Source organism: Cervus elaphus, chromosome 11, assembly GCF_910594005.1.
Source record: "Cervus elaphus chromosome 11, mCerEla1.1, whole genome shotgun sequence".
Lineage (NCBI taxonomy): Eukaryota > Metazoa > Chordata > Mammalia > Artiodactyla > Cervidae > Cervus > Cervus elaphus.
In genome coordinates, this window is record NC_057825.1 from 93,082,895 (window position 1) to 93,371,252 (window position 288,358).

The window sequence follows — 288,358 nt, forward strand, 5'->3', positions numbered from 1 at the left end:
AACAGAATATAGAAAAGAGAATGAAAAGAAATGAAGACAGCCTGAGAGATTTCTGGGATAATATTAAACACATCAACATTCCCATTATAGGGGTCCCAGCAGGAGAAGAAAGAAAGGACCTAAGAAAATATATGAATAGATAATAGCTGAGAACTTCCCTAACATGGAAGTTAGGGAATCTTCCCTTGTGGCTCAGCTGGTAAAGAATATGCCTGCAATGTGAGAGACCTGGGTTTGATCCCTGGGTTGGGAAGATCCCCTGCAGAAGGGAATGGCTACCCACTCCAGTATTCTGGCCTGAAGAATTCCATGGACTGTATAGTCCATGGGGTCACAAACAGTCGGACATGGCTGAGCAACTTTCACTTTCACTTTACCTAGGAAAGGAAATAGTCAGCCAAGTCCAGGAGGCAAAGAGTCCCAGACAGAATAAACCCAAGGAGGAACTTGCTGAGACACATAGTAATCAAACTGACAAAAATTAAAGACAAAGATAAAATATTAAAAGCAACAAGGGAAAAATGACAAATAACATACAAGGGAACTCCAATCAGGCTATCAGCTGATTCCTCAACATAAACTCTACAATGCAGAAGGGAAAGGCATGATATCTTTAAAGTGATAAAAGGGAAGAACCTACAACTGAGAAATCTCTACCCAGCATGGCTCTCATTCAGATTTGATGAAGAAATCAAAAGCTTTTCAGACAAGCAAAAGTTAAGAGAATTCAGCACTACCAAACCAGCTTTACAATGAATCCTAGAGGAACTTCTGTAAGCAGGAAACACAAGAGAAGGAAAAGATCTACAAAAAATAAACCCAAAACAATGAACAAAATACTAATAGGATCCTACATATCAATAATTACCTTAAATGTAAATATATTAAAAGCACCAACCAAAAGACATAGACTGGCTGGGTGGATGAAAACCTGTGCATGTACATAATTCTATTTACCACATCACTCTGCTTGAGCCCTCAAAATTGTGTGCAATCATTTTATTTTTTTAAATCAATTTTTTTTAATTGGAGGATCATTACTTTACAGTATTGTGATGGTTTGGGACATACATCAATATGAATTGGCCATAGGTATACATGTATCCCTCCATCCTGAATCCCCCCAGCCACCTCCCTCCCCAGCCTATCTCTCTGGGTTGTCCAGAGCACCGGCATTGGGTGCCCTGCTTCATGTATCGAACTTGCACTGGTCATCTATTTTACATATGTTAATATATATGTTTCAATGTTATTTTCTCATTTCATCCCACCCTCATCTTCTCCCACTGAGTCCAAATGTCTGTTCTTTACATCTGCATCTCCTTTGCTACCCTACGTGTAGGATCTTTGTATATTTTGGAGACTAATTCTTTGTCAGTTGTTTCATTTGCTATTACTTTGTCCCATTCTGAGAGCTGTCTTTCACCTTGCTTATGGTTTCCTTCATTGTGCAAAAGTTTTTAGGTTTACTTAGGTCCCATTTGTTTATTTTTGTACTTAGGTCCCATTTATTTATTTTTGTCTTTATTTCCATTACTCTGGGAGGTGGGTCATGGAGGATCTTGCTGTGATTTATATTGGAAAGTATTCTTCCTATGTTTTCCTCTAAAAGTTTTATAGTTTCTGGTCTTATGTTTTGATCTTCAATCTACTTTGAGTTTATTTTTGTGTATGTATAAACTAGAAAGTGTTCTAGTTTCATTCATTTTACATGTAGTTGACCAGTTTTCCTAGCACCACTGGTTGAAGAGACTGTCTTTTCTCCATTGTGTATTTTTGCTTCCTTTGTCAAAGATAAGCTGTCCATAGGTGTGGGGATTTGTCTCTGGGCTTTCTATTTTGTTCCATTGACCTATATTTCTGTCTTTGTGCCTATACCATACTGTCTTGATGACTGTAGCTTTGTAGTAGAGTCTGAAGTCAGGAAAGCTGATTCCTCCAGTTCCATTCTTTCTCAAGATTGCTTTGGCTATTTGGGGTCTTTTGTGTTTCCATACAAATTGCTTAATTGTTTGTTCTAGTTCTATAAGAAATACCTTTGGTAGTTTCGTAGGGATTGCATTGACTATATAGACTGCTTTGGGTAGTATATGTATTTTTACTATATTGATTCTTCCAACCTGTGAAAATGGTATATTTCTCCATCTATTTGTGTCATTTTTTATTTCTTTCATCAGTGTTTTATAGTTTTCTGTATACAGGTCTTTTATTTTTTTAGGTAAATTTATTTCTAAGTATTTTATTCTTTTCATTGCAATGATGAATGGGATTTTTTTTTTTAAATTTCTCTTTCTGGTTTTAAATTGTTAGTGTATAGGAATGCAAGGGATTTCTGTGTATTAATTTTATATCCTGTGATTTTACTATCTTCATTGATTAGCTCTAGTAATTTTCTGGTGGCATCTTTAGGGTTTTCTATGCAGAGTATCTGTCATCTGTAAACAGTGGAGTTTTACTTCTTCTTTTCCAGTCTGGATTCCTTTTATTTCTTTTTCTTCTCTGATTGCCATGACTAGGACTTCTAAAACTATGTTGAATAATAGTGGTGAGAGTGGGCACCCTTGTCTTGTTCCTGATTTTAGAGGAAATGCTTTCAATTTTTTGCCATTGAGGAAATGAATGCTGTGGGTTTGTCATATATAGCTTTTATTATGTTGAGGTATGTTTCTTCTATGCCTGCTTTCTGGAGAGTTTTTATCATAAATGGGTGTTGAATTTTGTCAAAGGCTTTCTCTGCATCTATTGAAATAATCGTATGGTTTTTATCTTTTGATTTGTTAATATGGTGTATCAGATTGATTGATTTGTGAATACTGAAGAATCCTTGCATTCCTGGAATAAAGCCCACTTGATCATGATGTATGATCTATTAAATATGTTGTTGGATTCTGTTTGCTAGAATTTTGTTGAGGATTTTTGCATCTATGTTCATCAGTGATATTGGTCTGTAGTTTTCCCTTTTTGTGTCATCTTGGTTTTGGAATCAGGGTGATGGTGGCCTCATGGAATGAGTTTGGGAGTTTTCCTTCCACTGCAGTTTTCTGGAAGAGTTTGAGTAAGACAGGTGTTAGCTCTTCTCTAAATTTTTGGTAAAATTCACCTGTGAAGCTATGTGGTCCTGGGCTTTTGTTTGTTGGAGGATTTTTGATTACAGTTTTGATTTCCATGTTTGTGATTGGTCTGTTTTCTATTTTATTTTCAGTGCTCCCACTTCGTTTAGTTTATGTTTTCCAGTTTCTCCATCTCTTCTATTTGTGATGTTCTTTCTCAAATCTTTATCAAGTATAGTAGAAAAGCTTTTGTATACACATATATAAATAGTATGTATAATATACATATTTTAGAAAACATAAATTTTTGCCTAATTGCAAAATTTATGACATTTTGATTCCACTTGTTTATCTTAGTATGAATAGAAAACTAGATTTCTAATTAAAAATGTGCAATGAGCAACAAAGCCTTACTGTGTATCACAGTGATCTATAGTCAGTACCTTGTAATTACCTATAATGGAAAATAGTCTGAAAAATAATATATGTATATTTATATACCTGAATCACTTTTGCAATGCACCTGAAACATTGTAAGTCAACTCTAATTCAATAAAATAGACAAATTAAGAAAAAATTAAATGAGTAAATAGAGAAAAGAAATATTTAGAAAAGAAGTTATATGAGAAGGACTTATCTTACCAAATGTATATATATAATATATAAAAATACTATAAAGTGTTTACAATTTAATTTCATGGTACTGATTCAAAATATAGACATCCATATTCTAGAACACAAAATAACTTAAAATATAGTAAATGAAGCATCAAAAATCAATAAGAAAGAGATGAATTATTTAATAACTGATGTTTAGACATTGGTTATTTTCAAAAGTAATGATCTTAGAACCTCCTTTTACAAATAGATGAGGAAAGAAAAGGAGCAAAAGGCAAGGGAGAAAGGGAAAGATATATTCAACTGAATGCAAAGTTCCAGAGAATAGCGAGGAGAGATAAGAAGGCCTTCTTTAATAAATAAGTAAAGAAATAGAGGAAAACACTAGAATGGGAGAGATCTTTTCAAGAAAATTGGAGATATCAAGGGGACATTCTATGCAAGGATGGGCACAATAGTGGACAGAAATGGTAAGGACCTAAAAGAAGTAGAAGAGATAAAGAAGAGGTGACAAGAATAGAAGAACTATACAAAAAAAGTCTTAACGATCTGGATAACTATGGTGATATGGTCACTTACCTAGAGCCATACATCCTGGAGTGTGTATAGTCAGGTGGGCCTTAGGAAGCATTACTATGAACAAAGCTATGGAGGTGATGGAATTCCAGCTGAGCTATTTCAGATCCTAAAAGATGATTCTTTTAAGGTGCTGCAGTTAATATGTTAGCAAATTTGGAAAACTCAACAGTGGTTACAGGACTGAAAAAGTTACATTTTCATTCCAATCCCAAAGTAGGACAATACCAGAGAATGTTCTAACTACTGAACAACTGTGCTCTTTTTACATGCTAGCAAGATTATGCTCAAAATACTTCAAGCTAGGCTTCAACAGTACACGAATCTAGAACTTCCAGATGTACAAGCTGGGTTTCAAAGAGGCAGAGGAACCAGAGATCAAATTGCCAGCATCCATTGGATCATGGAGAAAGGAAGGGAGTTCCATAAAAACATCTACTTCTGCTTCATTGATTATACTAAAGCCTTTGCCAACAAAGATCTGTATAGTCAAAGCTATGGCTTTTCCAATAGTCATGTATAGATGTGTGAGTTGGACAATAAAGAAGGCTGAGTGCCGAGGAATTGATGCCTTCAAATAGTGTTGCTAGAGAAGACTCTTTTTAGTCCCTTAGACTGCAAGGAGATCAAACCAGTCAATCCTAAAGGAAATTAACCCTGAATATTCATTGGAAGGACTGATACTGAAGCTGAAGCTCCAATACTTTGGTCATCTGATGTGAAAAGTTCATTCATGGGAAATAACCCAGATGCTAGAAAACATTGAAGACAGAATGAGAAGGGGGTGGCAGAGGATTAGGTGATTAGACAGCATCACCGAATCAATGGACATGAGTTTGAGCAAACTCTGCAAGATAGTAGAGGACAGTGGAGCCTGACGTGCTGCAGTCCATGTGGTGGTAGAGAGTTGAATATGACTTAGTGACTGAACAATGACAAAAGTACTGAGAATGTCACTTAAAAGTGCATAGAAATCCTTTCATAAATTTGGTGAGAGCAAATGAATATGTATTTAATCCCTGAACAGGTAGGGGATTTCCATGTAGAAAACAATGGAAGGAATTACAAAGGAAGAAACACAGATTTGAACAGCAGCAAGAAGAACATTCCCGAATCCTGTGGAAAGGAAACCACACTCATAGAAAGTTAGACAAAGTGAAGCAGCAGAGTAATATATCCCAGATGAAGGATCAAGGTTGCACCCAAGAAGAACTACATGAAGTGATTTTAGGCAACTTATTGGAAAAAAGAATTTAGAATTATTACAGTGAAGGTGATCCAAGATCTTGGAAAAAATGGAGGTAAGATTGAGAAAATGCAAAAAATGCTTAACAAAGACTTAGGAGAAATAAGAATAAACAAATAGAGATGAACAATACGGTAAGTGAAATGAAAAATGCACTGGAAGGAATCACTAGCAGAATAACTGTCGGAGAAAAATGAATAAGTGGACTGGGAGACAGAACAGTAGAAATCACTGCCACAGAACAGAATAAGGAAAAGAGAAATAAGAAATGAAGAAACCTTTAGAGAACTTGTAGCTCAGTCGGTAAAGAATCTGCCTGCAGTGCAGGAGACCTGAGTTCAATCCCTGGGTTAGGAAGATCCCCTAGAGCAGGAAATGGCAACCCACTCTAGTATCCTTGCCTGGAAAGTCTCATGGACAGAGGAGCCTTGTGGGCTGCAGTCCATGGAGTTGCAGTCAGGCCTGACTGAGCAACTAACACTTACTTACTTAGAGAACTCTTAGACAACATTAAATGCACCAACATTCACAAAACAGGGTTCTCAGAAGGAGAAGAGAGCTAGGATCTGAGAAAATATTTGAAGAGATAATTGCTGACGACTTCCCTAATATTGGAAAAAAACATTCATCAAAGTCCAGGAAGCACAGGGAGTACCAGACAGGATAAACCCAAGAAGGAACATGCTGAGACAGATAGTAATCAAAGTGACAAAAAGTAAAGACCAAGACAAAATATTAAAAGTAACCAGGAGAAAGTGACAATATATAAGGGAGCTCCCATAAAGTTATCAACTGATTTCTCAGCTCAGACTCTGCAGGCCAGTTGGGAGTGGCATGATATATTCAAAGTGATCAAAGGCAAGAACCTACAACCAAGATTACTCTACCCACCAAAGCTCTTATTCAGATTTAACAGAGAAATCAAAAGGTTTACAGACACACAATAGCTAAGAGAAATCAGCACCAGTAGGCCACTTTGCAACAAATGCTAAGTGAACTTCTCTAGAGGGAAAAGAGACCAGCAACTTAAACATATAGACTGCTATAGCAAAACCTTATGAAATAGCAACTCCCCAAACTATAACACACACACACACACACACACACAAAAGCAGCCCAAACACAACACTAAAGATGGTCATCTCACTTCAAGTGGAGAGAACAAGAGAGGAAGGAGAGAAAAAAGACCTATGAAAACAAACCCAAAACAATTAAGAAAATGGCAATAAGAACATAATAGTTACCTTAAATGTATTAAGAAATGGATTAAATGCTCCAACCAAAAGACAAAGACTGGCTGACTGGATAGAAAACAAGTCCTGTATACATTGTGTCTACAAGAGACCCACTTCAGTCCTAGGGACACATACAAACTGAAAGTGAGGGGATGGAAAAAGGTACAGTAAGTCCCCCACATAAGAACCTTCAAGTTGCAAACTTTCAAAGATGTGAATACTTGCTTGTCCAATCATGTAAGTTAGTTAGCATGTCTGGTGTACATTGTCAGATGCATACACCCTCCACAAGTGTTTATGCTTCTGTGTACTACTGTACAGTACTGTGTAGAATACAGTATCTTTATTTCAGGCCCAGGATGTCCAAAAGCAAGTATAAAAAGGAAAGGTGATGTAGCTGGTACTGCTCAGAGATGCCAAGTACCAAGAAAGGATGAAGACAGAGAAAGAAATAAGTGAAGCACCACAGAGACTCATGATGCAGGAAATGGCAAGGAGATTTCTTTATCTGAGGAGGCGCTGTTAGCTTGTGAGGCACAGGATCCAGATGTAGAATGATACCTGAAAGTTGCAGCAGCTGCTCAGAATGTAACCCAGTGCTACTGTGTCATTTGTGATGAGGAAAAAGGACCTACTACCTAGACATCACGGGATCATTTTTTCAAGAGAATGGATAGAATGGACTCCAGCAAGCAACAGGAACCTGTGCCATCAAGGTCAGGTGTGAGTGAAATTGCAGCGTACTGTCCATGTCCCCCTCTGCTTATCCCTCGTGGTGGGCATCGCTCTCTACTCCCATTATGAGAACTCCTAGTGGGACGTTAGGATCAGTGCAGAGATATTCAGGAGTTGGCAGAATGCCTGCCGTGGTTAGTGATGTGGGATCTTCAAATCAGATAGGACAGAAGGATAATGATGTGAGGAGTCAATGGGGGAGCCTCATGATTACCTCTCGTAATCAGATCGGGAGTTCTCCTGGTGGGAACAGAAGAAGTGATTATATGTATGATGAGGACACTTGTATGAGAACTCCCCATTTCTGGACTGGCATCTTCTAATGTGTGTCTTTTTTCTTCAAATCTATAACCCAAGCAACACCTAGGCATAGGGAAGTTATGGTCTTGGCACTGGCTCCTGGGATACTTTAAAGTGACATCCCCACCCGCTGGCAGAGGGCATTTGGCTTTAGTGTTGGATACTTCTTTCACTTGAATCCACAACCTGTGTATTTTAATGGAGTCCTTCAGAGGGCACCCAAGACCAGCACTGTGGCCCAGAGGTGGAACCAGGAGAGAGGAGAGTGGAGGTAATGGTGGTCAGATTCTACTGGGACTGCTAAGGGACTGTCTTCTGATTTGGGAGGATTTAAAGTCAACAGTAAACCCAATTGAAAAATCAACCATTGAAAGAGGGTTAAAGCAAGTGTGTCCATCTGATATGAGAAAACTTAGAAGTTTGTGGAAATATATCGATGAGATGGGAAAACATTTCTGTGAGTGACTGTATGTGCATTGCCATTGAGGAAAACATTGGACTTAAGATTTTGTTATCTTTTTACAACATTTTGTGTGGTGAGACATCAAGAATTCTTTCTAGCATCTCTGTTTTTATACATTCCTCCCCCTGAACTATGATGAACATCTGTCTACCCCTCTCGACTGTGAATTTATTGAGGGCAGACACCATGTGCTATTGAAATTTACATTTACAACCCTCCCTTCCCCCACAGAGTGCCTGCTATATCATGACAAATCTCCAGTGAATGAAGTTGAATCATCAGCTATCAAATCCTTCTTTTAGAAACTTTTTATTTTGTATAGTGGTATAGTTGATTAGCAATGTTGTGATATACATGTATCCATTCTCCCCTAAATGCCTATCCCATCCAGGCTGCCTCATAACATTGAGCAAAATTCCATGTTCTAAACAATAGACCCTGTTGGCTCTTCATTTTAAATATAGTAGTATGTACATGTCCATCCCAAACTCCTGACTATTCCTTTCTCTCAATCTTCCCCCATCAGCTGTCAAATTCTTATAGGTATAAAATTAGCAGAAAAGTTCTGCTTCTCTTTTTGAAATAGTGTTTGGCTTGTCCCAAAATTCTTAAGGTCAACACAGAATCATGTTCATAATCATCCATAAAAGAATCTTTTTTTGACTGTTTGGATCAGCCCAGGTGGCTGCCATCTTTGAGGAATAGTTACTGTCCCACAGGACACTTATGCCAAAACAGGTACTTGTCCAGGTGGTAGATCAAGAGGGCAGTGGGCATGGGTCAATGCATCCCTTTTCAATGAGAACATAGGCAGAGGAGCACGACCAAATCCAGAAAGAGCTCTGTGAGCAGTGAGCATGCACTGCCTTACCTCACTTCCTCCACCCTGTCCCACGGCCTCTTCATGTGCTAACATTGTTTTTTAAGTTCATATATTGGCGTGGTTAGGAGATGACAGTGCTGGATCCTGGCATCCCTCTGGAGCCTGCTATTCTCTCAGCCCAATCTAGTGTCTGGATTTCTTGCTTCAGCTGTTTCTTTTGAGTTTTAGCACTAACTCAGGAGCCCTGCTCTGAAAGTCCTCTTAGTTTTGTAAAATGGGTGAGTGGGCAGTGAGGTTGGGAAGGGAATTAAAGAAAAGAGTGGGTGAGCAGATACATAAGGGAGCAAGAGGGAACTTGAGATGGGAAAGGAAATCTGTTAGGGATGGTGGGGTCTCACTATTATGCCTCACTCTCTTTATTAAAGTGTGTAATAAGAAGGCATCCAGAGTAGTGGGATTAAAACTTAGAGATTTCAGCAGGGTGTGCGTTAGGAGGAGAGAGTTTCTAGGGATAAAAATAATGCTGGAATAGAGAATGGGGAACAAAAGGAAATGACATAAAAAGAAGAGGAAAGAGACAAAGGACACATGCACAGAGTGCAGAGGACTTGGGTTAGAATCTGTGGGTGTGAAAATCTCTGAAACTAGTGGAATAGATGCTGGGAACATGCCGGCAGAGAATGGCAGGGTCCGGGCAGCGACCACAGTGGGGCTCATATCATTGCTATTGCTGATGCAGTTTGTCACATTTCTAATTAGCAGCCTTTTTTCCCTTAGTGCACTGCTTGAGAAAGAACCAAAGATCACAATCACTTTATGTTGAATCCCAGCTGGTGCTAGTGGTAAAGAATCCGTCTGCCAATGCAGGAGACATAAGAGACATGGGTTAGATCCCTGGGTTGGGAAGATCTCCTGGAGGAGGACATGGCAAACCCACTCCAGTATTCTTGCTTGGAGAATCCCATGAACAGAAGAGCCTGGTGGGCTACAGTCCATAGACTCTCAAAGGGTCGGACATGACTGAAGCAACTTAGCACGCACGTACATGGCCTGATTCCTCTTCTTCCCTGTTTTCCTAAGTAGATACAGATAAATGAGGGCGTTTCAGAGCATTTTGCCTATGGGATTCAGGAAAGCAGTTTCTGCAGTTCGATTCTCCCTTCGGTTTTTTATTTATTTTTGTCCATGCAGGGTCTTTGCTGCTTCCTGGGCTACTCTCTAGTTGAGGTGTGCAGGCTTCTCATTGCAGTGGCTTCTCTTGTTGCAGCATGTGGGATCTTCCCAGACTAGGGGTCAAACCTGTGTCTCTTGCATGGGCAGGTGGATTCTATTCTATGGAGCCACAGGGAAGCCCTTTCCCTTCAACTTTGAAGATGGAGAAGAACATTCTTGATGTGTCTCCACCTTGCCTGCCTTTGTTTGAGGACTTGACTGAAACCCGTTCTTGGGTTTCAGAGCTGGGTAGATCCATTTACTCATGAAAAGGATCTGTTGCAGCTATGCAGGGAGAATTAGCAAAGCCAGAATGACTCTTTTTTTTTTTTTTTTTTTAACACCAAGAAAACGTTTTAATTAAACTACAGAAACAATGGCTATAGTACAGAATATTCATGAGCAAAAAGATACACCATGTTATAAGTACTTACAAAATTACAAACCATTTGTTTGCTTCCTTAACATTTTCCATATTTTAAGTTCGTACATGAAGATGATCAGATTTACCATTTTGGGGGGGAAGAAGAAGAAGAAGAAAAAAAAAAAAAGGTGTATTTATCATCGCTAGATGTGCTCACTGTATGCTCCATTATTTATATGCAAGGCCCGGGTGACTGGAAGTGCAGTTGTCAGGCATTTTAATAAACTGGACAGCCATTTGTTTCTGCACGACAAGGCATCTTTACACAGGAGCAATCAGGAGAAAACAGGAAACAGCCAAGCACTCTGCACTGCAACACGCCACCTTAACAGCTAACCAGCATTACTCAACTGCTACACAACTGCGCCTTTTTCAATAGCCAGTTGCTTGTTCCAAGGACTCTTCTGATGGACTGAGTACTACCGAGTAAGTGGTCCTTTCCCCCAAGTCCTCCTTTATGTTGCTTGTCGACACATCATTTGCTTAAGAGGACAGAATGACTCTTAAGGCACCTTCATGGTGTATGAGGCCACGTGCCTGCACAGGACTAAATGAAAATGACTTTGAATTTCCTCAAGAGTGTCCATACTCCACAGCTGATATTATTTCTTGACCTATAACTAAGTTAGTATTTTCTTCAGCTAACAAATATCCGTCTCTCCAATGAAGAGTAAGCCCAGCCGTTAATTCTGAAATGGGTGCCTTTACTGTCACAAACATCTTTAAGGATGTTCTACAACTTTAACTCATCTGGGCGCCTGAAGTGAATTATGGTTTTGTTCCAAAGTTGTTTCAAGTTTCCTGGCAGCCATTCTGGTTCTCCCAGGGCTCACCTAACTCTCACTGTGCCTCGGGGCTCCTGTCCCTTCTCTTGTAAACGGTTTATTTTCTCTCTTTCTCTGGAGAGAAGAGGGAGAATGATTTCTTCTGAGATGATTCAGGTTTTGCACCCTTTATTGCACACACATATACAATGTTTTACATAAGATTTGTGGGGAACCTGAGGGGAATTTGTGGATTCCTTGAAGCTTATCCAGGCACCTCAATTTAAGTCATCTTGGTTTTAACATAAACATCCTTATTATTTATTTGTTTTTGATACTCACCATGTTGCATAGCTATCTAGATTCTCCTCGAAATTCACTCTCATAAAGCTTTACACTCTCTGTTATTGCAAGTCTTCCACCAGCTGCTCATCACTCTTTTGAGGGTGCATGCCTGAGGGATGAGGCAGTACAGGGTGGCCCCTACTTCCTGGGCTCTCTTCCAGGTTGCCAGGGCTCACAGAGATTAACCAGTGACGTTTCTAATGCTGCCAAGTGCTTCCTGACCTGTTTTTAAACACAGAGGGCTGGACCAAAGCTCTGGCGGTGACTGTAGAAGTGGTGGCACAGATCTCTCTTCAGGAGAGAGCTGGCCATGGGAGTGTAGTCAGCTGCCAGCCTCTCGCTACAGTACCTGCAGGACCCACCATGGTGGTCAAGCCCAGACTACTCTCTCCCCAGAGAGCTTCCAGTCAGTGACAGAGACTGTTGGGTATGAGGCTTGGCCATTTCTGCTAGTGTGCGGCACCCTTTGCATGCAAGCTGGTGGGCCAGCTGAGACTTTCCCAGGGCTGTACCTGATATGGAAGCTCCTCCTGCTCAATCTCCCCCCACCTTTTTCACAGGCATCAGATTTCCACAGAGTCTCAAGGCCTCCCCAACCTGCTTTCCTCACCCCTTATCTTTCCCAAGTGTTCCCTCTTGCTCTTCTAACTCTGTCCTGGTGTCTGCTTCTGGGAGGACCTGAACTGACACAGTTCTACTCATAGGAGACTCTGTTGGTCACTTCACACAATCCCATACCACCTTCCCAGATCCCCACCCAGAAATCGTTCTCACATCTTGCCAACCCATTTTGTCACAAAGGTAGGAGTTTGCTGGGTGTTGGGCTCCATTCTTTTGTCTATGCAATTTGTTAGGGTTCATAGTACCACCCCATTCAGTATTTTATAGGGTGCTTAGTTTTCCTAGAGATGAGACAGAGGCAAGAAGTAGTCAAAAACATACTTTATTTCTTTTTTTTTTTCAGTTAATTAATTAAATTTTTATTGAGGCACAATTGACATATAATATTACATCAAAAACATACTTTATTTCTGTATGGAGATTTTTCCAGGATTCCAGGTTGGAAAGTATAGAAACTTTAAGAACTCCCTGTCTTTGCTTACTTGATTCTTCCTGAAAGCCAGGTCAATAAGTTTAGCTCCCAAGTCCCCTTTTCCCAGGGTTGCACCTAGTCTTTCTGAGAAAAAGGAAAGTCCACTATGTCTTAGCACTTTAGTGGGAGGTGAGGAAGATAAGAACTCCTGTCCTTTAGTCCTTCCCATTTAGTCTTCCTCCCCATCCCTCAGTTGCTATGGCCCTACTGTGTGTCTATGGTATACATCAGTTTCTGTCTTTGAAAGAACAAGGAGGAATTGGCACAGTATAAATAGCTCACTGACAGCAACTGGATCCCACATTTTGGAAGTAACATAACAAAGATGGCCCAATGGTGCCTTCTGTTTTATCACTACTGAACAGAATATCAAGGAAAAATACTTAGGAGGTAAACACAGGGTGACACATTTCTATAAGAGTGAGACCCATGCACAGTACAAATCATGGTGTTTCTCACACATGGGAGAAGACAGCACTTTTATCAGTTAAATGGGTGTTGGAGGGTGGGTCAGTGGAAGGCTTGAAGGGCTCTCTGTCTCAGAGGAAATGTTCTGCCATATTTGACACTGCCCACTCCTACAATGTGCAGTGATGATGCTGTCCAACCACATCCCTTCAGTCCCCCTAGATTGGCTGGTGCTCTCTTTGGAATTATCTCAAAGAGCTTCCATTGCAAAAGGCTATCTTAAGGTCTTTGACTTTGACCCCATTACCTATGTTGAGTGTGGGTCTTTAGAATCCTGTAGAGAATCTGCTTCTCAACTGCCTCCATGCCTGCTGGGCAGCCTAGACCAATTAAGACTGGTGAGTTAGCAATGGCCTATATGATAGGCTTTCTCAAGAACAGAAGAAGCTGTGTGTTCCCAGCTCAGGGCCAAGTCCAGATCAAGTGTTCGGTAATCCTTGTTAAATTCAACTCTAAACTCTTCCATAGAGAGAATGTCCCCTACTCCTTAACATTTTCTTCTTAGGTACTTCTCATAATCATGCCAGTTCTTTAAATCCCTCTGAAGTGAATAATCCATACATGGCCTGATTGTCAGAGGTATGACTAAAATGTTTTGGGCACTGACTTTTGTTGCCCCTAAATTAAATATTCCATCCATATGTTTACACTGAACTGGTTTCCTTAGTTTAATCCTTCTCGTTCTGCTTTGGCAAATGTGGTTGTCAGGTCCCTCTGGCTTCTCCTATTGCTATGCAGCTTCTTCATGGCCTGCCAATGCCCTAGCAGGGTTAGGGCCAGCCCAGCTGGTAAAGGCTGTAAACCTGATGTGCACCACTGTTCTCCTTCAACACAATGGACGCAGGACTTGTGCATGCATTCTTCAGACCATGAGGAAGGCATTTATATAGTTACATGTTGTCTCTGCTTTCAGCCACATCTGGACAAAGCACAGATCTGGAGACAGAAAGAAATTGCATGCTCACCTGCTGTAACCCCAAAACTGTGTTAGGACATGAAGTGCTATGACTCTTTGTTGACCAACTCTTCTTCTTTAGGGTACATTGATCATTTTACCTCTTTTAGGCAGGAGGCCAGCAAAGCCAGTGGCAGGAAAGGGAGATTCAGAGTCTAAAGAGAAGATGTAAGGTGGCCTCTTCCCCCAAATGTGATTGCAGGGCACAGCCTCCTCAGTCATTGAGCATCTGAGTACATACCTAATGCTATTATAAAGAACAATCTGCATGAGTGCCCCTGCCCTAAGATAACCAAAAGGCCAGAGCAGGGAGCCCATGTGTTTGTCTTTCCCAGTGGCATTCTCTGGCTGTGAGACCTAGCCTGCTAAGGCCTGATAGAGAGATGCAAGTTTTGACACAAAGTCCTCTGCTCTGTCAAAGGCAAAAATCTTTCAGGAGAAGGAAAGTACTCATAGTTCTAGGACAAATCAGAGAATGTCATATATGGATATTGATACATGGTCTTAGCAGTTGCTACATCTCTAAGAGCTGGGCATTAAGTCACTAGACTTACTGCTGTTATTATTCAATTTTTGGTTACACAAACAAAAAACACATAAAATCATTGAACTGATGAATGTTAAAATTTGAAGGGACACCTAGATGATGTCATTCAGCCTCTTAGTTTTACAAATAAGGAAAGAGAGGATCAGATTAAGTGTTGCACAGTTCTGAGTCTTGGTTCATAACAGACATTAACTAGTATCAGTGGACATATTCTATTTGCATTGGTGGCTCAGGATAGTCAATGGGGACACAATACAGATGAATTTGAAACTCTCAATTCCATGATGCTTTGATTTATTGAGATGCCAAAAGGGGCAGAAGTACACCTTATTTTCATTGGTGCTTAGAAGAGAAGGTTAAATCTTTCATTCAGATTTTAGCTGGTTTCTCCTTTTGTTACCTTATCAAGCAGAGGCTGATGCAGTGTTAGCCACCAGCTAAAGGAAAATAATCTAAGCAAGACTGAGAACACCTTTATTGAAGTAAGACAGGATCTCTAGACAAACAGATTGGTTTGATCTGTTGCTGCACTGCAGGAATCACCCTGAAATGAGTACATGCAATTGAAATTAATTCTAGAATCTTGGAATGGATTGCAGAGAAAATCAAGTTTAACCTCATTGTACAGGCTCAGAGAAGTCGATGATTTTTCGGTCACACAGTGCGTGTGTGACAAAGATATAGAAGAATGTAGGTTTTTGACTTCAGAATGGAATGTTTTCCCCAATCTATTCTCAGCCTTTCACAAGTCCCAAGGGTGTTTCTTATGGATTTTATACTGAAGCTTTATCCATGCATGAAATGAAGCAAGACAAAGATAGAGGTGGCCGTGCCTGCTGAAAGCCCCGTGGTCTAGGAGAGCATGTTGGAGTAGAAGCTTAAGCTCTCCATTGTGGTCTTAGAGTCGCTGTGAGAGGGGTCATTGGAGATCTGGTCCAGGGATGCGGGCGTGGCCTTGGGCCCTTCCTCCAGGTCTTCCTCATGGGCCCCCACCACTGTGGAGACAGTGGTCTCCAGGCGGCTGACTTTATAGATGCTGCCTTGGGTCTGGAGGTACCTGGTGGATTTCATTTCGAACCCTTCATGGTCGCCAGTACTGATGAAAGGGCAGCACCGAAAGGCATGCTTGAAGCCCAGACGGAACCTGGAAAGAGAGTGGATGGACAAGTAACGCTTGAGTATGGCCTGCTATCAGGGGTGTTCCCACCATTGCAGAAGCTGTTTAATATGAGGATATACCCAAATGAGACTCTGTCTTCTTCTTTTTTTAAATTAATTGATAACTGGAGATGCTAAGGGCAAAAGATTCAAAGGTCAGTTGTCAAGGTCAACTCCAGGATTAGAACCCAAGTTCATGTGAAATTCAAGTCTGTACTGAGGGTGGTAGTTGAAATGGTCTGCCTCTACCTGCTCTGGGTCAGTTCAGCATCAGTAAAAACATTCACCAAGTGTTCATTATATGTACAATACAGCGTCAAGACTCAGTCCTTTCCTTCAAGTAGCTCACTGACTTTCTACCAATTGTGTCCCTTCAGTGTGCCTCAGTTTCCCTGTGTTTTAAGCATGGAGAATCAGCTTTTACTTAAAAGATGTGCTGAGAGATTTAACCTAGAAATATTTAGGCAGATTGTGAGGCTCTTAGAAGAAAGATACATCTGTGAGTTAGACAAAGACCATCTGGACAAGTCCCAGGGAATATCTGTCTTCAAAGTCATAGTCCCTGAGTGTCTCACTCATAGAAGGCTCCTTATAGGCTGATAACTGTTGGCCATAAATGTGACAAGTCTTTTATCCCTCCCCTCCTTCTCCTGTCTCCCTTTTTCACACAGAGGCTGAGGTGGTGCTCCAGATGACTGAACTGCCACCACAGCTTCCCAGCTCCCTTTTGGAGACTCTGCACACTGGGGTGGATTCCTTGTTGCTGATCACCATTTCTGATGGTTCTTTCTTTTCTTACTTGTCTGAAGTTGGCTTCCACTCCAGGAAAGGCTCTCCTGGCCCCTGTGGCCAAACAAAGGCAGAATCAGACCTTTGAGGCTCTGACTTCTTTTTGCTTACCCTGTCCTGCTGGAAGTACTGGAAGAAACTGGACAAAGCTACCTAAAAAAATTTTTTTAAGACTTTTTTGATGTGGACAATTTTTAAAGTCTATTGAATTTGTTACAATATTGATTCTGTTTTGTGTTTTGGTTTTCCGACTGCAAGGCATGTAGGATCGTAGCTCCCCAACCTGGAACTGAACCCGCCCTACCCCTGCTGCATTGGAAAGTGAAATCTTAACCACTGGACTGCCAGGGAAGTCCCTGCCCAGATGAGATGGGAAGAGGAAAATGAGAGATCAGAGAAGGGAAAAAAATGCCACGTGGTGGTTAACATTCGTGGCATCGATCTCTCTCTCTCGTTCTCTCTCACTCTCTGACTCATTCATTTTCTGACTCTTTCTCTCTCTGATTCTCTGTCTCTTTCTGCACGCACTACTCTCTGTACATGGGATCCTTAGAGTAGATTGAACAAATTCATGAACTTGATCCAGCTGGCAACCTGATTTATGTGTATTAATCACAGAGAGTTTTTATCTGCCCTGCACCCGACCCTCCAACACTGACTTAGTAACCGGTGGTATGTGTTTCTGGCTCCTCTTGCAAAGGAACAAAGGTCTTCTCACGGCTCCTATTCCTGCATGGTGACAAGACCGTTTGTCTTTGTAGTCCCCAAGAAGCTAACCTAATTGAGCAGAGCCGGCTGTGAGAGAGGAGTGAGTGGTACAGACTATAGAAAACTAATCATCGCTTGGTTCAGTCAGCAGGGATTCAACAGAAGGATTATTAGTTTCTTGTCCTGGAGAGAGTATGGGGGATGAGGGTCTTACCTGTCATTGAGACAGCAGTAGATGATGGGGTTGTACATGGTAGAGCTCATGGCCAGCCACATAATGGCCAGGTAAACCTGCTGAATAAACTTCTCCAGGTAGAGATCAGGGTTGATGTAAGGCAGGAGGAAGAAGATGTGGAAGGGCAACCAGCAAATAGCAAAGGTGCATACAACAACGATCATCATCTTAACCACCTGGCAAGAGAGTGAGACAGGTAAGACTAGCAGCCCATCTTCCCTTTATAATGGTTCTTTTCTCTCTTACCCTGCCCACTTACTATGCACAGTGTGATATGCAATATAAAGTAACTATCAATATAATAACAACTTTCAAGGTGGAGGAAGGACCGCCTTGTGGTACCAAAGGACTTTGGTTATATCAGTGATTCCCAGAGAGTGGCCCCAGGACCAGGAACATAAATATTACTTGAGAAGTTGTCAGGAATGCAAATTCTTAGACCCCATTCCAATCTAACTGAATCAGAAACTTTGAATGTGGGACTCAGAATTCAGTGTTTGAGAAGCCCTTCAGATTATTCTCATGTGCATTCATGTTTGAGAATATCATATCATACTTCTGGGCAATGGCTGGAGAAGCCAAGGGAGACCAGATTAATGAGCAAAGGGTGTTCAGGAAGAAAAGATCCAGGAATGGGGAGAAAGCAGCAGAAGGAAAAGGGCCATGAGTCAGAGTAGGCTTCTAGACTTGAAGACTCTGGGGGAGGGAAAGAGAATGGGTAGGATTTGGATAGCTGCAGCAAGGGATTGTCAGATGTTTAAAGGGAATATTCATAAAATGGCTTTATGAATATAGGGTGATATAACCCATCCCTTTTTATTCCCAAGAAATCTTAAGAGAAAGAATGACCTAGAAGATGTGTGGCCAATATAGTAGAATAAGAAGGTAGTGAGTTCATCTCCTCGCATGGGCACACCAGAATTACAACTAGTTACAAAGTGTCTATATATGGGAAAAGCTGAAGACTAGCAGAAAAGATTTTCTACAACTAAAGATATAAAGAAGGAATCACAGTGAGATGGGTAGGAGAAATAGAGATGCAATGTAGTGAAGATTCATACCCTTGGGAAGGTAAACCACAAATGGAAGGATAATCACAATTGCATAGTTCCTCCCCCAGGAACAAGAGGTCTGAGCCCCACGCTGGGTTCCTAGTGGGTCCTGACCTGGGAAGACAACACCCAAGACTCTCTGACTTTGAAAGCCACCAGGGCTTATACACAGGAGTGCGAGAAGATTGTAGGAAACAGAAATTCTGTTCCTAAGAGAGCCCACGTCAGACCTACCTGCTGACCTTGAAATCTCCTGGAGAGGCAGGAGGCAATTGGGACCACCTCCAAGGACGAAAATACTGGTGGCAGCCATTTTAGGGAGTTCATTCTACCTTGAGGACATTGATTTTGGCAAATCTCATTTTGGAGTTATCCTTTTAGCCTGTTAGATCTAGGAGCTTACCCACACACCAGTGGGCTGATATCAGCCTCAGAGCCCTCATTGACCCATAGTCTTGGAGAAGACTCTTGAGAGTCCCTTGGACTGCAAGGAAATCCAACCAGTCCATCCTAAAGGAGATCAGTCCTGGGTGTTCATGGGAAGGACTGATGCTGAAGCTCCAATACTTCAGCCACCTGATGTGAAGAGCTGGCTCTTTTGAAAAGACCCTGATGCTGGGAAAGATTGAGGGCAGGAGGAGAAGGGGACGACAGAGGATGAGATGGTTGGATGGCATCACCGACTCAATGGACATGAATTTGGGTAAATTCCGGGAGTTGGTGATGGACAGGGAGGCCTGGCGTGCTGTAGTCCATGGGGTCCCAAAGTTGCACATGACTGAGCTACTGAACTGAACTGAAGGAATTCCATACTACTCTCCATAGTGGCTGTACCAATGTACATTAGAAACAACAGTGTAGGAGGGTTCCTTTCTCTCCACACTCTCTCCAGCTTTTATTGTTTGTGGATTTTTTTGATGGTAGCCATTCTAGCAGGTGAGAAGTGATACCTCATTGTAGTTTTGATTTACATTTCTCTAATAATTAGCAATGTTGAACATCTTTTCATATGTCTCTTGGCCCACTATATGTCTTGTTTGGAGAAATGTCTATTCAGGTCCTCTGCCCATTTTTTGATTGGGTTGCTTGTTTTGATGCTATTAAGCATTATGAGTTATTTGTAAATTTTGGAGACTAATCCCTTGTTGGTCACATCACTGGCAAATATTTCTTCCAATCTGTGGTTTGTCTTTTTGTTTTGTTTGTCATTTCCTTTGCTGTGCAAAAGCTTTTGAGTTTAAGTTGGTCCTATTTGTTTATTTTTGTTCTTATTTCCCTTATTTTGGGAGATCAATTGAAAAAGATATTGCTATTATTGATATCAGAGAGTGTTCTGCCTATGTTTTCCTCTAGGAGTTTTATAGTGCCCAGTCTAACATTTAGGTCTTTTGTGTGTGTGTGTGTTGTTTTTTAAATTTATTTTTTAATTGAAGGATAATTGCTTTACAGAATTTTGTTGCTTTCTACCAAATATCAACATGAATCAGCCATAGGTCCCCTCTCTCTGCCTGCCATCTCTCTCCCCATTCCGCCCCTCTAGGTTGTTACAGAGCCCCTGTTTGAGTTCCCTGAGTCACTCAGCAAATTCCCATTGGCTATCTATTTTGCATATGTTAGCATATGTATTTCCATGCTACTCTCTCCAGGCATCTCACTCTCTCCTTCCACGCTCCCCCGACACTATGTCCGTAAGTCTGTTCTCTATGTCTGTCTCTCCACTGCTGCCCTGCATATAAATTCGTCAATACCATCTTTCTAGATTCCATATATATGTGTTAGTGTACAATAGTTATCTTTCTTTCTGACTTACTTCCCTGTGTATATTATAGGATCTAGTTTCATCCACCTATTAGAACTGACTTAAATGTGTTCCTTTTTATGGCTGAGTAATATTCCTCTGTGTGTGTGTGTGTATACTTCTTTATCCATTCATCTGTTGATGGACATCTAGGTTGCTTCCATGTTCTAGCTATTGTAAATAGTGCTGCAATGAACATTGGGGTTCATGTATCTTTTTTGGTTTTGGTTTTCTCAGGGTATATGCCTAGGAGTGGGATTGCTGAGTCATAGGTTTTATTTCTAGTTTTTTAAAGGAATCTCCATACTCTTTTCCATAGTGGCTGTATCAGTTTATATTCCCATCAACAGTGCAAGAGAGTTCCCTTTTCTCCACACCCTCTCCAGCAGTTATTGTTTGTAGACTTCTTGATGATGGCCATTCTGACTGGAGTGAGGTGATATCTCATTGTAGTTTTGATATGCAGTTCTCTAATAATGTGTGATGTTGAGCATCTTTTCATGTGTATGTTAGCCATTTGTATGTCTTCTTTGGAGAAATTTCTGTTTAGGTCTTTCCCCCTTGTTTTGATTGGGTTGTTTGTTTTTCTGGTATTGACTTGTATGAGCTGCTTGTATATTTTGGAGAATAATCCATTGTCAGTTGTTTCATTTGCTATTATTTTCTCCCATTCTGAACGCTGCCTTTTCACCTTGTTTATAGTTTCCTTTGTTGAGCAAAAGCTTTTAAGCCTAATTAGGTTCCACTTGTTTATTTTTGCTTTTATTTCCGTTACCCTAGGAGATGGTTCATAAGGGATCTTGCTTTGATTTATGTCATTGAGTGTTCTGCTATGGTTTGCCTATGAGTGTTCTGCCTATGTTTTCCTCTAAGAGTTTTATAGTTTCTGGTCTTACATTTATATCTTTAATCCATTTTGAGTTTATCTTTGTGTATGGTGTTAGGAAGTGTTCTAATTTCATTCTTTTACATGTAGCTATCCAGTTTAAACAGCACCACTCATTGAAGAGGTTATCTTTGCCCTATTGTATATCTTTCCTCCTTTGTCAAAAATAAGGTACCCATAGGTGCATGGATTTATCTCGGGGCTCTCTATCTTGTTCCTTTGGTCTATATTTCTGTTTTTGTGCCAGTACCATAGTGTCTTGATGACTATGGCTTTGTAGTATAATCTGAAGTCAGGAAAGTTGATTCTTCCAGCTCCATTCTTCTTTCTCAAGACTGCTTTGGCTATTTGGGCTCTTTTGTGTTTCCATACAGATTGCTTAATTATTTGTTCTAGCTCTGTGAAAAATACCCTTGGTAGTTTCATAGGGAGTGCATTGAATATATTCGGATCTTTGGTGGTGTCCCTTCTTATCTCTTGTAATGTTCTTTATTTTAATGTCTATTTTGTCTTATATAATGGTTGCTACTCCAGCTTTCTTTTGATTTCCATTTGCATGGAATATATTTTTCCATTCTCTCACTTTCAGGCTATATGTATCTTTAGGTCTGAAGTGGGTTGCTTGTAGACAGCATATATATGGGTCTGGTTTTTATATCCATTCATCCAGTCTGTGTCTTTTGGCTGGAACATTTAATTGATTTACATTTAAAGTAATTATTGATATATATGTTCTTAGTGCCATTTTCTTAATTGTTTGGAGTTTGTTTTTGTCACTGCTGATGGTGAGTGCAACCATGAAATTGAAAGACACTTGATCTTTGGAAGAAAGGCTATGACAAACCTAAACAGCATATTAAAAAGCAGAGACGTTACTTTGCCAACAAAGGTCCATAAAGTCAAAGCTATGACTTTTTCAGTAGTCATGTATGGATGTGAGAGTTGGACCATAAAAGAAGGTTGAGTGCTGAAGAATGGATGCTTTTAACTGTGGTGTTGGAGAAGACTCTTGAGAGTCCCTTGTACTGCAAGGAGATCAAACCAGTCCATCCTAAAGGAGATCAATCTTGAATACTCATGCTAAAGCTGAAACTGCAATAGTTTGGCCACCTGATGTGAAGAGCCAACTTTTTGGAAAAGACCCTGATGCTGGGAAGAATTGGAGGCAGGAGGAGAAGGGGATGACAGAGAGTGAGATGGTTGGATGGCATCACTGACTCAATGGACACAACTTTCAGCAAGCTCTGGGAGATGGTAAAGGGCAGGGAAGCCTGGAGTGCTGCAGTCCATGGGATTGCAGGGTTGGACATGGCTGAGTGACTGAACAACAAATTGCCATTTTCTTAATTGCTTGGGGTTTGTTTTTGTAGATCTTTTTCTTCTCTTGTATTTCCTGACTATATAAGTCCCTTTAACATTTGTTGTAAAGCTGATTTGGTGGTAGTAAATTCTCTTAACTTTTGCTTGTCTGTAAAGCTTTTGATTTCTCCATCAGTTTTGAATGAGATCCTTGCTTAGAGTAATTTTGGTTGTAGATTTTTTCACTTTCAGTATTTTAAATATATCTTGTCATTCCCTTCTGGCCTGCAGAGTTTCTACTGAAAGATTAACTGTTAATGTATGGAGTTTCCTTTGTATTTTACTTGTTGCTTTTCCCTTGCTGCTTTTAATATTCTTTGTCTTCAATCTTTGTTAGATTGACTAGTATATGTCTTGGCATGTTTCTCTTTGGGTTTATCCTGTATGGGACTCTGTGCTTCTTGGACTTGATTGACTATTTCCTTTCCCATGCTGGGGAAATTATCAACTCTAATCTCTTGAAAAATTTTCTCATACTCTTTCTTTTCTCTTCTTTTTTTTGAATGTTGGTGCATTTAATATTGTCCCAGAGGTCTCTGAGACTATCCTTAGTGTTTTTAATTTTTTTTCTGTTATTCTGCTCTTCAGCAGTTATTTCCACCATTCTATCTTCCAGCTCACTTATCCGATCTTCTGCCTCAGATATTCTGCTATTGATTCCTTCCAGAGTATTTTTAATTCCAGTAATTGTGTTGTTTGTCTCCATATGTTTATTCTTTATTTCTTATATATCTTTGTTAATTGATTCTTGCATCTTCTACGTTCTATTTTTGAGGTTTTGAATCATCTTTTCTATCATTATTCTGAATTCTTTTCTGGTAGTTTGCCTATTTCCTCTTCATTTATTTGGACTTGTGTCTTTCTAGGTTGTTCCTTCATTTGTACAGTATTTCTCTGCCTTTCTTTTCTTTTTTTTTTAAATTTTTTGTATTTGAGGTCTCTTTTTCCCAGACTTTGAGGTTGAATTCTTTCTTCCTTTGGTTTCTGCCCTTGTAAAGTTGGTCCAGGGATTTGTGTAAGCTTCATGTAAGGTGTGACTTGTGCTTGCATCCTTTTGGAAGGGGGTGAATTTTTTACCCTTCTGATGGGCAGGCTGAGTGAGGTGGTAATTCTGTCTGCTGATGATTGGGTTTATGTTTTTGCTTTGTTTGCTGTTTGGATGAGGCATCTTGTGCAGGGAGCTACTGGCAGTTGGGCGATGCTTGGTCTTGTGTACAAGTGGTTGCTTTTGTGGGAGTTCTCACTATTTGATACTCCAGGGCATCTGGTCCCATCACCTCATGGGAAATAGATGGGGAGACAGTGGAAACAGTGTCAGACTTTATTTTTTTGGGCTCCAAAATCACTACAGATGGTGACTATAGCCATTAAATTAAAAGACGCTTGCTCCTTGGAAGGAAAGGTATGACCAACCTAGACAGCAGATTAAAAAGCAGAGGCATTACTTTGCCAGCAAAGGTCCGTCTGGTCAAGGCTATGGTTTTTCCAGTGGTCATGTATGGATGTGAGAGTTGGACTGTGAAGAAAGCTGAGCACCAAAAAATTGATGCTTTTGAACTGTGGTGTTGGAGAAGACTCTTGGAGTCCCTTGGACTGCAAGGAGATCGAACCAGTCCATCCTAAAGGAGATCAGTCCTGGGTGTTCATTGGAAGGACTGATGCTGAAGCTGAAACTCCTGTACTTTGGCCACCTCATGCGAAGAGTTGACTCATTGGAAAAGACCCTGATGCTGGGAGGGATTGGGGGCAGGAGGAGAAGGGGACAACAGAGGATGAGATGGCTGGATGGCCTCACCGACTCGATGGGCATGAATTTGAGTAAACTCCGGGAGTTGGTGATGGACAGGGAGGCCTGGCATGCTGCGATTCATGGGGTCACAAAGAGTCGGACATGACTGAGCGACTGAACTGAACTGAGGCTTAGGAGTTCTCTGGTAGTCTAGTGTCTTGGAGTCAGTGCTCCCACTCCAAAGGCTCTGGGTTTGGAGACTCTCCAGGGAACAGAGATTCCAGAGGTGGTTTGGTATGGCAGTAAATGGGATTAAAATGAATATACAAAAATGAGAAACAAAAGACGCACCCCAGACTAATAGCAATTACAAAATCAGGCAAATAATAACTAAAATAATAGAATATACACACATACATATACACCCATAAACAAATCCAAAATAGCAAAAAAAAAAAAGTACAATAGATAGACCCGCTGAACAAAGGAAACAAAAAATGGTATCCACCGGTTAAGAACAAAGCTAACTAAAGCACAAACTGGAAAACAAAACTGAAACAAGGTGCCAACTGGGGAATAAAACAATGAAAACAGAAGAAACTAACCATATGGTGAGAAAAAGAAATAAAAGAGCAAAAGAATAGAAGTGTAAAGTTAAATAGAAGTAGATAAGGAATACACACAGATTTGTTGCATTTCTATATACTACTAATGAACTATCAGAGGAGAAATTAAGAAAAGAATCCCATTTACAATTACATCAAAAAGACTTAAGGATAAACTGAACCAAGGATCTAGAAGAATTGTACATGGAAAACTATAAAACATTGATAGAATAAATTGAAGAAGACACAAACAAAAATCAATATAGACCAATATATAGCATGCTTACAGATTGGAAGAATTAATATTGTTAAAATGACCATACTACTGAAGGCAACATACAGACTCAATGTAATTTATCAAAATATCAAAAACAATCTCACAGAACTAGAGCTAAGAATTCTAAAATTTATATGGCCACACAAAAGACTCCAAATAGACCTAAAAAGCTTGAGAAATAAGAACAAAGCTAAGGGTATAATGCTCCTAATTTCAAAAAACTATGCTAAAATCTATAGTAATAAAAACAGTATGGTACTGGCACAGAGCAGACACAGAACTCAATAGAATAGAATAGAGATCCCAGAAAAAAACCCACACTCATACAGTCAATTAATCTGTGACAACAGAGGCAAGGATCTACAAGGGGAAAAGAAAGCCTCTTCAACAAGGTATGCTGGGAAAGTTGACCGCTGCATACAAAATAATCAAACTGGATCACACTGTCACATAATGATTGGACATAAAATCAAAGTGCATGGAATTAATAAATTCAAAGTGGATGAAAAACTTAAAGACCCAAAACCATAAAACTTCTAGGAGAAAACATAAGCACCACCCTTTTTGACACTGGTCTTAGCTGGTTTTTTATTTGTCTCCTCAGGCAAGGGAAACAAAAGCAAAAATAAGCAAGTGGGACTACATCAAAGTAAAAAGCTTTTGCACAGTGAGGGAAACCACAAACAAAGCAAAGAGGCAGCCTACTGAATTGAAGAAGATATTTGCAAACAATATATCTGTTAGGAGATTAATGTCCAAAATATACAAAGAACTCATATAACTCAACATCAAGAAAACCATACAACTGCATTAAAAAATAAGCAGGGACTTGTATAGGTGTTTTTTTTTTTCTTCCAAGAAGGTATACAGGTGGCCAAATGGCACATGTAAAGATTCCCAACATCACTAATCAATAGGGAACTGCAAACCAAACCACAATGAGATATTACTCACATGTATTGTAAGGCTGTATTACAAAGACAACAACTAAGGGCTGGCGAGGAGAAACTGTTAGTGGAAACAGAAGCTGGTGCAGCCATGCTGGAAAACAGTATGAAGATTCCTTAACAAACTGAAAATAGAACACCATATGATCCAGCATGTCCACTCGTGGATATTTATCCAAAGGAAACAAAGACACTTTGAAAACATACATGTACCCTGATGTTTATAGCAACATTACAATAGCGAAGATATGAAAGCAACCTAAGTGTCCCCTGATAGAGGAATGGGTATAAAAATGCATATACATACAATAGAATATTACTCAATCATTAAAAATAAAAACTTGTCATTTGGGACAACATGGATATATCCAGAGGGTATTATTCCAAGAGTAAGTCAAATACCACATGACTTCACTTATATATGTGGACTCTAAAAGCAAAACAAAGAAACAAACACAATGAAAGCAGATTCACAGATGTAGCAAATAAAAGAGTGGTTGCCAGAAAGAAGGGGGATGGGCAGGTGGATGAAATGGGTGAAGGGGAGTAAGGGGTGCAGACCTCAAGTAAGTCATGGGGATATAATAAGCCACATAAGGAATATAGTCCATAATATTTTAATAGCTTTGTGTAGGGAGAGATGGTTACTAGAATTATTGTGGTGATAATGGATGTAAATGGCCAATCATTATGCTATACACCTGAAACTAAATACTATTTTAAGTCGACTATATTTCAATAAAAAAGAAAAGCTATCTAGCATCTGCACAATGAAATACTATGCAAAGAGGTACTAAAAGAGGGGAAAAAAGAATGAGAAAGCTGTTTCTATATTGAGTTTTGAAGATTTTGTGGATACTATTAAATTAAAGAATGAGGGGAAGAAAAGTGCATATTTACTATTTATGCAAAAAAGAAAAGAATATATGTTTATTTGGCTTATAAATGCATTACAATATCTGAAAAGATTAATAACAAATAACAGTGGTTACCATGATGTGTGTGCATGTGTGTGTGTGTGTGTGTGTGTGCGTACGTGCATAAACATTTGGGAACTCGGTAGACAGAGGACCTAGAAAGGAGTGAGCATTTTCATGGTAAGACTCAATATATTTTTTCACTTTTAATTTTCAAACAATTTAAGACTCCCAAGAAGTTGCAAAAATAGGACAGAATTCTCAGGCACCCGTCACAAAGCTTCTCCCAGTGATACCATCTTACCTAGCTAGGCCACACAATCAAAATCAAGAAACCGATGATAGTACAGTACTATTAACTAAACTACAGGCTGTATTTGGAATTTGCCAGCTTTTACATGCACTTTTTTGGTGTGTAGTTCTATGAAATTTTATCATATGCAGAGATAAGTAAAAAATCCACAGTAATCAGGATACAGAACTGCTCCATTATCGCAAGGAAATTCACTCATGCAATCCCTTTGTAGGCAGATTCTTCCCCCAGTACTAATCCTGGCAATTCCCAGTTTGTTCTCCATCACCCTAGTTTTGTTTCTTTTAGTACTTTTTGATGTTTGAACGAAATGAACGTATTATTTTGTCAAATGGTAGTAACTAAAAAGAACTGAATAGCTCTTCATGCTTCTGTAGTTAAATCTGTGTGCTTGTGTTTTAATGAGTTGACAGTTTTCTGTTAGTTTTAAGGTGAGAATGAGGGGGCTTATGCCTGTACAGTCAGGTCTAGGTTACAAGCACATTGAAGGACGATTTCTTCCTCCCCTCCCTTTTCCTCCCCTCCTTTCTACAGTTCTTGGGGCCCAGGGACTGCCTCCGGGACTCCTGAGGCTCGGGCTCACATGCTTACCAGTCTGCCACCTGTGCCAGGGTGGGTTAAGTGCTGCTAGCCCTTTGCTCACCTTGCGCTTGGCAGAGACTTGCTCGTGGTAGCGGTCAGAGGAGTCCCCAGGTATCTCACTGGCCCACAGTGTGATGCCCACTACAGTGTAAGCATAACCTATCACCAGCAGGGGGAGGAAGTAGATCAGCACAGTCACGCAGATGTGGTACCTGCAACGAGGTGAACGGGAGCAGTCAGTTCAAGAAGTAACAGGGCTGGTCAAGCCTTGACAGTTACCTGTCTCAGACTAGCTACTAGCATAAATAAGTACGTGATCTATTAGTAGATAAAGTAGAGAAAGCAAATCTTTTGGACGTGTTTTTCTTGTGGACTTTTCCATAATGGAGATTCCTGTTCAGAATGAAAAGAATAAACATTAATGAAAGGGAACTGAATTTGTTGAACATTTACAGCAATTTTAGTTGATGTTAAGTTCAGTATTGCTTACTGCTCCCTCCAAAGAAAAATGCAAACTTAGGCTGAATTAATAGGAGGATATTTTCTAGAATAAAGAAGGTGATTGTACCACTCAATTGTACTTGTCAGATTTAAACTTAGGCTTAGTTTTGATGCAGGGACACGGATCAATAGACCAGCTAGTACATTCAGATGAGAGCAATTGTGATGGTTAATAAGACTTGTTTAGTTGCTAACTTGTGTCTTAATCTTTTGCAACTCCATGGACTCTAGCCAGCCAGGCTCCTCTGTCCATGGGATTTCCCAGGCAAGAATACTGGAGTAGGTTGCTATTACCTTCTCCAACTGGATCTTCCTGACCCAAAGATCAAACTCGTGTGTCCTGCATTGGCAAGTGAATTCTTTACCACTGAGCCAAACTATTCTAAATGACAAATGGATTCATGGATATAAGTATAATTATCTTGGAGAGAAACAAAACTTATCCCAGAATTAGGATCAGTAGGAGAGAGCTACAAAGTTTAAGCTACTTATAAGCATAGTTCTTAAATATATATCTCTCGATGGAAGCTGTCTGGGTCTCTGAGTTACTGCTTGAAAGACAGTTACCAAAGGATTTGAGTCTGACTGGAACATGAACAAGAAACAAACCTTTGCAGTGTTAGCCCACAGATTCTGAGGTTTCCTACAATGGCACAACTTGTTCTATTCTGTTTAAGGTGAGGGTCATTGTAAGTTGGACATTTAAGTAAGTTATTTGAGTTTTGAGAAAGAATATTTTTTCTCAGAGGGCCCTTGGAAGGTGTGGCTAGTTATAGGGCTTTCCCTCTGATGTGAGTGTAATGCAAAAGCTCAGATTTTCTAATAGTAATAACATGAGAACAGCTAATATTTGGGGAGGTTTACTCTAGGTCACTCTGTTAATATTACATTAATGATAGTGTTAATAGCAGAACTGGAAGTTAGATTTTATTTAGTGAAGAACACAATGCCAAGGACTTTACTGGCAATATTTTCTTTAACCCTCAAAATAAGGGTAGTGAGAAATGGAATATTTCCTGCCATATCAACAAACAAGTATGTCGCAGTCATCAGCAATTCCATCCCTCCAACTGTGAATTTCTGAGCCTGGAGGGCACCCAGAAAGAACAATACCTACTATCCAGCAGCCTCAGCCACTCCCCATGGTGAGCACTGAGAACTGGGGGGTGTGTGTGTGAAAAGCCTTAGAAACTGGCCCCAGATAGCTGAGATACATGTGAAAGAAATGATTTCAGTGAGCCCAGGCTCTTGTATCTGCTCACATATAAAAAAGCACTAAATTACTTGAGATATCTGGTTTTCTTTAATTAACAATAATCTTTTGCTGTTCGGACTACTTGCCCCTTGTTGCAAACTTCTATATAACTTGACTCCTCCTCCTGCCTCCTGAGAGCCGTTCTCTCAGGGTTACTTGAGATGCTGTCTCCTCGACTTGAAGTCCTAAAAATTCCCATAAAATAAAACATAACTCACAACTTCCAGGTTGTGATTATTTTTTAAATGGACAGTTTTGGCAACCAACAAAGGGATCCAGAATGGATTCCTATCCTTGACCTGAGCTCTACGAGGATCTGGAGCCTTGGTACCAGCAGAGGCCTCCTGTGCCCATCTGCCTCCTTGAAATCCAGACAGATCTGAGTGAATCTTCCTGGATCTCAGATCTCCTATATTGGTTGATGACCTTGAGTTTTATTTGGGGGAAAATGTTATCCTTGAAACTTGTTTTCACGAAGAGGTACCTGGATCTCTCAGCTTAGACACTGGGTAGGACATCCTCAAAGTAGTGGGAAGATTTTTCTCAATTTAGGTGCTAAGTAGGATATCCTCGGTGTTCAGACACTGGGAAAATTTTGCTCAAGCAGGGGATCCTCAGTGTTAAGGCCCTGGGAAGACTCTTTGTATACTGAGTGGTCAGCCTCAGTCTAGCAACTGGGAAGACTGCTCAAACACTGCGTAAGGTAGGACTGAGTTATTAGGGGGGAAGACTGGCATGTTGTTTTTCCTTGACTTGGCTACCTTAATAGAGTTTGTCAAAATAAAACTGAAATCTTCCTAGAGCTTCTGACCTCCAAAAAGGACTCTCTCTTCCTGGCTGGCAACAGCTTTCTCAGATGACTGAGAAATTTGCAGGAGTGGTGGAAGCAAGACCTCATGCATACCATGCAGCTTGTTCCTACAGGAAAACCCACTCATGTAATTAACAAATTGCTCAACAGGGGACACACATAAGAATTGGCTATTCCACAATCTGAGCACCCATGGAAGTCTTATATTCCACTGGGAAACCCGAGACACGTAAGATGGGGCTTAAACAACTCTGGGGCAAAACCAGAGAACTTAAGCTCCCAAAAAGCACACACTGGTCCATCACATGCAATTTTATCTTAAAAAACTGACTTCAAAATGGAAAATAAAAGTCTCAAAATAAAAAGGAATGAGAAATCGCCAATACCCATGCAAAACCTGCAGGTACTTACTTGATTGGAAATTGGAGGAAATCTCACCATGGAAATTGAGGGGGCTCTTTCATTGCCCATGCAATTAAGTTTCATTATTGTGAAAAGCTGGCTTAGTAAAAATATATTTTCAGACTTAAACAGAGACTTTCTAGAGGGAAGCTTGCATTTCTCTTTGTCTCTGAGATGTAAATGTTCTACTTGATCTTCCCAGGTCCTTCTGTGCTTTTTTGTTTTGTTTGTTTGTGTTTTTGAAAACTTGGTCTTGAGAGTAAAACTCTCTGGGTTTAGGTTACATCCTCTCCCATTCTCTTATGGGGAGGTCTTTTGCATCTTAATGGTTTGAATTTCTATTGAGATATATTTTATTGGTGGCCAAGTGATGGATCATTTAAAATTGGGAAAACTAACTGGTAAATCTAAAGTATGCTCATCATAGCCAGTGGTACCTATAAACAAAAATCAAACTAAAGGTGAAATTATGTATTTAATAATTAAACTAAGGACTTCCATAGTTTATTTAAAGCAAGTTTAAAAAACTGGCTTGAGAAGCTTCATTTGTGGTCTGTGCTTCTTCTCAATGGGTTTTACAATGTCTAAAAAGAGTATTAAAATAATTATAATATAAGCATGAAAAACCTGTAAGGAAAGTCTGACTATAATTCCCAAGAAGTTAGAATTTCTTTAAGGTGTTATCTCAAATGAATAAAGAAATATTTGGATGATTAGTTAAAATGGGACCAATAAAATGGACATTTATGTGATTAAAACAAGATTTGATATTACTACACTACCTAAAGCTAAATGGGCCCAAAGGGACACCTATTGGTCCCCAACAAAGCCAAAGGAGTCTATCCTACTTACCTCAGGTTTTACAATACATATTAAAAAGGCTGAATGAATCACAAGGTGGAATAAAGATTGCTGGGAGAAATATCAACAAGCTCAGATATGCAGATGACACCACCCTAATGGCAGAAAGTAAAAGAGGAACTAAAGAGACTCTTGATGAAGGTGAAAGAGGAGAGTGAAAAAGCTGGCTTAAAACTCAACTTTCAAAAAATGAAGATCATGGCATCTGGTCCCATCACTTCATGGCAAATTGAAGGGGAAACAAGACAAAAGAAATTAAAACAAAAACAAACAAATGGGAAAAAAAGAAGAAAAACAAACAAATAAATAAACAGGATCTAATTAAACTTAAAAGTTTTTGTTTTGCAAAGGGAACTGTTAAGTAGTTAGAATAGGCAAAAGGAATCCGGAATGGCAGTGGCTAAAAGACAAGGAAGGGAAAAGCCCACGAAAATAGAACAAAGGAAGGTCCGAGGACCCGAGTGAGGACCTCAGGTAGAACAAATAGCACTCCAGCTAGCCCAGTTTACACAGGGCAGGACTAGGGGAAGGAAAAAACATATAAAAAGAGGAGCCAAAAGGCTGAGGGTCTCTCGTGCGCTCTCTGTCTTCTCTTTGCATCTTTTGGGTTGGCATGCCCTCATGCCTCAAGGATGTATTTTCCTTTATTTTCTAAATAAAACTGAGCTGTAACACAGAGCTGTAACACTCTGTACAGATCTGTCTGAGAGCTGTAACACTGATCTATCTGTCCAAGAGCTATGACACGCTGAGGGCTTTAATGTCCGTTGCTTCAAATTTTTGTTGTGACGGGACAGAACCGAGGAAATGACACACTCCCCTAACAGAACCATGGACAAAATGAGAATACAAACTACTGAATGGGGGAAAATATTTATAAATGATATAACTGATAATGGTTCAATATTCAAAATATATAAACAGTTCATACAACTAAATATCAAAAAATAACCCAATTAAAAAATAGGCAGAAGAAGACCTGAACAGACATATTTCAAGGAAGACATAGATAGCTAACAGGCACATGAAAACATGCTTAACATCACTAATCATCGGAAAAATGCGTCAAAACCATAGTGAGATATCACCTCACCACTATCAGAATGGCTATCATCAAAAAGGAACTAAAGAGCATTTTGATAAAGGTGAAAGAGGAGAGTGAAAATGATGGCTTAAAACTCAACATTTAAGAAACTAAGATCATGGCATCCAGTCTCATCACTTCACAGCAAATAGGTGGGGAAACAATGGAAACAGTGACAGAATTTATCTTCTTGGGTTCCAAAATCACTGCAGATGGTGACTGCAGCCATGAAATTAAAAGACACTTTCTCCTTAGAAGAAAAGCTATGACAAACCTATACAGTATATTAAAAAGCAGAGACATTACTTGGCCAACAAAGGTCCATCTTGTCAAAGCTATGGTTTTTCTAGTAGTCATGTATGGATGTGAGAGTTGGACCATAAAGATGGCTGAGCACCAAATAATTGATACTTTTGAACTGTGGTGTTGGAGAAGACTCTTGAGAGTCCCTTGGACTTCTAGGAGGTAAAACCAGTGCATCCTAAAGGAAATCAGTCCTGAATATTCAATGGAGGGACTGTTGCTGAAGCTCCAATACTTTGGCCACCTAATGTGAAGAGTTGACTCATTGGAAAAGACCCTGATTCTGGGAAAGATTGAAGGCAGGAGGAGAAGGGGATGACAGAGGATAAGATGGTTGGATGGTATCACTGACTCAATGGACATGAGTTTGAGCAAATTCCAGGAAATAGTGAAGGACAGGGAAGCCTGGAGTGCTGCAGTCCATGAGGTCGCAAAGAGTCAGACACGACTGAGTGACTAAACAAAATCATCAAAAAATCTACAGATAACAAATGTTGGTGAGGATGTGGAGAAAAGGGAATGCTCCTACACTGTTGGTAGGAATGTAAATCAGTGAGACCACTATGGAAAACAGAAAGGAGGTTCCTCAAAAAACTAAAAGTAACACTAATATATGACCTAGAAATTTTACTCCTGAATGTATGTCAAAAAAAAAAAAAAAATTCAAAAGAATACATACATCCCAGTGTTCATGGCAGCATTATTGACCATAGCCAAACTATGGAAACAACCTAAGTATTCACTGACAGATGAATGAATAAGGAAGATGTGGTATATAAATATGAAATACTACTCAGCCATAAAAATAATTAAATTTCGCCACTTGCAACAACACGGATAGACTTGGAGGGTACTTAGTGAAATAAGTCAGACAGAAAGAAAAATGCTGTATGTTATCCGTTATATGTGGAATCTAAAAAATAAAACAAATTAATGAATGTAACAACAAAGAAAACACTCATAGGTATAGCAACAACCTAGTGCTTACCAGTGGTGAGAGGCAAGGGTGGAGGGGCAAGATAGAAGTATAGGATTAAGAGGCACAAATTACTACATATAAAATAAATAAGCTACAAGGATATATTGCAAAGTATAGGGGATATAGCCAATATTATATAATAACTATAAATGGAGTATGGGCTTCCCTGGTGGCTCAGATGGTAAAGCGTCTGCCTGCAACGTGGGAGACCCGGGTTTGATCTGTGGGTTGGAAAGATCCCCTGGAGAAGGAAATGGCAACCCACTCCAGTATTCTTGCCTGGAAAATTCCATGGACGGAGGAGCCTGGTGGGCTATAGTCCATGGGGTCGCAAAGAGTTGGACACGACTGAGTGACTTCACTTCACTTTAATAAATGGAGTATAACTTCTAGAATTGTGAACCACTATGCTGCACTAAAGTATATAATATTATTAATCAACTGTGCTACAGTCTTTTAAAAAGACCAAATAAAAAACACAAAAATTCAATGCATAAATCTCATCTCTCTCATCATGTGGGAACCAAGCAGTCCCTTCTGTCACAGACTATTGTAGTCACTCTCGATTTTTTCTCTGGCTCACTTTGGCACATCCCTGATCCCTGATCTCTGAGCTCTTCTTCCAAGGCTGATATTAATTCTGAGAGCTGACTATCAGATTTGAGAGCCAAAAAATCCCCCATGAAGCTATACAAAAATAAGATTATACTAGGTTCTATGCATCAATTCTCTAAAATAGTGATTTTGGCAAAATATTAAAATGTAAGTTTATCTCCAATGAACTGCAAGAATATGGTAAAACTTCTCCAAGAAGATGTCAAGATGGAAGAAATGTTGTTTTTATATTTTCTAATGATTAAATATTGATCATTTGACCTACATTCATTTAATCTTGGATATTGAATTGAGCATTTGCAGTTTCTATGTGAAAGGGGTTTGTCTGAGCTAGATTTTCTGTCTCTTTGAATTTGTCTATTCTAAGTATTTTAGATAAGTGGAATCATACAGTATTTGTCCTTTTCTGTCTGGCTTATTCACTTAGCATTATGTTTGCAAGGTTCATCCATGTTATAGCATGTATCAGAACTTCATTCTTTTTTAAGCTAAATAATATTCCATATATATATTTATAACATTTTGAATATCCATTCACCTAATGAGGGACATCTGAGTTGTTTCCACTTTTTGGCTATTGTGAATAATGCTGCTATGAACTTTGTACTCTTTGGTGTACAAGTATTTGTTTGAGGCCCTGCATTCAATTCTGAGTATATATCTAGGAGTGAAATTGCTGGGTCTTATTAAGAATAACTTAACAATAATTAACTTATTAATTATCCATGTTAGAGAATGAACCTGTCTATAATTCTTTTTAGTCGAAATTAAATCTATACTTTTTATTGCTCACAAATGAAAAACAAAATAGCTTTCCCTTCTTAAAAAAGAGACTGATAAATTATGTTGACTGATTCAGCTTAGCATTTTCCTAATGGTCTGATCTGTGATTTTCTAAAGAGCACGTTGTTTTAAAATATAGATTTTACTTTTTTAAATTCATGTATAGTGAGGCCTATGTTCTATGATGTTTGTTGTCAGTTATGAGTTCATGGTCTTCAAAGGAAAGAATTCACTCCAGGACCAAAGGAACACAGTAGCTCATGTCTTTGCAGCAGTGTAACAACTTCATTAAAAGTCAGGAAGTAATAGGGACAGCTTCTGGCACAGACACCAAAAGGGTTAGGAAGAGATCCACATACAGCTTTTAAGATATCTCATTATATATACCTTTTGACCTGTTACTAAAAATAGTTTTGGCACAGGATTAGGTCAGTTTGTTTCCCTTAGATCTTGTAACAAAGGTCGGTCTCCTGACGACACCAAGGAACCTGTTCCTATGCCTCTGATGTTATCAATTAACCAGCTACCTAGCTCCCATTTCTGATGTGGGTGAATGGCCATAAATTCCAAATGGCCATAAGTTCCAGGACATGGATGATTACATGACTGGGTCCATGGACTCCTTATCCACCTGCCCAAGAAATGCTGTCATTAAACAGATCACGAGAAGTTTTCCATTGAAAAGATAGTTTATTACTCATACTTCCCAAGAGAAAGGGGCATACCATCTCACAGATGGTCATAGGCAGAGAGCATGGAGAAAATGTAGGAAAGTCTTCTACTATGTTTTTTGAGGGGAAGAATCAGTGAGTCAAGATAAACAGGGCTAGGATGGTCTCGTTTGAATCGTTTCAGTGGGCCCCAGTGTAGGGCCTGCCCATAGATGTCAGACGTGGCCCTGGGGTGATTAGGGCAGAGGATAGTGTCTTGCAGTATAAGAGCCCTGAAAAAGCAGATAGATGATGGGTAGGGGCTTTGGGTTGTTTAGTTTGCATATGAAGGCACACTAGCAGGAGTTATCCCTAGGAGTTATCTAGCCCCGGATAGGCAGTCCCTCTTAGATCATCAACAAGACCCAAGATATCAAAGCACCAGATACAGAAACTAGAAAATATGGTTAACACACACTTTAGTGATGTCATTAAATCTGAAACAACAATGTAGTTCCAGGGACTGCCCTGGGGGCTCAGTGGCGAAGAATCTGCCTGCCAATGCAGGAGACATGGGTTTGATCACCGATCGAGAAAGATCCCACATGCTGCAGAACAACTAAGCATGTATGCCACAACTATTGAGCCTGTGCTCTAGAGCCCAGGAGCCACAACTACTAAGCTCATGTGCCGCAACTATTAAAGCCTGCGTGCCCTAGAGTCTGTGATTCCCAACGAGAGAAGCCACCATACGAGAAGCCTGAGCACTGCCACTAGAGAGGAGTCCCCACTCACCACAAGTAGAGAAAAGCCTGCTGTGCAACAGTGAAGACCCAGTACATCCAAAAATAAATAAATGAAACTATTACAAACAGTAATGTAGTTCCAACAGGCTTGTAGGCGTTGGATCTGAAAAGGTAGTGCTCAATGCTAGCCATATTCCAGAATAGCTTGAAGAATTTTCTAAACCGTGGTTTTGTACTTCCATACTCACAACCAATTACATGAATACCTCTGGACACTGATTATTTTAAAATCTCCCCCAATTATTCTCATGTGATTCTCAGCTTGAGAAAGACTTATCTAAGTGTTTTTCAAAGTCTGAAACAGAACCAATAGCAGTTATCACCTGGGAACTTATTATAAAGGCAGATTCTCAGTCTCACTAAATTGGAAACTGGGTGGGGCCCAGCCCTCCATATTTGCATAAGCCCTTTATGGGATTCTGAGGCTGGTTTAAGTTTAAGAACCACTGGTGCAAGGTAAGGAGCATCTGTGGCTTTGGTCAGAGAGCTGATTTTGATGTGAATGCAAGTCACATCTTCCTCAGGGTGTGCAGGCAACTATCACCTTAAAAGGAAGTGGAGCTGGAGCTGGGGAGACTAGGGCCAGAGGCAAGTGTGAGGCAGGGCTTCCCCTATGCTTAATGGATGCGGATGCCCCTTGGTGCTGGGCCAGACCTCATCACTGGAGCAGAAGTCCTGAACTTTGGGTCTGAGCTGGCTGTTTCCTTTAAGTCTGTGCTCTTCTCCTTCCCAGCTCCTTCACAGCTCCAGCTGTGCTGGAGCAAGAAGGGCTGTTGTGGGTAGTTAGCAAGGTTTGGCGCTGGGTTGTGGCCATCTGGATACTGTCAGAGATCCAGACTGCCTCTGGTGTGTCGCCTGGACAATTGCAAATAATGGCTGCCCTTTGGCTGCTCAGACACCACCTGGGGTTTGAGCTGCTTCAGATCTCACAGTCCAGCTTTTTGGCTGGTTGTACCAGTCCTTGCTCCAGTGTGGAGCTGTGATGCCAGGCAAGTGGTGTTGGAACGTTCACTCCATGCAGGCTGGGTGGCAAGCCAGGGAGGGTGCAGGAAACCAGTCAGTCATGGGTGCAGTTTCCATTTGTCCCCTCTGCCCTACTTCAGTTCAGTTCAGTCACTCAGTCGTGTCTGACTCTTTGCGACCCCATGAACCGCAGCACACCAGGCCTCCCTGTCCATCAGCAACTCCCGGAGTCTACCCAAACCCATGTCCATTGAGTCAGTGATGCCATCCAACCATCTCATCCTCTGTCATCCCCTGCTTCTCCTGCCCTCAATCTTTCCCAGCATCAGTGCCTTTTCAAATGAGTCAGTTCTTTGCATCAGGTGGCCAAAGTATTGGAGTTTCAGCTTCAGCATCAGTCCTTCCAGTGAACACCCAGGACTGAATTCCGTTAGGATGGACTGGTTGGATCTCCTTGCAGTCCAAGGGACTCTCAAGAGTCTTTTCCAACACCACAGTTCAAAACCATCAATTCTTCGGTGCTCAGCTTTCTTGATAGTCCAACTCTCACATCCATCCATGACCATTGGAAAAACCATAGCCTTGACCAGATGGACCTTTGTTGACAAAGTAATGTCTCTGCTTTTCAATATGCTGTCTAGGTTGGTCATAACTTTCCTTCCAAGGAGTAAGCGTCTTTTAATTTCATGGCTGCAATTGCCATCTGCAATGATTTTGGAGCCCAGAAAAATAAAGTCAGCCATTCTTTCCACTGTTTCCCCATCTATTTGCCATGAAGTGATGGGACCAGATGCCATGATCTTGGATTTCTGAATGTGGAGCTTTAAGCCAACTTTTTCACTCTCCTCTTTCACTTTCATCAAGAGGCTCTTTAGTTCTTCTTCACTTTCTGCCATAAGGGTGGTGTCATCTGCATATCTCAGGTTATTGATATTTCTCCCAGCAATATTGATTCCAGCTTGTGTTTCCTCCAGCCAGCATTTCTCATGATGTACTCTGCATATAAGTTAAATAAGCAGGGTGACAATATACAGCCTTGACATACTCCTTTTCCTATTTGGAACCAGTCTGTTGTTCCATGTCCAGTTCTAACTGTTGCTTCCTGACCTGCATATAGGTTTCTCAAGAGGCAGGTCAGGTGGTCTGGTATTCCTGCCTCTTTCAGAATTTTCCACAGTTTATTGTGATCCACACAAAGGCTTTGGCATAGTCAATAAAGCAGAATAGACATTTTTCTGGATCGCTCTTGCTTTTTCAATGATCCAGAGAATGGTGGCAATTTGATCTCTGATTCCTCTGCCTTTTCTAAATCCAGCTTGAACATCTGGAAGTTCACAGTTCATGTATTGTTGAAGTCTGGGTTGGAGAATTTTGAGCATTACTTTACTAGCGTGTTAGATGAGTGCAATTGTGTGGTAGTTTGAGCATTCTTTGGCATTGCCTTTCTTAGGGACTGGAATGAAAACTGACCTTTTCCAGTCCTGTGGCCACTGCTGAGTTTTCTAAATCTGCTGGCATATTGAGTGCAGCACCTTCACAGCATCATCTTTCAGGATTTGAAATAGCTCAACTGGAATTCCATCACCTCCACTAGCTTTGTTCACAGTGATGCTTCCTAAGGCCCATTTGACTTCACATTCCAGGATGTCTGGTTCTAGGTGAGTGATCACACCATCGTGATTATCTGGGTCATGAAGATCTTTTTTGTACAGTTCTTTGTGTATTCTTGCCAGCTCTTCTTAATATCTTCTGCTTCTGTTAGGTCCCTACCATTTCTGTCCTTTATTGAGCCCATCTTTGCATAAAATGTTCCCTTGGTATCTCTAATTTTCTTGAAGAGATCTCTAGTCTTTCTCATTCTATTGTTTTCCTCTATTTCTTTGCACTGATCGCTGAGGAAGGCTTTCTTATCTCTCCTGGCTATTCTTTGGAACTCTGCATTCCAGTGGGTATATCTTTCCTTTTCTCCTTTGCTTTTCACTTCTCTTCTTTTCACAGCTATTTGTAAGGCCTCCTCAGGGGGCAAGCAAACCATTATACATGCCTCATGAGCAGAGTCCTGGCTTTCCTCTGCCCTTCTGGGGCTGCCCACCAGCCCTCCAACCAGCCAAGGGGGCTCGTCTTCCTGGCATTGGAACCCCGGGTTGGGGTGGCTAATACGTGATTCAAACTGCTCACTTCCCAGGAGGGATCTCTGTGTAATTGCTCTTTTCTTCTGATTCTCCTCCCAGGAGGGGCTGACCTGGTTGATTTTCTTCCCTTCCTACTCAATTCTTTGTCGATCTTCCTTATAGCTTTGGTTACACATGACTTTTTCTGCCACTTTCCAGTTAGTTTTAAGTGAGGAATTCTCCAAATGAAGATGTTATTTTTGATCTGTTTGTGGGGGGAAGTAAGCTGTGTGTCTCCCTGCTATGCAATCTTTATCTCCCTCCCCTACCTCCTTGATTACATAACATGGTCCTTAGAGGCAGAGCAGAGTTGTTGTTCAGTTACTAAGTCATGTCTGACTCTTTGTGACTCCATTGATTGCAGCCAGATAGGTTCCCTTGTCTTTCACTATCTCTCAGAGATTTTTCAAACTCATGTCCATTGAGTCAGTGATGCCATCTAACCATCTTATCTTCTGTCTCCCCCTTCTACTCCTGCCCTCAATCTTTCCCAGCATCAAGGTCTTTTCCAATGAGTCAACTCTTCCTATGGATGGCCAAAAGTATTGGAGCTTCAGCTTCAGCATCAGTCCTTCCAAGGAATATTCAGGGTTGATTTTCCTTAGAATTGACTTGATCTCCTCGAGTCCAAGGAACTCTCAAGAGTCTTCTCCAGCATCACAATTCAAAGCAGCAACTCATTAGGCTCAGCCTTCTTTATTGCCCAAGTCTCATATCCATACATGACTACTGGAAAAACCATAGCTTTGACTAGACAGACTTTTGTCAGCAAAGTGTTATCTCTACTTTTTAATACACTGTCTTTGTTGGTCATAGTTTTCCTTTCAAAGAGCAAGCGTCTTTTAATTTCATGGCTGCAGTCATCATCTGCAATGATTTTGGGGCCCAAGAAAATAAAGTCTGTCACTGTTTCCATTGCTTCCCCCTCTATTTGCCATAATGTGATGGGACTGGATGCCATGATCTTAGTTTTTTGAATGTTGAGTTTGTTTTGGTCCACAGAGTCAAAATCTTTAGCACAGTCAATGAAGCAGAAATAGATGTTTTCCTGGTATTCCCTTGCTTTGTTTATGATCTAACAGATGTTGGCAATTTGATCTCTGGTTCCTCTGCCTTTTCTAAACCCAGCTTATACATCTGAAAGTTCTAGATTCATGTACAACTGAAACCTAGTTTGAAGGATTTTGAACATAACTTTACAAACATGTGAAATGAGCAAAAGTGTACAGTAGTTTGAGCATTCTTTGGCATTGCCTTTCTTTGGGACTGGAATGAAAACTGACTTTTTCCAGTCCCGTGGCCACTGATGAGTTTTCCAAATTTGCTGACATATTTAGTGCAGCACTTTAACAGCATCATCTTTTATGATTTGAAATAGCTCAGTTGGAACTCCATTACCTCCACTAGTTTTGTTTGTAGTAATGCTTCCTAAGGCCCACTTGACTTTACACTTCAGGATGTCTGGCTCTAGGTGAGTGACTATGGCATCTTGGTTTTCTGGGTCATTAAGACTTTTTTTTTGGTATATTTTGTATATATTTTGTGTATTTTATGTATTCTTGCCACCTATTCTCAATCTCTTCTGCTTCTATTAGGCCCCTACCATTTCTGTCCCTTAGTGTGCCCATCCTAGCATGAAATGTTCTCTTCATTCCTCCAATTTGAAGAGATCTTTAGTCTTTTCCATTCTATTGTTTTCCTCCACTTCTTTGCATTGTTCACTTAAGAAGGGTCTCTATCTCTTCTTGCTACTCTTTGGAACTCTGCGTTCAGTTGGGTGTATCTTTCCCTTTCTCCCTTGCCTTTTGCTTCTCTTCCTTTCTTAGCTATTTGTAAATTCTCCTCAGAGGACCACTTTGCCTTCTGTTGTTCCTTTTTCTTTGGGTTGGTTTTGGTCACTGCCTCCTGCACAATGTTACAAACTTGTGTCCATAGTTTTTCAGGCACTCTATCTCTCAGATCTAATCCCTTGAATCTATTCATCAGTTCTACTGTATAATCATAAAGGATTTGATTTAGGTTATACCTGAATGGCCTAGTGGTTTTCCTGACTTTCTTCAATTTAAGCCTGAATTTTGTAATAAGGAGCTCATGGTCTGAGCCACAGTCTGCTCCAGGTCTTATTTTTGTTGACTGTATAGAGCTTTTCCATATGCAGCTGTAAAGAGTGTAATTAATCTGATTTCAGTACTGACCATCTGGTGATGTCCATGTGCAGTAAAGTCATCCCTTGTATTGTTCGTAGAGGGTGTTTGCTATGACCAATGCGTTCTCTTGGCAAAACTCTGTTAGCCTTTGCCCTGCTTCATTTTGTACTCCAAGGCCAAACTTGCTTGTTATTCCATGTGTCTCTTGATCTCTTGCCTTCCTATGTTTGCATTCCAATCCCCTATGATGAAAAGGACTTTTTTTTTTTGGCTTTAGTTCTGAAAGGTCTCATTGGTTTTCATGGGACTAGTCAACTTCAGCTTCTTCAGCATTAGTGCCTGGGGCATAGGCTTGGATTAGTATGATATTGAATGGTTTGCCTTGGAAATGAACTAAGATCATTCTGTTGTTTTTGTGATTGCACCCAAGTACTGCATTTTGGACTCTTTTGTTGACTATGAAGGCCACCCCATTTCTTCTAAGGGATTCTTGCCCTCAGTAGTAGATACACCCATTCCTATCCATTTTAGTTCACTGATTTCAAATTGTTGGTGTCTTCTCTTTCCATCTCCTGCTTGACCACATCCAATTTACCTTGATGCATGGACCCAATATTCGAATTCCAATATTGTTCTTTACAGCATTGAACTTTACTTTCACCACCAGACAAGTCAGCAACTGTGCATCGTTTCTGCTTTGGCCCAGCCAAAGCTATTTCTCCACTCTTTCCTACTAGCATATTGGACAACTTCTGACCCAGGGGGCTTAACTTCTGGTGTCATATCTTCTTTTCATACTGTTCATGAGGTTCTCAATTTCTTTCCTCTAGTAGACCACATTTTGTCAGATCTCTCCACTATAACCTGTCCATCTCGGGTTGCCCTGCACGCCATGGCTCATAGCTTCATTGAGTTAAACAAGCCCCTTTGCCATGACAAAGCTATGATTCATGAAGTGATTTTCATGAAGGTACATGGTCGTTTAACCAGTATTCTAATTTGAACATTTGAGTCATTTATAATATCTTGATATATACCCGATACTATAATTAACACCTTCAGAAATGTCTTTGCTCTATTTCTTATTTCCTAAGAATTAGTCAGGATTAAGTTACTGTGTTTTTAAGGATTTGGTGTCCTCTTCAGAAAATATATGCCAATTTATACAACCAGCAATAATTTATAAGATTTATTTTTCCTCCTCATGCCTGTACTGGGTATTAGTAAGTCTTTTTGTCTTTGACAACATAATAGTTTATACGTGATTCCTTACTTTACATTTAGTATTCTTAATTCATAGTAAATTGAAATATTATAACTTTCCTATTTAATCATTGTCATTTCTCTTGTGAATTGACCACCTGCTTAATTTACTCAATTTTACATTGAGGTGTTCATATTATCTTTACTATTTTCTAAGAATTCTCTATGGCTTCTATCATATAATGCTCAAAATGTCTCTTCCATATAAAAATCATGAAAATACTCACTTATGCTTTCTCCTGGTTTATTTATTTATTTGTTTTTAACTGATCAGGCTATCAGGGATATACTTTGATATTATGAGAAAAGGCTCCAAATTTCTTTCCCCAACAATTGTTTATAGTTTCCCAAGTACCACTATTGGATATTCCATCCTTTCCCTGATGCTTTAAAATTGCACAGATGTCTTATATACTCATATAGCTCTATTTCTGGGCTTTTGCTCTGTTTCCTGGGCCTATCCCTCCTTTATGGTATCAGCTCCACACAATCTCAATTTTTGTGGCTTTGTAGTATGTATTATTTTTTTAATGTCATGGCAGTGCAAATCTCTTATTATTTTACTTAGTTCTGAAAAACAAAGGATGTCTATTACAATACACATTTCTTAAAAGAGCATCAGGGGATGGTTTCAGTTATTTGTAGCCAGGCCTGCAGCTTCCCAGAAGATATCAGATGGTTGAGTTCCTTGGCCCATCCCAACATTGATTCTCATGATAAAGTTTAGCAGATGCTATTGATCTGCTCAGTGCCTATGTCCTTATTTCAGATTCTTTTTTGGTCAGCTCTTTCAGGCAAAGAGAAAAGATGTGCTGCCAGGAATGTCTTCAGAGTTTGGAAATGCTCTAATAAGAAATACTTAAGCACTAGATTCCAGCAGAAAGAAACTCACGTACTCCACCCCTCCTCTTTCCAGTCTTCTTAGGGTCAAGGCAGGGATTTGGGTGGAGGCAGGTGGCTAATAATCCCACCTGAAAATTTTATTTTGTGTGTGTGTGTTAGTCACTCAGCTGTGTCTGACTGTGTGCAATTCCATGGACTGAAGCCTGCAAGGCTTCTCTGTCCTTGAAATTCTCCAGGCAAGAATACTGGGGTGGGGTGCCATCCACTTCTCCAGGGGATCTTCCTGACCCAGGGATCATACCCAGGCCTCCTGCATGGCAGGCAGATTCTTGTCTATGTGAGACATCAAAGAAGCCCTTTATTTAGTGGATATGTTAAATAAAAGCAAACCATAAGTTACAAGTCTTCTATATGCTTCATATATCTGAGAGAGGAGAACAAATTAGATGGTGGTTGGTTTGGCTGGGGATCTCAACATGTTTTGTGATAAGAAAAGATAGGCCAAGTTGAGATGGGATGAAAAATGCAAAACTGGTGTCTGTGTGGTAGAAGAATGTCAAGAATACAGGTAACAAGGAGAGGAAAAATGAGAGAGAGAGAGAGAGAGAGAGAGATTGCGATCCCTTGGTTGGCAGCAGGGACTTGCAAAAGGATACAGCTAGCAAGAAATTTCCTGTGCAAGGATTGCTCAATATATTGTAGGAACACTGGTATCTGGGAGTAAATTCAAGAAAGTACAACCCTGTCCTATGCTATAAATCTCTGATTTCTCCAACAACTCACAAAGTCTTCAGTAAAATATGCCTCACCCAACAACTCCATGTCAGTGGGACTTTGAGGAAACAAATAAAGTGAATTGGTTTCCAGAATGAAGCCAAGAGGGCTGGCCAGAGATGGTGTTGGCCACAAAGTTCCCACTGCCTTGTTTGGGGTAGAAGATGTGATGGAGATGAAGTCTCTGTCTCAGGAAGCAGGGAGACAGAGACAGATTTCCTGAATCTGTACTATGTTCCCTGGTCAAACTTCCCAGTCTGGCAGATGACATTGTTACAGAGAAGAGTTAATTTTGACTCCATATTGGACGCATTTCATTGAGTGTAACCTTTGTTTTTCATTGCTTTTGTTATTATAATCATACATAATGGCCTGTCTCTGGGAACCCTGCCCCTCTACCTGAATGTTACCCTGAAGTTCAGGACCCTGTCCACCCGTGAATGGCTGTAGGAAAGAAGAATCCCTGAGGCTGGACATTCCAGGAGATATTTGCAAGACTTCTTTCCTCACCTCCTTTCCCTCTCTGTTCTATAAAAGAACCTGGCATTCAGACCCCAATGAGACGGTTATTTTGAGATATTAGTCTGCCATCTTCTCAATCTGCTGAGTTTCCAAATAAATTCATATTCCTTGCCTCAACCCCTCATCTCTCAGATTACTGACCTATCATGTGGTGAGTAAAGTGAACTCTAACTCAGTAACATTAGATCACATAAATAGATAGTCCTTGAATTTCTATGGTAGTTCTGGAAACCCCATTTAGTCACAGTTCAGTTCATTTCAATTCAGTTGCTCAGTTGTGTCCAACTATTTGTCACCCCATGGACTGCAGCACACCAGGCTTCCCTGTCTATCACCAACTCCTGGAGCTTATTCAAACTCATGTCCACCAAGTCAGTGATGCCATCCAACCTCCTCATCCTCTGTCATCCCCTTTTTCTCCCGCCTTCAATATTTCCCAGCACCAGGGTCTTTTCCAATGAGTCAGGTCTTCACATCAGGTGGCCAAAGTATTGGAGTTTCGGCTTCAGCATCAGTCCTTCCAATGAATATTCAGGACTGATTTTCTTTAGGATTGACTGGTTGGATCTTCTTGCAGTTCAAGGGACTCTCAAAAGTCCTCTCCAACAACACAGTTCAAAAGCAATTCTTTGCCATTCAGCTTTCTTTATAGTCCAACTCTCACATCCGTACATGACTACTGGAAAAACCGTAGCTTTGACTAGATGGAACTTTGTTGGCAAAGTAATGTCTCTGCTTTTTAATATGCTTTCTAGGTTGGTCATAACTTTTCTTCCAAGGAACAAGCGTCTTTTAATTTCATGGCTGCAGTCACCATCTGCAGTGACTTTGGAGCCCCCCAAAATAAAGTCAGCCACTGTTTCCATTGTTTCCCCAACTATTTGCCATGAAGTGATGGGACCAGATGCCATGATCTTAGTTTTCTGAATGTTAAGCTTTAAGCCAACTTTTTCACTCTCCTCTTTCACTTTCATCAAGAGGCTCTTTAGTTCTTCTTTGCTTCCTGCCATAAGGGTGGTGTCATCTGCATATCTCAGGTTATTGATATTTCTCCCAGCAATCTTAATTCCAGCTTGTGCTTCATCCAGCCCGGCATTTTGCATGATGTACTCTGCATATAGGTTAAATAAGCAGGATGACAATATACAGCCTTGATGTACTCCTTTCCCAATTTGGAACCAGTCTGTTGTTCCATGTGCAGTTCTAACTGTTGCTTCTTGACCTCCATACAGATTTCTCAGGAGTCAGGTCAGGTGGTCTGGTATTCCCATCTCTTGAAGAATTTTTCAATTTGTTGTGATCCACACAGTCAAAGGCTTTGGCATAGTCAATAAAACAGAAATAGATGTTTTTCTGGAACTCTTTTGCTTTTTTGATGATCCAACAGATGCTGGCAATTTGATCTCTGGTTCCTCTGCCTCTTCTAAACCTAACTTGAACATCAGGAAGTTCACGGTTCACGTACTATTGAAGTCTGGCTTGGAGAATTTTGAACATTACTTTGCTAGTGTGTGAGATGAGTGCAGTTGTGTGGTAGTCTGAGCATTCTTTGGCATTGCCTTTCTTTGGGATTGGAATGAAAACTGATGTTTTCCAGTCCTGTGGCCACTGCTGAGTTTTCCAAATTTGTTGGCATATTGAGTGCAGCACTTTCGCAGCATCATCTGTGAGGATTTGAAATAGCTCAACTGGAATTCCATCATCTCCACTAGCTTTGTTCCTAGTGATGCTTCCCAAGGCCCACTTGACTTTGCATTCCAGGATGTCTGGCTCTAGGTGAGTGATCATGCCACCATGTTTATCTGGGTCATGAAGTTCTTTTTTGTACAGTTCTTCTGTGTATTCTTGCCACCTCTTCTTAATATCTTCTGCTTCTGTTAGATCTATACCATTTCTGTCCTTTATTGTGCCCATCTTTGCATGAAATATTCCCTTGGTATCTCTAATTTTCTTGAAGAGACCTCTAGTCTTTCCCATTCTATTGTTTTCTTCTATTTTTTTGCATTGGTCACTGAGGAAGGCTTTCTTATCTCTCCTTGCTATTCTTTAGAACTCTGCATTCCAATGGGTATATCTTTCTTTTTCTCCTTTGCCTTTGGCTTCTCTTCTTTTCTCAGCTATTTTTAAGCCCTCAGCCATAGGGCACAGATAATTGACGTCTGAATAGATATTGCCACCAGGTGGCCCCAAACCGTAGCTGGGATGTGGAGCATTCAGTATTTCATTTAGGCAACTGATATTTCAATTACTCATTAATAAAACAACATGCATTTTTATGTGTTTGAATTAATTGTACACTGCACACCCCACCTCCCAGTTCCCTACCACATCATGAAGGCATTTTCTGGTGTTTACCTTGGTCCAGTCTTTACCACCATGGCCTGGGCTTTGCAAACTTCCTCGGATAATTATAATCCCATCAAGAACAAGATTGCATTTTATCTATGATTTGCTTTTTCTGAGTATCAGTGGACATTGATAAATGTTTTGTTTATGTAACTTACCCACCTCCAACCTCTCTAAATAGTACTTAATTCTACATGTCTTGCTCACCTTGAGGTTAGCTTCACTGACATCACTGCAAGGAATATTCCTTGCTGTATTAACTATCAGGGACAGATCTGGGATGAGCTTTTGCCGTGGCTGCTGGAGCTTGTGATGAACACTGAGTCAAGGAGGACTATATACATGCAGCAGAAATGAAGCTTGGACTTCACCATTCTGTTGAGCATTTAAAATACTGTTATTTTTGGTGGGGCACTGTTTAAAATTACTTTGATTAATGCTTACTGGTATTAGTAAACATTTCTTTATAAAGTAAGTTGCTTATAAATGTGGGTGTTTTTGTACTCTCGTCTCTGGCATCTGGAAAGCATTTAAAATAACCAAAATAATCCTAGTCACAATATTCTGTGACTAATAACCATTCATGTCCTCGAGTTTGGATGTAGTGCCCAGACTCATGGCCCTCATGCTGAGTGCCCACTTTCCTTGCTATGCCTGATAGCATCTTCTCTCTACAAAGAAAATCTTGGCACAGTAGCCACTAACAAATGGCCAGGTAGTGGCCATTTTCTTTTCTTGTGATAAAGTCTAATGAAATTTAGTTTATCAAGTGTGGAACAACATAAACAGCCGTTGGCTTGCAGAAGGTGTAGAAACTTCACATTTTCTATGTGCAGTAGATTCATTGTAAAGGCGTTTCTGAAAAGTGGATCTAACTTCTAGGGGACTTGAAGTAAGGGACAGATATTGCTAACCCTATTTTAAATTGAAAAATTAAAGTACAGGGAAGGTAATTGCTTTGTTCAAGTCACTCAGGGTTGAAATGGGAATAGAAAACAGACCTGTTCTTATTTCAGCCCTTTACATTTCTATTATTTCTGTTTAGATGAGCTCTGAAGAAAATGGATATTTTTCTCTTACAGCAGGGAAAACACGCTTTTCAAGAGTAAGCTCATATGTTAAGCACAAAAATTTTCACAGCATTTAATAAAGCAGATAATTCACTGAAAAGTAGCTTGAAACATCAGACACAGAATTTAATTTAATTTATTTAATTGTGTCTCCATCAGTGACTTGCAATGTGGTCAAACCTTGTTTTCCAGTTTACATCTAGATTCAGTTTTGTATTTCCACAGCTTTTTCCTATCTTGAACCCTGAACCCAAAGACTCTCAGTTGGCTGAGATATATGGGAAAGACAAATACTTTACTTTTTGTACCTCAACCAAAATTTCTCAGCATAGAGAATAGAACATTATGACATGACTCACACAGGCTGCTAGTCTATAGTTTTCATGAACAAATTGAGGAAGGCAATTTGTGTGTTTCACAAGAAATTATCAAGGAGACTACATTAATCAGTTTAAAGCCTCTTGTGAGTCATATGTGAGAGGACAGACATTTTTTAATGAGGGAGTGTTGCAGATTATGTTGGCCAAAGAGAATCTAGTTGGTAGCTGTGTCCCCCTTTTGCTGAGGGGAATAGTTGTGACAGAGGCCTTAGGGACTACAAAGCCTAAAATAGTTATTACCTGGCCTCTTAAACTTTGCCTGCTCTTCTTCACTGAACTGCATAGAGAAGAGGCTGAGCTACGATTACAGAAGTAAGCCTAATACTGCGCCTTCACTTGTATTATCCATGCTATTGTGATTCTCTCCCTTCTTCTGGCACCAATCCAATACCTACCCTTCTTCAGGGTCCATCTTCTGATACTGGGAGCTTCTCTGGACCAGTCTAGCCCTCATAATCCCTCCTGTTCCTTTAATCTCCTGTACCACTTCAGATCTACTTAGTTTAGTTCAGTCATTCAGTCATGCCCAACTCTTTGCCACCCCATGGGCTTCAGCACCCCATGCTTCCCTGTCCATCACCATCTCTCCAAGCTTGCTCAAACTAATGTGCATCCAGTCGATGATGCCATCCAACCATCTCATCCTCTGTCATCCCCTTTTCCTCCTGCCTTCAATCTTTCCCAGCATCAGGGTCTTTTCAAATGAGTTAGTTCTTCGTATCAGGTGGCCGAAGTATTGGAGTTTTAGGTTCACCTTCAGCATCAGTCCTTTCAATGAATGTTGAAGACTGATTTCCTTTATGATTGACTGGTTTGAACATCTTCTTAGTTTCTGATTACTTGATGCCTCATACAGTTCTTCATTTCAGGCACCTTAGCTTTGTCTTCCATGTTATCTATAAGCTCCATGAAAGCAGGGACCGTGGATATCTTTCTTCTCCCTATATTATCAACCATGGATTAAGTTTTCTGCTACTTAGCTGTGATCTCTGATACAAATGACCTCCCTGTTTAGGCTTCCAATTGCCTACCAGATTAAGCATGGACTTCTTACCACAACATTTAAAACTTTAAACCCTGAATCTTGCCAACGAACTAGTCCCCACATTACTGCTTAGAACATAGTGGCTGCTCAGGAAATGATATTTCCTGTCTTCCTTTACTTTACTTTCTCTTATGCTCTTGCAACATTGGAAGAGTTCTGGATTTGACGATGATGAGGTCAGTAACGAGCAATTTCAGTATCATGTTGGGGACAAAACCAGAAAGCAAGAACAAAGACACATGTCAATTAAAAAAAATAACTGCACAAGCATAGTATAGATGCTTGTGATGAGAAGGAGAAGGCGGGGAGGCAGCCAGAAGGCCAATTTTTAGTTTGGGGTGAGCACTGCATGGATCTGCGGGTGAATGACTGGAGTCAGTGGCGATATGACGGGGAGGTTAGCTAGGAAAAGTTCAGAAGGAGCAGAAGCAGCGCTCAACTGCAGAGGGGGAGAGAGAGAAGGAAGGCTCAGTTTCTCTTTTCTCAGTGTGGGTGACATGAGCCGTCTACTGAGTCAAGGATGGAGGTGGGGCAGAATTAGAGATCTGAGAAGACTGGCCACAGGAAAGCAGTTGATGATGTCAGTAAGAGAAGTGCTAAAACAAGCAGCATAAATTAATATGACCACAATTAGCCTGGTTTCCTAGAATTCCTTGAAGAGCTGGACTTGAGAGGGGAGAAAATATCAGGAGAAAATATGAGGTGGGAGAGTTGAGGTTGGGGATGGCCATGGAACCACAGGAAACCTTGGGAACAAGGAAGGCCTGGGTGAATACATTGGGTTGAGCTACCTTGATTTAGCACCAACTGCAGTCCAAGAAATTACCATGTGTTACTTTGTTTAAACAATTCTGTTAAGATTGGGTTTTATCACCCCAATTTTGCAATTTAATTTGAGGTTCAAATATGTTCCTTGACTAATGTGGTATGAGCTAGGGTTTTAACCCAGATGTTTGTTTATTTTTCCACTCTATCATCGTACTTTCATACTATAGCAATAGTGTGCCAAGAAGCCCCAGGGTACCACAGATTGGAGGGATAAGTGAAGCATTGAAAGGTTAAGATTCTTTAGCATCCTCATTTTTATCAAATCACATATCCTTCCTCATTGTGACACTATTTATCTACCCGCTCCTGGTCCACCCAGTCACATGAGTTGTGCTTGTTTGGTGCTGAATTTGTCTGAAAAGTGGAGCCCTGAGGGTACCAGTGTCCACCCGAGGAATCCACGGGTAGTGCAGGTCACTCTTTGCTTTCCCCTCTCCCTAGGACAAGAAAATCAGGAGTGGGAAGGGGATGAGCAAGGGTTCAAGCTCGAGACCCCTTTGCTCTTCGCTATGACTCCCAAGAAAGACCTCTGTTATGAACTGAATGTTTCTGTTCCCCAAAAGGGCTGTCGAAACTCTAACCCTCAGTGGGCTGGTATTAGAAGACAGGAGTCTTTGGGAGGTAACTGGGTCATGAGGGTGGAGCCCTCATGATGAGAGTAGCGCTCTTAAAACAAGAGAGAAACGATATCTCTCTGCCGTGAAGGATACAGCAAGAAGGTGTCCCACCGCAAACCAGGACAAAAGTTCTCACAGGAACAGAATGGGCTAGCACCTTGATCTTGGACTTAACCAGCCTTCAAAACGGTGACAAAGAAATATTTGTTTTTTTTATGCCACCCAGCCTATGGTAATCTGTTACAGCAGCCCAAATTAAGGTAACCCCAGTTTATTTCAAGCTCTCTCTGAGTACAATTCTCTGGTGAAAACCTGTTTCGGTTGCTGAAAAATTGTTTTGGTGCCACCCTGACAATAGCAACAAAAATGTTTCTAAAGATAAGGAGGCGATTTCCTGGGTTAGAAGCAGAAAGACAAGAGATATTCCATCATATTTAACCTGTTTCTTCCATCTTCATGGCAGATAGTCTCAGAATGTGTAAAAAAAAAAAAGTCACTGTGAGTCAGCTTTAAAAATGCTGATTTCTGTGCCCTACCCTAGAAATTCTGAAGGAAAGCCTGGGAACATGAATTTTAGTAAGTCCCTCAGTGATTCTGAGGCAGGTGACTCCTACATGGGAAAAGACAGTACTCTGAGAGGGAACCCAAGTTCACCAGTTTAAAACAGTTTAAGTCCTTGATGGCATCTGGTTTAGGGCAGTTACCCAAATTCCTCCTTTCAGACAGACTCGCTAGTGCACTTTGCTGCATTTTAGAAGAAAGTGTGTGTCTGTGGTACACAAATGTGTCTCAGGGAAAGGCTGACTGGCCAGGCACCAAGAGACTCCCAAGGGCATTTTCCTTAATAAGTTTGGAAAAGGCCAGTGTAGGGGCTGGCCTCAGTCTCTGAGCCCCAGAACCCTCCTTTTGTCAGCACACATAACTTCACAGGTATGCACATACTAACCACCCTCTCAGGAATCTGATTCATAAACCATTTTTGGGGGAAATATGACCACTAAATAAACTGGGTATTGGGGCTGGTCTAATAAAAAGGCTGATGCTACTGCTGCTAAGTCGCTTCAGTCATGTCCGACTCTGTGCGACCCCATAGACGGCAGCCCACCAGGCTCCCCTGTCCCTGGGATTCTCCAGGCAAGAACACTGGAGTGGGTTGCCATTTCCTTCTCCAGTGCATCAAAGTGAAAAGTGAAAGTGAAGTCTCTCAGTCGTGTCTGACTCTTATTGAGCCCATGGACCACAGCCTACCAGGCTTCTCCATCCATGGGATTTTCCAGGCAAGAGTACTGGAGTGGGGTGCTATTGCCTTCTCCAAATCAAAAGGCTGTAGATCATTAAACAGATTCAGCACCAGGAGGATTGGCTGGCTCAATCCAGGGCCTCCCTGACATCAGACTTTTAGAGCTTAAAATGAAGGTGCACCCCCTTCCACAGTAGGATCTATTTGTCAGCGGGATGGACACACCTGTTCCTGAGGGGAAACCTGCCCTTGACTAGTGCTTAGCACACAATTAGTGTCCTAAAGGTAGCTTAGTAGTGTGCGGCCAACTTTAGGACTCTTTTACCTAAAATCTCAAGATCTATAAGACTTCCATATTTCATGGAAAATTTTTAAATAAAAATTGAGAACTGATATAGGTTTTTTTTTTCAGTGTCTTACTGTGTCAAGTAAGGATGTTAAAAATTAACCTAAGCTAAACTAAACTAAACTAAGCTACTGCTGATTATCATTGTCACTACATTTGGCAAAGTATATGTGTATATATATTTTTAAATTATTTATTTTTTATTGAAGGATAATTGCTTTACAGAATTTTGTTGTTTTCTATAAAACCTCAACATGAATCAGCCATAGGTATACATATATCCCCTCCTTTTTGAACCTCCCTCCCATCTCCCTCCCCATCCCACCCCTCTGGTTTGATACAGAGTCCCTATTTGAGTTTCCTGAGCCATACAGCAAATTCCTGTTTGCTATCTATTTTACATATGGTAATGTAAGTTTCCATGTTACTCTTTCCATATATCTCACCCTCTCCTCCCATTTCCCCATGTCGACAATTCTGTTCTCTATGTCTGTTTCTCCACTACTGCCCTGTAGGTAAATTCTTCAGTACCATTTTTCTAGATTCCATATATCTTTCCTTTCTGACTTACTTCACTCTGTATGATAGGTTCTAGGTTCATCCACCTCGTTAGAACTGACTCAATGCATTCCTTTTTATGGTTGAGTAATACTCCATTGTGTATATGTACCACAACTTCTTTATCCATTCATCTGTTGATGGACATCTAGGTTGCTTCCATGTTCTAGCTATTGTAAATAGTGCTGCAATGAACAATGTAATACATGTGTCTTTTTCAGTTTGGTTTCCTCAGGATATATGCCTAGGAGTGGGATTACTGGGTCATACAGTGGCTTTATTCCTAGTTTTTTAAGGAATCTCCATATCGTCTTCCATAGTGGCTGTATCAATTTACATTCCCACCAACAGTGCAGAGCATTCCCTTTTCTCCACACTCTCCCCAGCATTTATTGTTTGTAGACTTTTTGATGATGGCCATTTTGACTGGTGTGAGGTGATATCTCATTGTGGTTTTGATTTGCATTTCTCTAATAATAAGCAATGCTGAGCATTTTTTCATGTATTTGTTAGCTATCTGTATGTCTTCTTTGGAGAAATGTCTGTTCAGGTCTTTTTCCCACTTTTTGATTGGGTTGTTTGTTTTTCTGGTATTGACCTGATGTGAAGAGCTGACTCATTTGAAAAGACTCTGATGTTGGGAAAGATTGAAGGCAGGAAGAGAAAGGGACAACAGAGGATGAGATGGTTAGATGGCATCACCGACTCAATGGACATGGGTTTGGGTAGACTCTGGGAGTTGGTGATGGACAGGGAGGCCTGGCATGCTGCGGTTCATGGAGTCGCAGAGTCGGACATGACTGAGCGACTGAACTGAACTGAACTGACTTGTATGCTGCTGCTGCTGCTAAGTTGCTTCAGTCATGTCCGACTTTGTGCATCCCCACAGACGGCAGCCCACCAGGCTCCCCTGTCCCTGGGATTCTCCAGGCAAGAACACTGGAGTGGGTTGCCATTTCCTTCTCCAATGCATGAAAGTGAAAAGTGAAAGTGAAGTCGCTCAGTCGTGTCTGACTCTTAGCGACCCCATGGACTGCAGCCCACCAGGCTCCTCTGTCTGTGGGATTTTCCAGGCAAGAGTACTGGAGTGGGGTGCCATTGCCTTCTCCTGACTTGTATGAGCTGCTTGTATATTTTGGAAATTAATCCTTTGTCAGTTGTTTCATTTCTTATTATTTTCTCCCATTCTTAGGGTTGTCTTTTCACCTTGCTTATAGTTTCCTTTGCTGTGCAAAAGCTTTTAAGTTTAATCAGGTCCCACTTGTTTACTTTTGCTTTTATTTTCATTACTCTAGGAGGTGAATCATAGAGGATCTTGCTTTGATTTATGTCATCGAGTGTTCTGCCTATGTTTTCCTCTAAGAATTTTTTATAGTTTCTGGTCTTATATTTAGGTCTTTAATCCGTTTTGAGTTTGTGTATGGTGTTAGGAAGTGTTCTAATTTAATTCTTTTACATGTAACTGTCCAGTTTTCCCAGCACCATTTATTGAAGAGGCTGTCTCTGCCCCATTGTATATTCTTGCCTCCTTTGTCAAAAATAAGGTACCCACAGGTGCATGGGTTTATTTCTGGGCTTTCTATCTTGTTCCATTTGTCTATATTTCCATTTTTGTGGCAGTACCATACTGTCTTGATGACTGTAGCTTTCTAGTATAATCTGAAGTCAGGAAGATTGATTCCTCCAGCTCCATTCTTCTTTCTCAAGACTGCTTTGGCTATTTTGGGTCTATTGTGTTTCCATATGAATTGTGAATTTTTTTGTTATAGTTCTGTGAAAAATGTCATTGGTAATTTGATAGGGATAGCATTGAATCTGTAGATTGCATTTGGTATTATAGTCATTTTCACAGTATTGATTCTTCCTACCCAGGAACATGGAATATCTACCCATCTGTTTATGTCATCTTTGATTTCTTTCATTAGTGTCTTATAATTTTCTGTGTACAGTTCTTTTGTCTCCTTAGGTAAGTTTATTCCTAGATATTTAATTCTTTTTGTTGCAATGGCAAATGGGATTGATTCCTTAATTTCTCTCTCTGATTTTCATTGTTAGTATATAGAAATGCAAGTGATTTCTGTGTATTGATTTTGTATCCTGCAACTTTGCTAAATTCACTGATTAGCTATAGTAATTTTGTGACACTATCTTTAGGGTTCTCTATGTACTATTTCTATGACACTATTTTTAGGGTATTATGTCATCTGCAAACAGTGAGAGCTTTACTTCTTTTCTGATCTGGATTATTTTTATTTCTTTTTTTTCTCTGATAGCTGTAGCTAGGACTTCCAGAACTATGTTGAATAACAGTGGGGAAAGTGGACACCCTTGTCTTGTTCCTGATCTTAGGGGGAATGCTTTCAGTGTTTCACCATTGAGAATAATGTTTGCTGTAGGCTTATCATATATGGTACATTTGGCAAAGAATACTAACAGGAAAGAAGAGTGGGCATAATTTAAGCATAAAAAGCAGACCTTTAAATGAAGAGTTCCAGAGAATAGCAAAGAGAGATAAGAAGGCCTTAAATGAACAATGAAAAGAAGTAGAGGCAGACAATAGAATGGGAAAGACTAAAGATGACTTCAAGAAAACTGGAGATATCAAGGGAACATTTCACACAAAGGCAGGCATGATAAAGGACAGAACAATAAGGACCTAAACAGAAGCAGAAGAGATTAAGAAGGGGTGGCAAGAATATACAGATAAACTATACAAAAAGAGTCTTAATGACCCAGATAACCACAATGGTTTGGTCACTCACCTAGAGCTGGACATCCTGGAATGTGAAGTCTAGTGGGCCTTAGGAAGCATTACTACTAGCAAAACTCGTGGAGGTGATGAAATTTTTCTGAGCTATTTTAAGTTCTGAAAGATAATGCTGTTAAAGTGCTGCACTCAATAATATGTCAGCAAATTTGGAAAACTCAGCAATGGCCACAAGACTGGAAATGGTCAGTTTTCATTCTAATTCCAAAGAAGGGTAATGCCAAAGAATGTTGAAACTGCCATACAATTGTGCTCATTTCACATGCTATTAAAGTGAAAGTGAAAGTGAAGTCACTCAGTCGTGTCTGACTCTTTGTGACCCCCTGGGCTGTAGCCTACCAGGATCTTGCATCCATGGGATTTTCTAGGCAAGAGTACTGGAGTAGGTTGCCATTTCCTTCTCCAGGGAATCTTCTCGACCCAGGGATCAAACCTGGGTCTCCTGCATTGTAGGCAGACACTTTACCATTTGAGCCACCAGGGAAGTCCCATATGCTATTAAGGTTATGCTCAAAATCTTTCAAGCTAAGCTTCAGCACTACATGAATTGAGAACTTCCAGATGTACAAGCTGGGTTTCAAAGAGGCAGAGGAACCAGAAATCAAACTGTCAATGTCTGTAGGATCATAGAAAAAAACAGAGAATTCCAGAGAAACATCTACTTCTACTTCATTGACTATGCCAAAGCCTTTGTGTGGATCACAACAAACTGTGGAAAATTCTTAAAGAGATGGGAACACCAGACCATCTTACCTGCCTCCTGAGGAACCAGTATGTGGGTCTAGAAGCACCAGTTAGAACCATACATGGAACAATTGACTGGTTCCAAATTGGGAAAGGAGTATAATAAGGCTGTAAATTGTCACCCTTATTTAACTTATATACAGAGTGTGTGTCTGTGTACTCAGTCATGTCCCACTCTTTGTGACCCCATGGACTGAAGCCTGCCAGGATCCTCTGTCAATGGAATTTTACTGGTTAGAATACTTTAGAATACTGGAGTGGGTTGCCATTTCCTACTCTAGGGGATCTTCCTGACCCAGGGATCAAACCTACATCTCCTGCATTGGCAGGGGGATTCTTTAACACTGAGCCACCAGGGAAGCCCTTTACACTGATTACATCATGGGAAATGCCAGGATGGATGAATCACAAGCTGGAATCAAGATTGCCAGGAGAAATATCAACAACCTCAATCTTCATGAAGAAGGCTGATGGCCAAAGAATTGATTCCACCCGGGTTTGGAATCTGCATGTGAAGGTCCTCTTCACATTCTAAGGGCAGAATGTGAAGAGGAACTAAAGAGACTCTGGATGAAGATGCAAGAGGAGAGTGAAAAGTTTGCTTGAAGCTCAATATTAAAACAATTAAGATCGTGGCATCTGTTCCCATCACTTCATGGCAAATAGAAGGTGAAAAGGTGGAAGCAATGGCAGATTTTATTCTCTTGAGCTGCAAAATCACTATGAACTGTGACTGCAGCCATGAAATTAAAAGACCCTTGCTGCTTGGAATGAACACTATGACAAACCTCAGTAGAGTATTAAAAAGCAGAGACATGGCTGATTCATGTTGATATACGGCAAAAACCATCACAATGTTGTAAAGTAATTATCCTCCAATTAAAATAAATAAATTTTAAGTAAAGCAGAGACATCATTTTGCTGACAAAGCTCCATATAGTCAAAGCTATGGTTTTTCCAGTAGTCATGTATGGATGTGAGAGTTGGACCATAAAGAAGGTTGAGCACCAAAGAATTAATGCTTTCAAACTGTGGTGCTGGAGAAGACCCTTGAGAGTCCCTTGGATTGCAAAGAGTTCAATCTAGTCAATCCTAAAGGAAATCAGTCCTGAATATTCATTGGAAGGACTGATGCTGAAGCTGAAACTCCAATACCTTGGCCACCTGATGGAATGAGCTGACTCATTGGAAAAGACCCAGATCCTGGGAGAGATTCAAGGCACAAGAAGGGGGTGGCAGAGGATGAGATAATTAGATAGCATCACTGACCTCAATGGACATGAATTTGAGCAAACTGGGAGATAGTGGAGGACAGAGAGCCTGGCGTGGTACAGTCCGTACGGTCCCAAAGAGTCAGACGTGACTTAGCGACTGAATGACAACAAATGAAAGTTGTACCTCGCTACCCACAGGTACACAGACCTGGTTTTCTGAAACACCTGGGAATCTGGGCAATCATTCTCTTTCTTTGCCTGCAGTCACACTCCAGACAAGCTACAATCAGAGTGATTTCATTTCCATCTACTCACAATCACAGTCCAGTCCCACCTTTGTGATCACCCTGATTAAGGTTTTGTGTGTGTTCTCATTTGCTCAGTTGTGTCTGACTCTTTGGACTGCATGGACTATGTAGCCTGCCAGGCTCCTTTGTCTATGGAATTTTCCAGGCAAGAATACTGAAGTGAGTTACCATTTCCTACTCCAGGGGAACTTCACAACCTAGGGATCAAACAGGCGTCTCTTGTGTCTCCTGCATTGGCAGGCAGATTCTTTACCACTAGAACACTTGGGAAGCCCTATGGTGTTCTCAAACTGGCTAGGGTCACTTTTACAGACAAGCTCCTGATGTAAGGACAGCTTCAGCATCCTCTGTGTGTGGAAGCTCCCAGTGGAAGTCCCAGAGGGTAACTTTATTTCCAAGAGGAAGAAAGGTAAATTGAGGAGAAGGGTGATGACTGGCTGGTACTGATCACCAGGACTTGGAATCTGCATCTTTACTTTGTGGACGGGTGTGTGACCAGGGGGCCACACATGGTGTTGGTGTTGGCTGGTAAGGCAGTAACTGGTTTGAGTCCAGTTACTAAGTGTGACTAAGGCAGAAGACATAAAGAAACTAGAGGACATAAAGGATAAGGGCATGGTGTTTGCTCACAGGTGAGAGTTCGCTATGGGCTTTTCCCTGCCTGGAGTTAGGTGAGCACCCACTGAGGCTGGTCTGGGAGGAGGGATCAATCTGTGAGTAGAGCAGGGTGACACAAAGCTCCTCTATCTGGAGACCAGTCAACGGAGGAAATGGGACAGAGAAAGAAATCCTCTGACATTTTTCTTTAACAGAATTTTTTCACAGCCTTACATGTGAATGGCTGTCTCGTCCCAAAAGGTCTATTTCCAAATAAAGCAAGAGTCCCCAAACCCACCTAGAGGACAATTTCTGCTGGGCAGGGTGAGGCATTTACAGAATAGGCTCTTCTCAGCTCAGCTTTGAGACCCTTTCCTACTCAAGGGCTTTGAACCTGAAGGCATTTTCACTCACCCTGAAATAAAGGACAACTTCACCTCTTTTTGTGTTCTGTCCAAACCCAAAACAGTTCTTGGAATTACATGGCATGTATAGTGTCTGAGATAAACCACACATTTTAGAGCTTATATTATTAAGTAGCTTTAAAAAAAAAAAAAAAGAAAAGAAAAAACACCTACTGTGTTATGCATGCATGCATGTTAAGTCTCTTCAGTAATGTCCAACTATTTGCAATCCTATGGACTGTAGCCCACCAGGCTTCTCTGTCTGTGGGATTCTCCAGGCAAGAAATGGAGTGGGTTTCCATTTCCTCCTCCAGGGAATCTTTCCAACCCAAGGATCAAACCTGCATCTCCTGAGTCTCCTGCATCAGCACGCAGATTCTTAACCACTAGGGCCACCTGGGAAGCCCAGGTGTTATACGATTTTCTAAATGAAAGAAAGTGTCAGAATATTTTAACAATCCATTCCGCTGTTGCCTGTGTGCTTCTGCTGAATGCCAGTCCAGCTCAGGAGGAGCACACAGCTTATTTGCAAGATAAGAAACTACCAACACAAATGTTGCCAGGTGCTGTCATAAAGTGTTGTTGCTAAGGAGGAAAACTGACAATGGGTTTTTTTTTGTCATTTTTGTTCCCTGAAACTCCAGCCTCTAGCAAGAACCCTGTTTCGTCTAACTCTTCTCTGCTTTTTAATAAGCTGTCTAGGTTGGTCATAACTTTTCTTCTAAAGAGCAAGTGTGTTTTAATTTCGTGGCTGCAGTCACCATCTGCGGTGATTTTAGAGCCCAAAAAATAAAGTCTGTCTCTATTTCCACTATTTCCCCATCTACTTGCCATGAAGTGATGGGACCAGATGCCATGGTCTTAGTTTTCTGAATGTTAAGTTTTAAGCCAACTTTTTCACTTTCACTTTCACCAAGAAGCTCTTCAGTTCTTCTTTGCTTTCTGCCATAAGGGTGGTGTCATCTGCATATCTGAGGTTATTGATATTCCTCCCAGCAATCTTGATTCCAGCTTGTGCTTTATCCAGTCCAGCATTTCTTATGATGTACTCTGCATGTAAGTTAAATAAACAGGGTGACAATATATAGCCTTGATGTACTCCTTTCCCGATTTGGAACTAGTCTGTTGTTCCATGTGCAGTTCTAACTGTTGCTTCTTGACCCAAATAGAGGTTTCTCGGGAGGTGGGTAAGGTGGTCTGGTATTCCCATCTCTTGAAGAATTTTTCACAGTTTGTTGTGATCCACACAGTCAAAGGCTTTGGCATAGTCAATAAAGCAGAAACAGTGCTTTTCTGGAACTCTCTTGCTCTTTTGATGATCCAGCAGATGTTGGCAATTTGATCTCTGGTTCCTCTGCCTTTTCTAAATCCAGCTTAAACATCTGGAAGTTCACGGTTCATGTACTGTTGAAGTCTGGCTTGGAGAATTTTGAACATTACTTTGCTAGTGCGTGAGATGAGTGCAGTTGTGTGGTAGTCTGAGCATTCTTTGGCATTGTCTTTCTTTGGGATTGGAATGAAAACTGACATTTTCCAGTCCTGTGGCCACTGCTGAGTTTTCTAAATTTGCTGGCATATTGAATGCAGCACCTTCACAGCATCATCTCTTAGGATTTGAAATAGCTCAACTGGAATTCCATCACCTCCACTAGCTTTGTTCCTAGTGATGCATCCTAAGACCCACTTGACTTCACATTCCAAGATGTCTGGCTCTAGGTGACTGATCACACCATCGTGATTATCTGCATTGAGAAGATCTTTTCTGTATAGTTCTTCTGTGTATTCTTGCCACTGTTTCTTAATATCTTCTGCTTCTGTTAGGTCCATACCATTTCTGTCCTTTATTGTGCCCATCTTTGCATGAAATATTCCCTTGGTATCTCTAATTTCTTGAAGAGACCTCTAGTCTTTCCCATTCTGTTGTTTTCCTCTATTTCTTTGCATTGATTGCTGAGGAAGGCTTTCTTATCTCTCCTTGCTATTCTTTGGAACTATGCATTCAAATGGGAATATCTTTCCTTTTCTCCTTTGCCTTTCACTTCTCTTCTTTTCATAGCTGTTTGTAAGTCCTCCTCAGACAACCATTTTGCCTTTTTGGATTTCTTTTTCTTGGGGATGATCTTGATTCCTGCCTCCTGTATAATGTCACGAACCTCTGTCCATCATTCTTCAGGCACTCTGCCTATCAGATCTAATCCCTTGAATCTGTTTGTCACTTCCACTGTAAGGGACTTGATTTAGGTCATACCTGAATGGTCTAGTGGTTTTCCCTACTTTCTTTAATATAAGTCTGAATTTGGCAATAAGGAGTTCATGAGCTGAGCCACAGTCAGCTCCTGGTCTTGTTTTTGCTGATTGCATAGAGCTTCTCCATCTTTGGCTGCAAAGAATATAATCAATCTGATTTTGGTATTGACCATCTGGTGATATCCATGTGTAGAGTCTCCTCTTGTGTTGTTGGAAGAGGGTGTTTTCTATGACCAGTGCATTCTCTTGGCAAAACTCTGTTAGCCTTTGCGCTGCTTCATTCTGTACCCCAAGGCAAATTTGCCCATTACTCCAGGTATTTCTGACTCCCTGCTTTTGCATTCTAGTCCCCTATGATGAAAAGCACATCTGTTTTGGGTGTTAACTCTAGAAAGTCTTGTAGGTCTTCACAGAGCCATTCAACTTCAGCTTCTTCAGCATTATTGGTTAGGGCATGGACTTGGATTACCGTGATATTGAATGGTTTGCCTTGGAAATGAACAGAGATCATTCTGTTGTTTTTGAGATTGCATCCAAGTACTGCATTTTGGACTCTTTTGCTGACTATGATGGCTACTCCATTTCTTCTAAGGGATTCTTGCTCACAGTAGTAGATATAATGGTCATCTGAGTTAAATTCACCCATTCCAGTCCATCTTAGTTCACTGGTTCCTCAAATGTCAATGATCACTCTTGCCATCTCCTGTTTGACCACTTCCAATTTGCCTTGATTCATGGACCTAACATTCCAGGTTCCTATGCAATGTTGCTGACTTTACTTCCATCACCAGTCACATCCACAACTGGGTGCTGTTTTTCTTTGGCTCCATCTCTTCATTCTTTCTGGAGTTATTTCTCCATGGATCTCCAGTAGCATATTGGGCACCTAACGACCTGGGGAGTTCATCTTTCAGTGTCCTATCTTTTTCCCTTTTCATACTGTCCATGGGATTCTCAAGGCAAGAATACTGAAGTGGTTTGCCATTCCCTTCTCCAGTGGACCATGTTTTGTCAGAAATCTCCACCAGGACCTGTCTGTCTTGGGTGGCCCTACATGGCATAGCTCATCGTTTCATTGAGTTAGACAAGGCTGTGGTCCATGTGATCAGATTAGTTAATTTTCTGTGACTGTGGTTTTCAATCTGTCTGCCCTCTGATGGGGAAGGATAAGAGGCTTATGGAAGCTTCCTGATGGGAGAGACAGGCTGAGGGAGAAACTGGGTCTTGTTCTCATGGGCGGGGCCATGCTCGGTAAACGTTTAATCCAATTTTCTGTTGAAGGGCGGGGCGTGTTCCCTCCCTGTTATTTGACCTGAGGCCAAACTATGATGGAGGTAATGAAGGTAATGGCGCCCTCCTTCAGAAGGTCCCTTGGACGCACTGCTGCACTCAGAGCCCCCCACCCTGCAGCAGGCCACTGCTGACCCGCGCCCCCACCAGAGACTCCTGGACACTCCCGTCAAGTCTGGGTCAGTCTCTTGTGTGGTCACTGCTCCTTTCTCCTGGGTTCTGGTGTGCACAATGTTCTGTTTGTGCCCTCCCAGAGTCTGTTTCCCCAGTCCTGTGTAAAACTGAAGTAGCTCAGACATGTCCGACTTTTTGAGACCCCATAGACTGTAACCTACCAGGCTCCTCTGTCTATGGGATTTTCCAGGCAAGAGTACTGGAGTGGGTTGCCATTTCCTTCTCCAGGGGATCTTCCTGACCCAAGGATCGAGCCTGGGTCTCCCGCATTGCAGGCAGACACTTTACCATCTGAGCCACCCTTCCATGCTTCTTAACTCTTAAGTCCTGTTAACAGTCCATCCAGAGCTCTTAGGAATACTCTGCCTTGTAGGGGAAACTGAACTCAAACTTCATGATCCTATAGAGTGTAACATAACTCTACAGAATGTAACTTTATAGAAAGTAACATGACTTTGTAGAACATAGCTGATTTTCCCAGGTAGACTGGCCTGGAACCTGTATCATTTTGCAATGTTTTTCCCCAGTATGGGGAAATAGGAATTTATGCAAAAATAGCTATTGAGGAATGCACTGATATAAATGCAATACGATCCAGATTTCTGTTTTCCATCCCCCCCCAGATTTCTCTTTTAAAATGAGAAATAACATTATTTCACTTGCCTTATTCATTAATAAAAAACAATATTTTCAGGCATGACGGTAGCTTCAAATTGTAGTCTCTATGCTGCTGTCTGCCATACAGAGGCCAGGCTGATTTGGAGTGTGTGTGTAGGATTAGTCTTTCTGCATGCAATAAAATGTTTTAGTACTAATAAGTCTGGAGAGCATCTATATGTGTACTGTAAGTAGATGACCAACTTGGCTTGGCTTGCCTGGAATTTTCCTGATTTTAAAATGAAAAGTCCTACATTCAGGGAAACCCTTCAGTTTTAGACAAATGAGTATGGTTGTTCATCCTAGACTTAGGGTTGCTGTGAACCTGCTCCTCTTCCCAGCTGTCCCCTCTTTCACAGGCTATAATAGGGCTGATTGTACACGATTTCAAATCCATTCCTTTGAGTCAAAACATTGTCCCATATTAAAATGTAAGCATCTTTGAGAGAGGTGACCCATTAAAGTACTAAAGCTGGAAGCAGCATTCTACACAGCTAATCACTTCCTCCTCGAAGCAATTGTCTTCTTCCTCATGGAAATGCAAATTAAGATCACAACAAGATAGCATTTTATGTTTACTAAATGTAAAAAATAGAGAAGGCAAAAAATAAAGAAGTCTGACAATACCAAGTGTTGACAAGGACATGGAACACTAGGAATTTTATTTACTGCTGGTGGGTACATAGGAGCCCACCAATAATTGAAAAATAGTTATCATATAAACATTCTCTTATAAAGTTGAACATGTGCAAACTGAAGTTAGTTTCACTTTAAGATGCCCTAGAGAAACTCTTATACTTGGGCCTTAGGAATCATTCACAAGAATTTCACAGTAAAAAAGATATTGGATACCACCTAAGTGATAACAATTAGGAGAATGAATAAATGAATTACGGAGTACTTATATAGGAGACAGGGCTTTCCGGGTAGCTCAGCTGGTAAAGAATCCACCTGCAATGCAGGAGACCTGGGTTCCATTGCTGGGTTGGGAAGAGCCCCTGGAGGAGGGCATGGCAACCCACTCCAGTATTCTTGCCTGGAGAATCCCCATGGACAGAGGAGCCTGGTGGGCTACATGTGGTGGCAAAGAGTCAGACATAGCTGAAACCACTGAGCACACACACAGGAGACAATATGGAGAGTTCAGGAAAAGCTCCCAGGAACATAATCCATTAACAGTCCATCCTCTTTCCTTTCTCATTATTATGTCCAACTTTTTGGCCTCAGCTCTATGTTCATCTCTCTTTCCTCCAAAAATCAAACTCACATCAACCAACTCAGATTGGAAAGCTCATCCACATCTACTGCATTGCCCCTTCTGGAAAGTCTGAATTTTAACCTGGGCCTCCTGATAGCAAGTGAACCACTGCTCTACTGGTGTGGCTACCATTATTAGAGCAGGGAAATGTTCCCAACTGGGAGTGAGAAGGGCTCCCCTAGATCCCCCAAGGAAGGCCTCTGACCACCACTGCGGAGGAAAGAACAGAGATTATTCACTTAAAGTGCTTAGCACAGTACCTGGCTCATATAAGAACTTGACAAAAACTTAACGTCATTCAAACTAATAAGATGTCCATTTCTCTTAGTTTCCCTTTACCTCCACTTTATTATTTTCCTTTCTATGAAGACTCTTTTCCTAGGCAAAATGTCCAAAGACATCTTGGTTTGCTTTTCCACGTTCTGCTCCAATATGTTCCAATTACACCATCTATGTATGCCACTTTCCAAATCATGGAGGTAGCACAGAGATGCAGCCAGGGCCCTAGTCGGGATGTATTCAGGGGAACTGAGGGTCCTCTTTGAGCATCAAAAAAGCAAATAGTAACTCTATATGCTTTTCAAACCATAAATATTCTTTGGCTTCATTTGTTCCTTTTCTGATACCCATACTGTGTGCAAAACGTTTAGCACCGTGATGTGTCTCCTGTAGCTTCTTAGTGAGAGTTCTTTTTTCTTTTTTTGTAGTTCTTCCACTACCTACCATATTTTTAATCTATTTAATAACAAGTCTTGCAGATTCTCAGGATTATTATGGGGAAAATAAGGCAAAATAATTCTAATCTTCATGTAAAGTGAACATAAACATTGAATCATATGCCCACAAACTCTCTGACAAATGTATTAAAGCATCAAAATCCTGTCTTTGCTTGAGGCCTTACCAAACAAGGTAGAATATTTGCAAATCATATACCCCTCAAGGGGTTAATATCCAAAATATATAAGGAGCACATACAACTCAATGTAAAAAATGTGATTAAAAAGTGGTCAGAGGACCTAAATAGACATTTTTTTCCAAGAAGACACACAGCTGGCCATCAGGCATATGAAAAGATGCTCAACATCAATAATCATCAGGGAAATGCAAATCAAAACCACAATGAGATAACACCTAATGCCCATTAGAATAACTGGTATCAAAAAGGCAAGAAACAGCAAGTGTTGGAGAGGATGTGGAGAAAAACTCTTGTGCACTGTTGGTGGGAATGTATATTGGTGCAGGCACTATGGAAAACAGTATGGAGCTTCCTCAAATGAAATAGAAGTAGCAATCCACTTCTGGGTATATATCCGAAGAATATGAAAATTTTTACATTTCTTAAGCAGCTGTGTCACCTCAGGCAGGTTATTGCAACACAAAGTGCAGTGCAGGTTGCTAGAAGTTGGTGTCCTTATCTATTTATCAATCTACTTATTAAAGTATAGTTGATTTGTGATATTATATTAGTTTAATATATGCTCTTCAGGGGTAGAGCATAATGATTCAGTAGCTTTAGAATATTTTATACTCTGTTATAAATTATTACAAGGTAATGGCCATAGTCCCTGCACTATACAATGGATCCTTGTTGCTTATCTATTATATATATATATATATATCTATTATATATATATATAGTAATTCGTATCTGTTAACCCCATACTTCTAATTTATCCTTCCCCGCTTCCCTATCCCCTTTGGTAACCATTAATTTGTTTTCTATGTTTGTGACAAAAGTTGGTTTTGAAGTAGTTAAGCTGATCTGTCCACAGAGATCAGCATTAGAGAAAGTAGTCACTCTCCAACCTATTACTCATGTTTCAGGATTGAGACAAAGATAATCCTTACTGAATTTAGAAATCAAAATGTGATTATAGCTTTCTAATAGTATAAATATTTATAGGAGTATAACGCATATTTCAAATGGCTAAAACACTGAATGTCTTTTTTTGTTAGATGAGGAAGAAAAATGCAGGGCTCAGTAACTCTATCTTGAGAAAACAGCTAAATTCCCCAAGGGCATGCAGAGCACATGTATAAAAACACACTCATACACACATACACCATCATCTTTTTCTTTGAACACTCATAACTGATATACTCAGAAATAGCTATTCACTTGGACTTTCAATCCATTTTGAGTTTATTTTTGTGTATGGTGTTAGAAAGTGTTCTAGTTTCATTCTTTTACAAGTGGTTGACCAGTTTTCCCAGCACCACTTGTTAAAGAGGTTGTCTTTTTTCCATTGTATATCCTTGCCTCCTTTGGCGAAGATAAGGTGTCCATAGGTTCGTGGATTTATCTCTGGGCTTTCTATTCTGTTCCATTGATCTATATTTCTGTCTTTGTGCCAGTACCATACTGTCTTGATGACTGTGGCTTTGTAGTAGATCACTTGGACTTTCAGCATGTGCAAAATTACTCATCCATTGGGCCAGTTACAACTACACTTTATAATATTTCTAACTCAGAACTTTAGAAATTATTGAATTACCCACCATACAATAGCATTATTAGCTGGCTCAGGAAGATGATGAGCTGTCTAGAGTTATCTCTTGGTTTACTGAGGAAAACACTTAAATCTAGAGGACAGAAGACCAGACCTTCAATTTTGGCTCTTCTATTCACTAATCCTGTGAACTTGAATAAGTGTTTCATTGTTTCATACTTCTAGACAGAAATAATAGGAGTATTCTTTACCTCTTAGAATTGCTTTAAGGATATATGGAAATAACCAATGTCACCAACCAGACCACCTTACTTGCCTCCTGTGAAACCTGTATGCAGGTCAAGAGACAACAGTTAGAACCAGACATGGAACAAGGGACTGGTACCAAATCAGGAAAGGAGTACATCAAGGCTGTATATTGTCACCCTGCTTATTTAACTTATATGCAGAGTACATAATTCGAAATGCCAGGCTAGATGAAGCACAATGTGGAATTAAGGTTGCTGGGAGACATATCAATAACCTTAGATATGCAGATGACACCACCTTAATAGCAGAAAGCAAAGAGGAACTAAAGAACCTCTTGAGGAAGGTGAAAGAGAGTGAAAAAGCTGGCTTAAAATTCAACATTCAAAAAATGAAGGCATCCGGTCCCATCACGTCATGGCAGATAGATGGGGAAACAATGGAAACAGTGAGAGATTTTATTTTGGGGCGGCTCCAAAATCACCACAGATGGTGACTGCAGCCATGAAATTAAAAGATGTTTGCTCCTTAGAAAAAAAGCTATGTCAAACTTAGACAGAATATTAAAAAGCAGAGACATTATTTTGCTGATGAAGATCCATGTAGTCAAAGCTATGTTTTTTCCAGTAGTCATGTATGGATGTGAGAGTTGGACCATAAAGAAGGTTGAGCACTGAAGAATTGATGCTTTTGAACTGTGGTGTTGGAGAAGACTCTTGAGAGTCCCTTGGACTGCAAGGAGATCCAACCTGTCAATCCTAAAGGAAATCAGTCCTGAATATTCATTGGAAGGACTGATGCTGAAGCTGAAGCTCCAATACTTTGGCCACCTGATGCGAAGAACTGACTCATTTGAAAAGACCCTGATGCTGTGAAAGACTGAGGGCAGGAGAAGAAGGGGATGACAGAGGATGAGATGGTTGGATGGCATCATTGACTCAATCAACATGAGTTTGAGCAAACTCCAGCAGACAGTGAAGGACAGGGAGGCCTAGTGTGCTGCTGTCTAAGGGGTTGCAAAGAGTTGGACATGACTGAGGGACTGAACAACAAAAGTCTAAAATCAGATGATTTAAAAATTTTCTTCATAGAATACCTATTTCTTAATTTTCTGAGTTTTGTTTTTGTTGTAAAGGAGATGTGTTATTCACTTTAATTTTCTCAAAGATTATTGCTGAGATAGCTATTTTTCTTTAATAAATATTACATTTTAACAAATTTATTTTGTCATTTATTAAGGCAAATATATAATACTTCCCTTTGACCAATTAATTTGATAAAATAAAATAACAATTTCCTGATAACTTACTAACCTTATTTGCTGGAAAAGTCATGCTCAAAAAATAAAACATTGCTATTTTAACATAATTTTGAATTTTTGGTGTGAATCTTGTATCTATAGTTTGTAATGGAATTAAGCTGAATGTTTATTTTTGTATCTTACATTTACATTTAGATCATAGAAATTAGCAAGTTGTCCATATGGTTCTGAGCTCATTAAAAGCTTATGAAGTATTTAAAAGAAACTGCACAGATTTTGATTACATTGCCTTTTATAAATGTAACTTTTTAGCAGTATTTTCTTTCCTCTCCTCTCAAGCTTCATCAGTGTGATTTATTTACAGGTTTGCAGAAAATAGTGCATTTTATCTTACACTCAAATATGTGTTTAGGCCTGGTTTTGCTTTCTCTTTCCCAGTAAGTTCAGCTACCTCTGGAAACTTATCATGACGGCACAGAAGACTCCCACGTTTGGTAGTCCTATCTTTTTCAGGTATACTTTCGCCTCCTAATTAGGGATTGCCATATGTATTGCCCCTGACTGTCCATGGTGGCTGCTGCCTCCCATTTGTCTCTATCTGTGCAACATCTACCAGTAGTGAAATTTGTGGCAGTCTTATGACAACCTTTCTAGTTTCTACATCAATGTAGGCTTTTTTTCCTCCTTCTTCTGTAGCTTTTTTTCTGAGAGTCAGAGTTAAAGTCTTGTTTTCATGCAACCGTTTCCCCCTAAAACGTCAATGCACTTTTCATTATTGAATTAACTGCTTTCCATCAACATTGGTGACAACACCAGGAATGCTGAGCTGTATAAATGTAATGGGTGTCAGGGAGGAGATTAATCATAGCAGCTAGCATAAACAATCCTGGAACCACAAATATGCTGACACCCTTTTGGCCGAGGACTTGAGCAGCTTGGCAAAGAAGCTACCTTTTTTTTCCACACTATTTCACATTTGTGAAATAATGAAGAATGTGGAAAATCAGGGAGTAACACCACAGGTACTTTTTCTAGTATTCTTTCTTTCCTTTTTGTTCTCTATCAATTAGTTGATTCTTAATTTTCAATATTGGTAATGAAAGTAAAAAAATGTATAAAAATAAAAATTTCAAGTAAGATGATGAGTCATGACATACAAAAGACCAAATACTATAAATAAAGACAGTCTTCTGTTATCATTGGTTTTAATGAGAATTATATTAGAGTTAATATATCCACATTCATATACATTTCCACAAAATCTTCAGGCAATTAGAGTCATTGAGTGATGCTCTTTTCTGACATAGCTTCCCTTTCCAGAACTACTGATGATATTTGGAATCCAGAATAGCCACATCTTACTTCATGCTAAAGCTTTACCACAAAGTTATGTGTAAAAACATTTAATTAACAGAAAATGATATATAACCAATATTATAAATGATTCAAGGAAGCCAAAATTCCCCAGGCTATCTAAATCTCATTCTTTGGGGGTATAGTTCTCATTTTTCATCCTTATTTCTTGGCCATGTTGGTGACTCTCTGATGAAGAGTCCTCATTCATCTTCCTAGTCCTGGGGGATATTGCCTATAGCCCTACAGGACCACGGCAACTTCACAGCCCGTATAGCATCCTCAAGAGTGCACTTGGGTCCAAATAACTTTGAAAATTACTGAATTTGCATTTTGCAAAGCCAAACATTCCATATTTATACTTTCTTTTCTTTTTACTGTGCTTTTTTTCTCCACCAAGAAGAATCACTTTTGGTTACCCATGAAATTTTTTTTTCCCTCACTCCATCATTATATAAGTTCCTATGTAGTATCATAGTTTCACTAGAGGAGCCACAGCTACTAACTTGCTAAAATTATGGCAGGAATCAATTGTAAATTATGACAATATTGCATTAATAATAGCCCAAGTCTTCACTTTCATGAATGCTAGAACGTTAGAATAACATTCTGTAGTTGCAGACTGTAGACATAAACAGTGATGGCTGAGGACATTAAACCTGTCCCTGCAGGGGTCTAAGGATATAGCTAGAAGTGGCTTACTTATGAAGTTTACTATTTTATCTTACTAGTCAGCTATGAGAAGCCACTGGAGTAATCAATTTTCATAGCAGTTTAGCTAACAACACTATTATTTACATATGCACACACACATATATTCACATCACATTGTAGAAACATGTTTAATGACACATGAAAATAATAGAAAATTTTTTATGATATGGTAAATGAATTACAAGATACATATACTAATTTACAGATTACAAGATAAATATACTAATGACTCAAATTATGAAAATTCAACCCCACTCCCAATAAGAGACTTGCATTTTTAATTTTCAGTTCAGTTCAGTTCAGTCACTCAGTCGTGTCCGACTCTTTGCGACCCCATGGACTTCAGCACATCAAGCCTCCCTGTCCTTCACCATCTCCTGGAGCTTGCTCAAACTCATGTCCATCAAGTCAGAGATTCCATCCAAACATCTCATCCTCTGTCGTCCTCTTCTCCTCCTGCCTACAAACTTTCCCAGCATCAGGGTCTTTTCAAATGAGTCAGTTCTTTGCATCAGGTGGACAAAATATTGGATCTTCAGCTTCAGCATCAGTCCTTCCAATGAATATTCAGGACTGATTTCCTTTAGGATGGACTGGTTGGATCTCCTTGCAGTTCAAGGGACTCTCAAGAGTCTTCTCCAACACCACAGTTCAAAAGCATCAATTCTTTGGTGCTCAGCTTTCTTTATAGTCAACTCTCACATCCATACATGACTACTGGAAAAACCATAGCTTTGACTAGATGGAACTTTGTTGGCAAAGTAATGTCTCTGCTTTTTAATATGCTATCTAGGTTGGTCATAACTTTTCTTCCAAGGAGCAAGTGTCTTTTAATTTCATGGCTGCAGTCACCATCTGTGGTGATTTTGGAGGCCCCCAAAATAAAGTCTGTCACTGTTTCCACTGTTTCCCCATTTATTTGCCATGAAGTGATGGGACCAGATGCCATGATCTTAGTTTTCTAAATGTTGAGTTTTAAGCTGGCTTTTTCACTCTCCTCTTTCACTTTCACCAAGAAGCTCTTCAGTTTTTCTTTGCTTTCTGCCATAAGGGTGGTGTCATCTGCATATCTGAGGTTATTGATATTCCTCCCAGCAATCTTGATTCCAGCTTGTGCTTCCTCCAGCCCAGCATTTCTCATGATGTACTCTGCATGTAAGTTAAATAAGCAGAGGGACAATATATAGACTTGATGTACTCCTTTCCCGATTTGGAACCAGTCTGTTGTTTCATGTTCAGTTCTAACTGTTGCTTCTTGACCTGCATATAGATTTCTCAGGAGGCAGGTCAGGTGGTCTGGTATTCCCATCTCTTGAAGAATTTTCCACAGTTTATTGTGGTCCACACAGTCAAAGGCTTTGGAATAGTCAATAAAGTAGAAGTAGATGTTTTTCTGGAACTCTCTTGCTTTTTTGATGATCCAGCAGATGTTGGCAATTTGATCTCTGGTTCTTCTGTCTTTTCTAAACTGGAAAAGTTTTCATTCCAATCTCAAAGAAAGGCAATACCAAAGAATGCTCAAACTACCGTGCAATTGTACTTGTCTCACACGCTAGCTAGGTAAAATTTTAACTTTAGTGGGCAAAAATCTAAAATCTTGATAATATAGTCTGTTGAGGCTGTGGACTTTCACACATTTCTGGTTGGAGTGTAAATTAGTATGGGGGACAACTATATACATTTGACTTAACAATTTCATTTTGGGGGTTTTTATGATCCACATAGCCTTACGTGATTATTCATGGCAGCACTTCAACAGCAAAAGGCTGGAGGCAATCCTAAGTCCACCAAAAGTTATTGGTTACATAATATTGTACACTTATAACATGGAATACTGTATAGCTGAAAAGAGAATTTGTTGTCGTTGTTCAGTTGCTCGGTCGTGTCCGACTCTTTGTGACCCGGTGGACTGCAGCACACCAGGCTTCCTTGTCCTTCACCATCTCCTGGAGCTTGCTCAAACTCATGTCCATTAAATCACTGATGCCATCCAACCATCTCATCCTTTGTCATCCTCTTCTCCTCCTGCCTTCTATCTTTCCCTGTATTACAGTCTTTTCCAGTGAATTGGCTCTTCACATCCAGTAGCCAAAGTATTGGAGCTTCAGCTTCAGTATCAGTCCTTCCAATGATCATTCAGGATTGATTTCCTTTAGGATTGACTCTTTTGGTCTCCCTGCTGTCCAAGGGCTCTCAAGAGTCTTCTCCGACACCACAGTTCAAAAGCATCATGTCTATGTATGGCAAAAACCACTACAATATTGTAAAGTAATTAGCCTCGAACTAATGAAAATAAATGGAAAAAAAAATTATGCCATAAGCCACATCAGTGATATAGAAAATTTACTTCTGGATAGAAATTTTTATTAAAAATTAATATGAGGATGAATCAGAATATTGCATAAATTACATTTTACACAAATATAATTTTGTCTGCAATAAAAATTAATATTTCAGAGACCAAAAAAAAAAAAAAAACAAAAGCATCAATTCTTTGGTGCTCAGCCATCTTTATGGTCCAACTCTCACACTGACACATGACTACTGGAAAAACCATAGCTTTGACAATATGGACCTTTGTCGGCAAAAAAATGTTTCTGGTTTTTAAAACACTGTCTAGGTTTGCCATAGCTTTTATTCCAAGCAAGCATCTTTTAATTTCATGGCTGTATGCACTGCCTGCAGTGATTTTGGAGCTCAAGAAAACAAAGTGTATCACTGTTTCCATTGTTTCCTCATCTATTTGCCAGGAAGTGATGGGACCAGATGCCATAATCTTCGTTTTGTGAAGGTTGAGTTTTAAGGCAGCTTTTTCACTTTCCTCTTTTACCTTCATAAAGAGGATTTTTAGTTCCTTTTCTCTTTCTGCCATTAAAGAGGTGTCATCTGAATGTCTGAGGTTATTCATATTTTTCCCGGCAATCTTGATTCCAGCTTGTGCTCCATCCAGCCCAGTATTTCACATGATGTATTTTGTATATAAGGTAAATAAGCAGGCTGACAATATACAGCCTTGACATACCCCTTTCCCAATTTGGAACCAGTTCCTGTCTTGTTTTAACTATTGCTTCTTGACCTGCATACAGGTTTCTCAGGAGGCAGGTAAGGTGGTCTGGTATTCCCATCTCTTGAAGAATTTTCCACAGTTTGTTGTGATCGACACAGTCAAAGGCTTTAATAGTCAATGAAGCAGAAGTAGATGCTTTTTTGGAACTCTTTTGCTTTTCCTATGATCCAATGGATATTGGCAATTTAGAAGCTCTTTATGAACTCTTATGGAAAGATCTCTAAGATGTATTAAGTTAAATAAAAAGTAGGGTACAGAACAATATAAATAATAAGCTTGATTTGTGTTACAAAAATGGCAACAATCTATATTTGTGTTGACCTGTATGTACACAAGACACTTCAAAAGAAACTAAGAACAATAATTCCCTGGATGGAAATTCATCAAAATGTCTGAGCCTTTATGAATGATGGGAATATGGGTAATTAAAGAAATTGTTAGAGTTTTCAGCATACTCTGTAGTTTACTTGTAAAGTTTTAAATGATTTCCAAAGAAGATTAACCAAGTTTATGTGTAACATTTTGTAATCCAGATGTATGTGCTTATGAATAACAGCAGCAGGGGATGAGTACTATGGAGAGCCTATGGGCTTGTTCTCTTATTAACATTGTCACATCCCTCCAGGCTCAATAATTTGTTTTAAAACCCTTAGACCAGTTGGAAAAATTCCAAATCACTGCAACACAGGAGTCAGCAAGGCAAAAGGCAAGTACACACAAGAGTGCGTGGGCCCACAGGCCCCTCGGCTCATCCAGAGATGAGCACCTATGATTGTCACTCCCGGGCAAAGCCCACACCTTAGAAGAAGTTTCTTATGGAGGGAATTTTGGGGTTATCCCCAAGGAAGCAGTTTCTTGAGAGTTTGTAAAAGCAACAGCCTTTAAATAGCATTCAATTTTAAGTTAAATAAAAATGAAACATACATTCCATAGGACTTCCTTTGTGTTCCAGTGGCTAAGACTGCTATGATCCCAACGCAGGGGGCCCAGGTTCAATCCCTGGTCAGGGAACTAGATCCCACATGCTGCAACTAAGAGTTTGCCTGCTGCAACTAAAGATCTCGCATACTGCAACTAAAGATTTATGCTGCCAAATAAATAAATATTTAAAAAAATGAAACATACATTCCAGAAAAAGTGCATAAACCAAACTTCCTGGTATTATGAGTAATTTTAAAGCAAACGCTCATGCTACTACCTGTCGCTGAACTGAAGAAATATGCCATTTCCCCAGAAGCACTTCTATGTGTCTCTTCTTGATCATATTCCTTTCCTTCCCTTGAGAGATAATCATAGTCTTCACTTTCATGGTGACTACTTCTTTGCTTGAAGTTGTAGTATTACTACCTATTTATGGAATTAATAGTTTCTTCTTTTCTAAATACCACAAAATGTTTTCCAATGTGGCTTTATGCTTCTAGCAGTCTACAATAGGTTCTTCACCAAAAGTTCTAAACGCTTAGCTTAGTCAGACTTCTGAACATTTGTGTCTAATGAGTAGGCAGGAAGGTTTCATTATGGTTTTAACTTGCATTTCATTGGTGACAATTGAAGTTTTGTGCCTCCTTATAAATTAGTTGGTCATTTAGATATCTCTTTTTGTGAGGCACATGTTCAACACTTTTGCCCATTCTTTTATAGGGTTATCTTTCTTTAAAAGTGCCTAATTTAATCCATGTATTAATAAGAGCCTAAATGATAAATGATCAGGGTTAGCGGTTAACCATGCAGCCAGAAGGCAAATGTAGCAAACCAAGATTTTCACAAAATCTTTTAGTATAATTATCTGACAGAAGTTATTCATCAGACAAGATGGGCCTAAATATTTGCCCACCACACCGTCTGCTGCCTGTCTGCCACCATCTGCCAATGACATGTACTCAGATCAGTGAGTGATGCTAACTGCAGTAGATAACATTCACTAGATTCTTTGCAACGTGCGAGGCACTAGCTAAGCACGTATCTTAATTACTTCTCTTAACACCTTTATATGGACTATACTATTAGTCTTAGAAGCTTGAATAACTTGACCATTATAACCCAATTTGAGAGTGATGTAGCTGGGAGTTGATCCCTCATTTAACTGGAGCCTATCCTCTTACCCTAATTATTACTTTGTCTCAGAGCAAAGTTTCCTTCAGGTTTCAAGTTTGGAATTATCATGTATTGTGGAAATTGCAATCATTAGTTTTAATAGAAGTGTAAAGAATATAACTATGTGCTTAGTTTAGAACCGGTAAAATTTAAGTTGCCTAAAAATATATCGTAATGCATTATGGCAGATACTGACAAAAACAAAATAGGTTGGCATAAAGCTTACACTTATGTTTGTAAGACAATATGTGCATGGCAAATATGGACTCTTTCAACTTGTTACTGCATCTGTAAACATTTTATACATCTTGAATAGATAAAATCAGATTCTCTTAATCTAGGCTCATATTTTAGTTTAAAATTATCAAATAACCAATAGCAGCAAACCTAACCATGAGTCCAATAGCAGTTACCCTAAATTCTTAAAAGGTCACTTGAAAGGGTGGTCTAAAACGTTGAGTCTCAGAGGGACTTTCTATTCATGAGTAAGCATAAAACAGCAAAGTGTTTAAAGGCAAAACACTAAACACTACTGTTTCTTGGATGAGATCATAGACATCTATGAGAAAAGAAACCTTTATTTCCAAGTTAAAATTTGAGTTTGTTAGAAGACAGAAGAACTGTGCTTATTTGAAACAAAAGTTGCAGGAAGGTGATCAGACTTTGAGAAGATCACAAGAGCTAAGAACTGAGGTCCAGTTCATGACGTTGATGGCAATTTCTGACGCAGTTTGTATAAAGAGCTTTGTTTCAGAGGGCCACCCCACCTTGGAGGGAACCGTCTGGCGTGAACATGTTCATGGGTCCCGAACAGCTTGTAAAGCTGTGTTCTTTCTCCTGCTGGGACTCTGCTCAGGCTGGTAGTTTCATTTGAAAGAAAAATGTTCACTGTCTCCTAGGCTGAGAGTTAATCCTCCCACTGCTTGATCAATTAAATCCCACTGCCTGTGTCTGGAAGGCAACGTCTGAGCTTTATATATTGCTTTCTGGTAAGCCACGTTTCAGTGTCCCATGGAACAGGAACAGTGTTCCATGGAACAGCAGTATACCTCTGTGTGCAACAGGCTTTTGGACCCTCAATATAGGAGGCCAACAGGAGCAGTGTTTCATTTTACCATTCAAGAAGTTCAAAGGTCTATAATGATTATACTACCTAATGAATTTGTTTCAATAAAAATATCTTGCATATGGCACTGAATAGCTTACAAAGTGAGAATATATTATCTTGTTTGCTGTTCAAAATGATTGTTTACTGGAAGTAGCACTTTATTATGTTCCATTTAACAACCAGGGGAGACTGTGATCTTGCCCAGGGTCACATAGCTAGTAACTGGCAATCTTGTAATTAAACCCAGATCTTCTGGATCCTAACCAGTGGTCTCTTACAATTCCCTTAATAAACCCAAGATTGGAAAATTATAGAGGTCTTTCAATAGAAATCACATTATCAATGTGCTTTGAGTCTAGAAAACTGGTGTAATATAAATGTCATATTGCTGCTCACTTGGAACAAAACAAAGAAAAGGCCATTTTAATGTTGCCTCTAAGACAAGAACTCTTGGAAAAATATGCCAGAATAGCTTCAAAAAACCCTAAATGTGACCAGTCAAGTCCCTGGGAGAGAAGTAGGTCTGCCTGTTTGGGACCTGTAACTCATATGGTCTCAATGTGCTAGCCTTGCCTTCCATGCATTTCACTTGCATAGGTATTTTTCCAGCTGAAAAATCCTGAAAGGTAGGTGTTTTGGTTTAGTTTTCCCCAGAGACAGATCTTGAGACAAATATTCAAGTGCAAATGACTTATGTGGAAGGAGAAACAAAAGTAGGGAGTGGATATCAAAGGCTGTGTCACTGAGCCAGCTATCACCAGGGTGACTGGAGCTTAATTGTAAGAGGAAACCCTGAACACAGTAAACACACACCCCACAGAGGCATCCCACCTGAAGGGTGAGGGAGCTGGCGTGTTCATATGCCAACTCCCATCAGTCATGTTTTGAGAAGTGCTGGGAGTAAGGGTTGGTGGTAATTCCCTCACTCTCTGGCATGCTGTGCAAGAGGGCAAAGTGGCGTTCCATAGGCGAAGAAGAGATTTCAAGGCAAACAAATGCAGACATTGGCTGGGCAAAGTAATTGGTTTTTTAGCATTCATTTGGTTCATTGGCAGGAGGAAAATGGAAGTGCACCCCAATGACCCAGGTCTTATATTTTAAAACTTTTCATTCAAAGTCCAGAGCAGTATTTGAGACATAATTGTTCCCTCATAACTATGGACATACCATCCTGAAATCAGAGTGGTTGTGAGCAATACTTACAGATACAAATTAAATCCTAATCAACAAAAGACCATGGAAAGAAAGAAGGGAACAAGAGAGGGCAAAGAAGGCACTGGGAGTCATCTCTACTCACACTTTCTCATAAATCTTGTTGGGATGCTCTGGCCATTCGATCATGCACACCACTCTGTTGGGCATGGTCTCCGTGGTTGAATAGTAGCCCTGGGGGAAGGCCAGGAGGAGAGCCAGGATCCAGATGACACAGATGACCACCTTGGTGGCTGTGGCTGACAATCTGGGCTGGAGGGGGTGGATGATGGCCATGTACCTGGAATGGAGAAGAAAGGGCAAAATTCCAATTTGGTCACCAAGATCTGCATTAGTGATTATGCATTGTTCCTGCCCAGTGAAAAATTCCTTAGAAACCCTTTGAGTCCTGGTGATTTTTACGACTATTCTAACCTTAAGCTTTGTGATTTTTATGACATGGGTGCAAAAACCTGTAAGAAAAATCAGCCAGATATTTTAACATTTTAGAACTCATCTGGCAATATCCAAGGAGAGAAATTTTCATCCTTGTAACTCTAATGCTAGGCACATGATGCCCCAGTATAGGTTGGTGGTTTACAATAAAATCAGAAAAATAAGAACAATTTGTGAATTTATTCAACATAAAGTCTATCTTTATCTTTTTTAGATTAAGGAATAATTATGATAGAAATAGTAGTTTTTAAAGTCCTGGTATAACAATTTAAAAGGCTAGCAATCCTGTACAGGTCCATACAATTTGAAGGCAAGTGAATGTGTATGAATGAGAAAGCAGTGTCCTAAAGCTAACAAAAAGCAATAGTTCCTGGAGAAAACTTCACCAATTCAGTGTGTGGTTAAAAAAACGTATGCTTCATGAAAAGAAAGAGACTCTCTACCTTCTGAGACAGACACACTTTAGCATATTAAAGGCTAGGGTGGATGAAACCTGTTGCAGGAAGAGTGAAGGAAAATGAAGGATGACTTCAGGCCTGGAGACATTTCTCCATCTCTTGCTTGGGATTGAGCGTTGAATGGTGTCATCTGAAAGAGTGCCCAGGTCCAGATTTGTGTGTTGCTTTTCAAATTCAGCAGAGATTTTAGAAATAACAAATATTCCAATCAGCATTTCATATCAGTTATAATCATATCAGTTCTGCCTACTGCATTCAGAAAGTCAAATACCTTTTAAAAGAATAGGTTTAGCCCAGTCCCCTAACACTACTACCCTGAGCTATTGAGGTGTAGGGTAGGCAGGGACCAAGCAGCTTGGGGTGGAACATAGCCCATGTCCCTTTTGGGGTGTTGCTCCCTTCCTGGAAGTCAGGAAGCTTGTTCTTGAGGGGGTGCTGGACTCAAAGTGGCCACTGTCGAGTACTCCTACCTCACTGGCCTAGATACAGAGTCCTCACAGGGGGAAGAGGAGGCATGCCTCACGTCCTTTCCCATCCCTTTGTTACTATTTTATACTCTTAATACCCTCCAATAACTACTGTCTACATTGAAAAACAACTTCCTTTCTTGCAAATTTCATGGATCCATCCCTTTGAATTATGTCTTATACTGCTTTTGGGATTTAAGTATCCAAGAAAACCTCAGAATCATGCATTTAATTCTCTGACATGCAGGTGTTTCTGACTTCCATGGGACTGAAAAGTCAATGGAGACAGAAATGAGCAGACAAATAGAATAGCTGCCAGCTGGCTCCCTGTAATTCTCTTTTACAGTGTTTGGAATCTAGAATCTCTAGGCTGATCCAATTCCTTCTTTCCCCAAATCCCCACCTCTGATAACCACAAATCTTATCATTTTTTTCTCTGAGTTTGCTTTTGTTTGTTTTGAAGTATAATTGACCTACAACACTATGTTCATTCTTGGTATACAATGCTGTGATTGGATATTTCTGTGCACTTTAAAATGATAACCTTAAGAAATCTGGTTACAATGCGTCACATACAAATATATTGCATAATTATTGACTCCCCATGTCTCTACTCTTGTTTAAATATCACAGTCATTGTGCTCCTGCTTTGCCAAACACAAAGTGTCAGCATGACCCTGAAAACTTTATCACCTATTTGGGAAATAAAACTATGCCTTAACAAAAAGACAGGAAGGGGAGGTAGTCTTGAAGTCAGGAGAGGGTTGAATCAGAAAGAGACTTGCAAAAGATACTGTGGTGGAGGTGAGTAATAATCTATAAATCTCTGGGGATGTTTCCTTGGGTGAGTTGGTGGCTATAAAATCTGTCACTCAGCTGCCAACTACAGAGCATCAAAAGGGCAAAAACAACTCTCAACATGCAGTGAATCAAACATTGTCTGGCTGCTTCCAAGGGAGGTTCAGTGTACTGCAGAACTGATAACCTTCCATACTTGCGGTGGTATTCTAAAAAGAATCTCGGGAAGTCTTGAATTCTCTCTTGGTTCTGCCTCTTTTTTGCTGCTTGACAGCTTGGTTTCCTCTTAGGTCATGGAATGGTTGTGGCAACCCTGGAATCAGAGCCAACAGAGGTGGATTTGTGCAATTACTGTTGTCTCCTTTCGAATTTGGCCAATGGCTGAACCTGCATGGTCATGGCTAGTGTCTTTTTGAGTGTTTGCATTATTGTTGTAGAATTGTTTACTGAAGCATTTCCCAGAGGAAAGATCTTTCCTCTCTGAAGCTGGACCTGCAGCCATGAAGATGCCTGTCTCAGCTTCAGCATCTCCCAGGCTCCTGCTTTCACTGTGGCTGTGCATTCTCAGACTTCACAGGAGCTTAGGGAGAATGCATAAGGGAGAACGTAGTAATTACACTGTCCCTTTCGGATGTTATCTCAAATACAAAGTTTTAATTTACTTTTAACTCAGAACAAATGTTAAAACATAAGTGAATGTAATCTAATACTCATTCTCATGCCCAAACTGGTGATATACCACTCAGAATGTAATGTGACTGGGGCTTAGCGGGGATTGCATCAGTATATTGGTGCTGTAGCTCCAAAATAGGTGGCAGAAAGCCATATTTTATTTTTATTGCAAAAACTGCAATTTGGAAGCCCATTTCGGTTAACTCTGCCATTTCTTGAGTGTAGGAGATATTTCAGTGACAGATGAAAGTATTGTACATAGAAAGCCAGAGGAAAAAAAGATTAACTTTTAAAGTCAAACACATATATTTTCATTTGTATGAAATAGAGCTATTTATAAATCTCTCTCCTCTCCTTTCTTTTTTCCTTTATTCTTTCTCTTTCAATTCTCACTTCTGGGGCTTATGTGACAAACACACTTCTTTCTTAATTATCTCAAGTCTAGTACCACTTGGATGACTTGTCTGCAGATGGTTGCACATTTTCTTTCTAGCAGTCCATTTGTAGTTGGATTCTATTAACATATACTTATATATTTATTTGTAACCACCCTGAATAATTCTTGCTTATTCAGTTGTAAGTTATCACAGAGTAAGTGCTGCAAGCCCCAGGAAATTACATTCAATAAATATTTATTGATTGCATTGTGCTCATGAGACTACAAAGCAGTCAATGAAATGTCTTTCCAGTTTATGCATTAATCATCAGGCTGTCAGAGACTGTCCAGAGGCTGTGTGGGAGGTGGGTTGTGTTCTCCACTTCAGGTTGTTTCGGTCCCATGAGGGCCATCGGCTCTGATTTGAATTGTATGTGGCCTCTCAGATGAAAACTTGAGGTTCTATCTTCCTTTTGCATGATTTTGCTTATAAAAAGAATTCTCCGTCTAACCCCTTAAATCTGGCAAAATATAAGTTTGCATATCTTAAAAATCACAGAGTGAAACAACCTTATTATTAGAAAGGATTCTTCTAACAAGCTGCAGTATCATCATAACTGTCTCCTATGCTAGCCCTTAGTCATTTGGCAAAGAGAAGGTTTTTCCTTTGCTCAGAGATCTGTCTTACCAGGTCCTTCTTCTACAGTATCCCCTCCAATTTTGGTCCTTGTCCTCCTTATTCCCACGCACTTCTTCCTGTGATGGTCCAAGTTTGTTTTTAAGGGACTGCATCTCCCTGGGTTCAAATGACCAGAACGAGTGACAGCTGAGAGCATGGCTACACCCTCTCTCTTTATCCTCCACAGATTTTCTGAGGATGGTAGTTGCATGCTAATATCTTTGGCTTTCTCAGTGCCTAGAATGTAGTAAACACTCAATGAACACTTCATTGAATAAATGAATGTGTAAATTTCTTGACACATAGCAGGGACTCCATAAAGGTTGTTGAATAATAATACATGCAGCAGGAAAAGCACGTGCATATTATACCTTTGTTTCTCACAGTATGAACATGTGTGAGAATAACGTGTTTCTGTCATACAGACATTTGAGATCATCCTTACAGGAGTGACCCCACTGGATCCAGGTCTTTCAGAATCTCCTAGCTCTTAACATTTAACTCTTAAATTCTCAGTAAGTATTTGTCAAATAACTTTCTCATTGACCACTTTGTTGGAAACAGTACAAAACTCAGTCTTTCTACATGGTATCTTGCCTTAGCTCTTCCTCTGAACAAGAGGTCACTTGATCCTTTCTCCTACTCCCCTCCATTCCATTATAAGGAACACCATTCCATTGTAAGGAACATACAGTTTTCTACCCAAGGCCACTAATATTTTGTCAGTTTGGGTTTTTTCTAGGACATTTCTTTAATTACAAAATTCAGGGACCTCATTTAGCCAGATTACTTGACCAGAAACTTTGTCTGTTTAACTAAGACCAAGCTCAAAACCTATAAATGAAGAGGTTTTGAGCAGCCAATAGAGATGACCAGAGTTCACACACCTACTAAAGCATTGTGGTAATGGCAGAGCCCCTCACATTCTCCCTGCTATGCTATATATAACTCCAAATAGCCTGAGTTTTTTGCCTCCAAGCCCAAGTAGATTTGTAACACTGTTAGTGAACTCATTTCAAAAAGTAGTAAATGACAAGATTGCAGTGAACAAGACCATAAAATTTCAAGAGGCATGCAGCGTGCATGCTTAATCATGTCCAGCTCTTGAGACCCCATGGACTGTAACCCGTCAGGCTCCTCTGCCCATGGGATTTTCCAGGCAAGAATACTGGAGTGGGTTGCCATTTCCTTCTCCAGGGAATCTTCCTGACTCATGAATCAAACCCAAGTCTCTGGCATTTCTTGCATTGGCAGGTGGATTCTTTACCACTGAGCTACCTGGGAAGCCTGGGAAGATTTCAAAGACAAGATGGAGTCAACAGCTTGTGACAATTTAGAGTGAACTGAAGGAGGGGACATCTTTTTTGGGTGTTAGTTCTAGAAGGTCTTGTAGGTCTTCATAGAACTGTTCAACTTCAGCTTCTTCAGCATTACTGGTCAGGGCATAGACTTGGATTACCTTGAAACTGAATGGTTTGCCTTGGAAACAAACAGAGATCATTCTGTCGTTTTTGAGATTGCATCCAAATACTGCATTTTGGACTCTTTTGCTGACTATGATGGCTACTCCATTTCTTCTAAGGGATTCCTGCCCACAGTAGTAGGTATAATGGTCATCTGAGTTAAATTCACCCATTCCAGTCCATCTTAGTTCACTGATTCCTAGAATGTCAATGTTCACTCTTGTCATCTCCTGTTTGACCACTTCCAATTTGCCTTGATTCATGGACCTAACATTCCAGGTTCCTATGCAATATTGCTCTTTACAGCATCGGACCTTGCTTCTATCACCAGTCCCATCCACAACTGGGTGGTGTTTTTGCTTTGGCTCCATCCCTTCATTCTTATTTCTCCACTGATCTCCAATAGCATATTGGGCACCTAACGACCTGAGGAGTTCATCTTTCAGTGTCCTATCTTTTTGCCTTTTCATACTGTTCATGGGGTTCTCAAGGCAAGAATACTGAAGCGGTTTGCCATTCCCTTCTCCAGTGGACCACATTCTGTCAGACCTCTCCACCATGACCTGTCATCTTGGGTGGCCCCACACGGCATGACTTAGTTTCATTGACTTAGAAGGTCAGTTTTCATTCCAATCCCGAAGAAAGGCAATCCCAAAGAATGCTTAAACTACCGCACAATTGCACTCATCTCACACGCTAGTAAAGTAATGCTTTAAATTCTCCAAGCCAGGCTTCAGCAATACGTGACCCATGAACTTCCAGATGTTCAAGCTGGTTTTAGGAAAGGCAGAGGGGGAGGAGCCAAGATGGCGGAGGAGTAGGACGGGGAGACCACTTTCTCTCCTACAAATTCATCAAAAGAATAACCGAATGCAGAGCAAACTTCACAAAACAACTTCTGATCGCTAGCTGAGGTCATCAGGCGCCCAGAAAAGCAGACCATTGTCTTCGAAAGGAGGTAGGACAAAATATAAAAGATAAAAAGTGAGACAAAAGAGCTAAGGACGGAGACCCGTCCCGGGAAGGGAGTCTTAGGCGGCCTTGCTTGGGCTAGGGTCCGGGCCTGAGTGCCCCGAGGACAATCGGGGGGAGCTTCTGTGAGGTGCCAACTTGAACTGTGGGAGACCAAAGGAGAGAGAGAAAATTGACCGGCCGGAACACACTGCCGGCCGTTCGCAGAACAAAGGGACGGGGAAAGTCCCGAGAAGAGCTCGCAGGCTGCGGACCGGCCCAGCCCCGCCGGAGGCAGGAGGCAGGGGGGAGGGGAAGGTCGCGGCGAGACACAGGGCGCAGGCACCCGACCGGCGCGGGGCGGGGACTGGGGCTGGGGACGCGGAGGGCGGAAGGCGCGCGCACCCGCCTGGCGCCAGCGGAAACTGAGACTGGGTCCGCGGAAGGGAGTGGGTGCGCCACACCTGGGGATAGCGCGCCCACCAAGCCCCTGGCTGCCTGGACCGCTCTGACGGGGAAGGCACAGAGAGCAGGCGCAGCTCTTCCTTCCGCGCTTTTGTGTAACACCCGAGGGCTGGAACCTCGCGCAGCGCGGGGCGCGCTCCATATGGAGCAGCCGGGAGCCTGGGCAGCGCAGACGGAGAAAGCAGCGTCAGCCCCTTCCAGCAGCGCCAGCCCGCCCCCGCAGGGCCAGCCCCTCCCCGCAGCGTCAGCCCCGCCCCCGCAGGGCCAGCCCCTCCCCGCAGCGTCAGCCTCGCCCCGCAGCGCCAGCCCCGCCCCGCAGCGTCAGCCCCTCCCAGCAGCGCAACGGAACTAGCTACCTGAATAAGAGTCCGCCTCCGGCCGCCTGTGTCAGGGCGGAAATGAGCCTCTGAAGAGACCGGCAAACAGAAGCCAAATAAACAAAGGGAACCGCTTCAGAAGGGACTGGTGCAACAGACTAAAATCCCTGAAGAAAACACCGACTTCACCGGAAGGGCCCTGTAGATATCGAGAAGTGCAAGCTGGAACGAGGAGCTATCTGAAACTGAGCCGAACCCACACTGACCGCAACAGCTCCAGAGAAATTCCTAGACATATTTTTACTTTTTTTTTTTTTATTTTTCTGTTTTTTCTAAGTAAGGAAAAAAAAAAAAATTTTTTTTTCTTTTTATATTTTTCTTTTTTATTTTTTCTCTTTTATTTTCCTTTAAAATTCCCTATTACTCCCCCATTACTCCTTAACTTTCATTTTCATAGATTTTTACGATTTTTTTAATTAGGGGAAAAAAAAAATTTTTTTTTTCTTTCTTTTTTTTTTTTTTTTCTTTTTCTTTTTTTTCTTCTCCTTTTTCTTCTTTTTTTTCTTTCCTTTTTCTCTTCTATTTTCTATTTTTCTTTTTCTCTTATTTCTTTTAAAGTCCTCTAGTACTCCTCTACTACTCTTCATTTTCATCTTCACTACACTATAACCTTAAAAAAAAAAAAAAAAAAAAAGAGAAGCCCTATCTTAAAACCGAAGATTATTCCCTCCCAATCTTGACTCTCTGTTTTCTACCTCAGAACACCTCTATTTCCTCTTTTCCCCTTCTCTTCCCCATCCAATTCTGTGAATCCTTGTAGGTGTCTGAGATACGAGAACACTCTGGGAACAGACAGCTGCGTAGATCTGTCTCTCTCCTCTTGAGTCCCCCTTTTTCTCCTCCTACTCATCTCTATCTCCCTCCTCCCTTTTCTCCTGTTCATGTAACTCTGTGAACCTCTCTGGGTGTCCCTAATGGGGGAGAATCTTTTCGCCATTAACCTAGAAGTTTAATTATCAGAGCTGTATAGTTGGAGAAGTCCTGAGACTACAGGAAGAATAAAACTGAAATCCAGAGGCAGGAAACTTAAGCCCAAAACCTGAGAACACCAGAAAACTCCTGACTACATGGAACTTTAAGTGATAAGTGACCGTCCAAAAGCCTCCATACCTACAGGAAAGGCAGAGGAACCAGAGATCAAATTGCCAACATCTGCTGGATCATGGAAAAAGCAAGAGAGTTCCAGAAAAACATCTATTTCTGCTTTATTGACTATGCCAAAGCCTTCGACTGTGTGGATCACAATAAACTGTGGAAAATTCTAAAGAGATGGGAATACCAAACCACCTGACCTGCCTCTTGAGAAACCTGCATGCAGATCAGGAAGCAGCAGTTAGAACTGAACATGGAACAACAGACTGGTTCCAAATAGGAAAAAGAGTACATCAAGGCTGTATATTGTCACCCTGCTTATTTAACTTACATGCAGCGTACATGATGAGAAACGCTGGGCTGGAGCAAGCACAAGCTGGAATCAAGATTGCTGGGAGAAATATGAATAACTTGAGATCTGCAGATGACACCACCCTTATGGCAGAAAGTGAAGAAGAACTAAAGAGCCTCTTGATGACGTGAAAGAGGAGAGTGAAAAAGTTGGCTTAAAGCTTAACATTCAGAAAACTAAGATCAGGGCATCTGGTCCCATCACTTCATGGCAAATAGATGGGGAAACAGTGGACACAGTGGCTGACTTTATTTTTCTGGGCTCCAAAATCACTGCAGATGGTGATTGCAGCCATGAAATTAAAAGATGCTTGTTCCTTGGAAGGAAAGTTATGACCAAGCTAGACAGCATATTAAAAAGCAGAGACATTGCTTTACCAACAAAGGTCTGTCTAGTCAAGGCTATGGTTTTTCCAGTGGTCATGTACGGATGTGAGAGTTGGACTATAAAGAAGGCTGAGCGCTGATGAATTGATGCTTTTGGACTGTGCTGTTGGAGAAGACTCTTGAGAGCCCCTTGGAATGCAAGGAGATCCAACCAGTCCATCCTAAAGGAGATCGGTCCTGGGTGTTCATTGGAAGGACTGATGTTGAAGCTGAAACTCCAATACTTTGGCCACCTGATGAGAGGAGCTGACTCATTGGAAAAGACCCTGATGCTGGGAAAGATTGAGGGCAGGAGGATCAGGGGATGACAGAGGATGAGATGGTTGAATGGCATCACCGACTCAATGGACATGGGTTTGGGTAGACTCTGGGAGTTGGTGATGGACAGGGAGGCCTGGTGTGCTGCGGTTCATGGGGTCGCAAAGAGTCGGACATGACTGAGTGACTGAACTGAACTGAAGGAGGGGATGTGGCTCACTCTTGTCCAAAGTTTCCTGTTCAGGTGTGATCATGGAAGGACCAATGTAGTTCAAAGATGATTCAGATATAAAGTTTTCAACCAGGGCTACCATAAAAGTACACATGACTAAGGCCTGAAATAAACTATGAGTAAAATGCAGTTAATGTCTAAACCAAATATAATATCCTGAGTGTTTTGAGGAGCAGCTAAGATGACAGAGTAGGAAGACCCTGAGCTCAACTCCTCCCATGGGCACACAAAAATTAGAAACATTTGTCTGTGATAGTGGCATGATTTCCCATAACTAAATATATAAAGAAGCAGGAGACACTCTCTTCTCCTCCTGGTCACCTCTCTCTCCCTCCTCCCTCTTCTCTTCTCTATGTAACTCCATGAACCTCTCTGGGTGTTCCAGACTGTGGAGAGCACATAGGAATTGATTACTGGCTAGATTGCTCTCTCCCCTTTTGACTCCCCCTCTTCTCCTCCTGGTCACCTCTATCTCCCTCCTCCCTCTTATCTTCTACATGTAACCCTGTGAACCTTTCTGGGTGTCCTTCACTGTGGATAAGTTTTTCAACATTAACTTAGATGTTTTATCATCTGTGCTGTGTGAATGGAGAAGTTTTGAGGCTAATGTAGGAATAAGACTGAAAGCCATAGGCAGGAGGCTTAAATCCAAAATTTGAGAACACCAGAGAACTCTTAATTCCAGAGAACATTAATAGACAAGAGCTCATCCACAAGCTGCCATACCTACACTGAAACCAAGCTCTACCTAAGAGCCAACAAGTTCCAGAGCAAGACCTACCACGCTAACTCTCCAGCAATGCAAGAACACAGACCTAAGCATTAAAATACAGGCTGCCCAAAGCCATGCCAAACCCACAGACACCCAAAAACTCACTACTGGACACTTCATTGCAGTCCAGAGAGAAGAGACGCAGCTCCACCCACCAGAACACAGACGAAAGCTCCCCTAGCCCGGAAACCTTGACAAGCCACTAGTCCAACCCTACCCACGGGGAGCAAGCTCCACAGTAAAGAGGAATCACAAACTTCCAGCCTACAGAAAGACCACCCCAAACACAGCAATCTAAACAAAATGAAAAGGCAGAGAAATATTCAGCATGTAAAGGAACATGATAAATGTCCACCAAACCAGACCAAAGAGGAGGAGAGAGGGAGTCTACCCGAAAAAGAATTAAGAATAATGAGAGAACATAGGCAAAACACTCTCCGACATAAATCACAGCAGGATCCGCTGTGACCCACCTCCCACAATACTGGAAATAAAAGCAAAAATAAACAAATGGGACCTAATTAAACCTAAAAGGTTTTGCACAACAAAGGAAACTATGAGCAGGGTGGAAAGACAGCCTTCAGAATGGGAGAAAATAATAGCAAATGAAGCAACTGACAAAGAATGAATCTCAAAAATATACAAGCAACTCCTGCAGCTCAATTCCAGAAAAATAAAAGACCCAATCAAAAAATAGGCCAAAGAACTAAACAGACATTTCTCCAAAGAAGACATACAGATGGCTAACAAACACATGAAATGATGCTCAACATCACTCATTATCAGAGAAATGCAAAGCAAAACCACAATGAGGTACCATTACACGCCAGTCAGAATGGCTTCTATCCAAAAGTCCACAAGCAATAAATGCTGGAGAGGGTGTGGAGAAAAGGGAACCCTCTTACACTGTTGGTGGGAATGCAAACTAGTACAGCCAATATGGAGAACAGTGTGGAGATTCCTTAAAAATCTAGAAATAGAACTGCCATATGACCCAGCAATCCCACTGCTGGGCATACACACCGAGGAAACCAGAATTGAAAGAGACACATGTAGTCCAATATTCATTGCAGCACTGTTTATAATAGCCAGGACATGGAAGCAACCTAGATGTCCATCAGCAGACGAATGAATAAGAAAGCTATGGTACATATACACCATGGAGTATTACTCGGCCATTAAAAAGAATACATTTGAATCAGTTCTAATGAGGTGGATGAAACTGGAGCCTATTATACAGAGTGAAGTAAGCCAGAAAGAAAAACACCAATACAGTATAACAATGCATATATATGGAATTTAGAAAGATGGTAATGATAACCCTGTATGTGAGACAGCAAAAGAGACACAGATGTATAGAACAGTCTTTTGGACTCTGTGGGAGAGGGCGAGGGTGGGATGATTTGGGAGAATGGCATTGAAACATGTAAATTATCGTATGTGAAATGAATCGCCAGTCCAGGTTCGATGCATGAGGCAGGGTGCTCGGGGCTGGTGCACTGGGATGACCCAGAGGGATGGGATGGGGAGGGAGGTGGGAGGGGGGTTCAGGGGAACACGTGTACACCCATGGAGGATTCATGTCAATGTATGGCAAAACCAGTACAATATTGTAAAGTAATTAGCCTCCAATTAAAATAAATAAATTTAAAAAATTGTCTAATAGAGTAAGAAGAAATAAAGTCCCATTAGGATTGTCTTTTCTGTTACCATTATAAATTAAAAAATGGAATACTACAGACATGACTTCTGATAAATAACAGGGAGGGTTATACACATGAAGTAATCAAAATTGCTCTAAAAAACAAATGCTCCAAAACCATTAATATTTATGCAAGAATTTTACCAAAGAGCCAGAGACCGCATCATCTAATCTCTTTCTTCCTAGAACTATTAATTAACATTGTTCTGAACTCTGCTGAAACTCCCCTGCTGAAAGGAAGAAAGTAAATACAGTACTGCAGAGAAAACGGGTTCATTCTTCAGGAACTGTGAGAGGCTTGCACTTTTGTGAAACAGAAAACACTTGAAGAGCTATTCCTAAACTATTAGAAACTACCCAAAAGCTTTTTTATTTTAACAGCATCCTCCTGGGAGACGGCGCTGAAATGTGCACCAGGTCTGAAAACGGCACAGATATGGCTCAAATCTGTAAATATTAGGTGCATCGGGCCAAAGCCATTGTGTAGGGAAGCAGGGTGGGGCGGGCAGGGTCCCGATTCTTGATGTTGATTAGTAGGACTCTAATTTCGCTTGAGATTATTATTTTTTTTCCTACAACAATTATTATAATTTCACTAGAAAAATAAAATATCGGTTGTGCTCTCAAAAAATAAATAAATAAAAATAAAAAATAAAAATGAACAATGATGTTTATTCCATACTAAAGGCAAACAAATAAAAAACAACCAAACAAGTTAAAACCACACACCACCTGATGTCAGTAAGCACACTGATATTTTAATATACCAAGCTGTTTGTAATGAGGGCTTTTAAGAAATCCCACTTTCTATAATGAAAGCTTTAAAAGAGGCCAGGATTTCTGGTGTCAGCAGATTTTTTAAAAATTTTAATTGGAGGATAATTGCTTTACAATGCTGTGTTGGTTTCTGCGGTACAACAACATGAATCAGCCATAAATATGCATATATCCTGCCTTCTTGAGCCTCTTATTCCACCCCTCTAGGTCGTTACTGAGCACCAGGCCGAGCTCCCTGGGTTATACACCAACTTCCAACTAGCTGGCTATTTCACTCGTGGATCACAATAAACTGTGGAAAATTCTAAAGAGATGGGAATACCAGACCACCTGACCTGCCTCTTGAGAGACCTGTATGCAGGTCAGGAAGCAACAGTTAGAACTGGACATGGAACAACAGACTGGTTCCAAATAGGAAAAGGAGTGCATCAAGGCTGTATATTGTCACCCTGCTTATTTAACTTATATGCAGAGTACATCATGAGAAACGCTGGGCTGGAAGAAGCACAAGCTGGAACCAAGATTGCCGGGAGAAATATCAACAACCTCAGATATGCAGATGACACCACCCTTATGGCAGAGAGTGAAGAGGAGCTAAAAAGCCTCTTGATGAAAGTGAAAGAGGAGAGTGAAAAAATTGGCTTAAAGCTTAACATTCAGAAAACTAAGATCAGGGCATCTGGTCCCATCACCTCATGGGAAATAGATGGGGAGACAGTGGAAACAGTGTCAGACTTCATTTTTTTGGGCTCCAAAATCACTGTGGATGGTGACTGCAGCCATGAAATTAAAAGACACTCCTTGGAAGGAAAGTTATGACCAACCTAGACAGCATATTAAAAAGAAGAGACATTACTTTGCCAGCAAAGGCCCGTCTGGTCAAGGCTATGGTTTTTCCAGTGGTCATGTATGGATGTGAGAGCTGGACTGTGAAGAAAGCTGAGCACCAAAAAATTGATGCTTTTGAACTGTGGTGTTGGAGAAGACTCTTGAGAGTCCCTTGGACTGCAAGGAGATCCAACCAGTCCATCCTAAAGGAGATCAGTCCTGGGTGTTCATTGGAAGGACTGATGTTGAAGGTGAAACTCCAGTACTTTGACCACCTCATGCAAAGAGTTGACTCATTGGAAAAGACCCTGATGCTGGGAGGGATTGGGGGCAGGAGGAGAAGGGGACGACAGAGGATGAGATGGCTGGATGGCATCACCGACTCGATGGGCATGAGTTTGAGTAAACTCTGGGAGTTGGTGATGGACAGGGAGGCCTGGCGTGCTGCGATTCATGGGGTCGCAAAGAGTCGGACACGACTGAGCGACTGAACTGAACTGAACTGAGTGACTTAGCAGCAGCAGCAGTGTTTCTATGTCAATGCTACTCTCTCAATTCGTCCCACCCTCTATGGGTGGGACATAACTATGGGTCATGTTCTGACTTTCAGAGGACAGGCATATAATCATTTTGACAATACTGATTCTTCCAGTCAAAGAACATGGTATATCTTTCTATCTGCTTGTGTAACCTCTGATTTCTTTCGTCAGCTTCTAATAGTTTTCAGAGTACAGGTCTTTGGTCTTCTTAGGTAGGCATACTTCTATTTCTGATCTTTTGCTGTTAATGTATAGATATACAACCAATTCTCTGTATTAAATTTGTATCCTGCAACTTTACAAAAATCATTGATGAGCTTTACTAGTTTTCCGGTAGCATCTTTAGGCTTTTCTATGTATAGTATCATGGCATCTACAAACTGTGACCATTTAACATCTTCCTTTCCAGTTTGCATTCCTTTTATTTCCTTTTCTTCTCTGATTGCCATGGCTAGGACTTCCAAAACTATGCTGAATAAAACTGTCAAGAGTGGACATCTTTGTCTCATCTCTTATCTTAGAGGAAATGCTTTCACCTTTTCACCATTATGATGCTGGCTGTAGGTTTGACATGCATGGCCTTTATTGTGTTGAGGTATGTTCCCTCCATGACCTCTTTCTGAAGAGTTTTTTGTCATAAGGGAGTACTGAATTTTGTCAAAAGATTTTTGCAACTAGTGATGACCATATGGCTTAAGTTCTTCAAATTTTGATGTAGTATATCACACTGATTTACAGATGTTGAAAAATCCTTGTATCCCTGAGATAAATCACCCTTGATCATGGTGTATGATTCTTTTAATGTATTGTTGGATTTGGATTGCTAGTATTTTGTTGAGGATTTCCTGCATATGTTCATCAGTGATACTGGCCTGTAATTTTTTGTGTGTGTTATCTTTGATTTTGGTGTCATAGTAATGGTGGCCTCATAGAATGAGTTTGCAAGTATTCCTTTGAAATTTTTTGGAACAGTTTCAGAAGAATTTATGTTAACTCATCTTTAATGCTTGATAGAATTTGCCTGTGAAGTCATTTGGTCCTGGACTTTTGTTTCTTGCATCACAGTTTCAATTTTAGTACTTGTGATTGACCTGTTCATATTTTCTATTTCTTCCTGGTTCATTCTTGGGAGATTATATCTTTCTAAGAATTTGTCCACTTCTTCCAGGTCATGCATTTTATTGGTGTAGAGTTGCTTCTAATAGCCTCTTACAATCCTTTGTACTTCTGTGGTGTCCATTGTAACTTACTCCTTTTTCATTTCTAATTTTATTGATTTTTCTTGATAAGCCTAGCTAAAGAAAGATTTGTCAGTTTTTTTTTTTTTTCAAAACATCAGCTTTTGATCTTTTGACCAAAAGTTTAAATTGATCTTTTCTTTTGTTTTCTTCATTTCTATTTATTTCTTATCTTTATAATTGCTTTCCACCTACTAACTTTGGATTTTGTTTGTTCTTCCTCTAGTTGCTTCAGGTGTAAGTTTAGGTTGTTTATTTGTGAGTTTTCTAAACTTCCTTCCTAGAACTGCTTTTGCTATGTTCCATAGGTTTTGGATTATTGTCCTTTCATCTTCTTTTGTCTCTAGATATTTTTTATTTCCTTAGTGATCCATTGTTGAGTAGCATACTGTTTGGCCACCACGTGTTTGTGTTGTTGTTGTTTTTGCATTTTTATTGTAGTTGATTTCTAAGCTCACAGAATTGTGGTTGGAAAAGATGCTCAATATGATTTCAATCGTCTTAAATTTACCAGTACTCATTTTGTGATTCAGCATGTGGCCAATCCTGGAGAATATTCCATGTGCCACTGAGAAGAATGTATATTCTTCTGCTTTGGGATCAAAGGCTCCATAATTATAGTGTGCTTGCTGAGTTGCTTCTATCGTATCCAGCTCTGTGATCCTCCGGATGTAGCCTGCTGGACTCTTCTCTCCATGGGATTCTCCAGGGAAGAACAATGGAGCGGGTTGCCATGCCCTTTTCCAGGGGATCTTCCCAACCCAGGGATCAAACCTCTATCTCTTATGTCTTAGGCATTGGCAAGCAGGTTCTTCACCACTAGTGCTACCTGGAAAAGTCTATCTAATCTAGTGTATCATTTAAGGTCTGTGTTTCCTTATTGATTTTCTGTCTTTATGACTTGTCCATTGATGAAAGTGGGGTGTTAAATCCCCCCTCTGTTATTGTGTTAATGTCAATCTCTCGATTTACAACTGTTTGTAATTGCTTTATATATTGGATTACTTCTATGTTGGGTGCATATATATTAATATTTACAATTGTTATATCTTCTTCTTAAACAGATCCCATGATCATTATGTAGTATACTTCTTTGTCTCTTGTTACAGTCTTTATTTGAAAATCTATTTTGCCTGATATGAGTATTGCTATTCCAGCTTTCTTTTGATTTCCATTTGTATGGACTAATTGTTTCCATCCTGTTATTTTCAGTCAGTATGTGTCCCTATATATGAAGTGGGTCTTTTGTAGGCAGCATATATATGAGTCTTATTTTTGTATTCATTCAGGTAAACTTTAGGTTGGAACACTTAACCCATTTACATTTAATGTAATTATTGATATTCATGGTTTTATTTCACATTTGCAAAAGCTTGCTTAAAATTCAGCATTCAAAAAGCAAAGATCATGGCATCTAGTCCCATCACTTCATGGCAAATAGATGGAAAAAAATGGATACAGTGACAGACTTTATTTTCTTGGGCTCCAAAAATCACTACAGATGGTGACTACAGCCATGATATTAAAAGATGCTTGCTTCTTGGAAGAAAAGCTACGACAAATCTAGAAAGCATATTAAAAAACAGAGACATGACTTTGCCAAAAAAGTCCATATAGTCAAAGCTACAGTTTTTCCAGTAGTCATGTACAAATGTGAGAGTTAGGCAGTAAAGAAGGCTGAGCACAAAAGAATTGATGGTTTTGATCTGTGGTGTTGGAGAAGACTCTTGAGAGTCCCTTGGACTGCAAGGAGATTCAACCAGTCCATCCTAAAGGAGATCAGTCCTGGGTGTTCATTGGAAGGACTGATGCTGAAGCTGAAGCTCCAATACTTTGGCCACCTGGTGGGAAGAGCCAACTCACTGGAAAAGACCATGGTGCTTGGAAAGATTGAAGGCAAGAAGAGAAGGGGACAACAGAAGATGAAATGGTTGGATGGCATCACTGACTCAATGGACATAAGTTTGAGCAAGCTTTGGGAAATGGTGAAGGACAAGGAAGCCTGGCATGCTGCAGTCCATGGTGTTGCAAAAGTTGCACACGACTGAGCAACTGAACAATAATGCTCTTATTGTCAAAAAATATTCAGACTACCACACAATTGCATGCTTTTCACATGCTAGCAAAGTCATATTCAAAATCCTTCAAGTTAGGCTCCAGTGATACTTGAACTGAGAACTTCCAGATGTACAAGCTGAGTTTAGGAAAGGCAGAAGAATCAGAGATCAAATTGCCAACATTCGTTGGATTATGGAGAAAGCAAGGGAATTCAAGAAAAACTGCTTCATTGACTTTGATAAAGCCTTAGACTGTGTAGATCACAATAAACTGGAAAATTCTTCAAGAAGTTGGAGTACCAGACCACTTTACCTGTCTCCTGAGAAACCTGTATGCAGGTTAAGAAGCAGCATTTAGAATCTGACATGGAACAATGAACTGGCTCAAAATTGGGAAAGGAGTATGTCAAGGCTGTATATTGTCACCCTGATTATCTAACTTATATGCAGAGTACATCATATGAAATGCCTGGCTGGATGAATCATAAGCTGGAATCAAGATTGCCAGGAGAAATATCAATAACCTCAGATATGCAGATGATATAACTCTAATGGCAGAAAGAGAAGAGGAACTAAAGAGGCTCTTGATGAAGGTGAAAGAGGAGAGTGAAAAAGCTAGCTTGGTAAACTCAGCATTACGAAAACTAAGATCATGGTATCCAGTTCCATCACTTCATGGCAAATAGAAGAGGAAAAATTGGAAGCAGTGATAGATTTTACTTTCTGGGGCTCCAAAATAACTGTGGGTGTTGACTGCAGCCATGAAAATAAAGACACTTGCTGCTTGGAAGGAAAGCTATGACAAACCTAGGCAGTGTGTTAAAAAGCAGAGACATCACCCTGCTTACAAAGGTTTATATAGTCAAAGCTATGCTTTTTCCAGTAGTCATGTATGGATGTGAGACTTGGGCCATAGACAAAGCTGAGCACTGAAGAATTGATGCTTTTGAACTGTGATGTTGGGGAAGGCTCCTGATAGTTCCTTGGACTGCAAGGAGACCAAACCAGTCAATCCTAAAGGAGATCAACTCTGAATGTTCATTTGGAAGGACTGATGCTGAAGCTGAATCTGGCCACTTGATGCAAAGAGCAACTCACAATTTTTCCCAGATGCTGGGAAAAACTGAAGTCAAAAGGAGAAGGGGATAGAGGAGGTTGAGCTGGTTAGATAGCACCACAGACTCAATATACATGAATCTGAACAAATTCTGGGAGATAGTGCAGGACAGAAGAGCCTGGCATGCTGCAGTCAGAGGACTACAAAGAGCTGGCCACAACTTACTGACTGAACAACAGAAACAACAATGCTCCTATTGCCATTTTCTCATTTCTTTTTTATTTTTTTAGATCTTTTCCTTCCTTTCCTCTTTTGTTTCCTTCTCTTGTGATTTGATGACTAACTTTAATGACGTGTTTTGACTCATTTTTCTTTTTTCTGTCTGTTGTAGATTTTCAGTTTGCAGTTCTGTAGAGGATTTAACAGTCTATAAATAAACAAGATCATTTTCAGTTGCTGGCCTTTTACTTTTGGATGCATTCTGAATATCCTCCATTTGTACTCTTTCACAATTGCTGGTTTTGATATCCTATTTGTGTGCAGATGACTTCCTACATTTACTTTTTTTGCCTTTACCAGTGAGTTTTCTATTAATAATTTTGTTATTTTTAGTAGTAGTCTTTTATTTTGCTTAGAGAAGTTCCTTTAGCCTTTGTTGCAAATCTCGTCTGGTGGTGCTGAATTCTCTTAGCTTTCGCTTGTCTGTAAATGTTTTGATTTATCTGTCTAATCTAAAAAAGAGCTTTCCTGGGTAGAGTATTCTGTTGTAGCTTTCCCCCTCATTGACCAGTGTAAATATATTATTTCCTTCCTTTCTGACCTGCAGAGTTTCTCCTGATAAAGCAGGGGATAACCTTATGGGATTCCCTTGTATCTTATTTGTTGATTTTCCCTTGTTGCTTTTAAATTTTTTTCTTTGTCTTTAATTTTTGTCAGTTTGATTATTATATGTCTCACAGTGTTCCTCCTTGGGCATTCTCCCTGGGACTCTCTGTGCATCCTGGATTTTGGTGATTGTTTCCTTTCCCATGTTAGGGAAACGATCAGTTATTATCTTCAAATATCTTCTCAGGTCCTTTCTCTCTCTCTTCTCCTTCTGGGAGCCCTATAATGTGAATGTTTGTGCATTTAATGTTGCCCCATAAGTCTCTTCCCTGGAGGAGGGCATGGCAACCCACTCTAGCTTTGTTGCCTGGAGAATCCGCATGGACAGAGGAGCCTTGTGGGCTGCAGTCCACGGGGTCACAAAGAGTCAGACACAACTGAGCGACTAAACACAGCAAAGAACAAGTCTCTTAGACTGTTTTCCTTTCATTTCTTTTCAAATTTTATTCCATGGCATTGACATCCACCATTCTATTTTTCAGGGCAGTTATTTGCTCTTCTTCCTCAGTTACTCTGCCATTAATATCTTCTAGTGTATGTTTCATTTTGATTACTGTATTTTTCACTTCTGCTTGTTTGTTCTTTAGTTCTTCCAGGTCTTCATGAACATTTCTTGTATCTTCTCCAACTGTGCCTCCATCTTTTTCTGAGATCTTGGATCACCTTTACTATCATTACTCTTAATTGTTTTTTGAGTAGATTGCCTGTCTCCATTTCACTTAGTTGTTGTTCTGTGGTTTTATATCATTGTTCACCTGGGATGTCTTCCTCTACCATCTCATCTTGTCTATCTGTCTGATCACAGGCTGCAGGGTTGTAGTTTTTCTTGCTTCTGGAGTCTGCCCTCTGGTGGATAAAGCTGTCGCAGAGCCTTGTACTGGTTTACTAGTGGGAGGAACTGGTTCCTGCTGCTGGTGTGTGGAGCTGGATCTTATCCCTCTGGTGGCAGAGCCATGCTTGGGAAGACTTTATGTGGCCTGTCTCCTGATGGGCTGGGCTGTGTTCCTGCCCTGTTGGTTGTTTGGCCTGAGGTGTCCCAGCAATGGACCCTACAGACTATTGGGTAGGGATAGGTCTTGGTGGGAAATGGAAGTCTCTAGGCGGGCTCATGCCAGTGATTACTCACCAGAGCTGCTGCTGCCACTATTGTCCCTGACATAGCCATACCCACCTCTTGCCTCTGCAGGAGACCCTCCAGTACCAGCAGGTAGGTCTGGCCCAGTCTCTTATGAGATCACTGTTTTTCTCCCAGTCTTGGTGCACGCTAGACCTTGTGTGAACCCTCTAAGAATAGAGTTTCTCTTTCTCTCAGTCCTGTGGAATTCTTGCAATCCAACCCCACTGACCTTAAAAGCCAGGTTCTCTGGTAGCTCTCCCTCCCATTGCCAGATCCCCAGGCTGAGAAGCCTAATGTGGGGCTCAGAACTTTCACTCTTCTGGGATAACTTCTGGGATAATTACTTTGAGTTTATAGGTCACCTACCTGGCAGGTATGGGGTTTGCTTTTATCACAGTTGTATCCCTCTTACCATCTCATTGTGACTTCTTCTTTGTCCTTGGATATAAGATATCTTTTTGGTAGGTTCCAGCATTCTTTTTGTTGATGATGGTTGTTTAGCAGTAGTTGTGATTTTGATATTTTTGTAAGAAGGGGTGAACTGACATCCTTCTACTCTACCTTCTTGCTGGCAAGTCTCCAAAGCAGCTATATTTGATAGCTCACTCTACCACAAGAACACTGGTGCTGTCTACCACGATTTGGCCTCTTCCTTCCAGTCTGTTAACCCTGGGACCAGGCCCCATGCACCAGTAGTCCAAGATCAGCCCTGAGACCTATGCAGTCAACTATACCAGGATCCAACAGTAACCACCAGTAAGATGGGATTAGCCCAGGGACACTTTGGGCCACATGACCAGCCATTCCTAGGCCCTATACCACCCAGCTGTGTACTAGAAACAGCCCCATAACCTTCTGAGACACACAGCCATTCAGGGATTCAGAACTACCCAGCAGGCCTGCACCAGCCCCAGGAGAGCCAAGGCCCTAGTCCTACTCAATAGTGGGCCAGCATCAGGACTGGCACAGTCCAGCACAGGGAGTCAGCCATCCTGAGACCAGGAGTCACTCAACAGTGGCTGGTAGCCCACACATGAGACAGGATTGGCTGGAAAACAGCCCTGCCAACCAGCGCATTCATAGTGGTTGGTCCCACCACAACAGATAGGCCTATTCAGCCCACATAGAAGACATACCAAGATATTATAGTTCTGGCATCCAGATGGGAGTGTGTTGCTGGGACACACTGGAATCTGCTACAAAAGTTCATTTCTCTAAGAATGGGAAAAGTAACTGACCTTACAAATATGTACAAATAAACATAGTCTTAGGCAAAGGAAGACAACAAAGAAATGTTCCAAATGATGGAACAAGTTAAAACTCCAGAAAAAGAAATAGGTGTAGTGGAGAACATCAAAGCACTGAATATATGGTTCAAATTCTTGATACTAACACAATAATATCAGGGAATTTTAAAACCCCGCTTATATTAATGGACAGATCTTTGAGACAGAAATTAACAAGAGAACACTGACAACAACACATTAGAGAAACAATGCATTAGATCAGATGACTCTAATAAATATATATGTAACATTCCCTCCAAAAGCAGAATACAAATTCTTTTCAAGTACGCATGGAACAGTCTCTAAAAATCAATCACATACTGAGCCACAAATCGTCTCAATAAATTTAAAAAGACTGAAATCCTATCATGCATCTCTTCTGACCACAGTGGTATGAGAGTAGAAATCAACTACAAGAAAACAATACTGTAAAAACACAATCACATGGAGGCTAAACAATATGCTAGAAAATAACTGATGGGTCCCTGAAGAAATCCAAAAGGAAATAAAAAATATCTGGAGAGAAACTTAAAATGGAAACATGGTGATCCAAAATCCATGAGATATAGCAAAATCATTTAAAAGAGGGAAGTATATAGAAGGCTAAGTCAGGAAACAAGAAAAATTTTGAGTTAAAATTTATACTTAAAGGAACCAGAAAAAGAAAATAAGTAAAGTCCAAAGTTTGTAAGAGAGAAGAAATAAAAAACTATTAAAGCAGAAATAAATGAAATAGAGATTGAAAAACAATAGAAAAGATCAATGAAACTAAGATCTGGTTCTCTGAAAATTTTAAAACTCCCAGCTAACCAAAGTGCATATCCAGGTGGCTTCACACATGAACTTTACAAAACCTTTAAAGAAGAGTTAATACCTATCCTTTTCAAATTATTCCAAAATACTGAAGAGGAAGAAACAATTCCAAATTCATATATGAGGCTGACATCATCATGATACCAAAGATACCACAGAAAATTATATTTAGGGTCAATATCACTGATGAACACAGATACAAAACCCCCAGCAAGAAATTAGCAAACCTAATATGACAATAGATTCATAGGATCATTCACTATGATCTAGTGGAATTTATCACAGGGATGCAAAATGATTCAATATCAACAAATCAGTCAATGTGACACCTGTATTAACAAAAGAAGAATAAAAATTATCATAATAATATTATTTCCATAGATGCAGAAAGATCTTTTGCAAAATTTAACATCCATTTATGATAAAAAAAAAAATCTCCAACAACTGTGTATATAGGAAGTATACCTCAGCATATTAAAGGCCATATATGGCAAGCCCACCACTAACATTATACTTCATGGTAAAATGCTGGAAGCATTTCCTCTGAGATCAGGAATAAGGCAAGGATGTCCACCTTTGCCCTTTATATTCAAAATAGCATTGTAAGTCCTAGACATAGCAATCAAATAAGAAAAACATATCAAATAAATAAAAATTGGAAATGAACAAATGAAGTTGTCACTGTTTGCTGATAGCATGCTACTATGTAGAAAATCCTAAAGACACCACCAATAAATATTCAAATTATTAAATAAATTCAGCAGAGGATAAAGCCCCAAATTAATACAGGTATCTGTTCTGTTTCTATATTATAACAATGAATTATCAGAAAGAGAAATTAAGAAAAAAATCTCACTTAAAATAACATCAAAAAGAATAAAATAGCTAAGAATAAACCTAACCAAGGAAGGTTTCTGCTCCAAAAGCTACAAAACTCTGATGGAGTAAATTGAAGGTGACACAGATGGAAAAATATACCATGTTCAGAAATTGGAAAAGATAATATTGTTAAAATGATCATATTATCCAAGGAAATCTACAGATTCAATGCAATTTCTTTCAAAACACAAATGGCATTTTTCATAGAACTAGAGCAAGTAGCTTGCAAATTTCTGTGGAAACACAACAGATCCCAAGTAACCCAAACAATCTTGAGAAAGAAGAACAAAGCTGAAGGTATAATGCTCTCTCATTTCAATCTATACCAGAAAGATACAGTTAACAAAACTGTATGGCACTGGCATAAAAGTAAACATTAATCGATAGACCAAAATAGAGAGCCCTAATTGATTTCACAATTATATGATCAATTAATCAGAGAAAAATAAATGCAAGAAGGCAAAGTGGTTGTCTGAGGAGGCTTTACAAATAGCTGAAGAAAGAAGAGAAGTGGAAAGCAAAGGAGAAAGGGAAGAAGATATGTCCAACTGACTGCAGAGCTCCAGAGAATAGCAAGGAGAGATAAGAAGGCCTTCTTAAATGAACAAGGCAAAGAAACAGAGGAAAACAATAGAATGGGAAATACTAGAGATCTCTTCAAGAAAAGTGGAGATACCAAGGAAGCACTTCATGAAAGAATGGGCACAATAAAGGACTATTGACTGAGCACCAAGGTTGGGATGAGCAAATTTCCTTGAAGTCCCTGACAGGGTAGACTTGTATAGCTCTTTTAAACACTTACGAGTGTTTCTCTTTGCTTCCCAACTTTAAGATAAGTTATCCTATTAGACAATCCATCTTGGGCAAGTCCAAGGTGTCCTGTCTTGTCCCCACACCCTGTAAGCCAAACAAGGTCAAATGCCCTGGAGACCAAAGGTAGCTTTGCTGCTCTATCCAATACTTAGAAATCTTATCTTCATTTAAATTTGACCTGGGTAGTCCTCACTTTCTTAGCAGATAATTATTTCATATAAGAAGGTTTGGTTTTTTAAAAAAAATTTTTTTAAAAGAAAACAATCCAGAAGTTAGCATAGTATTGTAAAACAACCATGTAGTTGCTTAGTCACTACACCGTGCCTGACTCTTTGCAACCCCATGGACTTTAGCCTGCCAGGCTCCTCTGTACTCCAATAAAAATTAACTTTAAAAAAGGAGGGGGTTTTTTCAAAGCAATCTATAGATTCAATGCAATCCCTATCAAGCTACCAACGGTATTTTTCACAGAACTAGAACAAAGAATTTCACAATTTGTATGGAAATACAAAAAACCTCGAATAGCCAAAGTAATCTTGAGAAAGAAGAATGGAACTGGAGGAATCAACCTGCCTGACTTCAGACTCTACTACAAAGCCACAGTCATCAAGACAGTATGGTACTGGCATAAAGACAGAAATATAGATCAATGGAACAGAATAGAAAGCCCAGAGACAAATCCACGAACCTATGGACACCTTATCTTTGACAAAGGAGGCAAGGATATACAATGGAAAAAAGACAACCTCTTCAACAAGTGGTGCTGGGAAAACTGGTCAACCACTTGTAAAAGAATGAAACTAGAACACTTTCTAACACCATACACAAAAATAAACTCAAAATGGATTAAAGATCTAAATGTAAGAACAAAAACTATAAAACTCCTAGAGGAGAACATAGGCAAAACACTCTCCAACATGAATCACAGCAGGATCCTCTATGACCCACCTCCCAGAATATTGCAAATAAAAGCAAAAATAAACAAATGGGACCTAATGAAACTTAAAAGCTTTTGCACAGCAAAGGAAACTATAAGTAAGGTGAAAAGACAGCCCTCAGATTGGGATAAAATAATAGCAAATGAAGCAACAGACAAAGGGTTAATATCAAAAATATACAACAACTCCTGCAGCTCAATTCCAGAAAAATAAATGACCCAATCAAAAAATGGGCCAAAGATCTAAACAGACATTTCTCCAAAGAAGACATACAGATGGCTAACAAACACATGAAAAGATGCTCAACATCACTCATTATCAGAGAAATGCAAATCAAAACTACAATGAGGTACCATTACACACCAGTCAGGATGGCTGCTATCCAAAAGTCTACAAGCAATAAATGCTGGAGAGGGTGTGGAGAAAAGGGAACCCTCCTTACACTGTTGGTGGGAATGCAAACTAGTACAACCACTATGGAAAACAGTGTGGAGATTTCTTAAAAAACTGGAAATAGAACTGCCATATGACCCAGCAATACCACTCCTGGGCATACACACTGAGGAAACCAGATCTGAAAGAGACACGTGCACCCCAATGTTCATCGCAGCACTGTTTATAATAGCCAGGACATGGAAGCAACCTAGATGCCCATCAGCAGACAAATGGATAAGGAAGCTGTGGTACTTATACACCATGGAATATTACTCGGCCATTAAAAAGAATTCATTTGAATCAGTTCTAATGAGATGGATGAAACTGGAGCCCATTATACAGAGTGAAGTAAGCCAGAAAGATAAAGATCATTACAGCATACTAACACATATATATGGAATTTAGAAAGATGGTAATGATAACACTATATGCAAAACAGAAAAAGAGACACAGATGTACAGAACAGACTTTTGGACTCTGTGGGAGAAGGTGAGGGTGGGATGTTTCCAGAGAACAGCATGTATATTATCTATAGTGAACAGATCACCAGCCCAGGTGGGATACATGAGACAAGTGCTCGGGCCTGGTGCACTGGGAAGACCCAGAGGGATCAGGTGGAGAGGGAGGTGGGAGGGGGGATCGGGATGGGGAATACGTGTAACTCCATGGCTGATTCATGTCAATGTATGACAAAACCCACTGCAATGTTGTGAAGTAATTAGCCTCCAACTAATAAAAATAATTGAAAAAAAAAAGGAGGGGGTTTTTTTTAATGATGGTGGGATCTCATACAGAATTTTTTGGTTAATTTGAAGAACATAAATCAGAATATCTAGTCTGCCATTTTGCTGGAAACAGAAGTTCTGCTGTCTTAGTTTTCTTTTTCTTGTCTAGATATTTGAAATGAACATTTAAATAATATAGGAAAACATAAAGGGAAAAGCCTCTTTCTTACTTCCATTTCCTGATACAAATACCTAGCTAACACACTAACATGCTTGGGAACTGAAATGTTTTATTATATGTGTTTTCTGTTTATTAACTCATTTTTTTAAACTCATTTTATCTTTTACAATCACTTTGATAGTCTACTGTTATGACTCCCTTTTTTCATATGAAGAAATCAAGGCTTGGAGAATTTAAATGACTCATCCCCAAGTGATGGGGCTGGGTTTGAACTTGGCAGTGTGGCTTCAGAACCTTTACATGCCTTCTCTTCATTGCTTTTTTTTGCTTTTAATCATAGCACTATCCAGGGCTCTCACATTCCCTGTCAGTAATGAGTGAAATCTTTCTTTCTTTGCTCATTCAGACCTATATATGCATATATTTCCTAATTTCTTTTTTACTCATTTATTCAATAAGCATATTTTGCCTCTTCTATGTGTCAGATCAGAGCTCAGTATATTTATTTTTGAAGGAGTCTTGTGGGAGAGGCACACACTTACATAATAATGAAGATATAATGGTGCTGTGTGCTGCAGTAGAGTTACAATGCATAGGAAGCATAAAACAGACAGAAGACCATTTCTGTCTGGGCATGAAAATCACATCTTAATGGAGGTGGTATTTGAATTTGACCTTGAAGGATGAGTTGTTATGTACATCTCTGGAGAACTCTATGGTTTCTAGGAGGAAGCCTCAGAATATACAAAGCTCTAGGGACCTGAAAAGTAATGGCTTGTTTATAATAATTTCTAACATGCTATTAAATGTTTATCAGGAATAACCAAGTGCTGTTTCTTTTGTGTTCCCATGACACCTGGCCAGATAAACATGGCCCCATAGGGACTACCATCTAATTAATTTAACAACTCCATCTATTAAACATGCAGATGTTGGCCTCTTCCAGCTGTTGATGGGAAAACAAGGAAGAAAGTTGGATGAAGAAGGACATGGTCTTTCAATCTCTGCTGGGGAAAGTGCCCAGGGAGAATGCTACCCTCTAAGGAAACATATGATGGATGCTGGGACCAGGCCCGTCAAACACAGAGTAAGAGCTCAGGAGAGGAAAACATGCTTTCCAGAAAGTAAACTCTTCCCAGGATTGTGTTTATGGATCATCCTGTGGCTGGCCCATTCTGCTGGTGATCTAGGGCTTGCTCGGTCTGCATTCCTGGGCACCAGAGCCCTTGTTGTCTGAGTAATGACTTTCCTCCTCCCATGGGGCTCACAGCACAGAACATGCCTCTTTCCCCCTCCCCTTCTCTCACTTATCATTTTTTCTGCTACCTAATCTCTCCTGAAATGGTTTCTCATGCCGCATACTATTTACTGGGTAATGATGGTTGGCTGAGATAGCATGGATAAAGAAAAGGGCAGAGCCTGGTGCACGGTAGGCACGTGATGCGGGTTCATAGTTTCCCCAGCATCTTAGTAAGGCACGTGACCAGAGGCAGCGTATCTTCTCAGAGGCTCAGTATCTAGCTTAACCCCGGTACCTAGAGCATGAGACACGCAAACTATGCAAATCGTGTGACTGGCTGAATCTGGGACCAGGCACCCAAAGGATGCTCAAATAGCAAAACAACAGTGAAGCAGTGGCATCAGTTTAATAGCTGCTGTCAAGTTTGCAAGTACTCAATTTACAACTTAAATCATATTTCATAGTTGAAAAAAACATCATCCCCCAGTCCCCACATGTGGATTCCACTGAGACATTCAAGCATGACAGTTGCTGAAACATGCTGTCACAGACTAGTAAAAGGGCATGAAAGTGTAGACAACTACACATCAGACCTCGTATAAGGTTTGCTGCAATAAACTGTACCCCCCTCAGGGGACACCAAGATCAGGTTCCCCTATGAAGCAGGAACCTGATTCACATTCTCACTCCTCCCCCGCGTAGCCCATCCTCCTCCTTTATCCAGCATCCTGCCTCACTGCCTTTTTGTAGATCTCATTTCTTTGTTAGAGGCTCACGAGAGAGCTATTGTGACACCAGGAACAAACGGGGGCATCGTCAGAGGACGAAACACATGGCCCTGCGTGCAGGACTGTCCAAGAGAAGGAGAGCACATCACAGGGAAGAAGAAAGTGCACAGAGACGGCAGGGATTGGGGCAGGGGCCCAGGCACGCCGTCTGGCAGGGCACAGCTCCGGCTCCTTGGGCTTCTGCAGTCCTCCACACAACTATCTCTCTGGCCATTCCTCCTGCCCTGGGCAGAAAGGGCAGTGGTTGCTCCTTTAACAGATAGATCCAAGCTCTAAGGGACTTGGCACTCACTTCTTCATTCAATAACCCACAGCAGAAGAAATGTGGGATTTGCACTTACCACTGTAGTCCAACAATGTTGCACTACTTCTCTGACAACAAGTCAGAAAGGACTGAATTGTAGTCTTTTCTTTTTCTGCCACTGACTAGTGAGAGCTTCTGGAAAGTCATCTCTTCTTGACTCTTGGTTTCCTTACTGGTGAACAATTTTTGTAGATGTTCTGTAAAGTCCAAGTACTAGTTTAGCTATGAGTCTTGGCCCTGGAGGGAGCTGGGCTGCGTCTCTTAGCTGCTGTGAGATTTGTTCCTTCCCTCATTTTTGTCACATTTTATGGGACCTCTCAGCCACTGTCTCTCAAAATTTCCTGACTCCAATCAGAAATGGCCAAATTCCTAACTAGCAGTTTAATTTTTCCATTTCATGTGAATATTGTGAGGACCAAATATGACAAAAATTTAGGATTTTTGATTGTCATGTGAAGCATTGTTAGGGAAGACTTCCCAAACAGACATTCAGGCCCAGGAAAGATAGGAAGAAGTTCGTCAAGGTGAGTTATGTCACATTCAGAGCTTTAGAAAGATCACAGACATCTGGGGTGGAAGACGCAGAGCAGATCTCAACAGATAAGGATGTCCTAACCATTAATTGATAACGACCCCTTAGCCTGGACTTCAAAGAGAAATTATTAGGTCAATGGTACTTCACTATCCTTGAAGCAGATGGATGTTATTGACAAGATCCATCTAGTCAAAGCTATGGTTTTTCCAGTAGTCATGTATGGATGTGAAAGTTGGGCCATAAAGAAGGCTAAGTGCTGAAGAATTGATGCTTTTGAACAGTGGTGCTGGAGAAAACTCTTGAGAGTCCCTTGGACAGCAAAGAGAACAAACTAATCAATCCTAAAGGAAATCAGCCCTGAGTATTCATTGGAAGGACTGATGCTGAAGCTTAAGCTCCAATATTGTGGCCACCTGTTGTGAAGAACTACTCATTGGAAAAGATCCTGATGCTGGGAAAGACTGAAGGCAGGAGGAGAAGGGGACTGAGGATGAGATGGTTGGATGGCATCACTGACTCGATGGACATGAGTTTGAGCAAGCTCTGGGAGGTGGTGATGGACAGGGAAGCTTGGCGTGCTGCAGTCCATGGGGTTGCAAAGAGTTGGACATGACTGAGTGAGTGACTGAAAGGAATGGCTGAACTGAACTGAGAAGCAGCTTAACCCAGGAATCGGGTTGAGTGTATCTGTGTTCCTTGCATGCTGATGACACACAGGACCTCAGTGACTAGACAGGCTGTTAAGATGAGAAGAAGGATTACAGGTTGTGTAGTCCAGTCCCTTCACTAGACACATGAGGACACTGGGGCCCAGAGAGGTAGCATAAATAATCAAGGTCCAGTTTGAGGTCAAGTTGTGCTTGAAACCAGTGGTGGCTCCAGAATTTTTGTATTGGAAGGGCTAGTGGACAAAATCAGGCTTAGGGAATGGGAGAAGGCTGTCTTGAAGCTGCTTTTGTGAAAGACTTTACATATGAATGAAAAATTGTCAAAGTTTATTATAAAAAATACAAGGGAAGAGCTCATGAAGATGGGAGAGAACTAAATCCAGTCTTTGGTACCAACACAGCTTGATGACCAAGAACTCTTTTCCCATACTCTTCTCCACTATATGTGGCCATATGAACATTTTTAGATGAAGGGAGAAGAAGGCAGATCCACATAGCAATCAGCCCACCCTCTGGATGAGGCAGGTCAGGACATGTCCTGCCCAGGGTTCAGGGAAGCAATGGTGAGGAGCAGAGTTGGTTCCAGCCTTGGCAATAGATGTTCACTACAGAGACATGCAGGTATCTATATCTTATGCCCAGATTTAGGAGAAAGGGGAAGTGATTTCTAGCAATAGATTCATTAGTACCAACCTCTACAACCAAAAATTTGGGAGGCTGAAAGAATTCATTAAAATGGGATTTTACTGATGGTAATAATTATAAACAGAAAAGATTATGATTTATGCCCAGATGTACAATGCCCTTGTGGAGATAAATGGTAGAAGGTTTCTTGCTCCCGCTATTTCTTGACCTTTCAGGGCCGTTTCTGTTCCTAAGGCAGATGTCATGAACAGATTAAAGACATTTGTTTGACCATCCTCAATGGCTTTTTTTGTTTCATGGCTACCCAGCCAAATTTGAGGCTTTGCCTCCCAACTTTCTCTTTCTTTTCTTTTTTGACCATTTATTCTGCCTGATGGCAAGTCTCCTGGGTGACTGGCCAACTGACAAAGACAAGTTTAGTTCAGTCGCTCATTCATGTCTGACTCTTTACAAACACATGGACTGCAGCATGCCAGGCTTCCCTGTCCATCACCACCTCCCAGAGCTTGCTCAAACTCATGTCCATCAAATCAGTGATGCCATTCAACCATCATCCTCTGTCACCCTCTTCTCCTGCCTTCAGTCTTTCCCAGCATCAGGGTCTTTTCCAAAGAGTAGTTCTTTGCATCAGGTGGCCAAAGTATTGGAGTTTCAGCTTCAGCATCAGTCCTTCTGATGAATATTCAGGGTTGATTTCCTTTAGGATTGACTGAGTGGATCTCCTTGCAGTCCAAGGGACTCTCAAGGGGCTTCTCCAACACCACAGTTCAAAAGCATCAATTCTTCGGCTCTCAGTTTTCTTTAGGGTCCAACTCTCACATCCAAACCTGACTCCTGGAAAAACCATAGCTTTGACTAGATGGATCTTTGTCGGCGAAGTAATGTCTCTGCTTTTTAATATGCTCTCTAGGTTTGTCATAGCTTTTCTTCCAAGGAGCAAGCGTCTTTTAATTTCATGGCTGCCGTCACCATCCGCAGTGATTTGGAGCCCAAGAAAATAAAGTCTGTCACTCTTTACATTGTTTCCCCATCTATTTTCCATGAAGTGATGGGACCAGAGGCCTTGATCGTTTTGTGAATGTTGAGTTTTAAGTCAGCTTTTTCACTCTTACTTTCATCAAGAGGCTCTTTAGTTCCTCTTCACTTTCTGCCATAAGGGTGGTGCCATCTGCATATTTGAGGTTATTGCATACCTGCACATCTGACGTCTTAAATGGAACTGGATGGTTTACAGTACAAGTGGCTCCTGAAAGTTCACTGAAGCCCTGTCTTTGAGCTTGTACCTTACTTAAATGAAGCAGGGCAGTTTGATTCAACAGATTTATATGACTTCTTTAACATGGTGGGGTCACCATGTAGAAATGATTTTCTAATATCAAGTAATGTGCAGAAAATTACTTCTTCATATCCAAGCAAGTCCCACTCCATTACCCCTACATCTCTCAGGCTTTATCTTTAAGGGAGGTTTGGTGATGATGTGGGGGGGATAGATGGGATGGGGTCCAGGAAGGGGATGAAGAAGCCTATTAAAACACCTGGATAAATAATGGCTTGATTTCAAGTAATATCAACATGTCTTTGCTGTCAAGATTTATCCATTTATAATTGTTTACTCCTAGATATCTAATGGGTAATCCACCACCCAGTTCTCTTCTGGGAAAGAGTGCTTCCCTCAGATTCTCTGAGAATGCTGCCTTTTATATCAGATATCTAATTCACCATCCTCTGGGATATAATTAATAGCTAATCACTGTCTGGAGTACAGCCAGCTGATGACTCACTGAAATCTCTATTCTCCCTTTCTTCTTCAGTTACAAAACTCTAATTTGAGTAAGGCAAGTTCTGACTTTTATGTTGTTGTTCAGTTGCTCAGTTGTATCTGACTCTGTGATCCCATGGACTGCAGTATGCCAGGCTTCCCTGTCCTTCACCGTCTCCTGGAGCTTGCTCAAACTCAAGTCCATTGAGTCAGTGATGCCATCCAACCATCTCATCCTCTGTCATCCCCTTCTCCTCCTGCTTTCAATCTTTCCCAGCATCAGGGTCTTTTCCAATGAGTCGGCTCTTTGCATCAGATGGCCAAAGTATTGGAGTTTCAGATTCAGCATCAGTCCTTCCAGCAACTATTCAGGACTCATTTCCTTTAGGATTGACTGGTTTGATCTCCTTGCTGTCCATAGAACTCTTAAGAGTCTTCTCCAATACCACAGTTCAAAAGCATCAATTCTTTGGTCCTCAGTCTTCTTTATGGCCCAGCTATCAAATCCATACATGATTACTGGAAAAACCAAAGCTTTGACTATATGGATCTTTGTTGGCAAGTGATGTCTCTGCTTTTTAATACACTGTCTAGGTTTGACATAGCTTTCCTTTTCAAAGGGTAAGCATCTTTTAATTTCATGGCTATAGTCACTGCCTACAGTGATTTTGGAACCTACGAAAACAAAGTCTGTTACTGTTTCCACTTTTTCCCCAACTTTTTGCCATGAAGTGATGGGAATGGATGCCATGATCTTCATTTCTTGAATGTTGAGCCAGCTCTTTCACTCTCCTCTTTCACATTCATCAAGAGGCTCTTTAGTTCCTCTTTGCTTTTTGCCATTAGGGTGATATCATCTGCGTATCTGGGATTATTGATATTTCTCTCGGCAATCTTGATTCCAGCTTATGATTCATCCAGCCCAGCATTTCTCATGATGCACTCTGCTGCAGGGGTTAATACTCAGTCACCTGTTGCTCTGGCTGAGCCATGAGAAAATCACCACGGGAAAAGGATAAAAGCAAAATATAGCAATACAGTACAGCCCAAATAAAAGTACACTGGGTTGATTAGTTGGGGTTGGTATACCCTGCTCAGCTAAGGAAAAACAGTGTGGACCTTGGAACTCCGGGTGAGCGCAAGTTCAGAACACTGCTTGTGCACACAGTAAGACATTTTCCCAATTCATATGCAGCTTTATAACCTCCAGCTAGGTGATAGCCCTTGTACCAGAAAATAACAAAGATAGTTTAAAGGAATCAGTAAAATGGGAGACGTGACTGGGGACACAGGAGGCTGACTTCATCGTAGCACAACAGATACTTCCTGCTTGCCAAGACACTAAATAAGAGTGATGTGGCTCCAAGGAACAGGGTTCTTGATCCAAGAGGTCTTGAGTTCCCCGGTCCCATCTTCAAAACTTTAATTCTGTCTCTAGTTTCTTTTCCGCAAACTGTGTGTTGACCACTTTCGATCCCTACCCGCTGACCTGGCTGCAGCAAGTGACGCCCATCATGGGGCTCAAAAGTGAAGGATCACCGAGAGCAAAGCTAAAGTTAAAATATCTGTGCACAGTCCTGAAGAAGAGTGGGGTGAGGCCTCTAAAAATCCCCCTTTGTGGTAAGTACTTTAGGTTTAGGAACATGGGAGAAGGTAGGTAGTGAATTAAAGAAACTTCTTTGCAAGGAAGTGCCCTTGCCTGTATCTATCTGGTCAATTTGGACACTGATAAAATCCATTTTGGAATCTCTTCAGACCCCTGAAAGCTCAAAAGGGAGTAAAGATAAATATAAAACCCCATCAGAGTGAGGACTTGAATATGCAGAGCCCAAGGGGGTAAAACAAAAAACCCAGGAGGCTCTTAAAGCTGCAGTTCCTCCTGCGCCTTTGTTTGGGGAAGACGAACTTCCTTTGCCTCCTCTCCCTCCCTCTCCTGGCTTAATTGCTGGAGAGGCTCGAGCTTCTCCTTCCTTACATCAGACAGCATTTCTGTCACCCCTCCAGAAAGGGATTTGTCAGACTCGACAGGAGGGTGACTTGGACGCTATGACTATGGCATTTCCAGTGACAACAATACATGGATGGATAGCTCCTGGGACATATCCTAATAATCCTAATGGGGTATATGAGGCTGTGCACAAACAGATTCCCTTCAAAATACTAAAGGAACTTAAGCAAGCTGTTCAGAATTATGGAGTAAATTCTCCTTTTACCTTGGGAATAGTGCAGGGACTAGCTGAGGGTTCCTGTTGGATTATAGTGGCTCATGACCAAGCCAGGCAGAGCCCCATCTCTTTAGATCAATTGACAGGCAGTGGAAATTGGGGGAGAACTCAAGAGCAAGTGCTTATGGAAGATCAGGCTATAGAACAGGTGAGGCAATACTACATAAGAGCTTGGGAGAAAATAGAGGTTAAAGGACAGGTTTCCTTTACTTTAAGAGAGGACGTCACCTCCCCGGAGAGACAATCCCTGCCCGGACAACATCTTATCAGTCAGGCTACCCCTGTTATCAGAGCCAAATTGAGCATTCCCTGGTTTAATATTTAGTTATAAAACTATGACTACCAAAAAAAGAGGTGACATTTTTGACACTGAATGGCCATGATATTCTTTAGACTCTGGAGAAAACTGGGTAAAATAAAATCTTTTTTGAAACTGCAAAACCAATTCTTGCACGTGCAATTAAGAAAAAGTTGACCTGTTAAAATACTTTTTTGGAGCTCCAATTCTTCCTGAGAAACAAAAACAGACCTGGGAAAAAATCTGAAGTTAACTCTTATCATGTCCTTGGGATATAGATCATAGCCCACTCTGTCTGGGACTCCAGTCATGAACAAACTGGTAGAACTCAAACCAAGAAAAAAAAGAAGGGACAAAGAGGCATTTTAAATTTCAAGTAGAAAACTACGATATATCTGTCTGTCTAAATTTATCTGTGTCTCAGTGTGTGTCTTTGTTTTTGGATAATATGAGGTTAATTTATAAATGAGCTCTATTTAAATTCAGGTTCACATGAACTGAAAAATACTCAATATTAAATATCTAACATTAATGTTTATTTGCTAATCTAATTAAAACATGTCTTAAGTCATCAACATTGTGTAATACTTCTATTGTGCCTAGGTTTAAGGTAAACGAAATTTGTCAACAAAGAAAGTAACCTTATATATTATATATATAAATATATATAAAGGAGATGAAAGCTTTTAGATAAACTCTATTAAAAATAATTATATTTTAGAAATGTCTATCTAAAATAATCTCTGAGGATTGGGGTAACAAATTTCTAGAATTGTACTAAACTAAATGATAAGGTTGATTAAATAGCTAGGTCATTTCCAATAAAATAAGATTTTGAAACATTAATTACTGAACAGTAAGAGAGAAACTAAAGAGATTTTGGACTGTTAATAAATATATTTGGTGCCATCCTGAAATAGTCTCTAAATAGATAAATGAAGTGATGACTACAGAAAATGTAAGAAAAGGTTTATGACAAGTGAAAAAAGAGTTTTGTGCACAGTACAAGTTTCTTAAGACATTAAACTGCCTTTAAAGCCTTATTGTTACTTTGACTAAGTAAATAATTATTGTTTCACAGTGAATATAAGCTGGTACCCATCTGGAGTTTGGTTTTCTTTTCTTGTTAAAAACGAAGTTTTCTTGAAATATGGCTTTTGATAACAGACTATGTAAATTTGTCTTTAAGTGATTGATACTTGCTTTTAAAATCTTTCGTTACTTTGATAAAATAAATGAGTGTTAATCCACAATGATCTATAGAAACTATGGCACACATAGACAAAGCTCATTCTGCTTCTACAAAATTAACCTGTCATCAGACAATTTAAAATGGATAAACAATGGCTATAAACCAAACAGTCAGAGCTATGGGAAGTCCAAGACGGACACTTTGCTTTTCCCGGCTCCCTGACAAGCCTCACTTCTATTTGATAGGACAAAGCCTTTCCTGGCTGCAGGGTTAATAGCTCACAATGGAAAAAATGGTTAAAATGCGTTTTCTGCAATCTCCAGTGGCCAGGGCACCCACTTTGCTAAATAGGTTGTACAGATACTGGCAAAAACTTCTTGAGCTTCTTGGAGACTATCACTTTCACTGATGTCCTTTGTTGTCAGACAAGGACTACAGAACAAAGGAATTGGTTGCATGAGATTGAACAGACTGCTAAATATGAATACAATTTTCATGACTTTTTGTCTGACATATTACTGGCTTCTAATCTTTGTTTTCAGATATTAAAAAAAACTCTTCTCCTCAAGTCACTGATGACTTAAAACAATTTAGTGATTTTTATGCCCGTGGGTAAAATTAAAATATTTTTCTTTTCTCTCTGCCTCATCCCTCCGGAAATTGGATACACTTGAGTTCTGAACAGCCTCATCAAGGTAAAAAAGACTGTCTCCAGACATATACAAAAATCACTGGGGAGCCCAAACTCATATAGATGAAGAGATTAACAACAGGTTGGTGGATTTAGAAAATGCAGTGCTACTCTTAGGAAAAGAAGTACAAAAATCTTAAATTACAAATACATTTAAAGTGTGACTGGAACATTACTACTTTCTGTGTAACCCCGCAGAAATTTAGCCAATCTGAACATACCTGGAAGCATACCTGGAAAAATTTTAGACGGTACTTGCAGGGCCATACAGCTGACAAGCTTACTCTAGGTGTTAAAAAGCTAAAACAGGAATCATTGACAAGTAGCATGCTTCTCTTAGACCAGATACAGGTACACTTCAAGGAATAACCGAGTGTCTTAACTCACTGAGTCCTCTTGAGTGGATCAAAGGTATTGGAGGTGGTCTCATTAAAATACTAACCATATTTTGCTGTTTCACTATAATCTTCCCTTTAGTCCTCAGATGCACACAAAAAGCCCTCCGAAAACTAATAAAGAAAGAATTTGCAAGATCAACATATCTTCTGCTATAAAAACAAAAGGTGGGATATGCCAGGGTTAATAGTCAGCCACCTGTTTCTCTGGCTGAGCCATGAGAAAATCACCATGGGAAAAGAATAAAAGCAAAATAGAGCAATACAGCATAGCCCAAATAAAAGTACATCGGGTTGATCAGTTGGGGTCTGCATACCCTGCTAAGCTAAGGAAAAACAGAGTGTGGACCTTGGAATGGCTGGTCAGCGCAAGTTCAGAATGCGGCTTGTGCACACACTAAGACGTTTTCCCAATTCATATGCAGCTTTATAACCTCCAGCTAGGTGATAGCTCTTGTACCAGAAAATAACAAAGATAGTTTAAAGGAATCAGTAAAATGGGAGACATGACTGGGGACACAGGAGGCTGACTTCATCGTAGCACAACAGATAACTTCCTGCTTGCCAAGACACTAAATAAGAGTGATGTGGCTCCGAGGAAAAGGGCTCTTGATCCAAGAGGTCTTGTGTCCCCCGGTCCCATCTTTAAAACTTTAATTCTGTCTCTAGTTTCCTTTCCCCAAACTGTGCATCGACCACTTTAGATCCCAACCTGCTGCACAGGCTGCAGCACACTCCATAGAAGTTAAATAAACAGAGTGACGACATACAGCCTTGATGCACTCCTTTTGCAATTTGGAACCAGTCTGTTGTTCGGTGTCTGGTTTTAACTGTTGCTTCTTGACCTGCATTCAGGCTTCTCAAGAGGCAGGTAAGGTGGTCTGGTATTCCCATCTCTTTTAAGAATTTCCCACAGTTGTTTTTATCTACGCAGTCAAAGACTTTAGCGTAGTTAAGGAAGCAGAAGTAGATGTTTTTTATGGAATTCTCTTGCTTTTTCTGTGATCCACTGGATTTTGGCAAATTGATCTCTGGTTCCTCTGCCTCTTCTAAATCCAACTTGTACATTTGAGAGTTCTTGGTTCACATACTGTTGAAGCCTGGATTGAAGAATATTGAGCATTATCTTGCTAGTATGTGAAATGAGTGCAATTGTGCAGTAGTTTGAACATTCTTTGGCCTTGCTCTTCTTTGGGATTACAATGACAACTGAACTTTTCCAGCCCTGTGGCCACTACTGAGTTTTCCAAATTTGCTGGCATATTGAGTGTATCACTTTAACAGCATCATCTTTTAAAGAGACATTAGTGGAAGTTTCTATAAGAATTCCATGAGGAGACACCTTTCTCCCTTCTTCCTTCATCCCTTTTGCTGCTTCGAAAGTGGATGCAGTGTCTGAAATCTCAGCACTCACTTTCGACCAAGAGATGACTTGAGAATGGAAGACACGTGTGAGGGAGCAAAAAGATAGAAGGAACCCAGGTGTCTGATGCTTTCACAGAACCACCATACCTGTCCTACTCCGGCCATGGCTTTAGATAAGTCTAGCACTTGCATCGGAGAAGGCAATGGCAACCCTCTCCAGTGTTCTTGCCTGGAGAATCCCAAGGATGGCGGAGCCTGGTGGGCTGCCGTCTATGGGGTCACACAGAGTCGGACACGACTGAAGCGACTTAGCAGCAGCTGCAGCAGCACTTGCATGTCTCTGGCATCCTTAGAATGTTGACCTGCCTCCTACTGAGGTTGTTTGTTTTAAACTTTTTGTGTTTAGGACACAGCAGTCAGGTCTCGGTTACCCTCAGCTGATTTGAATTCTGACAGCAGACTTTAGCACTTATGAATGGACACTCTACATACATGTGTGCATGGTCAGTCTCTCGGTCATGTCTGAATCTTTGTGACCCCATGGACTGTAGCCCTGCAGTTTCCTCTGTCCACAGGATTTTCCTGACAATTATACTGGAGTGGGTTGCCACTGCCTCCTTTAGGGGATCTTCCTGATCCAGGAACTGAACCTGCATCTCCTGTAGCTCCTGCATTGGCAGGAAGATTCTTTACCACTGAGCCACCCAGGAAGCCCCTGGATATTATAAATAATAGAACCGAAAATAAGACATCTGATAATCAGAGAAAGGGAAAGCAGATATTAAGGACTCAGTCACTGCAGGTTGAAAACTTGGTGACTCTCTTTATGCAGCAGAAACATATTTGGTCAATACATGGTCCATTTCTACAACCTGAGGCATTAGGCATTTATGGGTTTCCTTCTTGCTGTTTTTGTAAAGTCCTATGAGAGCAATGAACTCAGGCAAGAGTCAGAGAAGCTACACACAGAACTAAGATAGAACTCAGCTTTGCTATGAGAGGTTTGTAATTTGAAACATTGCTGGGCTGAAAATCATCAACTGCTCTTGGACTCAAATGAAGTAATTACAAGTGGTGGGTGTACAACTGCATCCTTGGAAAGTGATACGATTGTTGTCCTGCCATACTTATGTGGTAAGCCCAAGTCTTAACCTAGATACCAATTCCCACGGACCAGCTTGGTGTTTTGAGGAGACAGTAGGTGTCCCTAGAATTTTCATCTCTGACATCCTTAGGATGTCAAACAACTCACCCCAGGGCTTTACAGAGCTTAAAAGCAAGGCCAAATTTTCCAGTAGGAAGAACTGCTTATTTTAGTCCATTTCTACACATTATTTAAAATTATTATTTACAGAATAGTTTCTATAAACAAAGTCTTAGCTATGTAGGTAGAGTGGCCACATGTGTTGCTACCTCTAACTCCCTTTCTCCTCTAGGTTTAAGAAGAAAATATTCCTTAGAGATTCGGTTGCTTATGGAGAACTTTGGCTCAAAATATCTTCTGATGATTGATATGTTAGGGTGTCTTTGTCTTTCCTGTACATATCCAGTTGCTCCATGCCACTAGATCTTTAATGTGTCTGTTCATAATGGGATCTTTGACATTAAACATTGTAGAGTATTAAATATACAATGCTGGATTTCACCAGTGCTGCAGGACATTTACAAATCTAAGACAACTTAATAGCTTTGACTAAAATGGCTCCAAACACCAGTACTGGGAAAGATGAATGTACTTACGATTACATTATCCTTTGACAGTATGTGAGAAAACTGGAGTTCACAGATACACAGAAGTTAAATAGTAAAGATAGGGCCCCTGACCATTAGTTCTGTCCCATTTCAAAACCCAAGCTTTGTAAGAGAAATGCAGAGTCCTCCCCAGTTCAAAGATCCCATAAAAAATAAACAGGACTGGGAATGACACAGTCACAGATTTTAGCACTGGCAGTTATTTATTTGAGATACTTGCCAGGCACTGTGTGTGCCCTGAGAGGGATCTACTTTGGGTAGAGCAGCAAGTGAACAAGTTTGCTGCAGGCTTTGCTTTTTACCCACAGCTGAAGCTACCTACCTCGAACTTTTGCTTTCTTCCCAAGGAAGGTGATTGCTACTCAAGTAGGAATAGATTTCAGGGCTGGAATGATCTCTCACCCAGGAAGAGTTGATCCATTTCACTGACCCAAAATTGAGGGAGGGGGGAGCAATGGGTATTTGAAGACATCCATTGCAGACATCCCATGCAGCCTTGGCCTGTACACATGACTACACACTATGGCAAACAAACTGATGCAGGACTGTAGTAATGTCTAAGGGTATGATATCTGCCTCTCCCCATTGGCTTCTTTTGAGGTCCTTACCCATCACTGGTTGGCAGCCTGGATGCTTTTATTCAGATAATTACTGAATGCTTATTAGAGAGAGGTACTATGGAAGGGGCTAGAGATGTAAAGGTAGAGATCATGACTGTCACCCCTGATCTCAGGGAGCTCTAGCTGTATGACAGAGATGGATGATAATCAACTAAACCTACAAATAAATGTCCAACTATAACTGTGTTAAATTCTATGAAGAAGAAAAGTCAGAAGTTCACGTAACAAGGGGCCTAGACAGCCAGGGAGGTCAGAGAAAGAGTCTCTGAGGAAGTGGCATTTGAGCTGAAATCTTTGAAGATGAGTTGGATCTGATAGGGGAGGGATGACATGCAGGTGGAGTCATTCCAGAGAGGAAGAGGGAACTGCATGTTCAAAGCCCTTGTGGTTGAGGACAAACTGGAACATAGGGAGTGAGGGGCAGAATGGTGCAGGATGACGACTGTAGCTCACACCATTGCGTTCTTACCCGGTGAACGTGAAAGTCGCTCAGTCACGTCCGACTCTCTACAACCCCATGGACAAACGTCCATGGCATTCTCCAGGCCAGAATACTGGAGTGGGTACCCTTTCCCTTCTCCAGGGGATCTTCACAACCCAGGGATCAAACCCAGGTCTCCCACATACCAGGTGTTTTTCTAAAGGTTTTATATACATGAACTCACTTAATCTTTGTAAAGACCCAAAGAGATAAATGCTATTATGACCTGCATTTCACATATGAGAGAACAGTCACAGAAAGATTAAGTAATGTACCCAAAGTCATACATTTGAATCTTCAGATAGCCTAACTCTCGAGTAGTGAGCAGGATGGGGAGGTATCTATCCGATGGGAATGGGAAATCATTGTACTTTCTCCAGTCAAGGGGTGAGGCGGCCAGGTCTGTACCCTGAAGAGTCTCTTCTGGCTCACTGAACTCCGCTTGGTGAGTGACAGCTTTGAGTTCATCTTAGACCCTCTGCCTGTAGTCTACATGCCCTCCTAGGACATGTGCACATGAGGTAAGAATTATGCTCTGTTATAAAACTGCAGTCTCCCAAATCCTATGGACTCAGGGTTCTGGAGTTTAGGGCTTTAAGAAATACAGAAGGTACAGATCCCAAGGGTCTGAATGAACTTCTGCAGGCATTAAAAAGTCCATCCACCATGTCTTTTCACTGTAATGGGAGGGACAAACAGAGGGGACATCTGCGTTCTCCAAACCTCTGACTGCCTCTGACCCAGGGACCCAGTTCCTTGGAGACTGCAATAACTTTGTATTTGCTGACTAGCTTCCCCACCTGGTCAACAATGATCCAAGGAACTGTAAACAAAAGATAAACACCATCCTCTCTACTCAGACCTACCGTAATCAGAATTTCTGGGGAGAGTTTCAGAAATTGATACTTTTGAAGAGTTTCAAGATTGAAGCAGATTACTTCTAAGATCTTGATTCAAAATTATGATTTTTATCTTTTCTTACATTTATCCATTAAAAGAAGTATAAGAAGAACCAGAGTTTTTTCAAAATGCTGAGAGACCTTATATATTTTATATTGCTTAATGCCAACTCAGCCCTTTGAGGCTGGTAGTATTATTATCACTTGACAGATGAGGAAACTTTGGCTCAGTAAGATTTCTGCCCCTTCAATGTGCATGCATGGGTGCTAAGTCGTTTTAGTTGTGTCTGACTCTTTGTGACCCTATGTAATGTAGCCCCTCAGGCACCTCTGTCCATGGGATTCTCCAGGCAAGAATACTGGAGTGGGTTGCTATGTCCTCCTCCAGGGGATCTTCCCAGCCCAGGGATGGAACCTGGGTCTTCTATGTCTCTTGCATTGGCAGGCAGGTTCTTTACTACTAGCTCCACCTGGTAAGCCAATACCTCACACTTAATACTGGAGTGAAAACTTGAATCTGTTTCTCTAAACTCAGTCTCCTTCTGCTAACCCAGATGTGGGAAAACTTTTTCTTTAAAGGCTAAACAGTAAATATTTTTGAATTTTGTGGGTCTTAGATCTTTTTTAGTTTCAGACATCTGCTTATCAGTGAAGCTCCCTGCCATGAAACTGCCTTTGTTTGTAATTACTTTCTTAGTTTCAACAGTTTAGGGGAATTCTGACTTGCCACAAATGTTCCTAACTTTGAGTAGCAGGCCCAGGACTCTTGAGGCCATGACTGGGACAAAAGGCATGGTTTTCATAAGTGTTCAGGAACTACAGTGGAAGCTGATATGATAATTGAAAGTATGGGCATAGTCTGTGGGGCTCTGAGATAACCATGGACTTCGCTATGGCCCGGAAGAAATTATTTATCACCACAAGAGATTCTCTTTTGTGCAGATGTTTCTAGGTGGAACCTTTTCCCAATCTTCACAGTCAACTGTAGTCCTATAAAACTAGAACTGCAGGCTTCTCCTTTTCACTTTTTCTAAACTTAAGATAGGAATAAGTATCCCCATGATTTCTAACAGAAACCATTATAACTCACAAATATGAAATGACCTCCTCAGGAAAGCTGGGAAAACACAGAAAAACCAGATATATGAAATGACTCAAAATTCTGAATGAAGAAAATACATCTGAACAATCAGAAATGTTCCCTGAAGGAAGTTTACTCCAAAAAGTAAGTTATGATAAGAAACAGAACAAAATTGATTCACATTCTCAATAAACTTGGATTTAAGCACCCAGTCCATCTAAAAGCAGTGATCAGAGGTCAGGAAATATTGTTTTTAAACATTTAAAAATTTTAAACTAATTTAATTTTTTAATGTACATTTATGTTTCTGAATTCAAGTTTTAAATTTCAAATTTTGTTTGCCAGTGATAGTGGTGAGTAACAGATTAGACATTATAGAAAATCACATCAGTGATTCAAAAGTTCAGCTTGAGAAATTTTCCCAAAACCCATAAGTAAAAGATAAAACAAATATAATACATAAAAATGTAAGAGATATGAGAAGTGGGTTTAGGAAATAAAACATAGTATAACAGGAATTCTAGGTTAGTATAATTAGAATTCTAGAAGGGGAAGCAATAATTAGTAAATTTAGAATGTAGTCCCTGAACTAAATAAAATTTTGTTTTTAAATTAAATGGGGACTTTTCTAGAAAAAAATTACTAAAAAGAAAATTCAATATCAGAAATTCTATTAATATCATCTATCATATGACTAGATCAAAGGAGAAAAATATTTTTCATTTGGATAATTAAAAGGCACACAAGAAAAATTAACAATTTCCAGTGGTCGTGTATGGATGTGAGAGTTGGACTATAAAGAAAGCTGAGTGCTGAAGAATTGATGCTTTTGAACCATGGTGTTGGAGAAGACTCTTGAGAGTCCCTTGGACTGCAAGGAGATCCAACCAGTCCATCCTAAAGGAGATCAGTCCTGGGTCTTCATTGGAAGGACTGATGCTGAAGCTGAAATTCCAATACTTTGGCCACCTGATGTGAAGAGCTGACTCATTGGAAAAGACCCTGATGCTGGGAACGATTGAGGGCAGGAGGAGAAGGGGACGACAGAGGATGAGATGGTTGGATGGCATCACCGACTCAATAGACATGAGTTTGAGTAGGCTCTGGGAGTTGGTGACGGACAGGGAGGCCTGGCGTGCTGCGGTTCATGGGGTTGCAAAGAGTCGGACACGACTGAGCGACTGAACTGAACTGAACTAATGTAAAATCGAAACATATAGATATTCTATCAATAAAATATCTACATAGATTTTATTTAGTGGTGAAAAGCTATTAAGTTTTATGATGAGAAACTGAAGTCACATAATGATGACTACTGCTGGTGGTAATATTGTTCTAGGCTAGCCAATGCAATTAAGATGAGAAAACGAATAAGAGGCTTAAGTAGTGTAAAGTAAGAGAAAATTATCTTTATTTTCAGATAATAGTGTAGCTACAAAACCAAAAAGAATCAACTGAAAAACAGGTAAATCTAATTTGACATTTCAGAAGATGATTTCAAAACCATGGTTTATAAAATGTGTAAAAATTACACATTTACATTTTAGAATAGCTATTTATAAGCATATGGAAATAAAGTCATATCACAATGGTCATGAAAGTATATAATACTTAGAAGTAAATTGAGTTATGTAAAATCTATATGAAGAAAACTACTTAATATTCTTTTACTCAATTGTGTCTGACTCTTTGAGATCCCATGGACTGTAGCCTGTCAGGACCCCCTGTCCATGGAATTCTCCAGGCAAGAATACTGGAGTGGGTTGCCATTTCCTTCTCCAGGGGATCTTCCTGACCCAGGGATCGAACCTTGGTCTCCTGCATTGCAGGCAAAATCTTTAATGTCATGCCAAATGATTTGTCTATAGACAAGATCATATCACAATGGTCATGAAAGTATATAATACTTTGAAGAAAATTGAGTTATGTACAATCTATATAAAGAAAACTGCTTAATATTCCTTTACTGAAAGAAATAATAAAAAGTTGAATAAGTGAAGAAACATTATACCCTGCTCAATGGTCACATCAAATACTGTTACGTTAGAACAAGCTAGTGTGCCGGATCTGCACATCTAGGTGGGGAGAAGCAGATGGGATGGGGAGGGAGGTGGGAGGGGGGTTCAGGATGGGGAACACACGTAAATCCATGGCTGACTCATGTCAGTGTATGCCAAAAACCACTACAATATTGTAAAGTAACTAGCCTCCAACTAATAAAAATAAATGAAAAAAAAAAAAAAGAAATCACATTGGTTATATAACTTGAATTAAGATAAGAGGTCTGGCAAGAGAAATTTGGGAGTTACCACTGAGAAGTTAATGGTTATAACCATGAACACAAATGAGATCATATAGGAAAGCATGAGGTGCAAAGAGAAAAGGGCTAAAGACCAAATCATAGAAAAGAACAACAAATTTGAGATAAGGACTTCCCTGGTGGCTCAGTGCCAAAGAATCCTCCTGTCAAGCAGGATTCACTCCCTAAGTCAGGAAGATCCCCTGGAGAAAAAAATGGCAACCCACTCCAGTATTCTTGCCTGGGAAATCACATGGACAGTGGAGCCTGGCAGGTTAGGGTTCATAGGGTTACAAAACAGTCAGGCACAACTTGGAGACTAACTAACAACAACAACAAAAGTTGAGACAAAGATACTTGAATTTTTTGTGATGCTAATAACCACGGACAAGACAGTATACGTGGAAGTGAAGCGAAGTGTTAGTCGCTCAGCTGTGTTGACTCTTTGCAGCCCCACCAACTGTAGCCCGCCAGACTTCTCGGTCCATGGGTTTCTCCAGGCAAGAATACTGGAGTGGGTTGCTATGTCCACCTCAGGTAGTCTTCCCAAACCAGTGATCAAGCCCAAGTCTCCTGCATTGCAGGCAGATTCTTAACCGTTTAAGCTACAGGGAAGTCCCTAGTATACATGGAATCTACCAGTTATCGTGTGAAGTCAACAAATCCTAATGAGTCTCAATTTCCTCTTCTATAAAGTGGAGTTGCAGTTACCAGGAAAAAAAAAAAAAAAAAAGAAGTGTGATAATGATTGTGAAATATTTTTTAAACTATAAACCATTATACAACAGATGATGTTATTTTTAGTTCTGGCCAACTTCCAGGCAATGTTTTAACGTGAAATGTGTTACCTGATGGTTCTGAAAAAATTTTCCCATCACTTCCTCTGCAGTTACAGTTTTTCCACCCAAGGCAGGTTCTGCAGGCTTGTTAACACAGACACATGATCTGCTCTGTGCTTCTGCACTGACGCAAACTAAGCTGCCAGGGAAACCAACTGATCTGAAATGTTTTACAATGCCCTGCATTGTTTCAGTCATCAAATGGAGACCAAAATTCCAGCTCCAGTCAAGTGAAGTGGTGGAGCACTTTCTTTTTGTGTAAACAGACGCCTGCACTTATATAAATACTGTGTTCCTTCCCAGAACTTAGCTGGAAAGCATCCCCACCAAACACCTCCTAGGATGTTTGGCACATGGCCCAAACCAGATGACATTTCAATTGTCCTTCCCCTCTATTGTGATTTCAAATATTCATAACACTGACATTTCTCCAAACCCTTAATTTCAGTGACAAGTGTCAAGTAGTAATAACATAATGGGCTTAGTCCCACATCCATCATTCTTTCATCCATTCCTACAAAATGTATTCATTAATCATCTATTAAATACCAGGCACTTTGTAGGGATAAGGTTCACAGAGATGAATGACAACTGAGTTGCTCTTGAAGAACTTGAAGTCTAGTCAGATAAAAAAAAAAAAAAAGAAAGAAACATGGTAGCACTGAATTACAATACAGTGGGATAAGAAATTTAATAAATGTATGTTGGCTATTTGTTGTTGTGGTTGTTGTTCAGTTGCTAAGTCCTGTCCAACTCTGCAGTCCCATGGACTGAGCACATCAAGCTCCTCTGTCCTGCACTATTTCCCAGTTCAGTTCAGTTCAGTTCAGTCGCTCAGTCGTGTCGGACTCTTTGTGACCCTATGGACTGTAGCACGCCAGGCTTCCCTGTCCATCACCAAATCCTGGAGCTTACTCAAACTCATGTCCATTGGGTCAGTCAGTGATGCCATCCAACCATCTCATCCTCTGCCGTCCCCTTCTCCTCCCACCTCAATCTTTCCCAGCATCAGGGTCTTTTCCAATGAGTCAGTTCCCAGCATCAGATGGCCAATTATTGGAGTTTCAGCTTCAGCATCGGTCCTTCCAGTGAATATTCAGGACTGATTTTCTTTAGGCTGGACTGGTTGGATCTCCTTGCAGTCCAAGGGACTCTCAAGAGTCTTCTCCAACATCACAATTTGAAAGCATTAATTCTTTAGTGCCCAGCCTTCTTTACGGTCCAACTCTCACATCTGTACATGACTACTGGAAAAACTATAGCTTTGACTATACAGACTCTTGTCAGCAAAATGTGTCTGCTTTTTATTACACTGTCTAGGTTTGTCATAGCTTTCCTTCCAAGGAGCAAGCGTCTTTTAATTTTATGGCTGCAGTCACCATCCACGATGACTTTGGAGCCTAAGAAAATAAAACCTGTCACTGCTTCCACTTTTCCACCTTTATTTGAGTGATTCTTGAGAGTCCCTTGGACTGCAAGGAGATCAAACCAGACAGTCCTAAAGGAAATCAGTCCTGGATATTCATTGAAAGGATTGATGTTGAAGCTGAAACTCCAATACTTTGGCCACCTAATGCAAAGAACTGACTCATTGGAAAAGACCCTGATTCTGGGAAAGATTGAAGGCAGGAGGAGAAGGGGACGACAGAGGATGAGATTGTTGGATGTCATCACCAACTCAATGGATATGAAATTGAGTAAGCTCCAGGAGTTGGTGATGGACAGGGAAGCCCGGCGTGCTACAGTCCATAGGGTCTCAAAAAGTCAGACAAGACTGAACTGAACTGACAGACAGAACTGAACTGAACCATCATGGTTATGGCTGGGTCATTAAGACCTTTTCTGTATAGTTCTTCTGTGTATTCTTGCCATCTCTTAATCTCTTCTTTCTACTTTCCCCTTCTATTTCCCCTTCCCATGGGCAGAGTGATGGGACCAGATGCCAGGATCTTAGTTTTTTGAATGCTGTGTCTCAGGCCAACTTTTACACCACCCTCTTTCACCTGCACCAAAAGGCTCTTTAGTTCCTCTTCATTTTCTGCCATTAGGCATCTACATGTCTGAAGTTGTTGATCTCTCTCCCAGCAATCTTGATTCCAGCTTGTGATTCACCCAGCTCAGCAGTTTGCATGATGTACTTTGCATATAAGTTAAATAAGCAGGGTGACAATATACATCCTTGTCTTACTCCTTTCCCAATTTAGAACCAGTCAGTTATTCTATGTCTGGTTGCTTCTTGACCTGCATGCAGGTTTCTCAGGAGATAGGTAAGGTGGTCTGGTATCCCCATTTCTTGAAGAATTTTCCACAGTTCATTGTGATCACACAGTCAAAGGCTTTAGTATAGTAAAAGAAGCTGAAGTAGATGGTTTTCTGAAATTCTCTTGCTTTCTCCATGATCCAACAAATGTTGGCAATTTGATCTCTGGTTCCTCTGCTTTTTATAAACCCAGCTTGTACATCTGGAATTTCTCAGTTCACATTCTGCTAAAGCCTAGCTTGAAGGATTTTGAGCATAATCTTGCTAGTATGTGAAATGAGCAAAATTGTACAGTAGTTTGAATATTCTTTGGCATTGCACTTGTTTGAGATTGGAATGAAAACTAACCTACTGCTGAGTTTTCCAAATTTGCTGACATATTAAGTGTAGCACTTTAATGGTATTGTATTTTAGGATTTTAAATAGTTCAGCTGGAATTCTGTCACTTCCACTAGCTTTGGAATAATGCTTCCTAAGGCCCACTTGACATCACGCTTTAGAATGTTCGGCTCTAGGTGAGTGACCATACCATTATGGGTATCTGTGTCATTAAGACATTTTTCGTATAGTTCTTCTGTGTATTCTTGCCGTCTCTTCTTAATCTCTTCTGCTTCTGCTAGGTCCTTATCATTTACGTCCTTTATCATGCCCATCCTTGCGTGAAATCTTCCCTTGTTATCTCCCAGAGGACTATGGGAACCCTGGAAATGGCCATCCAGACTCCCAGTTCAGCCGAAAGTCCAAGTGTCAATCTGACTCCTTCTGATTCTGAAAATAGAGTATAATTAATCAATACCACTAAATGTGACTTTAGATGGCAGCTCTCCTCATCACTGAACTCTTTCCCATTGGTATAATTCACTTCTAAGGAGGAGGATAGACATCCTCCCTAGGAGAGCAGACTACATAACACACAGTCTGCCATCTTCAAAAAGAGAGAGGAGGCCAAAACCTCTTGAAAGAGTTGTTTTAAGCAGAAGTTCAGTAAGATTGCAGACTGGGAATGATGCAAATGTCACAGTCACTTTGACTGAATCTAAGGAGATACCGTCATGTGGCATGAAAGCAGAAGTTGGCAGGAATCTTCTAACATCACCTATACCTCAGTGGGGCATTATGAAAGATTGCCCAAAAGGAAGACAGTCCTGACACTGAAATGAGGTTACTCACCCAGGACAGGTTACTCCCTTCTGAGAATCTGACCCTATTTATCAGATATGAATGTTGGCTGGATGTGCTCTGAGATCTCTTCCAGATCTATGAACCTAGGATTTATTTTAGAATCCGAACAAAGACTATTACAACAAATCTCTTAATTCTTAGAGTAGGTGTATACAACTGGGGAAGAAACAGGAGCAAGATCCTTAAAATTCACCTAATGCATCCTTCATTTCCTTTCACATGGCTGCTAATCCTTTTAACTTATGAGGGCAGAAGATCCAGGCAGGAAAACCCAGGGAGCGAAACAGAGACGGTTTCATCTCCTATATGACTCCTTGCACATTCTTTATCCTACTCATGCTGATTATAGGTCATCAGTATCATGTAAATACTCTATCCGGGCTCATTAAACTTTCTACTGAAGCTTCTGACTGTGTACAGTACTATTCAGTTTTATTCAGGGTGTTGTGCAGAGAAAACAACTAGGGTGGTCCTTGCTATACAAGGACATCATGAGCCTTGGTAAAGGGCTAGCCTGGCTGGACGATTTCAATAAAGGCTAAGCTTGCTGGTTAACTGAAGGATGGAGGTTAATTGAAGAGTGGGGGTTGGGAGTTGACGATGCAGAATGCTATTTCTCTTGGGTGCCCCTAACAATGCCCCAAACAGTGCTTGGCCCATAGGAATGCCGAGCCTGATACTGCCTTCATCCCAGGCTCCTGGCTTTCCTTAGGATTCCAACAGTCAGGTTCACACTATTGCTGCTGAGCTATGAATGTATTTTTCCTGAAAACCCCCAAACAACACCACTTCTGAGGAGCCCACTGGGGAGTAGTTAGACCCTCCAGACTGAGCATGTCATGAGGGAGGGGCTGCATTGCTGAAGCCAGCTGCTCTGGGAGATTTCTAATTGGAAGTTTGGCCCCATGGAGATAATCAGTAGAGCAAAAACCACTGGGGATTCAGGACCAAAGCCAGAATAGCTGAGTGAAAATGCCAGCCTGTTAGCCACCCAGCCATGCTCCCTCTTTGAAAAGGGTTTCCCATCTTCTCCCTTTCATCACCTCTGAGTCAGGCCCTTAAGTTTTCCTGCCTGAACTGTAGGGAAGCAAAACTTGCCACCCCAAATATCTCTGACATGCAGATTATATCAAGCTGAAAGCATTCAAATCTCAAAAGAATCAGTAAGAAATGTTGACCTTCCCCCTAACTGCCTAAACAAATGTAGACAGACGACCTGTTCTAGGAAAAGAGCTAATAGATAATTATATTAATAGAATGAACTAAATGTGTAGACAGGGAGGGACCTAGCAAAGTCCATCTGTTAAAATTCTTCCCTGTGTCCCATTATCTCTGCCTGGCTCAGCAAACATTTTAATTTTTTTCTCAAACATTATCTTTTACATCTCCATATGAATGGCCTTCCTCCCCTTTGAAGTCCCAAACCCCTACCCCCAATATCCTCTTTTGTCTTTAGCCGAAGATGGTATTTAAGGTAAGAGTTGTGGCCATTTGGGGAGTTACTCAGTTCTCCTGGATCTCTTCCATGTATACCTGTTATTAAACTTTTCTTTGATTTTCTCTTGTTAATCTGTCTCATATCAATTTAACTCTTAGACCAGCCAGGAGAAACTAGAAGAGCTGAAGAAAATTTCTTCCTCCCCAGCACTCCTAATTGTCCTATGTTCTCTGGTTTTCTTGCATCAGTCTCTCCTTGTCCATCCACGCTTCATCCACTTGTTGTCGGAGAATGCCCTGAAGCTGTCTCCAAAGCGCTGCTCAGCTCCTGTTGTGAGCCCACCACCTCTTCTGGCCCACTCCGTGCTGTGGGCTGCAGAGGCCATGTCCAGTCCACTCCCGCCTCAGTCACAGGAGCCTAAAGAAGCACCCTTCCCCCAGAAATCTATGTTCTCCCCATTCTTTTGCTCACAGAAATTCATGCCAAGCGCAATCCTCCTGGACCCTACCTCTCCATATCAAAGGAAAGGGCTACTAAATATAATTGACTTTGTTAATTTTGGAAAGATGCTTTACACCTTGTCTGCTATTTAAAAACTAATGAAAACAAATGTCCAAACAGTCAGGAATAGATCAATGTTCTTGTGCATTCTGCCCTTGACCTTTAAGGATGTTCTATTCATTCTTGAGATTTCAGCTCCTAAAATGTCTTAATTCTCTTCAGCACCAAGTTTCTAATTGCCTTCTCTCCTGTGATGGCCTAATACGTTTCAAGCTACCTTAGCATCATTTGAACTTAGCTTCCTCTTCTGCCTCTAGCAACCTCGTTTTATCTTTCTGTCTCCCCCTTCTTTTCTCATTTCCCTTCCCCTTTGTTTGCATGCCCTTCTTCCCCCTTTTTGTCCTCTCTCTGTCTGTCTCTCTCTAATGTCATTAACTCCACTCATCTTCCACCCACAATGGCACATCTGGCCACGCTCATTTGAGGAAGGTTCTATTCCTTCCAGAGTAGTCACCTGTTCTTAGGGGTCACATAGCTCAGATACACAGAAACGAGGTCAGGACCATCACCTTCCTGCCTTCAAAAGTCACCGTGTTACCCTCCATTATCATATTTCTTGTGAAGACACTTTTATATTTTATCATATCCACATGGCTAGAGGAAGGGTTTTGAAAAGGAGAGCAACCACGAAGTGTGTCAAAAGACATGGAAACTTTTAGAATAATGAAGATACAGAAAAGACAGTTGGCCTCATTTGAAGGTCAATGGAAGCCTTCAAAAAAGAAATCAAGGTGATTTGAAATATATTCTATAACTCCAACCCAGAATCAACAAACTACAGACTACGGGCCAAATCTGACCTGTTGCCTGTTTTTGTATGTTCTATGGGCAAAGAATAGTTTTTATATTTTTTAATGACTGATAAAAATTAAAAAAAATATTCATAATATGAAAATCTATGGAATTTGAACCTCAGTGTTCATAAATTAAATTTTTCTGGACTATATCTAAACATTTATTTATAGATTGTTTATGTCTGCCTTTAGCTGCAGTGGCAGAGTCAAGTAGCTGGGACATAATGTAGTTGCAACATTTATGTCCCATAAAGCCTAACATACTTACTATCTGTCTGTAACAGGTTGAATGGTAGCCTCTCAAAAGACACGTTCAAACCCTGGTATCCAGTCATTGCAAATGTCACCTAATTTCTTAAAAGTCTTTGCAGATGGAATTAAGGATCTTAAGATGAGAGCATCCTAGATTTATCCAGGTGGGCCTCAAATCCAGTGACAAATGTTCTAATAAGAGATAGGGGTGAGGATGCACGTGGACACAGAGAAGAAGGCCATATGACAATGGAGGCTGAAACTGAAATTATCTACAAATCAAGAAATTCCTGGAACCATCAGAAGCTGGAAGGGGCAGTTAAGGATTTCTCTCCTAGACCTGGGGTGCGGTGGAAATGCACACCTGCTAACCTTTGATTTGATACTTCTGATTCCCAGAACTGTATTGCTGCTGTTGTTCAGTCACACAGTTGTGTCCTACTCTTTGCAACACCATGGACTGCAGCATGCCAGGCTTCCCTGTCCATCACCAACTCCCGGAGCCTGCTCAAACTCATGTGCATCAAGTCGGTGATGCCATTCTAACATCTTGTCCTCTGTCATCCCCTTCTCCTCCTGCCTTCAATCTTTCCCAGCATCAGGGGCTTTTCCAATGAGTTGGCTCTGCACTTCGGTGGCCAAAGTATCAGAGCTTCAGCTTCAGCATCAGTCCTTCCAATGAATATTCAAGACTGATCTCCTTTAGGATGGACTGGTTTGATCTCCTTGCAGTTCAAGGTACTCTTAAGAGTCTTCTCCAACACCACAGTTCAAAAGCATCAATTCTTCAGCATTCAGCTTTTTCTATTGTCCAACTCTCATGGCCACACATGACTACTAAAAAGCCAGGCTTTGACTAGATGGACATTTGTAGACAAAATAATATCTCTACTTTTTAATATACTATCTAGGTTTGCCATAGCTTCTCTTCCAAGGAGTAAGTATTTTTTAATTTCATGGCTGTAGTCACAGTCTGCAGTGATTTTTGAAGCCCAGGAAAATAAAGTCTGGCACTGTTTCCATTCTTTCCCCATCTATTTGCCATGAAGTGATAGGACCAGATGCCATGATCTTCATTTTTTTGAAAGTTGAGTTTTAAGGCAACTTTTTCATTCTCCCCTTTCACCTTCATCAGGAGGCTCTTTAATTCCTCTTTACTTTCTGCCATTAGGGTGGTGTCATCTGCATATCTGAGGTTATTGATATTTCTCCTGGAAATCTTGATTTCAGCTTGTGCTTCATCCAGCCTGGCATTTCTCATGATGTACTCAGGATATAAGTTAAATAAGCAGGGTGACAATATACAGCCTTGATGTACTCCTTTCCCAATTTGGAACAAGTCCCTTGTTCCATGTCCGGTTATAGCTGTTGTTTATTGACCTGCATATAGGTTTCACAGGAGGTGAGGTGGTCTGTTATTCCCATCTCTTCAAGAATTTTCCACAGTGTGTTGTGATGCACACAGACAAAGGTTTTAACATAGTCAATGAAGCAGAAGTAGATGTTTTTCTGGAATTGTCTTGCTTTTTCTATGATCCAGCAGAACTTGGCAATTTGATCTCTGGTTCCTCTCTCTTTTCTAAACCCAGCTTGTACATCTGGAAGTTCTTGGTTCACATACTGTTGAAGTCTAGCTTGAAGGATTTTGACCTTTATTTGCTAGCTTGTGAAACGACTGCAATTGTGCAGTAGTTTGAGCATTCTTTGTCATTGCCTTTCTTTGAGATTGAAATGAAAACTGACCTTTTCCAGTCCTGTGGCCACTGCTGAGTTTTCCAAGTTTGCTGGCATGATGAGTGCAGCACTTTCACAGCATCATCTTTCAGGATTTGAAATAACTCAACTGGAATTCCATCACCTCCACTAGCTTTGTTCGCAGTGATGTTTTCTAAGGCCTAGTTGACTTTACACTCCAGGATGTCTGGCTCTAGGTGAGTGATCACATCATCGTGGTTATCTGGGTCATGAAGATCTTTTTTGTATAGTTCTTCTGTGTATTCTTGCCACCTCTTATTAATATCTTCTGCTTCTGTTAGGTCCATACCATTTCTGTCCTTTATTGTGTCCATCGTTGCATGAAATAGTCTCTTGATATCTCTAAATTTCTTGAAGAGATCTCTAGTATTTCCCATTCTATTGTTTTCCTCTATTTCTTTACATTGTTCATTTAAAAAGACTTGCTTATCTCTCCTTGCTATTCTTTGGAACTCTGCATTCAGATGGCTAATGCATCCTTTTCCCCTTTACTTTTCACTTCTCTTCTTTTTTAAGCTTCTCCCAGAACTGCGAGAAACTAGTGTCTGTTGTTTTAAGCCATCCAGCTTGTGGTAAAATCTAGGAAACTAATACACTGACCTTTGCCAGAAATATTGCCAACACTTGCTTCAATTTGTATTTTTATATAGTATTTTTTTATGTTCATTCAAATTTAGTTTTCTCCAAAATGGAGTAAAGAGATAACACAATGTAAGGATACATTGCACTTCTATTAATTTGATTAAGAAAATGAGAAAACCTTTGTATGTCCACAAGGTGATGCTGATACCTTCCTTTCCTCATTGTGGGAATGGAAGTGGGCGCTGAGTGCTCCATCCATCTCTCCAAAGAACTCAATTCTCCAATGTGTATCAGCCACTGCCTTGGATCAATGGTGACTGGAAGAGAAGCTGGAGGGATTTTCTACCCAGATTTTATTCAACTTTGCACTAGTGCTAGGATGAGGCTTGGGAAAGTATTGAGGAGGAAAATGAATGAAGAAGGGTGCTAACTTGGAAAGACTGGTAGCTGAGACATGGAGGCAGACTAGACCCCCACTCCACCAAGTCTGAACAAATCATCTTTCCTTCCATTTTGTTTTGTACCACCTGACCACTGTAGTTTCCTCATCCATTCATGGAAGTAAATGCCACCTGGCTACTTGATTAGGTACCCACATTTCTCTCCTTTACGCTCCCAAGAGAGAGGAGTCAGACAGGATGAGGACCTGCAAAGACAAGTGTTTGACTTAGTGGGCTCGGAGAAGGTATGGGTAAGAGCTGAGAAGGAAGGTTACGTTCACCTGGTTCCCCACCTGTTCACGTATGATGCGCCATGAAAGGGGAGGAAAGTAGACCAGGTTGCTCCCAAATAGCCCTGTGCCAGGATCATGGCAAATGACATCAATCGGAACCCCAAGCAGAGGCTAGGCACTCCTAGGGGAACTCTCCTTCCAAAAAATAAAAAAAAAGAGAGAGAGACAGAAACATAATTGTGTGTTATTCAGGAAGAGATAAGTAATTTAAGAAGTGAATAATTTAAAGATTTCATTCTGTTCTTTCAGGTCTGGTTACTGGCCATAAACAGGAGGATGTGGGAAGGAGCCTAAATGAAAATTGTCTTACTATTGAGACAGAATTCACAACAGTGAAGCAATTTATGGTGTTTCTACCTGGAGACAGGGAAATAGGAGCTTTCTGAGTCCAAGTTCCCATGGAAATAAGCTTTAGTTCAAAACTGATTTCTCAGAGAACTTGGACAGACACACAGACATATGTTCGGTCTGAACTTTATTTTATGTATGAGAAAATGGAGGTCTACCTATGTGAATTTATCTAAGATCACAGAGATAGTTGAGGACAGAGACAACAAGCGGTTCTATGACCCAATTTGGTTCTTCAATACTCCTCACTGTTTTGGGATCTAATTCACTGTGGGTTAATGTCTCAGAGATCTTCAAGTGGGTGAAGACCTAGGCATTTGTGGGGGAAACCATTATTCCTGTTAATTACCTAATCAGCATAATTTTGATTAGAAATAGTGGACAAGGAAAGATTTCCAAGGTTTCCTAACTTTCCTTTGTTCTCTGCCTTTTTCCCAGGTAGAGCAGGCATATTGTGTATTTTTAGGGTCTGACTTAACAAAAGGGATTACTATAAGGGGCAGCATCAACACAGCTATTATCCAAGATAAAATACATATTTAAATAGATAAACGGAAGTGTTCTTTGAGTTGGTCTCCAACCCAAGCTTCAGATAAAGTTCTAACCTTAGAATCTGTTAGTTTTTATCAGCAGGGGTAAAAGTTGTTTTTGTCAGCTTTGGGTGATTGTCATATCTTTTCATCAATTAATTTTTGTGGAAATGCCTGCTGAGTATGTGCTGTAGCACAGGGAGACAGCTGACTGTTTGCAACATAATCTAATTTGGCAGCTGAGCCCTGAAAGCTGAGTGTTCCTTAAATTAACATGCTGGAGGATGGCAGGACTGAAAAAAGGAGCCGGTGTTCTGGGAGATGCTGGCTGGCTATGTAGTGAGATTTGAGCCTCTGCTCCGAATTCAGATGGTCCCATGTCCAAGCCCAGGTTCTGCCTCTGACCACCTTTGTGGCTTGCAGCAAGCTGTCCGTCTCTGAGCATCTGTTACTGCATTTTTTTGTATAGGAGAGATAGCACCTCTCAGGGTGTTGTACTAAGTGCTTTAGACATATTTTCTCATACAGGTTTTAAAAGAGCTGATAAAAAGACTTTTTATTGGTACCTTCCCCCCCCCACCCCGACCCGAGGGATAAGTAAAGCAGCTAATTTGGTAGGAAAGGCCAAGGAATAGGAGACATGATTTCTAGTCCAGTTTGGCTATTAACTAATTCTAGACCTGTAAGGTTTCAGAAAGCAGATCCCAACAGTATGCCTTCCTGTTACATCATTGAAAGTATTAAGTACTTGGACCAGCTAAGACACAAATCAAAGTAAAGAATTCAAATGGGGAAGTTGTGTTATGAAAGTATAGAAGTAAACATAGAACTCAGTTAAATCTAAAGAATTATTAATTTTTGTGTTATCTTTTAAATCTAATAAATCATGGGGTTTTTTTCTCCTCCAACTTCAACTCCAAGAAACTGGTTTTATTAAAGCTGGAAACTATTAATATTCCTTGAGTATACGCCAGGAAACAAAGAATTTCTATTAACCAGGGTTCTGAGAAAACTTACAGGCCTGAGAAAGGGAAATGGTGGTAGGACAGTTGTCACACCTACAGATTTGGAATATAGCCATGAAATCAAAAGTTTACAAAGATCAGAGTCATCCCCAAGTCATGTTTTCATGACCCAGTCTAGCCATATCTTTAAGAAAAATTACAGTATTTTACAAAAATGTGGTAGAGGCACACAGTGAAGCATACATTAACTAATTCAGGTCAATGGCCAACAGTTCTGGATCTACCAATAATAGCAAAAGACCACACTCAACACCAAGACCCACCTCTACCAAACTGCCTGGAAACTCCACTGCTAGAAACCTATGGTCAAACAACTAGTAAGACAGGAACACAGTCCCACTCAATAAAAAAAAGAAGAAAGAAAGAAGTGATAACAAATACGTTACAGACAAAGGAGCAATGTAAAAACCTACAAGACCAAATAAATGAAGAGGAAATAGGCAACTCTGAAAAAGAATTTAGAGTAATGATAACAAAGAAATTTCAAGATATGAAAAACAGATGGAGAAAATACAAGAAACAATTAACAAAGACCTAGAAGAAATAACGAATAAACAAACAGTGATGAACAGCACAATTACTGAAATTAAAAATACTCTAGAAGAAATCAATAGCAGAATAACCAAGGCAGAACAAGTAAGTGAACTGGAAGATAGAAATAACTACTGAGGAGCAGAAGAAAGAAAAAAGAATGAAAAAAATTGAGGACAGTCTCAGAGACCTCTTGGACAATATTAAATGCACCAACATTCAAATTATAGGAGTCCCAGAAGAAGAAGAGAAAAAGAAAGGGTGTGAGAAAATATTTGAAGAGATTGCAGTTGAAAAGTTCTTTAACATGGGAAAAGAAGCCTCCACTTATGTTCAGGAAGCCCAGAGAAAAACCCAAAAGAAATACATACAGGAAAAACCTAAACAAACAATAGATAATGGATGGGATGTGGAGAAAAGGAAACTGACTCGCGCGTTTGTTGGTAATGTAAACTGATATAGCCACTGTGGAGAACACTATAGACATTCCTTAAAAGACTAGAGCTAAAACTACCATATGAACTAGCAGTAAGGAGCTCAATATTTGACCCTCGGTCAGTTCCAGGTCTTGATTTTGCTGACTGTGTAGAGTTTCTCCATCTTTCTCTGCAAAGAATATAATTAATTTGATTTCAATATTGACCATCTGAGGATGTCCAAGTGTAGAGTAGTCTCTTGTGTTGTTGAAAGAGGGTGTTTGCTATGACCAGTGCATTCTCTTGGCAAAACTCTGTTAGCCTTTGCCCTACTTCATTTTGTACTCCAAAGCCAAACTTGCCTGTTACTCCAGGTATCTCTTGACTTCCTACTTTTGCATCCCAGTACCCTATGATGAAAAGGATATCTTTTTTTGGTGTTAGTTTTAGAAGGTCTTGTAGGTCTTCATAGAACCACTTAACTTCATCTTCAGAATTAGTGATTGGGGCATAGACTTGGATTACTGTGATATTGAATGGTTTGCCTTGGAAAAAAACCAAGATCATTCTGTTGTTTTTGAGATTGTGCCCACATGTTACATTTCAGACTCTTTTGTGAAATGCAAAACTATGAGGGTTACTTCATTTTTTCCAAAAAATTTTTGCCCAGAGTAGTAGATATAATATATAATGATCATCGGAATTAAATTCCTCCATTCCCATCCATTTTAGTTCACTGATTCCTAAAATGTCAGTGTTCATTCTTGCCATCTCCTGTTTGATCACATCCAATTTATCTTGATTCATGGACCTAACACAATAGATCAACAAACAAACATTAATATCAGATATCAACTTAATATTGAATATTTTTCCAGTTCACATAAACCTGAAAGTCATCTTGACCAGAAGAAGGTATGATAAATGGAATTACATTTTACTGAGGAAAAAGAAAGAATGAACTGGTTAATCTTATTTGGATGGAAAATGAGAGATAGGCTGGATATGGAAAGTAATGAGAGATTGTGGCAAAAGAACCCTGAAGAGTGAAAACTTTTATGCATAGTCAGGATTAACTAAATTTAGATTGAAGTTAATTAACTGGATTGTATTAAATAAGCTAGTGCAAGGCTGAAATTTAACTTCTCTTTCTGTTAGAAGTTTTTGATAACAAAACTTCTTTTTGATAACAAATTGTATGTTTCTGTGGCCTTAAGTGAACTATATTTGTTTTCTTTTAATAGTGACTTTGGTTGAATAAGTATTGTTTCAGTGACCTATGATCCTATTCTGTTTTTAAACCTTTTTGATATTTCTAACAAACTTTTTAAATATCAAAATCTAAGCTCTTTTAGCCTCCAGCTGACTCTGGGACAGATGCTAAGAAGAAACACCCCTGAGACATCTCAGAGAGGAATGTTAAACTAAGTTTTGTTGATATTTTTAATTCAGAAACTTTGGCAAATGATTAGAGGTAGACTTTAGGTTGTAATGTATGGATTGATGACATTAATACTGATATCCTCAAATTTCATGTGGAGTCCCTAACATCCAACATGTCCTGATTTAATTTTATAGTGTTATCAGTCATAATTCTAGTGATTATACTAAAATGTTACATGTTGCAGAAACAGCCAAGTTTTCTAATTGTATTGTGCTCAAATCTTTAACCATGCTATTTTAAATTTTGTCCTTTATAGATTATCATAATTTTAACATTGCCTTTAAAAAATGAAAGTTTTCAAGAAGACTCATAAAAAGTACTTTTAAATAGATATAAGTTTCTGATAGCCTTTTGGTAAAGGCCACTGAGTGAGTGAAAGTGAAAGTCGCTCAGTCGTGTCCGACTCTTTGTGACCCCATGGACTATACAGTCCATGGAATTCTCCAGGCCAGAATACTGGAGTGGGTAGACTTTTCCTGCTCCAGTGGATCTTCCCAACCCAGAGATAGAACCCAGGTCTCCAACATTGCAGGCGGATTCTTTACCAGCTGAGCCACAAGGGAAGCCCAGAGGCCACTGATCTGGGCAACAAATGGCAAGTTGTAATGAAACACCTGATTACTTCATGTGGATCAACAGGAATCAATTATATGGGACTGAATGAACTGATAAATATGATTTATAATTTTGACTTTAGAAAACATACTAGAAACTTGAAACTGTTTCCTAGTTAACAATTTTTTCTCTTATGCTGTGACCTCCAACAAGTTGATAAAGTATGCCTTTGTAAACAAAGATGAAACATTTGTCTTTTCTCTCTACCTGATCCTGTCAAAATTTGGCTTCTCCAGCTAGCTCTTCTGTGGACTTGATGGTTTACTGCAACTGGATTACAACTAGCTATAATAGTTGTTTTAATTTGTTCTTTGTTTCCAAGATGTTTATGCCTTTGTCTCTCTGCTACAGTATAGCTTTGTCATGTAATGTTACTAACTACATTACTTATATCTATTTTATAAGTTTGTTGGCTCTTAAACAATGTGTAACCAGGCCTCCAGTAAGTGTAATGGTGACTAGGCAACTTAAAGAAATTGATCAGATATATAGTTCTGTATACAACTAATAATTCCAATAGTGTGATTCTAGGTATGGGAAGAAGCAACAAAGGAAATACCTCCTGGATCATAATAGGTTAGAAGATAGAGGATCCAGAGAATCTTTTATTATGGGCCCAATCCAGAAATTAACACCTGGAGTGACATATCAACAAAAATTTTTGCCTGATCTGGGATGAGACTCCCAGTACCAGGGGACCAAAAAAATGGTCATGAAATGTCTCCAAAATATTGTTTGAATTTCTTACCATGGAAAGGGATTGTGAAATGGAGTATTTACTGCCATAACAATAAACAAAGATGTCACAGTCATCAGGGATTCTGGCCCTCCAAAAGTGAATTTCTGAGCCCAGGAAGAACAACGCCTGCTATCTTTCAGCCACCAAGCTGCTGCCCCAATCTTCTCCCAGCTGCCACTGTCTATGGTGTCAAGGAACTAAGTACATGAATAATCAAACTGCAGGATGCTGGCCCCAGATAGCTGAGATGCATATGAAAAAAAACCCAAAAAACTGTTTCCCTAAGCCTAGACTCTTACATCTTCCCATACATAAAAAAGCACTAAATTCCTTAACTTGAGGTATCTGATTTTCCTTAATTCTTGATAATCTTTTGATGTTCAGACTAACTGCACCTTGTTGCAAGCTTCTATATAACCTGACTCCTTCCCTTGCCTCCTCAGAACAGTTCTCTCAGGGTCACCTGAAATTTTGTTATCTGGGCTTGAAGTTCTAAAAATTCCCACGAAATAAGACATAAATCTTAACCTTTAGGTTGTGACTATTTTTAAAGTCAACAGTAGTATGGATAAAAACAATGTTTTCTGTTATTTCAGTAAACAGTAAATGTTGCCCCACCATCAAGGCATCAACATCTCTCAATGTTGCATTTTGTGGGAAATTCAGAATAGAGAAAAACAAGAAACTGGCCCTAGATAGTTAAGATGCATATCAAAGAAATAATTTCATTGCACCCAGACTTTTGCATCTTCCCATATATAGAAAAGCACTAAAATAATTTACTTGAGATGTCTACTTTTTGTGATCAATAATCTTTTGATGTTCAGCTACGTCTGTTTCTTTTTAAGCATAAACTCCTGTATATCCCGACTCCTCTCTTTCCTGTTTGGAACAGTTCCGCAGAGTTATCTGAGAGGCTGTATACTGGACTACAGACCTCAATGAAAGTGAAAGTGAAAGTCGCTCAGTCATGTCCGACTCTTTGCGACCCCATGGATATAGTCCATGGAATTCTCCAGGCCAAGATACTGGAGTGGGTAGCCTTTCCCTTCTCCAGGGGATCTTCCCAACCTAGGGATCAAGTCCAGGTCTCCTGCATTGCGGACGGCTTCTTTACCGGCTGAGCCACAAGGGAAACCCAAGAACACTGGAGTGGGTAGCCTATCCCTTCTCCAGGAGATCTTCCCGACCCAGGAATCGAACCAGGGTCTCCTGCATTGCAGGCGGATTCTTTACCTACTGAGCTATAAGGAAAGTCACAGACCTCGATAGGTCACTAAATAAACCATAATTCTCAACTTTTAGGTTGTGAATATTTTTCAGTCAATAGTTTTGGAATCAATGGCAAAAACCATAGCAGACTCCTCTCCCTCACCTGAACTCTATGAAGAACAGGCCCTTGGTACTAGCATAGGCCTCTTGTGTCTGTCTGCTTACTTGGAGAGGCTTGATGAATTTGTGTCTTTCCCGGGTCTTGGATCTTCTCCTATGGTCAGATGATTCTAAGTTTTATTCAGTGATGTTTAGCTCCTCTCTTTGAAGGAGTAAGTTTTCCTTTGAACAGTTTCAAGAAGAGGTATTGGGATTATTCTCGTTGGAAAGACATTGAGAAATTTTATTATGTATATACAGAATTTACATTTACAAATACTTGCTTTATCAGGAATTAAAGGAAATCTTGTCCTAAAAATAGCCAAATTGGGTTTCTCTTGACATATCGAAATTATTATTTTTTGCATGAATAGCTAAAAAATAAAAGGGCTTCCCAGGTGGTGCTAGTGGTAAAAAAACAAACAAACCCACCTGCCAATGCAGGAGATGCCTGAGACAGGGGTTCGATTCCTGGGTCAGGATGATTCCCTGGAGGAGGGCATGGCCACCCACTCTAGTATTCTTGCCTGGAGAATTCCATGGACAGATGAGGCTGGTGGTTTACAGTCCATAGGGTCACAAACAGTTGGACAAGATTAAAGTGACTTTGCACACATGCATGCTAAAAAAAACTGCTTGATAAACTGGGAATTCTGACCTTAAAGGAAAAGAAGTCCTTCTAGGGGAAACTTGTGTTTTCTCCCCCTGTCTTTGAGGTGTAAATATTCTACTTGAACTTCATAGGCTTTTCCCCTCTTTGTTTTCGGAGCTCAGTTTCTGCCATCCAGAAGGTACATAAATGGTGTACAGTTGGCAGCCAATCAAATAGAGTGGAATTCCCAACAATCTTTTTTGTCTGGTGGAGCCAACTCTTGGGAGCCTTTGTCATCTTAACCTTCATTGTTTCCACCTGTGCAATGAAGGCCCTTCACTTTCTTAGACTGTTTTTAGGAATAAACTTTCTAAATATTGTGAAGGCTCTATCTTTTGCATTCTGTCATGAGTACTTTCTTTGAGTCTTACTGGTTTAAATCATTGTTAATCTATATCTCATCTTAAGTGAAGGATGAATGCTGAAGGATGAATCTTTTAAATTGGAGAAACTTCTAAGTTGGTAAATTTTTAGACAGTTTTCATTATAAACAACTTTTATTAGAACCTATGAAAAAAATAGAAGATGGATTGTTGTTGTGTAGTCACTAAGCAGTGCCCAGCTCTTTTTGACATCAGGGACTGTAGACTATCAGGCTCCTCTCTCCATGGGGTTTCCCAGGCAAGAATATTGGAGTGGGTTTCCATTTCCTTCTCTAGGGCATATTCCTGACCCAGGGATCAAACCTACATCTCCTGTGTCTCCTGCATTGGCAGGCAGATTCTTTACCACTGAGCCACCTGGGAAGCCCTAGAAGGCGTATGCAGTATAAATATATACACGCATTCATATATATACATATATAACAGCTAACCTAAAAACTCTTAGTTTAAAACAAACGAAATATTATTTAAGAAGCCTTACTTTTGGTCTTCACTTCACCTCAATAAATCTTCCAGGTGCTAGTATAACTGAGGTTGATTAGTGTTAATTAGGTTGATTAACAGGTTGACTTTCCTGAGGTCAGATCACCAGGGACTCCCTGCAGGAGGGCTGTGCCCCACCTGCCAACTTGGGTGCAGAACTCGGAGGCTGTGGTGGAGAATGAGGGAAGGCTGTCCAAGAAGCTGCCAAGGCGTCTTTTGCCTCGAGTATGCCTTCTCTTCCCTGGTCCATTCTGACCCGGACCTCTACTCCCAAACACATGAGCTCTGTTGGAGGATCAGAAGGAGGGCATCTGGTACAGTGTGCCACACTGGCCACCATTTTGACATGTCCCAAGGTGGCCTTGGAGACCTCTTGACATTTCCTGTTTAGGAAACTGCTGCACTCCACTTTGGGAAATCCCTTTTGCAAAGCACCACTTTGGACAAACGTCACAGGTTTAGTGGGATTTCGGAGTGACCTTTGGGGCATTCTTGTCATTTGGCTTTTTCATTTCTGCGTATCTCTTGCCTTCCTTTTGAGGCACATTCTGCCCCTTTACTTTTGATTTCTGGGCATCTCTTTGCCACTTGCTTTGTTTTTAGTGACTTCCCACTGGTGCTGTTTGGTTTAGTCTGTTTACTTTGGTTTGAGTGCGCAGTCATCCGGCACTAAATGCTCAAGCTAGAATGGGAAGTGCTTCGTCTAAGGTTCCATCTCAGAGTCCCCTAGGAAAATTCTGACTGATCGACCTATTTACTTAACTAAAGGAAATCACATCCTAAAAACTGAGGGGGCTCTTTTATTGTGTACACAATTAAGTTAAATTAAGGTTAAAAACCTTATTAAAAGACACTTACTCCTTGGAAGGAAAGTTATGACCAACCTAACAGCATATTATAAAGCAGAGACATTACTTTGTCAACAAAGTTCTAGTCAAAGCTATGGTTCTTCCATTAGTCATGTACAGATGTGAGAGTTGGACTATAAAGAAAGCTGAGCACCGAAGAATTGATTCTTTTGAAATATGGCATTGGAGAAGACTCTTGAGAGTCCCTTGGACTGCAAGGAGATCCAACTAGTCCTTCCTAAAGGATATCAGTCCTGAATATTCATTGGAAGGACTGATGTTGAAGCTGAAACTCCAATACTTTGGCCACCTGCTGCAAAGAACTGACTCATTGGAAAAGACCCTGATGCTGGGAGGGATTGGGGGCAGGAGGAGAAGGGGACGACAGAGGATGAGATGGCTGGATGGCATCACCGACTCAATGGACATGAGTTTGAGTAAACTCTGGGAGTTGGAGATGGATAAGGAGGCCTGGTGTGCTGCAGTCCATGGGGTCGCAAAAAGTTGGACAAGACTGAGCCACTGAACTGAAGGTTAAAAAGCTGGCTTTACCACAGTCATCAAGACAGTATGGTCCTGGCACAAAGACAGAAATATAGATCAATGGAACAGAATAGAAAGCCCAGAGATAAATCCACGAACCTATGGACACCTTATCTTCGACAAAGGAGGCAAGGATATACAATGGAAAAAAGACAGTCTCTTTAACAAGTGGTGCTGGGAAAACTGGTCAACCACTTGTAAAAGAATGAAACTAGAACACTTTCTAACACCATACACAAAAATAAACTCAAAATGGATTAAAGATCTAAATGTAAGAACAAAAACTATAAAACTCCTAGAGGAGAACATAAGCAAAACACTCTCTGACATAAATCACAGCAGGATCCTCTATGACCCACCTCCCAGAATGTTGGAAATAAAACCAAAAATAAACAAATGGGACCTAATTAAACCTAAAAGCTTTTGCACAACAAAGGAAACTATAAGTAAGGTGAAAAGACAGCCCTCAGATTGGGAGAAAATAATAGCAAACGAAGCAGCAGACAAAGGATTAATCTCAAAAATATACAACAACTCCTGCAGCTCAATTCCAGAAAAATAAATGATCCAATCAAAAAATGGGCCAAAGAACTAAACAGACATTTCTCCAAAGAAGACATACAGTTGGCTAACAAACACATGGAAAGATGCTCAACATCACTCATTATCAGAGAAATGCAAATCAAAACCTCAGTGAGGTACCACTACACGCCAGTCAGGATGGCTGCTATCCAAAAGTCTACAAGCAATAAATGCTGGAGAGGGTGTGGAGAAAAGGGAACCCTCTTACACTGTTGGTGGGGATGCAAACTAGTACAGCTGTTATGGAGAACAGTGTGGAGATTTCTTAAAAAACTAGAATAGAACTGCCATATGACCCAGCAATCCCGCTTCTGGGCATACACACTGAGGAAACCAGATCTGAAAGAGACACATGCACCCCAATGTTCATCGCAGCACTGTTTATAATAGCCAGGACATGGAAGCAACCTAGATGCCCATCAGCAGACAAATGGATAAGGAAGCTGTGGTACTTATACACCATGGAATATTACTCAGCCATTAAAAAGAATTCATTTGAATCAGTTCTAATGAGATGGATGAAACTGGAGCCCATTATACAGAGTGAAGTAAGCCAGAAAGATAAAGACCAATACAGTATACGAACGCATATATATGGAATTTAGAAAGATGGTAATGATAACCCTATATGCAAGACAGAAAAAGAGACACAGATTTACAGAACAAATTTTGGACTCTGTGGGAGAAGGCGAGGGTGAGATGTTTCGAGAGAACAGCTTCGAAACATGTATATTATCAAGGGTGAAACAGATCACCAGCCCAGGTTGGATGCATGAGACAAGTGCTCAGGCCTGGTGCACTGGGAAGACCCAGAGGAATCGGGTGGAGAGGGAGGTGGGAGGGGGGATCGGGATGGGGAATACATGTAAATCCATGGCTGATTCATGTCAATGTATGGCAAAAACCACTACAATATTGTAAAGTAATTAGCCTCCAACTAATAAAAATAAATGGAAAAAAAAGAAAAAAAAAGCTGGCTTTATAATAATAATATCTGTTCAGAATTCTGACTTTAAACAAAGGCTTTCTTGGAGTGGGGACTTGCACTTCTCTTCCTGTGTCTTTGAGATGTAAATGTTTTACCTGATCCTAGGACATTCTGTGTGTGAATGTGTATGTGTTTTGAAAACATGACCTTTGCCATAATACTTTGAGAGTATTTAGATTATATCAGCTTTAGTTATATCATTCCCCAGTCTCTTATGGGGAGGCCTCTTAGTGGTTTGAATCACTATCTATCTATCTATTTATCTATCTATATGTTAAGTCACTTCAGTCCTGTCTGACTCTTTGCGACCCAATGGACTCTAATCCACCAGTCTCCTCTGTCCATCAGAGTCTCCAGACAAGAATACTGGAGTGGGTTTTCATGCCTTTTCCAGGGATATATATATATATATATATATATATGTGTGTGTGTGTGTGTGTGTGTGTGTATATATGTATACGTAAATATATGTATATACATATAAGTATACATGTACATATAATTGATTTCAAAATGATTAATACTTTTAAAATTTGAGAAACTAACAATTTAGTGAATCTAGAGGACTCATCATAAACAACTGTTTTAATGACACCTGTAACCAAAAAAAATCAAATTAATGGTGAGAAAAAAATCTAATCATTAGCCAAATGATTAAATCTAATCATTGCTTAAAACAAGTAAGAATACTACTTTGGGAAGCTTCATTTGTGGTCTTTCTTCCCCTCACAGAGTTCTACAGATGCTAATAAGAGCATTAGAATAATTAATGTTAACTTTTTTTAAAACTTGGAAAGTTTAGCTACTATTTCCAGCAAGGTAAAAAATTTAAAGGAATTATTTCAAATGGATAAAGTAATCTTTGAGTGCTTCTCTGATAGCTCAGTTGGTAAAGAATCCGCCTGCAGTGAAGGAGACCCTGGTTCAGTTCCTGGGTTGGGAAGATCCACCAGAGAAGGGATAAGCTACCCACTCCAGTATTCTTGGGCTTCCCTTGTGGTTCAGCTGATAAAGGAATTATTCCAAATGGATAAAGAAATCTTTAGATATATAATTATTTAGGATGGGATAAATAAAATGGACATTTATGTGATTAAAATAAGATCTGATATTGCTACACTACCGGCATGTAGTACACTACTCTACTGTCTGAGCTTCCAGGGCTTTCCTGGCAGCTCGGATGGTAAAGAATCTGCCTCCAATGCAGGAGACCAGGGCTTGATCCCTGGGTTGGGAGGATCCCCTGGAGAAGGAAATGGCAACCCAACCCACTCCAGTATTCTTGCCTGAAGAATTCCATGGCAGAGGAGCCTTGCAGGCTACAGTCTATGGGATCACAAAGAGTCAGACACAACTGAGTAGCTAACACACACACACTACCAACGAGGGCTTCCCTGGTGGCTCAGACAGGAAAGAATCCATCTGCAATGCAAGAGACCCAGGTTCAATCCCTGGGTTGGGAAGATTCCCTGGAGAAGGACTTGGCTGCTCACTGCAATATTTTTGCCTGGGAAATCCCATGGTCAGAGGAGCCTGGCGGGCTACAGTCCATGGGCTCACAACCACTCAGACACAACTGAGCGACTAAGCACACACACAAACATGACCAATTAACTGGTTCAAAATTGGGAAAGGAGTACATCAAGGCTATATATTGTCACCCTGCTTATTTAATTTATATGCAGAGTACATTATGTGAAACACTGGCTGAATCACATGCTGGAATCAAGATTGCCGGGAGAAATATCAATAACCTCAGATATGCAGCTGACACCACACTAATGACAGAAAGCAAAGAGGACCTAAAGAGTCTCTTGACAAAGGTGAAAGGGGAGAGTGAAAAAGCTGGCTTAAAACTCAACATTCAAAAAATGAAGATCACGGCATCTGGTCCCATTACTTCATGGCAAATAGATGGCGAAACAATGGAAACAGTGACAGACTTTATTTTCTTGGGCTCCAAAAACACTGCAGATGGTGACTACAGCCATGAAATTAAAAGACACTTGCTCCTTGGAAGGAAAGCTATGACAAACTTAGATAGTATTTAAAAAAAGAGAGACATCACTCTGCTGACAAAGGTGCATATAGTCAGAGCTATGGTTTTTCCAGTGGTCACATATGGATGTGAGAGTTGGACTATAAAGAAAGCTGAGCACCAAAGAACTGATTGATGCTTTCAAATTGTGGTGTTGGAGAAGACCTTTGAGAGTTCCTTGGACTGCAAGAAGACCAAACCAGTCCGTCCTAAAGGAAATCAAGCCTGAATATTCATTGGAAGGACTGATGCTGAAGTGCTGATGTTAAAGTTCCAATCCTTTGGCCAACTGATGGGAAGAACCGACTCATTGGAAAAGACCCTGATGCTGGAAAAGATTGAGGTTAGGAGGAGAAGGGGATGACAGAGGATGAGATGGTTGGATGGCATTACTGACTCAATGGACTTCAGTTTGAGCATATGCTGGGAGATAGTGAAGGACAGGGAAGCCTGGCACACTGCAGTCCATGGGGTCTCGAAGAGTTGGACACAACTGAGCAACTGAACAACAATACAACCTAAGGTTAAATGGGAAAGAAGGGACCTCCTACTGTTCCCCAGCATTAAAAGCCAAATAAGTCTGTTCTATTTACCCCAGTTTTAAATTTATATTTGAGGAGCTAAAAAAATTTACACTGAATATTTGATCAACAATTATTTAGGGCAACAGTTAGGCCAAAGGGCCTGATTTCCTCAGCTCAAGCCCACTCTTAATCCCAGAGCTTCTATATACAAATAGATAATATGGACAGGGAACAAAAAATAAAATTAAAAAAAAAAAAAAAGCTTTTAAAACTCCTCCTGTAAGACCAAAGCTTGTTGATTAAATCCTAATGAAAACTAATGTTGAAGATAAAAAGTTGACTGATTTGAGATGAAAGTGTATAAAATTGGTATATTTAAGTGGGCTTCAAAAGATAGTTCTATAAAAATTACTATAAAGAAAGCTGAGCACCAAAGAATTGATGCTTTTGAACTGTGGTGTTGGAGAAGACTTTTGAGAGTCCCTTGGACTGCAAGGAGATCCAACCAGTCCATCCTAAAGGAGATCAGTCCTGAGTGTTCACTGAAAGGACTGATGTTGAAGCTGAAACTTCAATACTTTGGCAACCTGATTTGAAGAACTGACTCATTTGAAAAGACCCTGATGCTGGAAAAGATTGAAGGCAGGAGGAGAAGGGGACGACAGAGGATGAGATGGTTGGATGGCATCACCGGCTCAATGGACATGAGTTTGGGTAAACTCTGGGAGTTGGTGATGGACAGGGAGGCCTGGTGTGCTGCAATCCATGGGGTGGCAAAGAGTAGGACACGACTGAGCTACTGAACTGAACTGAACTAAAAGATAGTTACATTTCTTTTGTTTAACTATATTATGGGATAAACGTGTTTCACAGTGGGTATTCTTCCCCTGCTTGGTATTATTAAGCGAAACACACTGACTGAAACCGCCCACCCTGGCCAGGCACCATAATAACCATTTGCATGAGTTACTTTATGACAGGAGGTCCTGGTAAAGAACTTGGAACTAATAAGCCACCACCAACCAGAAGAGTTCAGGAAAGGTCGAAAGGAGACACCATGTGTCTGATCACCTCCCAGAATTCTTGCTGGCATCCACCTTGGCAGAGCAATGCGTGCACCACCAGGAGTGACTCTCAGTTAGGTTGATAGGCCGAAGACAACCTTAAAACTAATCGCATCACCATAAAACCCTAGACTGCAAGCCACATGGCAGAGCAGTTCTCCTGGGTTCCCTTACCCTACTGTTCTCTGCCTGGGCCCCCTTCCCAATAAAATCTCTTGCCTTGTCAGCTCATGTCTCCTCGGACAATTCATTTCCGAGTGCTAGACAAGAGCTCACTCTAGGGCCCTGGAAGGGATTCCCCTTCCTGCAACAAATGGCGACTCTGGTGGGGACTCTTCTTCACTGCAATTGACATCCTGACCACTCGGGGTACTCAGGGGCCAGCTAACCTGCTGATGGACCAGACCCAATGGCTGCAACAGGGCCCTTTTTTCCTTGGAATCCTTCCATTGCAGATGACTGACCAGAGTGCCCCAACTGGCTAAAGAAACAAGAGACTTTATTGAACTCTCTCCCCTTCCCTCTCCCTTTCCTCTTCTTAATCTTTCCTAACTTACCCATTTTTCTAGCCCTGCCCCCGCCACCACCCCGGTCCTGGATGCAAGAATCTGGTTGAAGTGCCTCAGCCTGAGCTGAGGATAGGAGGCTGATCATTTCTTCTTGGCAGATCTCGGATTCTAGCTCTGTTCTGGTCTGGTTTTTGGTTAATTCTTATTCTGTTCTGGCCTGGTTTCTGGTGGGGCCGAGTTCCAGTCTTCTGTTCCATGGAGGCCCAGGGTAAAGTCCTGTAATGCCTGGGTATCTGTAGATGGCAAGAGGCTTCTGTAAGGCCACCCCTTTTGCCCCACTCTGTCGCCTCCTTCCCCCACTTCTTTCAACCTGGCTTCCTTTCCTCCCTTTGAAATCTTTGAAGACCTGAGATATTTTCATTTACTCTGTTAGTACTTGGATCTGAAGTTCTTTGTCTCTTTAGGAGTTTTACTGAGAGACCATAATCTTGTATTTAAGGGAGTGCTTGATTAGGACTGCTGGGTCTATGTGTGTGTTTTATACTCTGTGTTCTGTGTTATGATTTGTGATGGCTAGTTTGCTTTATGTGGCTGCCATTTTGTTTAGACCTGCCACCATTTGTTTATACCTCAGAGAAAGTAAGTTTAAGCAAAAGTCTTCAAAATTGGTTCAAAAACTGTTTTCTTCTGCATATACAATTAGTAAAAGCAAGCTTGATCAACCAGCTTTTTAGAATTCTGACCCTGAGGTCGGAAAACCAAGTAGAACTTAATTTTCTCTCCTGTGCCTTGAGACCAGGGCTCTCAGGAACACTTACCTAGACCATCTGTAACTCCTGACACTGGGGGGGACATGGGTAGAAGCCTTTAAAAATTTATTTATTCCAAGTGTTATAAAATAGTAAATTTTATATTGTAATATCTGATTCACGACTAAGTTAAGAAAACAAAGATAAATCTCTTGTGGCTGTATGGATATGTGTGTGTCTCAGTATGTGTCTTTATCTCTAGATAATATTGTTGAGATTAATTTGTAAGTGAACTCTATTTAACTGACCTAAAGAAAAATAAGTGCTTACAACTCAAACAATTCCAAATTAAGCCAAATGAATTTCAGATTCATGTGAACTAGGAAATATTATACACGTCTTTAAAATCATCAGAAAATATAATACTTCAGTTGTACCTAGGTTTACAAGAGTTCAAATAATACTGTATTCTGTTACAAATTTGTCAACAAGAAAAGGAACTCGCTGTGGAAAAAAAACTTAAGGGAAGTGTTTTCAGGAAATGAAGGTGTGAGAAATGAAAAAGTATTAAAATGAGTGAGTTATGCATGGTCAGTATTTTCTAAAATTGGATTACAGTTAGTTGGGTAAATGGATTTTGTTGGGAATGACACAGCCATAGGAAAACTGGTTAGAGCCAACTAGATCCAAGATGGTGGAGTCAACTGTCACTAGACCTTGAGCCTCAGTATGTACGCCCATTGTGGAATATCAGCAAGCTAAGTGATACACCAACCTGCACAGGCTAAATCTGACTGAGTGTTCTAAACCCTTAGATTTTTTGACAAAACTTCCTAAATCAAATTCTACTGAAGTTCTTTTGACCTCTAGCTACCTTTGGGATGCTTTGAAGGGCCCCTGAAACATTCCCAAAGACAGATATTAAATGAATTGAGTTTATTTGGTTGGTTAAATTGCATGGGAATATTATCAAATGAGTGATCCTCTCAAATTATATTGTATGATAAATATTACTTTCATAGACCTCCTAGAAATTATATGGATTCCTAAAATTCTGATATGTCCTGGTATTCTAATGGGAAACCTGATGATTTTACAAAGGTTAGCAAAAGGACTGAATGAATTGGCAATTATACTTATAACTTTTATGGTTTCTATCTGAAAAATTATGGGTTTGAATCTGTGTTTCCCATGAGTAAAGAAAACTTTCCCCTCAAACTAATTATGACAGTAATTTGGTAAAATTATACTTTATAAGCAAATTGAAACATTTACCTTTCCTCTCTACCTGACCTCTCCAGAGACTGGAAGCTCTTAAGTTTCCAGTAACTTTGTCAGATAAGTTAGGAAGGTTGTCTCATTAACAGAAACCTCAATGAATACTTGAGAACTTGAGAAGGGAGGAATTCACATAGATCTGTTAGATGAAATCTGTGATAAGCTTTTGGTGTGACTTTCCTAGCCCTGAAAATTTTATTTTAAAAGTTCAATCTGAGACTTTTCAAAAGTTTCAGCAAAGCAAAAAGGTCTATGATCAGTTATGGTTATATAAATTATCAAGCCAAATTTACTGAGACCAGACATATTTTGCAAACAAACTAGTCTTAATTTGGTTATATTTGGTAAAAAATGAGGGTGATTTTGGGGAGAAAAAGATGTTTCAATGAATGTTAAATTCCAGTTTGTTTTTGGAGGTCTGTATCTACTAAGTCTCATGTCCTGGGTAGTTCTTTGCTATTATGCGATATTACTGTAAAATTTAATCAAATTCTTAAAAATACCCTAAGTTTGCTTCTGAAGCTTATCTCAGTACTCTGTCTTTGAAGGAAGATCAGATGCCTCACAACCTGCAACCAGGACTGGGAAAAGACATAATCTAAGGGCCTGTCTGCAACCTGGATAGACAGACCTTTTTATCAGGTACTCTTAACTAGCTCATGCACTGTGAAATCGAAGGGAAATTGACTCTTAGATTAACTTCCACTTCCTGCAGCTGTGAAATTAAAAGACGCTTGCTCCTTGGAAGAAAAGTTATGACCAACCTAGACAGCATATTAAAAAGCAGAGACATTACTTTTCCAACAAAGATCCATCTAGTCAAGGCTATGGTTTTTCCAGTGGTCATGTATGGATGTGAGAGTTGGACTATAAAGAAAGCTGAGCACTGAAGAATTGATGCTTTTGAACTGTGGTGTTGGAGAAGACTCTTGAGAGTCCCTTGGACTGCAAGGAGATCCAACCAGCCCATCCTAAAGGAAATCAGTCCTGAATATTCTTTGGAAGGACTGATGCTGAAGCTGAAACTCCAATACTTTGGCCACCTGATGTGGAAAACTGACTCATTAGAAAGACCCTGATGCTGAGAAAGATTGAAGGCAGGAGGAGAAGGGGATGACAGAGCATGAGATGTTGGATGGCATCACTGACTCAATGGATATGAGTTTGAGTAAACTCTGGGAGTTGGTGATGGACAGGGAGGCCTGGAGTGCTGCAGTCCATGGGGTCGCAAAGAGTCAGATGTGACTGAGCAACTGAACTGAACTGAATGGCCCCTACACTGGACTAATCTATAGAGAGGACTGCCAACCTGAATTCACCTTAAAAGAACACTCATATAGAAGAAACTGTACTATACTAGAACAAGAAGATGACATCAGAAGTAGACAGCTTGCCCAAGATCCTTGACATGACTCATATGATCATTTATAATGTTTTCTTGACTTCTTGGACCATTGCACATGAATAAAGTGTTTTGCTATCATAGGCACGTTCCTATGCTAGTTTTAGAAATCAAGCCAATTGTTGGGTTTGTGGCCAATTACCTGTGTCTAGTTCTGTGTTATCTTGGTGAATTTCTCTACTCAAAGGCTCTAATTGATTGGCCCTAAGGAAATTTACTTTAAAATGAAAATTATAGTCATGTTCAGGTCACTATTGATATTCCTCTCACCTGGAAAGTTCATAATACCTGCTCTGACCCTGGCCATAGATTTAGTTTTCTCTTAGGGTCATTCAAACTCAGTGACAAGCTAAATCTTGATCAAAAAACTAACCTCTCATCTATTAAAAGGAAAACTGCCACAACTATGGGATGGGTTTATGTAGATAACACCACGCTATGGTAATTTAAGTTTAAAGCCTCCTCTATGTTGGGAACACTTCAATCATACTAAGGATAATCAGTCTAACAACACTAGAAAACTGGGCTATGTGCCTTATAGACAGTGCCAATATATAATTTCCCTGGAAGATAAGGATTGGTACAGAATAGACTAAGTCAGATGGCTTGAGATATTACTGGGCTGCACCTAATGGAAGTTTTTGGCTTAATTTTTACTTAAGACTTTACTAATACTGCTAGCCTATGCTATTTGTAGTTCATTGGTTTTACAGATTGCTGTTTCTTATACTGCCAAGTGTGTGACTAAGTCTCTGACAAAATAATACATAGTTCCATATGAGATCAATGATGGTATCAGTGTAACTCTAGATATGGGAAGAAGTAACAAGAGGAAACGCTTTCCTGGACTAAGAGGCTAGTAAGACAGGTGGTCCAAAGAATTTTGGATGCTGTTTTATTGCTTAGTCCAGTAACAGCACATGGAGTGGCCTATCAGCAAAATCTTTGCCAGACCTGAGAATGAGCATTCTCAGCTCCATGGGATGAAATAGTCATGAAATGCCACCCCTCCTCGCCCCCCAAAAAACAATTCATGGTCAAGTTTATGACCAAGAAGGGGTTCTGCTGACTGGAAATTGGCACTTGCCATTGACCTCTATCAAGATAAATTCATGGCCACCGCAGCTGCTGACCTTCAGCATACCTGGAAGGAGTTGAGGGCAGAAATCAGGAATGAGGCACTCTGTGCCCCGGGAAAAGCTGGCAGAACAGGCCTTCAGATAGCTATTTTGAGGAAAAAAAATTTTAGAAGTCCCAATTCTTGGATCTTTTCACACCTAGAAAAATACTAACAGTGTTAACTGTGACATCTGCTTTGGCTATTAAGAAGAATATTACAATTAAAAGTCAAAATAGAGTCTCTATGGCTCAGACATCCAAGAAAATAACTAGGTGACACTATAGATGCAATTTCATACTAGTTCTTGTAGCTTTCTGAGTTATACCAACTTGGATGCTACCGGACAGTCTCAAAACAATGTCTGTGCTGGCAGCTAGTAACTACAACCTTACGTTTTTTATAAAACTAGGCAGCTGGCTACCCGGCTACAAATTGCCTGGACCTGAAGTGCCAGATCCAGATTGGATTTCAGGCTTATTCTTTTGAAAAGAAATGAGATTTATTTTGTCTATTAAAATTCCAGTTGTCTCTCCTCTATGTACTTCTCACTGGGTCTCAACACCAAAATGGCAGACCAAGAGATTCAGATTTTGGTCATACAAGATTCAGATTTAGGACTTGGAACTCAGAAATACTTTTGATTCAGTGTCTGTTCTCCAAATTAAGGCAGCACTATGTCCCATTTTGAAAGGACGTTACCAGAGGCAGAGTTACCTAGTTCCTTGAATTAAAACTGAGCAGGGTGGAGAGGGAGGTGGGAGGGGGGATTGGGATGGGGAATACTTGTAAATCCATGGTTGATTCATGTCAATGTATGGCAAAAAAACACTACAATATTGTAAAGTAATTAGCCTCCAACTAATAAAAATAAATGGGAAAAAAAAAAAAAAAAACTGAGCAGGACTCTGTGGGGCTTTGAAGTACAGATCTTTTCTGTTTCTTGTCTGTAGGATATAAGCTTCATTCAGCCTCCTTGACCTTCCCTGAGTTCCAAAGGGAAAATTCAAACAGTTGCTAATCAGGAAAGGGAAGGAATACAGAAACATACAGAGTAAGAATCAAGTGATGGTACAGCCTTGGGGCAGGATCTTGGTTTCTTCTCAAGAAATACACATAACAAAATCTTCAAGTTCTTCTGCAGGACTAGGACCCCCACCCAGGTGGAGGATGGTAACTTCAGGCCATGCGCAAGATCCCTGGAGCGCCTCCCTGTTGCCTCACCACCAACCAATGATAAGAAAGTCACACATCTTGTAGCCCTCACCCCAAATTTTGCCTTTCTTTTCTGGGGACCAGTGATGACCATCCTGTTTGACCCCTGTTAGGGTTGAACAGTTTCAGGCTAAATTGCTGTTACTACAAGGGTGGAAGCTGGTTTCAGATACAGAATACCTCAACTTAGATCAAGTAAAGAGAGACTTCTACTCCGCTAGGCAGGACTACGCCCATTCACAGCAGGAAGAAGTTACAGAAGAAAGAGACCTCTGCCCCAATTCCCAAGAAGCATCTTGAGTATGAAGTCTCTTGGGAGGAGTTGTCAGGGGAAGCACACTGACTGAAACTGCCCACCCTGGCCAGGCACCATGGTAACCATTTGCAAGAGTTGTTTTATGACAGGAGGTCCTAATAAGAAACATGGAACTAATAAGCCACCACCAAGCAGAAGAGTTCAGGAAAAGTCAAAAGGAGACGCCGCATGTTTGACCACCTCCCAGAATCCTCAGTGGCATCCAGCTTGGCTGAGTAATGTGTGCACCACCTGAAAGGATTCTTGTGGCAGAATGATTGGCTGGAGACAACCTGGAAACTAATTCCAGCACCATAAAACTCAGGACTCTGAGCCACGTGGCAGAGCAGTTCTCCTGGGTTCCCTTGCCCTCCTGCTCTCTGCCTGGGCACCCCTTCCTAACATAATGTTTTGCTTTGTCTGCACATGTGTCTCCTCAGACAATTCATTTCCGAGTGTTAGACAAGTGCCCCATTTGGGCCCTGGAAAGGGTCCCCCTTCCTGCAACAGTATTATATGAATAAAACAAGGCATATAAATCTGTGTCTCAGAAAATATTAACCAGACATGCTAGAGGAAATCGATAGTTACTGAACCATATGAAATAAGTAAAAACTGGGAACTAATATGCAAGGACTAATAAAAATAAAATATGATTGAGCTTTAGGCTTAATTTGTAAACAAAGAAGGTCTTTGCTGAATGCTTTATACAAATCTTGGAAGGCATGACAAATTAAACTCTAAAATTGTAGAACGTAGAACTTATAAAATTAATTTCAGTTTAATTAGAAATCTTATCACTGATAAAATCTTTTAGTATCTTTTGGGTGACAGAGCTGTTCTTTGGGGAACTAAAAGCAACTGACTCTCTTGCTGCTGCTGCTGCTAAGTCGCTTCAGTCGTGTCCAACTCTGCGCGACCCCATAGAGGGCAGCCCACCAGGCTCCACCGTCCATGGGATTCTCCAGGCAAGAATATTGGAGGGGGTTGCCATTTCCTTCTCCAATGCATGAAAGTGAAAAATGAAAGTGAAGTCACTCAGTCGTGTCTGACTCTTCACAACCCCATGGACTGCAGCTTACCAGGCTCCTCCGTCCATGGGATTTTCCAGGCAAGAGTACTGGAGTGGGTTGCCATTGCCTTCTCCACTTTCTCTTGCAAATCTCTACAAACCAGAGTGATAACAGGCCACAAGGACCTGAGATTAAGCCTAATTAGCTCAAACAGATAAGACCTAAAAGCAAACAAAGAAAGTAGCAGTTTAAAATTCAAACTTTTGGGATGCTCCCTCAGTCAATCCTTACAGATAGTAAGCCTTAGTCATCTGAGCAAGCAACTTTAATGTACTCCAACTGTTTGTAAACTGTTTGTAAACTTCTACTGTACAATTGTAAAATCCCTTACAATTATACAGTAGACATGACAAATAGATTCAAGGGATTAGATCTGATAGAATGCCTAAAAAACTATGGACAGATGTTCGTAATATTGTACAGGAGGTGGTGATTAAAACCATCCCCAAAAAAAGAAATGCAAAAAGGCAAAATGGTTGTCTGAGGAGGCCTTACAAATAGCTGAGAAAAGAAGAGAAAAGAAAAAGTGAAAGTCGCTCAGTTGTGTCCGACTCTTTGCGACCCCGTGGACTATACAGTCCATGGAATTCTCCAGACCAGAATACTGGAGTGGGTAGAGCCTTTCCCTTCTCCAGGGGATCTTCCCAACCCAGGGAGAGAACTCAGGTCTCCCACATTGCAGGCAGATTCTTTACCAGCTCAGCCACAAGGGAAACCCAAGAATACTGGAGTGGGTAGCCTATCCCTTCTCCAGGGGATCTTCCTGACCCAGAAATTGAACCAGTGTCTTCTGCATTGCAGGCGGATTCTTTGTCAACTGAGCTAAGAAAAGAAGAGAGGCAAAAGGCAAAAGAGAAAGGGAAAGATACACTTTTCTGAACGCAGAGTTCCAAAGAATAGCAAGGAGAGATAAGAAAGACTTCCTAAGTGAACAATGCAAAGAAATAGAGGAAAACAATAGAATGGGAAAGACTAGAAATCTCTTCAAGTTTATAATACCTAATTCATAACTCTTTTTTTTTTTTAAGTGAAGTCATGAGATCTCTAGTTTTGCCTGTTTATGTCTGTGTACACATTGTACATGTGCAATAACTCTACTTTTGAAAAGTATTATCAAAACTGAATTTATAAAAGGCTCTATTCAACTAAAAAGTAAATGCTCACAAGCTAAATGTAAAGAAACCTGCCTAAATGAATTTCAGGTTCCCATGAACTTAGAAATACTCAAAATTAACTTGATACCTGGTATTAAAGTTTAAGTTTGTGGGTCCAATTGATACAGTCATCTTTAAAGTCATCAAAATTAGGTATACTACTTTACTGTACCTAGATTTAATAAATAAGACCTTATTATATCTGTTGCAAGAAAAATAACTTGCTTTGATAAAATTTTAAATGTAAACAAGATAAAAGATTTGGGGTAAACCATTAAATAATTGTATTTTAGAAATGTCTGCTTAAGATGGTCTTTCCAGGTACTTTGTAACCTTAAGTTCTAGAGTTATGTTAATTTAAGTGATGGAAGTTTATTAAATAGCTAGAGGATACTGAAACATCAATTACTAAACAGAAAAATTAATGTATTTAGGAATATAAATTAAAATATTTGGTGTTAGCCTGAGATGTTCTTCTCTATAAGAAAGCAAATGTTTTAAGAAATTATCACTGATATTTGTGCTTACCAACCTATAGAATGCAAATGTAAAAGAGAGTTCATAATTGCTTACTTCTTAGCTTTCGTTAAAAATTAGGGTCTCAAGAGTTGAAGATTCTAATTTAAACATATAATCAAAGCTAGTGGAATAATAGACATTTCAGTGTACAGTAAGAGACTGAAAATGTATGTTTACTGAAAGTGTATATTTTCAGTAAAGAAGGTATGAAGAATGAAAGGATTTTTAGTGAGAAAAAAGAATGATCTGGTTGATTTTATTTGGATGGAAAATGAGAGACAGGCTGGATATAAAAAGTGATGAAGAGGAAAAAGTTTCATACATGGTCAGGATTAACTAAATTTAGAGTGAAGTTAACTAAGTTAACGGACTTTTTTAAACAAGCTAATGCAAGACCGGAATTTGATTTCTCTGTGTTAGAAATGCTCCTCTTTGATAAGATATTGTGTGACTTTCCTTGCCCTTGAAGGATTCACATTTGTTTTCTTTTAAACATTTTGTGGCTTTGATTTAAAAAGTATTGTTTCAGTGACCTATGACCCTGTTTTATTTTAAAAGCTTTTTGATATTCCTAACAAACTTCCCAAGTATCAAAATCTAACTAAAGCTATTTTAACCTCCAGCTGACTCTGGGATGCTTCGAAGAAACATCTCAGAGAGGAATGTTTAAGTTTATTTGGTATTTTAAATTTGTAAATATTGCCAAATGATTGGAGGTGAACTTTAGGCTATAGTATATGGATAAATGTCTTTAATATAGATATTTCAGAATTTATATAAAATCCCTAACATTTGATGTATGTTATCAGTCCTAATTCTAGTTGTTAACATAAAATGTGATTTGTTGCTCTTATTTAGTTGTTAGGTCACGCTCAGCTCTTTGCCACCCTTTGAACTGAAGCACACTAGACTGATTTGTCCTCCACTATCTCCCAAAGTTTGCTCAAATTCATGTCCATTGAGTCAGTGATGCTATCTATTCATCTCATCCTCTGCCACTCCCTTCTCCTTTTGCCTTCAGCCTTTCCCAACATCAGGATCTTTTCCAGTGAGTTGGCTTTTCCCATCAGGTGGCCAAAGTATTGAAGCTTTAGCTTCAACATCAGTGCTTCCAATGAACATTCAGGGTTGATTTCCTTTAGCAGTGACTGGTTTGATCTCCTTGCAGCTTAGGAGACTCTCAAGAGTTGTCTCCAGCACCACAGTTTGAAAGCACCAATTCCTCAGTGCTCAGCCTTCTTTATGGTCCAACTCTCACATCCATACATGACTATTGGAAAAACCATAGCCTTGACTATACAGACATTTGTCAGCAAAGTGAAGTCTTTGCTTTTTAATACACTGTCTAGGTTTGTCATAGCTTTCCTCCCAAGCAGAAAACATCTTTTAATTTCATGGCTGCAGTTACCATCTGCAGTGATTTTAGAACTCAAGAAAATAAATCTGCCACTATTTCCACTTTTTTCCCTTTCTATTCACCATGAAGTGATGGGACTGGATGCCATGATCTTAGTTTTTTTAATGTTGAGTTTTAAGCCAGCTTTTTCACTCTTTGCTATGTTTCATAAATATCCAAATTTCCTGCTCATCAAATCTTTAACCATGCTATTTTAAGTTTTGTCCTTTATAGACAATTATTTTATACTGATGATTTTACAAAAATGAAGATTTTCAAGAAGACTCATAAAAAGAACTTTCTAAGCAAATATAAGTTTCTGATAGCCTCTAGAAAATACCACTGAACTGACAAAAATACCACTGACAAAATTCTGATGGAAACCTTGATTACTTCATCTAGATCAACAGGATCAACAGGCAACTGAATGAACTGATGAATATGATTTATAACTTTATGACTTTGGAAAATATACTAGCTTGAATCTTTGTTTTTCAGAAAAACCTTTTCTCTTACGCTATGGCTTACAACAAATTGACAAAGTATGCCTTTGTAAACAAAGATGAAAAATTTATCTTTTTCTCTCTGCCTGATCCTGCCAGAATTTGGCTTCTCCAACTGGCTCTCCTATGGACTTGATGATTTACTGCAACTGGATTATAGTTAGTCATTCTAGTCATTGTTTTAACTTGTTCTTTGTTTTCAAATTGTTTATGCTTCTGTCTCCCTGCTACACTATGACTTTGCCAATGTTACTAGCTACATTACTTATATCCTGCCTATTTTATAAAATTATTGTCTCTTACAGTACCCAGTGTGTAAGCAGGATAATAATGATAACTAGGTGACTTGAAGCAGTTGATTAGATATGTAGTTCTGTATGAGATCAATGATTGTCACAGGGTAACTCTAGATATGAGAAGAAGCAACAAAAACGAGTATTTTCCTGGACCACAAGGGACTAGGAAGGACAGGTAGCCCAGAGATTTTTGAATACTGTTTTATGGACTAAACCAGTAACAGGGCATTGAGTGCCCTGTCCAGGAAATCTTCACCAGATTTGGGAATGAGCATTCCTAGCACCATGGGACAAAATTGTCAAGAAATGCTCCCCAAACTATGGTCAAGTTTATGACCCAGAAGAGGCTCTTCCAACTGGAAATTGGCATTCACCATCTATCTCTACAAAGATTAAATCATGGTCACGACAGCTACCAACCATGAATACCCCCAAAAGGATTTCCATGTGGAGATCAGGAATGAGACCCTCTGTGCACTGGAAAAACTGGTAGAACAGGCCTTCAGAAAGATACTTTTAAGAGAAGATTGTATGCGCTCTGGTTCTTACATCTTCTCATATCTAGAGAAATACTAACATCAATGACAGTAATGGCTGCTTTGGCTATTAAGGGGGAAATTACCATTAAAAGTCAAAATAGAGTGTTGTTCAGACATCTCGGAAATAAATAGGTGACACTATGGTGTGATTTCAGACAGGCCCTTGTATTGTTAAGAACAGTTTTCTAAGCTGTGTCAGACTTGGAATGCTATTAGGCATTCTCAAAGCAATGTTTACTAGCAGCTGGTGACTACAATCCTACCTTTGAAAGGTGTCCCCATGTAAATCTTATATGTTTAGATGATGAAGTTGCTTTAGATCATATGTTAGCAAGAAGAAAAAAACACATATGTAGTGACCAATAGCCTCATTAAAGGTTAAAACTTACTTGGATAAACCTAGACAACTGGCTACATCTCCTTAAAGTGTTAAGTCTAGATTAGGAATCAGGCCTATTTTCCTAAAAGGAAATAAGATCTATTTTGTCTCTTAATATCTGGTTGTCACTCCTCCAACTACTGACTCCAAATGTCTCCACTTGTTTGTACAGGATAACTCAAGCATTGACTCTATTGTGACAATAATCAAGATTGTTATCAAATGTAACTTGGTTATTACTCCTTCTCTGACCCCTAACTAGTTACAATAATTCTTTTACTGATGGTTGGCCTCTGTCTTTTTTTAAACCACTTGTTAAGTTTTGTCTCCTCCAGATTACAACAGATTCAATTCAAGATAACAATGATGCAGACATCACAGCCACTCCACAGAATAGATTCTGCAAAACTCACCCTTAATGAACAGGGCAAGAATTCCATGACCCCACCTAGGTAGGACCTATAAGTCGTGTGCCAGCCTGAAGAAGCTACAGAAGACAGACTATTATCCCTCATCCCCCAATAAAGATTTCTTGGGATTCACGTCTTTACAGGGAAATTTGAAGTAGGCGACAGATGAGCCCCTGGGCCCAAGAGCTGGTGATCATCAAATCGAGCAAAACTGAGGTTCTATCCTCAGTCAAGCAAGAATGATACCTATTTCCCTTCCTGCATTGATATCGAGGGAATTGACAGAGGGAATTTGTTGCAGTGAAATAGAAAAGAAGAGGAATGAGTTTTTCTTTGGTTTCTTTCCCTTTCCTGAGAACAAAGAAGATATAGAGAACAGTGAGCAGGCCTGATCACTTCTTGTTTTTACCTTAACTGTTCCTAATCTGTAGTCTGTAACTAAGTTTGCGTTTCTCAAAACCAACCTGCTACTATATAAGCTACTTCCAGCTCCTATCACCTCCCTAACTCTGCAAGTTACATCCTGCCCCAGTTACCCTTTAACTCTATGCTAATTACATCTATGCTAATTACCTGGTGCTTACCTTTACCGCAGTTTCCCTTATAGTTCTTTATTTTTTCATTTCAGAAAGAAAGCCATAGTACAATACACCAGAGGAAAACAAACCCAATTACTGGGTTACCTGATGCCAGCTATGACTTTTGAAACAAAATAAGAAGAAGACTGCAAGACTTTCATTACTTTGAGCCTATCATTTACTCTAAGACCATGAGACCCAGGCTATAGAAAGTCTCTCAGTTCTCATAGGAAGCGGGGCACAGTTCTTGAGGCACTAGCCTACTGTGTTCTCTCCCCTACTGGTTGAAGATTTAAGGCATCTTTCTATTTCTTCCAAATTCTGTCTCTGTATTTTTTATTCAACTTTAGTGGCAGAGAAAGCCAAGGTTTTGGTGGCAACAACACTATGGTTGGATGAACCGAAAGGAAACCTCCCATTAGCCCCCAACATTAAAGGGCACCAGTCAAGTACATTTCATATCTATGGGTAGATATGTATGTTCCCTGGGTTTCCCTGGTGGCTCAGTGGTACAGAATCTGCCTGTCAATGCAGGAGATGCAGGTTCAATCCCTGGGTAGAGAAGATCCCCTGGAGAAGGGAATGGCTACTCCAGTATCCTTGCCTGGAGAAATCCATGAACAGAGGAACCTGGCAGGCTACAGGCCATGGGATGGCAGAGTCAGACATGACTTAGCAAGTAAACAACAAAATTTGTCCCATATATATGTATATATATAAACACATACATCTTTTAAGACTGGAAAAAAACTTGCTGATGGGGTTCTAATGGAAACAAAAGTTGAAGGCATAATAATTGATACAAATAAAATGAAAATTTATATAAACTGGTATATTTAAATAGATTTATATAAGATGGTTACATCTCTTGTGCCTAATTATAATGTAGGATAAATACTATGACTCTCATTGGGGAATGCTTTCCCTGCCTGTTATTATAAGACAAGGCATATAAATCTGCCCCTTAACAACATTAATTAAACATACCAAAAGAAACCAACAGTGCTACCTGAACCCTCATAATATGAAATTAAAATTGAAAGCTCATATTCAGGGGCTAATAAAGATAATATTAGTGATTTTTGCTCTGGGCTTAAGAGGGTCTTTGTTGAATGTCTTGTGCTAACTTTTGAAAGCATGATAAATTGAACCCTAACTTTGTAGCAAATAGAACCCTTGATTTGCAGTTTAGTTGAAAATTTTCTCACTGATATAAAAAAAGTAAAAAAAAAATATTGTTGGGCAAATCATTCTTTTAATATCATTTAGTTGGCAGACCAGTTCTTAGGGGGAAATAAAACAACTGTCTTTGTCTTTGTCTTGCAAATCTCTGTAAATCAGAAATGCAAACACAGCACACAATAATCTGAGACTAAGCCAAACTAGCTCCATCAGGTAAGACCTGAAACTGAGGGAAATAAAAGGAGGAGAAAGTATTAAAACTCAAACTACGGGAAAGGTTCCATCACCCAAAATCTAATTCCCAGCTTCCTTAGGATCTATCAAGGACAAATATAAATCTTAAAAGTCTTACCACAAACAGTAAAGCCTTAATTATCTGAGCAAGTGAATTTAACTATTGCAGCTATTGTTTATAAACTTGTAAGTTTTTCTTGTAATACCTGATTCATAACATTTTAATTTTTTAACATGAAACCATAGGATATCTAGTTTTTCTGTTTATATGTCTGTGTACATTAAACATATAATAATTTCTGCTTAATGATATACCCAATTGGAGCAGAATTCCAGAGAATAGTAAGGAGAGATAAGAAAGCCTTCTTAAGTGAATAATGCAGGGAAATAGAAGAAAACAGTAGAATGGGAAAGACTAGAGATCTCTTTAAGAAAACTGGAGATACCAAGGAAATATTTCATACAAAGATAGACACAAAAAAGGACAAAAACGGCAAGGACCTAGCAGAAGCAGAAGAGATTAAGAAGAGATGGCAAGAATACACAGAACATCTTTACGAAAAAACTCTTAATGGCCCAGATAACCGTGATGGTGTGGTCACTCACTTAGAGCCAGACATCCTGGAGTGTGAAGTCAAGTGGGCGTTAACAAGCGTTACTACGAATAAGTTAGTAAAAGTGATGGAATTCCAGCTCAGCTATTTCAAATCCTAAAAGACGATGCTGTGAAAGTGCTGCACTCAATATGCCAGCAAATGTGGAAAACTCAGCAGTGGCCACAGGACTGGGGGAGGCCAGTTTTCATTCCAATCCCAAAGAAGGGCAATGCCAAGGGATGTTCAAATTACCATACAATTGCACTCATTTCACATACTAGCAAGATTATGCTCAACATCTTTCAAGCTAGGGTTCAGCAGTATGTGAACTGAGAACTTCCAGATGTAGAAACTAGATTTAGAAAAGGCAGAAGAACCAGAGATCAAATTGCCAAAATCTGATGGATAATAGAAAAAGCAAGGGAATTCCAAAAAACATTTACTTCTGCTTCACTGACTACGCTAAAAAGCCTTTGACTGTGTGAATCACAACAAACTATGGAATATTCATAAAGGAGGAGGCAGGAATATTCATAATGTGGAGGCAGACCACATTACCTGCCTCCTTAGGAACCTATATGCAGGACAAGAAGCAACAGTTAGAACGGGATGTGGAACCACAGACTGGTTCCAAATTGGGAAAGGAGTACATCAAGGCTGTGTATTGTCACCCTGCTTATTTAACTTATATGCAGAGTACATCATGAGAAATGCCGGGCTGGGGGACTCACCAGCTGGAATCAAGATTGCCTGTAGAAATATCAACCTCAGATATGCAGATGCTACCACTTTAATGGCAGAAAGTGAAGAGGAACTAAGGAGCCTCTTGATGAAGGTAAAAGAGGGGAGTGAAAAGCTGGCTTAAAACTTAACAGTTAAAAATGAAGACCATGGCATCTGGTCCTACCACTTCATAGCAAATAGATAGGGAAAAAGTGGAAACAGTGTCAGATTTCACATTCTTGGCCTCCAAAATCAATGTGGATGGTGACTGCAGCCACAAAATTTTAAAAATTCGCTGGCTCCTTGGAAGAAAAACTATGACAAACCTAGACAGCATATTAGAAAGAAGAGATATTACTTTGCCAAAAAACATTCCATATAGTCAAAGCTATGGTTTTACCAGTTATCATGTACAGAGATGGAAGTTGGACCAGAAGGAAGGCTGAGCACTGAAGAATTGATGGTTTCCAACTGTGATACTAGAGAAGACTCTTGAGAGTCCCTTGTATAGCAAGGAGATTAAACCAGTCTATCCTAAAGGAAATTATCCCTGAATATTCATTGGGAGAACTGGTGCTGAAGCTCCAGTATTTTGGGCATCTGATGTGAAGAACCGACTCATTGGAAAAGACCCTGATGCTGGGAAAGATTGGGAACAAAAGGAGAAGGGACAACAGAGAATGAGATGGTTGGATGGTGTCACTGATTCAATGGACATGAGTTTGAACAAGCTCCAGAAGAAAGGCCGGGAAGCCTGACTTGCTGCAGTTCATGCGGTTGCAGAGAGTCAAACAGGACTTAGCAACAGAAAAACACCACCAAATGGAGCATTGGTCACAGGACAAGAGAAAGCTGATATTTAACACACGCAAACTAGATTTATCAGAAAACTTCCAAGATTGAGAAGTGTTCAAAGGCGAAAGAAACACAACTTTAACAAATTGAATATCAGTGAAAACACATGCAGCAAGTTAACATTTTTTCTATGACCAAATTCTCCCTCAAACATAAAACACACAAATGAAGCTTAACGTGAGGGTGGTGCCTTTGGGACATGTAGGATGTGGGACATGACATGTAATTTTGGAGATGGTATAAAAGAAAATGATTTGGTTTTTTTGGGCTGTAACACAGTTGACTACTGAACAATGCAGGGATTAGAGGCACCAACCCTTGAAAATCCACAGTACTATTTATAGTACTCCATATTTGTGGATTCAACCAATCGCTGACCGTGTAGAACTATATTATTTACTATTGAAAAAATTTGGGTATAATGGACCCATGCAATTCAAACTCCTGTCATTCAAGAGTCAGCTGTATATAATATCCAAATACTTGGCTTCTGGTGAAGAGTATGTGCATCTCCACAGATGGGAAGGATGCTGTATGGCATTTGAAACAGGTTTGCTGACTCAATTAGAAGTATTTTATAGTTTATATTTATGGGGGTAGAGGGGAAGGATATAAATGTTTCACCTTGCTGCTGTTACACCTGATGTAGAAGCATCCAAGAGGATGCTGTGACAGAATAATGGTGTGTCATGGGTTATTAGAGATTGCAGATTAGGAACTTTTCATGCAGTTCCATTCCTTTCCTTTTCCCTCTCTCCTTGCCACAATACTCCACAGGGTAACTTTAATTAATATCCCTTTTTTTTAATCAGGTGGGAAAATTGAGGCCCAGAGAGGCTAAGTATCTTGCCCATATTCACAAAGCTAGTAAGTGTAGAACCACTGTTGGAACCTCTCCTACCCTGAACTCCATTATCAAAAGTCAGATGTGAGGTTATTGAAAGACACTCATATGCGAAAGACATGAAACGCGCTCCACGGAGAGTCCCGAATATTAAACGGGCACTTCACACATTAACACTCACACTGAGGTTTATGTCACACAGCTGTCATTAAAGCATCTTTTCATCCCTGGGTTTCCTTATCCATAGAGCCTCAGATTTCTTCTTCTGAAAGTTGGAAACACAACTTCTAAAGGTGGCAAATCAGTTTCTAAAGTAAGTCAGTTTCCCAGGCTGTCCTCAAGATCTATGACTTTCTCAGGACACTCTGCTGAAATTTTCCTGTGTCTGTGATGGTATTTTAATATGGTATAGTCTAGGTGTTCAACAAATACTGTAGATATAGGACCTGGAGGGCTGGATGGAGGACAGATTTTGCTGGTCCTGCTTCAGGAAAGATAAGTAAAGCAGAGAGTTCACTTCCTCTTGCTAGCAAAGGTGTTGAAGAAAAAGCCAGTGGGATTGCAATAGTTGGACCACAAAAGGGTCCATGAAATATCTCAGAGTTTTCAGTATGCCTTGATAGGTTGGAGCTAAAGGAGAAAGGATAAACACCAAGGTAGAAAGGATAAACTGGAGAAGGTGATGGCACCCCACTCCAGTACTCTTGCCTGGAGAATCCCATGGACGGAGAAGCCTGGTAGGCTACAGTCCATGTGGTTGCTAAGAGTTGGATATGACTGAGCGACTTCACTTTCACTTTTCACTTTCATAAACTGGAGAAGGAAATGGCAACCCACTCCAGTATTCTTGCCTGGAGAATCCCAGGGACAGAGGAGCCTGTTGGGCTGCCGTCTATGGGGTCGCACAGAGTCGGACACGACTGAATGCGACTTAGCAGCAGCAGCAGCAGAAAGTATAAACACCTCTCTAAACCAAAGGTATTCTTCTGGAGTATAATACCTGTTGGGGACAGGGTGTGGGTTGGGAATCCAGTGGGGACCAGTCAAGTGAAGTCTGAAAGAGACAGGGGAATCAGAACATGTAGTTATTCTTGAACAGGGGTTTAAATAAAAAGTTTTCTATTTTGTAGCAAAACATCCTGGTAGACAGAAATTTGGTCTGACTTTTTCTTTTGCTTCAAGGCATAGGATGATAGGTGTGCTTTGAAGTCTGATGTCTGGTTTTCAGATTTTGGTTGGCGTGTGCAGAAGACAAGTACAGTCATATCAACCACTATACACACACTTTAATCGGTTCCTATTCTGTGCCAGGTAACAGGAAACCAGATAAGCATTCCTGCTTTCATGGTGCTTGCAATTTAGTGGGTGGGAGGGTGTGGGAAAGATCAACCAGTTATAGAGAGTTGCATAAACAACATATGAATATCCTGCATGAATGACAGGAATACACAAGAAGGACACCTCACTAGACCTGCAGATTAAGGTCAGCTTCTTAGTGGAGGAAGCACCTGAACTAAGTCTAAGAAGACAAAGTCAAGAGGTAGTACACCAGCCCTATAGCAGGTGGATCTGAACAAAGTAATGGTAATAGGGTAATGCTCAGCTCTGGGCATTATTTAAACTCTCAGTTAAAAGGACCACTGGGCTTCCCTGGTGGTTCAACTGGTAAAGAATCCGCCTGCAATGTGGGAGACCTGGGTTCGATCCCTGGGTTGGGAAGATCCCCTGGAGAAGGGAAAGGCTACCCACCTCAGTATTCTGGCCTGGAGAATTCCATGGATTGTATAGTCCGTGGGGTCACAAAGAGTAGGACATGACTGAGCAGCTTTGACTTGAGCAAATGGGAATAGCAAGTAGAGACTAATGAGGATGCAAAGATGAAGGAACTAGGGACAGTTAACCAAAATAGAGAAGCTTCAGGATGGATCTATCAGAGAGATGGCCACATGGAAGAGGCATTGTATTAGTAAGAGCAGCCCCAAATCAAGGTCATTATTCCCTCAACAAAAGGAATGATTTTATAATGATTCAAAGTGGAATGAATTTAACAATTGAGACAACTTGAGTAAAATATTTAAGCAGAATTTGATCCTCTTACAATGATGCTGTCTAGAAGGTTGTGGGGTTGAATTATTATTTGAGTGAAAATTTGTCAAAAGGGCTCTAACATGCTCTCTGAAACAGTAGGACCCTTATATCACTTTCCTTAGACTATATATAATTCAAAAGCCACCTTGAGCAGGAGCGTACAGGCAGATGTCTAAGGCACATGAATGCAAATTGCATGGATCTCCAAGTTACTAGAAAGTGGCAAGTATGAGGATGATGCTAAAAGAAATTGTTGCTAATAGTCTATCCAAAGTGGAAACAAAATTCCCATTGGTATCGAGGCTTAGATGAGACAGTGTATTGGAGAAAACGCATCATAAGGTATCATTATAAATTGTATTAATATAAAATCCTCTTTCTAGTTTCCAGGTGACAAACATGAATAAATCATTATGATAATCCCCAATCCAATGCTCTTGAAGTTTATTTTAAAAAACCCAAACTTCACATTGTTTTCTCTGTACTTTGCTGTTTATTTCCTCTTCCTTTTCTTTATTTTACTCTAAGTCTTTCCCACATTCCCAAGGGTAGACCTTTCCTTTGTCTCCAAACTCCCTCTGCGTGGTACTAATTGCATTGGGTTATAATGGTGTTCGTAACTGTGTTGATAGTTGAAGATTGAGAGCAGAAGGGCAAAGGCAATATTTTACTGCATTAGCATCTGGTACATAGTAAGTGCTCAATAAAGCTTTGCTGAATGGACAAATGGATGAAGAAGAGGCCATTTCCCTCCTTGCATCTAATTTTATCCCTCCCCACCCCCCTCCATCATACTGTGCTGACACTGTCTCTAACAGCTCGCCAATGTTCTCTAATTGCCAAAACTAATGTCATTATCCTTGGATTCTAATGATGCTATAATTAATATAACCCATCATAATTCATCTCTTAATTTTTGTCACTCCATATGTCCTGATTATTCCACTAACTCTCTGTTTCTTTTTTTTTTTCCCCCTTCTAATACCTGGTAGAACATTTCCATGAATCTTTGGCTTCTTTTCTGGAAATACATATATAGGTAAAAGAGATATTCTCTACTTTCAAATTTCCAATAAGCCATCTGTTTAGAAAATTCCTAAATGTAGATTTTGTTTCCCTAGGTTCTTATTCTCTAGCCCCACCTCGCAATTTGCTTGTTGGGCATTTCAGACTAATCATTATATTTTCACATAAAATCCAACAAAAACTATATTCATTTTCTTCTGACCAACTCCTTGATTCACCTGTGAATTCACCCAAATTGAGTCAGCCTGTCATTCTTCCCAAATACTTCACAACTTTTTATTTCCATATTGCTGTTGTATGGTTTGTTTTACCTAGAATATCACCTTTCTTTATCATCTTCTTTACAAATCTTATCCAATCTTCAAGGCCCAAATCAGTTACCACCTTTTGAAGCCTTCCTTGATCATCACCGCTAGATTACCTCCTGCCTCTTCAGTCCTATAGAATTTGTACAATACTTATGAAACCTATCATATAACACCTTATGTTATAGTTACCTTTGAATCATTATGTATCATAAGCCCTTTAAGGGAAAGCATGAGGCCCTGATTCAGGTACCATGTACCTGGTGGCACTATCCCTTGATGGACTGGAGGTCTTTGCCCAGTTTAACAGTGAGTGTTTCTCCCTCATGATCCTTATTCTACTACTTTCTAATTGAACAATAGTAATAGTGGTCAAGTCTTTTGGTCCTATGAAGTGCTTTTACATTGAAAATTACTCTTTATTTTCCCCCAGTTGAACCCATATATGTTTCTGACAGCCAACCCCCCACCCCTACCAAACAAGAGCTTTGACCATCCAGGACCCTGGGGGCTCCTATGAGTTGGGAGAGGATGTGGCAAGTACAGTGGGGGAACTCCAGAGTAGGTGGGCAGTAGACCTCTCCAGGAAAGGTCCTGCAGCCAAAATGATTCATCCAAGATGCAAAAAACTCAAGAAGATCTGTATCAACCCTTATATTCAAAATTCATGGTTTGAAAAGACAGGGTCAGTTACCATGGATGAGCTTCTAGTGAATGAACATTCTCAGCAATACCTGGGTGCTTAGTCATGGACTGTAAGATCTATCTAAATTAGTGGAAAGGATCTTGGGATCTAAGACTTGCCTCCGGTTGTGATGGAGAAGGACTGCCCTGAGATATACAATGGGATCCAAGTCTGTCAACAAGGTGAGGTTCAAGGACAGACTGCAGGTCTAGCAGAGACTTGGGAAGCAGGCTATTTAGACTAGCAGCTGAGTATGACTGGGACAGAGTGGGATGGATACCAGGGAATCAGTAAGCAGAGTTTTGTTATGTCTTGGTTCCTCTTTTAATCCCTCAGAGAATTCATTCCCTCTTTTACCTTCAAATGAGGAACTATTTTTTGGTCCTGAACAAATTTCATATTGTCCAGAGACCATCATCATTTGGATGTTTTCTTTCACTCAAATATAATATATCTGTTTAGACCCAGTCTGAGAAGTAAGCAACATTTACCTTTGATTCGCTGAAGTTATAACAGCCCCTGACAGGTAAAGAAACAGTGTTATCAGACCAGCCCTTTTCTGAGCCTCTGGCTGCTGTGAGCTAGGTTCCAAGTCAGGTTCCCATTTGCTTCTATTGCCCCTCTTGTGGGGCTTAAGGATTGGCCCCCCTCCCCTCTTCTTAGATGCTGCTCCAAAGAACTGGAGCCAGTCATCAAGACTGGCTCCTAAGAAATGAAAGTGTCATCTCGCAGGGTCTTCCAACTTCTAATTTCATAAACATCACACACATACCTTTTAGTTTTTAAAATATGAAGGAGTTTAAAAATTTTGTTTTGAGTGAGAGAAATTACAGATTTTTAAAAAGAAAAATCCTTGGTATTTGTTGGAGTTTAATTAGTAAACCTAATATGATTTAGTATATTTGTCTCTGCAACCTTAAAAAATTCTAGGCAGCCATTGCCTTCAGTAAATGGGTATTCCTTCTGAAGGGAATCTCATTATCTCTCTCTGTCTCTCTCCCTTCACTCTATGGAAAGTCTACAGGAAAGATTCAAATTAGTTCTACAATCTGCAGCTGAAGTCTTTTTCTCTGCCTACACTTTGTTTCTAGAAGGAAATTTGGCAAAGTTTACCAAGACAGTTTGACCCAGCTATTCAGTTTTAAGGAGTTTATTCTATGAAAAGAACAAGGGATGCTCTCAGATTTCTGTCAAGGATATTAATTTCACAGTTACTTGTAATCATTAAAAATAGAAACAATATACATCTAAAAATAGAGGAATGATGAAATAAATGATTATAGCTATGCAATATAATGCATCCTTTAAAAATCTTATTTTGAAAACTACTTCATGATTTGGAAAATGAAACAAAACAAAACACACGAAAAAACAACTGTTGAAACTGTTTTTATTACAAAATCCAAAATGTGTATTAAATATGAGTGACTCTATGTGGCATAAGTAACAGAGAAAAAGCAAGTATAAACTAGCATTCCAGACCTTTATCCAGTTTTCTGTAGTGGAATGGTAGATTTTTACATTTTTTAAAATGGAGGTCTTGGAAATACAGCCTTGAGACCTTATTCCTAACTCTACCTTGAACATAGTTATAAACCCTGAGCATGCCATTGATAATGTTCTTCCAAATGTTTCTATAGGAGCATGTATTATTTTATTTGTTCATTCATTTAATCAATAAGCATATAGTGACTGTTAAGTACCAAGCACTCTTCTTCATTCTGAGGAGATAAAGTAAACAAAACAGAAAAGACATGTTCCATGCTCTGCCCAGGGTTTAGAATCCTTTAAAATTAGGAAGAAGCATTCTTTAAAATTTCATTTCATTTGGCCCAGTAATTTTATTTCTGGGAATCTACCCTAAGGAAACAATCAAGAAAACAAAATAAAACTATCATACAGAATTAGTAGATTCTCAACAGTAGGGAGATGGTTAAAGTAATAATAGCATATTCATATAATGGAATAATATTAATAGGAAGCTACTACCACTATGTTACTGAAGAGTTTTAATAACATGAGAAAATATTATTAATGTTTTCCATTAATATCAATGGAAAAAATAACCCACCAAATTACCTAGAATCTTACTTCAATAATGTAGTGAAATAGTCATAAAAAGAGAAATTCAAATGTTAACAGGTGTTACTTTTGCATGGTGAAGTAGTGGGTGATTTGTATTTTTGTGTCTATGTTCTTCATGAACGAAGTTTAATTTTATAATAAGGAAAACCATGTTACTTTTATTTTTTAAGATAATTCAAAGATTATCTGTTAAAAATGCAAGGAGCATACAAAAAGGTAATTTAACATTTCCTCCAGGTCGGCATTGCCAAGGCAGAGTAAAGAAGAGATCATTCATATGGAGAGAGCTGGAAGCCTCTTCCTTTCTAAAACAATCTAGGGAAAGAATGGATGACCATGCCTGTAGGATAGCTAGATTCATTGCAGGGCCTAAGGGGATTAATTCACTCTGCTCACGAGCAGAAAAGGAAAAACAAGAAGGAGCATTGGAGAACCTAGAGACACAGCCTTGAGGCACCATCCCTGACTGTACTTGAACTCTAACCCTGACCATGCCTGATAACCTGCACGTCAGGCACAAGTGGCTTTTTTTCGTTGTCATTTCCCTCAGCTCTGACACCAGAGATCTTCTGATTTTACTGAGGGTGTCACAGCGGGTCAGGGTCCTGTGTGTGGTTTGCCTAGAGACAAACAGCAGAGCCTGAGGTGTCAGAGTCCAGGCAGCCAAAATCTGGCTCCTTTCACAACCCACTGTGAAGACTTTGACCCTGAATCCTACCCCTCACCTTCTAAGCGCAAAGAGAAAGAGAGGTGCTTGGAACATGTCATTTCTGTATCAGCCAAAGCAGGAGAGCTGTCCGTTGGGGCTCCATCAGCTACTGAATGCTTGGGCTCACGCTGACCATCAGGTCTCCCTTGAGCTCACAAGTATCCAATGAAGTAAATATATCAACTTTCCCTCTAAGTTAGGGATAATCAAGATAGCATGTGTAAAGCTGAAATGGCATCAGACTTCACTGCACATAAAATCAGTTATACATCACGCTATGAGTTTTCTAAGTTTAAGGGGGCTGAGAAGTTAAAGGAGCAAGTCACTGCAGAAAGACTTACAGGTGTACGTGACATCCAACAAAACAAATGTCTAAAAACCAGAGTAGCATAAGAGAGAAATTCTCAAAACAATTCACTTCAGTATCACTTTGAGTAATTGGTTTCTCTTCTACATTTAAAATATAAAACCACTCACCACAATTTATTTTACACATTACATATTAAGCACATAAGAGTTGCATAAAGGGAACTTAAAAATCAGCATTTGGATATCACTGTAAAAGAAACATAGTTTTCTCTGATTTAAAAAGAGAGTTGGCTATAGAACCCGCTTAAATCAATCACAAATTTTATGCAAAAGAGTTCAATAATTTTGGGAAAAAATTTTTGAAGCTTTTCTCTTAGCTTCTTCTTTGTGTTTCTCATATTTATTTATTTCAGCAAGGCTATCAGAAGGACCCATTTCAAAATCACAGTGGCAGGTGTTTTAAACATACCTCCACATCCTAGGTAAACATTTAACACTTGTGAACCCATAGATATACACATTAGAGACCTAGGGCACTCACAAAAAGTCAATACAAATAGAGCTATGCTCTAATAATTAGTTTTTCCATCATGCCACCTTAGGACCCATTTGAAAATGCCAACATTTTCACTATTAATCAGCTTCTGGAATCCTAGCCTGTTGGATGCAGGAAAGAGCTCTCAATTGCCTTTGATTGCCTTTGCCAAGCATGTTTCTCTATGGATACAGACAGTCTAGAAACATTGGCCTTACATGGCAAGAGAAATTTTGAAAAACTCCTGGATCCTGTATGTGGAGTTCCTTAAGAACAACATAGCTGCCTCTCATTCCTGAATGAGAACTCCTAGCAGCATACACAGACCTTAATTAAAATTCTGCATTTTATGATTCTGATGGAATGCTCTTAATATCCAAATAATATTAGAGGGGTGATGGGAGCAGAAAGCCCCTGAATCTTCAGGAAAAAGTGAAAATGAGGAATTTTGCCTACAGGTACTCAAAACTGGAAAGCATCAAGAAGCTGCACGGCAGAAGCGCAGACCTGCAGGGACTCACAGTGCCCGGTCAGGGCCGGGCCCTTGGCTACACCCTGGGGACCCTTTTCAGGCTGTAGAGGCAGAGAGAGGAGGAATATACGGAAAGAAGCAAAGCAGGAGTTGAAAGGAAAACTGTCAGGGAGATGAGTGGAGAAGGGGAAAAAAAGAGTTAAATGAAGGAAAAAGGCGGGGGGAGGGGGGGATGTTTCCAGGCGACTCAGTAGTAAAGAATCTACCTGCCAATGCAGGAGATGCAAGTTCAATCCCAATGTGGGAAAGATGCAGAAGAGAATGGCAACCTACTCCAGTATTCTTGCCTGGACAATCCCATGGACAGAGGAGCCTGGTGGGCTACAGTCCATGGGGTTGCAAAGAGTCAGACATGACTGAGTGATTGTACACACATATGTACATGTAATGGAAAGGAGACAGGTGACCAGTGAAAAGGAGAAGAAAAGAAAAGAGAGATAGAAAAGCATCAGATAAGATTAAAATCCCCCATCAACAACTGACTCAGCTAGCTGTCAGTACAAATGCTGGGTACAAGTGGTCAGTCTCCACCTTGAATCATGCACTACTCAACCCTGAAGCTCCATAGCAATGCTACCTTCCTTTCAAGATACTTTTCCCCTTTTTCCACAAAGGTCAAGCTCACCTATCGAAGGCCACAGCCGTCATGGAGTAAATACTGGCAAAGACAGCAGCAATGGGGAAGAAGTTGTGGAATTTGCAGTAGAACAGGCCATAGTACCACTCGTTGTGGACGGCGTAGGTGAAGTTCACCACTGTGTTGAATGCAGCCATGGAGGCCTCTGCGAAGGCCAGGTTCACCAGAAAGTAGTTGGTAACTGTCCTCATTCTCTTGTGGGCCAAGATGATCCACATCACCACCACGTTGCCCACCACAGAGGTCACCACGATGACTGAGTAGGCAGCTGCCCAAAGGACAATTTGCCAGGCCGGCTGCACAAACTGGTTAGGCTCCGAGATGTTGGTGGAGATGTTTGGGAAGAGGTCTGCGTCCACTGGGAGGACGTTATCCATTCTTCTGCTAAGCGATTACGCCCTCCTCTCTATACACACACAGACCGTTTTGCAGCAGGGTCCTGAGCCAGCGCCTGAGGTCAAAAAGTCCTGTTTAACCCAGACGGGTGGGCTCGCAGGCTCTTTCTGGACAGAACCCTTTCCTTACAAGCAGAAGACTTGACGCTCAAATAAAATCTTCTAGATGTGCTGTATATCCTTGGCTTTGAATTCCTCCACTTTTAAGCTTCAGGAAGCGCTTGAGTTCTGTAATCTGCAAAACAGCGTCTCTCCTACGTGGAGCTGGAACAGAGAAAGAAATTCCACGGGTCACGGTTCCAGGAAGCAGGAGACACCCCTCCACCTTACTGCACCTGCTGCTGCTTGCAATTGCTATTCTTCCTGCCTGCAGCGAGAAAGGCAAAGCCCCGTGCTGCGTGAGGACCTGGGGGGCGAAGATAAGACTGGGAGGTGTTAGTCACAGCACGACCTATAAAAGTCAGAGTCTATGGCCGGGATTCTGGGGCCCTGGGTCCAGCTGGAGATTTTTTCCTCCGCTTTCATTACCGCCGCCGCCGCTGCCGCTGCCGCCGCCGCCGCCTGCAGCTTTGCAGGCGCCTGTTGGCTCAAGTCCTGCTCAGCTTGGGAGTTAGCAGAACCTTGGCAGGCTGCGCCCGGGGTCTTTATAACAGGCTGTAGTGACGTCACCGAGAAGGGGCCGTACCTGGGCTGCGTACTCGCCAGCCCTCTTTCACAGGGCCGCAGCTGCTCTATCCGTGGACAACCGGCTCACTGCACCATCGCAGCCACCAAGCCTTTTGCTGCTACCTGCTGTGGGAGTCTGCAAACCGCGCGTGCTCCCAACCCAGTCCTGGAGGGGGCGCTAGCTAGGTCGCCTTGGAGTAACTGCGCCAGATGGGGTCCGCAGCTGGAAGCACAGATGAACCAAAGGGGAAAAGAAGAATTTGGGAAGGAGCTGCAGGCATGGACACCCAGCATCCGAAGGGGGCGGGAAGGCTGCCGTAACTCTGCAGAGGCCCCTGCCTCTGGCGGTTGGAGTTGGCGGTGTGTGGGGGTAAGGTGCCGACGCTGCGCTCCCCACCTCGCTCCAGCCCGAAACACTCCGCAAATACTTAGTTCCTTTCCCTAGTAGACCGAATCCCTGGGAGGCAGTGATAGGTTCTAAGCTTTGGAGAACATCTTCCTCAGCTCCCCTGGGAACTTGGCCCCTTGCTCCGTGAAAAGCCCCAGCTAAGCTCTCCAGATGAGGCCCCTGCGCAAGCAGTGGGGACTGGACTGAGCTCTCTGCTAACTAGTGTGTTTCCCAGACGCGCAGCTCTGGGCTCTCTGCCAGCAGCCCCTGTCTCGCGTTTGCGGTCCAGCGACCTGCAGTCTCTGCCTCTGAGCCTCCCGGGCCCAGAGCCCATCCCCGGGTAGCGTCGGGGATCGTCCTCCTCTCTCCAACCCCGCTGCCGAGTTTGCATAAACACTGGAGGACAGGTCTGCCAGTCTTCGCTCCCCACCCCATACCCATCCCTGGCGGGCTTTAAGACCTTGTCTCCTACTCCAAGGTCTTTCAAATGGCCGAGCTGGCACATGGTCCAGAGCGGAGGTAGGAAGGGCTCCCCAGTAGGTGCCACTCATTTCGCAGAAACCGAGATGGACTAAGGTTCGGAGAGTGTTTTAGTCAGACTACTTGGGAGGTGAGGTTCCGCGGGCACTTGAATCTTCCAAGCCTTTCTAGCGTCCATCTGCCCCCCTGCCCGATCTCCCACCTTTCACTGCAGAGACTCGAAACTGCGGGATGTGGGCTGGGATGGGTGCGGAAGCTCGGCTGTGAGTAAGGCAGCACTCTCCTGGGACCGGCCTTTATGCACTAGTCCTGCCTGGTTGCATCTCTCCTGCCAGTTCAGTTCAGTCCTTCAGTCGTGTCCGACTCTTTGCGACCCCGTGGTCAGGCTTCCCTGTCCTTCACTATCTCCCTCAATTTGCTCAAACTCATGTCCATTGAGTCAGTGATGCCATCCATCATCATCTGTCATCCCCTTCTCCTCCTGCCTTCAATCTTTCCCAGCATCAGGGTCTTTCACAATGAGTCAGTTCTTCACATTAAGTGGCCAAAGTATTGGAGTTTCAGCTTCAGCATCAGTCCTTCCAATGAATATTCACAGTTGATTTCCTTTAGGATTGACTGGTTTGATCTTCTTGCAGTCTAAGGGACTCTCAAGAGTCTTCTCCAACACCACAGTTCAAAAGCATCAATTGTTTGGCACTCAGCTTTCTTTATAGTCCAACTCTCACATCCATACATGCCTATTGGAAAAACCATATCTTTGACTAGATGGACCTTTGTTGGAAAAGTAATGTCTTTGCTTTTATGAATATGCTGTCTAGTTTGGTCATAGCTTTTCTTCCAAGGAGCAAGCGTCTTTTAATTTCATGGCTGCAGTCACCACCTGCAGTGATTTTGGAGCCCAAAAAATAAAGTTTCTCACTGCTTCCATTGTTTCCCCAATTATCTGCCATGAAGTGATGGGACTGGATGCCATGATCTTAGTTTTTTGAATGTTAATTTTTAAGCCAACTTTCTCACTCTCCTCTTTCACTTTCATCAAGAGGCTCTTTAGTTCCTCTTTGCTTTCTGCCATAAGGGTGGTGTCATCTGCATATCTGAGGTTATTGATATCTCTCCCAACAATCTTGACTCCAACTTGTGCTTCATCCAGACCAGCATTTCGTATAATGTACCCTGCATTTAAGTTGAGTAAGCAAGGTGACAATATACAGCCTTGATGTACTGCTTTCCTGACTTGGAACCAGTCTGTTGTTCCATGTCTGGTTCTAACTGTTGCTTCTTGACCTGCATACAGGTTTTGCAGGAGGCAGGTGGTCTGGTATTCCCATCTCTTGAAGAATTTTCCAGTTTGTTGTGATCCACACAGTCAAAGGCTTTGATAGTCAATAAAGCAGAAGTAGATGTATTTCTGTAACGCTCTTGCTTTTTCGATGATCCAACGAATGTTGGCAATTTGATCTCTGGTTCCTCTGCCTTTTCTAAATCCAGACTGAACGACTGGAGGTTCACAGTTTACCTACTGTTGAAGCCTGGCTTGGAGAATTTTGAGCTTTATTTTGCTAGCGTGTGAGATGAGTACAACAGTGCAATAGTTTGAACATTCTTTGGCATTGCCTTTCTTTGTGATTGAAATGAAAACTGACATTTTCCAGTCCTGTGGCCACTGCTGAGTTTTCCAAATTTGCTGGTATAATGAGTGTGGCACTCTCACAGGTACAAATCTTTTAGGATTTGAAATAGCTCAATTGGAATTCCATCACCTCCACTAGTTCTGTTAATAGTGATGCTTCCTTAGGCCCACTTGAATTTGCATTCCAGGATGTCTGGCTCTAGGTGAGTGATCACACCATCATGGTTATCTGGATCATGAAGATCTTTTTTGTAAAGTTCTTCTGTGTATTCTTGCCACCTCTTCTTAATCTGCTCCGCTTCTGTTAGGTCCATACCATTCCTGTCCATTATTGAGCCCATCTTTGCATGAAATATTCCCTTGGTATCTCTAATTTTCTTGAAGAGATCTCTAGTCTTTCCCATTTTATTGTTTTTCTCTATTTCTTTGCATTGATCACTGAGGAAGGCTTTCTTATCTCTCCTTGCTATTCTTTGGAACTCTCCATTCAAATGGGTATATCTTTCCTTTCAGATATATCTGATTTTTTTTTTTCAGATATTTCCTTTCAGATTCCTTTGCAGATTCCTTCAGAATTCCCGAAAAATTCCTTTTTCAGATATTTCCTTTCAGATATATCTCTCCTTCCAGCAAGCAAAATATCTCCAGGAAAGGCTTTAATGTTCAGAAATGTATTATGTGGGTTTATCCTGGGCTAAAATCAGATGATTTCGGAGAATCTGCTAGTTAACTCAGATTTTATTGCATTCTCACATTTCCGTGTTTACATGGATCTCATCATGCACTGTCTGGTCCTCCAAGCCCCCTTAAACCCTGAAAAGAAAACTCTAGTGATACCTTGAAGAGAACAGTGCCCCCTTATTCAGAGAAGCAGTAAATGAGAGCCTTTTTGTGGAAGGGAGCATCATCTTGTCCACTCTGGATCTGTCATTGCTGCTTCCACCACCTCCCAGAGTTGACAGAGTGTGAATGTGCGTGTGTCTCCACCTCTAATTTTTCCTCCCAAGCTGTCTTAAAGCTATCTTTTCTTTTTTCTCCCTGTCTGGTGGAGGCAGGCTGACTTTTTCTAAAGGAATTTTACTCAATGGTTGAGGGTAGTTTGGAAGAAAGAGGATAAACCCTAAGTATATAATAAATGCTATATAAAACAATTTTAAATAAGCTAAGAAGTAGGAATTTATCTATTAATCCTCCATTTGTAGGGCAAGATGACACCTTGAACCAGGTACTTCTGTGCTATGGACATAGCCTCACAAACATTTACAGTCTAGTGACAGAAAAGAGACAGTTACCTACACAACGGGCAGTATTATGATGAGCCTGGAGTATTGGGCCTGGAGAAGAGGGAGGTATCTAACCTAGACAATGAGGGGAGCCAGGGAACAGGGTAGAAAGTCACCTCTGTGGATAAGCCTGAAGAATGTTAAGGATGAGAAGAGAATGAGGATGAAAGGGAGGATGATATACCATTTATGTTTCATATGTCAAATCATGTCTCTCTGCTTGAAGTCTCATAGATGCAGCTCACTTAGAAGAACACCTACATTTATTATTCTGGCCTTCAAGGGTTTGCCTTCCTGGCCCTAAAGAGTGGGTGAAGCTGGATTGGGTGGCTCCTTCCTGTTCTTGGATCCTCATGGCATGTAGTATGTCCTATGTATGACTTGCTAATTTCTTTCCCAGGAAAAACAAAGCATGTTCATGATAGTTTCATGCTAATAAAATGACTCAGCCATACAATAGCAAGAGTGTCCTTACTTCACACACACACACACACACACATACACACCCTCTAGGCAGTGACTTTCTTTGGCATTTCCCCTTACCCAAATAAGGAATAATTTTGCAAAAATGTATCAATAAGATCCTATATATGTTTTTATTCTCTAAGAGTTGATATTTTTTCTTTTCTACTCAACTTCCTCTTTGACACACAATACAGACCCATCAGGCTCAAAGAAAATTCTGCTTACAACCTAGTATAAATTCTTTCTTATTAGTCCAGGCCCTTTAATACTATATAGACAGACCTACAAACCACAATATCCATAATATACAATATAGGAATTTCACTATTGTTTGAATCTTATTTTTCTCACTCAAAACATTATTTGGATGCTTCACAGTTATAGTTATATGAAAATTTACTTTGCTTCCAGTTTTAGCTACTAAAGACAAGGCTACAATAAACATTTTTATGTCTTTGCTGTTCAATACTTTATTTCAATGGGATAAACTCTAAGTGGAATTGTTAGGTAATGGATTGTATTTATATTTATATGCACATGTGCATATGTGTTGTGTGTTTCTATTTTATGTTGCCAGATTACATTCTAAAAGGATATAATACTATTAATATCACTAATGACTAAATCACTGTTTTCCCACATCACCTACAGTAATATATATTAAGGGTTTTGTCAGTCTGAAATATGCAAAGTATGATAGATTTGTTAATACATGGTGTTTATTTTTCTGACTACTAGAGAATTTGAACTTCTTTAATATTTTTTGGCTGTGTGGATTTTACCTTCTCTAAACTGTCTATTCATATTCCTTTTTTCCTTTCTGTGTTGGATTGCTTTCTGGTCATTTTTTTTTCTAAGTGCTCCTTGTATGTTATATGTATAAACATTTTTTATGTCATGAGTGTTTCAAATATTTTTTCTGGTGACATTTAGGTCTTTAATTCACCTGGAGTTTCTTATTTTATATTATGTAAAATACTTTTTTCATATTGCAAGCTCATTTTCACAGCTCCATTTTCCTAGTGAATTAAATAATTATCCTTGTCACAGAATAAATTTTTGAATATATGTGATTTAATATTTATATTCTCCAGTCTTTCCCACTGATCTATTTATGCATTCCTAGAGCAACATTATACATATAATTCATATACATAAAATATAGTTTTCCTAGCCCCCTTGCAATTAGGCAGAGCCTTATGACTAATTCGGGCTTTCCTGGTGGCTCAGCTGGTAAGGAATCCACCTGCAATGTGTGACCTGGGATCAATCCCTGGGTTGGGAAGATCCCCTGGAGAAGTGAATGGCAACCCACTCCAGTATTCTGGCCTGCAGAATTCCATGGACTGTATAATCCATGGGGTCACAAAGATTCGGACATGACTGAGCAACTTTATCACCTTACTTTATGACTAATTCAGCCAACAGATTGTTAGTAGAAATGATATATGTCACTTTCAGGCTGACGCATAGAAGTATGTGAAGGCTGCTGCTGCTGCTGCTAAGTCACTTCAGTCGTGTCCGACTCTGTGCGACCCCATGGACGGCAGCCCGCCAGGCTCCCCTGTCCCTGGGTTTCTCCAGGCAAGAATACTGGAGTGGGTTGCCATTTAGGGGACAGTAAAAGAAAAAGAGAGTAAGAGAGAGAGACTTCTCCATATGGTGTCACCTGCTAAGTCCCAAATGATGCAGCTACACGAGAACAAGTCCTGATCACCTGGAACTCCTGGACTACTGTGTAACACAGGCCCCTGCCAAGTCACTTTGGACATGTAGCATAAACAAGAAGTGAATTCTTGTTGTGTTAATACACCGTGTATGCGTGCTCAGTTGCATCTGACTCTATGGAACCCCATGGACTGTAGCCTGCCAGGCTCCTCTGTCCATGGGATTCTCTAGGCAAGATTACTGGAGCTGGTAACCATTCCCTTCTCCAGGGGATCTTCCTGACCCAAGGATCGAGCCCGTGTCTCCTGCATTGGCAGATGGATTCTTTAACTCTGTGCCACCTGAGAATCCATCAGGGTTTGCAAGTCCATTCTCTACATTTGTGTCTCTATTCCTGTCCTGAAACTAGGTTCATCAGAACCATTTTTCTAGATTCCATATATATGTGTGTTAATACACAACATTTGTTTTTCTCTTTCTGACTTATGTACGATAGACTCTAGGTTCATCCATATCATTACAAATGGCCCAATTTTGTTCCCTTTTATGGCTAATATTCCACTGTACGTATGTACCAACACAACTAACACAGCACTGTAAAGCAATTATACTCCAATAAAAAAATTAGTTACCAATAAACCCTACCACGGTTTGGGGTTAATTTGTTGCTCATCCTGATATAGTAGCTTAACCTGACTAATACAGAAATAAAATAAGGCAAGTTCACATAAATGCTTACTTCCTGCTTTTCTTATCTATTTGGGGGGATCATATTTAAATTTTAGTATTTTTAATCCAATTTAAAAGATTCCAAACAAAATAAACTACATTGGTATTCTAACTGGAACTGCCTTGAATTTACTTAATTTTGACAAAATTGACATTTTTTTATTCTAAATTTTTTCTTTGAAGAACATGAGATGCCTTTCCATTTCTTTTAGTCTTGCTTTATTCCTTTCAAAAAGGTTTTATAATTTTGGTTAAAATAGATCCAGTCTTTTGATTAAGTGTATATCCATGTGCATTTTTCCCATGTAAAGTATTTTCCTTTTTTACCCTAGATTAAAGAAAAGCTATTAACTTCTGCATATATGTACTGGTTTGTATATGTCTGTGTGTATGTCCTAGGCATCTTTCTAAATTTCTCGTTCATTCTAGTGTTTTTCACTTGAATTTCTTTAGTTTTCAATCACATCATTAACTTTTGCTTGTCTTTTTGAATTTCCTTTTGCTTCCAAGACACAGTTGAATTCAAAACCATGATAACAGGTATTTTCATATAGTTTCTGAAGATAATTAGAATGTCTTTGATTTTTTAACATTTAAGATATTTGCTGTTAAATTGGCTAAGTAGTCTTTTATGTTTAAATAGTTTCCTTCTACTTTACTTTGCCTTGAAATTTGCATTGGAATGTCTTGTAATTTCTTTTTTTAAATGCCTTTTTCAGGATTTGTTGAAACGAATGTGTCATTTTTTTTTTTTCCACTAACTTGGTGCAGTGGATTAACTGGATAGATTTCCCAACACTGACCCAAACACTGACCTATCCTAACCTTTCTGACATGAATTCTGCTTCAGTTCAGTTCAGATCAGTCACTCAGTCATGTTTGACTCTTTGCAACCCCATGGACTGCAGCACACCAGGCTTCCCTGTCCATCAACAACTCCCAGAGCTTGCTGAAACTCATGTCCATTGAGTCGGTGATGCCATCCAACCATCTCATCCTCTGTCATCCTCTTCTCCTGCCTTCAGTCTTTCCCAGCATCAGGGTCTTTTCCAATGAATTATTTCTTCTCATCAGGTGGCCAAAGTATTGGAGTTTCAGCTTCAGCATTAGTCTTTCCAGAGAATATTCAGGACTGATTTCCTTTAGGATGGACTGGTTGGATCTCCTTGCAGTCTAAGGGACTCTCAAGAGTCTTCTCCAACACCACAGTTCAAAAGCATCAATTCTTCAGTGCTCAGCTTTCTTTATGGTCCAGCTCTCACACCCATACATGACTACTGGAAAAACCACAACTTTGACTAGATGGACCTTTGTCATCAAAGTAATGTCTCTCCTTTCTAATATGTTGTCTAGGTATTTTCTTCCAAGGAGCAAGCGTCTTTTAATTTCATGGCTGCTGTCACCATCTGCAGTGATTCTGGAGCCCAAAAAATAAAGTCTCTCACTGTTTCCATTGTTTCTCCATCTATTTGCCATGGAGTGATGGGACCAGATGCCATGATCTTAGTTTTTGAATGCTGAATTTTAATCCAGCTTTTTCACTCTCCTCTTTCACCTTCATCAAGAGGCTCTTTAGTCCCTCTTCACTTTCTGCCATAAGGGTGGTGTCATCTGCATATCTGAGCTTATTGGTATTTCTCCCAGCAATCTTGATTCCAGCTTGTGCTTCATCCAGTCCAGCATTTCTCATGATGTACTGTACATATAAGTTAAATAAGCAGGGTGACAATATACAACCTTGATGTACTCCTTTTCCTATTTGGAACCTGTCTGTTGTTTCATGTCCAGTTCTAACTGTTGCTTCTTGACTTGCATACAGATTTCTCAGGAGGCTGCTAAGGTTGTCTGGTATTACACATTCAAAGGCTTTGGTGTAGTCAGTAAAGCAGAAGTAGATATTTTTCTGGAATTCTCTTGCTCTTTCTATGATTCAGTGGATGTTGGCAATTTGATCTCTGGCTCCTCTGCCTTTTCTATATCTGGCTTGAACATTTGGAAGTTCATGGTTCACATACTGTTGAAGGCTGGCTTGGAGAATTTTGAGCATTACTTTGCTAGCATGTGAGATGAGTGCAATTGTGCAGTAGTTTGAACATTCTTTGGCATTGCCCTTCTTTGGGATTGGAATGAAAACTGACCTTTTCTAGTCCTGTGGCCACTGCTGAGTTTTCCAAACTCAGCTTGGAAATTCTGCTTGGCCAGGGCTATATTCTGCTTGGCCAAGACTATATCATTCCTTTGATATACTGCTGGAATCAACTTGCTGATGTCTTATTTAACATTTTTGCATCTATTTGCTAAGTGAGACTGATGTAAAGCTTTCCCCCCTCTTTTCCTTTTTTTTTTTTTTTTTAATCATGGTATCAGTTTTAGTCTCAGAGAAGGAAATAGCAACCCACTCCAGTGTTCTTGCCTGGAGAATCCCAGGGACGGAGGACCCTGGTGGGCTGCCAACTATGGGGTCGCAGAATCGGACACGACTGAAGCGACTTAGCAGCAGCAGCAGCAGTTTTAGTCTCAGTATTATATATCAAAAAATGAAACATGAAGCAGCTTATCTTTAACTGTGGCCAGAAATATTAGTGATCATACCTGATACAGAAGCACTGACGTTACCCAGAAGCTACCTGAAAATGTAACTTCTTGGACCAATACAGAACTAAAAATCTAGGTAGACATTTTAATAAGACTGTAGTCGATTCATATGCACATTAGAGTTTAGAGAACTTAAGATAAGCCTAAGTGTTATCCAAACTTCTCAGATGATAAGTATATCTTGAATTGCTTGTTAAATGTACATATTATAATTTTCCCCCTGAAAAATCTGATTGGTAGGTCTGGGTTTGGGCTCAATGCTTTGTATTGTTATGAAGTATTTTGGGTTAGTCTTCTATTTAAGCAAGTTTTGGAACTAAATGAGTCTGTTATTTAAAATCTAGTATGAAACTAGATGAGTCTTTTCTTCATAGTATGAAAGTTTTCTTCTAATGTTTTTGGAAACTATTACTTCTTCTCCATTAGTCCTTTTTTTCTCCTTTGGGACTCTTATTGTTGGGGTGCTATGTCTCCTGTATTCTACATTCTACAAATGTTTTAAAATGTTTTAAAAACAATGCCTCACCTCTTGGTGGTAACTAGAATTTAAAAAATGAAATAACAAAATTGAGAATGTCAGAATGCATAACACATACAATAAGGAAGTGTAAGTATTGTTTTGTGAATTTTTATTTCCATTACAGCCCTGTGTGGATTGAAGTTTGTTTTGTTTTTTTTAAGTTCGAAAGGAATTCTGAAAGTTTCTTTAAAATTTTCTCATGGTTTCTATCTTTTTTATTTTTCTGTTTTGTGTTTAGATGTATTTCTTGTATTTGATTTTCTTTCCCTTGTGTCTTTTAATACAGATGCAGAATATCTTAGCCAAAATGTTTTTGCTTAGTTTCTTGAATCTCCTTATGGATACTTACTGTTATTATAGTGTTTTATTCAAGTGTTTATGTAACTCCTTCAGCAGCTGTCTTACCTGAGCTTGTTTTCTGATTGTCTAGCTTCGATTTTTTTTGGCTGCTAGATTCCCTTGCATAGATTGCTGTTTTGTTTCTTATGTTACCAGGGCTCCGGTTGAAGCATTTAAACTGTGGACATTTACTGGTTACCCAGGTCATCAAAGAAGCTGTGGGATTGTGGTTAGGGTTAGCCACTCCCTCCCCTCACCACTGGGCTATCTAAGTTCTGCTGTGATACCACCAGGGAGACTCCCTGTCTTCCACTCTCCCAGCCCATGGCTTCCATTTCCCGTCTCAGGGGCAGGGAGACCTAACTTATCCTTTCTATTTCCTTGAGGCCTTTTGAGCATCAGGGAACACCTGCCTGGGGCAGATACTGCCTCTATTTGCAGATCTGAGTGCTCAGATTCCTGTTTCAGTTCTTCTTCCAAGTTTTCTTACTAATCTCCCAACAAAGTCTTGTCTGCTAGAGGAAGCTCTGCCCAGTTCTATTGTTAACTTAGTTCAACCCCCAACAGAGCCCCAGGATTTACCTTATTCCGAAGAATAGCAAGGGGAGATAAGAAAGCCTTCCTACAATGCAAATAAATAGAGGAAAACAATAGAATGGGAAAGACTAGAGATTACCTCAAGAAAATTAGAGTTACAAGGGAATAGTTCATGCAAAGATGGGTACAATAAAGGACAGAAAAAGTAAGGACCTAACAGAAGCATAAGAAGTTAAGAAGAGGTGGCAAGAGTACACAGAACTATATAAAAAAGGTCATAATGACCCAGATAACTACAACGATGTGATCACTCACCTAGAGACAAACACCTTGGAGTGAGAAGTCTAATGGGTCTTAGGAAGCATCACTGTGAACAAAGCTGGTGGAGGTGATGGAATTCCAGCTATTTCAAATCCTAAAAGATGATGCTGTAAAAGTGCTGCACTCAATATGCCAGCAAATTTGGAAAACTCAGCAGTGGCCACAAGGCTGAAAAAGGTCAATATTCATTCCAGTCCAAAAATAGGGCAATGCCAAAGAATGTTCAAACTACTGCACAATTGCACTCATTTCACAAGCTAGCAAAATAATGCTCAAAATTCTCCGAGCTAGGCTTCAACAGTACATGAACTGAGAACTATCAGATGTTCAAACTGGATTTAGAAAAGGTAGAGGAGTCAGAGATCAAATTGCCAACATCCACTGGATCATCAAAAAAGGAAGAGAATTCCAGAAAAGCATCTACTTCTGCTTCATTGACTACACTAAAACCTTGACTGTGTGGATCACAAGAAACTGTGGGAAATTCTTCAAGAGATGGGAATACCAGATCACCTTACCTGCCTCCTGCAAAACCTGTCTGCAGGACAAGAAGCGACAGTTAGAACTGGACATTGAACAATGGACTGGTTCCAAATTGGGAAAGGAGAACATCAAGGCTGTACACTGTCACCTTGCTTATTTAACTCATATGCAGAGTACATCTTGCGAAATGCTGGGCTGGATAAAGCACAAGCTGGAATCAAGATTGTTGGGAGAAATATCAATAACCTCAGATATGCAGATGACAACACCCTTATGGCAAAAACTGAAGAGGAACTAAAGAACCTCTTGATGAAGGTGATAGAGGAGAGTGAAAAAGCTGGCTTAAAATTCAACATTCAAAAAACTGAGATCATGGCATCTGGTTTCATCACTTTATGGCAAATGGATGGGGAAAAAATGGAAGCATTTATTTTTTGGGCTCCAAAATCACTGCAGGTGGTGACTGCAGCCATGAAATTAAAAGACACTTGCTCCTTGGAAGGAAAGTTATGACCAACATAGATAGCATATTAAAAAGAAGAGACATTACTTTGCCAACAAAGGTCCATCTGGTCAAGGCTATGGTTTTTCCATGGTCATGTATGGATGTGAGAGTTGGACCATGAGGAAGGCTGAGCGCTGAGGAGTTCATGTTTTTGGACTGTAGTGTTGGAGAAGACTCTTGAGAGTCCCTTGGACTGCAAGGAGATCAAACCAGTCAATCTTAAAGGAAATCAGTCCTGAATATTCATTGGAACGACTGACACTGATTTGGATGCGCCAATACTTTGGCCACCTGATGTGAAGAGCCAACTCATTAGAAAAGACCCTGGTGCTGGGAAAAATTGAAGTCAGGAGGAGAAGGGGACGACAGAGGATGAGATGGTTGGATGGCATTGCCAAGTCAATGGATATGAGTTTGAACAAGCTCTGGGAGTTGTTGATGGACAGGGAAGCCTGGTGTGCTGCAGTCCATGGGGTCACAAAGAGTGACATCAGTGAGCGACTCATCAACAGCTACCCCTGAGACCTGAAGCCACTTAGACAATAAGAAAGGACACTGGAATTGGCTGAGAAAGGGAGGGCAGTTGCCTTCAGGTCCCCATAAACACTGATCCCCTGAAACCACTAGGATGGAAGCGTCTTCTCCCCTGCTTCAAGTGTTGATCAGTTACGGTTAGTCACTGGCTCCCTTCTTCAGCCATGCTTTCACAAGACAAACTGGTGTGCATTATACTTCTTTCAAACTAGATTGTTAGCTCTCGGAAGGCAGGAAAAATATTATTTAACTATGTATTTGTTAGCACTCCCTCCCATACAGTGTTCTGCCCACAGTGGATGATCTATTGCTACTGTTCAGTCACTAAGTCAAGCCCGACTCTTTGTGACCCCATGGACCGCAGCATGCCAGGCTTCCCCGTCCTTCATTTTATATATATGTATTTAACTGGATTGAATTACAAAAAAATGGTTGAATTTAGAAATGCAGGGAGGCAACAAGAGATCAGAAATCATTAAACTATAAATCTTCTCACCACAAAATAACAATAAACAATAATAATAACAGGAGGCAGGGAAAAGAAGAGGAGGATCCTTGGCATTTAACCAGTAATTAATATATGCCAGGCAACATCCCATGCACTGCACATATAGTCACTTTATTTGATCTTATGTCAGCACTTCTTATGTAACAACACTAGTACTATGATTATAATTGTTGGTGGATGTTATTCCTCTCCTACTTCTCCAGGCATGAAAAACGTTTTTCTCAATGCGACTATTTTCCACACATTTTCCACACTATTTTCCCGTGATCCTCATGGTGTTCTGAGTTATGAGATGCCCCTGAATTGAACCGAAGGTGGTAGGAGTGGGCAATGTGGTCTGCTCAGCCACAGTAGGAGCAGACTCTGTGGTCTGCAAAGCCTTTCTTTCTTACAGGGAGGCAGACACAGTTCTGAGCTTAAACCTCATGAGGCGTTGTGAACTCCTTTTCTCTCTCTTTCTCTTTTTCTCTCTCTCTCACACATATACATGCACACACACTCTGCTAACCACATTAAAACAAGCCCACACTAGCCAGTTGGTAGATAAAAGGCCATATACAGGAGATCCCAGTTGTACCAAGACCATCCTGGACCAGATCACAGCCAGTCAATTTCTGACATAGAGAACAAACTCATGATTACCGCAGGGGAAAGGGAAAAGGAGATGGATAAATTAGGAACTTGTGATTAACAAATATTACTGTATACAAAATAGATAAGCAGTAAGGCATTATTGTATAGCATAGGGAACTATATTCAATATCTTATAATAATGTATATGGAAAAAAATGGAAAAGGAATGTGAAATCTGTGAAAAAGAATGTGAAAAAGAAAAAAAAAAAGTGTGTGTAAGTGAATCACTTCACTGTACACCGGAAATTAACACAACATTATAAAGCAACTATACTTCAATAAAAATTTAAATAAAATTATAAATTTGATAAAGCTGAGTTTATGTGGGAATAATGGATAATTTCTTCTTTTTACACTTCATCTGAGCTTTTTTGATATTTCCATAAAAAGCACATGCTAATTTTATGACCATAAAAAAATATAAGAATGTGAACAAAATAAAACTCATAGATGGATACAGTCATTGATTTATACTATACCCTACTATGTATCTGGACCTTATAAACTGGTTCAGGCTAACCTCCACTTTCATGTATATTAGCCCTAAAAACAATTGAAAGGCACATGTCTAGGAGTCAAAAGTTGGATGCGAGTGTCATGAAGGCAGTCTTTTTCACAATCTCTATTTACCATCCTTATAATTTATAGAAAAAGCCCTCTCCTTTGGGTCCAGGAGACCAGATACACATTGAGTGTCTAGCTGGGCAAGGGGCAGATGCAGACAATCCCAGGCCAGGTAAGATGGTTGGCCATCTTCAACCATTAATTCCTTGTTTAGTTGCATGAAAGATAAAAGGGATAGAAAGAAATCTAGTGTTCCTGTTCCTACAGAAAGACAGAGCACATCCTAAATTGCTTCTCCCCTGCCAGCATACAAGAGTTCTTATGACAGACTGCTTAGAATTTCTCCCTACAACTCTTTGAGCTTTCAAAAGCTAGGGCAGGTAGAGCTCAAGAATGTGCTTCAGAACCTGATGCCCACAACTCCAAATTCCAAAACCCCTTTGGACCTACTAGAGATGGGTTAAGCAACTGTGCCAGATTGCCGGGACTGAAGAATTTTCCAGGAAGTGGGATTTTCAGTGCTCCAACAAACCAGGATATGTTGGTCACGCTTGCTGGAAGTCATGCTTGCTGGAGGTCATTATTAGAGCAGAAAAGGAGGGGATTGATAGGCATCTCTGCTAGGCAGGCAAGGGCTGACTTGGGAACACCTTGGGTCCCCTTGGCCTTTTCCATGGAGACCGTGACTAGAAGACAGGAACTGCACTGTAAGACTGTGAAATCATATCCCCTCGGATGAGTTGTGAAGAATTCAGCATATGTGAAAGGCAGATTTTAAATATTATGTGTAAATCCAAAAGCATGAAGGGACTGGTAGGTAAAACGGCAGCCGAGAAATGCAGATGTGGCAGATTGAGAAGCCTTTCTCAGAGACGGCTGGTTCCTCAGCTCCAACTGTGGTTACCAGACAGAGTCAGGGTTCAAAGTGGTCAGATACACCCATTTTCCAGGGAAAACCAGAAACCCAGGTTTTTATGTGGAATTACAGTGTTTCAGTGTGACCAGTTAATTCTAGAAACGTGGAAACACTGTTGTCTTTCAAAACTCATGTCTGTGTATGATGCATGTTCTCAGCAAAAGTAAGAACACTTGTCTTTGTGACTCTAATCAAGCATTCACCATGTGGTACAAAAGATGTTTGGGAGGAATCAGAGAACTTTTATAGGATTCACCATTTGGCCTCAACGGCTTTGTAATTCTGGATTGCTCCCCCATTTTCTTTCTTCAGATGTACAGATGACCCCATCCTCCACTCAGGTGCCAGACACAGGCAGTGTGAATTGTTTCTTTGCCCTCTGGTATTGCCCCATTCTCCCAACAAGCTTTGAATGTTGAAATGGTTATTCTTCTGTAAGGTGGCACATGGCTTTACAGCAATTATTAAAGCCCAAACTTATGACTTAATTATCAGTATCTTGTATTTTAGAAACTTCTGCTGCAACGTCAAATTCCCTAGGTTCCTCTTTGACTTTTAAAACCAGTATCCCAGCCCAGGTTGGATGCATGAGACAAGTGCTCGGGCCTGGTGCACTGGGAAGACCCAGAGGAATCGGGTGGAGAGGGAGGTGGGAGGGGGGATCGGGATGGGGAATACATGTAACTCCATGGCTGATTCATGTCAATGTATGACAAAACCCACTTCAATATTGTAAAGTAATTAGCCTCCAACTAATAAAAATAAATGAAAAACAGAACAAAACAAAACCAGTATCCCATGCAGATACTCTGGAAAGGCAATCTGGCCTGAGCTCACTAATTAGAAGAGTAGATCCCTACAGCTGTTGGTGTCTGAAGGCAGGATTATAACACCCTTCATTAGCTTTCAGAGATTAATTTTCTTTTGCAGATTAAGGTTACCCTTGTAAATTAGCAAATGTAAGTCATCTGAGATACTAATGAAGGGAAACTGAACTGAAACTGAACTACCAAGCTTTGGCACTCCTGAAATCCCCAAACAGTGGGAGAAATTGGGTCCTACGGAGAGTGCTGCTCAAAGTGTCATCTGAAGACCACTTATGTCAAAAACACCTGACTGTGCTCTAAAATACAGATTTCAGGGTCCAACTCTCAAAATAAAAATTAACTTCTATAGTGGGGAGGCCCACAACTCTGAACTTTAACACGCTTTCTGGGTGATTCTTACACAGTAAGTTATAACACCCATGCCCACAGGGTCTTCATTCCTGCTTTCTAAGCAGCCACCAAAGTCTCAAATTTCAGGTTGGCAAAGTGGGAAGGTGGTTAGCCTTATCTCACCTTTTGATTAGATAAAAGAGCCTAAAGAATATGAAAGAAGAATACAAGGGAGGAGGAACCACTCATATGTGTCATGTTCTGTACATGGGTTGGAAAATAATTTCCAGACGTGAGGCCAAACAAGAGGAGAATAACACTTGTTAGCGTGGGAAATGCTGTTAGAACAGCGGGCTGGCTCAAGGGAGAGCTGACATCTTTTGTAAGCTGTTGTTGCTCACTCAGTCATGTCTGACTCTCTGTGACCCCATGGACTGTGGCACGCCAGGCTTCCCTGTCCTTCAGCATCTCCCGGAGTTTGCTCAAACTCACGTCCATTGAGTCAGTGATGCCATCCAACCATCTCATCCTCTGTCATCCTCTTCTCCTCCCTTCAATCTTTCCCAGCATCAGGGTCTTTTCAAATGAGTCAGCTATTTACATCAGGTGGCCAAAGTACTGGAGCTTTAGCTTCAGCAACAGCTCTTCCAATGAATATTCAGGGTTGATTTCCTTTAGTATTGACTGGTTTGGTCTCCTTGAAGTCCAAGAGACTCTCAAGAGTCTTCTCCAACACCACAGTTCGAAAGCATGAGTTCTTTGGCACTCAGTTTTCTTTACAGTCCAACTCTCACATCCATACATGACTACTGGAAAAACCATAGGTTTGACTAGATGGAACTTTATTGGCCAAATAATGTCTCTACTTTGTAATATGCTATCTAGGTTTGTCACAGCTTTTCTTCTAAGGAGCAAGCATCTCTTAATTTCATAGTTGTAGCACCATCTACAGTGATTCTGGAGCCCAAGAAAATAAAGTCTGTCACTATTTCCCCATCTGTTTGCCATGAAGTCATGAGACCAGATGCCATGATCTTCATGATCTTCTTTTTTTTGAATGTTGTGTTTTAAGCCAGCTCTTTCACTCTCCTCTTTCACTTTCATCAAGAAGCTCTTTAGTTGTTCTTCGCTTTCTGCCATAAGGGTGGTATCATGTGAATATCTGAGGTTATTGATATTTCTCTGGTAAATGATTCCAGATTGTGCTTCATCCAGCCTGGCATTTCTCATGATGTACTATGCGTGATGTAATAAGTTAAATTGGCAGGGTGACAATATACAGGCTTGCCTTGAGGTATTCCTTTCCCGATTGGAACCAGTTTGTTATTCCATGTCCTTTTCTAACTGTTGCTTCTTGATCTATATACAGGATTTGTGGGCTAGTAGCCAATTTTTATTAGCTCAAGAGAGAAAATTCCTATTGGAAGGGCAGCATTAGGTGACTGATGAGGATGCTAGAGGGTGGGTATTTTAGCTAAGATGGGGTTAGGGAACTAACTGGCCAGTTTAAATCTGGAGGCTCATGCCAACAGTAGCTATGGGGCTCAGTCAGTTCCAGAGATTTTTGTCCTGTGATGTTGGTACAGGGTTCCACCCCTGTGACCTCACTACAAGGTTCCACCCCTGTGACCTTGGTATAGGGCTCCAGAATGTGAAGATTAGGAAATCACATTCAAAATGTGGGAGATTTTCAAAGAGTTTATTATAAAGGGAGACAGCCCACTCTCATAACAGAAAGCACTCTTGAAATGTTTTTGTTTAGTCATTAAGTCATGTCTGACTCTTTGTGGTTTTGTAGTTGTCTGCTAGGCTCTTTGTGTAGCCCACCAAGCTCCTTCTGTCCCTGGGATTTCCCAGACAAGAATATGAGTGGGCTGCCATTTCCTTCTCCAGGGGATCTTCCTGACTCAAGGATCAAACCTGCTTCAGGGACCAAACCTTCTTCATTGGCTGGTGGATTCTTTATCACTGAGCCACCAGCAAAGTCTATAGGTAGGGTTTGTTTCTAATGTACCTCACACTCAGAACTTGGGTAGGCACTGTCATTTATTTCTTCAACATTTACAGTACACACACACACACACACACACACATGAATTCAAGCTCAAACACATGAAACGGAATACATAAGATCATTTAATAGTTGATGACATGTATAGGGCATCAAGGTGTTGCATCCAATATGTCAGCAAATCTGGAAGACCCAGCGGTGGCCACAGGACTGGTAAAGGCAAGCCTCATCCAATTTCCAAGAAGGGTAGTACTAAAGCATGGGCTAGCCATCAGACAGTTGCACTCATCTCTCATGCTAGTAAGGTCATGCTTAAAATCGTGCATGCTAGTTTTCAGCAATATGCGAACCAAGAACTTCCAGATGTCCAAGCTGGGTTTAGACAAAGTGAGAGGAACCAGAGGTCAAACTGCCAACATTTGCTAGATCATAGAGAAAGCAAGGGAATTCCAGAAAACATCTACTTCTATTTCATTGACTACACCAAAGCCTTTGACTGTGTGGATCATAATAAACTGTGGAAAGCTCTTAAAGAGATGGTAATATCAGGCCATCTTACCTGTCTCCTGAGAAACCTGTATGCCAATCAAGAAGCAACAGTTAGAACCCTGAATGGAACAACCGATTTGTTCAAGATTGAGAAAGGAGTACCCAGGGCTGTCTGCTGTCACCCTGTTTGCTTAACCTACACACTGAGCACATCATGAGAAATGCCAGGCTGGATGAGTTACACGCTGGAATCAAGATAGGCGGGAGAAACATCAAAACCTCAGGTATGTGGATGAGACCACTCGGCAGAAAGTAAAGAAGAACTAGAGAGCCTCTTGATGAGGGTGCAGGAGGAGAGTGAAAGAGCCAGCTTAAAACTGAATATTAAAAAAAAAACAACTAACATCATGATATCTGGCCTCATTACTTCATGGCAAGTAGAAAGGAAATGGGTGGAAGTAGTGACAGATTTCCTCTTCTTGGGCTCTAAAATCACTGTGGATGGTGACTGAAGCCGTGAAATCAGAAGACGTTTGCTTCTTGGCAGGAAAGCTATGACAAGCCTAGACAGTGTGTTGGAAAGCAGAGACATTACTCTGCTGACAAAGGTCTGTAAGGTCAAGGCTATGGTCTTCCCAGTGGTCATGTATGGTTGTGAGAGCTGGACTGTAAAGAAGGCAGAGCACTGAATAATTGATGCCTTCAAATGGTGGTGCTGGAGAAGACTCCCAAGAGTCCCTTGGACAGTAAGATCAAGCCAGTCAATCTCAAGGAAAACCAACCCTGGATACTTGTTGGAAGGACTGATGCTGAAGCTGAAACTCCAGCATTTTGGTCATCTGATGCAAACAGCTCATTCGAAAAGTCCCTGATGCTGGGAAAGATTGAAGGCAGAAGGAGAAGAGGGTGTCAGAGGATGAGATGACTGGATGGCATCGCTGAAACAATGGACATGAACTTGGGCAAACTTTGGGAGATGGTGAGGGACAGAGAGGCCTGCAGTGCTGCAGTCTATGGGGTCGCGAAGATTCGGACACAATTCAGTGACTAAATAACAACAACAATAGGTCACATGAAGTTATAAAAATCATTCTGTGCAAATAGTGTACATTGTTAGTAAGATAAATATAAGATGAAAGAAAATAGCCAGAGAGTTTGACATGCCACCAATCAATCTGGTTAGACATGCCACCAATCAATCAATGTTAGAGAATTTTAATAATGTCAACACTACATTTAAGTTAATTGAGATGTCTGTGCAGTTGAGTTCAGTCGCTCAGTTGTCTCCAACTGTTTGTGACCCCATGAACTGCAGCATGCCAGGCTTGAGCTTGCTCAAATTCATGTCCATTGAGTTGGTGATGCCATCCAACCATCTCATCCTCTGTCGTCCCCTTCTCCTCCTGCCTTCAATCTTTCCCAGCATCAGGGTCTTTTCTTTTTTTCACTTATTTTTATTAGTTGGATCAGGGTCTTTTCAGTTGAACTGGTATGAGTCAGTTCTTCATACCAGGTGACCAAAGTATTGGAGTTCCAGCTTCAGCATCAGTCTTTCCAATGAATATTCAGGACTGATTTTCTTTAGGATTGACTGGTTGGATCTCCTTGCAGGCCAAGGGACTCTCAAGAGTCTTCTCCAACACCACAGTTCAAAAGCATCAGTTCTTTGGTGCTCAGCTTTCTTTATAGTCCAACTCTCACATCCATACATGAATACTGGAAAAACCATAGCTTTGACTAGATGAACTTTTGTTGGCAAAGTAATGTCTCTGCTTTTTAATAAGCTGTCTAGGTTCATCATAGCTTTTCTTCCAAGGAGCAAGTGTCTTTTAATTTCATGGCTGCCGTCACCATCTGCAGTGATTTTGGAGCCCCCAAAAATAAAGTCTCTCACTGTTTCCATTATTTCCCCATCTATTTGCCATGAAGTGATGGGACCAGATGCTATGATCTTAGTTTTCTGAATGTTGAGCTTTAAGCCAACATTTTTACCCTCCTCTTTCACTTTTATCAAGAGGCTCTTTAGTTCTTCTTCACTTTCTGCCATAAGAGTGGTGTCATCTGCATATCTGATGTTATTGCTATTTCTCCTGGCAATCTTGATTCCATAATTGATACGTAGCAAAGGGCATAACCTAAACCTAATAATCAATCTGTGGATGCCCTTAAACATTGATGTGTGCATAGGTATGACTTTTACAGAGGGTAATTTGGTAATATGTACAAAAATTTTTGAAATATATATCTTTAATCCTGATATTTTATATCCAGGAATTTATACTGTGGACTAATCTGTACATACAGAAGTATATGCATATGCAAGAATGGAAGTTAAATAGCTCTGTTTCTTTGGCCTATTTTTTTAAATCAAAGCCAATGTTCTTCAGATGGAAATTCAAAGCACAGTTTGTGAAACTTTGGTTCAATCAGAGAGGATGCCTCCTGGAGCATCTGGAGCATTCTCAAAAGAGATTTTTATCAGAGAGGTTTGAAAGGGAGCCCTGAGTCCTGGAGAAGTTCATGGCCAGCAGAGGGCACAATTTGGTATCCAAACTGTCAAGGGTTTGGTAAGATATATAGGTATCTCAATGTTCTCCTGTTAGAAAGTGGACAAGTGTGAGGATCTGGTGAGATACCCTAGACATCAGGTTTTCAGTTGTAAGTCAAGACCATACCTCCCCCTATTTCCTGATGTTATGCAGGTCCATGCTGAAACCAGATACTGGGGCAAAGGAGCACCAAGGGATATTCAATTATTAGAAATAAATAGACCAAAATGCATAGGAAAAGTTAAGAAATATGTGTCACTAAAATCAAAATAGTTGTAGGGGAGAGGAAAATTTCATCAGGAAGTATATAGGAGTCTTCAAATGTGTTGATAATATTTTACGTCTTAAGGCAGATAAATGGTAGGTACTTGGCCATTTGTTATACCTCTCTGGGTGTCAGGTTGACTGAAAAAAATACATACAGCCTAAAAGTTGAGGGTTAGATTTGTTCAGCAGAAATCGTGAGGACTTCAAGCCTGGGAGACAGCATCTCAGAGGACCTTGAGAGAACTGCTTCCAAAATGGCTGGGGGAGGAGTCAGGCTCTATAGAACTTTTGCAGTAAGAGGAAGGTAACATGAATATTAAAAGATTATTGTTAATTAAGGAAAACTAGATACCTTGCCTTAAGAGATTTAACACACTTCTCTATATGGGAGGATACAAGTGTCTGGGCTTACTGGAATCATTTCTTTCATAGGCATCTCGTCTATTTCGGGCCAACTCCTGCTTTTTGCGTGTTCATATCCTTGACTCCTCAGTCACCGGAAGCAGCAGCAGTTGTGGCAGACGGCTGCCTCTCGTGCTTTTCTGCGTCCCTACCCCCACCCCCAGCTCCTCAGTGTTTACTGGGAAGGCAGGTGATGGCTGCCTAATAGCTGGTATCACTTCCTGGCCCCAGTAACTTACACTTGAAAGGCTAGAATCTCTGATGACTATAATGTCCTTGTCTACCAATACGGTAAGAAATGTTTCATTTCACACTGGAATATTTCATAATTTTTGAAAAGACATATTACTCTGCTTATCTGACTTTACTTTCACCAACAGATGCATCCACAATGAGCATTATTTCTGCTTTCACCCAGCCTCCACATTCTTTTAGGTATCAGAGAACTAAAATGGATGGCAATGGGAGAATTTAATACAGATGACCATTATATCTACCACTATGGGCAAGAATCCCTTAGAAGAAATGGAGTAGATGCATCCACAATGAGCATTATTTCTGCTTTCGCCCAGCCTCCACATTCTTTTAGGTATCAGAGAACTAAAATGGATGGCAATGGGAGAATTTAATACAGATGACCATTATATCTACCACTATGGGCAAGAATCCCTTAGAAGAAATGGAGTAGCCCTCATAGTCAACAAAAGAGTCCAAAATGCTGTACTTGGGTGCAATCTCAAAAATGAGAATAATCTCAGTTTGTTTCTAAGGGAACCATTGAGCATCACAGTAATCCAAGTCTAGGATCCAACCAATAATGCCAAAGAAGCTAAAGTTGAACCATTCTGTGAAGACCTACAAGACCTTCGAGAACTAACACAAACAAAAGATGCCCTTTTCATCCTAGGGGATTGGGATGCAAAAGTAGGAAGTCAAGGGATACCTGGAATAACAGGCAAGTTTGGGCTTGGAGTACAATATGAAGCAGGGCAAAGGCCAACAGAGTTTTGCCTAGAGAACATACTGGTCACAGCAAACACTCTTTTCCAACAGCACAAGAGACACCTCTACACATAGATATCACCAGATAGTCAATACTGAATTCAGATTGATTGCATTCTTTGCAGTCAAAGATGGAGAAGCTCTGTATCAGCAAAAGCAAAACCTGAAGCTGGTTGTGACTCAGATCATCAACTATTTATTGCAAAATTGAGGCTTACATTGAAGAAAGTAGAGAAAACCATTAGACCATTCAGTTATGACCTAAATAAAATCCTTTGTGATTTACACAGTGGAGGTAACAAACAGATTCCAGGCATTACGTCTGGTAGAGAGAGTGCCTGAAGAACTAGGGACAGAGGTTCATAACATTGTGCAGGATGCAGTGACCAAAACCACCCCAAAGAAAAAGAAATGCAAGAAGGCAAAGTGGTTGTCTGAAGAGGTCTTACAAATAGCTGAGAAAAGAAATGAAAGGCAAAGGAGAAAAGGAATGATATACCCATCTGAATGCAGAGTTCCAGAGAATAAAAAGGAGATAAGAAGGCCTTCTTCAACGATCAGTGCAAAGAAATAAAGGAAAACAAGAGAATGGGAAAGACTAGAGATCTCTTTAAGAAAATTGGAGATACCAAGGGAACATTTCATGCAAAGATGGGCACAATAAAGGACAGAAACAGCAAGGACCTAACAGAAACAGAAGAGATTAAGAAGTGGTGACAAGAATACACAGAATTGAATAAAAAAGGTACTAATGACCTGGATAACCACGATGGTGTGATCACTCACCTACAGCTACACATACTGGATTGTTAAGTCAAGTGGGCCTTAGGAAGCATTACTACAAACAAAGTTAGTGGAAGTGATGGAATTCCAGCTGAGGTATTTCAAATCCTAAAAGATGATGTTGATAAAGTACTGCACTCAATATACCAGCAAATTTGGAAAACTCAACAATAGCAACAGGACTCAAAAAGGTCAGTTTTCATTCCCGAGCAAAGAAAGGCAATTCCAAAGAATGCTCAAACTACCACACAGTTGCACTCATTTCACATGCTAGCAAGGTAATGCTCAAAATCCTTTAAGCTAGGCTTCAGCAGTATGTGAACCAAGAACTTCTAGATGTAGAAGCTGGACTTAGAAAAGGCAGAGGAACCAGAAATCAAATTGCCAACATCCACTGAATAGAAAAAAGATCTATTTCTACTTCATTGACTAGGTTAAAGCCTTTGACTCTGTGGATCACAACAAACTGTGGAAAATTCTTAGAGAGATGGGAATATCAGACTACCCTACCTGCCTCCTAAGAAACCTGTATGCATGTCAAGGAGCAACAGTTAGAACTAAACATGGAACAATGGACTGGTTCCAAAGTGGGAGAGGAGAGTACATCAAGGCTCTATATTGTCACCATGTTTGTTTAATATATATGCAGAGTACATCATGTGAAATGCTGGGCTGGATGAATCAAGATTGCTGGGAGAAATATCAATAACCTCCTATATACAGATGATACCACTCTAATGGCAGAAACTGAAGAGGAATTAAAGGGCCTCTTTATGAAGGTGAAAGAGGAGAGTGAAAAGCTGGCTTAAAGCTCAACAATCAAAATACAAAGATTGTGGTACCTGATTCCATCATTTCATGGCAAGTAGATGGGAAAGATGTGGAACCAGTGGCAGATTTTCTTTTCTTGAGCTCCAAAATCACTGTGGATTGTGACTGCAGCCACAAAATTAAAAGACACTTTCCCCTTGAAAGGAAAGCTATGACAAACCTAGACAGCATATTAAAAAGCAGAGGCATCACTTTGCTGCAAAGGTCTGGATTGTCAGATCTATGGTTTTTTCATTAGTCATGGATGGATGTGAGAATTGAACCATAAAGAAGGCTGAGTGCTGAAAAATGGATGCTTTCAAATTGTGGTGCTAGAGAAGACTCTTGAGAGAACCTTGGCCTGAGCAGATCAAACCAATCAATCCTCATGGAAATCAACTCTGAATGTTCTTTGGAAGAATTGATGCTGAAGCTGAAGCTTCAATCTTTTGGCCACCTGATGCAAAGAGGTGACTCACTGGGAAAGACCCTGATCCTGGGAAAGATCAAAGGCAAGAGGAGAAGGGATAACAGAGGATGAGATGATTAGATGGCATCACTGACTCAATAGACAAGAGTTTAAGCAAACTCCAGGAGACAGTGAAGGACAGGGAAGCCTGAAATGCTGCAGCCCATGAGGTCTCAAAGAGTTGGACAAGGCTTAGTGAGTGAACAGCAAAGTACTCTAGGCTGAAGCAATAATCTGTGAAAGAACTGTGACTTCTTGGGCTCAAGAGATAGATGGAAGAATTTAGAGAGATTTCTTTTTTGTGTTTTTTTGTTTTTTATTTTCCATGTAAAATGAAAACAGTGCTTTAAATCAAAGCCAAGCAAAAGTAAGTTAGTAAGAGAGTAACAGTGAGGTCATGTGCAAATATTAGCATATGTTGACTGAAAGCAGCAAATGGACTTTTGAAAAATAATGTTTCAAGTACTATGTGATACCACTCATGTGTGGAATCTAAAATATTCAACAAACTAAAACTTAAAAAAAACACAACACACCAGTCATACAGATATAGAGGAAAGCTGCTGCTGCTGCTAAGTCGCTTCAGTCGTGTCCGACTCTGTGCGACCCCAAAGACGGCAGCCCACCAGGATCCCCCGTCCCTGGGATTCTCCAGGCAAGAACACTGGAGCCGGTTGCCATTTCCTTCTCCAGCACATCAAAGTGAAAAGTGAAAGTGAAGTCACTCAGTCGTGTCTGACTCTTAGAGACCCCATGGACTGCAGCCCACCAGGCTCCTCTGTCCATGGGATTTTCCAGGCAAGAGTACTGGAGTGGGGTGGCATTGCCTTCTCCAAGAGGACAAGCTAGTTGTTACCAAAGGGAAGAGGCAAGGGAGGAGGGGAAATGTAGTGGTAGGAGATTATGAGGTACAAACTATTATGTATGAAACAAGCTATAAGAATAAATATATCTTTATATTTATAATACAGGAAATATAGCCAGTATTTTATAATAACTATAAATGGAGTATAACCTTTAAAAATTGTGAATCAGTATGTCGTATACTTGTAACTTATATAATATTGTACATCAATTATACCTCAATAAAAAAAATATAGCAGGTTTGTCTATGCAGAGGTATCAGCTCCCACTGTCACCCAGTAACTGCTCTGGTATATGAGATTTCAAAATTATCTACTGTCATAGCTTATGGAGCTGTGTGAGTGTGTGTGTATGTGTATATTCAGGAGTAGGTGGTGTAAAATGAAATATTTCTGCGAAATGAAATATTTTCTGCTATCCCAGTAAATAAGCCATGTCACTGCCATCTGGGATTCTAGCCTTTCAAATGTAAATTTCTGAGCCCAGGTAAAAAAAAAACACCAGCTATTTGGCAGCCAGCAACCACTTCCTCCGTGGTAAGCACTGAGGAGCTGGGGAGACGTGAGACACACAAGAGGAAGTCATCTGCCACATCTGCCACCCCTTACAGTAAAAGAGGAATTAGGATGTGAAGAATCAAAAGGCAGGATTTGGCTTCAGATAGCCACGATGCCTATGAAAGAAATGATTTCAGTAAGCCCAGACATTTGCATCTTCCCATACATAAAAGAACGCTAAATCTCTTAATGTAAGAAATCCAGTAGTGGTGTTAGAGAAGACTCTTGAGCATCCCTCGGCCTATGAGCAGATCAAACCAGTCAATCCTCAAGGAAATCAACCCTGAATATTCTTTGGAAGAACTGATGCTGAAGCTGAAGCTTCAGTCCTTCGACCACCTGATGCAAAGAGATGACTCGTTGGAAAAGAACCTGATGCTGGGAAAGATTGAGGGTGAGAGGAAAAGGGTATAACAGAGGATGAGATGTTTCCCTAACTAACAGTAATCTTTTAATATTCAGATTACCTGCCCCTTGCTGCAAATTTGTATATAGCCTGGCTCTGATCTTGGCGAGGCAGCAGGGAGCAGTGGCATGAAGCAAGATCTTAATTCCCTGCCCAGGAATTGAACCTGGGTAGCCTGGATGAAAATCAAGAATCCTAGCCACCAGACCAGCAAGGGCTAGAGGCTAGAAGCTGTTTTTCCCTGGATCTTTGCCTCCAGTGAAAAATGCATTTATTACAGAGACCGAAACTGTAAAAGCAGGTACAAATCCATTATTAGAGACATAGCAACAAGTGGGAAAACACAGACAGTTTTTTGAGTTGAAATAGCAGCAAGGCAGAGGTGCAGACCCAGAGAGAAAGGGTGTGGGCATCCCCTCTAGTGAGGAGGAGCACAGAAAAGAGGCTGGTGAGTCATTTATATGGGTCAGTTCTTCCAGACGTTTGTCTTCCTTCAGGCCAGTTATCTGGTTTCTTTTCCCACACCTGACCCACCCTGGGACCCTCCCCTGGGGTGGGCACGCACCCCTAAGCCCAGATGGATCTGGAAGTAAAGGCTTCTGGGAGGAGGAAGGCTCCATATGGCCTGGAGTTGTCCCCTGACCTTTGACTCCAAGGAGCCTCTCTGCGCATGTGTCGAGTCTCCCAGGATTTTGCCTCTCTGCGTCCTTGCCATGATTATACCCTTGAGGTGTTCACAAGAGACAAAGACTGGCTATTTATCCTGTTTCTGTTGTCACTTCCATTTCTGAGGGCAAACAGGAGACTGGTTGTAAATTCCTCAACTGGAGCCCCCCTGTGCCTTACTTCAGGAAACGCAAAGTGGAGGCTGACTGATTGTACACGTCCAACCTGGGGTCTGTCTGTTTTCTGCCTCACTGGTACAGAGGCGAATCCTTTCAGCCTTTCCTTACCCAGTAACACCTTGGCTCCGTGTCCTTGTTCACGGACAAGGGAGAGAAACACCGTAGGAAATACAGCAGTGGCCGTGCGCCAGCCAGAAGGGAAAAAATGGGCAAGAGTCCTGATCCACACGGAGGTGGGATTCCCTCTTCCAAGGGACACTCACATAGTTCCTGAGGGGCACATCACTCAAGGACATTCTCAAGAATCAGAAGGCCCAGGGCAGAACGGCAGGTTGATCTGGACAAGAGAGAAGCGCAGGAGGCGGCAGCTTCTGGGCACAGTCACAAAGGGTCCCTGTGTGCTGTAGTCAGGAGGAGGATGGGAAATTCCTTCATGTGAGTATGGCCCTCCTATTGAGTGCCAGGTGGTAGAGGGTGATGGAAAGATGGTCATGGCCCAGAGGACACCAGATGACATTGTTGGGAGATCCCAGGTAATCACATGCATTGTTGTAACCTGTGTCCATTTCTCCTACCACATATCCTACCAACATAGTGAGTTTAATTTAATGTCACAGTGGAAGGAAGTAAAATACTACCCAGACACGAATAAGGGATTTTGCTAAAATTATTATGAGATTAAGATTAACATATTTCTTACTTTTCTGTACTGACTCTAGGAATGAGTGAAGAGGAGTTTAATAGTATGCCTGAATGAGACTAAATTAGGAGAAAAGGTAATTTATACCAATTTTTATTAAATAATGAAATCTAGACATGTTATTTATGCTCAGTCACAAATAAAATGCTTTCAGTTCCTCTATGATTGAATAATGATTGTTTCTACAAACTCATCTAATCTTGATCTGACATCATTTATCATAATAAACAATTGAAATTTAATTTACAGAATTTAATAGGATCATGATCCCACACAATATTTTATAGCCACAATGCATGTTTACTGAGGAAAGATTCTCACAGTGTAAATAACCAATAGGATGAACCTCTCCTATTTTGTCCTCAAGAAATCAGAATTTCAATCATGGATGTTAGGACCCTTCTGTGACAGCATTTTTGGTAGCAAAATGAACTTTTTTAAAAGCGTGTTATTTGGAAAGTAAAGCTAGATTATTTCCAGCATCAAAATGTGGTTGTAAGTAAGTTACACCCCCCAAAACTAAGACAAATTGGCTGGAAGTGGAAGAACACATCTACATTCAAGGCTATCTCATGAGGATGAACAATCATAGGGCTATCTGTAGAAATTTCATCAGTTGAAAGAAGACATAGGCTTACCTGAGTGAAGGGCCAAGGTGGAAAGGGTTATTTGCCAAATGGAAGGAACGAGGCAAAGATGTATCTCCCACCGGTAGGATGATATACACAGCTCTGACAGATAGATGACAGGTTGGGATGCTATCACCTCTTCCGCCTCCTCCTAATGTGCTTTCCTCTTTTCAGCTACAGAACCTAAGAAGCTGAAAATCACATGTTCCAGACTTCTCTGCACTAAAATGATATGACACATTCATGTGAATCCTGAATTTAAAATTGAGTTCTGAGGGAAAAATAGGACAGCAGCAAGAGAGACATCCATGTTACTAACGTTGGCCTAACTGGCACGTTAAGTGCCCAGGAACCCATTCCTCTGGTGGCAGTTGTTTGATCCTCAGTTAGACATGGAATTGTGTGTGATTCCGGAGCCAGCAGAGGGTACAATGGCTTTCTGACTTACCAAATTTCTAATTATGGCACAAGTATAGATCTTTTAGTCAGTCTTGTTCCAAAAGTCATTGCTATAGCTCTAGCCTAGAACCTGCTTTTTTAAACCATTCCAAAAACATATATGCACTTAAATCCCTTTCTATTTGGGTCTAACGGGATCCTTACTGATGATATCTGATAGTTTACTTACTGATAGCTCCCCCATTGATACTAATTTATCACAATTATTCTAGTTGGTCTTTCTGGTATCTAGAATTCTAAATCAGTACTTTCTAGAACAGAAACATATGTTGAGATATTGATAGATTGCTTTTCCCTGTCCCATAACTTTAGGCTTCAGAAGTAGCTTTTTTCTGTTTTCTTTCTTTCTTTTTTCTGAAGAGCATTCAGAGGAAGCAAACACATAGACAACGAAAAGTCATTTTCTTGACTTTTGGGTTCTCAAACAGACTTTTGGGTTCTCAAACAGACTTTCAAATTGTTGGTTAAGAGAATAGTCTTGAAAGTCAAAGCACTATTGATTATAAGAACTAAGGTTTATGAGAGAGAATGTTTTATTTTGAATTCTTAAAAAAGTGGTCTAGTATAGAAGGAACAAGAACTGAGCTTGGAAAAGATGTGGCATTTATACAACATACAGAGTCAGAAAAAGAAAAGATGTAGTGTTCTGTTTTTTTCTTCTTTGAATAAGGTAAGAGTTCCAGTCAGCAATAAGGGAAAATTAGAGGCAAGTTAATGAGAATTTTGATGCTGCTGGGATATCCAAGAATAGACTCAGGCCTTCACCTCAAGTTTCAGGTGCTGCATATGTGATGGGAACTTAAGATATATTTTAGGGCCAATATGAGAGCAGAGGATATATCCTTGGGATTTGTTTGTCAGAGCATAGCCTGGGAGACTCAAACCTCATCCTGCCTTGCTCTTGAATGGTGGGGCGGCAGTGTCCAGGGAAGGGTTTGGGTATAGTCATCCTAGTACATAAATAACTTCCAGGAAGACTCATTACCTTAAAATGTGCCATCCACTCTGCCACCATGAAGGGAAGATATGGGGTCAAAGAACATTTTACAATATGAATATCTCTTAGAGTGCCCAGAACTACTGGAAAATTTGAGTAGTGGAGAAGAAACCGTATCTGAAATGGATGGCACCAGAAGTTAATCTGTGGGAAATTCTAAACAGCAATGTGCAAAACTGTAAACCAAGAGTTTGACCCTCATTGCCATCTTGTTAATATAGACATACCCTCCTCTTGGAAACACACTCAACTTTCTTTTTTAAAGTGAGAATGACACAAAATAAAATTTACCAGAATTTCTTAGTAAGGCACAGCTTGTATTAATACTTTCAAGAGAACATATGTTTACATGTGAAGCCACATGTTTTATCAACCATTCTAAAGGAAACACTGAATTATCTTTCTATTCTACTTATTAAAAAATAATCTAAAATTGTTTTCACTTAGGTAATGGAAGAACATGCCAAAAAATGGGACAAAAGTACTACTAAGCTAAGAGAGTAAATTAAGTAAAAGTATTTTTCTAGATTTTGCAATGTTTGTGGTATCTCAACTTTTCAAAATGTGAAAGTTGTTTCTTTTCTCATTCTAAGTAAAAATTCACACTTTTCCTAATTTCATATGCTTTTTTTCTTTAAAAAGCCCCCATTCCCAAATTATATAAAGTATAGGCTACATAAAACCAGAATACATCCATAACTTTCAGCCTAGACTTACTGAGCCATGCAAAGATATTGCAAGAAGTTCTGAGAGGCAGTGTCCCAAAGAGGTCTGTGCTTGGGCTGAGGAAGGAGAAACACACGTGGTGTTTTTGGCCCAAGGTCAAAGCAGGAGTATGGATCTGACAAGAGAAGCTTACCAGGGCCCACAGGAGAGAGGATGGCTCACAGAGCCGAAGGTCCCTCCTTAAAGACAGGAAGATAGCTCAGCCTCCCCAACCCCCATCTTGTCCTAAAGAGAAGGACAAAAATAAAAGGAGGTATAAAATCTTGAATTGCCATAAAGCCAGACTATCTGAGCTACCTTGAATTGATAAGATTAAGTTTTCAACCATTAGTGGAAATGCAGTCTTAACAGCTTTAAGTTCAGTTATAGGAAAACAAAATATGCATTTGAATTCTGGACTCAATGACTCGAGTACTTTGTTAGACTCCGCAAATACGTTGGCTTTATTTCACAACCATCAAGGCAAACTACAGGTATAAAGATTGCATACTGCTGTCCCTTTCAGTGAGATATCACCAAGAGCTGGAGGGTTAAAGTGGTCCATATAAAGGAAGACAAATGGAGAGGGCCGGGTACGGGGTGAAATGCGCCAGGTATTTCAATAGGCCAGGAACCTGTCCTCTTTATTGCAGGGTTACTCATTCATCCAGCAAACATTTGCTGGGAGTCTCCTATGAGCCAGGGGCTGAAAATATAGCAGTGACATAACCAAGTTTCTGCTCTTGTGAAGCTTTCACTCCAGCATAGGAAAGAGAGACAATAACCAAGTAAACGAAAACCTTACATTTTAGGCAGTGAAACATGCAATGCAGAAAAATAAGGCAGAGATGAAAGACACAGTAGGATGATAGGGAGAGGATGTTATTTGACACAGGGGAGTTAGGAAAGTTCTTCGTGAGAAGATGAAAACTGTGGTTATATAAAGAAATGAAAAAGTCAGCCATTTGAGACCTGCTGGAAGAACTTCCAAACAGGTAGAAAAGCAAGTACAACAGCCTCAGATAAGAGCCTGGCCAACTGTCTGAAGAATGGGAAGGAAACTAGTGAGGGTGGGAAGGAATGGGAATGAATGTGTAGACATGACCAGAAGCTGGTCTTTGGGGGCCTGGCAAGGACCTTGGATTTTACTCTGTGAAATGAGAAGACACTGGAAGATTTGGAGCAGGGGAGCAACTTAGACTTTGTTTTTAGATTAATTTCTCAAGAAGTTATGTGAAAAATTGAGATGAAGACAAGGGTGAAAGCAAGGAGACCAGTCAAGAGATTACTGCATAATCTAACATATGACAGTGGCTTGAGCCACCACATAGAGGTAAGGAGAAATGTTCTTATTCTGGATATATTTTGAATAAAGCACCAACCAAATTTACCAATAGCTTGGATATATGCATGGGAGAAAGAGTTAATGATAACTTCAAATTTTTTTTTTTAATCCTGAGCAATCCTTAAAATCCTGTTCAGTTCAGTTCAGTTCAGTTCAGTTCAGTCACTCAGTCGTGTCCGACTCTTTGAGACCCCATGAATCGTAGCACACCAGGCCTCCCTGTCCATCACAAACTCCCGGAGTTTACTCAGACCCATATCCATCAAGTCAGTGATGTCATCCAACCATCTCATCCTCTGTCATCCCCTTCTCCTCCTGCCCTCAGTCCCTCCCAGCATCAGGGTCTTTTCCAAAGAGTCAACTCTTCCCATGAGGTGGCCAAAGTACTGGAGTTTCAGCGTCAACATCAGTCCTTCCAATGAACACCCAGGACTGATCTGTTTTAGGATGGACTGGTTAGATCTCCTTGCAGTCCAAGGGGCTCTCAAGAGTCTTCTCCAAAACCACAGTTCAAAAGCATCAATTTTTTGGTGCTCAGCTTTCTTCACAGTCCAACTCTCACATCCATACATGACCACTGGAAAAACCATAGCCTTGACCAGATGGACCTTTGTTGGCAAAGTAATGTCTCTGCTTTTTAATATGCTGTCTAGGTTGGTCATGACTTTCCTTCCAAGGAGTAAGTGTCTTTTAATTTCATGGCTGCATTCACCATCTGCAGTGATTCTGGAGCCCCAAAAAATAAAGTCTGACACTGCTTCCACTGTTTCCCCATCTATTTCCCATGAAATAATGGGACCAGATGCCATGATCTTAGTTTTCTGAATGTTGAGCTTTAAGCCAACTTTTTCACTCTCCACTTTCACTTTCATCAAGAGGCTTTTTAGTTCCTCTTCACTTTCTGCCATAAGGGTGGTGTCATCTGCATATCTGAGGTTGTTGATATTTCTCCCAGCAATCTTGATTTCAGCTCGTGTTTCCTCCAGCCCAGTGTTTCCCATGATGTACTCTGCATATAAGTTAAATAAGCAGGGTGACAATATACAGCCTTGACGTATTCCTTTTCCTATTTTGGAACCAGTCTGTTGTTCCATGTCCAGTTCTAACTGTTGCTTCCTGACCTGCATACACGTTTCTCAAGAGGCAGGTCAGGTGGTTTGGTATGCCCATCTCTTTCAGAATTTTCCAGTTTATTGTGATCCACACAGTCAAAGGCTTTGGTGTAGTCAATAAAGCAGAAATAGATGTTTTTCTGGAACTCTCTTGCTTTTTCAATGATCCAGCGGATGTTGGCAATTTGATCTCTGGTTCTTCTGCCTTTTCTAAAACCAGCTTGAACATCTGGAAGTTCACGGTTCACGTATTGTTGAAGCCTGGCTTGGAGAATTTTCAGCATTACTTTACTAGCAGGTGAGATGAGTGCAATTGTGCGGTAGTTTGAGCCTTCTTTGGGATTGCCTTTCTTTGGGACTGGAATGAAAACTGACCTTTTCCAGTCCCGCGGCCACTGCTGAGTTTTCCAAATTTGCTGGCATATTGAGTGCAGCACTTTCACAGCATCATCTTTCAGGATCTGAAATAGCTCAACTGGAATTCCATCACATCCACTAGCTTTTATCATAGTGATGCTTTCTAAGGCCCACTTGACTTCAGGCTCCAGGATATCTGGCTCTAGGTGAGTGATCACACCGTCGTGATTATCTGGGTCATGAAGATCTTTTTTGTACAGTTCTTATGTGTATTCTTGCCACCTTTTCTTAATATCATCTGCTTCTGTTAGGTCCATACTATTTCTGTCCTTTATCGAACCCATCTTTGTGTGAAATGTTCCCTTGGTATCTCTAATTTTCTTGAAGAGATCTCTAGTCTTTCCCATTCTGTTGTTTTCCTCTATTTCTTTTACACTGTTATAAACCTCCATTCATAGCCCCTCAGGCACTCTATCAGATCTAATCCCTTGAACTATTTGTCACTTCCAATGAATAATCATAAGGGGTTCAATTTAGGTCATACCTGAATGGCCTAGTGGTTTCCTCTACTTTCTTCAACTAAAGGCTGAATTTTGCAATGAGAAGTTCATCATGTGAGCCACAGTCAGCTCCTGGTCTTGTTTTTGCTGACTGTATAGAGCTTCTCCATCTTCAGCGACAAAGAATATAACCAATCTGATTTCAGTATTGACCATCTGGTGAAGTCCATGTGTAGAGTTGTCTCCTGTGTGGTTGGAGGAGGATGTTTGCTATGACGAGTGCATTCTCTTGGCAAAACACTGTTAGCTTTTTCCCAGCTTCGTTTTGTACTCCAAAGCCAAACTTGACTGTTACTCCAGGTATCTCTTGACTTTCGACTTTTGCATTCTAGTCCCCTATGAGGGAAAGGACATCTTTTTTTGGTATTAGTTCTAGAAGGTCTTGTAGGTCTTCACAGAACCATTTAACTTTAGTTTCTTTGGCATTAATGATTGGGGCATAGACTTGGATGACTTTGATGTGGAATCGTTTGCCCTAGAAATGACCGAGATCATTTTGTCATTTGAGATTGCACCCAAGTACTGCATTTTGGACTCTTTTCTTGACTATAAGGGCTACTCCATTTCTTCTAAGGGATTCTTGCCCGCAGTAGTAGATGGTCATCTGAATTAAATTCACCCATTCCCATAGACAAGAAAGACCTTAATGATCTGGATAATCAAAATGGTGTGATCAGTCATCTAGAGCCAGACATCTTGCAGTGTGAAGTCAAGTGGGCCTCAGGAAACTCCACTACAAAGTTAGTGGAGGTAACGGAGTTCCAGCTGAGTTATTTCAAAACCTAAAAGATAAGGCTGTTAAAGTGCTGCACTCAGTATGCCAGCAAATTTGGAAAACTCGGCAGTGACCACAGATCTGGAAAAAGTCAGCTTTCATTCCAGTCCCAGAGAAGAGCAATTGTAAAGAAAGTTCAAACTACTGTACAGTTGCACTCATCTTACATGCTAGCCAAGTTGTGCTCAAAATCCTTCAAGCTAGGCCTCAACAGTATGTGAACTGAGAAGTTCCAGATGTACAAGCTGAATTTAGAAAAGGCAGAGTAACAAATTGCCAACATCCATTGGATCATAGAAAAAGCAAGAGAATTCCAGAAAAACATCTACTTCTGCTTCACTGACTATGTTAAATCCTTTGACTGTGCAGATCACAATGAGCTGTGGAAAATTCTTAAAGCTATGTGAATATCAGACTGCCTTACCTGCCTCCTTAGAAACCTGTATGCAGGACAAGAAGCAACAGTTATAACCAGACATGAAATAGCCAACTGGTTCTTAATTGGGAAAGTAGTACATCAAGGCTGTATATTGTCACCCTGCTTATTTAATTTATATACAGAGTGCATCATGCGAAATGCCAGTCTGGATGAAACACTAGCTAGAATCAAGATTGCTGGGAGAAATATCAATAACCTCAGATATGCAAGTGACACCACCCTTATGGCAGAAAGCGAAGAGGGACTAAAGAACCTCTTGACGAAGGTGAAAGAGGAGAGTGAAAAAGCTGGCTTAAAACTCAACATTCAGAAAACTAAGATCATGGCATCCAGTCCCATCACTTCATAGAAAATAGGGGGGAAACAATGGAAACAGTTGGAGAAGGGAATGGCAACCCACTCCAGTATTCTTGCCTAGAGAATTCCATGGACAGAGGAGACTGGCAGCTATATATAGTCCAAGGAGTCATAAAGAGTTGGACATGACTGAGTTTCACTTCACTTCAATGGAAACAGTTGCAGATTTTATTTTCTTGGGCTCCAAAATCACTGCAAATAATGATTGCAGCCATGAAATTAAAAACACTTGTTCCTTGGAAGAAAAGCTATGACAAACCTAGATTGTGTATTAAAAAGCAAAGACATTACCTTGCCTACAAAGGTCTGTATAGTCAAAGCTATGATTTTTTTCTAGCAGTCATGTATGGATGTGAGTGCTGGACCATAAGAAGGCTGAGCACCAAAGAACTGATGCTTTTGAACTGTGGTGTTGGAAAAGACTCTTGAGAGTCCCTTGGACTGCAAGAAAACCAAACCAGTCAATCCTAAAGGGAATCAATCCTGAATATTTATTGGAGGGATTGATGCTGAAGCTGAAGCTCCAATAGTTTGGCCACCTGCTATGAAGAGCCGACTCATTGGAAAAGACCCTAAGGCTGGAAAAGATTGAAGGCAGGAGGAGAAGGGATCAACAGAGGACAAGATAGTTGGATGGTATCACCAACTCAATGCACATGAGTTTGAGAAAGCTCTGGGAGACTACAATAGACAGGGAAGCCTGACGTGCTGCAGTCCCTGGGGTCCCAAAGAGTTGGACAAGATTAATTGACTGAACAAGTGCTTATTTGTCTTTAGCTTCATTTGAATTAATTTTGTTAGACTGTATTGTGACAGCTGCCTTGTCAACATGCAATAAAAAGCTTATCAAAATTGATGAATTTTTGTAACCATTTTAATATTGAAAATGGAAAAAAGAAGTAAAATTTTAGACATAATATGCTTTATTATTTCCAGGAAGTTAAAATCACAGTTGAAACCAACAAGAAAAAAAGATTTGTCAGTGCATGGAGATGGTGCTGTGACTGATTGAAAGTGTCAAAAGTGGTTTGTAAAGTTTTGTGCTGGGGATTTCTCACTGGATGATGCTCCATGGGTAGGTAGACCACTTGAAGTTGATAGTGATCAAGTCAAGACATTAATTGAGAACAATCAATGTTATACAATGAGGGAGATAGCCTACATACTCAAAATATTCAAATCAAAGGTTTAAAACTACTTGTACCAGCTTGATTTCCTTAATCACTTTAATGTTTGTGTTCCACATAAGCAAAAAAAAAAAAAAAAAAAAAAACCTCTTGAGTGTATTTCTGCTTGCAATTCTCTTCTTAAATGTAACAAAAACATCCTGAGTAACAAGGACGTCCTGTTTTAAAACAAATTGTGATGGGCAATGAAAAGTGAATACCGTACAATTCAGTTCAGTTCAGTTGCTCAGATGTGTCCGACTCTGCGACCCCACGGACTGCAGCACGCCAGACCTCCCTGTCCATCACCAACTCCTGTAGTTCACTCAAACTCATGTCCATCAAGTCGGTGATGCCATCCAACTATCTCATCCTCTGTCGCCCCTTCTCCTCCTGCCCAATATTTCCCAGCATCAGGGTCTTTTCAAATGAATCAGCTCTTCACATCAGGGTGGCCAAAGTATTGGAGTTTCAGCTTCAGCATCAGTCCTTCCAATGAATATTCAGGACTGATTTCCTTTAGGATGGACTGATTGGATCTCCTTGTAGTCCAAGTGACTCTCAAGAGTCTTCTCCAACACCACGGCTCAAAAGCATTAATTTTTCGGCGCTCAGCTTTCTTTATAGTCCAACTCTCACATCCATACACGACTACTGGAAAAAACCATAGCTTTGACTAGATGGACCTTTATTGGCAAAGTAATGTCTCTGCTTTTTAAAAAGCTGTCTAGGTTGCTCATAGCTTTTCCTCCAAGTAGCAAGCATCTTTTAATTTCATGGCTGCAGTCACCATCTGCAATGATTTTGGAGTCCCAAGAAATAAAGTCTGTCACTGTTTCCATCATTTCTGCATCTATTTGCCTTGAAGTGATGGGACCAGATGCCATGATCGTACTCTGAATGCTGAGTTTTAAGCCATTTTTTTCACTCTTCTGTTTCACTTTCATCAAGAGGCTCTTTAGTTCTTTTCTGCTTTTTGCTATAAGGGTGGTGTCATTTGCATATCTGAGGTTATTGATATTTCTCCCGGCAATCTTGATTCCAGCTTGTGCTTCTTCCAGCCCAGCATTCCCCATGATGTACTCTGCATGTAAGTTAAATAAGCATGGGGACAATATACAGCCTCGATGTGCTCCTTTACCAATTTGGAACCAGGCTGTTGTTCCATGTCGTGTTCTAACTGTTGCTTCTTGACCACTAACCATATGGCTGAGAGGTCCCAGCCTGGGTTATTACCCCAGAGAAATTAAAACTACGTCCACACAGAGACTTGTAAGGGTGGTGTCTTCTGCATATCTGAGGTTATGACATTTGTCCTGGCAATCTTGATTCCAGCTTGTGCTTCATCCAGTCCAGAAATGGTATGGACCTGACAGAAGCAGAAGATACTAAGAAGAGGTGGCAAGAATACACAGAAGAACTGTACAAAGAAGATCTTCATGACCCAGATAATCACAATGGTGTGATCACTCACCTAGAGCCAGATATCCTGGAGCCTGAAGTCAAGTGGGCCTTAGAAAGCATCACTATGATAAAAGCTAGTGGAGGTGACGGATTTCCAACTGAGCTATTTCAAATCCTAAAAGTTGATACTGTGAAAGTGCTGCACTCAATATGCCAGCAAATTTGGAAAACTCAGCAGTGGCCACAGGACTGGAAAAGGTCAGTTTTCATTCCAATCCCAAAGAAAGGCCATGCCAAAGAATGCTCAGACTGCCGCACAATTGCATTCATCTCACACGTTAGTAAAGTAATGCTCAAAATTCTCCAAGCCAGGCTTCAACAATACGTGAACCATGAACTTCCAGATGTTCAAGCTGGTTTTAGAAAAGGCAGAAGAACCAGAGATCAAATTGCCAACATCCACTGGATCATTGAAAAAGCATAAGAGTTCCAGAAAAACATCTACTTCTGCTTTATTGATGATGCCAAAGCCTTTGACTGTGTGGACCACAACAAACTCTGGAAAATCCTTAAAGAGACAGGGATACCAGACCACTTGACCTGCCTCTTGAGAAATCTGTATGCATGTCAGGAAGCAACAGTTAAAACTGGACATGGAACAACAGACTGGTTCCAAATAGGGAAAGGAGTACGTCAAGGCTGTATATTCTCACCCTGTTTATTTAACTTATATGCAGAGTACATCATGCAAAATGATGGCCTGGATGAAGCAATAGCTGGAATCAAGATTGCTTGGATATTGTACAATAATGTAGAATGGAAGAGAGCACAGGGCAAGCAAAATAAACTGCCACCAATCACACCAAAGTCAGGTCTTTAGCCAGAGAAGGTGTTGTTGTGTATATGGTGGGATTAGAAGGGAATCCTCTATTATGAATAGCTCCTTCTGCAAAACCAAACAATTAATTCAAACATGTACTGCTCCCAGTTTGACCAACTGAAGGCAGCACTCCATGAAAAGCATCTGTAATTAGTCAACAGAAAATGCATAATCTCCTATCAGGACAACGCAAGACCACATGTTTCTTTGATGACCAGGCAAAAGCTATTACAGCTTGGGTGGGAAGTTCCGATTTATCCACTGAAATCACCAGACACTGCACCTTCAGATATCCACTTATTTTGGTCTCTACAAAATTCTCTTAATGGAAGAAACTTCAATTCCATGGAAGATTGTAAAAGGTGCCTAAAAGAGTTGTTTGCTCAGAAAGATTAAAAGTTTTGGGAAGATGGAATTTTTTAATTGCCTGAAAAATGGCAGAAGGTAGTGGAACAAACTGTGAATGCCTGCATGCATGCCAAGTCGCTTCAGTCATGACCGACTCTTTGAGACCCTGTGGACTATAGCCCACCAGTCTCCTCTATCCGTGGAATTCTCCAGGCAAGAATACTGGAGTGGGTTGCCATCTCCTCCTTCGGGGATCTTCCTGACCCAGGGATCAAACTCATGTCTCCTGTAGCTCCTGCATTGCAGGCAGATTCTTTACTGCTGAACTATCAGGGAAGCCCAAGCAATGAATACATTGTCCTATAAAGTTCTTGATGAAAAATGTGTATTTTATTTTTACTTAACAGAACAAAGGAACTTTTTGGCCAACCCGATACATTATTTTAGTGATACATGCAATCAAGCACAGAGTTTCGCAGAAAGTCACTGGCCTCTCCTGAAGGTTACTGCTAGTCTTGAGGAGCAGAAGTCTCCCTTAATGATTTTAGTACTTTTCTATACATGAGAAGATGCAAGAATTTGGCTTTATAAAATATTCTCCTGAAAATATGTAACTGTAGGAAGGTCTGTTCTGCCAGTTTTCCCTGGAGCACAGAGTGCCTCATTCCTGTTCTCCACCCTAAACTTTCAGGGTGTGCTGAAAATCAGCAACTGTTGTGGCTAGTGACCTAATCCTTGTGGAGACAAATGGCAAAGGCCAATTTTTAGTTGGCAATTCTCATCTCCCCTGAGGGAGAGGACACTTTTATAAAGCAGGAAGAGGGGATGAGCAGAGGCAACCAGGTCAGTATTTGCATCCATCAGTGGGCACATTCTCCCCACTGGTTCTCAGAACTTACACGCTGTCTAGTGGGGTCCACTTCACACATGAACATTCAAGTTAAGCAGCGTCAGAGAAACCAATATGAGAAGCTATGAGCAAATAAGAAATCATAGAGAATTAACTTTCAGTAAAATCAGAGTGTTTTCTTGCTGCTGTTGAGTGGAAGTAACTTACCTCCAAGTTTACAGCAAGTGGATTTCGAGACAGCAGATATCCTTGAAGACAACGTCCTGATTCAGAAGATTACACACACCAAGTTGGACCAAATGGATATTTATTGGAGATGAGTGCCCAGCTCTGAAGGCAAAAGACCATTAATCAGAAGGCGAACAGGGCAAGACACATTGTATATTAATTCCGTTCTAATAAGCTTTATTTTTTAAATTAATCATTTTAATTGGAGGATAATTACTTTACAATATTGTAAAGGTTTTTGCCATACATCAATATGAATCAGCCATAGGTATACATGTGTCCCCTCCATCCTGAATCCCCCTCACACCTCCCTCCCCACCCTATCCCTCTAGGTTATCATCCATTCATCGAACTCCCACTGGTTATCTATTTTACATATGGTAATGTACATGTTTCAATACTATTCTGTCAAATCATTCTACCCTCTCCTTCTCCCACTGGGCCCAAAAGTCTGTTCTTTATGTCTGTGTCTCCTTTCTGCCCTGTACATAGGCTCATTGGTGCCATCTTTCTAGATTCCATATAAATGGGTTAACATGTAGTATTTGTCGTTCACTTTCCGACTTACTTCACTTGTGTAATAGGCTCTAGGTTCATCTACCTCACTAGAAGTGACTCAAATGCATTCCTTTTTATAGCTGAGTAGTATTCCATTGTGTATATGTACCACAACTTCCTTATCCATTCATCTGCCAGTGTACATCTGGGCTGCTTCTATGTTCTAGCTATTGTAGATAGCACTGCAGTGAACAATGAGGTACATGCGTCTCTTTCAGTTCTGGTTTCCTCGGGGTGTATGCCCAGCAGTGGGATTGCTGACTGTATGGTAATTTTCTTCCTAGTTTGTTTAAGGAATCTCCACACTGTTCTCCACAGTGGCTGTATCAGTTTGCAGTCTCACCAACAGTGTAAGAGGGTTCCTTTTTCTCCACACCCTCTCCAGCATTTATTGTTTATAGACTTTTTGATGATGGCCATTCTCACCAGTGTGAGATGATACCTCATTGTCGTTTTGATTTGTATTCTCTAATAATGAGTGATGTTGAGCATCTTTTCATGTGTTTATTAGCCATCTGGATGTCTTCCTTGAGAAACGTTTGTTTAGGTCTTTTGCCCACTTTTTGAGTTGTTCGTTTTTCTGATATTGAGCTGCATGAGCTGCTCATATATATTTTGGAGATTAATTCTTCGTCAGTTGTTTCACTTGCTATTATTTTCTCCCATTCTGAGGGCTGTCTTTTCAACTTGCTTATAATTTCCTTGTTTGTGCAAAAACTTTTAAGTTTAATTAGGTTCCATTTGTTTATTTTTGTTTTTATTTCCAATTTCTCCCCATGTCTACTTGGGTCAAGTGACCTCACCAGGAGGGATCATTTCACCGGGCCATGAGGGCTTTGGTTAGCCAGGCATTGTCTCACTGGATGCTTTGGTGACCATGGAAGCAGAAGCTCTTAACAGAAGAAAAGGTTTGTTAGGCAGATAAAGGCAGCTACTGTAGGCTGTTACATTCCACCTCACGGCTGCCCAGGACTTTATTCCCATACTCACAATACAGAATTCCCAGTGTAACAGCTGTCTCATGTGACATCACATACACATTCACCACTATCCTCTGAAAGGGAGGTCACCCCAAATCACATGCAGATCCTCCTCTTGCTTTAAAACCAGGACCTCTAGGTGATAGGTATTGTCTGGTTTTGGCTTTTGTCTGCTACTTTATGGCTAACTGATAAATTTAATCACCTCTAACTTGAATAACCAACAGTGGAGGAAAAGCAGGATAACCCCAACAGGAGCCCCCATCTATGGAGGAGAAAACTGAAAATGCATGATCTGTGCCATATTGGTTCATAATATATCCTCTCTTCCTGTGTCTGGTTCCTGATTCTTATCCTGGTGAAGTTTCCCGTGTATGTTTGACTTTCAGGACTGTGACTAAAAAATATGGAGGAAAGATTCTTCTTCAGGGAACTTCTTCAACAATCACCTCCCTGATGATTTTGGAGCCTGGGAAATGTTTTAGGAATTGAGTATCATAGGCTTTTTGCCTAAGCTGGATTTTCTCGGTCAGTTTAACTCTCATCTTCAGAGGTCCTGGATTACTGGTCTATGACCAGTAGAGAAAGTTCAGTTGCATTCTTATCTCTTTCTTCTCCTATCAAATGTGTCAACTTAGACAAGAGTTTTTTCTTGCAGGATCTTCTTGAAGGCCAGAAGTGAAATTCAATTAGTTTGCCAAAACTATTGATAAAGCGTTGTAAGAATTGTAGCTTTAATCCTCTTTCTACTACCTTTACTACCCTCCATCCTTCCATGGCCCATCCCCAGGAACTCTTAGAGGACATCATGATCAGCGGCTAAAGGCTAATGTGTGGCTCTGCAGGGACTCAGCTCCACACCCAGCATCCATTCTGATTGATGAGCCCAGGGATATACCTGTTGTTAACCCAACTGTGAATAGCACCCTTTCTGGAAGTCACAAGAAGTAGCCAACATCCCTTAATAATGCAACATTTTCTGCCAACTCCCCTGAAGCTCTACATGAGGTATATGATCTGAATCACAAAACACCGTTGAATTCCAATAAACATATAAGAGTTTGACCATTTCCTTTCTGTAGTGCATTAAATGAATCTGAGACAGAATATGATGGATCACACTGCATGCTTTGAGTAATGCAAGTTTTATACTTAAGGCCATATTTTAAGGTCTGTCACTTGAACTCTTCAGTTTCAAAATTGTGTATCAATTAGTGTTTTTAATTTTAAGTAACATAAGGCAACTCTGTTCAGTTTAGGCATAAAGCAATATTTATTGGAATGGTAAGGATCATTTTTAAGTGCTGAAAGAATAAAAAAATAAGGACATTTTTTACAACATGCCAGAAAATTTGTATTCCAAAGAATGTTGCATTTTAACATGGTTACTTTGAAAGACTTTGTATTTATTCCAACCATACCATCATGGCTCAGAGTTTATTTTCAAGCTAACTTTGAATTACTTTCAGAATCTGCATTGCATTCCTTTGGCTATCTGAGTTATGCCAATCTTTTGCCCTTTGAAAGTGGATTTGATTTTCTTAGAAAATCATTTGAAATCATATCTATTGAGGTGACTTGTCAAAGTCACAGAAGAAACTTCCTTGAAGTTTTTTCTATGATAGAGACTGGAAAGCAAGGGCACATTTTTCTCTCCTTGATATTACCTTAATATTCTTCATCTGGTGAATTGCTATTAGGTTGATGATAATTGGTTACTAATTGTCTGACAATCACCAGCCAATTGTGACTGGCCCTAATTAGTGAATGTGTGCCAAGGAAAAAGTGACTTTCGGAGTATAGGCTCAAATAGGCATAGCAAACTGACCCACGAGATTTAGAAAAGGGAGCCATTAAGAGAAATAACTAAGAACTGTAATTCTGCCTAAGAGATCAATTTAACCAGAAGACAGATAAGTGGGATTGTGTTGTTTTGAGAGTGTGTGGCAGAAATGGCTTGTGAGTAAAGTAAGCCCGAATTCAAATCCTGATTTCTCCCTGGTTTTCCACAACTGCGTCTGATTTCTGTGATGGCTGTTGCCTTCTCTCTGCCAGCCTCTGGGTTAGACAGTTGACTCACAGGCACTAGACAAGGGCTTATTGGTTCCTTGCTGTTGTTTAGTCTCTAAGTTGTGTCTGCCTCTGTGACCCCATGGACTGTAGCACACCAGCTGCTGTGTCCACTATCTCCCAGAGTTTGCTCAAATTCATGTCCATTGAGTCAGTGACTCCCTAACCATCTCAGTGACTATCTAACCATCTCAACCTCTGCCGTCCCCTTCTCCTTTCGCCTTCAATCTTTCCCAGTATCAGGGTCTTTGCCAATAAGTCATCCCTTCACATCACATGGCTAAAGAATTGGAGCTTTGGCAACAGTCCTTCCAATGAATATCAGGGTCGATTTCTTTTAGGATTAACTGGTTTGATCTCCTTGCAGAGTGTGTTAAATCATAGATGCTGATAATGAGCAAGGTCTTGTGGAGTGTCTGTGCACAAAGCCTTCCTGTGTCACCCATTTCTTGATTATAAGCCACAGCTTTCATTCAGCCTGCATGACCTGCACTGAGTTCCAATGGGCAGATTCAAGCAGTTGTTGATTAGGGAAGGGAGGGGATGCAGACAAGGGAGGAACAAACAGTCAAAAGAAACAATAATGCAGTCTTGGGGCAAGGTCCTGGTTCCCCATCAGTGGATACACACACAATATCTTAGAGTTGTTTTGCAGATACAGAAACCTCCTCCATGTGTGAGAAGTTAATGATTGATGATGCTATGCTGTCCATAAGCATGCAGACCCCACACCAGGTGGATGCTGAATGTTGATGATGCTGACTTCTACTTTCCTCACCACCAACCTATCAGAAGAATGCCCGCAAGCTGGTTACACCCTCTTTGAGCCATTACTATAAAACTTCTCACTACACTCTCCAAGCTGGGACACACAGTTTTGAGGGCATTAGCCTGCTGTGGCCCTCTTTGCCTGGCAAAGAAATAAAGCTATTTTTTTCTACTTCAGCCAAAACTTTGTCTCCAAGATTTAACTCAGTGTTAGAGTACAGAGGCTCGATTTGTCTTCAAATTGGCACCCAATGTAGGGCCAAATTGGGGATGGCCCCAGGAGTTTCCTCTGGCTACATCAGACACTCCAAGATTTTCTCCAAGCCAGTATCTCGTGAGAGTAGAGTGTAAAAGAATTTCTTTAGAGGCCAGGTTGCTTGGAACCCTTGCCTGGAAAAGCCAAGCCCTGGTCACACCTGGTCTTGGTAGTCGGAACTCCAAGGTGGGAGTGGGCAGCTGCCAAGGCCACTTTTGCCTTGAAGACACTCCCTTATTTCTCCTTCCCCAGCCATTCCAAACTTTCTACTCCAAGGAATTATTTTTAGGAAGACTAAAAATAGCATCTGAAGTCATGACCCCTATGCCAGAATCTGAATAAGTCCCCTGGAGTACACTCCCAGGCTTCTTCGATCTTGTCCAACTGAAGAACTTTTGGTTCCATCTGAGGAACATTTGTTTCCCATTTGGGATTCTTCATTTTGGAACTTGCATCTGTAAAGCACCACTTTTAGATGAAGTTCAGTGGTTTAATGGAACTTGGAAGCAGCCACTCTGAAATTTGTGCTGCCTGTTTTTTTTTTTTTTTTTTTTTTAATTTATTTCTTTTCAATTGGAGGATAGTCGCTTTACAATAAGTGTTGGTTTCTGCCATACATCAACATGAATCAGCCATAAGTATATATATGTCCCCTTTCTCTTGAAACTCCTTTCCCACCCCATGCCACCTGTCTAGGTTGTCACAGAATACCAGGTTGAGCACCTTGTATTATGCAGCAACTTCTCATTAGCTATCTATTTTACATATGATGATGTATATATTTCAATACTAATTTCTCAGTTTGTCCCAATCTCTTCTCCCCCACCCCCCATGCCCCATGACCACAAGTCTCATCTTTGTATGTCTCTATTCCTGACTTGAAAATAGGTTCATCAGTACCATTTTTCTAGTTTTCATAAATATGCATGAATATACCAATATCAGTGATATTGATCTGTAATTTTCTTTTTCATGATGTCTTTGTCTGGTTTTGGTATCGGGGTGATGGTGGCCTCATGGAATGAGTTTTGAAGTGCTCTTTCCTCTGTAATTTTTTTTGAAAGAGAATGAGAAGAATAGGCATTAGCTCTTCCCTATGCGTTTGATAGAATTCACCTGTAAAGCCATCTGCTCTGAGTTTTTATTTTTTGAGAGATTTTTGACCAGAGTTTCCATTTCAGTGCTGTGACTGGCTTGTTCATAATTTCTATTCCTCTCTGGTTCAGTCTTGGGAGGTTGAATTTTTCTAAGAATCTGTCCTTTTCTCCAGGTTGTCCATTTTATTGGCATATAGTTGCTCATAACAGTTTCGTGATCCTTCATATTTCTGAGATGTCTGTTGTAATCTTTCCTTTTTCTTTCTAATTGTGTTGATTTAAGGGCTTCTCCCTTTTATCCTTGATGAGTCTGGCTAATGATTTGTTGATTTTGTTTATCTTCTCAAAGAACCAGCTTTTCGTTTTATTGAACTTTCCTATAATCTCCTTTATTTCTTTTTCATTTCTACTCTCATCTTTGATTTCTTTCCTTCTGCTCACTTTGGTTTTTTTTAATTCTTTTTTCAGCTGCTTTAGGTGTGAGGTTACGCTCTCTATGCAATGTTTTCCTTGTTTCTGGACATGGGCTTGGATTGCTATAAACTTCTTTCTTAGAGCTGTTTTGCTACATCCAATAGGTTTTGAGTCATCATGTTTTGGTGGTCATTTGTTTCTAGGTTTTTTGAAAAATTTCCTGTCTTATTTTTTCAGTAACCCGTTGGCTATTTAGAAATGTATTTTTTAATCTCCAGATGTTTGCGTTTTTTACAGCCTTTTTTCTGTAATTGATATTTAGTCTTATAGTGTGGTCAGAAAGAGATGCTTGATACGATATCAATTTTCTTAAATTTATCAAGGCTTCATTTTTGAGCCAAGATGTGATCTATCCTGGAGAATGTTCCACGTGCAATTGAGAAGATGAGATCACATGCCATGATCTTAGCTTTATGAATGTTGAGTTTTAAGCCAGCTTCTCCACTTTCCTTTTTTTTTTTTCTTCACTCTTCTCTTTCACCTTCATCAAGAGGCTCTTTAGTTCCTCTTCACTTTCTGCCATAAGGTGGTGTCATCTGCATATCTGAGGTTATTGCTATTTCTCCCGGCAATCTTGATTCCAGCTTGCGCTTCATCCAGCCAGGCATTCCGCCTGAAGTACTATGCATATAAGTTAAATAAGCAGGGTGACAATATATAGCCTTGATATACTCCTTTCCTACCTTGGAATCAGTCCATTGTTTATGTCCAGTTTTTACTGTTGCTTTTTGACCTGCATACAGGTTTCTCAAGAGGCAGGTAAGGTAGTCTGATATTCTCATTTCTTTAAGAATTTTCCAGTTTGTTGTAATCCACACAGTCAAAGGCTTTAGTGTAGTCAATGAAGCAGAAATAGATGTTTTTCTGGAATTCTCTTGTTTTTTTCTATGATCCAATGGATGTTGGCAATTTAATCTCTGGTTCCTCTGCCTTTTCTAAATCTGACTTGTACATCTGGAATTTCTTGGCTCATGTACTGTGGAAGCCTAGCTTGAAGCATTTTGAGCATGACCTTGTTACCATGTGAAATGAGTGCAATTGTGCGGTAGTTTGAACGTTCTTTGGCATCAACCTTCTTTGGGGTTAGAATGAAAACTGACCTTTTCCAGTCCTGTGGCCACTACCGTGTTTTTCAAATTTGCTGGCATGTTGAGTGCAGCACTTTAATAGCATCATCTTTTAGGATTTGAGGTCTTCCCTGGTGGCTCAGATGGTAAAAGTGTCTGCCTACAATAAGGGAGACCTGGGTTCAATCCCTGGGTCGGGAAGATCTCTGGAGAAGGAAATGGCAACCCACTCCAGTACTCTTGCCTGGAAAATCCCATGGACGGAGGAGCCTGATAGGTTACAGTCCATGGTGTCGTGAAGAATCAGACATGACTGAGCAACTTCACTTCTTCTTTAGGATTTGAAATAGCTCAGCTGGAATTCCATCTCCTTTACTAGCTTTGTTCATAGTGATACTTTCTAAGGCCCACTTGACTTCACACTCCAGAATGTCTGACTCTAGGTGAGTGATCACACCATCATGATTATGCGGGTCATTAAGGTCTTTTTGTATAGTTCTTCTGTGTATCCTTGCCACCTATTCTTAATATCTTTTGCTTCTGTTAGGTCTATACCTTTTCTGTTCTTTACTGTGCCTATCTTTGCATGAAATTTTCCCTTAGTGTCTCTAATTTTCTTGAGGAGATCTCTAGTGTTTCCCATTCTGTTGTTTTCCTCTACTTCTTTGCATTGATCACTGAGGAAGGCTTTCTTATCTCTCCTTGGTATTCTTTGGAACTCTGCATTCAAATGGTTATATCTTTCCTTTTCTCCTTTGCCTTTTGCTTCTCTTCTTTTCTCAGCTATTTGTAAGGCCTCCTCAGACAGACATTCTGCATTTCTTCTTCTTGGGGATGGCTTTGATCACCACCTCCCGTACAATGGTATGCATATCTGTCCATAGTCCTTCAGGTACTCTGTCTATCAGATCTAATCCTTTGAACCTATTTCTCACTTCCACTGTATAATTGTAAGGGATTTGATTTAGGTCATACCTGAATGGTCTAGTGGTTTTCCCTACTTTCTTCAATTAAAGTCTGAATTTTACATTATGGATCTCATGATCTGAGCCACAGTCGTCTCCTGGTCTTGTTTTTGCTGACTATATAGAGCTTCTCCATCTTCAGCTACAAAGAATATAACCAATCTAATTTCAGTATTGACCATCTGGTGATGTAATGGCAATAAAGGGGATTAAAATGAAACACACACACACACAGTAAAAAAAAAAAGCTAGAAAAAAATGTACCCTAGACAAATGGTTAACGCAAAATCAGACAAATAGAAAAACAAAGGAATATGTACACACAAACACATACACACAAAAAAAATCAAAACAGTCCAAAGAAAACAAAGTACAGGAGAGTGATTCAGCGAGCAAAGGAAAGCAAAAATGATATCAACCAATTGAAAACAAAACTGACTAAAACACAAAACAGAAAACAAGACCAAAGCAGCAAGCCAAATGAGAAATAAAGCAAGAAAACAAAACAAACATGGTGAAAAAAAAGAAAAGGAAATTTAAATAGATATGTAAAAAGTATTTTTATATATTAAAGAATCACTACACCAGCAATGAACAATAGGAAAACAAAACAAGTGAAAACAACCAAAACACCAAAACCCCACAGAATCACAAAAACTCAATGCAGAGGTAGAAGCATCTAAAGAAAATTAAAAATGTGATTAATAAGAAAAAAAATCTCAAAAGCTTAAAAGCTTAAATAGATATAATAATAAAAACAACAGCCACAGCAACAGAGGGAAAGAAAGAGCAAGGAAGTCCAGAATAAACTACAGAACAAATCAAAATATAAGAATAATATTTTTCTCGGGTCTCAGATGTCAGCATCTTTCCCCCTTTGTGATTCAAGACCCACCTCCACCTTGCTAGGAGGCCCTCCAATACTGGGGGGGACTAGTCTCTGGACCTGCTGTGGGGCAACTCAAACTCTAATCTGACCTGACCTCTACATGTTGTTGCCACCGGTGTCCACAGCTGCCAGAGCTAGGGCCTTTTCTTTCATGAGAACAGTCATTGTCTTTTTGTAGGTAGTCTACCTAGTTGATCATGTGGATTTAATCTCTAGCTTATACGGCTGGAGGAAAGCTTTTTGATTCTCTTCCATAGCCACTCCACCCCTGGAGCTCAACTGTGGTTTTATTCCCACCTCCTCTGTGGGTCATCTATAGGAGTTTGCTCTTGAGGCTGCCCTGAAGGACTTGTGTCTGCCCCAGTGAGGACTGAGTGTGGATGTGGTGCAGCTGCTTGGATCACAGGGACCCTGGTGATGCCAAGTACGCAGGGAGGCCAGGAGCCATGAGTGCAGGAAATATGGTGCTATTAGGTTTTCCTCTAGCCTCTGGCAGCTCTGCCCCAGTAAGAACTGAGCATGGAGGTAGCACAGCTCCTGGATGGCAGGGACCCTGTTGGCTCCAAATGTTCAGGGAAGCCAGTGGCCCTGGGTACAGAAGATATGGTGCTAGTAGAACCTTTTCCTAGCTTCTGGCAGCTGACATTCAAAGGGCCTCCCTGGCTGGTCCTTCTCTATTGCTCGGTGCAGCAGGCAATCAATGGGCCATCCTCTCTGGGGTCTTGCTCTGTAAGTCAGCGGCTAGCAGCAAGCATGTGGAGAGAGAGAGGCTATAGTGCTGGCTCCATCCTCCGTGTGTGACTCAGCAATGGCACCCTGCCTCCGTGGCTGCCTGGCTTTCCTCTTGTCCTTGGGCTGTCTACCTGCAGTCAACAGCCGTCCTCACCCTCGGATTTCTCTCCAATCCCCATGCTCCAGCTCCCAGCTACACATTCTGGTGGACTCATGTCCCTGTCCATGGTAGGTAGGGCCATGGCATGGATTGTCCGTGTGGTTCTTACTCCACTCATTCTGCCACAGATCAGCTGCTTTACCCCCTGAAAGCCTCAAATGCTTTCTCTCTGCCCCAACTGATTGCCCACTGGGGGTCTCCCCGTTGCTTCAGCTCCCACACCCCATGGGTGCATGTTCAGTTCACCCACTCTCCTCCTCTTTTCCCCTTACTTCCTTCATTCTACCAAGTTTTGTGTGTATCCGTATATTCCTTTCTGGTGGCCAAGGACTGCGGCCAGCTCTCAGCTGGTGCTCTGTGAGGTCTTCTGTGTATAAAGATACATTCCTTTTGCATCTGTGGAGAAAGATGTAGTTCGTGTCCACTTACACTTTCAACATCTCGTCTTTCCCCTGTGTTCTTAATTTTTGTTCTTTGTTGTTGCTGTTTTTCCTGGTGTAAGTCTTCCATCTGGCAAGGAGGCATCTGCTGGCAAGGGTTCTGGTTTGTTTTCAGTCTTCACATGAGTGTTTTTCAACTGAATATGGGCAGTGCTTCTTTAGTTCCATCTGACAGCACCCTGGGGGAAATTATGGCAGACTGGCCAACATATTCATTATGAACCCATGATTTTATTGTAATTCTCTTTGGCCAATATATATTCTTAAATGTGAGGAAAGATATCCTTTGTACGGTAGTTAGAACTATCTTGTTACAGGAATAGAAAGACTCCACTCCATCTGGGCTAGCCGCTCAGGGCTCACTCTCTTGCAGGAACTGAGCCACTCTAGGCTCCCTCGGAGCCAACTCTGAGTTCATCCTGTTGATTTTCAAAAATGTACCACGTGAGAGCTGCAAGTTGACCCTGAGCCAGTCTGTCTGAAAACCCTTGACTGGGAATGGAAATAGGATTTTTAAACTATGTTTCCTCTGACTTTTCTATCTGTGCAGCCTGTGGTCTGTTTTTCTGTGTATTGTTTTGCAGTGAGCTTCTCAGGCTGGTGCAGGATGGGAAAACTCTACCTGCTATTGGGAGCCACTTTGAGTCTGCAGTCTGGGAGTGGAAGTTAACTCTCTGGACTACATCTTGTCTGGTATTTTGCTTGTGGGGCCATGTTTGTTGTGTGTGTGTGTGTCAGGACTTACACTGGTTGGTTGAAATGTCTTTGGTAAATAGCACGGCCCAGCTTGATATCAGTGTTAAGAGACTGAGCACAGTGTTTAACCTCTGAGCCCTGGAAGCTACTGGTTTGTCAATTAACACTCAAACAAATGTCTTTTAAGTTTTAATTCTGCTTCCTGTAACAACCAATTTGCAAATATTTACTCTTTCTATAGCTTCAAATACTTCTGTTTACCTGAATTCTCCTTAGGGCCTTCGTTTGATAAATTTATCATATTACTATTATATTTTAGTTAGCTAATGCTTTAAGAAGCGGCTACCCACAGAATTTTAGAGTGTATTGTTTTAGGGAGTTCCTGGCCCAAATTCTTGGGATCGGCCAGAAATGTCCCTGAAGCATCCTACTGGATTGAGATTAACCTTCTTCTCTCAAGTTGTAACTGAGAAGGACCCTATGGGGCCTTCCTAGGACAGACCCCTTCCCCATATCCTCTGCTTTAGCTCCTCTCTGAAGTATCTAGACAACAGTATCTGAAGCCCATTTCCTGAGTTGTTTTACAGATGCTAAAACCCCCACTTATTGAAAGACTGTTTACTTGCTGACCATGAGCACTTGCTGACCGTGACCGAGGCCTGCTGGAGCCTAAGGATCGACAGGGTTAACCCCTGAACACCACCCTGTTACCTCGGCCTCAACCCAGAGAACTGTGCACAGGCTGCTCACATAGCCAGGACTCCTCTTCTCACCTCGCCTTAAAAAATAAAGTTACCGTAGGATCCAGGGATCCCACTCCTGGGCATACATCCAAAGAAAACTATAATTAGAAAATATACATGCAACACAATGTTCACTGCAGCATGTTTACTGTAACTAAGATATAGAAGCAATCTAAGGGTCCATCAAAAGATGAATGGATAAAGAAGATGTGTATATGTGTATTTATATATATATGCAATGGAAAATTGTATGTATAGTATTGTATATAGTACATATATTATATATAATACATTGTATGTATATATTGTATATACATATACATATATATAACATACATATATATATAGACAATATTCCACTGTGCATGTATACATACACACACACTCAGAATGGAATATTAATAAGCCATAAGAAAGAATGAAATCATGCCGTTTGCACAACATGGATGGATCTAGAGATTATCATACTAAGTGAAGTAAGCCAGACAAAGACAAATATTATATGATGTCACATGTATGTGGAATCTAAAAAATGACATGAATGAACTTATAAAACAGAAACAGACTCACAGACATAAAAAGCAATCTTATGGTTACCAAAGGGGAAAAGGAGAGGGGTAAATTAGGAGCTTGTGATTGACACATACACACCACTATCTGTATAATAAATAAGAAGGAGTTACTATATAGCGTATGGAGTTTTATTCAATATCTTATAATATTAATGGCAATGACTATGAAAAAGAAAAAAATCTGCGTGTGTGTGTATGTGTGTGTGTGTCTAACTGCAACACTTCGCTACACACCAGAAACTAACAAATCATTGTAAAAGAACTATACTTGAATTTTTAAAAATTAATTAATTTAAAAATGCTTTGCTGAAACCCTCGGGGAGTTCTAGGTCTTTGAGCACCAGCTGTTCTGAACTCCTTGTATTACGCCTTGCAATAACCCTGAACTTTCCTTTACCACAACCCAGTGTCGGTAGATTGACTTTACTGCATATGCATAAGTGGACCCAAATTTGGTTCATAAGAGTTCTCTAAACATGAAAAAGAGTCAGCTCTAATCTGTAGCTCTTATCTTTACATATGTAGTACACCAATATTCACAGTTCCCAGGCTTTTCTGAGATGACTACATATTCCAGAAACAAGTGGAATAGTCAGTTCTTTTACCTGAGCCCTTTTCTCAAAGTTGAGTCTGAATGGAAATAGACATGCTGCAGTTGGTGCAATGGAGGGGACTGGACCCTGGGCCCTTAGAAGAAATGCCTAGTGTGTGGTCAGTGGTGGGATCCTTGTTTGTCATTGGGGTGGATGGTGGGGATAAAGTAAAGCTGGGTATATGCAGTTCAATATTGTGTTTTTCAAGCTAAACCCATTGATAAGGTAGTCATTAGAAATTCTCCAGATTATGTCGTATGGATTTATCTTCAGATTTAGTGCCTTTGTTAGTTTTCTCTTTGGGTATTAAAATACAATGATGAAAGAAAGAGTATTCACCTACTACGACACTATAATGTAAGATGCTAATTTCAAATTTGTTTCCTTTATTTGATTTGGAGTTGCTACATCACAATTGGCTAAACATTGATATAAGTCAGCCAATTTGTTGCCCATTTTATGTTTTAGAGTTCTCTGCTCAGAAAAGCTTTGAATTCACATCAAATTTGTTGTTAACATAAAGGTACCTGGTATATCATATACATATATATATGATATACATATATATATACACATATATATACACACATATATATAAAGGTATTTTGTTAAAGTAAGGTACGTTGTTCCATTGAGCCCCTTTTATTCAGGGGGGGGGGGGCGTGGAGGTGGGCAAGAATACTGGAGTGGGTTGCCATTCCCTTCTCCAGCAGATCTTCCTGACCCAGGGATTGAACCCAGGTCTCCTGCACTGTAGGCAGACGCTTTACCATCTGAGCTACCAGGGAAGTCAAATCCTGAAAGATGATGCTGTGAAAGTGCTGCACTCAATATGCCAGCAAATTTGGAAAACTCAGCAGTGGCCACAGGACTGGAAAAGGTCAGTTTTCATTCCAGTCCCTAAGAAAGGCAATCCCAAAGAAGGCTCAGACTACCGCACAATTGCACTCATCTCACACGCTAGTAAAGTAATGCTCAAAATTCTCCAAGACAGGCTTTAGCAATACGTGAACCATGAACTTCCAGATGTTCAAGCTGGTTTTAGAAAAGGCAGAGGAACCAGAGATCAAATTGCCAACATCCGCTGGATCACCGAAAAAGCAAGAGAGTTCCAGAAAAACATCTATTTCTGCTTTATTGACTATGCCACAGCCTTTGACTATGTGGATCACAATAAACTGGAAAATTCTGAAAGAGATGGGCATACCAGACCACCTGACCTGCCTCTTGAGAAACCTATATGCAGGTCAGGAAGCAACAGTTAGAACTGGACATGGAACAACAGACTGGTTCCAAGTAGGAAAAGGAGTATGTCGAGGCTGTATATTGTCACCCTGCTTATTTAACTTATATGCAGAGTACATCATGAGAAATGCTGGGCTGGAGGAAGCACAAGCTGGAATCAAGATTGCTGGGAGAAATATCAATAACCTCAGATATGCAGATGACACCACCCTTATGGCAGAAAGTGAAGAGGAACTAAAAAGCCTCTTGATGAAAGTGAAAGTGGAGAGTGAAAAAGTTGGCTTAAAGTTCAACATTCAGAAAACTAAGATCATGGATCTGGTCCCATCACTTCATGGGAAATAGATGGGGAAACAGTAGAAGCAGTGTCAGACTTTATTTTTTTGGGCTCCAGAATCACTGCAGATGGTGACTGCAGCCATGAAATTAAACAATGCTTACTCCTTGGAAGGCAACTTATGACCAACCTAGACAGCATATTAAAAAGCAGAGACATTACTTTGCCAACAAAGGTCTGTCCGGTCAAGGCTATGGTTTTTCCAGTGGTCATGTATGGATGTGAGAGTTGGACTGTGAAGAAAGCTGAGCGCCGAAAAATTGATGCTTTTGAACTGTGGTGTTGGAGAAGACTCTTGAGAGTCCCTTGGCCTGCAAGTAGATCCAACCAGTCCATCCTAAAGGAGATCAGTCCTGGGTGTTCATTGGAAGGACTGATGCTGAGGCTGAAACTCCAATACTTTGGCCACCTCATGCGAAGAGTTGAGTCATTGGAAAAGATCCTGATGCTGGTAGGGATTGGGGACAGGAGGAGAAGGGGATGACAGAGGATGAGATGGCTGGATGGCATAATCGACTCAATGGACATGAGTTTCAGTAAACTCTGGGAGTTGGTGATGGACAGAGAGGCCTGGAGTGCTGCGATTCATGGGGTCGCAAAGAGTCGGACATGACTAAGCAACTGAACTAACTGAACTGAAGGTATATTGTTAAGACATTGGCTATATATATGTGTGTGTGCATGTGTGTGTGTGTATATACATATAAAACTGTCCATGACTCATGGACAAGACTCACAGCCCCTAGGCACACCACTGAGCTAACTCTATCCTTTGAAAGCAGACCTGCTCTGGTTTGTCGATGATAAAGATTTTTTTCACTTGGGTATTTTGCTGCCTTCTTCCTGCTGAGTTCCCAGCCTCCGCCTGAGAATTGGGTACTAAATCACAGTAATTAAACAGAGCCTTTTGCTCATCTTGGTTGATTCTAATGAGACCCAGTTTTCAGATGCCTGAATATTTCTTAGAGATATCTTCTGTCCATACACCAAGATATGATTGAAAATAACAGACATTCATTATACAGAGTTGTTTAACTCTGAATAATTACAGAGCACAGGCAGGTGAGAATATTTATCAGCCATGAGACCTGTTATGGTGCATTTTGAATAGATGATTTTTAAAATCTTGTGTCCATTTAACTCATGATAAAGTGGTTCCAAGACTGTTATCACAAATTTGCTCAATTCTTTTGTCATCCATGCTTTCTTGAAACCCATACAATCCTTGGTATGAGGTACTTTTTCTTCTGGAGTAGCTCTCTTAGATTTAATTATGTGTGAGCTCATTTATCCTCTAAGCAAAAACGAGCTAAGCATCCAAAGATCTGTTAAGCACCTTCACATTTGTCTACTAAATGAGCAATCTCTCAGGCATTAATACATCCCAGCAACAGTGTTCATGAAATAGCTCATCAAATGCCTGGCAACAGGATGAAGCCATCTGGTGAACGATAAATTATAATTATAACCCATGCAAATGTTCCTTCTCGTCGACAACACTACCACACTATCATCTTCCTCATCCTTATAAGCATGAAACCCTAGAAAAGGAAAATGAAAAATCTGATCACCAGTGTTGTGTGTGTGTGTGTGTCTAAGTTGGTAGCACCCAATCTCACCCAACTCTGAGATGAAAACAAAATTTAACTTCTGAAAATCTCTCAAAATCCCACATGGGATATTTCAAATCACTGTTAGACCTCCCCCTTAGCAGAAAGTCCCTCAAAAATCAAAACCAGGTCGTTCAACAGGTATTCCGTGAAATAGACTTTCCTCAGCGCATCTGGTGGCCTTCCAGGCACCTTCATGCCTACAGGCAATTGCAAGAACCACAAAACCGTCCTGAAATGTGAGTGACATGTCAGTGATGATTTCAACAGAACACTAATCAGATTGCTTGTGCTGACAGTCCTGTGGAAACAGTGCTCCAGTCAGGCTCAGCGATATGCAGATGAACCAGTGTTATTGTTGGTTGTACATTGGGATTGCTGGGGCCTGAGTCTCACTCCCAAGGCTGTTTGGCTCTGTTGTGAGCCAACGTTGACTGCTCTGTGTAGAGTCAGCAGGCCAGCAACAGAAGCATCACATGGGAGCTTGTTAGATATGCAGAATCTCAGCCCTACCTCCGACCTATGGAATCAGAATCTGCCTTTCTACAAAATCTCCAGGAGATTTGTATGCATGTTGCTGTTTGAGAATCACATAGGTAGAGTGTTGCTTCCCAAAACACGCTATTCATCAGAATCACTAGGGGAGCCTAGACTTGTAACATTAGAATCTCCAAGGATGGAACCTGGAAATTTCTATTTGGAATAAGTTTTCTAGGTGCTTTATATCCCACCAACTTGGCACAAACCTGTGGACAGCAGCATAGTCTAGAGTGTCCCTAATTTCCTTGATTATTATGATGGAGAAAGATTTTTATTTTTATTTTTTTTACTTACCAGTTGTCTTCCCAGAGATTCTGTATCAATTGAGACTATGAGTAGGGTTTGGGGCACATGAGAATCAGTGCCCCCTTTCCATACACATATACATACAAGAAATTCTGAAATGTTAGTTATCTGGAACCTGTAAAAATAAAGAGAACAGTGGGCTTAAAAATTATTCACAGTCTAATAGTTGACAGTTCAGTTCAGTCGCTCAGTCATGTCTGACTCTTCGCGACCCCATGGGCCACAGCATGCCAGGCCTCCCTGTCTGTCACCAACTCACGGAGTCTACTCAAACTCATCTCCATTGAGTAGGTGATGCCATCCAACCATCTCATCCTCTGTTGTCCCCTTCTCCTCCTGCCTTCAATCTTCAATCATTCCCAGCATTAGGGTCTTTGCAAATGAGTCAGCTCTTTGTGTCAGGTGGCCAAAGTATTGGAGTTTCAGCTTCAATATCAGGCCTTTCAATGAACACTTAGGACTGATTTCCTTTAGGATGGACAGGTTGGATCTCTTTGCAGTCCAAGGCACTCTCAAGAGTCTTCACCAACACCACAGTTCAAAGGCATCACAGTTATGTTTTATTCAGTGGGAATTTTTAAGATTTTGAGCCTGGGAGACAGCATCTCAAGTAACCCTGAGAGAATCGCTCCAAGGATGTGAGTGGGGAGCAAGGTTATATAGATGTTATGCAACAAAGACCAGTAATCTGAACATCAAAAGATCATTGTGAATAAAGGAAAACCAGATATCTCAAGTTAAGGAATTCAGTGCTTTTCTATGTATGGGAAGATGCAGGAGTTTGGGCTCACTGAAATAATTCCTTGATATGCACCTCACCTACCTGGGGCCAATATTCTGTGTTTTTACTTCCTGAGTTTCTTCAGGGCTCACCATGGGGATTACTGCAGTCTAATGGCTGCTAGATGGCAGATATTTTTTTCTTCCTAAGTTCCCGCAGGGCTCACCAAGTTCACCATCCATGGTGGCTGCAATTGCTGATGACGGTGGCATAATTTGTTTATTAACACAGCAGGAAATATTCCATTTCTCAGAACAAACAAAGGTTATTTGTTCAGAGTTTACTGTAGTAAAGAAGTTAGACACCATCATTTGCATTTGGCAGAAACACAAAGGTAGGCAGGGCAATGTAAAAGGTTATAGTGAAAAAGGGAAAGATTCTGTTATAAGCTGTTTGAAAGTTGTTGGCACAAGAAAGCTGGAGGTCATCTAACTAGAACTGGGGCATCCTATCAGGTTATTTAGGAGAGCATATTTGGCATTCTCAGGTTACTGTTAAGTTGGAAGCAGACATAAAAGAAGTCATGGTTTGGCTTCCTGGACTGGTTGCTGCAGTGGTTGTGGGTCAGAGCTCTATTTTTATATATTGTGACTGATGTTGATATTGTCAGTTGTCTCTCAACAGCCACACAAAATTACCAAGCAGAAGCAATGACATGAGGCCTGAACATTGGTATTTTAATAAGCTCCTCAGTTTTGAAAATCTGTGAACCACCCATCTAGAGATATCCTGACTCCAAGCTAACTATTCTAATGCATTTTCAAAGATGTCAGGTACCTTTTTACACCAATCTTAACCCCCAAATACCATTTAAGCAAGAACTTCACAGTCAGAAGCATCTTCTTGGCAGTTTCTCAGCTTGTATACACGTAACCTTAGCTCTATTAAGGGCATTGAGCCTGAGGCTTGAACACTAGGGCTGTCGAGCATATTATTTTTGGATTGACAGGGAAGAGAAATTATGATAAAAGCATCATGATGCTTTTCAATACACCAGATGTGGAGTTCTCCACCAGATAATCATATCAGAATTCCCTAGACAGCTTTTGCAATGAGATAACTCCTCCAGAAGGGACTGGCACCCCAGAAATGCCCATGTGGAAGGATATGTACTTGAAAAAGTCATTCTGTGATTCCAATATTCCTCTACACCCTTTGTTGAGAACCACTGATGTAAAGAATGTAATAAATTCAGGGGTTCCAACTGCAGTGCCTATACAGGGCATGAAGGCAACATAAATTAACATGATGGCTTGGCAGCTTGAGTTGTCTTCTTATGATGTAGACCCTTGTTAGCTTATTAAACATATGGATATTTTTTTTCACTTGCACAAATAAACATGGCTTGTTGCTTGTCTTGGTGGAAAAAAAATTCTTAGCCTGCTATTCATCTTTCCACTTCAAGCTTTTTTTCACTATTACTGTGAAAAACAGCAGTGTAAGCATGATGCTAAATAGAAATGAAACTCAGTGTCAAGGATAGAGCCATGAATGATGAGATTAGGACAGACTGGGCTATACAACTGCTATTCAGTTTTATGCAATTCAAATTTTGGGGAAATACAGACCATTGCTGTCTTATCAAATTTTATCTTATTTTGATTTTCCAAGAGAGAAAGAAATGAGAGTTTTTTATATAAAATTATCTGATCTGTAAGTCTGGGATCAGGTTTTTAAGACTGTGAAGGTCAAACAAGCAAGTCTGATGGGCTGGACAAAGACTCCAAAATACCAGTTTTGCAACCTTCACATTACAGTGGCATTGGTAAACACCTTCTCAGCAACAGGACCTGATTTTTGCTGAAAGAACCAAAAGGTTCCCCAAACAAGCACACACCAAGAGCGTAATCACATCACCCCCACCCTACCCCATCTCCATTGATAGTTTACCATTTTCAATAGTGGAACTCAATCTTGCTCAACACATGATCAGAAAGTAAGGATGTCAACCAGATTTACTCACAAACCTTTTCGATGATGAGCTGAATCTCTTTTCTTTTTCTTTTCTCCTCTTTATTTATAAAATCCATTGGGTAGGCAGCCTAAATAGGGACAGTATGGGAGTAAAAGGTGACTGGCCCCTTGTCATCACTCACTGAGGTAGCTGTGAGGTAGCAATAAATTTGAAGTTTGTATCTTAAATTTAGTTTAAATATGCAGAATCAGCAGCTGCTAATTCCTCACTGTGTTAAAGAATAAATGTTTACATTTCCAAGAGATTTAAGCTTTATTTGAAATCAATGTAGTCACATTTGGTTCAGGATTGGGAGATGTTGATTTTAAAAGGGAGGAAAATTTTTCAAATATTTTCATGAAGTCTTTCTATAAAAAATGTTGAAATGGCTGAATATTTCTATACTTTACAAAATCCACTGGAGTCAACCAAAGGTGATTTGATGAGACTAATTTTCTGGTGGAGTATTTAATTAAAACTGATATTTTGGATAAAACAGTTAGTCAACTTCAGCAGTACTTTGACAGGTAATATCTTTCTAAAAAATTGCTGATGCAAATCTGAATAATGATGTCAATTAATTCAAATTCCCAAGTAGGGAAATCTAGATTGGAATCTCTTTCCACAAGCCTTCACGAAAGTTTTAGAAAAGTGTTTCTCTCCAGCACTTTTTCCTGTTGTCCTTATCTATTCTACAAAGCAGATATTTGAGTTGCATGGGGTAGCCTAAGGCTGCACCCCTAACTTAGAGATCAACAAAGCCAGGATTCAGGTGAACTGCAAGTCTGAAACTGAGTGATTCATACCTATGTTAAAGTGATAAGTTCTATTAACTAAAATCATAATAGGCCTAATATGCAAATGAATTGCAATAAATTTCTTATTTTTAAATAAAAAATGGGGTGCAATGTACTAGTGGTAAATTTATCTCACCTTCAGTTTTAAAAACTGAATAACTATCTGTACATACCAAGTGGTTTGGTATGCTTCCTGAAAGTGTAGGCATAATGTCTCATGCCTAAAGTTTTTCATGATTACTCAGACACTTGTGCCTGTTCACTACCAAGCACTGAAAATGATGAGCCAGTGAAAAATAGAACATGGTGATAAAGTAAGACTCTATAAAATAGGATAAACTGGAAACTAAAGAACCATCAAAACTGAAAAGAATCACCAAATGTGGTGGGTTGATTAAAAAGAGAGGCTTCCTGATGGCTCAGTTGGTAAAGAATCCTCCTGCAATGCAGGAGACCCCAGTTTGATTCCTGGGTCAGGAAGATCCTCTGGAGAAGGGATAGCCTACCCACTCCAGTAATCTTGGGCTTCCCTCGTGGCTCAGCTGGTAAAGAAGCTGCTTGCAATGTGGGAGACCTGGGTTAGATCCCTGGGTTGGGAAGATCCCCTGGAGAAGGGAAAGGCTACCCACTCCAGCATTCTGGCCTGGAGAGTTCCATGGACTGTATAGCCCCTGGGGTCTCAAAGAGTCAGACATCAACTGAGAGACTTTCCCTTTCCCTTTCCAAAAGAGAAACAGATATAAGTAACCAACTGTCTGTAATCAACAGAGAAGAAATAACAGAAAAGGGCTGGAAGAACAAGCGTTGAGGTGGGCTTGGAGAATCCTCTCCTGTCACATGAACTTTGCATTTCAAGGTGTGATGCAAAAATGTTCGCCTTATTCAAAAGAACACCTTGTCTGCTTTGTTTTCTCAATGATCATCAAGGCGCAAAGGCAGACTTTTGAATGAATTTGCTGAAACCATTCTGTGGGGTTTTCAAGAGCTGTCACTGGCTTTCTTGAAGTTGTAACTGAGAAAAAAAAAGGAGGTTATTTGAGTATATAATGAAATTGTAAATATAAACAAGTGTAATTTGCTGACATGTTACAAGAGCTGTTAAGTTCAGATAGAGTGGGTTACATCAGGGTGAGCTAAAGCCAGTACATTCATTTGAAAGGGTGTCAAATTATTAGCCCACCTCAGGAACTCCATAAATTTTCTCACTGTACTCTGGAGTTCCCTCTCAATCCCTCAGTTCTTTTATTCATCTTCTTTTATCCCTATTCCAGATTCCAAAGCTTAGACCCCATTCTCTATATGCCTTTTCATTTCTGTGTCAAGGTTTTGCCTGAGTTCCTCCCATCTCTAAGTAACTACTTGTACTCATTAATGTAACGGTCTACTTCCTGCTTCCTGAAGCATATTCTGCTGCAGGTGAATCAAGGGAGAAGCAAGAGGAGAAAGAAAAAGACTTGAACCCAAATCTCTTTTTTGTCTCAGAGGAGATCTAGGATACGAGAGATTTGGGCAGTGGTGAGACTAAGATTTACTTATTTATTACTGGTTTCTTATTTAAACTGATGTTTTCCTTATTTAATTAAGCTCTTTTTTTCCTTACTAACTTTTATTAGTTATCTGTAAAGATGGAATGGAGATGTAAAAGAAATGTCAGAAAGTTTTATCTGATATAGCTTCCCTTATCTCTAGGTTTAGGCAAGAGTTAAGTACAAACCCCCAAATGACAGGGCCCTCGTGTATTGAGAAATGGAGTATTTCCTGCCACATCAGTAAACAAAGATGTCACAGTAATCAGTGATTCTGACTTTCCAAATGTGAATTTCTGAGCCCTAAGGGCTCCCAGGAAGGAGAACAATACCTGCAAACTGGCAGCCATTAGGCTTCAGCCACTTCCTATGGTGAGCACTGAGGAACTCAGGATGTGAAAATTGCAGGATATTGGCCCCCAGATAGCTGAGATACGTATGAAAGGAAAGATTTCAGTGAGCCCAACACCTTCACTTCTTTTGGGAGCTTCCCATGTGGCACTAAAAGAATCCATCTGCCAAAGCAGGAGAGTTAACAGACGTGGGTTCGTTCCCTGGGTTGGCAAGATCTCCCAGAGGAGGGCATGGCAACCCACTCCAGTCTTCTTGCCTGGAGAACCCCATGGACAGAGGAGCATGACAGGTTAAGGTCCATAGGGTCACAAAAAGTCAGACATGACGGAAGTGACTTAACACAACAACTCCACACAATTGAAAGTATATTACACTTATATCACTCCTTTAGCCAGTGCACTTTCATCTAGAGTGGATACAAAGACTTCCTTGTGCATCCTTAGCCGCCCTCACAGACTTCCTTCTCTGAGCTTCTCTACCAACAGCCATTGGTACCATTTCTCCAATACAGAGGAGGCTCTATTCAATGTTCATTAACTGACACACTCACTCCCATTTTCTGAGTACAAACTTCATGTCAGGATCATGTAAGACACTAAGAAGTGGAATATCCATAAAACCAATCCATTCTCAAGGACCTCACTGTCTAGTGAATAAAGCAAGTGTACAAAAAAAAAAAAGTCATTTCAGTGTACGAAGCATCAAAATAACACTTGGACAAAGATTTGGTTGAGGCTAGAGAGGTCAGCTCCCCTGAGGAGCTTTCATTGCCTGCTTCACCACTATTGATTTTGTTTTCGACAGTGTTTTTTTTCCAAGTAGATTATGAAGAGTTGCTTTGTCCCTCAAACTTCCGGCACACAACTTCACATGTACTAGGTACTCAATAAATGTTTGTCAAGTTATTAATAGCCATAACTAAACATATTTGTGCCCAGCTATTCATTAACCACCTCATGAGAATCAAAGTACAACAGTGAAGTGCATAGCCCCAAGGAGAAGCATCTAGGTGAAACTTCCATCCCATACTTTGCTTTGTTTAGTGTTTCAGTTTAACAACTCCCTAAGCGTCCCACATTCTCCACCTATGCTATCCACCACACACATCCACAGACAATGCACCTACACTTTTTCTGACCTACCGGAATACTGAACAACCTGAAGATGAGGAAACTGCATCTCCAATAAAACAATCTCTCGTCAGCTCTTCTTTCTCCTCACCACCCCCAACCCTGCCCTGCTCCCCAGCAATTCCCCTAGGAGGTGGCTCTCTAGCATTTGTCATAAACAGAATGGAAGCTATTAAAGCCTGGAAAAACCTAACAGTATATCTAATTATAGACTTGAAATTGCAGAGCCAAGCCGTGATGACTGGGCATGCTGAGTTTAGTTTCTTCTGAATATGCTTTATTGCCTTGTTTGGTAAATCATTCCCTGTAAAAAGAAGTGATTTGTTTCATTATCTCCAAAGGGACAGTCAATAGAATAGCATCCTTTCACAGAAAGAGTTTTTACAGTTTTCTAAGTGGACTCTTTGGAAAGTGCAACCATTATCAACAGGCAAAATGAACTTTAAAGACATACTGAAAGAGTGACAATTTGCATTATTCTCATAAATCTATCTCCCTCTTCAAGTTCTTACCAGCCCTGAAAGAATTGCCAATATTTCTTTAAATTGCTGGAGGAAACTGAGTACTTTAGTCAGCAGGAAAAAAAGAATAAAATCATTGCTGTGGTTTCTGTTTGTACTTTGATTCTTGAAAAATATATATGTAAGCATATATATAAAAATAAGCATGTTTTAATCTAATCACTTCAGAATGTGAAAATCTTATAACAATGCCTATGTTGTTGTTATCAAATATAAGATGTGAAAAATGTAAAGGCCTTTTTAAAAATTACTAAAACAATTGTTGCTTAAAGCAATTATATTAGTATAAATATAAAACTATAAAACTTCCTTTTCTTCATATAAAAATGATCTTCATATAAAAGTGATCTTTCCTATAGTATGAATAGACTACTTGTAGATCAAAAATATTTTAAAATCCATAATAACAATTATTTTCAAAAGAACTTTTATTATTTTGTAAGACAAATCATTTTATTAGTTTTCTTTTCAAAATGTTATTAGGTAGTCTTGGCTTTTTCTTCCTTCAAAAAGATCTAAGTATGTCAAATTTCTAAATTCTCCCTTTAGAATTTCAACTGAAAAATATGGGAATAAATAAATTTGGGGGAAAAGTGTTAACTTTACAAAATTACATGATTTTGCTATATTTTTAATTTCAAGTCTTTTTGTCTTTTTAAATATTCTACCAATTTTAGAGATACAAATGACATAAAGCACTGTGTGAGTTTAAGATGTATAGCATAATGATTTGACTTACCATGAAATGATTATCACAATAAGTTTAGTGAACTGTCATCTATATAGGCACAAAATGAAAGAAAAAAATTTTAAATACTTTTTCCATGTGATAACTCATAATTTACTCTCTTAGCTTTTACTATAACATAAAACTATGTCAATTATATTACTCTTATTATCTATCACCTCCCTAGTACTTATCTTCCTTGTAACTGGTCGTTTGTACCTTTTGGCCACCTTCACCCTGGTCCCCTTCCCCTACAGCCCACTTGTAGTCTGATCTCTGTTTCTGTGACTTTGTTTCTTGAAGTATAATTGACCTATAACATTATGTTAGTTTCTGGTATGCAACATAGTGATTTGATATTCCTATACATTACTAAATGATCACCATGCTAAGTCTAAACCTATAGAGTTTAACTGGTTAAGTTAAAATGATGTCACCATACAAAAATATTATATTATTGTTGGCTATATTCCAAAATGCTGTGTATTTTATCTTCTTGACTCACTTGTTTTGGAAGCGGGAGTCTACACCTCTTAATCTAGCTCACTTAATTCATTCATCCCCCTACTGCCCTTCACTCTAACAACAACTGTTAATTCTCTGTGTCTGTAACTCTGTTTTTTCTGCATTTGCTCATTTGAATTGTTTTCTACATTCCACATATAAATGAAATCATATGGTGTTTGTCTTTCTCTGTCTGACTATTTCACTTAGCCTAATACCCTATAGGTCCACCTATGTTCCAAATGACAAGATTTCATTCATTTTTTATGGATGAGTAGTATTCTTATTTATACATCTATGTATAATCTCACATATTCTTTATCCATTCCTCTGCTGATAGATAGTTAGGTTCCTGCCATATCTTGGTTATTGTGAATGCAATGACATAGAGATGCATATATCATTTGGTATTAGTGTTTTTGTTTCTTTGGGAAAATGCCCTGAAGTGGAATTGTTGGGCTTCCCGGGTGATTCAATGGTCAAGAATCTGCCTGCTCATGCAGGAGACACAGGTTTGATCCCTGGGTTGGGAAGATCCCCTGGAGAAAGGAATGGCAACCCAATCTAGTATTCTTGCCTGGGAAATCCCATGGACAGAGGAGTCTGGTGGGCTACAGTCCGTGGGGTCACAAAAGAGTTGGACATGACTTAGCAACTAAATAATAACAAGGAGTATTTGGATCATATATAAGTTATATTTTTAATTTTTTGGAAAACTTCATACTCTTTTCCAGAGTGGCTACACCAGTTTACAATCCCACCAACAGTGCACAAGGGTTCCCTTTTCTCCACATCTTCTCCAACATTTGTTATGTGTTGTGTTTTTGATAATAGCCATTCAGACATGTGTAAGGTGGTATCTTACTGTGGTTCTGGTTTGTATCTCCCTGATAATTAGTGATGTTGAGCATCTTATCATGTGACTGGTGGCCATCTGTATGCTTTCTTTAGAAAAATGTCTATTTTTCTCCTCTGCCCATTTTTAAATTCAGTTGTTCAGTTTTTTATGATGTTGTGTTGTATGATTTCTCTCTATATTTTGGAGCTTAATCCCTTATCAGACATATCATTTGAAAATATTTTCTCACATTCAGTAGGCTTCCTTTTCATTTTATTGGCAGTCTCCTGTGCTGTGCAAGAGCATTTTAGTTTGATGCAGTCACATTTGTTTATTATTGCTTTTGCTTCTTTTGCCTGAGGAGACATACCCAACAAATTACTGCTAAGACTAGTTTCAAAGAGCATACTGCCTATGCTTCCTTCTAAAAGTTTTGTGATTTCAGATTTTACCTTGGCTCTTTAAAGCACTTTGATTTCACTTTGGTATATGGTGTAAGAAAGCAGTCCAGTTTGATTCTTCTGCATGTTGCTGTCCAGTTCAACAAATGATTTCCCTACAATCATTTGCTGAAGAAGATTTTCCCCTTGCTGCATACTTGCGTCATCATATAACTGTGAGTTATTTTTGAGCTCTCTATTCTGTTCTATTGTTCCACGCACTTTTTTTGTGCCAATACCACACTCTTATGATTACTATATTTTGTAGAATAGTTTGAAGTCAGAGATCACGATATCTTCACCTTTTTCTTCTTTCACAAGATTGTTTTGCTCTTCAGGGTCTTTTTTTTCAAATTTTTTAATTATTTGCAAATTTTATAGAAAATATGCAAATTTTATAATTATTTGTTTTAGTTCTTTGACAAATTCCACTGGCATTTTGATAGGGATTGTGTTAAAGCTATAGATTGCCTTGAGTAGTGTAGTCATTTTAACAATATTGTTTATTTCCATCCATGAGCATATGTATCTCTCCATTTGTTCTTGTCTTCTTCAATTTCTTTCATCAGCATCTTACAGAATTCTGAGTACAGGTGTTTCCTTAGTTTTATTCTTAGTTAATTAGTTTTATTCTTGGGTATTTTACTATTTTTGATTTGATTGTAAATGGGATTGTTTTATTAAATTCTCTTTCTAATAGCTCATTATTAGTGTATAGAAATGCAACAGATTTCTATATATTAATCTTGCATCCTGCAACTTCACTAACGTCAGTTACTAGTTTGAATAGTTTTTTTTTGTGAAATTTGTGAGGTTTTGTATATATTATTATGTTGTTTATAAACAGTAACAGTTTTATTTTTCCTCTCCCAATTTGGATACTTTTAGTTCTTTTTCTTATCTGATTGTTGTGGCAAAGACTTCCAAAAAAATCAAAACTAAAAGTGTTAGTCACCCAGGCATGTCCAACTGTTTGTGACCCCATGGACTGAAGCCCACCAGGCTCCTCTGTCCATGGGATTTCCCAGACAAGAAAACTAAAGTGGGTTGCCATTTCCTTCTCCAGGGGATCTTCCCAACTAGGGATCAAAGCTATGTCTCCTGCATTGCAGGCAGATTCTTTGCTGTCTGAGCCTCCAGGGAAGCCCCAAAGGCTTCCAATACTATCTTAAATAGAAGTGAAAGTGTTATTCTCTGTCTTATTCCTAATCTCAGGGGAAACACTTCAGCTTTTCACCATTGAGTGAGAGGTTAGCTATGGGATTGTCTTATACAGTCTTTATTATGTTGAAGTATGTTCTCTCTAGATCTACTTTCTTGAGAGTTTTTATCATAAATGGATGTTGAGTTTTGTCAAAAGCCTTTCCTGCATCTATTGAAATGATTTTGTTATTGTTTAGTTGCAAAATCATGTCAGACTCATTTATGTCCCCATGGGCTTCAGCCCGCCAGGCTCCTCTGTCCATGGGATTTCCCAGGCAAGAATACTGGAATGGGTTACCATTTCCTTCTCCAGGGGATCTTCCTGACCCAGGGATCAAAGCCAGGTCTCCTGTACTGGCCGGCAGATTCTTTACCACTGAGCTACCTGAGAAACCCATTGAGATTATTATATGATTTTTATTCTTTATTTGTTAATGTGGTATAACACATGAACATGAATTTGTGGGTATTGAACCATTCTTGTATCTCAGGGATAGATCCTACTTGATTATGATTTATAATCGTCTAAATGCATTGTTAAATTCAGTTACTAATATTTTATTGATGATTTTTGTATCTATGTTTATCAGTGACAGTGGTCTATTTACTTTTTAGTGTGATGTCTTTGTTTTTGGTATCAGGGTGATGTTGATCTCACAAAATGAGCTCAGAAGTGTTCCTTACTCTTCAATTTTTTTGAGTAGTTTCATTAGGCTAAACATTAACTCTTCTTTAAATATTTGGTAGAATTCACCTGTGAAGCTTTCTGTTACTACACTTTTGTTGTTGGGATTTTTATTACTGATTCAATTTCATTATTGGTAATTGGTCTGTTCATATTTTGTATTACCTTTTGATTAACTTTTGGGAGTTTGTACATTTTTATGAATTGATCCATTTTTTTCTACATTGTCCATTTTATTGGTCTATATTGTCCATAATTGCTTATGATCCTTTTATTTCTTTTCTGAGAGTTCCAACTTTCTTTTCTTTTATGCTTTTATTTGATTTACCCACTCTTTTTTTCCTGATGAGTTTGGCTAAAGGGTTTTCCATTTTGTTTATCTTTCTAAAGAACCAGCTCTTAATTTCATTGAACTTTTCTAATTTTTTTTAGTCTTCATTTGTTTCTGCTCTGATCTTTATCATTTTTTCCTTTATACTAATTCTATGTCTTGTTTGTCCTTTTTCTATTTCCTTTAAACATAAGTTTAGATAGCTTACTTTATATTTTTCTTGTTTCCTGAGGTAGGCTATTATCAGTATAGTTTTCCCTCTTGGAACTGCTTTTGTTACAACCCTGGGCGTCTCAGGGTGGCACAGTGGTAAAGAATCTGCCTGCCAATGTAGGCTAGAGATGCAGGTTTGATCCCTGGGTCAGGAAGATTCACTGGAGAAGAAAATGGTAACCCACTCAAGTGTTCTTACCTGGAAAGTGTCATGGATAGAGGAGCCTGGTGGGCTACAGTCCATGGGGTCGCAAAGAGTCAGACATGACTGAGCGACTGAGCATATGCACAGACGTGAATTTTTAATCATTGTGTTTTCATCTTCGTTTGTCTCGGGTATTTTTTTTTTTAACTGAAGTATTGTTGATTTACAATGTTACATTAGTTTCAGCTGTACAAATAGTGATTCAATATTTTTACAGATTATATTAAATTTAAAGTTATTATAAAATATTTTTATATTCCCTGTTTGGTGCTTTATCTTTCCAGGTAGTTTTTGATTTCCCCCTCAATTTCATCAGTGACTCATTGCTTGCTTATACATAGGTTAGCCTCTGTGTGTTTGTGCTTTTTGCAGTTTATTTCCAGTACTTATTTCCAGTCCTATACTTCTGTGGTCAGAAAAGATACTAGACATGATTTAACTCTTCCTAAACACAAATATATGTTTTAGAAATAAATATATATTTATAAATATTAATTTTATGTTGAGTCATTTTTTGGTTTAGCATGTGGTTTATACTAGAGAATGTTCTATGTGCATTTGAAAAGAATAGTGCATTCTTCTGCTTTTGGATAAAATGTTCTGCTTATATTGGGTTGGCCAAAAAATTCTTTTGAATTTTTCTGTAAAATGTTATGGGAAAACCTGAACAAACTTTTTGGCCAACCCATTTTCTGTTTATTTCATCTGATCTAAGATGTCATTTAAGGTCAGTGTTTTCTTATTGATTTTCTCTGAATGTACTGTCCATTGATATAAGTGGGATTTTAAAATCCCCTACTAATATTATTATTACTGTAAAATTCTCCCTTTGTGTTTGTTAAATTTTCTTTATATATTTAGGTGCTCCTATATTGGGTGCATTGTTTTTTTGTTTAGTCACTAAGTCGTGTCTGACTCTTTTGCCAACCCATGGACTGTGGCCTGCCAAACTCCTCTGTCCATGGATTTCCCAGGCAAGAATACTGGAGTGGGTTGCCATTTCCTTCTCTAGGTGATCTTCCTGACCCAGGGGTTGAAACCACATCTCTGGCATTACAGACAGAATCTTTACCACTGAGCCACCTGGGAAGCCTGTGTTGGGTGCATACACATTTACAATTGTTATGTCTTCTTACTTGATTTATTTCTTTATCATTATGTAGTTTCTTTATTTGTCTCTGGCTACTGTCTTTATTTTAAAGTTTATTTTATCTGAAACAAACATTGCTACCCCAACTTTTCTTCATTGCTGCTTCATAGAATACCTTTTCCAGAACTTCACTTTCAGTCTCTGTATGTCTTTAGATCTGAAGTGAATCTCTTGGAGGCAGCCTGTGTGTGATTCTTGTGTTTTACCCATTCAGCCATTCTATGTCTTTTGATTGGAGCATTTAATCCATCTTTACTTAAAGCAATTATTGATAGATATGTACTATTGCTGTTTCTTTTATTTGTTTTGTTATTGTTTACTGTCTTATTCTTTTGCTCTCGTGTGATTTGATGACTCTCTTTAGTGTTGTTTGGATTCTTTCTCCTTTTTTGTGTGCATTCCTATTAAAAGTTTTTGGTTTAGGGTTATCTTGAATTATACACACACACACACACACACACACACGATAATTTTGAGTTTATGTTACCTTAAGTTTAAATGTGTTTTAACAACCCTGAATTTTCCTTCCCTCTCCAATTTTAATATGTTGGCATTGTATTTTGTCTCTCTTTCTTTCTTTTCTTGGCTTTTTTCCTATCATGAAGCTATTTGTTGCAGATGTAGGTGATGTTACTACTTCTGTTTTTAACCTCCCTGCTATTCATTACCTTTATTGTGTTTCAGTTTACCTGTGAGATTTTACTTCTGTAATTTTCAAGTATCTAGTTGTAGTCTTTCCTCCCTAGAGGATTCCCTTTTACATGTATTATAAAGCCAGTTTGCTGCTGCTGCTGCTGCTAAGTCACGTCAGTCGTGTCTGACTCTGTGCGACCCCATAGACGGCAGCCCACCAGGCTCTGCCGTCCCTGGAATTCTCCAGGCAAGAACACTGGAGTGGGTTGCCATTTCCTTAACTCTTCTAGATTTGGTTGTCTTTAAAAGTCTCAATCTCTCCTACAAATCTGAATGTTGGCCTTTATAAACAAAGTGTTCTTGATTTTAGGGTTTTTCCATTTCATTGTTTTAAATATATTGCACCCCGCCCTTCTGGTCTGGAAAATTTCTGCTGAAAAACCAGTTGATAGTTCCCTTTTATATAACTAGTTTTCACTTGTTGCATTTAAGTTTCTGTCTTTTCGTTTGCAGCATTTAAATTTTTGTCTTTTGATTTTTGACATATTAATTATAATGTGTTTTGGTGTTGACCTCTTTGAATGTATCTTGTTTGGGACCCTCTGTGCTTCCTGACCAGTATGTTTGTTTCATTCCCCAGGGTATGGAAGTTTTTAGCTATTTTTTCTTCTAATACAGTCTCTGTTACTTTTTTATCTTCTTTTTCTGGGAGCCCATGTTGAAAATTTTTGCATGCTTGGTATTGTCCCAGAGGTCTCTTAAACTCTTTTTAAAGTGCTTTTTCTTTTTGCTGTTCTGATCACGCTGATTTATTTTGTCCAATTGTGTAACATGTTAATGAGGGTCAAGGACATGCTACTCGAAAATATGGTACTTTGGCATACGGAATGTTTTAAGCTAAATGAGTCTGAGAAAACAAGAGAAGTAGGAAGATTACTCTGCCCTTCCCTACACACACATTCCTGAAATGGGTCATAAAATTCTCATGTGAGAGGCGTTCTCCCTATAAAGAGCAGCCTCATATCTGAAGACAAATAGATACCTACAGGAATCTGAACAAATGGGCTTTGCCAAGTTTCTTTCTGTTTAATATACTTACTTATTCTTTGGCCTATCATAGACTGTTTAGTTCAGTCCAGTCGCTCAGTCGTGTCCGACTCTTTGCAACCCCATGAACCGCAGCACGCCAGGCCTCCCTGTCCATCACTGACTCCTGGAGTCCACACAAACCCATGTCCATTGAGTCGGTGATGCCATCCAGCCATCTCATCCTCTGTCGTCCCCTTCTCCTCCTGCCCTCAGTCTTTCCCAGCATCAGGGTCTTTTCCAATGAGTCAGCTCTTTGCCAAAGTATTGGAGTTTCAGCTTCACCAAACTGGTATTAAAACTCAGGTTTAAATGTTTCTTCAGGTTTTCATTTCCTTATGACGGCTCCTATGTCATGTGAAACATATTTTCCTATTACCCTATTTCTGACAGTTTAATTTTCAGACCCAGCCAGAGACCATAAGAGAGTTGAGAAAAATGTTTTCTTCCCCCATACTATGAATGCAAAACATTAACCTTTATATTTTTTTTATCCTCCAAGAATCTCATAGGTATGGGCACATACATTTACATAAAATTTAAATTAAGCACAAAAAAAGCAACCAATAGACAAGTCAGCTTCAGATGCCCATGTAATCTTTGGAAAACTCTGTCTGTAACAGTTGTTACAAGTAATAGAAACTCAAATTGTTTTGAGAAAATAGAAGGAGGTTAGGGGTAGGGTCTGTGCATTGAGCAGCTTATCTGCAAATATGTCAGGATCACAAAAATTGTTATCAGGATCCTATCATTTTCATTTCATCTTTTAAATCTTCTTTCTTGCACATTGGCTTTGTTCTTTGTAAGGACCTCTTCCCATGCTAGGAAATACACCTATGGCAGCTCAAAGTGTAGGTGGCCTACCAGTCAGGAATCCCAGTAAATAAAGGCTTATCTCTCAGAGTAAATCCACCAGGGAGGGCTCAAATTAACCCATTTGTGACTGAAGTCCTGAGGAGGGGAAGATGATTCCACTCCCAGGACATATTCACATCCCATTAGCAGAATAAATACGGAGCAGCTGCCCTCCACCATCACCAGAGTTCACACTCAACAGGTTGGAGAGTCTGTCTTGGATGAAAAGGAAATGAACACTGGGTCAGGCAAAGGGGAAGATAGATATGCTAGATCTTTCTCTTAATAGTTTTGGATGTTCTATAACTTATTGTGACATGTGTCCCTGATGGTAGTCCATAGCTCTGAGCTCCCTGGACAGCTCTTTACTTTCTCTTTAGCCCTGGCTTTAGCCAGACCTCAGCTCAAGTCCTGCAGCTTCTCTTTTCTCTTTGTATCAGAACAGGGTGGGAGGGGGAACACATTCTACTGAAATTCTGTCCAACAATCTACTTTAAATAGAGGAGAGCAATTTTCCCCTCTCAGAAGAAAGCTCCTCACATCAGGTATTTATTTCTGAGGTGATTGCTGATTAATTACTTACATTTACATAAAATTAACCTCTTTTCTAACAATTTAGATGGCTTCCAGCTGTTTGTTCTTTCCTTCCCTATCAGTCTGGCACAACACTCTTTATCTTAAAAGGAACAGACCTACTTTTCTAATGCATGATAGAAAAGTATTCTGAAAATATTTACTTAAACAAAACAGAATCAAGGTCTTATGCAAAGCTGTAAATCATCATTTTTTGTGATAATATTGTAACTAAGAAGTTCAAGACCAAAAATCAAATGAAACTGTAATATGGCCAATAGTTGACAAAACATACTAAGTACCCAAAAAAACCAAATACTTCTTTAATTATTACAAATGGTTAAATGAGCCCACATACCCATTCGAATTCTCATGCAGTCATGAGAATGTCTGTACTGTGTGCTGAGTTTCCACTGCATAAGAAAATAGCTATAGTTGGAATGAACTTAATCTAAAATCAATTTATGAGCTAGAGAAACTTGAAATACTGTCTTACTGGTTGTTTTCCTGGGCTTCTAGCACTGGAATTTACAGGCTGTTGGGTGGAGCCAAGTCTTGGTGCTGAAATGAGGACCTGTGGGAGAACTCACTCTGATTAATATACCCTGTGGTTTGAGGTTCTCTGTCCAGTGGTTTGGACTGAGCACTCCCACCATGGAAGTTCATGCCCAACATCCAGGCCATGAACCAAGACCCCACAAGTCATGTGGTGCTGTTAAAAAAAAAAAAAAAAAAGGAGCAGAACAATAACAAAGAATTAAAAAACATAAATTTGGAAAACTAGCAAAGACATTAGAAAATTGAAAATGTAAATGAAACAGCCATTGGAAGGTAAGACAGAGCCACAATAGCAAACAAACAAATACACAGCCTGAAAAGTCCCTATCTGTGGGGCATGGGAGTGGAGCTCAGGCGGGGGTGTGGGGTTCAGTCAGGGTAGGGTCTGAGGGGGTGGGCCTTTGTTCTGACCCAAAGGGGCTTGCTAGGTAGCACAGTGGTAAAGAAACCGCCTGTCAATGCAGGAGATGCAAGAGATGCAGGTGTGATCCCCGGGTAGGGAAGAACCCCTGGAGTAGGTAATGGCAATCCAATCCAGTATTCTTACCTGGAAAATTCCATGGACAGAGGAGCCCGGTGAGCTCCCCGTGGGCTCACGAAAAGGCAGACATAACCGAGTGGCTGAGCATCACTGAACACGTGGCCAGAAAAGGCCCTGAGGGGCCTGGGGGGCAGGCCCTAGGCTCAACACAGCTGGAGGGGGCCCTCGGCCAAGAATGCAGAGAATCAGGCCCAGGACCTCAGAAGGCTCTCTAGGGCCCACACGGATGGAGGTTGGGGGGGTATGCTAGCTGCATTTTTCATGATCCTCTGACCCCTTAAGGTCCCTCTCCATCTGCCTTTGCTCTCCCTCCCTCCCTCCCCTCCTCATGCCCCAAGATCCAGGGAGCCAGAAAGGGCCTCGGAGGGCAGAAGACCAGCCTCAGGACCCTGGCAGGCTCCATGGCGCCTGAGTGGGCAGAGGTAGAAGCTAGCCATGTCCCCCTCCAATCCTCCAAATCCCAGAGTGTCTCTCCCCATTCCTGTTGATCCTCTTGAGGTGCATGGGCCTCTCCAGGTGTAGGAACCCCTCACATCCCCCAGCCATCCCTCAGAGGTGCCTGTCTCATCCTACCTCCACTTCCCCCCTTTCTTTGCTCCCCTACATGTCCTACGAGTTTGCTCAGGGGTTCCGCCCATCCACGTGCATGTCGAGGTCCCCCACCAGTGTCTGGTAGGTGCCCTAGTTCTGAGGATATGCAGATCCCATGTCCTCCGACTCCTCCATCTTGGCTCTGCCTCCTAGCAAGTACTATTTCTATCCCTTACTATTTATTATTATCACTATAATATCCCCTTTCACCTAGCTCTAGTGCTTTATTTTTTAAAAAATTGTATTTATAATACAGTGAAGTAAATAATGCAGGCTAATACGTAATTTCCAGCAGCATCTGTATTACATATTTCATTTTAAATCATTAATGCACAGTGTATAATTATTTGTCATAAATTGTGTTATTTAGGAGTTTTCCTGGTTGTTGTTGTTTCACTGTTATAGCTGTGTCTTAGATTCTCTCTCTAAAAACTTTGTTACCACAGACATAGGTTAGGATTCAGATTTCATCTTGCAAGTGATTTCAGATGCTGCTGTATTTTTGTCAGAAATAAGTTACCTGGTAGATGATCACATGGAATTACTCAACTTTCAAACCATGGTATGTTTCTTTACTTAGTCAAAATTGCATGTTATGGCAATGTCCATATAGTTAGCAATGTAAGTTAAGAAAAAAGTGATATCTTCCTATATGATTAATATAATTCAAAAAAATATATAGTGCTCCTAAGAAATCAAGTTAGATCTCAAATACTGTTGAAAGTATAAAAAGCAAATATTTTTCCTTGCTTTGATTGTACAAGAGAAATAGCCCAGGTTAAACAAATATGTCACCTGGCAAGATATATTAATTTTAAGAACACCTCAGTTAACACAGAAGAAAGATTTATTGATTGTATTAAAATGAAAGAAAAAAAAACAAAATGTTGTAAATTGGAAAAAGATAACTGTTGACATAAAAACAATTATCATCACAACTACTGTACATAAGTAACAGTGGCAGTTGTACAAAGAAGTAGAAGCCATTATTCCTCAACTATATATGAAAATGACAAATGTGTGACTTGTTCAGGTCATATTCCTAAGAGACGAAATTTCTGCTCCTATAAGTTAATATACAATAACATTTAAGATATTGTACAATTTATAAACATGTTTTGTGAATTCAACAAGTAAGTTAAATATTTTCATGTCCATTCTAAAAATGACTTAAAGCACTTATAAGAATACCCAATGGAACATTCAAGGATGGCGGAGGAGTAGGAAGGGGAGACCACTTTCTCTCCTACAAATTCATCAAAAGAATATCTGAACGCAGAGCAAACTTCACAAAACAACTTCTGATCGCTAGCTGAGGTCATCAGGCGCCCAGAAAAGCAGCCCATTGTCTTCGAAAGGAGGTAGGAAAAAATATAAAAGATAAAAAGTGAGACAAAAGAGCTAAGGACGGAGATCCGTCCCGGGAAGCAAGTCTTTAGAGGACGTTTCCAGACACCGGGAAACCCTCGCACTGGCAGGCCTGGGGGAAGTGTTTGAATCTAGGAGGGCAACCTGACTGGGAAGGAAACAATAAATAAAACCCACAGATTACGTGCCTAAAAGTAACTCTCAGCAGAAAAGTGCCCCAGACACCCGCATCCGCCACCAGCAAGTGGGGGCGGCACGGAGAGGAGCGGGCGGCATTGTTTGGGGCAGGGTCCGGGCCTGACTGCCCTGAGGACAATCGGAGGGAGCTTTTGTGAGCTGCCGGCTTGAACTGTGGGAGAGCAGGGAAGAGAGAGAAAATTGACTGGCCCGAACTCGCTGCCGGCCGTTCGCGGAACTGGGGGACCGAGAGAGTCCGGAGAGGGGCTCGCAGACTGCGGGCCGCCCGGACCCGCCGGAGGCGGGAGCAGGTCGCGGCGAGACACAGCTCGCAGGCACCCGACCGACGTGAGCGGGGACGGGCTGGGGGCAGAGGGCAGAAGGCGCACACATCCGACTGGCGCCCGCAGAAACCGAGATTGGGACCCTGGGAGAGGGTGCGCCGCACCCGGAGAGAGTGCGCCGGTCAAGCTCCTGGCTGCCTGGACAGCTCTGACGGGGAAGGCACAAGAGCGGACTCAGCCTTTTGATCCGCGCTCTTGTGGATCACCCGAGGGCTGGAGCTGCGCGCGGCGCGCTCCATGAGGAGCGGCCAGGATTCTGAGCAGCGCAGACCGAGAAACCAGCGCCAGCCTCTCCCGGCAGCGCCAGCCCATCCCCGCAGCGTCAGCCCCTCCCCGCAGAGCCACGGAACTAGCTACCTGAATAAGAGTCCACCTCCGCCCGCCTGTGTCAGGGCGGAAATGAGGCTCTAAAGAAACCGGCAAACAGAAGCCAAATAAACAAAGGGAACCGCTTCAGGAGAGAGCGGTGCAACAGATTAAAATCCCTCTAGAAAACACCGTTTACACCGGAAGAGGCCTGTAGATACCGAGATCTGTAAGCTGGAACGAGGAGATATCTGAAACTGAGCCGAACCGACACTGACCGCAACAGCTCCAGAGAAATTCCTAGATATATTTTTACTTTTTTTTTTTTAATAAGAAAAAGAAAAAAAAAAATTTTTTTTAATTTTTTCTTTTTTATTTTTTCTCTTTTATTTTCCTTTAAAATTCCCTATTACTCCCCCATCATTCCTTAACTTTCATTTTCATAGATTTTTACGATTTTTTTAATTAGGGAAAATTCTTTTTTTTTTCTCTTTCTTTCTTTTTTTCCTCCTTTTTCTCTTCTATTCTATTTTTCTTTTTCTCTTATTTCTTTTAAAGTCCTCTAGTACTCCTCTAATACTCCTTAATTTTCATTTTCAATACACTATAACCTTACCAAAAAAAAAAAAAGAGAGAGAAGCCCTATTTTTAAAACTGAACTTCATATATATTTTAAAAAAAATTTTTTGTGTGTGTTTTTGGTTTTGTTTTTAATATAGTATTTTTAAGAGTCTAATCTCTACTCTAGATTTTTAATTTTTGTTTTTCAATATATGATATAAATTGTGAACATTTAAGAATCCAATATTCAGTTCCCATTTTTATTCAGGAGTGTATTGATTTTTCTCTCCCAATCTTGACTCTCTGTTTTCTACCTCAGAACACCTCTATTTCCTCCTTTCTCCTTTTCTTCCCAATCCAATTCTGTGAATCCTGGTGGGTGTCTGGGCTACGGAGAACATTCTGGGAACAGACAACTGCGTAAATCTGTCTCTCTCCTCTTGAGTCCCCCTTTTTCTCCTCCTGCTCAACACTATCCCCCTCCTCCCTCTCCTCTTCTTCATGTAACTCTGTGAACCTCTCTGGGTGTCCCTAACGGGGGAGAATCTTTTCGCCATTAACCTAGAAGTTTTATTATCAGTGCTGTGTAGTTGGAGAAGTCCTGAGACTACAGGAAGAATAAAACTGAAATCCAGAGGCAGGAGACTTAAGCCCAAAACCTGAGAACACCAGAAAACTCCTGACTACATGGAACTTTAAGTAATAAGTGACCGTCCAAAAGCCTCCATACCTACACTGAAACCAACCACCACCCAAGAGCCAATAAGTTTTAGAGCAAGACATACCAAGCAAATTCTCCAGCAACGCAGGAACATAGCCCTAAACGTCAACATACAGGCTGCCCAAGGTGACACCTAACACATAGACCCATCTCAAAACTCATTACTGAGCACTCCATTGCTCTCCAGAGAGAAGAAATCAAGTTCCATGCACCAGAACACCGACACAAACTTTCCTAACCAGGAAACCTTGACAAGTCAATCGTCTAACCCCACCCACTGGGTAAATCCTCCACAATAAAAAGGAACCACAGACCTCCAGAATACAGAAAGCCCACTCCAGACACAGCAATCTAAACAAGATGAAAAGGCAAAGAAATACCCAACAGGTAAAGGAACATGAAAAATGCCCACCAAGTCAAGCAAAAGAGGAGGAGATAGGGAATCTACCTGAAAAAGAATTTAGAATAATGATAATAAAAATGATCCAAAATCTTGAAAACAAAATGGAGTTACAGATAAATAGCCTGGAGACAAAGATTGAAAAGATGCAAGAAATGTTTAATAAAGACCTAGAAGAAATAAAAAAGAGTCAATTAAAAATGAATAATGCAATGAATGAGATAAAAAACACTCTGGAGGGAACCAAGAGTAGAATAACGGAGACAGAAGATAGGATAAGTGAGGTAGAAGATAAAATGGTGGAAATAAATGAAGCAGAGAGGAAAAAAGAAAAAAGGATCAAAAGAAATGAGGACAACCTCAGGGACCTCTGGGACAATGTGAAACGCCCCAACATTCAAATCATAGGAGTCCCAGAAGAAGAAGACAAAAAGAAAGGCCATGAGAAAATACTCGAGGAGATAATAGCTGAAAACTTCCCTAAAATGGGGAAGGAAATAGCCACCCAAGTCCAAGAAACCCAGAGAGTCCCAAACAGGATAAACCCAAGGCGAAACACTCCAAGACACATATTAATCAAATTAACAAAGATCAAACACAAAGAACAAATATTAAAAGCAGCAAGGGAGAAACAACAAATAACACACAAAGGGATTCCCGTAAGGATAACAGCTGATCTATCAATAGAAACCCTCCAGGCCAGAAGGGAATGGCAAGACATACTGAAAGTAATGAAAGAGAATAACCTACAACCTAGATTACTGTACCCAGCAAGGATCTCATTCAGATATGAAGGAGAATTCAAAAGCTTTACAGACAAGCAAAGGCTGAGAGAATTCAGCACCACCAAACCAGCTCTTCAACAAATGCTAAAGGATCTTCTCTAGATAGGAAATGCAGAAAGGTTGTATAAACGTGAACCCAAAACAACAAAGTAAATGGCAACGGGACTACACCTATCAATAATTACCTTAAATGTAAATGGGTTGAATGCCCCAACCAAAAGACAAAGATTGGCTGAATGGATACAAAAACAAGACCCCTATATATGCTGTCTACAAGAGACCCACCTCAAAACAAGAGACACATACAGACTAAAAGTGAAGGGCTGGAAAAAAATATTTCATGCAAACGGAGACCAAAAGAAAGCAGGAGTCGCAATACTCATATCAGATAAAATAGACTTTCAAATAAAGGATGTGAAAAGAGACAAAGAAGGACACTACATAATGATCAAAGGATTAATGCAAGAAGAAGATATAACAATTATAAATATATATGCACCCAACATAGGAGCACCACAATATGTGCGGCAAACGCTAACAAGTATGAAAGAGGAAATTAATACTAACACAATAATAGTGGGAGACTTTAATACCCCACTCACAACTATGGATAGATCAACTAAACAGAAAATTAACAAGGAAACACAAACCTTGAATGACACAATGGACCAGCTAGACCTGATTGATATCTATAGGACATTTCACCCCAAAACAATCAACTTCACCTTTTTCTCAAGTGCACACGGAACCTTCTCCAGAATAGACCACATCCTGGGCCATAAATCTGGTCTTGGAAAATTCAAAAAAATTGAAATCATTCCAGTCATCTTTTCTGACCACAGTGCAGTAAGATTACATCTCAATTACAGGAAAAAAATTGTTAAAAATGCAAACACATGGAGGCTAAATAACACGCTTCTGAATAACCAACAAATCATAGAAGAAATCAAAAAAGAAATCAAAATATGCATAGAAATGAATGAAAATGAAAACACAACAACCCAAAACCTATGGGATACTGTAAAAGCAGTGCTAAGGGGAAGGTTCATAGCATTACAGGCTCACATCAAGAAACAAGAAAAAAGCCAAATAAATAACCTAACTCTACACCTAAAGCAATTAGAGAAGGAAGAAATGAAGAACCCCAGGGTTAGCAGAAGGAAAGAAATCCTAAAAATTAGGGCGGAAATAAATGCAAAAGAAACTAAAGAGACCATAGCAAAAATCAACAAAGCTAAAAGCTGGTTTTTTGAAAAAATAAACAAAATTGACAAACCATTAGCAAGACTCATTAAGAAGCAAAGACAGAAGAACCAAATTAACAAAATTAGAAATGAAAATGGAGAGATCACAACAGACAACACTGAAATACAAAGGATCATAAGAGACTACTACCAGCAGCTCTATGCCAATAAAATGGACAACTTGGATGAAATGGACAAATTTTTAGAAAAGTATAACCTTCCAAAACTGAACCAGGAAGAAATAGAAGATCTTAACAGACCCATCACAAGCAAGGAAATCGAAACTGTAATCAAAAATCTACCAGCAAACAAAAGCCCAGGACCAGATGGCTTCACAGCAGAATTCTACCAAAAATTTAGAGAAGAGCTAACACCTATCTTACTCAAACTCTTCCAGAAAATTGCAGAGGAAGGTAAACTTCCAAACTCATTCTATGAGGCCACCATCACCCTAATTCCAAAACCAGACAAAGATGCCACAAAAAAAGAAAACTACAGGCCAATATCACTGATGAACATAGATGCAAAAATCCTTAACAAAATTCTAGCAAACAGAATCCAACAACATATTAAAAAAATCATACACCATGACCAAGTGGGCTTTATCCCAGGAATGCAAGGATTCTTTAATATCCGCAAGTCAATCAATGTAATACACCACATTAACAAATTGAAAGATAAAAACCATATGATTATCTCAATAGATGCAGAGAAAGCCTTTGACAAAATTCAACACCCATTCATGATTAAAACTCTCCAGAAAGCAGGAATAGAAGGAACATACCTCAACATAATAAAAGCTATATATGACAAACCCACAGCAAGTATCACCCTCAATGGTGAAAAATTGAAAGCATTTCCCCTGAAATCAGGAACAAGACAAGGGTGCCCACTCTCACCACTACTATTCAACATAGTGTTGGAAGTTTTGGCCACAGCAATCAGAGCAGAAAAAGAAGTAAAAGGAATCCAGATAGGAAAAGAAGAAGTAAAACTCTCGCTGTTTGCAGACGACATGATCCTCTACATAGAAAACCCTAAAGACTCTTCCAGAAAATTACTAGAGCTAATCAATGAATATAGTAAAGTTGCAGGATATAAAATTAACACACAAAAATCCCTTGCATTCCTATATACTAACAATGAAAAAACAGAAAGAGAAATTAAGGAAACAATACCATTCACCATTGCAACAAAAAGAATAAAATACTTAGGAATATATCTACCTAAAGAAACAAAAGACCTATACATAGAAAACTATAAAACACTGATGAAAGAAATCAAAGAGGACACAAACAGATGGAGAAACATACCATGCTCATGGATTGGAAGAATCAATATTGTCAAAATGGCTATTCTACCCAAAGCAATCTATAGATTCAATGCAATCCCTATCAAGCTACCAACAGTATTTTTCACAGAACTAGAACAAATAATTTCACAATTTGTATGGAAATACAAAAAACCTCGAATAGCCAAAGTAATCTTGAGAAAGAAGAATGGAACTGGAGGAATCAACCTGCCTGACTTCAGACTATACTACAAAGCCACAGTCATCAAGAGAGTATGGTACTGGCACAAAGACAGAAATATAGATCAATGGAACAGAATAGAAAGCCCAGAGATAAATCCACGAACTTATGGACACCTTATCTTCAACAAAGGAGGCAAGGATATACAATGGAAAAAAGACAACCTCTTTAACAAGTGGTGCTGGGAAAGCTGGTCAACCACTTGTAAAAGAATGAAACTAGAACACTTTCTAACACCATACACAAAAATAAACTCAAAATGGATTAAAGATCTAAATGTAAGACCAGAAAGTATAAAACTCCTAGAGGAGAACATAGGCAAAACACTCTCCGACATAAATCACAGCAAGATCCTCTATGACCCACCTCCTAGAATATTGGAAATAAAAGCAAAACTAAACAAATGGGACCTAATGAAACTTAAAAGCTTTTGCACTACAAAGGAAACTATAAGTAAGGTGAAAAGACAGCCCTCAGATTGGGAGAAAATAATAGCAAATGAAGAAACAGACAAAGGATTAATCTCAAAAATATACAAGCAACTCTTGAAGCTCAATTCCAAAAAAATAAATGACCCAATCAAAAAAATTGGCCAAAGAACTAAACAGACATTTCTCCAAAGAAGACATACAGATGGCTAACAAACACATGAAAAGGTGCTCAACATCACTCATTATCAGAGAAATGCAAATCAAAACCACAATGAGGTACCATTACACGCCAGTCAGGATGGCTGCTATCCAAAAGTCTACAAGCAATAAATGCTGGAGAGGGCGTGGAGAAAAGGGAACCCTCTTACACTGTTGGTGGGAATGCAAACTAGTACAGCCGCTATGGAGAACAGTGTGGAGATTTCTTAAAAAACTGGAAATAGAACTGCCATATGACCCAGCAATACCACTCCTGGGCATACACACTGAGGAAACCAGATCTGAAAGAGACACGTGCACCCCAATGTTCATCGCAGCACTGTTTATAATAGCCAGGACATGGAAGCAACCTAGATGCCCATCAGCAGATGAATGGATAAGGAAGCTGTGGTACATATACACCATGGAATATTACTCAGCCATTAAAAAGAATTCATTTGAACCAGTTCTAATGAGATGGATGAAACTGGAGCCCATTATACAGAGTGAAGTAAGCCAGAAAGATAAAGACCAATACAGTATACGAACGCATATATATGGAATTTAGAAAGATGGTAACGACAACCCTATATGCAAAACAGAAAAAGAGACACAGAAGTACAGAACAGACTTTTGAACTCTGTGGGAGAAGGTGAGGGTGGGATGTTGCGAAAGAACAGCATGTATATTATCTATGGTGAAACAGGTCACCAGCCCAGGTGGGATGCATGAGACAAGTGCTCGGGCCTGGTGCACTGGGAAGACCCAGAGGAATCGGGTGGAGAGGGAGGGGGGAGAGGGGAGAGGGATGGGGAATATGTGTAAATCTATGGCTGATTCATGTCAATGTATGACAAAACCCACTGAAAAAATAAATTAATTAATTTAAAAAAAAAAAACTTAACATTCAAAAAGCTAAAAAAAAAAAAGAATAGCCAATGATCATCAAGATGAAATGTAATCAGCTACTGTCCCATGCAAATTAATGACATTTAGCAAATATTAATATGTGTATCCATATATTAAAACCATATGTAAGTATATAATACATAAAATCAAATACTATATTATTATATTAATATTTAAAATAAAATCATGTTAGTGTTGTACCATGGTAAAATCAGAAGCATCATGTTATAAATAGATTACAAATATTTATGCAGGCTTCATGATGGGATGGTATTGTTAACCAAGTGGAAATTGTTAAGAAAATTCTCCATGAAAAATTCCTGACTATATATAAGGAGTGTGTCACATCCCAAGCTTTGCAACCCTAGGGACTACAGACAGCCGGGCTCCTCTGTCCATGGGATTTTCCAGGCAAGAATACTGGAGTGGGTTGCCATTTTCTCCTCCAGGGTAAATCTTTGTGACCCAGGGATTGAACCTGATATAATTAACTTTAGGTAGGTTGATAAGTAGTCCAAGGCCCCCTTAAGGAAGAGGTAGGTATACAAGTCTTTGCCTGAGTGGCGTAGGCCCCATAAGCACCAATCAATACATCCTACTCAAGGATATGTTTTCCTTAGGCTCTGTGTTCATGATCATACAGGAACAATATATCTTGCCTGAGAACATGTTTTTCCTTAAGTCCTGTGCTAATGATTATATGACAACAGTATATCTTGCTTGAGGGCATGTTTTTCCTTCTTAACAGAAATCTGTTCCTTTTGGCTAATCTTGTACTGATGTTATCTCAGGATGTACACCATGGGAAAGGGATCTGGTGAAACTTTTACAACCTTGAGATATTCTTTTGAACTATTGCTCGTAACCAATCAAAAGGTATATAAAGCTCTGCTCCAGTTAACGAGCGGTGTATTCTCTTTTATCCCCTTCTGAGGTCTATGTCAGAAGTCTTTTTTGTTTCCTTTCAATAAACTCTCTTCCTTAACCACAGGTCTTGAGTGGTTTCTGTTATCTGCCCAGACCTTCCTGGCTCAGTGAGGGGATTTCTCTCCTCGCAAGAGCCATGAGCTCAGGTACAGCCTACACTCTGTGACTTCATGACATCGGGACTGGTTTCAAACCCACTTCTCCTGTGTCTTCTGCATTGCAGGCAGATTCTTATCACTTGACCCATTGGGGAAGCCCCAGCTATATATGAAATGCATGCTTATTAGAAGCTCTCTCCTCTGGATTACAATGGGGAAAAGTACCTTTGAAATACGTTATAGGAACAAAAATCTTTAACAAGATACAGGAATATACTTTCTGGTATATTAATAGAAAATGAGCAAAAAGGAAAAGTAAAGAAATGGGCAATTAAAAAATCAACAAAGAAAAATATCAATTTGTATGGGGAAAGGACTTTGATTTTTAAAAAATGAAATCATAGGTATCTTTTTTTTTTTTTACCATTTGAACAGAAACATACACAGAATCTTCCAGCAGTGCAGGAGACCTGGGTTCAATCCCTCTGTCAGGATGATCCCCTAGAGAAGGGAATGGCACTCACTCCAGTATTCTTGCCTGGAGAATTCCATGGACAGGGGAGCCTGGCGGGCTATATAGTCCATGTGGTCACAAAAAGTTGGACACAACAGAGAGATTAACACACTTTCATACAAAATTAAGATAAATGTCTTCATATTTTGAATTTGTTAGGAGAAAGTTTATTTGCAATGAATGTACCTAATTTACAAAAAGCAGCAATTGCTTTGGTTCTTAAATATGTAGAAGTTTTAGATTTTAATATATTCAGCTTAAATGACCTTAAGTAGTATGCAATGGCTAGTATTTTAAAAATAGCAATTGTGTTTCGATCCTCTAAAGGTGATTCACAATATATTTATAACATTCTCATAAAAAATTTGGTAGTGACCTGAATATTATTATTTTTAATAATACTAACCACACTGAAATCATACAGAAGATGTTTTGATGGGCTAATATTTATAAATATATAAGATTGTCACTGTGTTATGAAGAAATATGAAGCATGGCAATATTTTAATTTGAAAACAAGATAAGAAGAAAATTTTAAATATATTATAGATAACTGGTATTCCTTTAAAGCCGGGAAAGTAAAATTGTAGTAAATTCTGGTTTTGACATACTTAAGATATGAAACTTAAAATAATGTGTCTTAATACACTCCCTCTTTACTTTTTCATTATTTTTCCAACTACTTTTACAGTCTTTCTATATTGCTTGCTCATAAAAAGTATTTTACTAGTGATCTATGCACCAATGAACATGTGTTCAGTGCCCCGTGATGATAAGGGGAGGCAAATACTCTTCTATGCGGCTAATGAGATTGACTATTTATAACCTTCCAGAAGTCATATGAGGAAAGCATGTTCATAGTTATAAACTTTCCTTTCACCCAGGGATACTGGAGATCTTACCAGGCACATCCCTGTCCCCAGATCATTCAATTCACTGGACTAGAAGGTCCCTATAACCTGCATTTTCCTTATACTTGTCTTTCTGTCTCTCTAAATCTGTGCAAAGTTTTCTCCCACAGAACAACTCTGAGTCTATGACAAATCCCACAATATGCATTACCTCCCACTAAGCCCTTTAAAGACCTGGGCCTGCTGAAAAATAAGCTCCGTTAAAATATTACCCAAGAAAATAAAGTAACCCACGTAGGAACTTCCAGAAAAGGATGATTCTGTGCTGCTATTTAAGGGGGGGGGGGGGGGAACCAGCCTGGATAAAAGTTGGCAGGGCCTCTCCTGAGACGTCAGGGCACAGATAGAGAGCACTCTTTTCCTGCAGATGTGGCCATATGCAGGCACCTGTCCCAAAGCCACTTGTCCCCTCAGCCTGTCCTGAGCGGGGCGGAATGTCTCTTGGCCTCAGAGTAGAGTGGCTACCAAGTATGTGGGCAGGTTTCGCCTGAGCCCCTGCACACAGACGAAAATATGGGTTCATGCGCCGCCTGCTGATGTCTTGGCCTCAAAATAGACTTGCTACCAAGCATGTGGGCAGGTTGTGAGCGAGCCCCTGCACGCAGACGAAAGTATGGGTTCATGCGCCACCTGCTGGCCACTAAAGGCAGCGCTGGGTGCTCAGATTATAAATCACTCAATGTCAGTGTCCGAAGTTCCGTTCAGTCGCTCAGTCGTGTCCGACTTTGCGAATCCATGAACCGCAGCACGCCAGGCCTCCCTGTCCATCACCAACTCCCAGAGCCTACTCAAGCTCATGTCCATTGAGTCGGTGATGCCATCCAACCATCTCATCCTGTCGTCCCCTTATCCTCCCGCCTTCAATCTTTCCCAGCATCAGGGTCTTTTCAAATGAGTCAGCTCTTCACATGAGGTGGCCAAAGTAGCAGAGTTTCAGCTTCAGCATCAGTCCTTCCAATCAACACCCAGGACTGATCTCCTTTAGGATGGACTGGTTGGATCTCCTTGCAGTCCAAGGGACTCTCAGGAGTCTTCTCCAACACCACAGTTCAAAAGCATCAATTGTTTGGCGCTCAGCTTTCTTCACAGTCCAACTCTCACATCCATACATGACTACTGGAAAAACCGTAGCTTTGACTAGACGGACCTTTGTTGGCAAAGTAATGTCTCTGCTTTTTAATCTGCTGTCTAGGTTGGTCATAACTTTCCTTCCAAGGAGCCTTTTAATTTCATGGCTGCAGTCATCATCTGCAGTGATTTTGAAGCCCCCAAAAATAAAGTCTGTCACTGTTTCCTCTGTTTGCCCATCTATTTGCCATTAAGTGATGGGGCCAGATGCCATGATGCTAATGGTGCTGGTGACAGGAGTCCTAGCCTCTCCTGCTACATGTCCACCTACACTGGTCCACATCAGGAAAACTGTGCGCCTGTGCCTGCCTGAGCTCCCTTACACCAACAACCCGCCCGGTGTTGATGGAGCCTAACACATTCACACTCATTCACACGCTTAAGCAATTTTGCATCCAAATAAACTCTGTTTGTATAATTGGAAAGCTGAGACCCAGAAAGAGGTGCTGGTTTAGGGCGCAGTATATGGGCAGAACCCAGAAGAAAAGTAAGAATTCCATCATCCTCAGCCAGTACTCAATCCCTTCTATCAAGTTTAGTTTGGAAATGAAAAAGACCCTAAGATATAGCACATAGGTGTGCTGAAATAGACTTTGCCACTGGGCACCATGAGAGGGTGATTAAGGCAGAATAGACCCTGTAAGTGACAAGGGTAAGGAAGAAGACAGCCTGTAAGTGACAAGAGAAAGGAGAAAGAGGTTGGAGATAGCTCTGTCATGGATCAGAGACCTCCATTCCACTGGCAATATGTTGAGAGGCCCATAATGATAAATGGAATGTTGCTTGCCGTATCAGTAAACAAAGGGTGTTAGAGTCACTGATGTGATCCCAGCCACTGCCAACAGGGAGCTGATGAGCATGGAGGGAACTCAGGGGGGAAAAGAATGCCTGCCATCTAGCAGCCATCAGACTGGAGCCACTCCTTGTGGTGAGCCCTGAGGAAACTCGGTGTGAAAGCCCAGGATACTGGGCCCAGAGAGGTGAGCCCTGAGGAAACCCAGGGTGTGAAAACATGGGATACTGGCCCCAGACAGGTGAGGTGCATATCAATGGGATGATTTCAGTGTCCCCAAAATCTGGCATCTTCCCATACATAGAAAAGTGCCAAATTCCTCAACTTTGTTATAGGGAAGAGCCAGGTATGACGCCCTGTTGGATCTGTTTCTTTGACTTTACTTCCTGTTGCTTTTGTTCACTGAAGACACACTGTCCATACACAATGGTCTGCCTCAGGGAACCCTGCCCCTGCCTGAATGTTAAACCGAAATGCCTTGTTTAAGACCCTGTCTACCCACGGATGGCTACAGGAAGGAAGAAATTAATACACCCTTCCCCAAGGCTGGCCACTCCAGGAGAAATTTTCAGTATTAATGACCTTTTACTTTATTTGGGATTCCTGGTAGCTCAGCTGGTAAAGAATCCCCCTGCAATGCAGAAGATCCCGGATCCATTCTGGGTTGGGAAGATCCGCTGGAGAAGGGATAGGCTATTCACTCCAGTATTCTTGGGCTTCCCTAGTGTCTCAGCTGGTTAAGAATCCACCTGCAATGGGAGAGACCTGGGTTGGGAAGATCCGCTGTATAAGGGAAAGGCTACCCACTCTAGTATTCTGGCCTGGAGAATTCCATGGACTGTATAGTCCATGAGGTCACAAAAAGTCGGACATGACTGAACAACTTTCACTTTACTTTACTTCCTCATTTCCCTCACTCTCTGTTTTATAGAAGAACCTGGCAACCAGACCCCAATAAGATGGTTATTTTGAGACATTTGTCTGCCATATTCTTTGTCAGCCAGCTTTCCAACACCTCAACACCTCATCTCACGGTTAACTGTCCTGTCATGCAGCAAGGAGAGTGAGCTTGGACTTGGTAGCAGCTTGCTATATCTGGTTTCCTTTCAGTTCAGTCACTCAGTCACGTCTGACACCTTGCGACCCCATAGAGTGCAGCATGCCAGGCTTCCCTGTCCATCACCACCTCCCAGAGCTTGCTCAAACCCGTGTCCATTGAGTCGGTGATGCCATCCAACTATCTCATCCTTTGTCATCCCCTTCTCTTGCCTTCAATATTTCAATCTGGTTTTCTTTAATTACTAGTAATCTTGTTATATTCCCAACTACCTGTTCTTTATTGCAAAACTCCTATGTATCTGAGAAATGGAATATTTACTGCTGTATCAGTAAACAAGGATGTCACAATCGCCCATAATTGCAGCCACCAAAGAAAGTGAGCTGGTGAGCCCTAAGAGAACTCAGAGAGAGGAAAAGAATACCCCAACTAGTAGCCATCAGACTACAGCCACTCCCTATGGTGATACCTTTTTGTTTTCTGTGAATGGATTTAAAAACTAGAAAAGAGAGGCTGTGATAGGAGAAAAAAGTATCCAGTTTGTCCGACAATTCTACCCTCTCTTCCTCTTCAGCCTGTAAGTAAGAGAATACTCACACTTTCCACTGTTTTTATTCTCTTTTATCCTTGAGAGGGGACTTCTCTGGTAGCTCAGCTCGTAAGGAATCTGCCTGCAATGCAGGAGACCCTGGTTCAATTCCTGGGTTGGGAAGATGTGCTGGAGAAGGATAGGCTACCCACTCCAGTATTCTTGGGCTTCCCTGGTGGCGCAGATGATAAAGAATTTGCCTGCAATGCAGGGTACCTGGGTTCGATCACTGGGTTGGGAAGATCCCCTGGAGAAGGGCATGGCAACCCACTCCAGTATTCTTGCCTGAGTAGCTCTCCACTCTGACATTCCATCCAGTATATATGAAGCCTGACAATCTCTCCTGGCTGTCACTTGCTTGTGAGTGAAAGTCGCTCAGTCTTGTCCGACTCCTTGCAACCCCATGGACTATACAGTCCAAGGAATTCTCCAGGCCAGAATACTGGAGTGGGTAGCCTTTCCCTTCTCCAGGGGATCTTCCCAACCTAGAGATCAAACCCAGGTCTTCCACATTGCAGGCGGATTTTTTACCAGTTGAGCTATAAGGGAAGCCCAAGAATACTGGAGTGGGTATCCTATCCCTTCTCCAGCAGATCTTCCTAAGCCAAGAATCAAACCAGGGTTTCCTGAATTACAGGTGGATTCTTTACCAACTGAGCTCTCAGGGAAGCCCCTGAGCACATGCTTATGCAACTGCATATCTAACCTTTCACTGTACAATTTGAAAACGGAGGTCGAAAAAGAGGCAAGTACTGACCCAGCGCCACGCAGCCACCACGTGCCGCTCCAGCAAGCGAGGTCCTACAAGACCTTCTAGGACTAACACCCAAAAAGATGTCTTTTTCATTATAGGGGACTGGAATGCAAAAGTAGGAAGTCAAGAAACACCTGGAGTAATAGGCAAATTTGGCCTTGGACTACAGAAATAATCAGGGCAAAGGCTAATAGAGTTCTGCCAAGAGAACGCACTGGTTATAGCAAACACCCTCTTCCAACAACACAAGAGAAGACTCTACACATGGACATCGCCAGATGGTCAACACCAAAATCAGATTGATTATATTCTTTGCAGCCAAAATCAGATTGATTATATTCTTTGCAGACTGTATGGAGAAGCTCTATACAGTCAGGAAAAACAAGACTGGGAGCTGACTGTGGCTCAGAGCATGAACTCCTTATTGCCAAATTCAAACTTAAATTGAAGAAAGTAGGGAAAACCACTAGACCATTCAGGTATGACCTAAATTAAATCCTGAACAATTATACAGTGGAAGTGAGAAATAGATTTAAGGGACTAAATCTGATAGACAGAGTGCCTGATGAACTATGGACAGAGGTTTGTGACGTTGTACAGGAGACAGGGAGCATGATCATCCCCAAGAAAAAGAAATGCAAAAAAGCAAAATGGTTGTCTGAGGAAGCCTTACGAATAGCTGTGAAAAGAAGAGAAGCCAAAAGCAAAGGAGAAAGGGAAAGATATACCCATTTGAATGCAGAGCTCCAAAGAATAGCAAGGAGAGATAAGAAAGGCTTCCTCAGTGATCAATGCAAAGAAATAGAGGAAAACAATAGAGTGGGAAAGACTAGAGATCTCTTCAAGAAAATTGGAGATACCAAGGGAACATTTCATGCAAAGAGGGACTCAATAAAGGACAGAAATGGTATGGACCTAACAGAAGCAGAAGATATTAAGAAGAGGTGGCAAGAATACACAGAAGAACTGTACAAAAAAGATCTTCACGACCCAGATAATCACAATGGTGTGATCACTCACCTAAAGCCAGACATCCTGGAATGTGAAGTCAAGTGGGCCCTTGAAAGCATCACTACTAGAAAGCTAGTGAAGGTGATGGAATTCCAGCTGAGCTATTTCAAATCCTGAAAGATGATGCTGTGAAAGTGCTTCACTCAATATGCCAGCAAATTTGGAAAACTCAGCAGTGGCCACAGGACTGGAAAAGGTCAGTTTTCATTCCAGTCCCTAAGAAAGGCAATCCCAAAGAATGCTCAAATTGCCAACATCCGCTGGATCATCAAAAAAGCGAGAGTTCGGGAAAAACATCTATTTCTGCTTTATTGACTATGCCAAAGCCTTTGACTGTGTGGATCACAATACACTGTGGAAAATTCTGAAAGAGATGGGAATACCAGACCACCTGACCTGCCTCTTCAGAAACCTGTATGCAGGTCAGGAAGCAACAGTTAGAACTGGACATGGAACAATAGACTGGTTCCAAATTGGAAAATGAGTACGCAAGGCTGTATATTGTCACCCTGCTTATTTAACTTATATGCAGGGTACATCATGAGAAATGCTGGGCTGGATGAAGCACAAGCTGGAATCAAGATTGCTGGGAGAAATATCAACCTCAGATATGCAAATGACAGCACCCTTATGGCAGAAAGTGAAGAAGAACTAAAGAGATGAAAGTGAAAGAGGAGAGTAAAAAAGTTGGCTTAAAATTCAACATTCGGAAAACTAAGATCATGGCATCTGGTCCCATCACTTCATGGCAAATAGATAGAGAAACAGGGGAAACATTCACAAACTTTATTTTCTTGGCCTCCAAAATCACTGCAGATGGTGATTGTAGCCATGAAATAAAAAGACGCTTGCTCCATGGAAGAAAAGTTATGACCAACCTAGACAGCATGTTAAAAAGCAGAGACATTACTTTGCCAACAAAGGTCCGTCTAGTCAAGGCTATGGTGTTTCCAGTAGTCATGTATGGATGTGATAGTTGGACTATAAAGAAAGCTGAGGAGTGAAGAATTGATGCTTTTGATCTGTGGTATTGGAGAAGACTCTTGAGAGTCCCTTGGACTGCTAGGAGATCCAACCAGTCCCTCCTAAAGGAGATCAGTCCTGAGTGTTCATTTGAAGGACTGATGTTGAAGCTGAAACTCCAATACTTTGGCTACATGATACGAAGAACTGACTCACTGGAAAAGACCCTGATGCTAGGAAAGCTTGAAGGCGGGAGGAGAAGGGGACAACAGAAGATGAGATGGTTGGATGGCATCACCGAATCAATGGACATGAGTTTGGGTGAACTCCAGGAGTTGGTGATGGACAGGGAGGCCTGGCATGCTGCAGTCCATGGGGTCGCAAAGAGTCGGACACGACTGAGCGACTGAACTGAACGGAACTGACCAAGACTCTAGGAGGTGGTAAGAGTTCAGATTAGCAAGTGTTGCAGTTTTATGTAGGCCAGGGCTCAGCCCACACCATGAAAAAACGAAAGATCAAAGGTCCCAGGGAGAATGCTACCCATCTCGTCTCCATTTGGGGTCAGGGTCCTCTGTGCATCCCCACAGGTACACAGAAGCCTGCAAACTGGAGTGTGGTTAAGTAAAGGCAGACGCTGGAGAAGTAGTAACAACAGGGAAAGAAGAAAGGTCGGGGGTAGCTTTGGAATGGGGCAGTGGCATCTGTTTTCCTAGCTACATGCTCACAGCCCCAGAGATAGGAAGGGGAATTCTTAGGGTTCCTGGGGATCTGTGTGGTCCAGGACATTCTTGGTCCAGGCTCGATAGGATAGGACTTGTGTTCTGCAGTTCACCGGTATGAGCACCTGAGACTCCAAGCCCACACTCCCTAGTAGACAGTGGTTACAGGAGAGAACGCCTTGGTGTCTTTCATATAAATAGGGGTGCGTAAAGGGGGTGAACCCAGGGGTTTCACATGCTCATAGAGTGTCTCTTGGCCTTGGCTCTTAACAGACTTTTCTCTTGCTGTGGACTTTGGCTCAACCCTCATCACCTGCACCTTTGACCATTTGGCAGGAGGCACCCAAACATAACCCAGGGCAGCCCAACGCAGGCCAGGCCACAAATGTGATCCCCCTGACAATACCAATCACCAATCTGTGACCCACTGTACTCTGAAGTCTTTGGAAAAATGCTTCCTACTACCAGGAGGTTTAGGAAATTGGGATAGAGAAGAATATACCACAACTCTGTAGATCAAAGTCTGGGATCCAGGGAAAAGACTACTCCTTGTTGGACCCTCAGGGTCTTTATTTAAATATATGAGGGTATAATTGTTTCGGGTAAGGTGATGCTTCATGAAGAAAGAGGACACCTCACAGATGGACAGAAAAGTGGGAAAAGGAAGCTCCTAAAGTTGATTGCACGTGGAGCCTGTAGATTCTACTCCTTTGCCCTGGTGAATAAGGAGAGCCACCGACTTAAGGATACCCAAGCAAAGGTGCCAGCTTGTCTGGTGGCGTTCCTGTCTGGGCCTGTATTTCTAGCACTGGCCACCAAGAGGCAGGCAGCATGCTATGACATTGGTGCCCATTAAGCTTCACAGGAGGAACTGGTGCAGAAATAGTGTGTGTGTCCCCCTGCTTCAGAAATAACTAGAGTTGATTGAAAGACGGACCGTAAGAAATGGAATCTTGGAAAAGAAACCTTACTTCCTTGATCATAGGGTCCAGCAGAACTTAGAACCAGGCACCCATATTCTAGAGTCAGCTGCCTAATCAACTCACTTAACCAGAAGTACTGAAAAGAACAAGATGTTCTGTTGTATCCAAACATTCAGAGACTGGGCTGAGAAAAGTCCAGAATGAGAAACTTTTCTGTTGCTATAGACTTTGGCTCAGCCCTCATCACCTACAGCTCTGGCCATTTGGCAGGAGGCACCCAAACATAAGCCAAGGCAGCCCAATGCAGTCCAGGCCACACATGTAATCACCCTGACATCAGTCCCCTTTTTCTTCATTGTGTGTGTGTTGGGGGCGTAGTAGCAGAGGAGGAAGGGACTGTCCTTCCTGGCCAAAGCAGGTTGTTAGTTGTTGGAGGCCTAGTGGATGTGTCATGTTCATACCCCAGGCCATAGCTGGGGTATATGATGAGTCCTGCAGACCAAGTTCAGCTAACCCATATGTTAATCCTGAGCCTCAGAGGGTTCACCTGGATCCCCCCACTGGCCACAGGCGAGATGACTTTGAAAATGCCCCTACTGTCCTCTAATGGGGGAACAGAATTTCTCGCAAGGGTGTCTCCCTGTGACAATGTCCAGGCAGTGTCTTTGCAGAGCTCCACCCAGGAGATCTTTGAGAAGCTGGTTAAATGGTTTCAACTACTCCAAATTCTTATGCAGGGGGCAGGTACACAAAGACACCAACAACATCCAGTGCTGGTCTAAGGTAAGAAAGGGCATAGAGGTCGCTCCATACTCAGGACCGGAAGATAACTGGGGTAAGCCTAAAACCCAGATTCAAATCTGGGGGGCTCCTTGAGGCCTTTTTAAGACTTTTCCATATGAATGTCCCCCAGCACCACTCTCAAAGAATCTGGATCTCCACTCCTTTGCACCAGCTATATGGTAGTGTAGAAAGACACTTTTCACATATTTGTTGAAATTGTAAGGAATTATTTAATGTTCTTTTTACTTTCCAGGAGGTCATATATACCCTTGCATATTGCTACTGTTTTGATTTTTTAAGTATACACCATAGGTATTCTAGCAGCCATCAGCTCCACTGCCTGGCAGACATGGTCCAAGCCTTGCAAATCAGCTCTTAGTAGGGACATAAAAGGGTATGGGGTTAAGCTGTTTTATAAGTTTCTCTGCAACTTGTTATGTTACAGACACATCAATTCATTATAGGCTCAAGCATTCAGGAGCTGTGTTTTAACTTGTCTTCAAAATACCCCATAAAGGAAGTCAGTCAATTGCCACAGCAATTCAACCATTTAAAACAGAGGATATATATGTATACATATAGGTGATTCACTTTCGCTATACAGCAGAAAATAATACAACATTGTAAAGCAGTTAACTGTATACCAAAAAAATTTTTTTGAAAATTGAATCACTGAATTTAATGCTGCTGAAACATCCAATAATATTAAAAGGCTAAATGTGTCACATCTTCTTTATTCATTCCTCTGTCAGTGGACGTTTAGATTGCTTCTATCCTAGCTCTTGTAAATAGTGCTGAAGTAAATATTGGGGTGCATATATCTTTTGGAATTATGGTTTTTCTCTGAGTATATGCCCATAAGTGGAATTGCTGTATCATATGGTAGTTCTATTTTTAGTTTTTTAAGGAAACTTCATACTGTTCTCCATAGTGGCTGTATCAATTTACATTTCCAACAACAGTGTGAGAGGGTTCCCTTTTCTTCATACCAGCCCCAGCATTTATCATTTGTAGATTTTTTGATGATGGTCATTCTGGCTGGGGTGAGCTAATACCTCATTGTAGTTTTGATTTACATTTCTCTAATAGAGGATGTACTTTTTTTTTTTTTTTTAAGTTTTTGAGTTTTGTTTTACATTTCTCTAATAGCTGACAAAGGTCAGTCTAGTCAAAGCTATGGTTTATCCAGTAGTCATGTATGGATGTAAGAGCTGGACCATAAAGAAAGCTGAGCGCTGAAGAATTGATGCTTTTGAACTGTGGTGTTGGAGAAGACTCTTGAGAGTTCCTTGAACTGCAAGGAGATCAAGCCAGTCAATCCTAAAGGAAGTCAGTCCTGAATATTCATTGGAAGGACTGATGCTGAAGCTGAAACTCCAATACTTTGGCCACCTGATGTGAAGAACGGACTCACTGGGAAAGACCCTGATGTTGGGAAAGATTGAAGGCAGGAGGAGAAGAGGACGACAGAGGATGAGATGGTTGGATGGCATCACCAACTTGATGGACATGAGTTTGAGAAAGCTCCAGGAGTTGGTGATGGACAGGGAAGCCTGGCGTGCTGCAGTCCATGGGGTTGCAAAGAGTCGGACATGACTGAGCGACTGAACTGAACAGAGGATGAGATGGTTGGATGACTTCATCAATACAACGGACATGAGTTTGAGCAAACTCTGGGCGATGGAAGTGAAGGACAGGGAGGCCTGGCCTGCTGGTGTCCACGGGGTCCCAGAGAGTCAGACACGACTTGGCCACTGAATAACAACAATAATTAGTGATATTGAACAGCTTTTCATGTGCTTCTCGGCCATTTGTATGTCTCCTTTGGAGAAATGTCTATTTGGGTTTTCCACCCATTTTTTTATTTGGTTGTTTAGTTTTTGATATTGAGCTGCATGAGCTGTTTGTATATTTTGGAGATTGATCCCTTGTCAGTTGCTTTGCTTGCAAATATTTTCTCCCATTCTGAAGTTGTCTTTTTGTCTTGTTTATGGTTTCCTTTGCTTTGCAAAAGCTTTCAAATTTAATTAGGCCCTGTTTGTTTATTTTTGTTTTTATTTTTGTTACTCTAGGAGATGATTCAAAAAAGATCTTGCTGGGATTTAAGTTAGAGAGTGTTCTGCCTATGTTTTCCTTATTAAGGATCTAAATATAAGGCCAGACATGTAGAACTCAATGATTCAATTTTGTTGCCATTTCATTGGTGCTGCAGGGAATATCTTAGACTCATCTTAATAGTCTGCATTAGTTTTCTAGACCTGATATAGCATAGAATCATATAACAGACTGGAAAGGGCCCTGATGCTTACTAGTCAGGATATCAGGCTATCTCTTTGTAGAACTCCATCCATGACATCTTAGAGGAGCTGGTTGACAGGTTCAACCACTCCATCGCCTAAGACAATTGACAGGTGAACCAGGCCATCATCAACATCCAATGCTGGTCTGAGGTAAGAATGGATGCAAAAGGGTCTTAACTCGCAGGAGCTAGAGACAATCAGGGTGGGCCTGAAACCCAGATTCAAACCTGACAACTCCCTGGGGGGACTCTAAGAAAGGGCCCAGAGCCTGGTTTCCCCAGAGCCTTCTGCCTCAAATCAGGAGCAAATCAAGCTCTGTGTATTTTGGAGAGAATGTCATGCCATCCTTGCTTTGGACAGTTCTCATTTCTGACCTGTGTGATTTGAACAGTCATTTGAAGTTCCCATCTTTTGTTTTCTCATATCTATAGTGGGACATTTCTTGATGACTCACTGCATAATGCTCTTAAAACAGGGAGTGTTATTGTTTCTCAGATAACAGAATGCATTGAAGGTACCAAGTGTGTATCAGTCCAGCCAAATCAAATTGTGCTTTTAAAACTAGAACCTTTTTCAAAGTACATACTCATGTTCTTTCCTTGTACAAGTTCTTGAGGTGCTAGGAGTTTCTGGTCTCAGCTCCAGATCTTGATTCTCCTGGTGGCTCATGGTGAAGCACTAACTACTGTCCCTCATCGTCTGCCTGGTATGAAGAGGAGACAACTTTGTCTCTGGATGAGACCTACACAGTGATGATCCTCAATGAAGGCAAAGTGAAGAGACTAATAGAGTCACTGCTACCAACCTTCTGGAGTAGAAACACCACCTATCTCACCTCCTTCCTATACTCCTATGAGGCCTCCACTACTGCCCAACAGGTCCTGCACCAATAGTTAATTAGATGAGTGTCTGCCTCATTCATAGTATCATGGTGAGTAACCACCTTTAACTGTGTCTTTGGAGTCTCATCACATCTCTCTGAGTTTCACTTTGTTCTTTGATATGTAGGGTGGTGAAAGAACAAACCTCATAGGGTTACTGTAGGAAAATGGCATAACCTATGGTAGGTACTTACTTGCTACTTGGTTCTGCAGTGAAGGCTGCTGGTCATGACAGTACATCTTCATGGTTATTATATCTCTCCCAAATGAAGTTGCTTTCTGCCTCATCCCTCCTCGGCCTGTGGCTTTTCTGAGCTTGGAAAAGTTCATGGAAAGCAACTTGCTTGCTTACTTGAGATTCTATCTAGCTACTCCTAGCCCTTATCCTTGATGTGGCCAGATTACGGATCTCTGGGGGTAGGTAGAGGAGCCCCAAGCCCACTTGGATAACTGAAATGTTCTGACTGGGGTTTATTCATTCAACAAAAGATATTAAGTATCTACGACATGCAGATATTTTTCTAAACACTAAAATAATTCAGTGAATGAAACAGACACAATTCCTGGGGCCCAATTCTAGTCCAAGAGCTGGACCATCACTCTAGACATTGTAGCTGTCTTGTCCACAGTACATTAGATGTGATGCTCTCGTGGTCTCCTCTAGATGTGGATGTGGCTTCCTTTATCCTGACTATGCTAGTGAACCACAGAATCAACTGAAACTGTGAGTGGTCTTCAATAAATGCTGGAGAGGCTGTGGAGAGAAGAGAACCCTCTTGCACTATTGGTGGGAATGTAAACTGGTATAGTCACTATGGAGAACAGTATGGTTGTTGTCTGTTGCTCAGTTGCTCAGTCCTGTCTGGCTCTTTGCAATCGCATGGACAGCAGCACGCCAGGCTTCCCTGTCCTTCACCACGTCCCAGAGCTTGCTCAAATTCACGTCCATCAAGTCGGTAAAGCCATCCAACCATCTTGTCCTCTCTCATCCACTTCTCTTGCCTTCTGTCTTTCCCAGCATCAGGGTCATTTCCAATGAGTCAGTTCTTCACATCAGGTGCCCAAAGTATTGGAGCTTCAGCTTCAGCATCAGTCCTTCCAATGAATATTCAGGGCTGATTTCCTTTAGGATTGACTGGTTTGATTTTTTTGCAGTCCAAGGGACTCTCAAGAGTCTTCTCAATACTACAGTTCAAATGCATCAATTCTTTGGTGCTTAACCTTCTTTATGGTCCAAATCTCACATGCATACATGACTACTGGAAAAACCATAGCTTTGACTATGTGGACCTTTATTGGCAAAGTGATGTCTCTGCTTTTTTTTTTTTTTTTATGTCTCTGCTTTTTAATACACCATCTAGGTTTATTATAGCTTTTCTTCCAAAAAGCAAGAGTCTTTTAATTTCATGGCTGCAGTTACCATCTGTGGTGATTTTGGAGTCCAGGAAAACAAAATCTATCACTGCTTCCACTTTCCCCCTTCAATTTGCCGTAAAGTGATGGGACCAGATGCCATGATCTTATTTAATAGTTTTTTGAATGCTGAATTTCAAGCCAGTTTTTTCACTCTCCTCTTTCACTCCCATCAAGAGGCTTTTTAGTTCCTCTTCACTTCCTGCTACTAGAGTGGTATCATCTGCATATCTGAGGATGTTGACATTTCTGCAAGCAATCTTTATTTTTTTTTTTGAACTTTTTCTTTTGTATTAGAGTATAGCTGATTAATAATATTGTGATAGTTTCAGGGGAACAGCAAAGGGACTCAGCCATACATATACATGTCTCCATTCTTCCCCAAACCCCCCTCCCATCCAGCTGCTACATAATATTGAGCAGAGTTTCATGTGCTATACAGTAGGTCCTTGTTGGTTATCCATTTTAAATATAGCAGTGTGTACACGTCCATCTCTAAATCCCTAACTATCCCTTTCCCACAGGCAACCATAAATTCATTCTCTAAGTCTGTGAGTCTCTTTCTGTTTTATAATTAAGTTCATTTGTGTCTTTGTTTTTTTTTTTTTTAGATTCCACGTGTAAAGGATGTCCTATAATATTTCTCCTTCTCTGTTTGACTTAGTTCACTCTGTAGGATACTCTCTAAGTTATTCAATGTTGCTACAAATGGCATTATTTCCTTATTTTTAATGGCTCAGTGATAGTCCATTGTAAATATGTACCACATCTTCTTTATCCATTCCTCTGTTGATGGAAATTTAGGTTGCTTCCAACTCTTGGCGGCTGTAAATGATTCTGCAGTGACACGTGGGGTGCATGTCTCCTTTCAGATCATGTCTTTCTCTGGGTATACGCCCAGGAGTGGGATTGCAGGGTCATATGGTAGATCTAGTTCTAGTTTTTTAAGGGACTTCCGTACCATTCTCCATCGTGACTGTTCCAATTTACATACACTCAATAGAAGGGTTCCCTTCTCTCTACACCATCTCTGGCATTTATTGTTTGTGGATTTTTTGATGATAGCCATTCTGGCTGGTGTGAGGTGATATCTTATTGTAGTTTTGATTTGCATTTCTCTAGTAATTAGCAATGTTGAATGTGTTTTCATATGCCTCTTGGCCACCCACATGTCTTCTTGGAGAAATGTCTATTTAGGTCTTTTGCCCATTTAGAAGGAGCTTCCCTGATAGATCAGTTGGTAAAGAATCTGCCTGCAATGCAGGAAACTCTGGTTCGATTCCTGGGTCAGGAAGATCCCCTAGAGAAGGGGAAAGGCTACCCACTCCAGTATTCTTGGGCTTCCCTTGTGGCTCAACTGGTAAAGAATCTGCCTGGTAAAGAAGAATCAACTGGTAAAGAACCTGGTAAAGAATGTGGGAGACCTGGGTTCAGTCCCTGGGTTGGGAAGATCCCCTGGAGAAGGGAAAAGCTACCCACTCCAGTGTTCTGGCCTAGAGAATTTTTTATTGGATTCTTTATTTTGATGTGGTTAAGCATCATGAGCTGTTTGCAAATTTTGGAGACTAATCCCTTACTGATCACAACATCTGCAAATATTTTCTCCCAATCTTTGGGTTGTCTTTTCATTTTGCTTATTGCTTCCTTTGATATGTAAAAGCTTTTGAGCTTAAGTAGGTCTTATTTGTTTACTTTTGTTTTTATTTCCATTAATCTGGGAAGTGGATCAAAAAAGATATTGCTGTGATTTATGTCAGAGAGTGTTCTGCCTATGTTTTCCTCCAGGAGCTTTATAGTTTCTGGCCTCATATTTAGGTCTTTAAGCCATTTTGAGCTTATTTTTGTGTATGGAGTTAAAGAATAATCTAATTTCACTTTTTTAACATGTTGCTGTCATTTTCCCAGCACCATTTGTTGAAGAGACTGTCTTTCCAAAATTGTGTCGCCTTACTTGTCATAGATTAATTGACCATAGGTGCATTCTCCCAGAAGTCTTGAATCCAGCTTGTGATTCATCCAGCCCAGCATTTCACATGATGTATTCTGCATAGAAGTTAAATAAGCAGGGTGATAATATACACCCTTTTCCTACTCCTTTCACAATTTGGAACCAGTCCATTGTTCCATGTACAGTTCTAACTGCTGCTTCTTGACATGCATATAGGTTTCTCAGGAGGCAGGAATGCTGGTCTGGTATTCCCATCTCTTTTTTTCACAGAATTTTTCACAGTTTGTTGTGACACACACAGTCAAAGACTTTAGCATAATCAATGATAAAGAAGTAGATGTTATTCTGTAATTTCCTTGCTTGATTCATATTCCAAGGAATGTTGGCAGTTTGATCTCTGGTTCCTCTGACTCTTTGAACCTGAGCTTGTGCATCTGGAAGTTCTCAGTTCATGTACTGCTGAAGACTAGCTTGTAGGATTTTGAGCATATCCTTGCTAGCATGTGAAATGAGCATGATTGTATAATAGTTTGAACATTCTTTGGCATAGCTTTTCTTTGGGATTGGATTGAAAACTGACCTTTTCCAGTCCTGTGTCCTCTGCTAAATTTTCCAGATTTGCTGACATATTGAGTTTGTACTCCAAGGCCAAACTTGTCTGTTATTCTGGGTAACTTTTGCATTCCAGTCCTCTGTGATGAAAAGGATATCCTTTTTATTGTTAGTTCTAGAAGGTGTTGAAAGTCTTCATAGAACTAGTCAGCTTCAGCCTGTTTGGCAACAGAGTTGGGGCATAGACTTGGATTACTGTGACACAGAATTGTTTGCCTTGGAAATGACCGAGATAATTCTACAGTTTTTGATACTGCATCCAAGTACTTCATTTCAGACTCTTGTTGACTGAGAGCTGCTCCATTTCTTCTAAGGGATCCATTTCTTCTAAGGGATTCTTGCCCACAGTAGTAGATATAATGGTAATCTGAATTAAATTCTCCCATTCTCATCCATTTTAGTTCACTGATTCCTAAGATGTCAGTTTTTACTCTTGCCACCTCCTGCTTGACTACATCCAATTTACCTTGACTTGTGGACCTAACATTCCAAATTCCTATGCAATATTGTTCTTTCAGCATCAGACTTTACTTTCATGACCAGACACATCCACAACTGAATGTCATTCCTGCTTTGGCCCAACCTCTTCATTCTTTCTGGAGCTATTAGTAATGCCCTCTGCTCCTCCCCAATATTCCCCAGTAGCACATTGGGCATCTTCTGACCTGGGGGGCTCATCTTCTGGCATCTTATCTTTTTGCCTTTTCAACTGTTCATGGGCTTCTCCAGGCAAGAATACTGGAGTGAGTTGCCATTTCCTTCTCCATTGGAACATGTTTTGTCAGAACTCTTCACTATGACCCATCTGTCTTGGGTGGACCTGCGTGGCATGGCTTATAGTTTAATTGAGTTATGCAAGCCCCTTCACCACAACAAGGCTGTGATCCATGAAGGGTCCCCAATGTGTAGTTGCTCATAAATTATTTGAGGGACCTGTAATACTGCCTTTCCACAGCTTGTGTTACAGCTGCCTTATAAGTGGTATTCCAAGGGTGACCTGAAGTGAAAATCGTTCAGAGGGCATGGGAAGGCAAGTGTCCCATATAGCAAAGGACTGTGTCTCTTCAAACCTGGATGATGAAGATTTTATATACAGTGATATTTCTCTCTATAGAACTTAAGGTCAATCTTGTAGCTGGTTTGAGATACCAGCAAGATTTCTGATTCCACAGAGGAAAAGAGCAACTGTAGTCACATCTGTGTTCCAGAAGACAGGTGAACTTAAAGACTTTTGGTGTGTTGGGACAGGCTTTTTTCCTACAAAGTGGAAATTTTTATTTTTTTAAATGAGAAATAATAGAAACATATTATATTATATCCCTGAAATATATTATATCCCTGAAAGAGCTTGAACTTAGGCCTATTGGCTCTAAGCCCTTAAGTCTTAAGGAAAGTTTCTGTCTTCCTAGTATTTCTCTGGGTGATCTTGATGTTCTCCTCTACACAGCCTCAAAGTGAGAATGGAACCCAAGCCCTTTTGCAGCTACAAAGTATAATGAGATTCTTAGATTATCCAGGTGTCCTCTGAAATGCCCAACAATGAGAACTTGGACAGTGAGTTTGGCAGGATTGGGAAGAAGGCTACACGATGTATGATTACTCCAGGGAATTTTCTCATAAACTCCTAAATGAGGTATTTGTAAATGCTTCTAAGAGGCTGACCACAGCTTTGGTGGCTAAAAGCAAGTGAATGTCAAAATTTTTAGAAGGTAGGCTTCAGTTTGGGATCATTATATGGGAAAGACATTCACTTTGGTATTGTCGGCTAAAGCACATCCTAAAGGAAATCAGTCCTGAATATTCACTGGAAGGACTGATGCTAAAGCTGAAACTCCAATACTTTGGCCACCTGATGTGAAGAACTGACTCATTTGAAAAGACCCTGATGCTGGGAAAGATTGAAGGCAGGAGGAAAAGGGGACGACAGAGGATGAGATGGTTGGATGGCATCGCTGACTTGATGAACATGAGTTTGAGTAGGCTCCAGGAGTTGGTGATGGACAGGGAGGCCTGGCGTGCTGCAGTCCGTGGGGTCACAAAGAACTGGACACAACTGAGCAACTGAACTGAAAACACATTCAGCACTGTGTGTTTCCCTTGGATGAAAGATATAATTGACTTCTGAGTCATGTACTGACTTTTTCCTGAACTGTGTGCCACTACCTCAATATTTACACAAAAGTGAATCTGCTCTCTAAACTCAGCAATCTAAAACCTATTCAGAGGACATACTAAGGCAGGTGTCCCATGTAAGAAAGGAATGAATCTCTTTAAATGTGACTGAAAAAAATAATTATACACAGTGATGTTTCCATGTACAGGATTTGGATAGAAAATGTAGTCTTACAGCTGGAGGTGAATGGTTTGAGACACCTGAAACACTTCTGTTTTCAAAGGGAAATGAGCACCTGGAATCAGCTTTGTGTTTATTGGAGAGGTGGACTCAAAGCCTATCAGTGTGTTGGGACAGGCTTGTTTCACACTAAGTGGACTTTTGCATGTGTTTTGCGTCTTTAAACAAGAATTCATACAAATGGAATGCATCATATCCCTGCAAGAGCTCTAACTTAGTTCTCTGACTCTAGGCCCAAGCTTCTTGAGGAAAGTTCCTGTCTTCCTAGTGTTTCCCTGAGAGACCTTGACACTCCCCTCTATACAGACCTCAAATTAGAATGGTAGCCCAAGCCTCTTCCAGCTACAGAGTACGATGAGGTTCTCAAATTATCCAGGAGTTGTCTAAAACACCCAGCTCTGAAGAATTTGTACTGTGGGGGTTCTAGCAGTTTTATCAGAGGGCTACACAGTATGTGATTACTTTAGGGACTACTCTGATCAACTTTTAAATCAATGTTCGTTAATTTTCCTGTGAACCTGATCACAGCTTCAGTTGCTGAAGACAGTTGGTAATCAAATCCTGTCATGAGTATGCTCTAGTTCTGGACACTTTTATAGGAAGGGCAGTTTGGTCATCTTCTAAGCTGTGGCTACGTTAAGCACAGTGAGCTTTGCTAGGAGGAAAGATATACTTGACTTCAGAGGCATGTATTGACTTGCATCATGGTCATGGAAGTCGAAGTACCATATTTACCCAGGAGTGAACCTGTGCTAGACTCAGCACCCTACACACATTTGGATTGAAAACTATTCATTGATGGCAAGCCTTGTATCAAGGAGAAAAAAAGTCCAAGCTTCTCACAAACCAGAGGAATGACAATAAAGACACAGGACGGGTTCTGAATATTCAGGTTTGGCCTCCAATGGGAAGCAGCTCGTAAACTGTTTGAGGGACCTGTAATATTGCCATTCCACAGCTTGTGTTATAGCTGCCTTAAGCATTGCATTCCAAGGGTAATTCAAAGGAAACCCATTCTGACAGCAAAAAGTGAGGTGTCTCATGGAATGAAGAGAGTATCTTTTCCAACCTAGATTGAAAAAACTATACACAAGGATGTTTCTCTCTACAGAACTTAGAGACAATCTTGAATGGTTTGAGACATCTGAAAGATGTCTGTTTCTAAGGGGGAATGAGCAAATACTGTCTGATTTATTCTCTATAGGAGAGGAGAGCTCAAAGCCTAATTGTGTGTTGGGACAGCATTGTTTCACTTGATGTGGACATTTGTGTTTTCTTTAAAATGAAAGAAATACAATCTATCGTTTCCCTGTAGGAGCTCAAACATAACCCTCTGTCTGTAGGCCCAAATACCTTAAGGAAAGACCCTATCTTCCTGGTGTTTCCCTGAGAGATGTTGATTTTCTCTTGTACCCAGGTCTCAAAGTGAGAATGGTAGCCAAAACCTCTTCTATCTGCAGAGTGCAGCGAGTTTCTCAGATTATCCAGGAGTCCTCTGAAATACCCAAATTGAGGAACTCAGACCATACCATGGCAGTCCTGGCAGTTTTACAAGAGGGCTACACAAGGGGATTACTTTAGGGACTGCTCTGATCAACTCTTAAATGAATGTTTGTTAATGCTCTTGTGAACATGACCAGAGCTCCAATATCTAAAGACAAGTGGTAATCAAAGTCCTCCAAATGTCATGCCTCACCCCTAAATGTGTTTATAGGAAGGACAGTTTGGTTGTTTTCTAGGCTGTGGTTATGTTAAGCACATTGTTCTTTGCCTGGGAAAATATACTTGACTTCAGAAGCTTGTGTTGACTTATACCAGAGACATGAAACAACACATCATATTTTAAACAAAAGTGAATCTCATCGGGACATAGCACTCAAAAAACATTTTGAGTGGAAGCTATTCAGGCTGCTGGTGAGGCTTATACCTGGTAGAGGAAAAGTCCCAAGAAGCCAGACAAACAATGTCAAGGATAAAGGTGGTTATGAATAGGCAGCTATTCCCACAGTTTTCAGCTGCTCATAAATAGTTTGTAGTACTTGTAAAACTGCCATTCCACAGCTTCTGTTATAGCTGTCTTAAGCCCAGTGTTTCAAAGGTGATTGGGAATGAAACCCATTAAGACAGCAGAGGAAGTCAGTTTCCCCATGAAGCTAAGAACATGCCTCTTCAAACTCAGATAAAAGCAGTTTATAGCCAGTGACATTTCTTTCTACAGAATGGGAGAGAATCTTTTCACAGGTGATGAAAGGTTTTAGACACCTGAAGACCTCTGTTTCTAAGAAAGAATGAGCAAATGCTATCAGTTCTATGCTCCGTAGGATAGAACTCAAAGCCTAATAGTGTGTCAGAAAAGCCTTGTTTCACACTACAAAATGTCTGTGTTTTCTTTCAAATAGGAATTAATACAAATGTAATTTATCATTCCCTTGTAGGAGAAAAAAAAAATTTGTGCAGTACATCAGGTGGAAACTAGATATTAGATCCAGCTTGAAAACTGTGCGGTATTTCCTTGAACCTTGCTGGTCCTTTGGAAGATCCAAAAACACCTAGGCCTAACCAGAGCAGTAACTCAGGTATATGTTTCCCCACAAGCAGTGTTCCTTGTGTACACAGGTTTATTCATGCAAGGGTCAGGTGTGTCCCAGGCATCTGTTTTCACTGCTCAGAAACTGCAGCAAATATGGTATGTGTCAACTTGAGGTTGGGGTCTGATGGGAAAAGCCAGTATTCCCCTTGTTTGAAAGCTAGAGTGCTGCAACCTCCAAGCTGCCTGAGAAATACTGTTGTTGCCTGTCTCAGGTTCACCACTGGAATGACTCTGTGAGGACAAGTAAGATTTCTCGAAAGAAAAGGGTGCTTGTAATCCCTTCCTAGGAGCTCATCCGCAGCACTCCCTAGCTAAAGGGCAGACTAAACGTGACCACTAACCTCAAAGGAATGTCCAGTTCTTCCATCCAATCAAGGTAGGCATGCAGCGGTTTCCTTGAAGCCCTGCTGAATCTAGTGCAGTAACTTTAGCTTGCATTTCAAGGCTCCTAAGACTCTCGCAGCAGCACCGTTTTCCCTAGAAGAACACTGTTTACCACAAGGCTTTTTTGCAGCTCCTGGGCAGCAGAAAGTGACATAGGCTTTGGAACAAACTCTTTGTATCCAGAGTGAAGGTCAACACACTGTTTTCTCCTTTGGAGAGCCAGGTGTCTAGAGCTTCCAAACAGCCAGAGAATACAGTTGTATTTGGTCTCAGGTACAATTCCAGTCTGCCTCAAAAAGTCAACCTGAGTTGCACTGATTAAAAAAAACACACTTCTTTCCATTAATCCTGAGAACTCATACCTGATATTTTTCCCCCTCAAGCAGAAATCGCACAGTGTGAAAATCGTGTAGTTTTTCCACGTACATTGCTAGGCCTTTGTAAGATCCTAAGGCACCTAGGCCTAACCAGGGCAGTATCAGGCATGTATTTCACTCCAAGCAACACTCCCTGCTTGCACAAGTTTATTCGTGGAAGGGCCCAGTGTGTCCCAGATGTCTTTTCACTAGTCAGAAGCTGCAGGTAAGTATGCTGGGTGTCAACTTGAGTTTGAAGCCTGATGGCAAAAGCAGTATTTTCCTCATTTGAATGTTAAAGAGTCATTGCCTTCAAGCTGCCTAGACCCTGTGGTTCCCCATCTTGTGTTAACCCCTGGAATGCCTCTGGAAGGACAATGGAGGTTTCTGGAAGGAAGCAAGCCCTTGCTAGGAGCTCATCCTGGAAGACTCTCTAGCTA

General features: G+C 40.5%; 1 protein-coding gene across 1 annotated transcript; it reads right to left on the bottom strand.

Annotated features, from left to right (window-relative positions):
• Positions 1–15,438: 15,438 nt before the first annotated feature.
• Positions 15,439–178,058, bottom strand: TACR1 (tachykinin receptor 1). Its single transcript, XM_043918480.1, has 5 exons — positions 177,543–178,058; positions 79,623–79,817; positions 28,271–28,421; positions 17,724–17,920; positions 15,439–15,998 (listed from the first exon to the last, which is right to left on the bottom strand). Exons 1-5 carry the CDS (start codon positions 177,929–177,931, stop codon positions 15,707–15,709), a joined length of 1,224 nt encoding a protein of 407 aa, XP_043774415.1. The 5' UTR covers positions 177,932–178,058; the 3' UTR covers positions 15,439–15,706.
• Between the last annotated feature and the right edge of the window lie 110,300 nt (positions 178,059–288,358).

What these genes read in the sequence shown, in the direction of transcription:
- TACR1 (XM_043918480.1), bottom strand. Translation starts at nt 177,931, where the DNA reads ATGGATAACGTCCTCCCAGTGGACGCAGACCTCTTCCCAAACATCTCC. An exon ending in ACGGCTGTGGCCTTCGATAG is followed by an intron (nt 79,818 to 177,542) that starts GTGAGCTTGACC and finishes TCTCCATTCCAG; the next exon opens with GTACATGGCCATCATCCACC. An exon ending in AAGTCTCTGCCAAGCGCAAG is followed by an intron (nt 17,921 to 28,270) that starts GTGAGCAAAGGG and finishes CTCTCTTGCCAG; the next exon opens with GTGGTTAAGATGATGATCGT.